Source organism: Giraffa tippelskirchi, chromosome 11 (genome assembly GCF_054371585.1).
Source record: "Giraffa tippelskirchi isolate mGirTip1 chromosome 11, T2T-mGirTip1v1.2.pri, whole genome shotgun sequence".
Taxonomy (NCBI): Eukaryota; Metazoa; Chordata; class Mammalia; order Artiodactyla; family Giraffidae; genus Giraffa; species Giraffa tippelskirchi.
In genome coordinates, this window is record NC_137285.1 from 93,772,568 (window position 1) to 94,009,670 (window position 237,103).

The 237,103-nt window shown below is 39.8% G+C and overlaps 3 protein-coding genes and 1 long non-coding RNA gene across 31 annotated transcripts; 1 reads left to right on the forward strand and 3 right to left on the reverse strand.

The window, feature by feature from the left end:
- Positions 1-1,403: 1,403 nt before the first annotated feature.
- On the reverse strand, positions 1,404-68,750 carry C11H11orf65 (chromosome 11 C11orf65 homolog). Of its 18 annotated transcripts, none has more exons than XM_081545382.1 (10): positions 68,641-68,750; positions 51,755-51,844; positions 45,031-45,123; positions 33,166-33,266; positions 32,185-32,238; positions 31,852-32,052; positions 29,760-29,890; positions 11,119-11,289; positions 4,271-4,326; positions 1,404-1,835 (listed from the first exon to the last, which is right to left on the reverse strand). In XM_081545382.1, the coding sequence occupies exons 4-10, from the start codon at positions 33,244-33,246 to the stop codon at positions 1,684-1,686; spliced, it is 846 nt and encodes a 281-aa protein (XP_081401508.1). In that variant the 5' UTR covers positions 33,247-33,266; positions 45,031-45,123; positions 51,755-51,844; positions 68,641-68,750; the 3' UTR covers positions 1,404-1,683. The 18 variants fall into 18 exon arrangements, with proteins under 18 accessions (XP_081401508.1, XP_081401506.1, XP_081401507.1 ...); XM_081545380.1 differs by lacking the exon at positions 68,641-68,750 and adding an exon at positions 64,803-64,838; XM_081545381.1 differs by lacking the exon at positions 68,641-68,750 and adding an exon at positions 64,799-64,838.
- Positions 68,751-69,292: 542 nt separating this feature from the next.
- POGLUT3 (protein O-glucosyltransferase 3) lies at positions 69,293-105,845 on the reverse strand. 9 transcript variants are annotated; one of them, XM_081545372.1, is made up of 11 exons: positions 102,459-103,323; positions 101,484-101,771; positions 93,283-93,727; positions 92,006-92,138; positions 85,733-85,930; positions 81,403-81,571; positions 78,308-78,524; positions 76,400-76,596; positions 74,903-75,097; positions 72,970-73,074; positions 69,293-71,711 (listed from the first exon to the last, which is right to left on the reverse strand). In XM_081545372.1, exons 6-11 carry the CDS (start codon positions 81,553-81,555, stop codon positions 71,586-71,588), a joined length of 993 nt encoding a protein of 330 aa, XP_081401498.1. In that variant the 5' UTR covers positions 81,556-81,571; positions 85,733-85,930; positions 92,006-92,138; positions 93,283-93,727; positions 101,484-101,771; positions 102,459-103,323; the 3' UTR covers positions 69,293-71,585. The 9 variants fall into 9 exon arrangements, with proteins under 9 accessions (XP_081401498.1, XP_081401493.1, XP_081401490.1 ...); XM_081545367.1 differs by lacking the exons at positions 92,006-92,138; positions 93,283-93,727; positions 101,484-101,771; positions 102,459-103,323 and adding an exon at positions 105,756-105,845 and having other exon boundaries at positions 81,403-81,689; XM_081545364.1 differs by lacking the exons at positions 92,006-92,138; positions 93,283-93,727; positions 101,484-101,771; positions 102,459-103,323 and adding an exon at positions 100,750-101,152 and having other exon boundaries at positions 81,403-81,689.
- A 4,419-nt stretch (positions 105,846-110,264) lies between these two features.
- Positions 110,265-197,037, reverse strand: EXPH5 (exophilin 5). 3 transcript variants are annotated; one of them, XM_081545362.1, is made up of 7 exons: positions 196,705-197,037; positions 142,585-142,745; positions 138,718-138,880; positions 130,108-130,153; positions 119,044-119,179; positions 113,760-115,674; positions 110,265-113,699 (listed from the first exon to the last, which is right to left on the reverse strand). In XM_081545362.1, exons 1-7 carry the CDS (start codon positions 196,821-196,823, stop codon positions 110,333-110,335), a joined length of 5,907 nt encoding a protein of 1,968 aa, XP_081401488.1. In that variant the 5' UTR covers positions 196,824-197,037; the 3' UTR covers positions 110,265-110,332. The 3 variants fall into 3 exon arrangements, with proteins under 3 accessions (XP_081401488.1, XP_081401489.1, XP_081401486.1); XM_081545363.1 differs by having other exon boundaries at positions 119,044-119,176; positions 196,705-196,869; XM_081545360.1 differs by having other exon boundaries at positions 110,265-115,674.
- LOC145527412 (uncharacterized) lies at positions 134,546-136,933 on the forward strand. Its single transcript, XR_014069735.1, has 2 exons — positions 134,546-135,505; positions 136,630-136,933. It is a non-coding gene; the product is annotated as an uncharacterized LOC145527412 (long non-coding RNA).
- Positions 197,038-237,103: the final 40,066 nt, after the last annotated feature.

The window sequence follows — 237,103 nt, forward strand, 5'->3', positions numbered from 1 at the left end:
GATAAATTAGGAATTTGGGATTAACAGATACACACTACTATATATAAGATACACAACAACCTACTATATAGCACAAGGAACTATATTCAATATCTTGTAATAAAGTATAATGGATAAGAATCTGAAAAAATATACACATTGATATATATCTGAATCACTTTAATATACACCTGAAACATTGTAAAGCAAGTATACGTCAATAAATAAAGATAACTAAACCTATAGTTATTATTTGCTCTAGCAATTCCGCTCCCCATTATTTCAGTAATGATCCAAAACTGGAAACAACCAAATGTCCATCAATCTTGTGAACGGATAAAGAAATTGTAATATAGCCATGTAATGGAACAGTAGTCAAAAAAGAAATGAACTACTGAAATATGCAGCAACAAGAATGAATTTCAAAAGCATAATCCTAAAGAAACAAGACCAACAATGACTATATATAGTATGATTCCATTTATGTGACAGTTTAGAGAAGGCAGAATGGTACTGATTGAAAGATCAGTCATTTCCCATGGCATGGCATGGGTGGTGGATTGACTGCAAAGATGTACATTTTAGGGGTGATGAAAATGGATTACATCTTGATTATGGTGAAAGCTGCATAACTTTATACATTTGTCAAAACTCAAACTAAATACGCTAAATGGGTGAATGTATATGTAAATTATATGAATAAATTTTTTTCTTAAATATACATTGGGGCTTCCTGGGTAGCTCAGCTGATAAAGAATCCACCTGCAATGCAGGAGACCCAAGTTTGATTCCTAGGACAGGAAGTTCCCCTGGAGAAGGGATAGGCTACCCACGCCACTATTCTTGGGCTTCCTTGGTGGCTCATCTTGTAAAGAATCTGCCTGCAATGCAGGAGACCTGAGTCGATCCCTGGGTTGGAAAGATCCCCTGGAGGAGTGCATGGCAACCCACTCTAGTATCCCCTGGAGAATCCCCATGGACAGAGGAGCCTGGCAGGCTGCAGTCCATGGGGTTGCAGAGTCAGACATGCCTAAGTGACTAAGCATGCTGCTGCTGCTAAGTTGCTTCAGTCGTGTCTGACTCTGAGGGACCCCATGGATTGCAGCCTACCAGGCTCCTCCGTCCATGGGATTTTCCAGGCAAGAATACTGGAGTGGGTTGCCACTGCCTTCTCCGGTGACTAAGCATAGCCATTCCCTTCTCCAGGGGATCTTCCTGACCCAGGCATTGAACCTGGGTCTCCTGCATTGCAGGCAGATTCTTTACCATCTGAGCCACCAGGGAAGCTGGCTTTTGCATTCTAATAAAAGGAGAACTTGCTACACTGCCCTTTTTCCTTTTTTAATGAAAAAAGGGCTCTGCTTGATAGAAATGCACAAATAATGAATGCTTTAATAAAGAAGAAAAACATTCTGACTGAGGGGTTTTTTTGCACCTAAATATTTTTATTTAAGTGTAATTGTTAGACTACAATTTCTCAGAATAACAGGATTAATTTATACATTTTCCATGACCACTGTATTCAGTCTGGTGTTCTATTTCTGTTTAATCCTCCTTACTTAATTGAGTTAGACTCCGTGTCAAGAATATAGAAGTCATTCCAGCCAGAATAAACTATCTCTTGACTGTAACTGATGGAATCAGAGTTGAAGGGCTATAGCTCAGAAAGAAAATTATAGTTTATAATTTTATATTTTTATATAATTATACTCTATAAGTGGAATCAGGCTTTAGTCTAGTAAAAGCTGGCTCTTCATAAATAGTTTCAAGTGAAGGATCTTTTTGTGTTTCCTTTTCGTCTTCCAATATATCTTCGTAGTCATATATTTTTTCTTGTGCTTGCTCAAACCTGAAACCTAGAGAGGAATGACAAACACTTAGAAAGATGCCAGATGTGACAGGATATATATAGTTCATTCAATATGCTACTGTGTGCCAGGGAAGGTCTATTCCACATTCCTTCTCACAACTCTTAGAGCAGCTATCTTTGTATCCTGTTTAACCATAAATGTCCCATGCTTCTGAGATCATTCTACATTTCATGACCATGGTCCATTGTCCATCTTTAAAAGTCTCTGTAGGATCTGTGTTTGAGGTTCGATCTACTACTAGATAGTGCTATAATTTTTTTTTTTTGGCTAGCTCTGTAATTTGAAGCAAGTTACTTAACCTGTGTCTCAATGTCCTCATCTATAAGATAGGAATAATAACAGCACATGCCTCGGCTTATCTTTGTGAGAACTAAGTGTGATGGTGATGTAAGGCATTTAGTTAATTAACTATTAGCTAACAATTCTTTATTCACAAAGAGAAACCTTTTCTGTCCCTAGAGCTAAAGTTTTCAAATTCTGAATTTTGACTTCCTCTTGCTTCTTGCAGAAGTGGCACATGTTCTCTCCCCTTTTCACTGCCAGCATCTTCAATGTATTTCCTGCCTTCAATTATGATGCAGATCTCCATTACTTTAAACAGCTTTCACATGCTCTTATGCTCCTTCCAATTAGTGTTATATCTTTCCTTTTTTTCCCCACAACAATCTTTTAGCTCAGTAAATAATATTCTCTGCTTCCATTTTGTACTTGTCATTCCTTTATATTCTTTTATTTGCCATTGAGACTCGACTGTGTTCTACACACTGGGAATTCAGTAGCAAACAAAACAGAGAACTTGCCTTCAAGTAAAGACAGTTGCCTACACCTGTTCTCCAGAAGGTCATCCACTGCATGAAACCCCTGAAGTGGAAGCCACAAAGTGTGCTTGGGGACCAGGCAAGATGCCAGTGATGCTGGGTTGTTGTGAGCGAGGGGGAGAGAGTGGGACATGATAAGGATGAAAAGCTAAACCAGAGTCGGAGTACCGTGATAAAGTTAGAGTTTTATTCCAAGTGCAGTGGAAAACTAAATGGCAGCAGGGGTAGTCATCGTTAAGAGTATGGTGTCTAGAGAATATGGTTTCTAGAGCCACCCAGTCTCAATTCAAATCCTGGCCCTCACAGGGACTGTGTGACCTTGAGCAAGTAACTTGGCATCTCTTTAAAATGTGGATGATAGAACCTGTCTCATTGGGTTGTTCTGAAGAGCAAATGAATCAATTTTATATAGCACTTTAAGACAGTACTTCAACATGGTAGTTGCTAAAGAAAAGTTCATTAAATAAGGGTTTTAATTATGCTGGTTTAAATTTGTAGATCACTGTCTGTTGCATGGCGAATGGACTGCAAGAGAATAAGTTTGGAGACGTTGCAGAAGCCTACAGAAAATGATGGCAACTTGGATTGTGGTGGTGCCAGTGAGTTGGAGATAAATAGATAGGTTAAGGGCTTCCCTAGTGGCTCAGTAGTAAAGAATCTGCCTACAATGCAGGAGACTCAGGATTGATCCCTGGATCAGGAAGATCTCCTGGAGAAGGCAATGTCAACCCACTCCAGTATTCTTGCCTGGGAAATCCCAAGGACAAAGGAGCCTGGCGGGCTACAGTCCGTGGGATCACAAGAGCTGGACACAACCTAGTGACTAAACCACCATCACCACAGAGGACATACTATGCGCCAGGCATGATTATAAGCTCTTGACATATCACCTCACAATAACCCATGAGTTAAGTACTACTGTTATTTTCATTTTATAGATGAGGAAACTAAGCTAGTAACTTGCCTGAGATTACACAGCCAGTAAACAATAGAGAAAAAAATCAAAGCCAGTAAGTTATGAATCAACATTCCACAATTAAAGCCTCTTTGTTTTACTGCCAATCACATGTGACAGAGGGACAGAACTCATACACTCAAATTATATAAAAACTATAACTAGACTTTGGCTATGTTAGAATTATTGATACTTCTGGAATAGCATTTATTTTGCCAAGTCAAAGCTGCTCATTAAAAATTATTACTGAAACATGAGACATGCAACATTTTTAAAAGAGGACTCATTTTTTAGAAAATAAACATTTTATCCAACTCTAAATAAAATATAAAATTTCCCTTCTATTCCCATATAACAATTATATATATAAAGGCAAAAATGACTTGGTAAATTTATGTCTGTCTACTGTGCAGAGTGCTGAAGTGTTTGTTAGGCACTTAGAAATGTGTACATGTGTGGAATGTATTGTTTTGGTTTATAAGAATATCCCATGGGAGAAGGAAATGGCAACCCACTCCAGTAGTCTTGCCTGAGAAATCCCATGGACAACGGAGACTGGAGGGCGTGGGGTCACAAAGATTCATACTTGACTGAGCAACAAAGCACGCACACACACAATTTCCCATTATTGCTAAAAAATCACCTACTTTTGAAGTTAGCTGAAGAGTTGCTTGTAGCAATTTCCTTCCAGTTGGCAATGTACCTAAGCACATTATATAGGCATTCATTAAATTAAATCAATTTGTTAGTAAATATAAAGTGATTCATTAGTACATACTTGGACTACTTCTAAAATTCTACTTTCTCTATGAAATCTTAGATTAATGGTGATAAATTCACTAGTCCAAATGTTTAATTTCTTGACTTCTCACCTCAAAGTAGCTCTCATGCACCTAAAGCAACCCCTAGGACAAGGAGTTGTAAAAGGTATGAAAATGGTGCCCACCATCTACCATGTTGGTGCCCTTTGGCCTTCCTCCAGCACACATCTCCTCATTTTATACTGTCCCATTCCTGCTAAATCATGTCCTCAACTGGGTGACAGCTAAGATGTTAGTTAACTTCTAAATTAAAAGTATGAAAGGAAAATTTTTGAAAGTCATGGGAAAACTTCAACAACAAAACTTTATCCTTGGTTCTGGATTGCCAGACCTACTGTCTCTGACTTGTAGATTTAAGTCATTTGGTTTATGATCTTATTAGAGCAGTGGTGCTGTCTTTGCTGTGTCCAGTAAACATGAGATCATATTCAAGCAGGGTGCATGCAGCTGCCACTTCAGTTCCTTAAACAGAGGCTGACATACAGAGACAAGAGCAGCCTGAGAAGAGGTGGACAGGGAAGGGCAAGTGTGGTGAGCCGAGGGGAAGCGCCAAGGGCCAGGTTTCCTGTGACTTATTCCATCTCATTTTAGGTTCAGTATCCCCCTTTCCCAAACTTCCTTTCTTACGACTGTACCCAAGAAATCAGGTAAGAAGTTGATCACAGCAGGTGCTAAAAAGAAGTTGATTGAGAAAGAAGGAGGAGGATTAAAATTGTCATGTAATTCAGAAAAGGCTGATTTTCACTTGAATTACGTTTACTCTTGTTAACTTTGTATTCCTGAATTTTTTGTTATATGAAGGTATGAATTATGCAACAGTGTTTAATTGTAATTAAGTACTGTGTCTAAGGGCTTCCAGGTGGTACTGGTGGTAAAGAACCCACCTGCCAATGCAAGAGATGAAAGAGACTCAGGTTCGATCTCTGGGTTGGGAAGGTCCCCTGGAGGAGGGCATGGCAACCCACTCCAGCATTCTTGCCTGGAGTATCCCAGGGACAGAGGCACCTGGTGGGCTACAGTCCGTGGGGTCACAAAGAGTCAGACATGACTAAAGCGACTTAGCACACATGCAGTGTATCTAATGTCAGCCTCTTCTTGTTACTGCTGCCTCTTTTTGCTCCAAGAATTCTATGGTGGTAAGTGGAATACTTCTGGGTCACTGTTAAATGAAAAGATGCAAGATAATAGCAGGTGGTATAAACCCCTTCCAGGATCTTCAACAGTACGTGAACTGAGAAATTCCATATATACAAGCTGGATTTAGAAAAGGCAGAGGAACCAGAGATCAAATTGCAAACATTCATTGGATTATAGAAAAAGCAAGGGAATTCCAGAAAAGCAACTGCTTCATCAGCTATGCTAAAGCCTTTGACTCTGTGGATTGCAGCAAACTGTGGAAAATTCTTAAAGAGATGGGAATACCAGACCACTTTACCTGTCTCCTGGGAAACCTCTATGCGGGTCAAGAAGCAATAGTTAGAACCTGACAGAACAACAGACTGGTTCAAAATTGGGAAAGGAGTACATATATCAAGGCTGTATATTGTCACTCTGCTTATGCAGTGTACATCATGCAAAATGCCAGGCTAGATGACTCACAGGCTGGAATCTAGATTGCCAGGAGAAATATAAGAAACCTCAGATATGTAGATGGTACCACCCTAATGGTAGAAAGTGAAGAGGAACTAAAGAGCCTCTTGATGAGGGTGAAAGTTCAGTTCAGTTCAGTCGCTCAGTCGTGTCCGACTCTTTGCGACCCCATGAATTGCACCACGCCAGGCCTCTCTGTCCATCATCAACTCCCGGAGTCTACCCAAACCCATGTCCATTGAGTCGGTGATGCCATCCAACCATCTCATCCTCTGTCGTCCCCTTCTCCTCCCGCCTTCAATCCTACCCAGCATTAGGGTCTTTTCCAATGAGTCAACCCTTCGCATGAGGTGCCCAAAGTATTGGAGTTTCAGCTTCAACATCAGACATGCCAATGAACACCCAGGATTGATCTCTTTTAGGATGGATTGATTGGATCTCCTTGCAGCCCAAGGGACTCTCAAGAGTCTTCTCCAACACCACAGTTCAAAAGCATCAATTCTGCGGCGCTCAGCTTTCTTCACCGTCCAACTCTCACATCCATACATGACCACTGGAAAAACCATAGCCTTGACTAGACGGACTTTTGTTGGCAAAGTAATGTCTCTGCTTTTAAACATGCTATCTAGGTTGGCCATAACCTTCCTTCCAAGGAGTAAGCATCTTTTAATTTCATGGCTGCAATCATGGTGAAAGAGGGTGAAAGAGGAGAGTGAAAAAGTTGCCTTAAAACTCAAGATTCAAAAACTAAAATCATGGCATCCTTCATGGCAAATAGATGGGGAAAAGTAGAAACAGTGACAGACTTTATTTTCTTGGGCTCCAAAATCACTGCAGATGGTGACTGCAGCCATGAAATTAAAAGATGCTTGCTCCTTGGGAGAAAAGCTGTGACAAACCTATAACAGCATATTAAAAAAGCAGAGGCATCACTTTGCTAATGAAAGTCCATACTGTCAAAGCTATGGTTTTTTCCAGTAGTCATGTACCGATGTGAGAGTTGGACTATAAAGAATGCTGAGCATCAAAGAATTGATGCTTTCAAACTGTGGAGAAGACTCTTGAGAGTCATTTGGACTGCAAGGAGATCAAGTCAGTCAATCCTAAAGGAAATTAATCCTAAATACTGATTGGAAGGACTGACCCTGAAGCTGAAGCTCCAAAACTTTGGCCACCTGAAGCGAACAGCCAACTCATTGGAAAAGACCCTGATGCTGGGAAAGGCTGAGGGCAGAAGGAGAAGGGGGTGACAGAGGATGAGATGGTTGATCACCAAATCAATGGAAATGAGTCTGAGCAGACTCTGGAAGATGGTGAAAGACAGGAAAGCCTGGTCTGCTGCAGTCCATAGGGTCACAGAGTCAGACAGGACTTAGTGACTGGACAGCAACAACAGGATCTCTTAGTTGATGGTTCAATCTGGCTTAACCTTAAATTTAGGCAGACTTTGTGCTTTCACTGGTTGCTCAGGAGCACTATGAAAAGTGGGAATCCATCACCATACTTCGTTAGATTTATATACTGAAAGATCTTTATTTCACCTTCAAGGAGCCAAGATAAAGGACCTTTGATCAATTGAATGCCAAACCTTGGCAGTGTGGGGCACAAACATATGCTATATTTAAGGGTGATTACTCACCCTGCTTTACCTGAGATCAAGATATGAATTTATTCAATTGTTTAAAAAGAACTTCTCATAAGGAACATGACAGTAGTGACCAATAAGAAATAAAATCTTTACAAATAGAAGCAACAACCTGATTATATCATTTTCATGCTGTTTATGTCATAGAGCTGATCTGTCTTTTTAAGAAATTTTGGAATTTTTTTAAGATATTAGCAAAGTAAAGTGTATGTGGAATCGATCACAGAATTTAACATCTTAATGGCCTGGGGAAAGTCCCTAGCCAGAGAGGTAATATAACTACCTGTCCTAGAAGAAAAAGGGGCAGGTTCGGACATGGACATTACCCATTGAGAGCTCTTGCCAAATGGGTTAATAGAACATCAGAAAATTATTTAAGACAGCCTAGGTGCTAATGACTTAATGTGTCATGTTAAACTTCACTTGCAATTTGAAAACTATGAGGATTCTGGAAGAGAAACATCTATCTCAGTAGAAAATATGCCCCTGAAAATCGAGCGGAATGAATGCCATCAGAGGCAGAGTGGCCACTGTGTGGTTATTGAAGATGACTCAATAATGGCAATGCAGGCATTGCTTGTTATTCTAAGTGCCTGCAGCAACGTGTCTCTGGATACTACAGAATTTACGAGGGTACTCATCAGTGTCCTTGAGTCCAAGAGTGAAGTTGGCCTTTCTGTTCTTCAAAATTATAATATTTCACTCGCTCGCTCTTGTTGCCCTGTTCATCTGGAGATGTACGTGGTTTCTTTCCAGGAGAGAGCCATCTGCCATAACAAGGGGCTAGCCCAGAAGCCTTTGGGAAGAAACTAGTTTGTATCGCTCAGTATCAGTGTTCAACACATTTATGTCATTCTAATGGACCAGCTATCAAAAACTGTCTATAGATTTTGAAAGATTCTCTCCAAGGAATTCAGTTCAGTTCAGTTCAGTTGCTCAGTCGTGTCCGACTCTTTGCAACCCCATGAATCGCAGCACGCCAGGTCTCCCTGTGCATCACCAACTCCCGGAGTTTACGCAAACCCATGTCCATCGAGTCAGTGATGCCATCCAACCATCTCATCCTCTGTCGTCCCCTTCTCCTCCTGCCCCCAATCCTTCCCAGCATTAGGGTCTTTTCCAATGAGTCAACTCTTCACATGTATGGATTATTTGTAATTATTGGTAATTTTTCACTGAAGCTTGCTGGCTCTTTGCTGAATTAGTCAACTGTATAAGGGAAAAGCAGAACAGGATTTCAAAAGTTTACCTGAGAGAATTCTCTATCCTGCCCTTATAAAAATGGACCTCCCCTACCTCTCTCTTTCTCTACCTTCTTAGGAAAGCAAAAAGTACAGCACCACATCTCATTCTTTGGATGTCGTTTCTTGAATCATTATTATCACTTGTATTTATTCAGTGCTCCAGAAACCACAAATGTGCTGTCTGTAAGGAATCTCAGTACTATGTCTGGATGAGATATTGGGGTTATTGAGTCATAAAACCTTTGTACTACTTATTAAAAAGTACTTCAGTGCATCTATTATGGATAATTAGCTCTTTATTCCTTCTCATGTTTTCTTTTTAAAGTATCTTTCCCATAATTATCATTTTTTCTGTGTTTGCATGTGTGTTAGTTGCTCAGTTGTGTCCCACTCTTTCAGACTCCATGGACTGTAGTCTACCAGAGAATCCGTGGGATTCTCTGGGCAAGAATATTGTAGTGGGTTGCCATTTCCTTCTCGTATGTTCTTATTTTCTCATTTTCTTTTTTTGTTAGTCATTCTTCCCCTTTTTTCTTCTTTCCTCTTGGCTTTTCTCATTGTTTTCTTTTCTGCTTCCTCTGGCCTCTTTTTCTCTGGTTTATTGTTCAATAGTGTGAGTGCACACTCAGTTGTTCAGTCATGTCTGACTCTTTGCAACCCCATGGACGGTAGTCTGCCAGGCTCCTTTGTCCATGGGATTCTCCAGGCAAGAATACTGGAGTGGGTAGCCATTTCCTCCTCCCTCCAGACCCAGGGATAGAACTGGTGTCTCCTGCATCTCCTCCATTGGCAGGTGGATTCTTTACCACTGAGCCACCTGGGAATTCCCTGTTCAATGGCAGTCAACCTAATTTTTCCTATTTCTTGTTTTTATCTCCCTCTTCCAAATTTCTTCCTTTGTCTTACATTTCTTTACTTACATGATCTTTATTTTTTCCGATTCTTCATTCATGCAATAGTCACATCATTATTGTAGCTGAGTAAATATTGAATATTTTTAAAGCTTTATGGAGATACAATTCACATACCATAAAATGTGCCCATTTAAAGCATACAATTCAATGGCTTTTTAGTGTATTCAGAGAGTTGTGCATCCATCACCATGATTGATTTTAGAACATTTCATTACTCCAAAAAGAAACTTCACACCCCTTAGCCACCACTTCCCAATCCGCACAAATCTCTAAGCTCAAGGCAACCACTAATCTACTTTCTATCTCCATAAATTTGCCTGTTCTGAACTTTTCAATACAAATGGAGCCATACAATATGTGTTCCTTTGTGACTGACTTCTTTCACTTAGCAGGTTCATCAAAGTTGTAGCATTTCTTTTTATTGCCAAATAATATTTCATTGTTTGGATATGTCACATTTTATCATCAGTTCATGAACAGATTGTTTCTAATTCTTGGCTATTATGAATAACAATGTTATGAACATTCATGTAAAGTTTTTATGGGCATGTGTTTTCATTTCTCTGTGTATATACTGAGGAGTAGAAATGCTGCGTTATATAGCAACTCAAGTTTGAACCATCTGAGGAACTTCCCGATTGTTTTCCAAAATGGCTATACCATTGTACATTCCTACAAAGAGTATATAAGGACTTCAATTTCTCCAAATTCTTGCCAACACTGATTACCATGTCTTTTTAATTATAGCTATCTTTGTAGATATAGCTATCTAACAGGATCTTATTATCATTTTGATTTGCATTGCCCTAATGGCTATATGAAGTATTTTTTAATTTCTATCACACAAAAAAATCCTAAAAATGTTTTTCAAGGGCTAAAATATGTCACTAAAAAATAACTTTTTAATGTCCCACACAGGAAGATTAGGGAATGCAGATTAAGGAAATTCTTTATATTATTAATTTCATGTTCTTAGCCTGGTTTCTGTATCCCAAAGTAAGAGTAAAACAGAGTTAAACTAAGGCATAAGAATAAAGTCTGATAATAAAGAACACCTAAATCTATTTTTCTTTTTTCTACTTTCAGATCATCCCTTGTTATATTTCTCTCTCATTTCCTCTTCTTTTCTTTCTATACAGATAATAAATATGCAAGGAGTTTTTAAGAGTATGTTAGTGGCCCCCAAGATCCAACATGGGAGTGAGAAATATTAGAAAAACACTGACTGCCCTGATGCCTGATGCATGCCCTTGCTCCCCAAGAACAGCAACATATATTTACTCATCAAAGTTGAGTGTGTTTGTCCAGTTCAGCACTTCATCCACTTCCCATTCCATCACAGAATCTATTCCACCGTCTTCAATAGTTCTTAATAGGCCTTTTGTTGCTGTGTGAATTAAACCTATAGTTTCGTAATTTGTTGACTTAGCCTCCAGGTTTCCTGCGTAGTACCTACATACAGGAAAGGAAGAGTGATGTGAATCCTTTGAATTCGGTGACTGCTAGTGGATGCAGTTAATATACATCATTGCTGTCAAACTATTTACATAGTAAACAAAGTTTTCATCCTATTTAATTTAAATACACTTGAGCCCAGTTGTATGTGATGGGATCATCTGGAAAAAAACAAAGCAGCTTAATCAACCACACTAACTAGAGAAGCCTCATTTCAAAATCACCTCTCAGTAAGTTGTACTGTTGTGATACAAGGGAAAGCTAAGTATAGAATTATAGAGTCAAAGGATCTTAGAGACCAAATAACTATCCCAGTTGTTTCACAGGCAATGCAATAAACCCCGGAAGAGTAACTTTTACAAAATCATATGGCTAATCTAAAAACTAAAACAAATTAAATATATGTAATAAAACAAAAACAGACCCACAGATGTAGAGAACAAACTAGCAGGTTACCAATGGTGAGAGAGAAGGGGGAGGGGGTTCATACTACTATGTATAAAATAGATAAGCAACAAGGGTAGATATATTGTACAGCACAGGAAAATATAGCCAGTGCTTTATAATAATATTAAGTGGAGTATAATCTTTAAAAATATTGAATCACTATGTTGTACACTTGAAACTAATACAGTATTGTAAATCAACTATACTTCCAAAAAACCCCACTACTTCCTCCTATCGTTCTTGAGAGGTTTAGAAGTGTAAATCCCTGTAAAACATTTAGGACAATGACTAGCACATAGTAAGCTTTCAATAAAAGAAAGCTTACATAATCCTGTGGCAAGAGATACGATAGTGACAAGATATGCTCCTGCACTCAGGAAGCTTCCACTTTGTCAGCCTTTAAATTGGATAATAATTCATGAGAAAGAAAGAAAGAAAGTGAAGTCGCTCAGTCGTGTCCAACTCTTTGCGGACACCGTGGATGTAGCCTCACAGGCTCCTCCATCCATGGGATTTTCCAGGCAAGAGTACTGGAGTGGGTTGCCATTTCCTTCTCCAGGGGATCTTCCTGACCCAAGAATCAAACCCAGGTCTCCCACACTGCAGGCAGATGCTTTACATTCTGAGCCACCAGGGAAGCCCCAATAATCCATGAGAACTAATGTATTTTATAGAAGCAGGAACATACCTCTTGATTTATATGTTTAGTAAGAGTACAAGTTATAATAAACTATGATTTCACAATTTTTCTATAGGTCTTTGTTCAGTTATTCATTTCATAACTATTGAGTGCCAACTGTTTCCCAAGCATCGTGTACAGAGGTGAAATTCCTTATAAAACTTGCAATCTTCTACTCTATCCTCTATTCCCTGAACAAAGAGGCACCTATTTTAAATGAATGAATGAATGATGGTATCCAGTGGCCCAGATTTATTAACTAATTCTCATGCCATAAAAAAATACATTTAGAAATTATAAAATACTGGAAGACTGGGGGTGAATGCATTTTTTTAATCAATTACTCCATGTTTTACCTTTCCAAATATACAGACACTTAACATCAGATCTGGAAACCTGGATGATATTCCTTTTTTTAAATATAATAGACAATTCAAATATCTATTTTTGCTCTCATACTTTGTTTTACAGAGAATTAAGAAATTTATTCCAATAATATAACTCTGTTTTGAACTCTTTAAATGTTAGTCACTATTAGGTGGGCTATAACAATCATAAAACAAAAACAAGCTAGCCAGTACAAACAGAATTTCAAATATAATAGTGATCAGAAATAAAGACTGCTTATAATAATCATAACTTGTTTTATAGGGTGGTGTTTTAAAAGAAAACAAAAAATATAAAATTTGACTTTATAAGTGATATTGCAATATATTCCCTTAAAATGTCCTCATATTCTTTCTAAACTAAAAAATTTCATGTTTAAATTTTTTAATTAAACTTTGACTAAATATCATGACAGGGAGAGAAATGTAAATGCAAAGACCTAGTAACAACCAACATTGAAATTGGAAATGAGGTTGAGGAGAGCTAAAATCTGTAGGTACACAGGAAAGGACCTGATGTGAAGATCAAAGTTCCTTCAGTAAGACAGAGGTTAAAAAAAAAAATCAAGATTTTGCCAACTGTTGATTATCAGCAACAGTCAGATGGAAGTATTCAAATGCCATAAGTGACTAAAGCACACAAAGCAAAATTTCTCATTCATCCCTTGCAACCCTAAAAAAAGGAAACAACACTCAGATATAAGGATTAATGCATTCATTCACTCAGCGAGCAAGCAACATATATTCATTAAGCGTCTAGTGGGTCTGAGGTCCAGTAACTAAGAACTAAGTTAATAGAACAGAACTTCTGTTATTTAGGGGCTAAAAATATAGTGGAGATGGCAGAAAAATAGATAATCACAAAAACATTACAACTGAGTATATAAAAGATCTACGGGGCACTTCAAAAGGAAGTGCTGAACTATGTCTAGGTAAGTCAGGTGAAACTTCAGAAGGAGATATTTGAGCCAAATATCAAAAGATGAAGATCTTGTTGCCAGGTTACTGAGCCAGAAAAGAGGAAACTAGCAATAAGGAATATCATGTGGGATGTAAGTGATGCGAAGCCCCAAATAGGTTTCAGGTAAGGAAGTGATTTAATCAGTTTTAGAAATATCACCTCAGGATTTATATAGAGATAGAGGAGCTATTAGAGACAAAGAGACCAACTAGAAGGACTTGCCCGGTAAAGTAGAACTGAGGATGATGAAATGCTGCAGTTGGCAGTAGGAGAAATGTCAGATTTGGGAGATACTTTGGAAGCACAATTAACAGGACCTAATGATGGGTTACGTACAGGAGTTTATGAGAGGTAAGAAATCTAAACTAAAATAAATAAATTAATAATAATAAACAAAAGAAATCTAGGGCAACATCTGCATTTCTGGCTTGGATGACTAGGTAAATGATAGTGTCATAAACTGAGGCCAGGAGGAATACTGAAAAGAAACCCCTTTTATGATGGGAAACATAAGAAACTGAGCTTTGGACTTGTTGAATTTGAGATGGAAACGACCATATAATTAGAAATACAGAGCGCAGTTATGGATGAGGACTCTTTTGAGAATAAATAAACAAAAAAAGAATAAATAAAATAGGAAATTATTATTCATTAGCTTATTACTAGATGGCTCCTAGCTGGTGATATAGCTGAATGTCAGCAAGTCTTACTGCCACTCTGTCAAAGTCAGCTGTTTCTACGTAATGATGAGTGTATTTTGCTGTTCTGAGCCCATGACCACAGTTCCTTTGCTGTACATGGGTCGCCTGGTTGTAGATAGTGCTGTATGGAATAAAATGATGATGGATAGGTGTAATGTAATAAATGGTATTGCTGACAGAGTGATGGAGAAGAAAAATAAAATATAATACATATTCAGATTGAGTATCATTCTGAAGACAGAAGGGTTCCTCCTGTATTATGGGAAGGGTCCAGTATAATTAGCCCGCCACTGGGTAGCCAGCATATCCCATTATGGAGGGCAGAGCTATAACTTTTGCTGTACAGTCAGCTGTGACTATATAGCCAGAAGGGCCTTAGTGAAGAAAAGACTATATTTATGAGTCTAGGTACACCTTCCATCCCTGTAGCCTGGACAATTTGAGCAGTCACTGAGTTGTTGCTGTTGTTCAGTCACCAAGTTATGTCTGACTCTCTGCCACCCCATGAACAGCAGCACGCCAGGCTTCCCGATCCTTCACTATCTCCTGGAGTTTGCTTAGACTCATGTCCATTGAGCAAATGATGCCATCCAACCATCTCATCCTCTTCTGCCCCTTTCTTCTCTTGCCCTCAATCTTTCCCAGCAACAGTGTCTTTTCCAACGAGCTGGCTCTTTGCATTAGCTGGCCAAGGCATTGGAGCTTCAGCATAAGTTCTTCCAATGAATATTCAGGACTGATTTCCTTTAGGATTGACTGGCTTGATCTCCTTGCAGTCCGAAGGACTCTCAAGAGTCTTCTCCAGCACCACAATTCAAAAGCATCAATTCTTTAGTGCTCAGCCTTCTTTATGGTCCAACTCTCACATTCATATATGACTACTGGAAAAACCATAGTTTCGGCTATACTGACTTTGTTGGCAAAGTAATGTCTCTGCTTTTTAATATGCTGTCTAGGTTGGTCATAGCTTTTCTTCCAAAGAGCAAGCATTTTTTAATTTCATGGCTGCAGTCACCATGTACCATGATTTTGGAGCACAAGAAAATAAAATCTGCCACTGTTTCCACTTTTTCCCCATCTATTTCCCATGAAGTGATGGGACCAGATGCCATGATCTTAGTTTTTGAATGTTAAGTTTTAAGCCACCTTTTTTCATTCTCCTCTTTCACTTTCATCGAGAGGCTCTTTAGTCCCTCTTTGCTTTCTGCCATTAGAGTGATATCATCTGCATATTGAGACTACTGGTATTTGTCCCGGCAATCTTGATACAGCTTGTGATTCATCTGCCTGGCATTTCATATCATATACTCTGCATAGAAGTTAAATAAGCAGAGTAACAATATACAGCTTTGATGAACATACTGCTTTCTCAATTTTTAATCAGTCCATTGTTCCGTGTCTAGTTCTAACTGCTGTTTCTTGTCCTGCATATAGGTTTCTCAGGACACAGGTAAGTGGTCTGGTATTCCTAGCTCTTTTAAGAATTTTCCACTTTGTTGTGATCCACACAGTAAAAGGCTTTAGTGTAGTCAGTGAAGCAGAAGTATATGTTTTTCTGTAATTCGCTTGTTTTTTCTATAGTCCAATAGATGTTGGCAATTTGATCTCTGATTTCTCTGCCTTTTGTAAATCCAGCTAGTACATCTGGAAGTTCTTGGTTCACGTACTTCTGAAGCCTAGCTTGAAGGGTTTTGAGCACTGCCTTGCTAGCATGTGAAATGAGCATAATTATACGGTAGTTTGAACATTCTTTGGCATTGCCTTTCTTTTGGAATGGAATGAATACTGAACTTTTTCAGTCCGGTGGCCATTGTTGAGTTTTCCAAATTTGCTGGCATATTGAGTGTAGCACTTTAATAGCATCATGTTTTAGGATTTGAAATAGCTCAGGAATTCCATCACCTCCACTAGCTTTGTTGATAGTAATGCTTCCTAAGGCCCATTTGACTTTACACCTCAGGATGTCTGGCTCTAGGTGAGTGACCACATCATCATGGTTATCTGGATCATTAAGACCTTTTTGTATAGTTCTTCTGCGTATTCTTGCCACAAGCCTCTTTTCCTCATCCATCAGAGGGCAGACAGAAGAAGTTAAAACTATAATCTCCCAGCCTCCAGAACAAAAACCACAATTACAGAAAGCTAACCAAAATGATCACATGGATCACAGCCTTGTGTAACCCAGTGAAGCTATGAGTCATGCTGTGCAGGGCCACCTAAAATGGATGGGTCATGGTGGAGAGTTCTAACAAAACATGGTCCACTGGACAAGAGAATGGCAAGCTACTTCAGAATTTTTGCCTCAAGAACTCCATGAACAGTATGAAAAGGCAAAAAGATACAACACTGGAAGATGAGCCCCCCAGATCGGTAGGTGTCCAGTATGCTACTGGGGAAGAGTATAGAAACAGCCCCAGAAAGAATGAAGAGGCTGGGTCAAAGTGGACACAACGCTCAGTTGTGGATGTGTTTAGTGGTGAAAGTAAAGTCCGATGCTGTAAAGAGCAATACTGCATGGGAACCTGGAATGTTAGGCCCATAGATCAAGGTAAATTAGAAGTGGTCAACCAGGAGACAGCAAGAGTGAACATCAACATTTTAGGAATCAGTGAACTAAAATGGATGGGAATGGGCAAATTTAACTCAGATAACCACTATATCTACTACTGTGGCAAGAATCCCTTAGAAGAAATGGAGTAGCCCTCATAATCAACAAAAGAGTCTGAAATGCTGTACTTGGGTGCAATCTCAAAAATGACAGAATGATCTTGGTTCGTTTCCAAAGCAAATCATTCAATGTCATAGTAATCCAAGTCTATGCCCCAACCACTAGTGCCAAAAAAAACAAAAAATGAAGTTGACCAGTTCTATGAAGACCTACAAGACCTTCTATAACTAACACAAAAAAAGATGTCCTTTTCATCGTAGGGGTTCAGAACACAAAAGTAGGAAGTCAAGAGATCCCTGGAGTAACAGGCAGTTTGGCCTTGGAGTACAAAATAAAGCAGGGCAAAGGCTAACAGAGTTTTGCCAAGAGAATGCACTGGTCATGGTAAAAACCCTCTTCCAACAACACAAGAGATGACTCTACAGATGGACATCACCAGAGGGTCAGTATCGAAATCAGACTGATTATATTCTTTGCAGCTGAAGATAGAGAAGCTCTATATAGTCAGCAAAAACAAGACCTGGAGCTGAGTGTGACTCAGATCATCAGATCCTTATTGCAAAATTCAGGCTTAAATTGAAGAAAGTGAGGAAAACCACTAGACCATTCAGATATGACCTAAATTAAATCCCTTATGATTATATAGTGGAGGTGATGAATATATTCAAAGGATTGGATCTGGTAGACAGAGTACCTGAAGAACTATGGGCAGGAGTTTGTAACACTGTACAGGAGGTGGTGACCAAAACCATCCCCAAGATAAAGAAATACAAAGAAGTACAAAGAAGGCAAAGTGGTTGTCTGCAGAAGCCTCGCAAATAATTAAGAAGAGAAGCAAAAGACAAAGGAGATAGAGAGTGATATACCCAACTCAATACAGAGTGCCAGAGAACAGCAAGGAGAGATAAGAAAGCCTTTTTAAGTGAACAATGCAAAGAAATAGAAGAAGACAATAGATTGGGTAAAACTAGAGATCTCTTCAAGAAAATTGGAGATATCAAGGGAACATCTTATGCAAGGATGGCTACAATAAAAGACAGAAATGGCAAACCTAACAGAAGCAGAAGAGATTAAGAAGAGGGGGCAAGAATCACTGAGTATTGGGGGGAAATGCTGACATCCACAGGATGGATCATCTTATCTGTGTGACTACAAACAAATTTTTTGCCTCATCTAAGCCCTTTGGAGGACATTCACAAGGATATCAATATACTCAGTGCCCATTCTTAGCATCTGTCTCTGCAGACCTAATCGCCAGTTTTCCAACTTAATTATTTCCAAGGCCCCGATCAGCTGAGAAACTTTTAGTTACTGCTCATAGTCAATAAGATTCCACCCCCTACTCATATATGAAGTGTAGCTTCCTTCAGTTGTGCTCATTGGGTGAATATCCTTTGACCACTTTCTAGGCTAACTGAGGGATTGTAATCTAGTGGCTATTTTTGGATGTTGCTAGCATCCTGTGCAGATTCATGGTAAATTAGACCAAATATACTCTCCCTCTGTTAACATGTCACAAGTGACTCCCAGTGAAGCCAAAAGTATGGCGATGAAGAGGAGCCAATGTAGCATAAGTAGGTGTGGAAGAAGTCTAAGCCACGTGCTTATCTATCTTACCTTTGGGCTTCTGGACCTCTCAGACCCATTCTCATATATACCACCTCTACTTTATACAGAAATGATGCTGTAGACTCTGTTTCGCAGTTCAGTGGATTAGACAAAATCCACGTCAGTTCTTAAACATAGCATTTGATATCCTACTGACAAGCTTCCAGTCTCTACTAGGGCCCAGTAGCTAGCCTAGAACAATTTTTCAAATAGTTTTTGACAGAAGAAGGCACTACCTTACTCCTAAACCCTAGAAGTCTCTGCTATGATCCTCCCATTAGGATGCTTTAGAGATCCCACACAGTCTTTCACAGTCAGAGATATTTCCAACACTGTTGGGACTGCTGAGCTCTAAAGCCCAAGTGGTAGGGCAGCTTGTCCCACATTATGAACCTGCTACTGTGTTCTTTCTCACAGCATGTCTCACTGGTGCCTGCTGGCCTTATTAGTTATCTAGTATATGGGTTGAAGCAGCATGCCCAAATGTGGCATATTTTATCTCCCAAATCCAGAGAGTGTTTGTCTTCAAGGTGGATGGTGCAAAGTATAGCATCTTGCCTCTTACTTTAGAAAGGAGATCCCAAAATGTCTGTAAACTTCAGCTATGTGGTGGACCCTTCACTTTTTGCCAAGTTTATCTCCCGCCCGCTAGTGTGTATTTGTCCTACTAAGTCATCTAGGGCAACGGTCCCCAAACTTTTTGGCACCAGGGACGGGTTTCGTGGAAGACAATTTTTCCATGGATGTGGTGTGGGGGGGATGGTTTCAGAATGATTCAAGCGCGTACACTTATCACATCACCACCTCAGCTCTTCCTCAGATGATCAGGCATTAGATTCTAATAAGTAGTGTGCAACCTAGATCCCTTGCGCGTGCAGTTCACACGAGGGTTCGTGCTCCTCTGAGAATTTAATGCCGCCACTGCTCTGACAGGAGCTCGCCCTCCACTCACCTCCTGCTGTGGGACCTGGTTCCTAACAGGCCGGGGACCACTGGCAACCCGTGGCCTAGGGGATGGGGACCCCTCATCTAGGGAGTCGTTCGTTTCTCCTCACCATGGTCAATTAATGTAAGGTCACCAGGGTAAAGGGCAGGCATGATGTTCTTTGGGCACTGAGGTGACACGCTCCTGGGGGTAAGAGCAGGACAGCTGACACAGCTCCGAGAGTAAGATGCAAAGACACCCTGCTCCTTCCACGTAAATGCAAACTCTCCTCTCTTTGCTTACTGACCCAGATAGGAAAGGACACACTTGCTAAGTCAACAGCAGCCTAACATATGCCAGGGACGGTGCTGATTTGCTCCATTAAAGAAACCACATCTGGAGGAAGCTTAGCCGCAAGTTGTGTCACTTCTACCACTTCAAAGTTCCATTCTTCCCAGTGAACTAAAGGAACCAACTCCACTGCAACTTTCCCCACTGTCAGCTACACTCTAGGAAGAACAGCCACCACAAGTTCATCAAGAATTCCGCTGCTCCCCTCGTTTCTTAATGATTCGATAGGCATTTGCTCTGGGACCCCCTGGGGTTACAGCTAGTGGGTGGTTGAGCACATTGCACATAAAAGGAACAAACATATGCTTTCCCCAAGCCTTTAGAAGTCCTTTTCTACAGTGTACTAGAGAAGTTCAGGCATTTTGTAACTGTAGAGTTTTGATTGAGTTCAGGCTTTGTCAGGCCAACGTAACAGACAAAACACTATTTCTGGTTATTTTTTAAAAATTCGTTTGTTTGTTTTGGCTGTGCCACATGGTTTGTGGGATCTTAGTTCCCCAGCCAGGGATCAAACCTGTGCCCCCTGGGGTTAAAGTGTGGAATCCTAACTACTGGGAAGCCAGGGAATTTCCTGAACACCATTTCTGGATACTCAAGCCAACACATTAAATCCCTAATCTCAGGTGAGTGTGGTCCTATCAATAAGTTCAGCCCAATCAACTCTTGAACACAACAGAATCCGCTTTCACACATCCTTCTGAGCTCCTGTCAACACAGATTGGTAAATTCTCAGAACTCTTTTTGGTTTATAAATAAGTTAGCTCCTCTTGGAGTAGACCTTGTACCTCTCTGTACTGTCCTGAGGTACAAGTCTCACTGTGGGCTGGAGGCAATGAGGAAATGGTTGTGGGGGAATCCTAAGGAGAATCAGCACAAGTGTGTCAGGCAACTGAGCCAGGTACAGCCATTGAAAGGCCTTTACGCAGAAAAGGGCCGGTTGCCTCAGAACGCGGAGGAAGCGTTTCCCCCACCAACTTCTCAAGCCTTGTCTATGTCTGCCCAGATATCCCCACCTAGGTCTCATGGTTCCAACTTCTTCCCCAATAATGCCCTTAGCTTAGTGCACAAGATCTGTTTAGTTTTTTTGGTTACATTGTGACCCTTTCAATTGCACCTGGACTGCCTCCAGCTCACCCTGCAATCGCAGGAGATGAAGGAGTACTCCATGGAGATCTTCTGATTGCCTGAACATGTTCTTTAAACACTTTTTACAGCTTATTGAGCATAAGTGATAAATAGTAAACTGTGTTTAAGCTTACAATTTGAAGGGTTTTGAAAAGTATGTACCTGTGAACCCATCACTATAATAAAAGAAATGAATGTATCCCTCACCCCCCAAAGCTCCTGTGGTACTTGGTATCTTCCCACTCTCCCCCACCCTCATCTCCAGGTAACCACTGACCTGCTTTGTGCCATTCTAGATTTGTTTGTATTTTCTAGAATTTCATATAAATGAAATCATTTATGTCCTCTTTTTCAATTGATTGCTTTCATTCAGCATCACCATTTTGAGATTCATCCATGTTTTTATGTATGACTAGTTTATTCCTTGTACTGCCAAGTAGTATTTCTTTGTGTAGATACATCACAATTTGTTTATCCATAGACATTTGGGTTGATGGGTTGTTTCTGGTTTGGGGCTATTACAAATAAAGTTGCTATGAACTTGTATTACCATCTTTCTGTAGACATATGTTTTATTTCTAGTAGGTAAATAACTGAGTAGAATGGCTGGATGAAATGGTAGATGTGTGTTTAACTTGTAAAATTAAAAAAGAAAACTGTCAAACTGTTATCTAAAGTAGGTGTACTAATTTGCGTTTGCTCTGTATCCATGCCAAAAATTGCTAGGACAGACTATTTTAGCCATTCTAGTGGTTGTATAATGTTATCTCATTACAGTTTTGGTTTGCACTTTCCTAATGATGATTGTCATTAGTCACTTGTACTTACTTGCTATCTGCATATTCCTTGGTAGAGTGTTCAGATCATTTGCCCATTTTAAAATTAGGTTGTCAGAATGGCTGCTATCCAAAAGTCTACAAGCAATAAATGCTGGAGAGGGTGTGGAGAAAAGGGAACCCTCTTACACTGTTGGTGGGAATGCAAACTAGTACAGCCACTATGGAGAACAGTGTGGAGATTCCTCAAAAAACGGAATAGAACTGCCATATGACCCAGCAATCCCACTGCTGGGCATACACACCGAGGAAACCAGAATTGAAAGAGACGCGTGTACCCCAATGTTCATTGCAGCACTGTTTACAATAGCCAGGACATGGAAACAACCTAAATGTCCATCAGCAGACAAATGAATAAGGAAGCTGTGGTACATATACACAATGGAATATTACTCAGTCATTAAAAAAAATACATTTGAATCGGTTCTATTGAGATGGATGAAACTAGAGCCCATTATACAGAGTGAAGTAAGCCAGAAAGAAAAACACCAATACAGTATACTAATGCATATATATGGAATTTGAAAGATGGTAACGATAACCCTATATGCGAGACAGAATAAGAGACACAGATGCATGGAACAGTCTTATGGACTCTGAGGGAGAAAGTGAGGGTGGGACGTTCTGGGAGAATAGCATTGAAACATGTATATTATCATATGTGAAACAGAACACCATTCCAGGTTCAATGCATGAGACAAATGCTCAGGGCTGGGGCAATGGGATGACCCAGAGGGATGGGATGGAGAGGGAGGTGGGAGGGGGGTTCAGGATGGGGAACACATGTAAACCCATGGCTGATTCATGTCAATGTATGGCAAAAACCACTACAATATTGTAATTAGCCCCCAACTAAAATAAGTAAATTTATATAAAAAAATAATAAAATATAAAAAAATTAAGTTGTCTTCTTATCATTAAATTTTGAGGTTTTTTTACATATTCTAGTTACAAATCTTTTATCATGTACATATTTTGCAAATGTTCTCTTCCTGTCTGTGACTTGCATTTTTATTTTTGCAAAAATGTCTTTAGTAGAGCAAAAGCTTTTAACATTGATGAAATGCAATTTAACACCTTTTCTTTTATAATTCATGCCTTCTGTGTCCTACTTATGAAATCTTTGCCAGAACCATAGACACTAAGGTTTCCTTGTGTGCTTACTTTTGGATATTTTATGGTGTTAAAACTCACTTTTTTAAGGTCTCATAAAGTGCTTTTATTTTATGTTTTTTTTCAGAAAAATACATACTTTTCAGATTATTTTGCATTATAGATTATTATAAGATATTGAATATGCTCCCCTATGTTATACAGTAAATTCTTGTTACTTATCTATTTAATGCATAATATTGTATCTATATAAATAGTTTGTATCTGTTAATCCCATTATCCTAAGTTATCCCTCCGCACACTTTCTCCTTTGGTAATTGTAAGATTGTTTTCTATGTCTGTGAGTCTGATTCTATTTTGTGTGTAGTTTCATTTGTATTATTATTAGATTCCACATATAAGTGATATCATGTAATATTTGTCTTTTCTCTATCTGACTTACTTCACTCAGTATGATATTCTTCAGGTCTATCCATGTTGCTGCAAATAGCATTATTTTGTTCTTTCTTATGGCTAATATTCCATTATATATATATATATATATATATATATATATACACACACACACACATACATACACACATATATATAATATATATATATATATATACACATACTGCAAGGAGATCCAACCAGTCCATCCTAAAGGAGATCAGTCCTGGGCGTTCATTGGAAGGACTGATGTTGAAGCTGAAACTCCAATATTTTGGCCAGCTGATGTGAAGAGCTGACTCATTTGAAAAGACCCTGATGTTAGGAAAGACTGAAGGCAGTTGGAGAAGGGGATGACAGAGGATGAGATGGTTAGATGGCATCACCGACTCAATGGACATGAGTTTGAGTAAACTCCAGGAGTTGGTGATGGACACAGAGGCCGGGCGTGCTGTGGTTCATGGCGTCGCAAAGAGTCGGACACGACTGAACGACTGAACTGAACTGAACTGAATACCACACAAATCAGTGGCACAGTGGCAAAGAATCTACCTGTCAATGCAGGAGACACAGGAGACATGGGTTCAATCCTTGGGTTGGGAAGATCCCCTGGAGTAGGAAATGGCAACCCACTCCAGTATTCTTGCCTGAAAAATTCCATGGACAGAAGAGCCTGGCAGGCTACAGTCCATGGGGTTGCAAGGTGTTGGACACAACTAAGGGACTGAGACCACACACACAAACATATAAATATATACCACATCTTCTAAAGCCAATCATCTATTGATGGGGACTTGGGTTGCTTCCATGTCTTGGCTATTGTAAATAGTGGTGCTGTGATCATTGGGGTACATGTATTCTTTCAAATTAGCATTTCTGTCTTTGCTGCATACATGGCCAGGAATTATGGGATTGCTGGATCATATGGTAGCTCTATTTTTAGTTTTTTAGGGAACATCCTTACTGTTTACCATAGTAGCAGCACCAATTTACATTCCCACTAACAGTGTTAGGAGGATTCCCTTTTCAACACACTCTCTCCAGCGTTGATTATTTGTAGACTTTTTGATGATTGCCATCCTGATATGTGTAAAGTGATACCTCATTGTGGTTTTGATTTGCATTTCTCTAATAATTGGCAATGTCAAGCATATTTTCATGTGCCCATTGGCCCTCTTATGGCTTTGGAGAAATGCCTATATAGATCTTCTGCTCATTTTTGGATTGGAATGTTTATTTTTTAGATATTGAGTTGTATGCACTATAGTGTTCATTCTTATATTTAGATCTATGATATTTTTCAAATTAAGTTATATATGATGAGAGGGCTCCAGGTGGTGCAGTAGTAAATAATACACCTGCCAGGCAGGAGGTGCAAGTTCGATCTCTTGGCAGGGAAGATCCCCTGGAGAAGGAAATGGCAACACACTCCAGTATTCTTGCCTGGGAAATCCCATGGACAGAGGATCCTGGCGGGCTTAGTCTATGTGGTTGCAAAGAGTTGGACACAACTTAGTGACTAAACAACAATAACAACAATGTGAGATAAAGATCAAGATATATTTCTCTGCATTTGAGTATCCAATGTGTTGAAAAGAATATCCTTTACCAATAAAATTGCCTTGGCATATGTATTGAAACTCAACAACATGTGTTTGAGTCTATTTCTCAACTCTCTATTCTGTTCCATTGATCTGCATGTCTATCTTAATGCCAATACCACAACATCTTGATTACAGTAGTTTTATAATAAGTCTTAAAATCAGGTAATGTAAGTTCTCCAATGTTTTTCCAAAATTATTTTAACTATTCTAGTTCCTTTGCATTTACATATAAGTTTTCAAGTCAACTTGTTAAGTTCCACAAACACACACACACACACACACACACACACAACCAAGTGGAATTTTTTATTATGATTACATTGACTATATATACCAATTTGGAGAGAGCTGACATCTTAACAATATTGAATCTTCTGATCCATGAATATCTTATAGCTCTTTGTTTAAGTCTTTAAGTTTTATCAGCAGTGTTTATTACTTTTCAGTGTACAGGTCATATAGATTTTTCCAGCAATTTATGTCTAGGTATTTCATATTTGCTGATGCCACTGTAAATTTTTTATTTTAATTTCTAATTGTTTGCTGCAATACAGTTGGTTTCTGTATCTTACAACCTTGATAAATTCACCTGTTAGTTCCAGTAGCTTTTTAATGGAGTCCTTCAAATTCTGTATTTAGATGATCATGTCAATTTAATTAAGTCGCTAAGAGTGTCTGACTCTTTGCAACCCCATGGACGGCAGCATGCCAGGCTTCCCTGTCCATCACCAGCTCCCGGAGCTTGCTCAGACTCATGTCCATTGAGTCGGTGACGCCATCCAACCATCTCATCCTCTGTCATCCCCTTCTCCTGCTTTCGATCTTTCCCAGCATCAGGGTCTTTTCCAATGAGTCAGTTCGCCGTATCAGGTGGCCACAGTATTTGGAGCTTTAGCTTCAGCATCAGTCTTTTCAGTGAATATTCGGGGCTGATTTCCTTTAGGATGGACTGATTGGATCTCCTTACAGTCCAAGGGACTCTCAAGAGTCTTCTCCAACTCCGCAGCTCAAAAGCATCAATTCTTCGGTGCTCAGCTTTCTTTACATTCCAACACTCAAATCCATAAATGACTACTGGAAAAAAACATAGCTTTGACTAGACGGACCTTTGCTGGCAAAGTAAAGTTTCTTCTTTTTAATATGCTGTCTAGATTTGTCATAGATTTTCTTCCAAGGAGCAAGCATCTTTTAATTTTATGGCTGCAGTCACCATCTGCAGTGATTTTGGAGCCCAAGAAGAATAAAGTCTGTCACTGTTTCCATCGTTTGCCCATCTATTTGCCATGAAGTGATGAGACCAGATGCCATGATCTTAGTTTTTTGAATGTTGAGTTTTAAGCCAGCCTTTTCACTCTCCTCTTTCACTTTCATCAAGAGGCTCTTTAGTTCCTCTTCATTTTCTGCCACAAGGGTGATGTCATCTGCATATCTGAGGTTATTGATATTTCTCCCAGCAATCTTGATTCCAGCTAGTGCTTCATCCAGCCCAGTATTCCAAATTGCCAACACCCATTGGATCATAGAAAAAGCAAGAGAATTCCAGAAAAACAGCTACTTCTGCTTCATTGACTATGCTAAAGCATTTGACTGTGTAGATCACAGTCAAACTACGGAAAATTCTTAAAGAGATGGGAATACCAGACCACCTTACCTGCCTCCTGAGAAATCTGTATGCAGGTCAAGAAGGAACAGTTAGAACTGGACATGGAACAACAGACTGGTTCCAAATTGGGAAAGGAGTATGTCAAGGCCGTATATTGTCACTCTGCTTGTTTAACTTATATGTAGAGTACATCATGCGAGATGCCAGGCTGGATGAAGCATAAGCTGGAATCAAGACTGCAATGAGAAATATCACTAACCTCAGATGATCATGTCAACTGTGAACAAAGATTATTTCAGTTCTTCTTTTCCAATCTCAGTGTCTCTCCCACCACTCCACCCTGCCACCCTTATTGTGCTAACGAGGACGTCCAGTGCAATGTTGTGAAGAAGTGAGTGCAGACATCTTTGTTTCTGAGCTTAGAGATAAAGCATTCAGCCCCTCACCATTAAGTATCATGTTGGCTGCAGGCTTTTCATAGATGCTCTTCATCAAGTTGAGGAGGCTCTCATCTATTCTTAATTTGCCAAGAATTTTAATTACAAATGTTAGCTAGACTTTTGTAAATACTTTTTCTGCATCTTTTTGAGATCATCATACCCAGTTTTCAAGTCTGCTAATTTGGTGAATTGCATTAATTGATTTCCAAATGTTAAACCAATTTTGTATTCCAAGGATAAACTCCATTTGTTTATAATGTTGCTTATTATCGTGTTCATGAGAGAATATTGGTTTGTTATTTTTTTGTAGTTTTTTTCCCTCATAAACCTTGAGTAGTTTTTTACCTGATAACACTAGTCTCATAGAAAATGATATAAATTTTCCTGTAAGTACTTCTTTAGCTGCATTCCCCCAATTTTAGTATGTTGTGTTTTCATTTTTTATTAAACCAAAGATATTTTCAAGTTCCTTTTGTGACTTCTTTGACTTATGGATTATTTGAAGATATGCTGTTTAATATCCAAGTATTTGGAGGTTTTCTAGAAATCAAGAAATGTTTCTGTTATTTTATTCTGTTTTAAATTATTTTTAATTTCATCATGATTAGAAAACTTCCTTTGTATGATTTTAATTCTTTTAAATTGTAGATATTTATTTTATGGCCCAGAATATGGTGTATTTTGGTGATGGTTTTTCATGCACACTTGAAAAGAATTTGTTTTCTTTGGTTGAGTTCAGTGCTCTATAAATGTCAATTATGTCAAGTTGGTTGACAGTGTTACTCCAAACTTCTATAGCTTTACTAATTTATTGTCCACTTTAGGCAAACTTTCTCTGGTTGCAGCCAGCAGGGGCTACTCTTTGTTGCAGAGTGTGGGCTTCTCATTGCTGTGGCTTTTCTTGCTGTGGAGCACAGGCTCTGGATACACAGGCTTCAGTAGGTGCAGCTCACAGGCTCAACAGTTGTGACCTGCATGCTCTAGAACGCAGGCTCAGTAGTTATGGCACATGGGCTTAGCTGCACCACGGCATGTGGAATCTTTCTGGACCAGGGATTGAACTCATGTCTCTTGCACTGGTAGGCATTTCTTATCTACTGCACCACCAGGGAAGTCCAGTAATTATATCATGTTTGATGAGGTTTTTCAATATAAGAGAAAAGGAGTATAGTTGTGGAATCAGGAACTTAAGTACTTGATTGACAACATCAATATTAGCTCATTACTTTGCAGTATAAAAATGTAATACCTATCATTTAAAAAATTATGGTAAAACCAACATAAAATTTATCATCTTAACTATTTATCTTGACTATTTTTAAGTGTATAGTTCAGTAGTTAATTAATTACTTTTTAAAGTGGTTTAAGTAGTAAGAAGAAAAGTTCTGTACATTTACTTACACAGTTACCATTTTTGGTGTTCTTCATTCTTGTATGGATCTAGATTTTTACTTAGAATCACTTTTCTTCTTCAAATTTTATCTATCTGAAAATTTTTCCTACCTTTTTATTTTATTTTTTTAAATTAATTTATTTAATTGAAGGCTAGTTACTTTACAAGATTGTAGTGGTTTTTGCCATACATTTGACATGAATCAGCCATGGGTGTTTTGCTGAGTTGGCTGATATTTTTTTTTCTTCCCAGGGATCTATTTTCCTGGTTCTTTGAATGCATGGCAATTGATTACTACGTGGTAGACATTGTTAATTTTATATGATTTTGAGTACCGAAGTTTTTTTGTATTCCTTTAAGTATCTGGGGGGCTTTGTTCTTGTATGTATGTGGCGTGTGCTCAGTTGCTCCATCATGTTTGACTCTCTGCAACTCCCTGAACTGTAGCCACCAAGCTCCTCTGTCCATGGGATGTCCTAGGCAAGAATACTGGAGTGGGTTGCCATTCCCTTCTCCACTGTTCTTATATACTGTCAAGTAAACTTGGATATGATTTGGTTCCTTTGAGATTTGCTTTCAATATTTGTTAGATAGGTCCAGAATGCCTTTTAGTGTAATCCTTACAAGTCAGTTTCTTTAGGGGACATAAAAAGGTTGAGAATGGTATAGAGTAAGTCTAGAAGGTCATATTAGTGAAGTCACTTCAGTCGTGTCCAACTATTCGACTCTAAGGACTGTAGCCTGCCAGGCTCCTCCATCCATGGGATTTTCTAGGCAAGAATACTGGAGTGGGTTGCCATTTCCTTCTCCAGGGGATCTTCCTAACCCAGGGATTGAACCTAGTTCTTCCACATTGCAAGCAGACTCTTTACCATCTGTGCCACCAGGGAATGCCTATGCCTGGTGAATAGGTCATATTAATCTCATATATAAAAGTAAATGCTGATTTTCATCTCATGTGGCAAAAAATTGTGATTTCCTTGAGGTCAAAGAGAATTTGTCTTTTTCCACTTATATCTTAGACATTAACAGTCTCTAGCATTTATTAAATATTTGCTTTCTATGTATTTTTAAAAAATAACTGTAATCTTTCATTTTATTTTTAAAATAACACATAGTTATTTTTACTAGTGATAGCAATTTTTGAAAATAACTATATACTTCTGTAATAATTTTAAGTATTTCATCAACTTACATTTGCTGCAGCCATTCTATTTTTCTAATTTTTCTTTTCTTTTCCATATCTTGCCTTCTCTTCAGTTTGGAGAAATGGAATTCACTTTCCTTTTTGTCTCCCACCATCACATTTTCAGTAGGCCTCCAAAACTATTGAGAAATGAAAAATGAATACACAAAATATTAAATTACTGATTGTGAGGTTATCTGACTATAAACAAGAACTTATGTGTGTTCAGTAGGAATATACCAAGATAGAAATAGAGGAGAGGACAGACCCTTTTAAGATATTTCTAATTAAGTAAATAGCACATTGAGCCTTAAGAGGTGCATGCCATAGAAAAACTAAAAAGGATTAGTATGCTAAGGTACTATTTAATAAGTATTTGTTGCATGAATAAGTGAATAGACATATTCTAGGAGTGTTTTAGTTTCTCATAAGAACAGAGCTGACCAGTATAGGTGCTACTGACTTTTGAAGACTCTAATCCTCCGTACTGATGGCCTTTGATGGGAAGAGCCAACTCACTGGAAAAGACAAGACCCTAATGCTGGGAAAGATTGAGGGCAAGAGGAGAAGAGAATGACAGAGGATGAGATGGTTGGATGGCATCACTGACTCAATGGACATGAGTTTGAGCAAACTCAGGGAGATAGGGAAGGACAGGGAAGCCTGGTGTGCTGCAGTTCATGGGGTCACAAAGAGTCAGACACAACATAGCAACTGAACAATAACAACAAATCCTCAAGGAATATGGGCACCCTCCAAGAATACAGAAATCTCACTACTGTATCCTAAGACTTCATGATCTCCCCATATGATGCTTTATACTGGCTGGTTGCTTGCTTTCCTATTTCCAGTTCCTTCCCCCTCCCTCACCACATACACATTGAATAACAAAGAGGAGAGTTTATCCCCACAACACTCTGAATTTGCCCTATTAAAGCACTGTGCTGAAATATCCTGTTTACTTGACTCTCTCCTTAATTAAAAGGCAAACTACTTGAGTGGAGGAATGTTTTTATTTACCATTGCTTCTTAAGCATCTAGTAAAATGCCATACATCTGACTGGTATGCAATAAAATTTGCTGACTGAATGAATGAATTCACACTTTGATCATTTTTCATGCTTAGTATATCCAGGATACCACATTCTACAATCTGTATATCAGAGATTGAGGGATTTGAATGAAGATACTTGAGGCCATAAAAACAAACATCCAGAACTATACAACCAGAAAATGTTAACTTAGGAGAAGGCAATGGCACCCCACTCCAGTACTCTTGCCTGGAAAATCCCATGGACGGAGGAGCCTGGCGGGCTACGGTCCATGGGGTTGCTAAGAGTCGGACACGACTGAGAGACTTCACTTTCACTTTTCCCATTCATGCACTGGAGAAGGAAATGGCAACCCACTCCAGTATTCTTGCCTGGAGAACCCCAGGGATGGCGGAGCCTGGTGGGCTGCCGTCTACAGGGTCACACAGAGTCGGACACGACTGAAGCGACTTAGCAGCAGCAGCAGCAATGTTAACTTTTAAAATACAAGTTTACAAATATCCTTGGATAAGAAATATTTCCACAAAAAGGAGATTAAACAAACATGTCTGTAGAAAAATTCTCAAATCACATATATGCATTAGAAACCATGTATATTTAAAATCATTCTGTTCAGTTCATATAAATACATGTTATATTTTCCAAAACCATGAAAACCCAAGTGATTCACCACTAGGGTCTGCTGTTACAAGCTCTGTAGAGAAAATGGGATATTAGTCTCAAGAATACCCACTTCTTGTCCAGGGATTAATTAGAGTCAGTAACATCTTCAGATTTTCTTTATTATAAAGATGGGTAATTGCTGAGTGCCAGAGAGTATCTAAAAATGGCCTAGACTCAAAGCTGATTATTAAAAGCAGAAGTAGATGTTAAAAAAAAGATATATTGCTAAATCTTGAAGTATACTAGTAGCCCCAGAGTAGTTAAGCAAATTTTATCAGTTAAATTACTAGAATTTATTATTTAAAAAAAATTTGAAAATTAACTTTCAGAAAGATAGGTTTCTAAGCACATAACATAGAAAACTGTTAATATTTATCTGTTCTTACTGTCTCAGAAACAGGCCTCCAGCCATTGTTCTCTACACGACGATACCAGCCACTATAATCCTCTTCCTGAAGATCATCACTTTTAATATGAGATGTATGTTTTGCTGGAAGTTTTGTGTAGTCTCTAGGGCTATTAGCACACAGATCTTCAATATGTCTGTGAGTGAAAATTTTATAGTATATTTCAGGTGGAAATTTAACCTGTAGATGGAAAAGTTAAAAGAACCACTTCAATTTAATTAGGAAAATAGTCTATGTTTTTAAAAATTACATCTTTTAAATTTCATATAAATGTGCTTTAATACTACTAAGTAAGAATTTATCCATACTTACACCACCTAATCTGAATCGTACATTAATACCAGCAGCAGCATCTAGAAGTTCTGCCTATAAAAAAAAATTAATCTTCAACATTCTATATATATCAGTTCATAATTTCTCACTCTATTATATTAAATAGCTACTGGATATTGATTACTTATGAAATAGATGAAGTGAATAAACCTCAAACAGTTAATTTTAAATTAGAAAGTATCAGAATTTATTTTCTTATAGATACTCAATAAGTAACACAATTTACATGACAACTGGGAAAATGATACCAAACTATGTTTCCTTTCTATGTAATCTAAAAGTTTAAGTGCCAGGTGATTTGCTAGTCATAAAACAGAAGTTTGTTGTATTTTTTAATGCCTCAAATATATGATTTTCATATTAAATATTATCTTCTAGGTTGGGAAGATCCCCTGGAGAAGGAAAAGGCCACCCATTCCAGTATTCTGGCCTGGAGAATTCCATGGACTGTATAGTCCATGGGGTCGCAGAGTCAGACTCGACTGAGTGACTTTCACTTTTACTCTAGGTAGACTCAAAGAAAACAATGTGACTAGTGAATCTGAGTTTAATACCAGCTGACCTTTCCTAGCTAGCTTTTGATTTTAAATCAAAAATCCATGTTTAAATTTTGTAAGAATGGTATATAATTGGTCTTCTAAATTTTAATGCCCCACATCAAATGGAAAATAGAGAAAAAAATCTTGGTCCCCAACCTGTCTCCTGATTATATTAAGTTAGATGAGAAAACAGATGTTATCTTAAATTGTTCAGCCTGAAAGACAACATTAGTTTTGCATAATTTTCTAACCAAAAAATTAAATACATGCACACAAACATGTTCCCTGATTTAGGATTGTTTGACTTGCAATTTTTCATCCTTATGATGGTGCAAAAGTGATACACATTCAGTAGAAACCATACTACTAATTTTGAATTTTGATCTTTTTCCAGGTTAGTGATGCACTGTACGATACTCACTCTGTCCTGTGATGCTGGGCAGCAACAGTGAGAGAGACAGAGCATACAAAATACTAATATCAGAAATGAAAGACGGGCCATCACTACTGACTCCACGGACACTAAAAGGATAATGAACAAATATTATGAACAACTCTATGCCCCAAAATTTGATAACCTAAACTAAATAGATCGATTCCTTGAAAGTCACAACCTATCAAAACTCACATAAGGAGAAATAGACAATCTGAATAGATCAGTATCTATTAAAGAAATTGAATCAATAATTAACCTTTCAAAGTAGAAAACACCATGCCTAGATGAGTTCATGGGTGAATTCTACCAAACATTTAAGGAAGACAAGGTAGTGGAAATCACCCAAGCTGAAGAGAGAAAAAGAAAAAAAAAATTTAAATAAGGATAGCTTAGGAGACCTCTGGGACAACATGAAGCATACTCACATTTGCATTATAGGGATTCCAGAAGGAGATGAAGGAGAGAAATTGGCATAGAATTTATTTAAAGAAGTAATAAGTAAAAAATTTCCCTAACCTGGGGAAAGAAACAGACATCAAATTTCAGGAAGCATGCTGCTGCTGCTAAGTCACTTCAGTCGAGTCCGACTCTGTGCGACCCCATAGATGGCAGTCCACCAGGCTTCCCCATCCCTGGGATTCTCCTGGGGACACTGGAGTGGGCTGCCATTTCCTTCTCTAATGCATGAAAGTGAAAAGTGAAAGTGAAGTCGCTCAGTCATGTCCGACTCTTAGCAACCCCATGGACTGCAGCCTACCAGGCTCCTCCATCCATGAGATTTTCCAGGCAAGAGTACTGGAGTGGGGTGCCATCGCCTTCTCCATTAGGAAGCATAGACAGTCCAACATAAGACAAACTCTAAGAGGTCCACTACAAGACATGTTTTAGTTAAAATAGCAAAAATTAAGGATAAAAGGGAATCTTAAAAGCAGGAAGAGAAAAATAACTAATTACATGAAAGGGATTTCCCATAAAACTACCAGCTGATTGTTCAGCAGAAACTCTGTAGGCCAGAAGGGTGTGGCACAATATATTCAAAGTGATAAAAGGAAAAAATCTACAACCAAGATTATTCCACCTGGCAATGCTATCATTCAAATCTGAAGTAGATACAGAAGTTTCCAGGCAAGTGAAAGCTAAAGGGGTTTGGCCTCACTAAACCAACTTTACAATAAACGTTAGAAGGACTCCTCTAAGGGAAAACTAGAAATATAAGAACTATGAAAGAAATATAGAAATTATGAAAGGAAAAATCTCATCTGTAGTAGATCAACTACTACTAGGTAGTAGGGAGGATAAAGACAAAAGTGGCAAAATATCTAAATTAACAATAAGGAGTTGAGGGATGTAAAAAAAAGCTGTAAAATATATCAAAAACATTAAACATAAGGGATTAACAAGTACAAATTCAGGGTTGTTAAAATGCTTTCAAACTTAAGAGATCTTTAAATATATATATATATATGTATAAATATGTGTGTGTGTATAGACACACATACACACCTCATGGTAATCACAAGCCAAAAACTTGTCATAGAGACACAAACAAAAAAGGAGAAAAGAACCCAAAATAACATAAAGATAGCCATTAAATCACAAGGAATTAGAGCAAAATAAGAAAGGAACAAAAAAGAACTATAAAAACAATCAGAAAATAATTAACAAATGGTAATAACAACATACTTATGAATAATTACTTTAAATGAAAATGGACTAAATGCTCCAATCAAAAGACACAGGGTGGCAGATACAAAATGGATACAAAACAAGACTCTACAATAGATCCACTTAAGATCTAGAGACACATCCAGACTGAAAGAGAGGGGATGGAAAAAGGTATTCTGCGCAATGGAAATCAAAAGAAAGTCAGGTAGGAATACTTATATCAGACTAAATAGACTTTAAAACAAAGACTGCATCAAGAGACAAAGAAGGACAATGCATAACGATAAAAGGATCCACCCAAAAAGAATATAAAACAATTTTAAATATAGATGTACTCAATACAGGAACACTTAAGTATATAAAGCAAACATTAATGGATATAAAGAGAGAAATGGACAGTAACACATTAATAATAGGGGACTTTAACACTCCATTTTCAAGAATGGGCAGATCATTCAGACAGAAGATCAGTTAGAAAACACTGACCTTAAAGAGGTCTCTCTCTTTTTCTCTTGATGTGTCTGGATAACATGTCATCAGTTTAGTTTCTCTCAAAGTACCACCTCTTAGTTTCATTAATCTTTCCTGGTTTTTTGGTTTCTTATTTCACTATTTCTGCTCTGATCTTCATGATTTTGTTCCTTCTATTAATTTTGGGTTTTGTTTTTCTTTTTCCAGCTCTTTTAGATGTAAAAGAAAAGGTGCTCAACATTGCTAATCGTTAGAGAAATGCAAGTCAAATCCACAATGAGATATCCCACACTATCAGAATGGTAGTTCTTCAAGAAAAAAAAGGACAGGGCTCAAATCAACAAAATTAGAAATGAAAAAGGAGAAACTACAAGTGAATCCTTTGCAGAAATACAAAGGATAATAAGAGACTACTACAAGCAACTATATGCCAATAAAATTGACAGCCTGGAAGAAATGAACAAATTCTTGGAAAGGTACAATTTTCAAACACTGAACCAGGAAGAATTAGAAAATAATAACAGACCAATCACAAGTAATGAAATTAAAACTCTTCCAACAAACAAAAGTCTAGGACCAAATAGCTTCACAGGAAAATTCTATCAAACATTTAGAGAAAAGCCAACACCTATCCTTCTAAGTCTTCCAAAAAACTACAGAGGGAGAAAAACTCCCAAACTCATTCCACAAGGGCATTATCACTATCACCCTCATACCAAAATCAGACAAACATATCACAAAAAAGGAAAATTATAGACCAATAACATTAACGAACATAGATGCAAAAATCCCCAACATAATACTAGTAAACAGAATCCCACAGCACATTAAAAGCATAGTATACCAGGATCAAGTGGGATTTATCCAAGGGATGTAATGATTCTTCAATATATGCAAATCAATCAATTGATATACCATATTAAAAAGTAAAGATTAAAAACAATATGATCATCTCAAGAGATGCAGATAATACTTTTGACAAAATTTAACAACCATTTATCATAAAAATTCTCCAGAAAATGGGCATAGAGGGAAACTACGTCAATATAATAAAGGCCATATACAACAAACCCACAACTAAGAACATTCTAACCAGTGAAAAACGGAAAGCATTTCCTTTAGGATTGGGAACGAGAAAAGGATATAGACCCTTGAACTTTTTTAAAAAAATAATTTTAGAAGTCCTAGCCATGGCAATTGGAGAAGAAAAGAAATAAAAGTATTACAAATTGGAGAAGAAGAAGTAAAATTGTCACTGTTTGCAGATGACATGATGTGACACCTGGAAAATCCTAAAGATATCACCAGAAAACTACTCAGCTCAGTTCAGCTCAGTTGCTCAGTCACGTCCGAATTTTTATGACCCCATGGACTGCAGCATGCCAGGCTTCCCTGTCCATCACCAACTCCCGCAGCTTGCTCAAACTCATGTCCATGGAGTTGGTAATGCCAAACAACCATCTCATCCTCTCTCGTCCCTTCTCCTCCTGCTTTCAATCTTTCCCAGCATCGGGATCTTTTCCAAGAGTCAGTCTTTGCATCAGGTGGCCAAAGTATTGGAGCTTCAGTTTCAGCATCAGCCCTTCCAATGAATATTCAGGATTGATTTCCTTTGGGATTGACTGGTTGGATCTCCTTGCAGTCCAAGGGACTCTCAAGAGTTTTCTCCAACATCCCAGCTCAAAAGCAGTTCTTCAGTGCTCAGCTTTCTTCATAGTCCAACTCTCATATCCACACAAGACTACTGGAAAAACCATAGCTCTGACTAGATCAACCTTTGTTGGCAAGGTAATGTCTCTGCTTTTTAATATGCTGTCTAGGTTGGTCATAGCTTTTCTTCCAAGGAGCAAGTGTCTTTTAATTGCATGGTTGCAGTCACCATCTGCAGTGATTTTGGAGCCCCAAAACTAAAGTCTGTCACTGCTTCCATTGTTTCCCCATCTATTTGCCATGAAGTGATGGGACCAGATGCCATGATCTTAGTTTTTTGAATGTTGAGTTTAGAGCCAGCTTTTTCACTCTCCTCTTTCATTTGCATCAAGAGGCTCTTTAGTTCTTCACTTACTGCCATAAGGGTGGTGTCATCTGTATATCTGAGGTTATTGATATTTCTCCTGGCAATCTTGATTCCAGAATGTGCTTCATCCAGCCTGGCATTTTGCATGATGTACTGTGCATATAAGTTAAATAAGCAGGGTGACAATATACAGTGTTGACAACTCCTTTCACAATTTGGAACAAGTCCGTTGTTCCATGCCCAGTTCTAACTGTTGTTTCTTGACCTGCATACAGATTTTTCAGGGGCAGGTAAGGTGGCCTGGTATTCCTATCTCTTGAAGAATTTCCCACAGATTGTTGTGATCCATACAGTCAAAGTCTCTGGCATAGTCAATAAAGCAGAAATAGATGTTTTTCTTGAACTCTTTTGCTTTTTCTATGATTTAATAGACGTTGACAATTTGATCGCTGGTTCCTCTGCCTTTTCTAAATCCAGCTTGAACATCTGGAACTTCTCAATTCACATACTGTTGAAGCCTAGCTTGGAGAATTTTGTTAGTGTGTGAGATGAGTGCAATTGTGCAGCAGTTTGAACACTCTTTGGCATTGCCTTTCTTTGAGATTGGAATGAAAACTGACTTTTCCAGTCCTGTGGCCACAGACGAGTTTTCCAAATTTGCTGGCATATTGAGTGCAGCACTTTCACAGAATCATTTTCTAGGATTTGAAATAGCTCAGCTGGAATTCTATCACCTCCACTAGCTTTGTTTGTAGTGATGCTTCCTAACGCCCACTTGACTTCACGTTCCAGGATGTCTGGTTCTAGGTGAGTGATCACATCATCATGGTTATCTGGGTCATGAAGATCTTTTTTGTATAGTTCTTCTGTGTATTCTTGCCACCTCTTCTTTATATCTTCTGCTTCTGTTAGGTCCATACCATTTCTGTCCTTTATCGAGCCCATCTTTGCATGAAATGTTCCCTTGGTATCTCTAATTTTCGTGAAAAGATCTCTAGTCTTTTCCACTCTATTGCTTTCCTCTATTTCTTTTTATTGATTACTGAAGAAGGCTTTCTTATCTCTCCTTGCTGTTCTTTGGAACTCTGTATTCAAATGGATATATCTTTCCTTTTATCCTTTGCCTTTAGCTTCTCTTCTTTTTTAGCTATTTGTAAGACCTCCTCAGAAAACCATTTTGCCTTTCTTTTTCTTGGAGATGGTTTTGATCACTGCCTCCTATACAGTGTCATGCACCTCTGCCCATAGTCCTTCAAGCACTCTGTCTATCATATCTAATTCCTTGAATCTATTTGTCACTTCCACTGTATAATCGTAAGGGATTTGATTTAGGTCATAACTGAATAGTCTATTGGTTTTCCCTACTTTCTGCAATTTAAGTCTGAATTTGGTAATAAGGAGTTCATGATCTGAGCCACAGTCAGCTCCTGGTCTTGTTTTTGCTGATTGTATAAAGTTTCTCCATCTCCAACTGCAAAGAATATAATCAATCTGATTTCAGTATTGACCATTTGGTGATGTCCATGTGTAGAGTCATCTCTTGTGTTGTTGGAAGAGGGTGTTTGCTATGACCAGTTCTCTTGGAAAAACTCTTGTTAGCCTTTGCTCTGCTTCAATTTTACTCCAAGGCCAAACGTGTCTGTTACTCCAGGTATCTCTTGACTTCCTACTTTTGCATTCCAGTCCCCTACAATGAAAAGGACAATATTTTTTGGTGTTAGTTCTAGAAGGTCTTGTAGGTCATTATAGAACCATTCAACTTCAGCTTCTTCAGCATTAGTGGTTGCTGAATCCAAGTGTCATAGACTTGGATTACTGTGATACTGAATGGTTTGCCTTGGAAATGAACAGAGATCATTCTGTCTTTTTTGAGATTGCAACCAAGTACTGCAGTTTGGACTCTTTTGTTGACTATGAGGGTTATTCCATTTCTTCTAAGGAATTCTTGACCACAGTAGTAGATGTAATGGTCATCTGAATTAAATTCACCCATTCCAGTACATTTTAGTTCACTAATTCCTAAAATGTCGATGTTTACTCCTGCCATCTCCTGTTTGACCACTTCCAGTTTGCCTTGATTCATGAAGGTAACATTCCAGGTTCCTATGCAATATTCTTTACAGCATTGGACTTTACTTCTATCACCAGTCACATCCACAACTGGGTGTTGTTTTTGCTTTGGCTCCGTCTGTTCATTCTTTCTGGAGTTATTTCTCCACTCTTCTCCTGTAGCATATTGGGCACCTACCAACCTGGGGAGTTCATCTTTCAGTGTTCCATCTTTTTGCCTTTTCTACTGTTAATGGGGTTCTCAAGGCAGGAATACTGAAGTGGTCTGCCCTTCCCATTCTCCCTCCAGTGGACCACGTTTTGTCAAAACTCTCCATCATGACCTGTCCGTCTTGGGTGGCCCTACATGGCATAGCTCATGGTTTCACTGAGTTAGACAAGGCTGTGGTCCATGTGATCAGTTTGTTTAGTTTTCTGTGATTGTGGTTTCCTTTCTGTCTGCCCTCTGCTGAATAAGGATAAGAGGCTTATAGAAGTTTCCTGATGGGAGAGACTGAGGGTGGGTAAAACCGGGATTTGTTCTGATGGGGCCATACTCAGTAAATCTTTAATCTAATTTTCTGTTGATTTTTCTGTTGATGGGTGGGGCTATTTTCCCTTCCTGTTGTTTGGCCTGAGGCCAAGCTGTCGACCCAGCCTCCACTGGAAACTCCTGGACACCCACAGGCAAGTATGACTCAGCCTCTTGTGGGGACACTGCTCCTTTCTCCTGGTGCACACAAGGTTTTGTCTGTCCCTCCAAGAGTAGGTTTCCACAGTCCTGTGGAAGTTCTGTAATCAAATCCCACTGGCCTCCAAAGTCAAATTCCCTGGGGGTTCTCAGTCCCTTTGCCAGATCCCCAGGTTGGGAAATCTGTTGTGGGGCCTACAACTTTCTTAACAGTGTGAGAATTTCTTTGGTATAATAGTTCTGCAGACTGTGGGTCATCTGCTCAGAGGCTCTATGGTGGGTAACGCTGCGTGACCCAGGTCTCCTGCAGCCAGTGCCCCTGTCCCTGCAGCAGGCCACTGCTGACCCGCACCTCCACAGGAGACACTCAAACATTCAAAGGTAGGCCTGACTCAGTCTCTGTGGGGCCTCTGGGTCCTGGTGCACGTAAGGTTTTGTTTGAGCCCTCCAAGTATTTCTGGCGGGTATGGGGTTTGATGCTAAATGGGATTTCACCCCTCCTACCATCTTGTTGGGGCTTCTCCTTTGCCCTTGGATGTGGAGTATCCTTTTATTGTGGTGTCCTACATTTTTCTGTCAATGGTTGTTCAGCAGCGAGTTGCAATTTTAGAGTTCTTGCAAGAGAAGATGAGCGCATGTCTTTCTATTCCACCATCTTTCTGCTGGAAAACTACTAGAGCTCATCAATGAATTCAGTAAAGTTGCTACAAAAGCTACAAAATTAATACACAGAAATCTCTTGCATTCCTATATACTAACAACAAAAGATCATAACAAGAAATTAAGGAAACAATCCCATTTACCATCGCAATGAAAAGCATAAAATAGCTAGGTTTGCCGACAAAGGTCTGTCTAGTCAAAGTTATGGTTTTTCCGGTAGTCATGTATGGATATCAGTTGGACCATAAAGAAAGCTGAGCACCAAAGAATTGATGCTTTTGAACTGTGGTGTTGGAAAAGACTCCTGAGAGTCCCATGGACTGCAAGGAGATCAAACCAGTCAATTCTAAAGGAAATCAGTCCTGAATATTCATTGGAAGGAGTGATGCTGAAGCTGAAACTCCAATACTTTGGCCATCTGATGCAAAGAACTGACTCACTGGAAAAGACCCTGATGCTTGGAAAGATTAAAGGCAGGAGGAGAAGGGGTGACAGAGGATGAGATGGTTGGATGGCATCACTAATTTGATGAACATGAGTTTGAGCAGGCTTCGGGAGTTGGTGATGGACAGGGAAGCTGGGCATGCTGCAGTCCCTGGGGTCACAAAGAGTTAGACATGACTGAGTGACTGAATTGAAATGAACTGATACCTACTGAAAGAGGCAAAAGACCTGTGCTCAGAAAACTATAAAACGCAAATGAAAGAAATCAAAGATGCACAAACAGGTGAAGAGACATACTATGTTCTTGGTTTGGTAAAATCAATATTGTGAAAATGACTATACTACCCAAAGCAAGCTACAGATTCAATGCATTCCCTATCAAATTACCAATGGCATTCTTCACAGAGTTGGAAGAAAAATCTTTACATTTTGTATGGAAACACAAAAGATCCTGAAAGTCAAATCCATCTTGAGAAAGAAATATGGAACTTGAAGAATCAAGCTCCCTAACTTCAGACTATATTACAAAGCTACAGTAATCAAGACTGTATAGTATAGGCACAAAAACAGAAATATAGATCAGTGGCCCAAAATAGAAAGCCCAGAGATAAACCTGCACACATATGGTCACGTAATCTACAACAAAGGAAGCTAGGATATACAATGGAGAAAAGACAGCCTATTCAATACATGGTGCTGGAAAACCTGGACAGCAACATATAAAAGGATGAAAGTAGAACACTATCTAACATCATACACAAAAATAAACTCAAAATGGATTAAAGACCTAAATTTAATAACTAGATACTATAAAACTCTTAGAGGAAAATAGGAAAACCACTCTGTGACATAAACCACAAAAAGACCTTTTTTAAAAAATATATATATATATATATATTTAACCTTTTAATTTATTCACTTTTAATTGAAGGATAATGATTTTTATTTTACAATATTTTGTTGATTTCTGCCATATATCAACATGAATCAGCCATAGGTATACCTATGTCCCCTCCTGCTTGAACCTCCCTCCCACCTCCCACCCCATCCCACCCACCCCTCTAGGTTTTCAGAGGCCTTTTTTGAGTCCCTGTGTCATACAGCAAATTCCCACTGGCTATCTGTTTTACATATGGTAGTGCACATGTTTCCATGTTACGCTCTCCATTTGTCCCACCCTCTCCTTCCCTCTCCTGCGTCTATAAGTCTGTTCTCAATGTTTGTGTCTCCACTGCTGCCCTACAAATAGGTTCATCAGTACCATCTTTCTAAATTCCATATATATATGTCAGTGTACTGTATTTGTTTTTCTCTTTCTGACTTACTTCACTCTGTATAATAGGCTCTAGGTTCATCCACCTCATTAGAACTGACTCAGATGCATTCCTTTTTATGGCTTAGTAATATTCCACATGAGTTTGGGTAAACTCCGGGAGTTGGTGATGGACAGGGAGGCCTGGTGTGCTGTGATTCATGGGGTCGCAAAGAGTTGGACACGACTGAGCAACTGAACTGAGTGAACCAATGACTATTCCATTGTATATATGTACCACAGCTTCTTTATCTATTTATCTGTCCCAGGACATCCAGGCTGCTTCTCTGTTCTAGCTATTATAATAGTGCTGCAATGAACATTGGGGTACATGCATCATTTTCAATTATGGTTTTCTCAGGGTATATGCCCAGTAGTGGGATTGTTGGGTCATATGATACTTTTAAGGGCTTCCCAGGTGGCGCAAGTGGTAAACATCCTGCCTGCCAATGCAGGAGACATAAGAGATGTGGGTTCGATCCCTGGGTCACAAAGATCCCCTGGAAGGGGAAATGGCAAACCACTCCAGTATTCTTGCCTAGAGAATCCCCATGAACAGAGGAGGCCAGAGGACTACAGACCATAGGGTCACAAATAGTTGGACAAAACTGAAGTGACTGAGCACTCAAACACCCATGGTAGTTTTATTCCTATTTTTTTAAGGAATCTCCATACTGTTCTCCTGAAACTCCAATACTTTGACCCTCTGATGCAAAGAGCTGATTCATTTGAAAAGACCCTGATGCTGGGAAAGAATGAGGGCAGGAGGAGAAGGGGACGACAGAGAATGAGATGGTTGGATGGCATCAGTGACTCAATGGACATGAGTTCGGGTAAACTCCGGGAGTTGGTGATGGACAGGGAGGCCTGGTGTGCTGTGGTTCATGGGGTCTCAAAGTCGGACACTGCTGAGCGACTGAACTGAACTGATACTGTTCTCCATAGTGGCTGTAGCAATTTCAGTTCAGTTCAGTCGCTCAGTCGTGTCTAACTCTTTGCAACCCCATGGACTGCAGCACACCAGGCCTTCCTGTCCATCACCAACTCCCAGAGCCTGCTCAAACTTATGTCCATCGAGTCGGTGATGCCATCCAACCATCTCATCCTCTGTTGTCCCCTTCTCCTCCTGCCTTCAATCTTTCCCAGCAACAGGGTCTTTTCCACTGAGTCAGTTCTTCGCATCAGGTGGCCAAAGTATTACATTCTCCCCAACAGTGCAAGAACAGGATTTTTTTGACCCACCTCCTTGAGTTAGGAAAACTTTTTTTAAATGGGACTTAAAAGCTTTTGCACACAAAGAAAGCCATAAATGAGATGAAAAGACAATCCTCAGAATGTGAGAAAATATTTGCAAACAAAGCAATGAATGAAGGATTAATCTCCAAAATATACAAGCAGCTCATGGAGCCCAATATAAAAAACAAACAAACAATGCAATCAAAAAAATGGGTGGAAAACCTAAACAGACATCTCTCCAAACATGAGAAACTGATGACAAGAGGCACATAAAAAGATGCTCAACATCGCTAATTATTAGAGAAATGCAAATCAAAAGTACAATGAAGTATCATCTTATACTGGTCGGAATGGCCATCATCAAAAAAATCTACAAACAATAAATGCTGGAGAGGATGTGGAGAAAAGGGAGCCCTCTTGCACTGTTGATGGGAATGTAAATTGATACAGCCACTGTGGAGGACAGTGTGGAAGCTTAAAAAGCTCCACCTTAAAGAGCTAAAAAAGAACCATCATACGACACAACAATCCCACTACAGGACATACACCCTGAGAAGAACCATCATATGACCCAACAATCCCACTACAGGACATACACCCTGAGAAGAACCATCATATGACCCAACAATCCCACTACAGGACATACACCCTGAGAAAACTAAAGTTCAAAATGACACATGTACTCCAGTGTTCACTGCAGCACTATTTACAGTGCTAGGACATGGAAACCTAAATGTCCAATGACAGATGAATAGATAAAGAAGATATGTTACCTATAAACAGTGGAATATCACTCGTCCATAAAAAGAAACAGAATTGAGTCATATGTAGAGATGTGGATGAACTAGAGTCTGTTGTACAGAGTCAAGTAAGTCAGAAGGAGTAAAACAAATATATTACCGCATATATGTGGAATCTAGAAATGTTGTACAGATTAACCGAGTTCCAGGGCAAGGGTAGAGATGCAGATGTAGGGAAAAGATATGGGGACACAAGGGGAATGGGAGGGTGGGATGAATTAAGAAATTAGGATTGATGTATATACACTGTCTTGTATAAAACTGATAGTTAGTAGGAACCTGCTGTACACCACAAGGAGCTCAGCTCAGTGCTCTGTGATGACCTAGATGGGTGGGTTGGGCGGTGGGGTGGGAGGAAGGTCTAAGATGAAGTGGATATATGTATACATATAGCTTATTCACTTCGTTGTACAACAGAAACTGATACGACATTGTAAAGCAATTATATTTCACTTGAAAAGAATAAAGGTATTTATACATCATGAAAAAAGCATAATGTCCTCACCTCTGTAGGATTGATGTATCTCACTATCTGACGTGGCTCCCCTTGTCTTCTTATGTGAATCAGACGTTTGAGGTGTTGGAATACAGCGACATTCTAAAGGTTCAAACACACAGGATTTTACTGTTGAAACTGGGTTTTCTACCTCTAATTAGCTTTTTGCCTAATTAGGGCAAAATGAGTGAAAATCATGAGATAGATTTTACTGTTGTGAAATAGATTTTAGAAATATTATCCAATCATGGCTTGCTTTCACAAGCCAGGTAATACTGGTATTCTTACAAGGGTTTACCCTTAAATCGGTAATTCTATTACTAGGAAGTGTAAATAAAATGTCCAAAACTTTGGTTGTATCACTTTTGTATAGTCCAGAGTAATGTAGGAGAAAGACAAAATACAGCTTCGTGGTTAAGCACACTAGGCATGGCATGCTACTGTCTGGGCTCAAGGGTTAGGGCTCACTGGCTGCGTAAGCGCTGGGTCCTGAACAAGCTGCCTAACCTCTGGCTCAGTTTCTCATCTAAACTATGGGAATGACAGCACCATTTCACACAGCTACATTTAGGAGTAACTGAGTTAACGTTTGTAAAGCATTTAGAACAGCTTCTGGCACAGAAGAGCATTCAACAAATATTATCTATTATTATCATTACAAAAGCCTCCTTATTCCTGTAGTAATTCCACTGATTTACAAACCTTATCTACTTCTCATGTTAGTGCAAATTTAGTCAAACTACTCCAAGCAATTCTTGTATCTTGGAAAGCTATCTTTGGTAACTTTCCCCTCATACCTTATTCCTCCCAAAACCCTTAATTACTCTTAAAATGTTCCCCACCCACTCTTTTGCTTATATTAAATCAAATCAAATAAAGCCAAGTTGAAGTAATCCTTAACACCAATATCACAATTTGAAGTTCCACCACAATTGCCTGTGGGAGATGGTGTAGCCCATATCAACACAAATAATATTCTTCCTGAAAGGAAAATGTAATATTCTTAAGTAAAACCCCAAATTGGATATCAAGAAAAATTTATGATGGTTTGAAATCTGAACAGTATTTTCTAAATTTGTATATTACTGTATCAAATCACCCTCAAATTTAGTGACTTAAAGTAAAACCATTTTCTATGGGTTGAAAGAGAACTTCTATTTTTGCATGGAATCATGTACTTGGGCCTAGTCATTTGCCAGATCAGATGGAGTTGGGTGATTTAATATGGTCTCACACACATATCTGGGTCTTCAGCTTGGATTGTTGGAACATCTGTGGTGGCCTGGCTTCTCTCTCCACATACAATTTCAGTTTAGAGTTTCTTTGCAGTGTGTAGGTTTCAAAATATGAGACATATAGACAGAGAGAGAGAAATTGCAAAGCCTTGTCGTGGAAGTCACACAGCATCACTTAGTTAGAATTCTATTGGTAAATTCAGGACCTAGAAAGTCTCAGGAGGTCTAGTGCAAAGTGTGACCCATAGGAAGTTCCATATATATATGGAACCTCATCCAAGAGTGGCTCAGAAGAGAAATACTTATAGGGGACAGAACTTCAAGCATCATACCCATGTATACTATGCCTGGAAGGAAAGATGGCCAGTGATACAGATCTACAGATGGAGAATAACTGATGGTTTTGCTGGATGGTCAGGGATTTGGAAAGAAAATTGGTTTTTGGTTAGAAAATTGTTGGGGAAGAGGTCATACTCCTCCAGACCTCTCACACTTGAGTACCAACTGTGAAGATATTTGTATCCCATACCAATTCTCACCAAAAAGCAATCTCAGCAGAGAAGAATATTAATAATCAAGTAAGCAAGTTGATCCATTCAGTCAGTCTTTTTTCCCTAGCCACTGTTCTCCTTGTCCAATGGGCTCATGAACAAAATGGCCATGGCAACAGGAATGGAGGTTATTTGTGGGATCAGCAACATGAATTTTTGCTCACTATATTTGGCTACTACTACTGCTGAGTGTATTTTCCAAATAGGAAAAGGAGTACGTCAAGGCTGTATATTGTCACCCTGCTTATTTAACTTATATGCAGAGTACATCATGAGAAACACTGGGCTGGAAGAAACACAAGCTGGAATCAAGATTGCCGGGAGAAATATCAATAACCTCAGATAGGCAGATGACACCACCCTTATGGCAGAAAGCGAAGAAGAACTGAAGAGCCTCTTGATGAAAGTGAAAGAGGAGAGTGAAAAAGTTGGCTTAAAGCTCAACATTCAGAAAACTAAGATCATGGCATCTGGTCCCATCACTTCATGGCAAATAGATGGGGAAACAGTGGAAACAGTGTCAGACTTTGTTTTTTTGGGCTCCAAAATCACTGCTGATGGTGATTGCAGCCATGAAATTAAAAGACGCTTACTCCTTGGAAGGAAGGCTATGGCCAACCTAGATAGCATATTTAAAAGCAGAGACATTACTTTGCCAACAAAGGTCCGTCTAGTCAAGGCTATGGTTTTTCCAGTGGTCATGTATGGATGTGAGAGTTGGACAATGAAGAAAGCTGAGCACCGCAGAATTGATGCTTTTGAACTGTGGTGTTGGAGAAGACTCTTGAGAGTCCCTTGGACTGCAAGGAGATCCAACCAGTCCATCCTAAAGGAGATCAGTCCTGGGTGTTCATTGGAAGGACTGATGTTGAAGCTGAAACTCCAATACTTTGGTCACCTCATGTAAAGAGTTGACTCATTGGAAAAGACCCTAATGCTGGGAAGGATTGGGGGCAGGAGGAGAAGGGGACGACAGAGGATGAGACGGTTGGATGGCATCACCGACTCGATGGACATGGTTTGGGTAAACTCCGGGAGTTGGTGATGGACAGGGAGGCCTGGTGTGCTGCGATTCATAGGGTCGCGAAGAGTCGGACATGACTGAGCGACTGAACTGAACTGAACTGAACTGTTTTACCACTGTTCATGCTCATGAATGAGAAGATTGCCTTGGAGACTTGTGAAGTGGGTGGAATAAGTTAATCAACAGATTTTCTCAAAGAAATTACAGTCAGGTAGCCAGTTATTAAGCCAGGCATCTCTCAAATACTAAAATTCAGAGGATTTTACTATAGAGTACCAAATTCATGCCAGAACTAGCTTTCCCAGATGGTTCATGTAAATTTTTTAAAGAGATAAGCTTTCAGCATTTGTTTCTTTTGACCATGCCTTGTGGCATGTGGCATCTTAGTTCCTCAACCAGGGATCACACACACCCTCTGCATTGGAAGTGGGGAGTCTTAACCACTAGACTGCCAGGCAAGTTCCTTGTTTTGTTTTTTTAAAATTTTATTTTATATTGGGGTGTAGTTGATTTACAATGTTGTGTTAATTTCAGGTATAAAGCAAAGTGATTCAGTTATACATATACATGTATCTATTCTTTTTCAGATTCTGATTTGGGTTTTAAGAAGAGGACTGATCACCAGGGAAACCAGAAAATTCCATCTTGAAGCCCAGAAGAGATAAGTGTTGGGCATTTCCCAGTCATAAATGGCATAGTGAAAAGTGAAAGTGAACGTCGCTCAGTCATGTATGACTCTTGCAATCCCACGGGTCACAGAGTCCATGGAATTCTCCAAGTCAGAATACCGGAGTGGGTAGCCGTTCCCTTCTCCAGGGGATCTTCCTAACCCAGGGATCAAACCCAGGTCTCCCACATTGCAGGCAGATTCTTTACCAGCTGAGCCACCAGGGAAGCCCAAGAATACTGGAGTGGGTAGCCTATCCCTTTTCCAGCAGATCTTCCTGACCCAGGAATCAAACTGGGGTCTCCTGCATTGCAGGCAAATTCTTTACCGCTGAGCCACCGGGAAAGCATAGGACTACCACCATGTTCTTAATAGGAAACACCCCATCTGGCTTGACGGGAAACCAGCCACTTTGGTAACCTTTGGTCTTCCACCGCACACGGAGCCAGAGGAAACTGGCAAGGTCAGAGTCTGAGAGTGCGAGGCTTCTTCACATAAGATGCCCGGGTCCCTGAGAAGGATCTACAAATACCCTAAACTTCCAAGAAAAAAATGGAGTATATGCATGTTTTCCTAGGGAAAGGGTCCACCCCTTCTCATAGAGCCAAGAGTCGGTTAAAACTCTGAGATAGAGAACAGCACTAAGCCAGTTGCAGGGAAGAATGAGGAAGCCACCAGATACACCACCAAGAGCCAGCCATATCTGAGAGCTCACCAAGCTGTCACTGAAGTTAGAACAGGGACTCACAGCAGAGACAGTCAAGCATTGTTTTTCTGCACTTCTTTCTAACTGTACTTCAAGTTCTTTTGAGAACAAGGCCCTGATCTTGGTCCACTGCTATCTTGTATTCATTCTTGGGTATTAATTCACCAACATTAAACCCCAGGATAGAAGATGTGATAAGACAAGACTTCCTCCCCTACAGAGTCTTTTGCTGGTTTCAGTGGTGGACAGTGGTCATCACAGAAAACACACAGAATCTTTTCCCTGAAACTGAGGTGGGATGAAAAGTGCCTGCTGTGAATATTATCATCTTTTTCCTTGACCCTTGACCTCCAGTTTCTGAAGATATAGCAGAAAATAATCTTCCTTGAAGATAAAGGGTAACAAATTCATACAACAAAAACACAGTCTTCCAATGCCCTGCTTTCAGATATTCTGGGTTTAGTTCAGCTGCCAGATAAACTGATTGATGCATTCATCTCGATAGCCAGGTGAGCCCACCTGGTAGTGTGATAGGCCGTTGAGAGCTGGAAAGGGCACTGGAACCCTGATATCACCTGAAAATCTTTTCCTGGGAAGACAGTTTCATGAATGAGGTATTCCAAGCAAATGACTCCAAACTTCCCCAGATGCTCCTCAATTACTGTGTCAGAGAGATGACTTTATTCTTGACCTTGACTTGTCTGTGTTTCAGGATGAGCTCCTGAACAGGCTTCAGATCTGGAAATCCCTAGGTCACTTGGGCTTCCCTGGTGGCTCAGATGGTAAAGAGTCCACCTACAATGTGGTAGACCTGGGTTCGATCCTTGGGTTGGGAAGATACCCTGGAAGAGGGCATGGTAACCCACTCCAGTATTCTTCCCTGGAGAATCCCCATGGACAGGGGAGCCTAGTGGGCTACAGTCCATGGGGTCACAAAGTTACCTCAAAATATGTGTCTTGGGAAAGGGCCTAATGAACTCTATGCTAATTTTTTAGCTAGCTTGGAAGTTGCTATTTCCCGTAATGTTATCAAAAAAGAGGCCAAAATGCAAAAAACTGCTTACTTATGAAAATACAAATCAGGAACATCAAAGAGCTATCTCTTCAATTCATGAGACTGGGACTATTATTGATTATTTAAAGGCTTATCACCATTTAGGATCAGAAACTCAAAAAATGCAACGTATTGGATCCCTTGAAGTTGGACGTTCCCTGACAGTTTCTTCTTATGCCCAACAGTTAATATCCATCTACCAGCAGATATTTGACTAATAAGACATATCCACCAGCCTGCAGCTTTTAGTCTTAAAGTGACATTGGAGACAATTGGCATAACTGTTACATGTACAGACTTTCAACTAGCCCCATTGTCTATAGCCATTTTCCTTATAGTCCTTTAGAATTACTAAATCCTAGGGTTCCGATGACAAACAGGCTATTAGTGTTTAGTGCCTCTTTAAGTATGTCTAGGTAAATCTTCTACATAGATATGTCCAATAAGATACTACCATTTATTTTTGGTTTTCCAGACATAAGATAAAATTTCTTATTTGCTCATGAACTCCCTTCTCTCTGTTATGGGTGAACTTTCAATATATTGTCACTTCGTTTGGATTCTAGAGGGATAGAAAGTGAAAATGTGTGCTCAGTTTACCATTTTATTAAAACACACACACACACTTTTTATATACAAGGCTTTTCTACTGAAGCTCCTTAAATTCAAGGATGTATTTTAAAGAGCCTAGCACAGTGTCAGGAATGTAATAAGTGTTCAAAGGTATGTGGCTGATTGGATTTGAATGTGGAAGAGAACAAATTACAAATGACAGAAAAGCTTAGGCCTAGATGACAAGCATGCTGTTAGATACCAACAAAGGAATAATAGATTTTAAAGAAAAATTTTTTTTTTAGTGTTGGAAATCAATTGTTATGCCCTAGCATAGGCAAATAATGGAAACTATTTTTCAAGACATCATTAACTGTTATGAAATTATTTTTGTGTGCTAGAAACAGACATACCACTTTACACACAGACTGTTGATACTATCCTAGAGAGAAGAGAGTTCGTTTTACCTCTTGGCTCTCACCTAATCCAGTAAATCAACTTGGAATATTCCTTATTGGATAAGAAGATCACATAGCATACTATAACACAGCAAGAATCTACTACATTAATCCAGATATGCATTATGTCCTCAAGAGTAGGTACTCAATATTTAATGAGTGAATATATCCCTAACACTTGCTTGCAAACCTGATTCCAGAGTCAAGAAATAAAGTTTTCAGAGGTGAAAACCAAATAAGTGATGATTTCATTATAGTGGCCATTATCAAAGTACCTGATCTAGATTAAAAACTCAGTAAATATTTGTGAGGCTAATAAGATAATCACCGTTAACTTTTTCAAACTTTAAAGAAGTCTACTTATCAAGCAAATGCTGGTGTACAACTCTTTAATATAGTAATACTGAAAGCCATTGAATTTTATAAACAGTTGAACTATATATCAATTGTATCTCAATAAAGCTACAAAAAAAGAAAGAAACTCACAAGCAAACTTTTCCAGGCCTTCTGAATGACTCTGGCAGCTCTGTCTTTCCTTTCAAATTCTGATTCCTGTTTCAAAGCCATGTGAAAGTCCTAAAATAAAACAAACAAAGGAGTATATTTAAAATTACTTTATATATTCCATCATGAAACTGTCACTAGAACTACATGAAAATCAAATAGAAAATACAAAGGAAATCCTGAAAATGATATTTGGCATCAAAATAATAAACATTAAAATTGATACCTTTAACTGATAGCCTCTGTTCCAATTTGCTTTTTATTGAGGTATAGTTGATTTACAATATTATATTTTTTTCATTATGTTGAAAGATTATACTCCATCTAATGTTACAAAATAATGGCTATATTTCCCTGTGCTGTAAAATATATCCTTGTTGCTTTTCTACTTTATACATAGTAATTTGTATCTCTTAACCCCCTGCCCCTATTTTGTTCCTTCCCTTTTCCCACTCTTCACTGGTAACCATTAGCTTGTTCTCTATATCTGCAGGTATGTTTCTGTTTTGTTATATACATCATTTGTTTTAGTTTTTAGATTCAGCATATAAATGATAATATAGAGTATTTGTCTTTGTCTGACTTTTTCACTAAGCATAATAATCTCTAGGTCCATTCACATTGCAAATGGCAGAATTTGTCTTTTTTTATAGCCGAATAATATTCCACTATATATACATGCATACCACATTTTCTTTATACATTTATCTGTTGATGGACATGTAGGTTGATTCACTATCATGGCAATTATAAATAATGCTTCTAAAAATAGTGGGGTGCATACATCTTTTTGAATTCTTGTTTTCATTTTCTTTGAAAATGAAACAGCAGTGGAATTGTTGGATCATATAATAGTTCTATTTTTAGTTTTTTGAGGAACCTCCATACTGTTTTCCACATTAGCTGCACCAATTTACATTCCCACCAACAGTGTATGAGGGTTCCCTTTTCTTCACATCCTCACAAACATTTGTTACTTGTAGACTTTTTGATGCTAGCTATCCTGACAGATATGAGAGAATATCTCATAGTTTTGATTTGCATCTCTCTGATGATTAGCAATGCTGATCAGCATTTCATGTGCCTGTTAGCCACCTGTCTGTCTTCTAAATGTCTATTCAGGTCTTCTGCCCATATTTTAAATTGGATTATTTCTTTTTTTGATATTGAGCTGTATGAGTTATTTACCTATTTTGAATATTACCGCTATTGTTTATACCATTTGCAAATATTTTCTCCCATTCTGCAGGTTGTCTTTTAGTTTTGTTGATGGTCTTTTTTTTTTTTTTTGCTGTGCAAAAGCTTTTAAATTTAATTATGGCCTATTTGGGTTTTATTTTTTTTTGCTTTAATTTCTTTTTCCTTGGAAGAATGTTCCAAGAAAATATTGTTATAATTTATAGCTAAGAGTGTTCTGCCTATCTTCTCTTCTAGGAACTTAATGATTTTAAGTTGTACATTTAGTTTTTAAACCATGTTGAGCTTTTGTATATGGTGTGAGGAAATGTCCTAATGTCATTGTTTTACAGGTGACTGTCCAGTTTTCCCAAAATAACTTCTTGAAGAGACTGTCTTTTCTTCACGGTGTATTCTTGCCTCCTTTGTTGTAAATTAATGATGGTAGATGTGTGGGTTTAATTCTGGGCTCTTTATTCTTTTCCATTGATCCATATGTCTGTTTTTGTGCCAATACCAAACTGTAACAATGACTGTATGGTTTTATCTGAGGTCTGGAGGTTATGCCTTCAGCTTTGCTCTTTTTTCTCGGGATTGTTTTCAGAATTCAGGATCTTTTGTGGTTCCATTTAAAACTTATTTTAACTTTTTATTTTAACTTGAAGTATAGTTGATTAATCATGGTGTGTTAGTTCTAGGTGTACAACAATGTGATTGAATTATACATACACATATATCTATTCTTTTTCAAATACTTTTCTGATTTAGATTGTTATAAAATATTGAGCACAGTTCTTGGTGCTATGCAATAGGCCCTTGTTGGTTATCCATTTAAAATATAGTAATGTGTACATGTCTATCTCAACCCCCTAACTATCCCTCCTCCACCATCCTTCCCCTCTGGTAATTATAAACTCATTCTCTAAGTTTAGCAATCTGTTTCTGTTTTGTGAATAAGTTCATTTGTATCTTCTTTTTTTAGATTCCACATATAAGCAAAATCATCCAATATTAGTCTTTCTCTGTCTATCCTACTTCACACTAGGTCCATCCATGTTGCTTGCAAATAGCATTATTTCATTCTTTTTAATGTCCATTGTTTTCCCAAGAGAATGCACTGGTCATAGCAAACACCCTCTTCCAACAAAACAAGAGAAGACTCTACACATGGAAATCACCAGATGGTCAATACCAAAATCAGATTGATTATATTCTTTGCAGCCAAAAATGGAGAAGCTCTATACAGTCAGCAAAAACAAGACCGGGAGCTGGCTGTGGCTCAGATCATGAATTCCTCATTACCAAATTCAGACTGAAATTGAAGAAAGTAGGGAAAACCACTAGACCATTCAGGTATGACCTAAATCAAATCCCTTATGATTATACAGTGGAAGTGACAAATAGATTTAAGGGACTAGATCTGATAGACAGAGTGTCTGATGAACTATGGATGGAGGTTCGTGACATTGTACAAGAGACAGGGATCAAGACCATCCCCATGGAAAAGAAATGCAAAAAAGCAAAATGGCTGTCTGAAGAGGTCTTACAAATAGCTGGGAAAAGAAGAGATGTAAAAAGCAAAGGAGAAAAAGAAAGATATTCCCATTTGAATGCAGAGTTCCAAAGAACAGCAAGGAGAGATAAGAAAGCCTTCCTCAGTGATCACTGTAAAGAAATAGAGGAAAACAACAAAATGGGAAAGACTAGAGATCTCTTCAAGAAAATTAGAGATACCAAGGGAACATTTCATGCAAAGATGGGCTCGATAAAGGACAGAAATGGTATGGACCTAACAGAAGATATTAAGAAGAGGTGGCAAGAATACACAGAAGAACTATACAAAAAAGATCTTCACGACCCAGATAATCACAATGGTGTGATCACTCACCTAGTGCCAGACATCCTGGAATGTGAAGTCAAGTGGGCCTTAGAAAGCATCACTATGAACAAAGCTAGTGGAGGTGATGGAATTCCAGTTGAGCTATTTCAAATCCTGAAAGATGATGCTGTGAAAGTGCTGCACTCGATATGCCAGCAAATTTGGAAAACTCAGCAGTGGTAACATGACTGGAAAAGGTCAGTTTTCATTCCAATCCCAAAGAAAGGCAATGCCAAAGAATACTCAAACTATTGCACAATGGCACCCATCTCACATGCTAGTAAAGTAATGTTCAAAATTATCTAAGCCAGGCTTCAGCAATACGTGAACCATGAACTTCCAGATGTTCAAGCTGGTTTTAGAAAAGGCAGAGGAACCAGAGATCAAATTGCCAATATCTGCTGGATCATCGAAAAAGCAAGAGAGTTCCAGGAAAACATCTATTTCTGCTTTATTGACTATGCCAAAGCCTTTGACTGTGCAGATCACAACAAACTGTGGAAAATTCTGAAAGAGATGGGAATACCAGACCACCTGACCTGCCTCTTGAGAAACCTGTGTGCAGCTCAGGAAGCAACAGTTAGAACTGGACATGGAACAACAGACTGGTTCCAAATAGGAAAGGAGTACATCAAGGCTGTATATTGTCACCTTGCTTATTTAACTTACATGAAGACTACATCATGAGAAATGCTGGGCTGGATGAAGCACAAGCTGGAATCAAGATTGTTGGGAGAAATATCAATAACCTCAGATATGCAGATGACACCACCTTATGGCAGAAAGAGGAGAATAAAAATGTTGGCTTAAAGCTCAACATTCAGAAAACTAAGATCATGGCATCTGGTCCCATCACTTCATGGCAAATAGATGGGGAAACAGCAGAAACAGTGGCTGATTTTATTTTTTTGGGCTCCAAAATCACTGCAGATGGTGACTGCAGCCATGAAATTAAAAGAAGTTTGCTCCTTGGAAGGAAAGTTATGACCAACCTAGACAGCATATTAAAGAGCAGAGACATTACTTTGCCAACAAAGGTCTATCTAGTTAAGGCTATGGTTTTTCCAGTAGTCATGTATAGATGTGAGAGCTGGACTGTGAAGAAAGCTGAGCACCGAAGAATTGATGCTTTTGAACTGTGGTGTTGGAGAAGACTCTTGAGAGTCCCTTGGACTGCAAGGACATCCAGCCAGTCCATCCTAAAGGAGATCAGTCCTGAAAATTCATTGGAAGGACTGATGTTGAAGGTGAAACTCCAATACTTTGGCCACCTGATGCGAAGAGCTGTCTCATTTGAAAATACCCTGAGGCTGGGAAAGTTTGAAGGCCGGAGGAGAAGTGGACGAAAGAAGATGAGATGGTTGGATGGCATCACCGACCCAATGGATGTGAGTTTGGGTAAACTCCGGGAGTTGGTGATGGACAGGAAGGCCTGGCGTGCTGTGGTCCATGGGGTTGCAAAGAGTCGGACACGACTGAGCGATTGAACTTAGCTGAAGTTTGTTTGAAGTTATCTCATTAATCTATCTTTGGATGAAAATCAGATGCCCCACAGCCTGCAACCAGGGAATTATTCATATTGGAAAAAACATCATTTAAAGGACTCTCTACAACTCAGATGGAAAGGTCCTCACCAGGTATATTTAACTAGCTCATGTGCAGCAAAACTACAGGGAACTGGATTCATATTTCCCACTTAAAAAGACCCTTGCACTGGACTCTATGGAGAGGTCTGCTGACCTCAAACTCACCTAAAATAATGCTCAAAGAGAGGAGAAACTACAGAAAGAGAAGAAAGCAACATCAGAGATAGACAGGTTATCTAAGATGCTGGACATGAGTCATATAATCATTTATAATGTTTTTATGACTTCTTGGACCTTTGTATATAAATCAAAGGTTTTCTATCATTGACACCATCCTATAGCAGTTTTAAAAACCAATCCAATTATTGGGTATGTGGCTAATTACCTGTGTCTGAGTACTTCTGGATTACCTTGGTGAAGATTTCTCCACACCAAGGCTCTGATTGGATGGCTTTCAAGAAATTTATTTTAGAAGAAAGAAAGTTCAGTTGTATTCAAGCTACTCTTGATATTACCAGATGGGATCCTCTCATCTGGCCAATTAATAATACCTGCTCTGACCCTGGCCATACACACAAATTTTCTTTTAGGGTCACTCAAGCTCAATCAGAACAATAAGTTAAGTCTCAATCAAAAATTGTAACCCCCTGTTAATTAGAAGGAAACCTCCCACAATTATGGGATGGATTTATGTGGTTAACACCAGGTTATGGTCATTTAAGTAAAAAAGCTCCTCTGTGTATTATGTTGAAGATGATCAGCCTTGAGGCTTCTGGTTCAGATGATGGAATAGAAGGACATGCACTTATCTCCTCCTGTGAGAGCACCAAAACTGCAGCTAACTGAAGAAAAACCATTGACAGGAGGATGCTGGATGCCACCAAAAAAAGATACTCATATCTGAAGATAAAGAAGAAGCCATAGTGAGAGAGTAGGATGGGCACAATCACAATAAAATCGAATCCCATACCCACCAGGTGGGTGAATAATAACCCATGGACTGGAGAATAATAATAGCAAATAAGTTCTTGCACTATTGTGAAGGTTCTGAAGCCCACATCAGGCTTCCCAGCCTGGAGATCCGACAAAGGGACTGGGAATCCCCAGGGAATCTGGCCATGAGGGCCAGTGGGATTTGATTATAGGACTGCCAGAGGTCTGGGGGAAATAGAGATTCAAGCCTTCGAGGTCACAAACAAAATTCAGCATGCACCAAGACGCAGAGAAGAGGAGCAGTGACCCCTCTTGGAGAGCAGGAGACCGAACCAAAACTACCTGCTAGTGTTGGAGGGCCTCCTGTGGAGGTATGGGTCTGCAGGGGCTCAGTGCAGGGACAGGGGCACTGGAAGGTCCCCCTTTGTGTAAACCCTCTTGGAGTTCACCATTAATCCTATCATAGAGCCCACCACCCCAGGGCTGGGTCGCCTCTGGCCAAACAACTATAAGGGAGGGAGTGCAACCCTACTCCTCAGCAGGTAATTGGATTAAAGCTTTACTGAGCAAGGCCCTGCCCACCAGAACAAGACCCAGTTTTTCCCATCAGTAGTCCCTCCCATCAAGAAGCTTACACAAGCCTTTTAGCCTCATCCATCAGAGGGCAGACAGAAGAAACAAGAAGCACAATCTTATAGCGGCTCAAACAAAAATCATATTACAGAAAGTTAATCATGATGAAAGACAGTTATGTCCCAGATGAAGGAACAAGATAAAATCCCAGAAAAACAACTAAATGGAGATAGGTAACCTTCCAGAAAAAGAATTTGGAATAATAATAGTGAAGATGATCCATGATCTTGGGAAAAGAATGGAGGCAAAGATTGAGAAGATGCAAGAAATGTTTACCAAAGACCTAGAGGAAATAACAAACAAACAGAGATAAATAATACACTAGAAGGAAGCAACAGTGGAATAACTGAGACAGAAGTATGGATAAAATGACCTGGAGGACAGAATGGTGGTAATCAATGCCACAGAACAGAATATAGAAAAAAATGTGAAAAGAAATGTTGACAGCCTAAGAGACCTCTGGGACAACATTAACATTCACATTTTAAGGGTCCCAGAAGAAGAAGAGAGAAAGGACCTGAGAAAATATTTGAAGAGATAATAGCTGAAAACTTCCTGAAAATGGGAAAGGAAAATAGTCAACCAAGTCCAGGAAGTCCAGGAAGCACAGAGAGTCCCAGGAAGGATAAACCCAAGGAGGAACATACCGAGACACATAATAATCAAACTGACAAACATTAAAGACAAAGATAAAATATTAAAAGCAACAAGGGAAAAATGACAACATACAAGGGAACTCCCATCAGGCTATCAGCTTATTTCTCAACAGAAACTCTGGCAAGCCAGAAGGGAAAAGCATGATATATTTAAAGTGATGAAAGGGAAGCACCTACAACCAAGAATGTTCTACTCAGCAAGACTGTCCTTCAGATTTGATGGAGAAATCAAAAGCTTTCCAGACAAGCAAAAGCTGAAGAGAATTCAGCACCACCACACCAGCTTTACAACAAATGCTAAAGAAACTTCTCTAGGCATGAAACAGAAGAGAAGGAAAAGACCTACACAAAATAAACCCCCCAAAATTAAGAAAATAGAAATGGGTTCATACATATTGACAATTATCATAATATGGATGAATTCAATGTACCAAACAAAAGACATAGACTGGCTTAGCAGATGAAAACATGTGCATATATGCACTTCCACTTACCACATCACTCTGCTTGATCCCCTCAAATTGCATGCAATTATTTTATACTGTTAGGTTAATCATGTTCCCAATATGGCTTGCAACTTTAATTATCTTTTATTTTTTGTCTGGCTATTGATTGTGAAAACTGATAAACATCTTGTACTCTTGTGATTATGCAACTATTACTCACTTAATACCATTGTATCATGATTGGTCAATGGAAAAATAATGGAACTCTATATCACCAAATTAGGATCAAATAGAAAAACGTGTAATCACTTCTTGAAATCCAGGTGCATGTCAGAATTATCTTGAAATTTTTTGAAAAATACAAATGCTCAGGTATTGCCTTTTTTCTCCAGAGCTCCAGATGTTTTTAATGAGCAGTCATATTTAGAAACAACTGGACTATAGGATCTTTTACTTTTATCTAGTTAGTTTCACTTTTTCTATTTCATATTCAGTACTCCCATTTCATTTAGTTTACATTTTCCAACTTCTCCATCTCTTCTTTTTTTTTTTGATGTTCTTTCTCAAGACTTTATCAAGCACAGTAGAAAAGCTTTTGTATACATATGTATAATACATATATTTTAGAAAACTTATGAATTTTTGCCTAACTAAAAAAAATACGACATTTTGATTCCACTTGTTTGACTTAGTATAAATAGAATGCTAGATTTCTAATTAAAATATAGATATGCAACAAGCAACAAAGGTTTACTGTATAGCATAGTGAACTATAGTCAATATCTTGTAATAATCTATGATGGAAAATAATTTCAAAAATAACATATATGTATTTGTATAACTGAATCACCATGCCATGCACCTGAAACACTGTAAGTCGACTATACTTCAATAAAATATATATATATTTTTAAAAAAGATGATAAACCTTGTGACATCAGGAAATTAGGCTGGGTGCCTCATGAACAATACCTATATATTATTACCCTTAGAGACAGTTACTGGTATGGAACTAATTGGGTCAGATGACCAGAGGTTCACTGGGATGCACTTAACGGAACTCAGTGAATTTGGGGTATTAATTTTTGATCTTGGCTTCCACCAGGATGGATAGGAAGATGCATCCTGGGATTCCCATGGACTCAAGGTCATATGTAACAATTTAGAGATAACCCCAGTCAATCTATCATTCGTATGAGTCTGATGGGCCAAGAGATCTGTCTTCCACTAGAATGACCATTTAGCAGCTATTTTTGTGCCTTCAAAAGGATTGGGGAATGTAATGGGCCATACCAAAGCCTCAAGATTCACTCCACAGGCTTTAAATGATAGTAACCAGGCTATTAGCCTATTGAATTCTGAGGTGTCTATGATGAGAAAAGTGGTGCTACAAAACCACATTGCCCTTTAGATCCTTACAGCATCTCAGGGAGGGGACCTGTGCCATAATTCAGACTGAATGCTGTGTTTTTGTACCTGATGATTATAATGCTTCACTATATAATTAGTGAACCATATGAAAAACCAGATTTCTGCCTTAAGTGACCAACTCCCTAGTCTTGATAACCTCTTCAAAAACTGGTTTGGTGTGGGAAGTTCTTGGCTTAAATATTTACTTATAACTCTATTAATGCTATTAGCTATATTGTTTGTAATTTGCTTATTTTACAAGATTATCATTTCTTGTATTACCAAATGTGACTGAGCCTCTGACAAAAATAATGATGACTAGGTGACTTGAAGCAGTTGGTCAAATACATAATTTTGTACCCAATCAATGATTTTAATAGTGTACTCTAGATACGGGAAGATGCAGTAAGAGGGAATTTTTTCCTGGAGCATAATAGATTAGAAGATAGGTGGTCCAAAGATCTTTAATTATTGTTAATAAGAGCTAATCCAATAAGAGCACATTGAGTGGCCTATTAGTAAAGTCGTCACCAGACCTAGGAATGAGCTTTCCTAGCACCTTGGGAAGAAATGGTCATGAAATGCCTCCCAAAGCATGGTCAAATTTATGACCATGATGGGCCCCTGTCAACTTCATAAATTTGAAGTGGCAAACTGGCACTTGCCATCTACCTCTACAAGGATTAAATCATGTGCTGCTGCAGCTGCTGACCTTCAACATCCCCCTGTAGGGAGTTCAGGGTCAAGAACTGAAATGAGACACTCCGCTCTGGAAATAACTGGCAGAACAGGCCTTCAGATGGTTAGATATTTTCAGGAGTTGATTTTATGAGCCCAGTTCTTACATCTCATATCTAGAAAAACACTAAATTCCTTCCTGGTGACTTCTACTCCTCCTGACTAGCAGAAATCTTCAGCAAAAATAAGTGCTTAACTGCATGAGCTCCTCCTTCATCAAAATCATATATATACTGACCTCCTACCTCTTTGGAGCAGTTTCTCAGAGATATCTGAAATGCTGTCTCCAGGGCTATAGCCTAGTCCTCATTTTGTCCCAAATAAAACTTAACTTGCAACTCTCAAGTTGTGCTTTTTAGTCAGCACTACTTTGGCATAAAGCATTATTTTAAACTTATGGCAACTGAGAAATAGCAGATGTAGGACAAGCTCTCTATTCTCCCTATATGTACCTAAAAGGAGGACATGTATTTCCCTGTGTGAAGGTGCTCCCCATCTTCTTTCCCATATCATTATCACTGGAGGAAAATAACCATTATCCCTTGAGCCAAAATAATCATTATCACTGGCACTGAGCTGCATCTGTACAAACAAATCTTACTTAAGTAACCCTTAACCTCCATGATCTTTTCCATGTACTAACCTTACAATACATAAGGTAATTTACCACCTATAGAATTTACCACCTATAGAAGACCAAATCTCTTTGGCTTTGTTTTGTCACTTCACAAGTTTATTACCTTTTGTTAAAATAGTATACAAGCTCCCAGGGCTAAGCATCTCTTTGGGTTTCACTTCCTTTCCTTTACATGTATGTAAAATTAAAATATTAACATCAAGTAAAATTTGTATCACTTTCTCCTGTTAATCTGCTTTTTGTCAGTTTAATTTTCAGGCTCCAAGCACCAAAACCTAAAGAGTATAGAAAAAAATTTTTCCTCTCTTACACTACCTTTTACTCCTATTTATTTCCTTGTGGTTATTATTTTTATTTCACAGTTCCTCAACAGTGACCCAGAGATGCTCTGGGCTGGGCTTTTTGTTGTGAGGATTGTTCTGTGCATGTAGGCTGTTTAGCAGAATCCCTGCCTTCTACTCACCAGATGCAGTAGCACAGGTGTGACAACTGAAAATATCTCCAGACATTGCCAAATTTCCCCTGGGAAGCAAAATCATCCAAGGTTGAGACCTACAGGTCTCTGCAGATTATCTACTAGCGCCTCTAAGGTAGAAACTATATTACGGTGCACTGCAGCACACATCTTTCCAATTCCTGAGGCATGTTGGTAGCTTGAAACTGACCAGTGTGGAGTAATTACATTATAGGCGATGACAAACACTACAAATTAGGGCTTGATTTATTGTGTTTTTTTTTGTTGGTTGTCTAGAGTAAAGCTAATTCATTAGACAATATTAATGCAGACTAATTCCATATGTCACCATTACACTACGAATACCACAAAACAGTGATGAAATATCCTACAGTATTTAAAATTATTATCTGATTCAGAAATCAGTTGCATTATTGAGGAATAATAAAGTTACATTTCAAGAACAAAAAGTGCTCAACTGGGGAGGGTCAAGTAATTGAGAATAAAGAATTCGATTTGGTCAAATAAAGTTGCCTATTGGAATAGCAAGTAAGAAAGCTTGAGATGTGTTAAGGAAGTGGGAAAGTTGAGGAAGTGAATATTGAAACAATTCTTTAAGTGCTGAAAGGTAACAGAGATAGGAGTCTTTAGCTGGAAGGCAGGAAAGGCTGGACTCGTTTTTTAATATATGGTCTTATGGCAGAAAGTGAAGAACTAAAGAGCCTCTTGATGAAAGTGAAAGAGGAGAGTGAAGAAGTTGGCTTAAAGCTCAACATTCAGAAAACTAAGATCATGGCATCTGGTCCCATCACTTCATGGGAAATGGATGGGGAAACAGTGGAAACAGTGTCAGACTTTGTTTTTTTGGGCTCCAAAATCACTGCTGATGGTGATTGCAGCCATGAAATTAAAAGATGCTTACTCCTTGGAAGGAAGGCTATGGCCAACCTAGATAGCCTATTTAAAAGCAGAGACATTACTTTGCCAACAAATGTCCATCTAGTCAAGGCTGTGGTTTTTCCACTGGTCATGTGTGGATGTGAGAGTTGGACAATGAAGAAAGCTGAGTGCTGCAGAATTGATGCTTTTGAACTGTGGTGTTGGAGAAGACTCTTGAGAATCCCTTGGACTGCAAGGAGATCCAACCAGTCCATCCTAAAGGAGATCAGTCCTGGGTGTTCATTGGAAGGACTGATGTTGAAGCTGAAACTCCCAATACTTTGGTCACCTCATGTAAAGAGTTGACTCATTGGAAAAGACCCTAATGCTGGGAAGGATTGGGGGCAGCAGGAGAAGGGGATGAAAGAGGATGAGATGGCTGGATGGCATCACTGACTCGATGGGCATCGGTTTGGGTAGACTCCGGGAGTTGATGATGGACAGGGAGGCCTGGCGTGCTGCGATTCATGGGGTCGCAAAGAGTCGGACACGACTGAGCGACTGAACTGAACTAAGGCACATTAAGATGTTGTTTTGTATGAAAAGTAAAGTCTTTTGTAGGTTTAAAAGGACAAGGTCCAGAGAGGAAAAGGAGGTAGGGCCAGTTACTGGCCTCTGATAAAAAACAATATATATATTTATTATGAAGTGCCAAATAAATTAATCAATGGGAAAACACCTCATAAATTCTTATATACTAACAAGTACTATCAAGCCACTGTTCAGGTCATGATGGTTGTACTATATCCAGGTTCCACTTGCAAATTCAGACATAAGATTTTTATCTAACCCCAATCACAAATTTCTATTATAGTAGATCATGGTTCCGCTGATCTATTTAGGCTCATGAGAAAATCCTTACAAGGCAAATCTTTGAAGTCTAAGTTCCATTTACTCATTTAAAAGTTTGAAAACAGTATTCAAATTAACTTGCTGAGATCAGAACCTATATTTCCCGTTTGGGTTTCCTACTGTTTTATTGAGTAAACAAATGTGCTTCGTGATCTTTATCAGTTTTGTAACTTCGCTTTTCCTTTTTTTCTGTGGCCCTTTATACAAAGAGCGGAACGGGTAAGACAACCAATAGCCTCGTCGTTAAAAACGATTTAAAGACGGCAAACCACTTCACGGATCGAACAGGAAAAAATTCTAGGAAACAACGTGAGATAGGTTAACAAGCACTTCCCGCCCGGCCTGAAGGTGGACGAGACAGTATCTATGCACGGTGAGGGGGGCCCAGCGAGCAAGGAGGAATAGGCAGTGAGCGCTTGTCCACCACAGCGACGCGAGTTCACCACCGGCGAGGAGACGGAACGCAGCGCAAGGGGTTAACCCTGGGCAAGACCGTACGCGAAAGGCTGGACGCCCCATGGGTCTGGGGAATGGAAACGTCATTAGGGGGCTGGATGGGGCGCGGCCCTCAAGGACGTGTGGCCTTCAGCCCACTGAACCAGAGAAGCCTCAGACCCAGTCGTCACACACGCAAGCCGAAGGGAAGCAGTACCGACTGAGGCAGAGGGGACACCCTTCTCCCTTCACCTGCCTATTGCCGCCGGTGGGGCTCCGCGGTGCCGTCCCTAACGCCGCAGACGGAAATGACGTTGCCCAGTTCCGCTTTGTTCGGCGTGGCCTGGCCCTGTTAGTCCGGCCTCCCGGCCCCGCCCCTCGGCTCCAGCTGATGTGCTTCAGTTTAGGCAACGTGAGCGTGAAAGGGCTTGGACCTGTTAGAAGCTCCCTGGCGATTATCAAATGCGCAGAGGCAGAGGGTTTGGGACAGCAGGGAAGCCGAAGGGACGTTCTGCGAAGTTGGGCTCAACATTTTATAACACCCGGTTACTTCAACCAAGGACTTAAAGATATTGGAGAAGTTTGGTGAAAGCCTTCCTACTGACTGAATTTCAGTTCAGTCAGTTCAGTCGCTCGGTCGTGTGCGACTCTCTGCGACTCCATGGACTACAGCACGCCAGGCCTCCTGTCCATCACCAACGCCCAGAGTTTACTCAAACTCATGTCCATTGAGTCAGTGATGCCATCCAACCATCTCATCCTCTGTCGTCCCCTTCTCCTCCTACCCCCAATCCTTCCCAGCATCAGGGTCTTTTCCAATGAGTCACTTCTTCGCATTAGGTGGTCAAAGTATTCGGAGTTTCAGCTTCAACATCAGTCCTTCCAATGAATATTCAGGACTGATTTCCTTTAGGATGGACTGGTTGGATCTTCTTGCAGTCCAAGGGACTCTCAAGAGTCTTCTCCAACACCGCAGTTCAAAAGCATCAATTCTTCTGCGCTCAGCTTTCTTTATAGTCCAACTCTCACATCCATACGTGACCGCTGGAAAAACCATAGTCTTGACTAGGCGGACCTTTGTTGGCAAAGTAATGTCTCTGCTCTTTAATATGCTGTCTAGGTTGGTCATAACTTTTCTTCCAAGGAGCAAGTGTCTTTTAATTTCATGGCTGCAGTCACCATCTGCAGTGATTTTTGGAGCCCCCCAAAATAAATGACTGTATTTATTCTTTTGTAAATAAAAGAATTAACTCTTCTAGCATCTTGACAGATCCTCAGCAGGATCAAAGAGTAACACGTGTCTGCAGTCCAATGCTATTTCTAAATTTAAGCTTTTTAGCTAAACCAATTTTTAAGTGAAAATAGATGATCTCTTAAATGAATTCCTAGATAAATTTAAATTATACAAATGCTGCAGATCTAAACCAAGTTTGCTTTGCTTGAGTTTCAAATGTTTCACTCTTGGCAACGTTTTAGTTTGTCATTTATTGCAATGTCAGATATCTTGTTTAGACACTGCCCAGTTCTGCTATTTTCCTCTTGTGCTCATGACATAATACCATTAATTTGTAATTAATTTGTAACGTCCAGGGGAATAAACAGCTGAAGAAAATGTTCCCTATATAATATGGAATTATACAGAAGAAATTCCCTATAGGCTAATTCATTGACTCACTGACTTTCCAGAGTTCTTTAAAATCATTATTGCAAATCAGAATAAACAGATGTGAGCTTTAGTTCCCTTTCATGTAGTTACTTGATGCATTAATACACAGTAGCTATGAATAATGAACTATAAAGAAACAGTCATGGAAACATTAGGTATAATTGTGCTTTTTGTTTATTTTACTTTAAAAATAAGTCCCACATATTTTTAATAAAGTGCCAGTCAATTATGATTACTATTTGAGCATGTATTATTTTACCATTAACCTAATCTAGAAGAATTCAGTAATTCCTTAGTAATAGGCTCAGACCTTTTTCTATTGCTCTAATATATGTAATGGGCTTCCCAGGTGGCACTAGTGGAAAGGAATCCACCTGCCAATGCAGAACATGTAAGAGACCAGAGTTCAATCCCTGGGTGTGGAAGATCCCCTGGAAGAGGGCATAACAATCCACTCCAGTATTCTTGCCTGGAGAATCACATGGACAGAGGAGCTTGGTGGGGCTACAGTCCATGAGGTCGCAAAGATTCAGAAACGACTGAAGTGACTTAGCACACATGCAATATATGTAAAAGTATTTGAATTTTTTTAAAAGAAAAAGTTTCTTTAGTCACAAAGGATTATTAAGACTTAAAACCATCAGTTTTTCTATTGATTTATTTATAGGCACCTGCTTACATCTAGGAACAGTTAATTAGGAAATGGAACTAAGAGGAACTTCTGGGTGGTTTTACAAACTTTCCTTCCTTCTCTCTGTTCCCCATGTCCCTCCTTATTCTCCTCTTTTTTCCCCCCTCTCTTCTATTATTATACAGCAGTTATCATTATATTAATGAAATTAATATTTTTGCTTTCTAGTTAGAATACAAAGATTTATAAGCCAAGTAAAGACAAGAGATAAGGAAAAAAACTGAATTAATCTAAGAGAAGAATATTTTGTGCAGAGGTAGAGGAGTCACAATTACATGCTATTTCTTTCCTCTACTACTTAGACACTGGAACAAACCTCAGCAGTGGACAAGCCTGCCCCCCCCCATGTTAGCATGGAGTCTTTTAAAAATACCTAATACAGTAGAAAAACCACACTGTCACACATGAGGAGTGGGTGTGGATCAAAGGCACAGTCTTGCAGTGGCCTAAAAGAAGCCAGAGGAGGGTTAGCCTGTGAAAAATGAAATCAAGAAACCTAAATTAAATAGAATTAGGAGACCAGTAGGGGGAGCCCTCACACCCATCCCAGTAGTAGAGCCCAGCTGGAAGAAGAAAGAATCCTCTTCTTTTCTGGCAAGGACTCAGCCAATGAAAGGCATGGACTCTTGGTTTACTACAGCCCTCCCAACTTCCTTTTCCTCTCTATAAAAGCATTCTCCTTTCCTTGCCCTTTGGGGACTTGCATGCGCCTCACCATGGTTGCATGCCTGGTTTGCAGATCTCTCCTGATGCTGAATAAACCCATCCTTGCTGGAGAAATATCTGGGAATCTATTGTGTAAGGGCATCAGCAGTTTGAAGAGGCTGGGAGATAGGAATGGGCACTGTTAGCTGATTCTTTGGACAGAAATCTGCCTTCCTCATCCCCATGACTCGTTGAGAATTGCCCTGTTGCTTTCTTTTTTCTTTTAAAAGTTCAGTTAATTTCTCCAGGCCTTGCCCTATGGGTATCCTTTAAAATGAAATGGTATCCATTAAATATAGCATTTTCCTGGGTTCTATGAGTTGTTTTAGAGAATTATTGAACCTGAGGGGTATCATGGGCACCTCTGAATTTGCAGCCAGTTGGTCAGAAGTGTGGGTAGCCTGGGAACCTAACTTGTGCCTGGTGTCTGTAAAGACAGTCTTGTGGAACAACGAGCCTTAAACCTGTAGGCTCTGATGCTAAATCTGGGTGGTTAGCATCAAACTGTATTGAAGTACATCCAGTTGGGGGTGAAACAAAACAACTAGCTCATGAAAATACTTCTTTTCTAACTCGCTTTCCTCACTTCTGGCAGTCGTAACTCCCTCTACATAAGTTGCCCTTACCCTTCCTGTGCACACTTCCAGGATTTGCAATTTCTTTCCATAGAATAAACAAACTCCAGTTGTTGTTTTTTTTCCCCTGTGTTTAAGAAATATTGCAGTGTTGCTTATCAGAGTTTAGTGTGGCTTCCTCTTCCACATAGCTCTATAGAGAGAACTTGGCTTAAAAGAGAAAACTTTGATCTCAGTAACTGGAATGGTTCCACGAGAGGTTGGCATAGGTTAGGGGCAGCAGTGGTTGGGATAGGATAAACTCTGGTTCTGTGCATAGAAGATCTGGTTCTGTGCATAGAAGAGGGATTTTTACTGTTTGGTTAATTTTTTCTCAACTATTGGAAGTCAGACATAAGTCACCACCACAAGGATGATTTCATATCCCTCTAAATAAGAAACTGATATTTCTTCTTACCTTGGGCTTATGTCAGGAGAGAATGTTTCCTCTCTTTGCCTGCTATGGACTGAAAGTTTGCCTGTACCCGGCCCCCCAAATTAATATGTTGAAACCCTCATCCCTAATGTGATGGTATTTGGAGACAGAGCCTTTGAGAGGTAATTAGGTCATGAGGGTGGAGTCCTTGTGATGCAATTAGTGCCCTTATAAGAGAGACAGGGTAGAGTTGCTTCCTCTCTCTTTGCTTTCTGCCATGTGAGGACACAATGAGAAGGTATCAGTCTGCAAACTAGGAAATGGGCTCTCACCAGACTTCAGTCTGCTGGCATTTTGATTTTGGGCTGACTGCCTCCAGAACTGTGAGAAATAAATATTTTCTGTCAAAGCCACCCAATCTGCGGTAAATTTTTTATAATGGTAGCATGAACTAAGACACTGCACTTTATATTTTCACCTGAAATAACAGAAAATAATGGTGTCAAGCCCAAATATCTTTTCCTTCAATATTAATTTCTACTCACTAGGGATTTAGTGTTGATGATAGAAGTTTTAATTCATTCATTCATGAAGACATAATAGAATCAAAACTAGACCAACCCAGTTACAGAAATACCAAAACTATAGGTGGTTCAATCCTCTTGCTTAAAAAACAAAATTTATCTTTTTCAAATTTCTTCAGAAAGTGTACTTTATTTAAAAAGTGTAAATAATATATCCCATGATACAAAATTCTAGACATAGTAAATTTTAAAATAGCACAAAGGAAATATAAATGTTCATTTTATTTTCTTATATATATCTTTTATGCATTTATTTTCTTTTCCTAGGTTTGTATTTTTCATTATTGTCCAATCTGATTCATACTTACAGTAAACACATTTTAAATATCATAGACAGGTTTAAGGCAAAAGTAAAAATTCCTTCTCTCAATTCCCTCCTCAGATATTGATGAATATCCTTTCAACCATATGGATACATTTTGTTTTTTACATATATGGTATCACATTATACATGTTGTTCTCTAACTTTTTTCACTGAACACTGTCATGAAAAGCTTTCATGATAGTGCATTTAGAGCTAATTCATTCTTTTTAATGGTTAAACTGTATTCCTTGATGTATAGGTATCTATTTAGCCAGCTCCCTCATGATGACTATTTAACATGTTTCCAACATTTTATTGGGGTTTTTCTGGTGGTTCAAACAGTAAAGAATCCACCTGTAATGCAGGAGACCTGGGTTTGATCCCTGGGTTGGGAAGATCCCCTGGAGAAGGGAATGGCTACCCACTCTAGTATTCTTGCCTGTAAAAAAATGTTAATAGCTTATTTTTGATAAATGTAGTTATTATATTAACTTACATACAATCCATGGGGTCACAAAGAGTTGGACACAACTGAGCAACTAACACTTTCACATATCCTCACACCTGTCTCCTCCATAGGATCTGTACAGCTTGCCCTTTTATACTTGTGCACTTGTGTTTTTGAGCAACTGGTGCATATTAGTGTTTTCCATAGACAGATGCTATAGGTGCTCAGTTGTATCCGACTCTTTGTGACTCCACGGACTGTAGCCTACCAGATTCCTCTGTCCATGGGATTTTCCAGGCAAGAATACTGGAGTGGGTCACCATTTCGTCCTCCAGGGGAACTTCCTGACCCAGGGATAGAACCCACATCTCCTGTATCTTCTGTATTGCAGGCAGATTCTTTATACTGCTGAACACCAGGGAAGCCTTGGTTTTGATTACACCATTACAAAATGTGCTTTCGCTTTCATCTAGTTTAAAAAAATTCTGTGTCCCTATTGATGTTCAGTAAAGAATAAATATGACTAATTTAAAATGGTCACACTGTTTTCCAGGTTAAGTAAATATTTCAACTAGAAGAGTAAATATTTTTAAATTGGGAGTGTGGATATTTCCTGTTTTGGGAGTGTGTTCTTTAATGAACTGAGTTTCAGATTGGTGATATTACAAGGAGTGTGTAATGAATTTCTGGGCTGTAAGTCTTAAGACTACACCCTGTCCTAAAAGGCAAAGTAAATTTCCAAAGTTTTTATCTTAGTAATATAGCACAGTGAAATACAGAAGGGGTACAGTGAAGAATAGATGCTTGCTTTTGTCATTAGCTTATTAGTGAATCCCAAGATATCAGGCTTCCTGGAGCTTGTTGCAGAGGTATTCAAGCATCCCTTTTAAAGAATAAAAAGAATTAAAGATCCCTACCTGGCTACAGTTATCATTTATCTATTCAAATATATAGATAATGAAGGTACCCATAGGATGCTGTCATCTACTTTAATAACTGGGTTGTTCTTGATGGTTGTCCAGCTCAGATCGATTGGGAATTACTAGCTTAAGGCACTATCTCCTCTTAATTTTGTCTTGGGCCTTGAGTAAAGCTTAGTTAAAAGGATATGAATGAGCTTTAAAATAATTTCCCTCCACAGTATCCAAGCTACTTTTAATAACAAGAGTCATTCTCATCTTCCTTAATTATTCCTGTCAGATCTTCCAAGAGGAAACTTGCTATTACTGAATGCCAAAAGCAGCTTGTAGCGCCCTGAAAAAATATATTTTCTTCATAACTGGAAAGGGAAGAGGGAAAGTGAACAAGGGATAGAAACAAACCAATAAATACCATGTAAATAGTCTCATAGAAAGTTCTTTATATTTTGGCAAGCCTCTCTGTCTCCTGTGACCCCCAAGTTTTCTTTTTAGAGAAACTATGATGATGATAATAGAAGTTTGTACTGAAAAGATATTGATATACTAAGATATTTGGTAATACTTACTCTAATATTGCCCTGTCCACCCACATAGCATGAAACCATCAAGAGAAGCAGTCCCCTGCCTCCAGCCTTCCAGGCTGTCTTCACAGTCTTCACAGCTTAGATTCCATCTGTGTGCTGCCATGAAAGTTGTTCTTGGCACACATAGGAGCGTGAATCTGGACTCACTTAAAGCTCTTGTCTCAAAGGCCTTTTCCTGTGGCATTGGCACAAAGATGCACTGTCATCTGGCTGAGGAACAAGTTCCATTCCATCACGTATTTCAGGTTTGCTCAACTGGCGTTCGGCGTACTCCTGGAATGTGGAAAGATTAGTCCAAACTTCATTCCACTGAATCATCCCCACTCATGCTACTGTTTTTAGTTGCTGTGTATCTTCAGACTAAAACCGAAGGTCTGATCTATTTCACTCCTGAAGTGACATTTTAACTTTAGTTATGATAGGCACTAGTGTGCTATTTCATAATTTTACAAAGAACCCCAATCCACTATTTTATGCATAGGTAAGAACCCTCTTGGAAAGGGACATCAAACAAAGTGTCCCAACTTGAACAACAGCACTTCTTGAATTCATCCTCCACATGCTAATAAATAATTAACTTTGTTGAATATTCAAATCAGTGAACAAAGATGATAAGCATCTCAAAGTAAAGTTTGTGGTTTTTATACATCCTTCCCTTTAGGCCTGTAGTCATAGACATTTTGCAAATGGTGATGGGACTGTGAAATGTCCCTCCACTTTGACTGAAATATTCCTTTACATCGGATTTTTCAGTTTTGTGGTTCCTCAGCATGCATGGTTCCATGTCCTCAGATTGTGCAGTACTGTAGTATGCATGTACGTGCTCAGCTGTGTCTGACTCTTGTGACCCCATGGACTGTAGCCCACCAAGCTCCTCTGTCCATGGGATTCTCCAGGCAAGAATACTAGAGCAGGTTGCCATTTCCTTCTCCAGGGGATCTTTCTGATCCAGGGATCAAACCCATGTCTCTTGCATCTCCTACATTGGCAGATGGATTCTTTACCACTGAGATACAAGGGAAGCCTCAGTACTGTAATATTTACTACTAAAAAAAATCCACATATAAATGGACCTGCACGGTTCAAACCCATTTTTTTCAAGGGTCAACTGTACTTTAAATGTTTGTTTTATACAACAAATTAAATATTTGCTTTCCACCCTGTACTGACAGCAAAAGCATGAATCCTAATTAGTAAGGAGAATGAAGAGGAGGATATTTTGAGCAGAAAGAGATGTTAATGATCTCTAGTCCAACCCTCCTGTTTTTCATATGAGGAAAGATGTTCTCTGAGGTTCAGAGCTTTTAATCTATATTTGTAAGGTCTCTATAAGCACTGTTCTTCTTAAAACTGAACAGAGATAAAAATATGGTGGTCACAAAGGGACCTAGCACTATCTTTCTATAGGCTGGTGCCTCAGTGTAGCCAGAGTTCCACAGGCTGACTCTTGAGCCCCTTCAGGAAGCAAGGACTCAGGCCATTTTTTGGTCTGAGGACATTCAACCAAGCAGGATGGATCCTCTGAACTGACCTGTAGTACTCTGTAATAGTAGCAGTAAAGCCGGTGTGGCTGTAGCAGATCCCTAGCAGTCAACTGTCCTTCTTTTGCAATCTTCTTGGCTTCTTCATCATTTTCCTGAAAAGTTTAAAAAAGAAACAATGAATGAAAATTACTCCTGCGACCCACAAAAAAAGCTAAGTGGGGGGTAGGAGAGATGTAGGGTTGAATGTGAACATCATGGGAGAGATGAAACGTGATGAAAATATAACTTCAGAATGAGGCTATGGAAATAGACGAAGTACTTTCCTAGACATCTCTGCTATATGTTGGAATAATCATACATGGTTTGGATCCCCCCAGGGCAACAATCCACATACAGCCCCTACTGTCTTGGTACTTTCCAAGCTACTCAGGGAATCTGGGGCTCATCATCTGTTCCCTCAATGTAACTCTCTCTGCTACATATTAAAATACAAACTAGAATAGAATGAATTAGTTTTTATGCTATAACATCTTATTTAAATATTTAGTTTGAGCCAAAAAGTTGTTCTAAAAGGGTACCCATGAAAGACTATGTTATTGTTGTAATCAAAAATTCAGTTCTTAGTATTCACCGGCTATTCCTTCAATACCAGGAATAGTCAATATTCCTAATTATACTTTTATAAAATATCTAATATTATATGATGCTGCCCCCAGGAAAAGCCATTTCCAAGCAATTCTGACTCTTTATAAAAAGGGTCACAAAAATATTCTGCATCAGGTATCCAGTTGTTTCCACAGCCACATTGCTTCTCAGAAACAGAATAAAGACTTACAATGGAAAGGTAAATTTTATAATTTCACAATAAAACACAAGAGCTTTTCAGTATTCTTCCTCTAAAAAAAAGAATTCTTATTTTATGGGAAGCTTATGATTCTTGGGATGTTGTATAGCATGCATTCGTTAAGAACTTGTTATCCCAAGAAAACCATACAAAAGATACATGCATCTCAATATTCACTGCAGCACTATTTTTAACAGCCAAGACAGGGAAGCAACCTAAGTGTCTACTGACAGATAAATGGATAAAGAAGATGTGGTATATATACACAATGGAATACTACTCAGCCATAAAAAGTAGGAAATAATGCCATTTGCAGCAACATGGATGGACATAGAGAGTGTCAATACTGAGTGAAGTAAGACAGAGAAAGACAAATATATGATAGCACTTATGTGTGGAATCTAAAAAAAATTGATACAAATCAATCTATTTGCAAAACAGAAATAGAGCCACAGATAGAGAAAACAAATTATGGCTTGCAAGGGGGAAAGCGGAGGGATGAATTGGGAGATTAGGATTGACATATATGCACTATTATATATAAAATAGATAACTAACAAGAACCTACTGTATAGCACAGGGGACTCTACTCAGTCCTCTGTAACGACCTATATGGGATAGAATCTAAAAAGAGAATGGATATATGTGCATGTATAACTGATTCACTTTGCTGTTCAGCAGAAATTAACAACACTGTAAATCAACTTTATTCCAATAAAAATTAATTAAAAAAAAAAAACTTGTGCTCTTTTTTCTAACTGGGGAAAACAAAAGGGTACCATAATTGCTTTAAATATTTTCTTGTGCATAAAGCACTTTAACCCTGGTCTTTTTAATCTTTTAATGTAATTTGCATTTGGTGTGTGCATGAATAGTGATCCTTTAGAAAAATCTATATTCTATGTAACACTGTACTTCAGATCTTCTAAAAATCCTCAAGCATACTGATAGGGGGCATTCAAAATGGTCCTGATGTTGATTCTTCCCGGTGTTGATTTCAGGGAAACAAAAATTTCACAAAATAACATTTCATTTGCCTAAATTATGTCAAATTGTGTTATGATGAAACTTGTGTAACTAAATAATACTGGTGAATTTGTTATTGCCTAAAGAAATTAAAACTATGGAAAGCATACCTTGGCCCATTCAACTTTCTCTAGTAGATCACTAAGATTTCTTTTAATTGGAATATAATGTTTCCACGGCTTCAGTGCTATATAGAAATGTTCATAATATGGTGAGTCCTGCTTCAGAACCAAACTGTCGCCAAGCATGAGATATGGATATCTATAAGCAGCCACGGTCCCATCCACATTCACTTGATACTTGTACTAAAAGATTAAAACAAACATAAAAGTTTTAGTAGTCATTTGCTTCACTTCTGCGTCTGGTCAACACTGTAATATTAAATATAAAGAAATTATTTTCCAACTTAATATTTATAAACTTTACATTTTATTTTGTAACACACATCTTCTCTTTGTATTAAAATCATAAGCAGCATTCATCAGGTCAACTTTAAGAAATACAACATATTTAAAGGTAAGGTGATAAATAATCTTAGGAAGTAGGAATGCCTATTTTTAACTATGTCTACGTAATGGGGAATTCAGATTTCTGTAACCAGGTAAGAAAACTATTTCCAAAGTTCTACATTTATTAAAGATTAATATTGATAATAATTTACACTTTTATTTATACATGATTTCATTTGTTCCTTACACCCATGTAAGTATGAAAAGGGAAGGCATTATCTCAAAGCTCAGTTTTAGAGCTGAGGAAACAGAAGTCTGGAGAAGACTAAGGACTAGTGTGATGCTAGCAACACAGTACATATACTGTTGACATGTTTGTTGGGTTAATAAACTTTGATTTACATTTCAAAATCATTTTTCATTCAATTATAATAACGTGAAGCAGATATTATCATCTCCTTCTTTTTTATAAACGATAAAACTCATTTCAGAGATCTTTATAAACCTCAGTTGTATGAGCCCAAATCCCATGCTTTCTTCATTATATCACATTGAGAGGAAGAGGACATACAGATTTGGTAATTAATTTTTTCTTAAATAATTGGTACCAAGGGCTTTAGATTTTGTCACAGCCAGTTAGTTTTGGTCACGCTGTTCACATCTCTTTCTCGTTTGAGCCTCATATACGGTGCTCTGAAGGAGCTGGGCAGGCTCACATGTTAGAGGCGAGAGGTACTGCAGAAATGACAGCCCCAAAGTTAGTAGCAGAGGCAGGACTAGAGGTGAGACTTGAACATCATTTTACTAGCATGAAATTCATACTCGTTTTATTTACAAGATCATTTTAGGTAACAGACATTTAGATTCCCAGTTTATTAAAAAAATACAAAAAATAGAAAAACATGGAAATATACCAAAATCCTAAGTTAATCTTTGTACTATATTTTGAGTACTAAACACAGTTCTGAGCTATTTGTAGACAAAGCTAACAACAACAAACGAAAAGGAAACTGCATGAGTTTTGTCATTCCCTGTGTCTGAAAAGAAAGTGGGTGCTGGGTCATAAAATCGTAGAAATCGGCCCAACCCCAGCTGTCTGTTTGACATTTAACACAAGTTCATCACTTCATATCTATCCAGGAAGACCTAATCGCATACCTTAAAGAAGTCAAAGAAACCTATCAATTTAGCTTTTCCAAGCTCCTTTTCTTTCTCTTGGAAGAAGAAGTATCCTGTGATTCCTGCATCTAGTAGCTGTGGATTTTCCTTGGACAGCTGCACCAACTGAAGCCTCTCCTCTCGGCTATCTCTACCTCTGAAGAAAGCTTTCTCTGTTTTGTTGATCCAGGAAGGTCCTAGATGTTTGAGACCATAAAAAATACTAATATGAATCTGACATTTTTATATTATGGTAAGTATAATCATCTTTAATCTAGCTTTGTCATTTAAGATGCTAAAGCTCTTTTATCATCAACACATCTTCTAAAGTAAGTGTAACTTCCGAAAAATATGCTCTGATTTTTATCCTTTTGTGTACTAATGAGAGCTCCCTCAAAAGGCTGAGTTCCTGTTGTATGACTTGAGGAATTATCCAAAACAATGCTGGATCAAGTTCAAAGCAAAAAGAGATTCTATGACTTGGTTCACTCACCAAGGCATTAGTTTCTTCCATCTTTTGTGCTTCTCACACACACACACACACACACACACACACAAACACACAAACAGATTAGACTGTCATTCTTAGAGTGACTATAACAAACTATACAATTAAGTAATACGCACACAACTTTAATTCTTAGGTCACTCAGAATTTTGAGCACATCAATTTGAATACACTGAAGAATTTTTCTAATATGCTGTTAAATGAAAATACATATGTATAACTAAACTATGTATATATATATTTATATTCTCTCTTTCCTGGGAGGGAAATAATCGGGAAGAATTAATTCAGATCTCTTTCTATTATTCTAAAAAGAAGTCATTAGTTAACACTTGTCAGTGTTCTAAGGGATAAATCATAAATCACAGAACTAGGGGGGTGGTCAGCCTCTTCACTATTTTAGCACACTTTTCAGGAATTTACCAATATCAAATAAAAAGTAGGTCAGCTTTTGTTTCCCATTATCTCTAGAAACTTTACAAGGAGCCTCTAGTCTTATCTACAACATAAGTCCACTGAACTGCTCAAAATAGAAACGAAGCCTTGTAAAGACAAGGCAGTGTTTTTTCCTACTCAGGGAGTTCATTTAATAAAATGGTGTGTATTACCATAAACCTAAGGCCATTAAATAGGAGGGAAGGAATTCGGATGATAAAGGATCAAGAGAGACAGAAACAGGGAAGAGAATTTCTTACTGGAGGTTGTAATATCCAAATTATATCACAGTTCTCTTACAGATGAAGGTAACTTTGTATTTTTCAGAATTCCCCCTCATTTTATTCAGCAATAGAAAGGCACTGGAATCACCATTGAGTGAAAGTTTTACCAAATATATATTTTTATGAGACTGCTCTGGTGGTCCAGTGGTTAAGGATCCACCTTGCTATGCAGGCGAGGCAGGTTTGACCCCTGGTTGGGGAACCAAGATCTCATGTGCCACGGAGCTCTTAGGCCACACATGACAACTACTGAGCCTGCACGTCACAACTAGAGAGTCCGAGTGGCAACACAAACTCCTGCATGATGCAACAAAGATCCCCCATGTTGCAACTAAGACCCAATGCAGCCAAATAAATAAATAATACAATTTTTAAAAGAAAATAAAATGAATAAAAAATTTTTAAAAATATATTTTCAAATGGTATTTACATGTGACCAACTCAAAGGAGACTCGGTTATAGTAGGTTTTGGACATTACTAGCCCAGCTCACGTATCTTTGATTTTTGAATTAGAAGAATCCTAAACAAAAACCACTTTAGAGTTCACACTGCTGTTTTTCTCTTTTCCTGGTTAGAAAAGAAGAACAATGGTTATTTACATATATGGTCGTGCTCTCTCTGAGTGAACATTCCTTTCACCTTTTTTACTTTGAAGCTTTTTCTTAGAGAATGACTTTTACCTGTATTTCCCTGAATAGAAAGGAGATCATTGGTAACACCCCTCAAAGCTTCAAGTGTGGAATGGGTGATGTCATATGTTGGAAGGATAACATCTCGTGAATCCAGAGAGCCACACCATGAAATGATAGGTAAAGGGCCAGGGGTTTCATTGACTTTTCGATGCTCCAAAGGCCAGTCTCCAAGATTAACATAAAATTCTAAGTCTGGGAGAAGGACCTAAATAAACAAAAGAATGTTTATCAGTGTTGGGAAGACCTCAGTCTTTGATACTAAATGCTTTGGTTCTTTGACTTTTAAAAAATTTCTGATAAAACAAATTTGAAAATAGAAGAGAGAAGGATGCCTCTCAGTCATCAGTAGTATCAGATAATCAAGGGGCTTCCCTGGTGGCTCAGTGGTAAAGAATCTGCCTGCCAATGCAGGAGACACGGGTTCAATGCCTGGGTAGGGAAGATCCCACATGCTGCAGGGCAACTAAGCCCATGCGCCACAACTACTGAGTCTGTGCTCTAGAGCCGAGAGCTGCAACTACTGCACCCTCATGCTGCAACCACTGAAGCCTGCGTGCCCTAGAGCCCATGTTCGGCATCAGGAGAACCCACAACCATGAGAAGCCTGCACACCACAGGTAAAGAGTAGCCCCCGCTCACCACAACTAGAGAAAAGCCTGTGCAGCGACGAAGACCCAGCACAGCCAAAAATAAATAAATAAAAAATTTTAAAAGAAAGCAGAAAATCAAGGGTGAGGATGGTGCATGACAGTTCACTTAAGCAGGAATTAGCCACCTCTCTTCAGAGCTGGCATTTAAAACTGGTGTGTATATGTAACTATAGGTATGGAAACTATGTAGAAAAGTGTGAATGGATGGCTTCAAGCACCCTTTCTGCCAACAGCCTAAGTGAGAATCTATAAAGTTAGACCCAAGCCCTTGTTTTCCTTCGCTATCAAACCTCTTTATAACAACTGCGTTTGTTTTTGGAATCTGCTATCTCCATGCTCAATGCCTTAGTTAAGGCCTTTATCATCTCTATTGTTGCAATACTTGTCCCTTACTAAATGTTCTGATTCTTGCCTCTCCTGCTATCCACATTGTTGTTCAAATTTCTAAAACCCAAATTAATGTTACTACTAAGCTTAACAGTACCTTAATCCTATAGGACAAGGTCTAAACCCTCTGGCTAAAATTCAGGCCCCCACTATCTTGCTCCAGATTAGCTCTGAATTTCATCTTCCATCTGCACAAGTACCAGAAAACTTTACTCTTTGGAAAATGCCACCCACCTTAACATGTAATTCTCTCTACTTGGAATGCCCTTCTCCTACTTATTCACTTGGCAATCTCTTTTCTCATCCTTCACACCCAGAGCTAACGTTACCTCCTCTATGACTTGCTTTCCTCAGACATTTTAACCCTGGGTACCTACTTTTCTTACGTGCCTATCATGTTGTGGTATAATGTTGTTTGTATTCCTCTCCCATCCTCACTTTCGAATAACAAAAACAAGTTCCTTTAGGGTGAGCTGTTCAAAAACCAGAGGTGAGTCTCATTTATCTTAAATCCCTTTTTAGTCACTGGGCAAAGAACCTGGAACAAAAGGGAAGGGCAAAGGGATATGATTCTTCACCCTAGTGCTCCCCTGTTATTATTTAGTAGCTTATTAATAAGGAATTTCCTGGTGGCTCAAACCATAAAGAGTCTGCCTGCAATGCAGGAGACCCAGGTTTGACCCCTGTGTCAGGAAGATCCCCTGGAGAAGGAAATGGCGACCCACTCCACTATTCTTGCCTGGAGAATCCCATGGACAGAGGAGCCAGGTGGGCTATACTCCATAAGCTCCCCATCAAAAGTTCTCACTGTAGAGCAGGATTTCCCAATCTTGGCACCATTGACATTTTGGTCTGGGTAATTCTCTCCTGTGGGGGTTGTCCTACACATTGTAGAATCAGCAGAATCCCTGGCCTCTACCCACCAGGTGCAGTAGCAAGTCCCCAGTTGCAACACTGCCAAATTCCTCTCAGAGGCAAATCATTCCTAGTTGAAAACCACGTAAGCACAAGAGATACAGAAATACAGGGCAGAGTGGACTGGTGGTAGTCCAGGAAGAAGGAACAGCCTTTAGCATCAGATGCCCATTATATGCTCATATTATTAGGCTGATGGGGAGGCAACTGCTATTTAAAATAAGAACTGATTGCAGTCCCATATTTCATGTGCTTGGGAGTATATAAGTCATATCAGGAAAGGTGGCTTTTGGGTAGGAAAACTACCTTCATGGCCTTTCTAGATGAGAGAGGTAAAAAATGCCCATTCTTCCTCCTTTATTCTGCACGATTGGGAATAAAGAATAACAAAAGGTAGTTTGAATTGCTCTGCTTAAGAGGATTTATAGGAGTTTTGTAAATGTGGAAAGAGGGGCTGAATAGAGGGATAGAGGGAGGAGGTGCTGAGGATGTGAAATCTTTTGGAAGATAGAAGCTCCAATCATGTTTCATAAGAAGCCTAGACAGGAAGATCAAGGTCAGCCAGTGAGAAATTCCCAGACGTAAGGATGCCTGAGAGTCTGATTTTATGCAGGGATGTCTATTTTTAAATGTTGGGATTTTTGTTTTCCTTATTCTGCATTGGCACAAAATAACCTCTCTCTGGTACCTCAACATTCAACAAGGTGTGTCATGGACATGATCTTTTAGAAGCACTTAGGATTAAAACAATGAAAATGTGTCCTAAGTTCAACTTATTTTGAGGTGACAAGAAGAAAACTGCTGTAGAAAGTGAAATCTGAATGGAAGGAGTATTCAGCAGGAATGGGGAAGCTGAAGAAGTCACCTTGCAGCTGTAAATGTGTGGGAGCTCACAGAAGACTTGGGAGAGTGCTGTATGGTCTACCTACCTGACATGGGGGCTCAAACTATTTAACTTAAATATTAAAGGAAAGAGAGATCCACCTGATCCATACTTAGGTGGTAGACAGATGTACATTTTCAAGCCTGGAATCCATTTTCATTCTTTACCATTATTATTCTAAGAATTAAATATTACAAATAAATATTTAAACTACTTTGGTTTTGGAATCAATGAATTCATTCTCATACCTTTCTTGCCAGTGACAGCAAAATCTCATCTGAGAACATTTTGAAGTCTGTGTATTTCCCTAAAGATCTTCGGTAGATGTGGTTATTGAGAATCGTGTAATGAACAATAGCACCCCTCTCATCCCCAAACCTTTCTGGAACTTCAGTTAGCATCTGCTGAAGATTAATGCTGGGGAAAGAAGCAAAATCTTTTTCAATCTGTGGTTCCTTGTCTGGACAAGACAGAGTTTTCTGCCAGGCCTGAGGATCCTCTTCTGGACACTCACAGTACTCATGGTACACTGGCCCTAAGGAAAGCAAAACACGTGGAATGCCAAGCTCCATTAACAAGCAATGCAACACAGGGACTTGTTTCTGCCACTGCTGTGAGCATGCGATGACTTCTTGGTAAACTCTAAGATTATCCAGACAAGGATAATCTACTGTAAACAAATCAGTGGTAAAAGTAATGTCAGAGTCTTGTGCTCTTACCTTTTGTCCCCTTTTCACCCCACCCTAGATAACCTAGTATAGCATATTCTCTCCCAATGTAACCTACTCATTCAATTCACTGATAAATTTATTTCCAATGAGCTATAAATGGCTGATGAGCATAAAATTTACCTTTCAACAAGGAAAAAGAGAATGTATTCCTTTTTAGGCATGATTATGTAGTAAGGCTGGTGATTTTTAAAGACAAGATGAGGTCTCTTCCTCTGAATCCCTAAAATTACCTCCATCAGCACATCTCAAAAAGGAAATATGAAACTCAGGGACATCTTGAAGTGTAAGCTTAAAGTGGTCAGACATAAGTATGAAACTATTCTGAAGACTCATTTAAAAAAGAATTTGTGCAAAATTTATCTTATTTTACAATGTATCCATATTTAATATAAAAATAATTTAAAAAGCTATTTAATTTTCTGGAGGGTTTCTACTTCAGTCCAGCATAAGTAATAGGGATCAATTTAGCTTCCTACCTAAAACTACCAAAATATGGATAAAATATATGAAACAGTAGTTTTGTAAGACATTGGACATTAGGCAATGAATAATGAGCTTGAGAGATGACAAACAAATGAGGTAACTCTATAGTTCTTAAAGTTTACTGCCCAAGGGAGTTTCTAGGTTGTGCAACAGGGAGGAATAATCCGAGTAGAACCCAGATGTCTCACTGAGTTAATGAGACAGAGCTGAAAGTCCAGGGAGATCAAGGCAGCTAGAAGGTGCAGAACATACTGCACAGACAGAACTCCAGAGATCTGTACAAGGTTCCCCTCAAATATTTAAGGCATACTGATCAATATATATGTTTGAATAAACTGTCCAAAACAAATAAAGAGCTATCCATAAGGCCATAAGGATTAGCGGCAACAATACCCATGGTTCATACAGGGCTGGAAAAAGTGCCTATTCATACAAACCAAACTGGAAAGCATGCTAATTCATAGAGGTTGGATAGAGTAGTAAGGAATAATTAGCCCTAGACTAAACATGGCTCTGGACCTGCCTAATAAATTGTAAAAGAAAATTTGAAGGATCAACTTACTTCCAAACAACTTAATTGCATCCTAGAGAAAACCTCAAGAAGATGAGAAAGCATCAAGCAATGAGAAATACACTGGATAGAATTAATGACAAATTGGACATAATAGAAGGAAAGATTAGTAAACTTAAACATATAGAAACTATACAAAATGAAATGGAGATAAATATAATTTCAAATGAAAAAAGCATAACTGAGTCATGGGATAACTTCAAGCCTAATGTGAGGGCAATTAGAATTCTTGGAGGAGAGCTGAGATAGAACAGAAAAAATATTTGAAGAAGTTATGGCCTCTTTTATGCTGGATTTGATGAAAGCTATAAACCCAAAGATCCACAAATCTCAAGCATAAGAAACATGAAGAAACTACACCAAAGTGCATAATAATCAAATTGCTCAAAACAACTGATAAAGAGAAAAATATTTAGCAGGGGATCAAGATATAGAAAATGGCAGATTTATAGCTGGAAATAATGCAAGTGAGCAGATATAGAAGACAGCAGAACAATGTATTTCAAGTACTCAAAGGGAAAAAAAAAACCCTGAAAACTAAAGGCAGAGGAGAAACGGCAAGATACACCCATCTGAATGCAGAGTTTCAAAGAATAGCAAGGAGAGATAAGAAGCCTTCCTCAGCGATCAATGCAAGAAAATAGAGGAAAACAATAGAATGGGAAAGACTAGAGATCTCTTCAAGAAAATTAGAGATACCAAGGGAATATTTCATGCTAAGATGGGCACAGTAAAGGATAGAAACAGTCTGGACCTAACAGAAGCAGAAGATATTAAGAAGAGGTGGCAAGAATACACAGAACTATAAAAAAAAATCTTAATGACCCAGATAACCATGATGGTGTGATCACTCACCTAGAGCTAGACATCCTGGAATGCAAAGTCAAGTGGGCCTTAGGAAGCATCACTATGAACAAAGTTAGTGGAGGTGATGGAATTCCACTTAAGCTATTTCAAATACTAAAAGATGATGCTGTGAAAGCGCTGCATTCAATATGCCAGCAAATCTGGAAAACTCAGCAGTGGCCACAGGACTGGAAAAGGTCAGTTTTCATTCCAATCCTGAAGAAAGGCAGTGCCAAAGAATGTTCAAACTACTGCACAATTGCACTCATCTCACACGCTAGCAAAGTAATGCTCAAAATTCTCCAAGTCAGGCTTCAATAGTACATGAACTGAGAACTTCCAGATGTTCAAGCTGGATTTACAAAAGGCAGAGCAATCAGAGATCAAATTGCCAACATACACTGGATCATAGAAAAAGCAAGAGAGTTCCAGAAAAACATCTATTTTTGCTTCATTGACTACACTAAAGCCTTTGATTGTGTCATCCACAACAAACTGTGGAAAATTCAAGAGATGGAAATACCACTTTACCTGCTTCCTGAGAAATCTGTATGCAGGTCAAGAAGCAAGAGTTAGAACTGTACATGGAACAACGCACTGGTTGCATATTGGGAAAGGAGTACAACAAGGCTGTATATTGTCCCCCCTGCTTATTTAACTTATATGCAAAGTACATCATGTAAAATGCTGGGCTGGATGAAGCACAAGCTGGAATCAACAATTGCAGGGAGAAATATCAATAACCTCATATATGCAGATGACACTACCCTTATGGCAGAAAGTGAAGAGAAACTAAAGAGCCTCTTGATGAAAGTGAAGAAAAGAGTGAAAAAGGTGGTTTAAAACTCAACATTCAAAAAACGAAGATCATGGCATCCAGTCCCATCACTTCATGGCAAATAGATGGGGAAACAATGGAGACAGTGACAGACTTTATTCTCTTGGGCTCCAAAATCACTGCAGATGGTGATTGCAGCTATGAAATTAAAAGTTGCTTGCCCCTTGGAAGAAAAGCTACAACCAACCTAGACAGCATATTAAAAAGCAGAAACATTACTTTGCTGACAAACGTCTGTCTGGTCAAAACTACAGTTTTTCAAGGAGTCGTGTATGGATGTGAGAGTTGGACCATAAAGAAACCTGAGCACTGAAGAATTGGTGCTTTTGAACTGTGGTGTTGGATAAGATACTTGGGAGTCCCTTGGACTGCAAGGAGATCCAACCAGTCCATCCTAAAGGAAATCAGTCCTGAATGTTCATTGTATTGACTGATGCTGAAGCTGAAACTCTCATACTTTGGCCACCTGATGTGAAGAACTGACTCTTTAGAAAAGACCCTGATGCTGGGAAAGATTGAAGGCAGGAGGAGAAGGGGATGACAGAGGATAAGATGGTTGGATGGCATCACTGGCTCAATGGACATGAGTTTGAGCAAGCTCCAGGAGATGGTGAAGGACAGGGAAGCCTGGCGTGCTGCAATCCATGGGGTTACAAACAGTCAGACACGACTGAGCAACTGAACTGAACTGATAATTCTACCTGGCAAAATATCTCTCAAAAATAAAGGCAAAATAAAGATATTTTCAGATATCTAAAAGCTGGAAGAACTAATCACCATCATCCTCACATTAAATGAAAAGTTAATAGGAATTCTTTAGGTAGAAGGCAAATAGTACTAAATGAAAACATGTATCTAGGCAAAAGAATGAAGAGCACTAAAAATGGTAACTACCTGGGTAAATACACAAGAATATTTTTGCTTGTCATTTAAATCTCTTTAAATTACTTAGTCTTTCTCTCCCCTAAGATATCAAGAGAATTGAACTCTAGGAGGTACATATATCACATTTATCCTTTTGCACCTGTCTTTAACATCATCATAATGCAGTCTGAAAGCCTGCAGTTCTACACAAAAGGCTGATTCTGGTTTATGTAATAATTACTTACCTTTCAAAATATAGGGAGACTGAGCAACATGTTCATCACCATAAAGGACTTCTATCTTCAGCCCTTTACTGACGGTTTCATACATCCTATATCGCATCAAAAATGTTCCATCATTCCTGTCCAAAGGTTTAGGGACATGAATCCGAACTGACTCTTTAGGTGAGAGAGATTTGATTACTACTCTGAATAGTGTTTGACCTGGAAAAAAAAATATATAAGTAATTCTATTCATGGTTCTGTTTCACAGAAGTTTATTTTTTCTGTACCATCAAGGGTAAACAAAATTATTTTAGTTTTGAAGATCTTTGACACCAGGAACTATATTTAGTTTAGGTCTTCAAAACCAAGCAACTGAGGCCTGCGGCTCAAGATAGCAGAATAGAAGGACGTGTGCTCATCTCCTGTGCAAGCACCAGAATTGCAACTAGCTGTTGAAGAATCACTATCAGAACACTGGAACCCAACAAAATAAGATACCCCACACCAAAAGACAAAGAAGAAGCTGGAGAGAGATGGTAGGAGGGGCGCAATCACGAAAAAATCAGATCTCATACTGACCAGGTGGGTGACTGACCAACTGGAGAAAAACAATACCAAAGAAGTCCTCCCACGCTGTGAAGGTTCTGAATCCCATGTCAGTCTTCCCAGCCTGGGGACCTGACAAGGGGACTGGGAATCCCCAGGGAATCTGAACTTGAAGGCCAGCTGCTGCAGCTAAGTTGCGTCAGTCGTGTCCGACTGTGTGTGACCCCATAGACGGCAGCCCACCAGGCTCCCCCGTCCCTGGGATTCTCCAGGCAAGAACACAGGAGTGGGTTGCCATTTCCTTCTCCAATGCATGAGAGGGAAAAGTGAAACTGAAGTCACCCAGTCGTGTCTGACTCTTCGTGACCCCATAGACTGCAGTCTACCAGGCTCCTCTGTCCATGGGATTTCCCAGGCAAGAGTACTGCAGTGGGTTGCCATTTCCTTCTCCATTGAAGGCCAGCAGGACTTGATTATAGGACTTCCACAGGACTGGAGAAAACAAACTCCAGTCTTGCAGGGAACAAACAAAATCTTGCATGTACCAAGACTGTGAGGAAAGGAGCACTGACCCCACAGGAGACCGAACCAAAACTACCTGCTAGTGTTTGAGGGTCTCCCATAGAGGTGTGGGCTGGCAGAGGCTCACCACAGGGAGGGGGCACTGGCAGCAGCAGTCCTGGAAGGTTCCCCTTGGCATAAGCCCTCTTGGAGGTTGCCATTAACCCAACCATAGACCCCCGGGTTGGGTCACCTCAGGCCAAACAACTAATAGGGAGGGAGCACAATCCTACCCATCAGCAGATAATTGGGTTAAAGCTTTACTGAGCAAGGCCCTGCCCACCAGAGCAAGACTCACTTTCTCCAACCACCAGTCACTCCCATCAGGAAGTTTACACAAGCCTCTTAGGCTCCTCCATCAGAGGGCAGACAGAATAAGCAAGAAGTACCACAATCCCACAGTGGCGAGAAAAAACCATATCACAGAAAGTTAATCAGGATGAAAAAGCAGAAAGCTATCTCCCAAATGAAGGGACAAGATAAAACCCCAGAGAAACAACTAAATGAAGTGGAGATAGGCAACATTCCAGAAAAAGAATTCAGAATAATGATAGTGAAGATGATACAGGATCTTGGGAAAACAATGGAGGAAATTCAAGTAATGAATACCAAAGACCTAGGAGAACTAAAGAACAAAAGACAGAGATTGAATAATACACTAGAAGGAATCAAGAGCAGAATAACTGAGGCAAAGAACAGATAAATGACCTGGAGGGCACCATGGTATAAATCAATGCCACAGAACAGAATATAGAAAAAAGAATTAAAAAAAAAAAGGAAGACAGCCTAAGAGACCTGTGGGACAACATTAAGTGCATCAACATTCACATTATAGGGGTCCCATAAGGAGCAGAAAGAGAGAAAGGACCTGAGAGAATATTTGAAGAGATAATAGCTAAAAACTTTCCTAACATGGGAAAGAAAATAGTCAACAAAGTTCAGGAAGCACAGAGAGTCCCAGGGAGGAACACATCAAGACACATAGTAATCAAACTGACAAAAGTTAAAGACGAAGATAAAATATGAAAAGCAACAAGGGAAAAAATAACACATAACATACAAGGGAACTCCCATCAGGCTATCAGCTGATTTCTCAACAGAAACTCTACAAGCCAGTGATGAAAGGAAAGAACTGACAACCAAGAATACTCCACCCAGCAAGACTGTCCTTCAGATTTGATGGAGAAATCAAAAGCTTTCCAGACAAGCAAAAGTTAAGAGAATCCAGCACCACCAAACCAGTTTGACCACAAATGCTAAAGGAACTTCTCTAGACAGGAAACAAGAAAAGGAAAAGACCTACACAAAATCAGCCCCAAATAAGTAAGAACATGGTAACAGGTTCATACATATTGATAATTATCATAATATAAATAAATTAAATGCACCAACCAAAAGACATAGACTGGCTGGACAGATGAAAACATGTGCATATACGCACTTCCACTTACCACATCACTCTGTTTGACACCCCCCCCCAAATTGTATGTAATTATTTTATATTGTTAGGTTAATCATGTTCCCAATATGGCTTGCAATTGTAATTATCTTTTATTTTGTGTTTGGTTATTGATTGTGAAAACTGATAAACATCTTTTACTATTGTGATTATGTAGCTGTTACTCACTTAATACCATTGTATCATGATTGGTCAACAGGAAAATAATAGAATTCTATATCACCAAAAACTAGGAACTAATAGAAAAACCTGTAATCACTTTTTGAAATCCAGATGCATATCAGAATTATCTTGGTATTTTTTTGAAAAATACAAATGCTCAGGTATTGCTTTTTTTCTCCAAAGCTCCAGGTATGTTTCTATTGAGCAGCCATGTTTAAAAACAAATGGACTATATGATGATCCTTTACTTTTATCTAGTTTGTTTTATTTTTGTTATTTCATATTCAGTACTCCCATTTCATTTACTTATGTTTCCCAATTTCTCCATCTCTTTTTTTTTCTGAAGTTCTTTCTCAAGCCTTTATCAAGCAAAGTAGAAAAGCTTTTGTATACATATAAAGAGTATGTATTATATATATTTTAGAAAACATGAATTTTTACCTAAATAAAAACTGTATGACATTTTGATTTCACTTGTTTGACTTAGTATGAATAGAATGCTTGATTTCTATTTAAAAAACTAGATATGCAATAAGGGACAAAAATTTACTGTATAGCACAGGGACCAATAGTCCATATCTTATGATAATCTACAGAAGAAAATAATCTGAAAAATAATATATGTGTATATGCATAACTGAATCACCTTCCTGTGGGCCTGAAACATTTTAAGTTAACTGTGAGCTCAGTTCAGTTCAGTCGCTCAGTCATGTCATATTCTTCGTGACCCCATGGACTGCAGCAAACCAGGCTTCCCTGTCCTTCACCATCTCCCAGAGCTTGCTCAAACTCATGTCCATTGAGCCGGTGATGCCATCCAACCACCTCATCCTCTGCCATCCCCTTCTCCTCCTGCCTTCAATCTTTCAAAGCATCAGGGTCTTTTCTAATGAATCAGCTCTTCACATCAGGTGGCCAAAGTATGAGAGTTTCAGCTTCAGCATCAGTCAATACAATGAATATTCAGGACTGATTTCCTTTAGGACTGACTGGTTTGATATCTTTGCAGTCCAAAGGACTCTGAAGAGTCTTCTCCAACACCACATTTCAAAATCATCAATTGCTCAGTGCTCAGCCTTCTTTATGGTCCACTCTCACATCCATACATGACTACTGGAAAAACCATGGCTTTGACCATACAGAAGTCTATTGCAAAGTAATGTTTCTGCTTTTTAATATGCTGTCTAGGTTGGTTGTAGCTTTTCTTCCAAGGGGCAAGCAACTTTTAATTTCATGGCTTCAGTCACCATCTGCAGTGATTTTGGAGCCCAAAAAATAAAGTCTGTCACTGTCTCCATTGTTTCCCCATCTATTTGCCATGAAGTGATGGGACCGGATGCCATGATCTTCGTTTTTTGAATGTTGAGTTTTAAGTCAGCTTTTTCACTCTCCTCTTTCACTTTCATCAAGAGGCTCTTCAGTTCCTCTTCACTTTCTGCCATAAGGATAGTGTCAATCTGCATATATGAGGTTACTGATATTTCTCCTGGCAATCTTGATTCCAGCCTGTGCTTCTTCCAGCCCAGCGTTTCTCATGATGTACTCTGCATAGAAGTTAAATAAGTAGGGTGACAATATACAGTCTCGCTGTACTCCTTTCCCAATTTGGAACCAGTCCATTGTTCTATGTGCGGTTCTAACTGTTGCTTCTTGACCTGCATACAGATTTCTCAGGAGGTAGGTAAGGTGGTCTGGTATTCCCATATCTTGAAGAATCTTCCACAATTTGTTGTGACCCACATAGTCAAAGGCTTTAGCGTAGTCAATGAAGAAGTAGTAGATGTTTTTCTGAAATTCTCTTGCTTTTTCTATGATTCAACGGATGTTGGCAATTTGATCTCTGGTTCCTCAATCTTTTTCTAAATCCAGCTTGAATATCTGAAAGTTCTCGGTTCATGTACTGTTAAAGCCTAGCTTGGAGAATTTTGAGCATTACTTTGCTAGCATGTGAAATGAGTCTAATAGTGCATAGTTGGAACATTCTTTGGCATTGCCTTTCTTTGGGATTGGAATGAAAACGGACCTTTTCCAGTCCTGTGGCCACTGCTGAGATTTCCAAATTTTCTGGCATATTGAGTGCAGCACTTTCACAGCATCATCTTTTAGGATGTGAAATAGCTCAACTGGAATTCCATCACCTCCACTACCTTTGCTCACAGTGATGCTTCCTAAGGCCCACTTGACTTTGCACTCCAGGACATCTGGCTCTAGGTGAGTGATCACACCATCATGATTACCTGGGTCATTAAATGTTTTTTGTATAGTTCTTCTGTGTATTCTTGCTACCTCTTCTTAATATCTTCTTCTAAGTCCATACCATTTCTGTCCTTTGTTGTGCCCATCTTAGCATGAAATATTCCCTTGGTATCTCCAATTTTCTTGAAGAGATCTCTAGTCTTTCCCATTCTATTGTTTTCCCTGTATTTCTTTGCATTGTTCAGTTAGGAAGGCTTTCTTACCTCTTCTTGTTATTCTTTGGAATTACATTCAGATTGGTATATCTTTCCTTTTCTTCTCTGCCTTCTCTTCTTTTCTCAGCTATTTGTAAGGTCTCCTCAGATAACCATTTTGCCCTTTTGCATTTCTTTTTCTTGGGGATGATTTTGATCACTGCTTCCTTTACAATGTTACGAACTTGTCCATAGTTCTTCAGGCATTCTGTCATCAGATCTAACCGCTTGAATTTCTTTGTCACTTCTACTGTATAATTGTAAGGGATGTGATTTAGGTCATACCTGAATGGTCTTGTGGCTTTCCCTACTTTCTTCAATTTAAGTTTGAATTTTCTCCTTTGGGTAGGTTTAAAAGCCCAGTTCAGTTCAGTTGCTCAGTCATGTCTGACTCTTTGTGACCTCATGGACTGCAGCATGCCAGGCTTCCCTGTCCATCACCAATTCCCAGAGCTTGCTCAAACTCATGTCCATCGAGTTGGTGATGCCATCCAACCATCTCATTCTCTGTTGTTCCCTTCTCCTCCTGCCTTCAGTCTTTCCCAGCATCAGGGTCTTTTCCAACGAGTCAGTTCTTCGCATCAGATGGCCAAAGTATTGGAGTTTCAGCTTCAGCATCAGTCCTTCCAATGAATAATCAGGACTGATTTCCTTTAGGGTTTACTAGTTTGATCTCCTTGCAGTCTGAGGAACTCTGAAGAGTCTTCTCTAATACCACAGTTCAAAAGCATCCATAAACTTTTAGGATGATGTAGCTCTAAGGAAATCCCACTTTCTCCTTATAAAGTATGCACAAGCCTTCTTTGTAATCCATTTTAATACCTAATAACCCTCAATTCTGAAGAAATTTCCCTTCCATTTCCTTAAGTAGAAAGAGATTGTAGTTATTTACTAGATTTGCACAAATACAACACACTCACCTACACACAAACTCACACACCTTGTAAATACTAGATGTACCCCTCTAAGCTTCTTTCCTAGAATTGAAATGAAACAGTTACATTAGGATGATCTAGCATTCCTTTCAACTTCAAAATTCCGTGGGTTTTCTGTTCCAGGATAGACAATACCTACTTAGTAAACTTTCCTTTCTCTTTTTGCAGTGTATTAGCTTACTTTTTAGGCTTTGAAGCAATACTGTTGCAGGAGTAAACGTTGGGACTTCTTGCTTCAGAGAGTACAGTGGCCATACTTGCACTCAGCTTAGATCTGATCCTCAGGCACTTTGACAACAAGGAGAGTCAATATCCTGATCACAGTTTATCACCATATCAAAGGAAAACGTTTAAAGAAAAGTGGTGAATCTTCTGAAATACACAGTCTTGGTAAACAGCAAATTGTGATCAAAGAAATCTTTCATATCATATCTATCATATTTAATAATATTTAAATAGCAAACATATTTAACATATATTTTTGAAATTACTGAAGAAAAAAGTTTTTTTTCCTATTCTTAGTTTCTAAATCTAGTGAGTGATGTTTCTACTTTTTTTGATCTTTAAAGGCTTTATTTTTTTCTTGTGGGTCAGAAAAAATGTTTCTTAGTCTCTTCAGTTTAGTAATAGTAATGTAGTGTCTGACATATTGCTACTAAATAATTAAGTACCAAACACATACATTTTAGGATTTTTGCAAAAGTGTGATAAAATCATGAAAGACATCTGCCTAAATAAATGAAATGAGATAACTGTAAGGGATGTTGTAAAAAAAAAAAGTAATAATGTGAAATTATTATAAATGTTGGTCAATTACATGAAATGCTTAATGAAACATATAAATCATTGCTTTGTGTTACTTCCCACTTAGTCTCAGAAAGGCAACGTGGTGTGGCAGACTGAAAATCAGGAAGGCAGAGCCTGGGGACTAAAAAGCCATTTTCATCATTCTCTCCCCAGATTGCAAACAGGACAGAAAAGCTTCTTATCACCTATCAAATAGTTCTATCCTCCATAAGTTTATGATTTTAAATAAAACACAGATAGCACAAGCATATTAATGACTATGTGACATTTTGAAAGAAGCTTAGTTTACAGAAGAAATCTCAAGAACACTTCATTAATTTAAAATTGATCAAGACTAAATTAGAAATAAGCAATCCTAACCTCATAAAAGAAAAAAACAAGAAGAGTGTCATTTCTAATTGCTTCAAATAGAAGGAATGTGAATTTTCATTTGCCCTGGAGTCTAATATAATGGATCAGAAATGAAGTCAGCTTGAGCATTTCTGTTCTACAAATTCACACTTCTTTATGAAAGATAGCAAACTGAATAAGAATGTAGTGACTAAAGGAGACAAAAGGAGGTTGGCAGTATCAAAACTTTATATCATTAGACTCGGAAATTTTGAAAACTTTTGATTGAGAAAGAAAGCATTTTTTTAAAAATTTACTTACTTAGGGGGACTGTGCCCGTCCCTAAGCTTGAGATTTTCATATGCATTTTCTCTTATTTATTTCCTCCAAGAACTTGTGAGATAGGTATTTGTCATCCCATATTACAGATCAGGAAGCCAAAGGCTACCATGAAGAGGTTCAGTAACTTCACCAAGGTCTCATACATATGAGTAGCAGAACCAAAATTTGCACACAGCTTGAACTTTCTTCCTTCAAAGGCCATTTTGAATCCAATTTGTCACACTGTGTAATGTTGACATATAGCTTCCCCTTCATGGATCACAGCACTGTCATGGTGAAGGGGCTTGTATAACTCAGTGAAGCTATGAAGCCATGCCATACAGGGCCACCTAAGACAGGTGGGTCATAGTGAAGAATTCTGATAAAACGTGGTCCACTGGAGAAGGAAATGGCAACCCACTCCAGTATTCGTGCCTGGAGAACACTATAGACAGTATGAAAAGGAAAAAGATATAACACCAGAAGATGAGCCTCTCAGGTCAGAAGTTGTCCAATATGCTACTAGGGAAGAGCAGACGGCAATTACTAGTAGCTCTAGTAAGAAGGAAATAGCTGGGCCAAAGGAACCACACTCAGTTGTGGATGTGTCTGGTGGTGAAAGTAAAGTCTGATGCTGTAAAGAATACTGCATAGGAACCTGGAATGTTAGGTTCATGAATCAAAGTAAATCGGACATGGTCAAACAGGAGATGGCAAGAGTGAATATCGACATCTTAGGAATCGGTGAACTAAAATGGACAGGAATGAAAGTGAAAGAAAGTGATGAAGGGCTTCCCTGGTGGCTGCAATGCGGGAGACCGGGGTTCAGTCTTTGGGTCAGGAAGATCGCCTGGAGAAAGGAATGGCTACCCACCCACTCCAGTATTCTTTCCTAGAGAATTCCATGGACACGGGACCCTGGCAGGCTACAGAAAGGGAGAATTTAATTCAGATGACTATGATATCTACTACTGTGGGCAAGAATCCTTTAGAAAAAATGGAGTAGCCCTCATAGTCAACAAAAAAAGTCCAAAAGGCAGTACTTGGTACCTGAATGCAATCTCAAAAATGACAGAATAACCTCAGTTCGGTTCCAAGGCAAAGCATTCAATATTCAATATCACAGTAACCCAAGTCTATGTCCCCACCACTGACACGGAAGAAGCTGAAGCTGACCTGTTATGAAGACCTACATATCTTCTAGAATTAACATCAAAAAAGATGTCCTTTTCATCTTAGGGGATTGGAATGCATAATTAGGAAGTCAAGACTTTACCTGGAGTAACAGGCAAGTTTGGCCTTGGAGTACAAAATGAAGCAGGACAAAGGCTAACAGAATTTTGTCAAGAGAACACGCTGGTCATAGCAAATGCTCTTTTCCAACAACTCAAGAGATGACTCTACATATGAACATAACCCAGATGGTCAATAACGAATAACCCAGATTGTTTATATTCTTTGCAGCCAAAGATGGAGACATTCTATACAGTCAGCAAACATAAGACCTGTTGCTGACTGTGGCTCAGATCAGCAAAATCCAGGCTCAAATTGAAGCAAGTAGGGAAAACCACTAGACCATTCGGGTATGACCTAAATCAAATCCCTTATGATTATATGGTGGATGACAAATATAGTCAAGTATTTAGATCTGGTAGACAAAATGCCTGAAGAACTAAGGATGGTGGTTCCTAATATTGTATAGTAGGCACTGACTAAAACCATCCCAAAGAAAAAGAAATGCAAGAAGGCAAAGTAGTTGTCTGAGGAGGCTTTACAAAGAGCTGAGGAAAGAAGAGAAAAGAAGGGCAAGGGAGAAAGGGAAAGATATACCCAACTGAATACAGAGTTCCAGAGAATAGCAAGGAGAGATAAGAAGGCGTTCTTATATGACCAATGCAAAGAAATAGAGGAAACGATAAAATGGGAAAGACTAGAGATCTCTTCAAGAAAATTGGCGATATCAAGGGAACAATTCATGCAAGGATGGGCACGAGAAAGGACATAAACAGCAAGTAGACCTAACAGAAGTAGAAGAGATTAAGAAGAGGTAGCAAAAATACACAGAAGAACTATACAAGAAAGGTCTTAATAACCCAAATAACCAATGGTGTGGTCACTCACCTAGAGCCGGACATTCTGGAGTGTTAAGTCAAGTGGGCCTTAGAAAGCATTGCTACAAACAGAGTTAGTGGAGGTGACAGAATTCCAGCTGAACTATTTAAAATATTAAAAGATGATGCTGTTAAAGTGCTGCACTACATATATCAGCAAATTTGGAAAACTCAGCAGTGGCCACAGGACTGGAAAAGGTCATCTTTCATTCCAATTCCACAGAAGGGCAATGCCAAAGAATATTCAAACTAACGTATAATTGTGCTCTTTTCACATGCTAACAAGGTTATGTTCAAAATCCTTCAAGCTAGGCTTTAGCAAAATGTGAAGCAAAAACTTCCAGAGGTACAAGCTGGATTTACAAAGGGCAGAGGAACCAGAGATCAAATTGCCAACATCCCTTTTACCATAGAGAAAGCAAGGGAATTCCAGAAAAACAACTACTTCCGCTTCATTGACTATGTTAAAGCCTTTGACTATATGGATCACAACAAACTGTGGAAAATTTTTCAAGAGATGGGAATACCAGACCTCCTTACCTGTCTCCTGAGAAATCTGTATGCGGGTCAAGAAGCAACAGTTAGAACCAGACATGGAACAATAGACTGGTTCAACATTGGGAAAGGAGTACATCAAGGCTGTATACTGTCATTCTGCTTATTTAACTTATATGCAGAGTATATCATGCAAAATGTCATGCTGGATGAATCACAAGCTGGAATTAAGATTGCCTGGAGAACTATCAATAACCTCAGATATGCAGATGATACCACTGTAATGGCAGAAAGTGAAAAGGAACTAAAGAGCTTCTTGATGAGGATGAAAGAGGACAGTGAAAAAGCTGGCTTGAAACTCAACATTTAAGAAACTAAGATCCTAGATCAGGTCCCATCACTTCATGGCAAATAGAAGGGGGAAAAGCTTCTATTGTCCTTGCCGAAGCAGGGACAGATTTTACTTTCCTGGGCTCCAAAATCACTGGGGACAGTGACTGCAGCCATAAAATTTAAAGTTGCTTGCTCCTTGGAAGAAAAGCTATGACAAACCTAGACAGCATATTAAAAAGCGGAGATGTCACTTTGCCAACAAAGGTCTGCATCGTCAAAGCTATGGTTTTTCCAGTAGTCATGTATGCATGTGAGAGTTGGACCATAAAGAATGCTGAGCACCAAAGAATTGATGCTTTTGAATTGTGCTGGAGAAGATTCTTGACAGTCCCTTGGACTGCAAGGAGATTAAACCAGTCAATCCTAAAGGAAATCAACCCTGAATATTTAATGGAAGGACTGATGCTGAAGCTGACACTCCAATACTTTGCTTTTGTTTTGATGCTCCAATACTTTGCCCACCCAATGTGAGAGGCCAACTGATTGGAAAAGACCTTGATGCTGGGAAATATTGAAGAAAAAAGAAGGAGGCAATAGAGGATGAGATGGTTAGATAGCATCACTGACTCAATGGATATAAATTTGAGCAAACTCTGGCAGATAGTGGAGGACAGAGGAGCCTGGTGTGCTGCAGTTCATGGTGTCACAAAGAGTTGGACATGACTTAGTGACTGAGTAAGAGCAACAAGGTTGTCAAAATTCATAGTTGGAAAAATAACCTCTGTCATTCCTGTTACAATGGAGTCTTCATCTCCCTTTTTGTTTAGGAATTTTATTAATGTTCTCTACAGCTGCAACAAAAAGGCTGACACCACCTGGCCAAGGGAACAGTCCTGAAGGCCAACTTGGTACAACTTGAGGCTAAATGGAAATCCTTCCAAATGTATGGTTGCTTGCTAATTGTGAATACTCTCAGGAACCTACTGCAAACAGTGATCTTCTTAACAATACCATGCTTTGATAAAAAGGGAAAGACCATTGAACTAGGTATTGAAAGCGTTGGGAATCTGGACATGACTTTGACATTTATCCACTGTGGAACCACAGGAAAAATATTTATTTTCACGAAGCTTGTTTCTTACAGGAATAGTGAAGAGAATAATACCAGTCCTTCCTATCCTAGTGACTCAGACAGTAAAGAATATGTCTGCAATGAAGGAGACCTGGGTTCAAACCCTTGGCCAGGAAGATCCCCTGAAGAAGGGAACGGCTACCCACCCCAGTAACCTTGCCTGGAGAATTCCATGGACAGAGGAGCCTGGTGGGCTACAGTCCATGGGGTCGCAAAGAGTTGGACACGACTGAGTGACTAACACTCTTACTAACTCACAAGATGATTAAGGAGAGCATATGAAATAGGGCACAGTTCAAAACACTGAAGTGCTACATAACTAGGAGATAAGATAATTTTACGAAGGTATTACTGATGAAAGTAGAGGCCGACTGAGTAGAAAAGAGTCCTGGTATCTTGCTATGTAGACACACTCCAAACACCCTCTCTCCATCTCTTCTTTCTTTTCTTCTACAATAATTACTGAGCAACTCTGCCAGGCATTGTGTTAGATGTTGGGAATATAACAATGTCAACAGGTTTTGCCTACATTCATAATAGAAGGAAATACTCAATTTAAGCGAGAGGTTACTGAAAATAAAGATATAGATTGGTTTCTTCCTCATCCAAAATCACACACTCCCGAATTTCTGTCTGTGAACTCCTGTTTGAAATCCCCCTGTTTTAGACCATTCAGGTTCACATGTTTGCTATCTAGCTTCCTGGAGATACGCGGCATAACAATAGTACTCAGATAACTAGGAGGCATAACAATAGTACTCAGATAAGTGCAACACTGTTAACGAGAGTGCTAATTAATAAGGGAATCTTGGTAAGTCATGTAAGATTACAGTTTGAGAAAAATTTCCCTATGTTTCAATTAGTTCTTGGAGAAAGAAATTTTTCAGGACTTGCAAGTGAATGATGTTAGCAGAAAATGTAAAGACTGGTTGGGTGAGATTTCAGCAATATAGGGCAGGTTTTTAAATGGAAGCTAGGAATCATAACCTGAAAGGAGAATCTAAAGGAATAAAAGTGAGGTTGTCTGAAAAAACTTGGTGAAAGTCTTCAGTTTGTTTCCTTATGACTTTTCTCCTGATTATAAAAACATTATGATCATTTGGGGGGAAAAAAGAAGAGCCAAAAAAAAAAATGAGTTACTCTCTTGCGTGATCACCAATAACCCTGATATGTGAGGTACAGGTTCATTTATTTGTTACGAATTGGAATGAAACTATACAATTTGTTTCCTGTTACATCCTTAAACTTGTATAAGCATTACTAAGCAATATTTTAAAACATCACAAATTTTATTGTGATTTGAAACACACAAAACTGACCATCTTAACCATTTTAAGTGTACATTTCAGTAGTGTTAAGCATATTCACATTTTTGTGCACAGAATCTCTAGACCTTTTCATCTTGCAAAACTTGAAACTCTGTACCATTCAACAGCTTCTCATTTCTTCTTCCATCAGCCCCTGACAACCACCATTTTACTTTCTCTTTCTTTGAATTTGACTACTTTAGATACCTCATATTAGTGGACTTGAAACTGCTACTTTAAATAGCTGTTAAACATTCCATCACATGAATGTACCATGCTTTGTTTAACAACTACCTTATATTTGTTCTTTAAACTTAATTGTAATAAAAAATCATAATGGGACAAGAATATCCTTGCTCATAAGTCTTTGACTACCATTCTGACTTCTGATCAACTCAGAAATCTGAGTATCAGATTAAAAGGCATGGACATTTTTCATAAATTACTTTTTTTTTTCATTTTTACATATTCATTTCATTTTTATTTCATTTTCATTACATTTCATTTGACACTTTCTAACTGTTGAGACATACTTTTTGCACATAAGGTTTGTAAATGTTTAAGATTCTTCATGGAAAATTACTTTGCAGAAACATTTGACCAATTTGCTCCCACCAGCAGAGGATGAAGGTCATTGTCTAAGAGTATTTCATTAACAGTTTTGAGTATTAGCAGTTAAAAAAATTTTGCCATTATTTTTGATTAAAAATGGAATAAAAATAGAATTTTACTTGAATTTATGCATGTGTGCTAGCTAAGTCCAACACTTTGTGACCCTGGGCACTGTAGCCCTCCAGGCTCCTCTGTCCATGGGATTCTCCAGGCTAGAATACTGGAGTGGGCTCCCATCCCTCCTCCAGGGGATTTCCCCACCCAGGGATGGAATTCACTGTCTCTTAAAGTCTCCTGTATTGCCAGGTGGGTTCTTTACCACTAGTGCCATCTGGGAAGCCTATTTGAATTTATAGTTCTTTCATTAAAAGTAAGATTAACAGTATTTCATTTTGGATCCTGTAACTTCCCTTTTTCATGTATAAATTAATTTTTTCCTTATTTTTCCATCTTTTTTTCTAAAGCCACCCCCCCGCCCCCATTTATAACATTACAAAATTATTTTTAGAAAACAAAGACAACTATAAAGAAGAAAATACACTCCGTCGTGAAAGACTAAATCTGGGTTTAAGGATCTTCTGATCCTTAGGGCCATGGAGACTTCTTAAAAGAAACAAAGTACTCAGTTTTCCACCGGCGGTGGAAGGGGCACTGGGTATTCTGATTGTCTCTTTGTTGACAAAACCGGGTGCCAGTTGACAGGACGTAAATCAGCAAATCCTGACTGGCAACAACTGGAATCTAGCAGGACAAGCTCTTAAGAAGTTGCAAACTTAAGATGCTAAGAAGAACCTGGGAGGACGACTGGGCAGAAGGGATTCAGGACAGGACCAGAGGGAAAACCTAGGAAGTTCCGAGTTTCACCAGTTCCTGCAATCCGCTTTCAAGAACTCCAAACTCGAAGAAAACAAAAACCTAGCCTGCAAAACTGCCTCCTAAATTGCCTGCTACTCTGACATCTCCTTTTTGTAGGATCAGGCCTAAACAACGCAACCCGATCCGATTTTCGGGCTGGATGACTCAACGCGTGAAGGCACTCCCTGCAAGCTGTAACAGATCAGACAACTCGTCAGGCGTGGAAAGACCACCTCGGACTTGTGACTCACACCGCTTTCATGAACACTCCGGGCGCCCTCCATCCGGATTATCAGTTATCACGTTAACTGCGGAAGGGCGCTCGGAGTTCATTTATTCATTCAGCAGACTATCGTTGCAACTCCCTCCCGCCTATGGGTCTGGGAGGGGAGGAGAAGAGGAGGGACCAGAGCCGAGGGAAGGCGCCGCGCGGGCGGCGGGCGGCGGGCGGCGGGCGGCGGGCGGCGGGCGGCGGGCGGCGGGCGGCGGGCGGCGGGCGGCGGGCGGCGGGCGGCGGGCGGCGGGCGGGTTCCTGGGGAGGGGCGTGCGGTCGAGGCCGGGACGCGCGGAGGGGACGCGGGGAGCTGCCGCAGGGCGGGGGAGGCCCGCGGTCAAACGCTACCTGGGGGCGAGCGGGTGAGGTTTTGGCCCTCCGGGTTGACGGCCTGCAGGTAGAAATAGCGGACCGGCAGAACGACGCCCGCCTGCAGCCCGGGGCCCCACACCAGGCTCTGCGGCGCGCTGAGCGGCGCCTCCGGGGCCCCCGAGACCACGAGCAGGGCGAGCTGCAGCGCCAGCAGCCGGGCCCGCGAGAGGCGGCGCATGGTCCCCGGGCCACGGCGCCCCAGCTCGGCTGCGGCGGCGTGGCGGGGCCGGGCGCGCGGCGGGCCGGAGCTGGGCCCACCCCAGGGCGGGCTTCGCTCAGCCGCCCGCGGCTCCGCCCCCGGTTCCCACCCGGCCGGAAGGCGAGGGCGCGCCCGCCGCAGAGGGGCCGGGCGCCGCCGCGGGGCCGCGACGGACTCATCTCGCCCGCTCCAGGCCCACCGGCCGGCGGCGCGGGGCTGAGGACCAGGGCGGAGGGGGCGCTGCTGAGACCATCGTGCTTGAGGCTGTGCCCGGCGCCGCCTCTGCTGCTGGAGTTTGGCAACTCTTCAGAGGAAACTGCCTTTTGAAGGACGCATGGGGTGCTTGCTGTAGAGGAAAGGCCCAGAGGCGAAGAGCCTACGGAAACGCCTTCAAACAAGGAATTTCACTGGGTTTAAAAGACGCGGAGCAAAATGTCATTCCCCCGATTCCCGTCCAAGGCCAACTCTCCCAGCCCTTCTGTTCAAAACAGCACCCATCAAACTGTATTACCTGTCTTGTTTTCTGCTCAGCAGTCTCCCTCACTGGACTGTAACTCCCTCCAGTCTCCCAAATCTCCTAAACCCTATACTTCCCTTCTTTCAACAAGTGTTTGTTCAACCTTCACTGAGTTGGGGCCAAGCCTCAAGCGAGGAACCAGGAGTTGCGCTCAGTAGCAGGAGTCAGAGTTGAGGCTGGTGGGTGAGCATCACCTCAGGGTCAGAAACTGCTGTCCCCTGTAACCGATGGGGGCCGATGGGTCTTGAATGCTCCTCGCTCCTCAGATGCTGGAAGTTGGATCTGGGGAAAGACTGGCAAGGACCCTGGTAGCGGGAAGTCACTGTCTACCTTTCTCTTCCCATCATTCTGATCTTGGATAGACAAAAGTAAGTTTCAGTGTCCTGAGGAGAGATCTTAGTTCCCCGCACAGGAAATGAACCAGGGTAACCTAGATGAAAACCAGGAATCCTAGCTACTAGACCACCGGGTAGAAATAGACCAAGTGCTCATGCTCATAGAGGTAGAAAGGACAGAGGACCCATCCCCCCACCTCCCAGCACCTTCTGGACTTCCTGTTAGGTGAGAATGATAACCCTCCTACTTCATTTAGTGAAGTCACTCAGTCGTGCGGGACTCTTTGCGACCCCATGGACTGTAGCCAGCCAGGTTCCTCCATCCATAGGATTTTCCAGGCAAGAATACTGGAGTGGGTTGCCATTTCCTTCTCCAGGGGAATCTTCCCAACCCAGGAATCGAACGAACCCTGGTCTCCCGCACTGCGGGCAGACTCTTCACCATCTGAGCCACCAGGGAAGCCCAGGAGGGAAGAAGCTAAAAGCCAAGTGGCTCTTACCCTAATCTGAAAGTTTCAAGGAGGTAAAAACTAAAAAAGGTACAAAGTTTATTATTTAAAGATACAGCACAACAAATAGGAGAGCACACAGAGAAGCAGTTTATTTAAGTCAGAAACTAGGCAGAAATACACACCTGAAGAGAAAAGGTATGGCATCCTCTCTAATGAGCAACTAGGTAAAGTAAATCACACACATAGGACGGTCCTTCTGGGTCTTAGTCGCTAAGTCTGACTTTTTACAACCCCATGGGTTGCAGCACATCAGGCTTCCCTGTCTTCACTATCTCCCTGAGTTTGCTCAAACTCATGTCCATTGAGTCAATGATGCCATCCAACCATCTCATCGTCTGTCACTCCGTTCTCCTCCTGAGCTCAGTCTTTCCCATCATCAGGGTCTTTTCCAATGAGTCGGTTCTTCGCATCAGGTGACCAAAGTATTGCAGCTTCAGCTTCAGCATCAGTCCTTCCAATGAATATTCAGGGTTGATTTCCTTTAGGATTGACGGGTTTGATCTCCTTGCTGTCCAAAGGACTCTCAAGTTTCTTCTCCAGCACCACAATTTGAAAGCATCAATTCTTTGGCACTCAGCCTTCTTTATGGTCCAATTCTCACATCTACATGACGACTGGAAAAATCATAGCTTTGACTATGGACCTTTGTTGAAGTGATATCTTTGCTTTTTAATATGCTGACAGGGTTGGTCATAGCTTTTCTTCCAAAGAGCAAGAATCTTTTAATTTCATGGCTGCAGTCATAATCCCCAGTGATTTTGTAGTCTAAGAAAATTAAGTCTGTCACTGTTTCTATTTTTTCTCCATCTATTTGCCATGAAGTGACAGGGAGACCTGGCATGCTGCAGTCCATGGGGTCCCAAAGAGTCGGACACCAATGAGCGACTGAACTGAACTGATGGGACCGGATGCCATGATCTTAGTCTTTTGAATATTGAGGGTTAAGCAAGCTTTTCACTCTTCTCTTTCACCTTCATCAAGAAGCCCTTTAGTTCCTCTTTGCTTTCTGCCATTACAGTGGTATTATTTGCATATCTGAGGTTGTTGATATTTCTCCTGGCAAACCTGATTCCAGCTTGTGATTCTTCTAACCTGACATTTTGCATGATGTACTCTTCATACAAGTTAGACAAGCAGGGAGACAATATACAGCCTTGTTGTACTCCTTTCCCAGTTTGGAACCAGTCCATTGTTCTATGTCCGGTTCTAACTGTTGCTTCTTGACCTGCATGCACCCAGGTTTTTCAGGGTCTTGGTTTACTTTTGGCCAATTATCTTGTTTCTTCACTCCTAACTGGTCCTAGGATCCTCCCCAACATGTGTGCGCAACTTTTTACTGAGATGGATCCTACCTCAGAAGCCTGTGGGTGCATGCCCACATACTATGGGGTGGTTCTGCCTTCCTTTTTGACCCCAAGGAGCCTTCCTGCACATATGCAGACAGGGACGCTTTCCTTGACTTCAGGAGTAGGCACCTTATCTCTTTATTCTAGCAGCACTCTGCTTTTGCCATCCGCTTTGTCCTTGGAGTGTCTGGGTGAGAACAAAGCTTTAATTTTACTTCACTTTACAAATCCCAGCTGACTGGCCCAGGGGCCCATCTATCTCCTACCTCAATTTTACCTACATTAGTTAATTATTTGTCCTTCTTTTATCTGCTTATGGTTTTAATCTATTCAAAGGAAAGAAAGTTCTTCACAGGCTGTGTGAGCCTGGGGAAACTCATGTCCTGGTATGGACACGGGATTTCTGCACTCTGCTGGCAGTTTCTTAATCCAGAGTTGCCAGAATCAGGCCCTGAGAAGCCACCTGTTCATCTGGCTTTAACTGGGCTGCTCAGCATTCTTGCTATGACTGAGGTTTACCAGGGCGAAATCCTTACCATATTTTCCCCGTTCTCTTGACCTGCTTTAGGAATGCTGAGCAGAGTTTGTAGACAGTGTTCTTTATACTCTGGATAGATTTTTAGGAACTGATGGTAAATCACTGATAAATGGTAGAGCTGAAGTGTAGCATTACTTGGCATTACTTTCACTGCTAAATTTAATTCTGTGGGAGTGTCTGCACACTTTAAATGGAAAGCTTTCCTCTGCTCTAGCTATCACTTAAAAAGTTGTGTGGAACACATTTTGTTTGCATTCTTTCAAAATATTAAAGTGTTTTTTTTTTTCAGAGAAATAATCTGAGAGTTAGCTGGTACTGGATGATAGTAAAATATGGCTTAATAAATTATATAACACATGATAACACCTGGTATTTTTGAGACCAGATCAGAGAAGTCATATAATTGTATCTGAACACTTGTTTAGCTATACTGAATCCCTACCAACCTGTTTTCTTTCTCATCCTAACTCATATCTTAAAAAGTATATTTCTTCACATCATCCAATGCCTTGACTAGATTCTTTATAATAAATCAAATTGCATTCACTCAACAAACATTTATTCAATGCCTACTATGTTATAGACATTATACTTTGACTTCACAGCTCCTGTGGTTCACTGGACAAAGAGGCAATGGACAAAGACAAAGAGGCAATGTAAATAGTGTTATAGGTGCTAAAATATGGGTGTCAAGGACTGTATAGTGTCTAGGATGTTCCTATGTGAGCTTCCCTAGTGGCTCAGTGGTAAAAGAAATATCTGCCTATCAATACAGGAGACACAGGTTCAATCCCTGGTTGGGAAGATCTCCTAGAGAAGGAAATGGCAACCCACTCCAGTATTCTTGCCTGGAGAATCCCATGGACAGAGGAGCCTGGTGGGCTACAGTCTATGGGGTTGCAAGAGCTGGACAAAACTTAGCGACTAAACAACAACAGCATACTTCATATAGAGATGCTAACCCCAATACCTCAGAATATTACTGTATTTGAGATGGGTGGGCCCTAAACCAATCTAACTGCTGTTCTGAGAAGAGGAAATTTGGGTACACAGATACACCAGGAATGCTTGGGTACAGAAGAAAGACCATGTGAGGATGCTGTGAGAAGGTAGCCATCTGCAGTCCAAGGAGAGAGGGGTCAGGAGAAGTCAAATTTGGCAACATACTGATCTTGTACTTTTACCCTCCAAAACTGTGAGAAAATAAATTCTGATATCTAAGCTAATCAGTTGGAGGAATTTTGCTATGACAGCCCTAGCAAACAAATACCTCTCCCCCTACCTTCCTATACCCCGCCCCCTCCCAGCTACCCACAAAGGTCCTGTATGGAGGATGCAAAATGCCTATCATAGATGCCTGAAGTGACTTGCATTACAAGAGATAGACTCTAAGTTTAAGGGCTTAGCATTTTTAGGGTAGGGGTAATTAAGTCTGCCCTTTGTCAGTGGGGAGCTGTTATCTCATCCCTCTTGTGTTTGATAGCTGCATACACACCCTGAAAAATGGCATGAGTAAACAATGGTTGAGAACTTACCTTCTTGGCATACCCAGCAACAAATGTCCAGGTATGTCCAGGGCCCTTGGCAGATTGCCTCTACCAACACTGTATGAGGTCCAGTTAACCCAACCTTGAGAGATGCTTTCTGAAAGAGATGACATGCGTGCTGATCATGAAGATGGTCATCTATGCTGATCTATTTTTATCATGAAGGTCAGATAAGAATCTGCTCCAGGACTAAGGGGAGAAGGCCATCCTAGGTGGGAAAAGGATTATATTGTCTACAACTAAAAACCTTAGCTGATCTAATGTATTTTAAATTTTAATAAAGGACAGTAAAAATATTTTGAATAAAATACTGCTCATATTCAAGCTGACAACACTCTCTTGTTCTTGGTAGAGAGATGGCTTTGGGTTCCTTTTCTAGAAAAGGTAAAGATGAGTACAAATCTACTCATTTGTTTGGCAGGAATTAACATTTCAACATTAACATTTCAATGCATGTCTAACATTTCAACTGGAAAGATCTGCTTATATTTCCACTTATCTTAAGTACTACTGGGAAGCAGATGACCCAACGCCACTGGTCTTCCTCTTCCTTTATAAATATGACAACTCTCAGAGAAAAATGCCAGACGGTCCTCATTCCTTCTCTCTTATGCAGCTTATGCAGCCAGGTACACTGACCTCCGTTTGTTGGTTGATTGCTTTTTGATACAAATGGAAGGACAAGAGAGGAGGAATCATTTTCCAAAACCACTCAAATGGGTGATCTTATTCAATATCCACCAGAAAGATTTGTTTGAATACTTTTGTCCATTCCACTCCCCTTTTTGTATTTTTCCGGAAACATTCACACTTAAAAACAATCATTTGAATGGGAATAAAAACCAAGTCAAACGATGCATCCATTTAAATCATTTATTTCAACACCAGCACTGTTTTAAATTTGCACCTTGTAGCATATTTCATGCCCGGAGAAGAAGTTTTATAGCAAGTACATAAAAGGATTATTTGACAACATTTTAAACAATAGTGTTTAAGGCTTATTATATGTTTCAGAAACACAGAAATGCCAGTCACAAACAGCCTCAAAATAAAATATTTACGTATTTACACCACACATTTAAATCGGATATTCTGAAGCATTATTACTATTACTAACAATAAACTCTTAGCAATAGGCCTCTTTAACCTTCTGGCATTCAATGGACTATGTAACTTTTATATAGGTGTGTATTTTCCAATTGGATACCTATCTTCACTGTAAACTTAAGTGGACTTTCATCAACCCTAGGACAGGCACAGGCACCCATGTACTTCCTATACAAAGTAGTTTTATTAGCTTATCACCAGCCAAAACCTTATTAGTAGCTGTTGGAGTTTTATTAATAGCAATGTATTGACAATGTAAGGGTGTAAATTATTTAGAGGGAAGTCTCTGAATATTAATCTCATTGAGCCTTACTTTGAATGGAGTTTACACATAAAATTTATGATTGTATAAGTCTATTATTTAAATGAACTAGTAATTTACCAGGTAATTATCTGTATTGATTTCTTCATTACTGACTCCATTTATGTGAATATTTACTTTAATGATGATTATATATTAGAAAGTGAGTTATGAGTTTACAAAATGACTACCATAAATTACTATAGCTATACCAAAAATGAATATTAAAAAGCAGCACTTTGTATGTTAAAATACATAGATATTTGCTATACTTCTTTAATGAAGTGTTTTATAAAGTATAAAACTTTATAGAAGGTGCTATTTTCATAAATTTTCGGTTTTCTTGATTCTTGAGCCACACCAACAAGGAAACATTACAAATGGTGCAAGTAAGCACTGGCCGTCAATTACCTTTAAATTCAGGTGGTAGATTCTAGTACAGAGAATCAGGGCCCGAAAGTAGTTGTTTAGCCTGATCTTAACTTACCTAACTGCTGATACAGGCCTAATTCAGTGAAAAATAAGGTAACTTCATTTCACCTTTTGTAACGTAGGCTCAGAGTGTTTACTGAAATAGGACGCGAAAACTGATAATTTAAAAAACCAAGAATCTTAATATTAAAATATTAACTTTGAATATTTTAAAATTAAATAGAAAACATAGGTTATGGTTTATGAAGTTTTAATTAAATAATCAGATAAATAGAAAAAGGAAGGTAGAATTTATAAACATACATGAACACAGAATAAAATGTTACCTATGCGCTACCATACAAATTTAAATGGAAATATTGAGAACAGTTCATTTAAAATTCTACTATCAGTCTTTTTGAGAATTGGTCCAAATTGGTAACAACTTGAAGTTTAAGACAATTTATAGGTTTAAGAAATAGCTTTCATGTAGTTACCTCATTTTCATCAGTTTTGAGTTTCATGGGAACAATGTAAACTAGCTCTGGCATTTAGCTTCTAGACAAGGCAATATTTGAGAGGATAATAACAGTGTGGTCCTTTCTTGCATTTCTATCAGTTCCAGGTCTCTGTACCTTTCCCCAACTCCTATTATTATCCTTAATTTCTATGGATGAGACAGACTAGGTGAGGAAAATGGAAACAAAATTAGGCCAGGAAGCAAACATAGACCAAACGAGATAAAATCCATTCATGTTGACCTTCACATACTAAGAACATGGATGGTATACTTTCTGCAGTTCTATCAGGTTAGCTTCACTGCTGCCTGTTTATTGGTCTTTCCTGATTAGGAGAAGAGAAATCTCCAGAAGTTCTGCATGGCAAATTAAAGAGTTAGGAAAGCCAAGTTATCAGTGGGTATGACAAGCTACTTAGTCTTGATAAAATTATTGAAGGACTCATAGTGACAAGCCTTTAGAAGCTCAGCCTTCTAACTTCTAAGGGTTTCGTAAATCTGGCAAAGAAGGCTGTGAACCTCAAGGTGTGAGATCTAACATGATAGTACTTTAGGAACTTGACCAAGGCTATTGCTTGTGACTAAAATGTCTCACATGGAACAAAGTGTTCTATCCTGCAAATAAAGAAAATTTTACATGTATGGTTCTGGAGAAATGGGGGAAAACAGACACAAAGCAACAACAACACAAACAAACAAACAAAAAACCAGTTGCTGAAAGAGCTGCATTAAGGATGTCAATCTCATGAAGGGATGTCTGCTTATCTCCACCCCGCAGATGTGTTCCCTTCCTAAGCAGAAATTCTGTGGCTAAGCCACCCTCTGTACCATCCTAGAAACTACTTCAAATTCCTTTGCCAATGGTCCGCATAGTCAAAGCTGTGGTTTTTCCAGTAGTCATATACGAATGTGAGAGTTGGACCATAAAGAAGGCTGAGCGCCAAAGAACTTACGCTTTCAAACTGTGGTGCTGGAGAAGACTCTTGAGAGTTCCTAGGACTGCAAGAAGATCAAACCAGTCAATCCTAAAGGAAATCAACCCTGAATATTCACTGGAAGGACTGATGCTGAAGCTGAAGCTCCAATACTTTGGCCACCTGTTGTGAAGAACTGACTCATTGGAAAAGACCCTGATGCTGGGAAAGATTGAGGGCAAGAGGAGAAGGGGACGACAGAGGATGAGATGGTTGGATGGAATCACTGATTCAATGGACGTGAGTTTGAGCAAACTCCAGGACATAGTGAAGGACAGGGAAGTCTGGCATGCTGCAGTCTGTGGGGTCACAAAGAGTTGGACACGACTGAATGACTGAATAACAACAACAACATTCTTTGGCTTAGTAGAGATTCACTTCTTCACAATAAGCACTTCAAATACGTGCCTCCCTCTTCCACTATGGATTAAACAAGATGTCCTTATGGAAATGTCCTGATCTCAAACAAACAAACTCTAAATCTTCTAAAGGTTGATGAGTCAAACAGGATAATAATACTTACTCCATTGTTATCATCCCTACATTTTATTTAACAACCATGAATATGGAGTATGGACTGGAAGATGCAATACAGGGATTTGCTGTTGTGCTGGGATAGGAAAGGTGAAAGCAAGTCAGGGGGAATGTAGAGCAGACAGCCAAAACTGGATCGTGAATTAAGAGATTAATTTGGGGCTGAGTGGCAGAAGACCAAGCATATACACAGAGCAAGAAAACACTAAACAAGAATTCATTGCTCTAGGGTTCAGGAAGTCTATACGTGGGGGGGGGGGGATGGAGAAGGGGCGGTGGGGTGGGGGGGGAGAGAATTTGGATTGTTTCACAGCAGCTACGGCCCAGACTAGATTTTTTTAGTATCTGTCCTTTCCATGCTGCTGCTGCTGCTGCTAAGTCGCTTCACTCGTGTCCGACCCTGTGCGACCCCATAGACGGCAGCCCACCAGGTTCCCCCGTCCCTGGGATTCTCCAGGCAAGAACACTGGAGTGCGTTGCCGCTTCCTTCTCCAATGCATGAAAGCGAAAAGTCAAAGTGAAGTCACTCAGTCGTGTCCAACTCTTAGCGACCCCACGGATTGCAGCCAACCGGGCTCCTCCGTCCATGGGATTTTCCAGGCAAGAGTACTGGAGTGGGTTGCCATTGCCTTCTCCAGTCCTTTCCATAGACATACATATTTACAGTTTATTTACATTATAAACTTTTGGTGAAAAAGTTATACATTTCTTTGAAAAAGGCTCACAGTTCTGACTCTTTGTCATTTTCATCCAAGTAGTATTCGTCATCTGTGGTTGTGTCTGTGTCACAATCTGAGTCTACTTTATCCTCTTCATAGATATTAAGTGGCGCATTTAGAGATAAGCCATCCTTTGGCCTCTGGTTACTAGGAGAATTTGAAGTTGATGAGTCTGTCAGGTTAGCAGGGTTAATTACATCATCTTTCAGGAAGCCAGGGTTCTTAAGAAAACTTGGTTTCCATAATCTCCCTTGTGTGAGTGACCGCTTTACATTCTCCAAGAAAGCCAGTTGCTGTTCTTTCCCAAAAATCCCATAGTCAATAGGCCTGGATATAGATGTTGCAGACCTAGGACCCATTTTTGTCCTGCTGTTGTTCATAGCCCAACTTTCATTTTCACCACAGGAGGGAAGTTCAGAAAAAGATTTAAATCTTCGACTATACCCGCTGTTGTTAGAGAATTCATTCCCAAGGGTCAGTCGACTGAGAACGTCATCAATAGAAGTGCTTTCAGAGAAATGGCGCTCTCTGACTTTTGGAGGATGACTTATTCGTAGTAGATCACCATGTACATTGATGCTTTTTAAGCTTTCTGAACGATAGGAGTGTGGATGACGTTCACACTCCAGAGATGAAGCACTGCTTTGTCCTTGCTGGCAACTGGTCAGTGGGACGCAAACCATAGGTTTCTCTACAGGCTCCAGTTGAAAAGGGGGTTTCGACTTCCTCTGATGGTCAGGGAAGTCTGCTTCCCTGAGGCTGATCAATGTGGGTTGGGCCAGGGCTCCTGATTCTCTTTCCAAAATCTGAGCTACTGTCACATCCTCAGAATTCTCACACTTTGGTTGTGATTCTGAAATATTTTTAAACTCGTTTTGATGTGGTTGTGAAATGTTGTTGGACTTCTGATTGCTTAAGGGTGTAGAAGCTTCTCTATTGGATATTGCAGTAAGCTGGAGAGGGTTCTCGGATTTCTCCACATTTATTCCATCATTACTTAACCTGCTTTCATCTGTGGTTTCTGTGGACTTTAAAGTAGCCTCAAGGGACAGTGGGTTGCACTCTGGTGTGCCAAGGGACAAACTGCTAAAGCCAGAACTGTTCCCACTTTGGGGAAAGATAGTAGCTACATGTCTTCTAGGGTATAAGTCTTTGGCTGGAAATTTTCTGCTGGCTTTGGACATAACTGCCAATCGGTGTTTAACTGAAGATCGGCTTTTCCCTTTTTCTAGGTCAGCCCAGCTTTTTTTGCTTTTATCACTTCCTTCAGGAAGTGAACGTTGATTCCATGCCAACTTCTGCATTTCATCTTTAGCCTTGCTCTCTGTCATATTTACCTCCTGTCTTCTTTCAGGTAGTTCTCTGGGTTCAGACTGTGAACTGTCTAAATCTTGTTCACTTGAACAAGTCTCCTCATCAAGCTGTAGTTTACTCAAGGCTGGAGTAAGAGCAAAGACTTGGCTTTCTGGGTCAGAAAGTGGTTTCTCGGAGTTTTGGGGGAAATCTGTTCTAATTTCCCCTCTGACTTCCCTAGGCTGCAATCCACTGGAGCTCTCCTCTGTAACTGTGCCTGCGACATCTTTTTGAAGACTTCCAGTAGCTGTAATGGCCGTATCACTACCTGTATGCTCTCCAGAACTTCTTATGATGTGGGAGTTTTCAACATTCTCTTCTGAATGGGCTGGGAGGTTAGAAAAACCACTGTCATCTGATTTAATGGATTGCGGACAATTTTCAGATTTCTCTCTTGTAACTTTTTTTTCCTGAAGCATTGGTGAAGTAAATACAGTTTCACTTTGCAATTTTTTCTCTTTCTCTTTCCTGCTTTGTGAATCAGATGGAGGTGTTTTAGCTGAGTTGTATGGGGAAATTTCTCCAGTTTTAGGTTCTTGTTTATGAAGAGAAACATCTGCTTCAATAGAAACCATTTCCTGTAATGTAGGTTCTGAGGACTCAACACTTGGTAATTGGTAAACAGTCATATTTTCAGTGATGTGAGAAGGATGGCTGGTCTCCTGAGCAGAGGTATCTTTAGACAAAGCTGTTCCTGACTGGTCTTGCGCAGGACAATTCAGTTGGTCTTTTTCTAAAGCATTAGGAGATGTTTTAGTCCCCACTTTAGTTGATTCTGTAAGTGAATCGATGTTTTGTGTATACTTTTGAAGAAGGTCACAGAATTTTTTGCTGTGCTTCCTCGGTAGAGTATAATATATTGAAACCACCTCAAGACATTTCACATTATCTTCATCACCAGAAACAGAAAACATACTCGTAGTCTTAAATTTATGTAAAGTTTTCCCACTTTCTTGTCCTGACATATCTGAAGAAAAAGGTAAAGGGTGTTCATTTGGATGGGAAAATATTCCTGTCTTGGAGGCAGAAATTTTACCATTCTTTTCGGTACATTCTTGTAAGTATTCCTCCTGGTGGTGTTTCTTGCTTAAAGAACACTCATAAACAGACGAGTCACTTCCCAGAGGGTTAACAAGTCTCTCCCAAGGCCTCAGTGTTACAGTGGAAGCATCTGTATCGGAAACCAAGCATTTTCCTCTTTCATCTCTTCCAGTTGAGCCATAAAGTACTCCTGAAGGACATGACACAGCCCTCTTGATGAGGACTGGAAGTGGCCCTTTTCTAACAGAAGCAGATCCAATGTCTGTCTTATTTGTCATCCCTTCTGTGGCTTCAAGTGCTACTGAGACTGAGTCTGAAACTACTTTGGAACAGTCGCTCTCTGATTCACGAGAACTGGGACCGAATTTTTTTGATGTATACTTTCCTATTGGATCTTCCACATCATTTTTGATTTGTAATGCAACTGGCTCTTTCCTAAACAAAGAAGGCATTATCGTACTTTCAGGCTTCCTGTTATCGATGAGAGAAACGGCTGATTTTCTTGGTAAAGTACAATAAATTGTATGAAGCTCAGGAGACTTGGAATTGCTTTGAGTTCCCTCAGTGAGACTGCTGCTGTCACTTGTAGGCATTGATCTGCTTTCCGTTTTGCTTAATTTTTCGATGTAGGATATATGTTGTCTTACTTTTTCTTTTCCCTTTCCACCCCTGAAAAGAGGGCGTGACTGGCATTTGACAACATTAACCTCTTCATTATGTACAAGTGTGCAATTATCATTACTCTTTTGGTTTTCTAAGTGGCTTAGGGAAAACTGACTATTTTGGTTCTTGTAATCAATGTCTTCTCTTTCTCCCAGAGATGGATCTTTGTTTGAAGGACATTTCCAGAAAACTGTGGTAGAAGGAATTACCAGAGCATCAAGGCAAGAATCATTTGATGGTGAGGAATGTGGTAGTGCCCCTGAAGACAGATCTAAAGAATTACGTGGCATGTTGTGATCAGCATCTGACTTGCTACAGCTGGTAGAATAAGTCGTGATACATTGTTCTCCCTTGGTATCTAAATGAGCAGGCTTTTCTGGAGACTGTGGGTGTTGATTATCAGTATATTCAGAATTCCTGTGGCTATTTTTAATAATGCTTGAAATATCTTCATTACTTACTGTTAATTCCTGGTGACAAACTTGATTTGGGCTGAGAAAAAGTGATGTTGTTCTGCTTTCCTGAATGAAAGGAAGGGAAGTTGCTGAGTCAAGTTTTCTGTTCACAGTATAACTGTTACCTTTTTTTAGTTCATTGGCTTTATGAATTTTGGAGGTATCTCTCCTGGAAATGACTCCAGGCAAACTTTTTGAACTTATTGTGGTAGATGCATTAAAAACAAATCTGTTGCTCTTGTCTGAGTCCTGGGAAAGAGGATTTTGAACATCAGGTAAAGTGTTAGAAATTACTGTCTGTGAAACAAGTTGGGGTATTTCACCTGTCATGTTTGTCTGGTCTATCTTGTTTATTTTTTTGTCTTTTTCCAAAACAGATGCCTTCAAGGCTTTCTCATTATTTACCTCTGTGACCAAGATATTGGCTTGGCTTTCAGTCAGAGGTGGAGAATCAGCTGAAACATTGTTGGTCACAGTGACTTCTGTATAGTTTCTGATTGGAAGAGAGGCCGGCTTAACTTTCTGCAAAGTGACTGTGGGAATCTGAAAGTTAGGACTCTGAGGATTCCCTCTGTCATCAGGAATGTGTGGGAAGGTACTTTTGAATGAGGATGCTAGAGTTTGAGCAATTTCAAATGAGTAAGGTTCTTTGTTTACATGTACTTCCATAGGAGAACATTCTAACCCACCAGATTTCATGTGATAGCTTGCACTAGTCATGGAACAAACATTTGCTGGGCTGAAATGAGTAGACTGGTTCCCATTACCTTGTGCCACCTCCATGCTCTCCAGTGTGGATGCCTGAGAATCAAACTGCCAGGGATGTGGTATTTGTTGGCTTCTGGAAATATTTTTTCTATAACTGGGAGAAAATGACCCCCAGCGATGAAAAGGAACACTATGGCCATGACCAGCTAGTGCACTGTTTACTTCAGTGGAGATCATTTCAAAGTCTCTGTCACAAGAAGTAAATGGTTTCCTGCTTTGATGAAAGTCAGAAGAATAATGTTCTTCCTGTTGGCCCCAAAAAGGATTTTGTCCAAATCTCTGTCCCCTGCTCCGTCCAAAAGTATTGCTAAAGAAAGACCTAGTAAATGGGTTATCTTCATGGTAGAATGGCATATTTTCTGAGTTCTCAAGTGGGTCAGGACTCATTGCATTATCTATGGGAGCATTTAAACCAACACTTTGGTAAACACTCTGTGAATGGTAAAATTCATATCTCCTATTTGCCTGGAAACACCTGGGGTACATATACTGGTCAGCTGGGTCAATTTCCATTGGTGATGGTGCCTCCAGGAACTCTTCCTGGTTCTGCCTGTTTCTAGAAGAATCTGATCTATTCCATATGATAGATGATAAAGGAGTTCTCTTTGGGCTCTGTTGGTGGCTTGGTGATATAAACCCAGTCTTATTCTGAGTTGTGGCTGGAAAATATAAGCTTCTTGCTTTGAAATACCCTGTAGCTGATGAGGCTGATCGTTGCTTGCTGTCAAAACACAGAGAAGTACTACCAAAAGTATTATTTTGCACATAATCTTCTTTTAAGACTCGGGGTTCCCTTGTCCTATACATATCATAGATTGTCCTTGTTCTAGGAGAAAAAGTTTTAAAACCTTCCCTAGGGGTTCCTGGTCTTAAGACATCATAGATAGACATATTAGAAGTTTCATTATAGCAATTTTTGTGCCTTCCTGTGATATTATTGTATTTGCTCCCACTGGAGTAAAAACGACTGAGCTGTGTTCTTGATCCAATGTTGTGAGGTGTTCTGGTATTCACTGAGCTTGGAGATTGTTCCTGAGCCAGTTTGCTATCCAAATCACCTAAAACTAAAAGGAGAATATATGTCATTTTTTTTGGTAAAAGATTTTACAGTCTAATAATACTTTGAATTGTTGAAGGCCCTTCTTGAAGAAACATAATCACTTATAATTTTTAGATCATATCATCATAAACGTTATGACATTAACTGATTATGTCTTTAAGATAGTTTGACTCTTACAAGGCTCCAATGGAAGTTTCTTTTTCATACTTTTTCAAAGTTAACCTTCCATAATGTCTTCGAAACATAAAGCTACATATTTTTTCACCTAACAAGGATTGTAATCATGATTTCTTTTAGTGCATCTTTTGTGTCATTAGGTAGCTATAATGTTTCCAATGGAGAAGGCAATGGCACCCCACTCCAGTACTCTCGCCTGGAAAATCCCATGGACGGAGGAGCCTGGTAGGCTGCAGTCCATGGGATCGCTCAGAGTCGGACACGACTGAGTGACTTCACTTTCACTTTTTACTTTCATGCATTGGAGAAGGAAATGGCAACCCACTCCAGTGTTCTTGTCTGGAGAATCCCAGGGATGGAGGAGCCTGGTGGGCTGCCGTCTATGGGGTCGCACAGAGTCAGACACAACTGAAGCGACTTAGCAGCAGCAGCAGCAATGTTTCCAACTGTGTTTACCACAGGGGATTGTAAAAGAAATGAAAGTCTATAAATAATATGTGAGTTGTACTTAGCTGTACATTACTGCCAAAAGTTTGGCACCCAATTTATAAACATACTTATTTGGATGAATTTGAGCAATATATAAAAATTTAAGTTCTATGAAATACTATCAAATGATATACTAATGGTAGATTGCTTCCCCTGAAAAAAATATGACCCAATAGATATTTATATGTGTCTATCAGGTACAGTTCTAAGCACTAAATAGATGAACTCATTAAGTCCTCACATAATCTTGCAAGTTTAGTAGTTACTATTCTCATTTTATAAACAAGGAAACTGAGAAATGAAGAAATTAAGTAAGTTGCCCAGCTTATATAGCTAGTAAGTGGATCCAGGCAGCCTGTCTCCTGAGTCCGCACATGCAACCACTGTGCCACAGAAGTTCACTTTTCATTTTTTCTTTTGATGAGCTAAAGATGATTTCACCATAAGTTCATTATGTTACAAGGATGTGAAATTGCTGTTGTCAAACAATGTTTACTTTTCTTTTAGTAGCAAGGTCAGAGAGTGGTATAAAAGTCAGGCCCCAATGACCTCCCTATAATTCCTAGGCCAACCCAAGACCCAGGGCTCATATTTGCTAGGACCACTGTCTCTGTGATCTCAGAAAAGTCACAGGGCATTTTCACTTGGTTGGAATTTCCTTGAATTGTTTATTGAATCATATTTGACATCTTTTCCTCAATAAAAACCTGTTAGAATTTAAACAGAATCAAAATCTTTTAAAGTTTTAAGATCCCCTAAGACCTATCTTATAATATATATTTAATCATATTCATGTTATAATAAATATGAGTACATGTATATTTTGAAGAAATGTTCATTAAAAAATAAAATCTGAGAAATAAGCTATGGAAATTATTTAAATTGTTGAAGAAGTTTTTTGTTTACAGAATCTTTCCTTCTGATTTACATAAAATGTTTCACTCTTTGTTGTCATTAAAAATTGTAAATTTAACTCTTCAATGACAGAGAAAATGAGGTGTATCAGTATCTGAGTGAATGTAAGTGAGATGTACTTATAATATGCCAATTATTTTAGGACAGGTATTGAAGAAGTTTTTGATATCCACTCTGGATTTTCTCTACCCTATTTTATTTGTTGCTGCTGCTGCTGCTGCAAAGTCGCTTCAGTCGTGTCCGATCCTGTGCAACCCCATAGACAGCAGCCCACCAGGCTCCCCTGTCCCTGGGATTCCCCAGGCAAGAACACTGGAGTGGGTTGCCATTTCCTTCTCCAATGCATGAAAGCGAAAAGTGAAAGGAAAGTCGCTCAGTTGTGTCCGACTCTTCGCGACCCCATGGACTGCAGCCTACCAGGCTCCTCCTTCCATGGGATTTTCCAGGTGAGAGTACTGGAGTGGGGTGCCATTGCCTTCTCCGGAATTTTATTTGTTAGTTGGTACTATTAAGTTTGCACGGACAGCAAAAGAACTAGTCCTGAGCACTAAATGTCTGTAACTAAGGAGTTCTTTAGGGAATCATCCTGTTAATGCTTTAATGAAAAAAAAATTAGTTTTCCCCTGTCCCTGAAATAACTTACTCACTACATCCACAAATAAAATAAGCAATGCCAAAATATAAGACAGGGCAAAAGAAAAAAAAAAAACCTTCATAAATCTGTCTTTAAAACAAATTATAATGAAATCTCTTTGATTTCTGTTTTCTCTTTCAACTTGTTCATAATATTTTTTCCTCATTAAAGTCTTGCTGACTACAAAAATATGTTGTTATAATAGAAAATACAGGAAAGTATAACAAAAGAGGTAAAATCACCTAGAATCCTTCTTCCTAGAGATAACCACTCTTAACACTTGAATCCCAATACTGCTATTTTACTCACAACACTGAAGGTGAAAAAGTCTGCTGTTCTTCTTCTTTTTATTTTCAGAGCAGTCATTTTTTTTCTTTACTTCATGAAAAATAGCTCTCCTCTACTAGCAAAATCTTTGTTTTGGAACAGAAATTTTCCTCTGGGTTTCTTTTCTCTGAAGCAAGTTCTCTGCCAGGAACCATTTCACTTGAAAGGAGTGCCTAGGTTGAACATCCAGCTGGATGTCTCAGTGACCTCACCACTTGTCCTAACTATAGGACTGAGGTGATGTCATTGCCTTTGCAAACTGAATTTAGTTCCTCAAGGTGAAGCTGGTGAATGATTTCAGATTTCATGTTTCATATGGCCAAGTTTATTTTAATACAAAATAAACTATGTCAAGGTGAGTGATGCTTACATAATAAGATCCATGGGTATATAGTACTTTTGGAATCTGTTTTAGTCTTTATTGTTATCTATTGTACAAGGTTAATATTTTAACAACAATTAGATATCATCACTGTGCATTTAGGTCCTAATCAGGAGCAATAAAAGTCTATTAAGGATAGTAAACTTTATAAATATATTTCTAAAGATATATTCTTTTATCTTTTTACTTGAGTTTATATATTAAACATTGTTACCATTCCATAGATTTATCAGGCCTTTATCCAAGAATATTACTTACATTATATTTAAATACAAGATTTTTAAAATATTTGTGTTAATAGCATGTAACCACATCCTCTTCAGGTGAGGGTAACAAGAGGACTTCAAAAATAAAGTACAAGGGCTTGAGCATTTTATTATAAACTGTAATCATTATTTGCTTTCCATTGGTACCGGGAATTCCAAAGGAAATTCAATGCAGAGACTTACCTTGGAAGAACTCATCCTCCAGCAGCGAACCATCCCACGGAGGGACAGTACTTCCCTGCCTCATGCTTGCTGGCTTGGGGACAGTTGCACTGTCAGTGGGTTGGCTTTCCAGAGGTGAACTGTATATTTTTGCCTGCTAATTTTAAAATAGAAAATGTAATATTATTTTTGGATCTTCTTTAGCCAACATGTTCCCACAAAAATGTCCCAAGCTTAAAAGTCCTAATCTAAGGACAGCAAATCAATTTTCCTACCATTTATTTATCTAGTTGTAATGTTTTGTTGTTTTTGCCGTATGCAAGTGACCACAAACTTCTCCATACTTACATTAATTCCACTTTGTATAAGTTTTCAGGCAAGATATCTAGGCTCTCTCTGCAAAGCATGCCTACAAATTTACACAGCACTACAGAAATCTTACAGAGCTTCTTGGGAAATGGAAAGAAATCGACTTCTCATGAGTGGGGAATGTTGTTTGTCTGGCCCAGTGGCTGTAATTTTAGGTTTCTTAGCATTGTACCTATTTTCTATTAAAGGGCAGTTAGCTGAAACTTGTAGTGGATCATAAGATTTGTGAACTTGATGGATTTAGAAAAGAAAAATTTTCCATCCACAGAAATCATGTAGAATGGTAGAGCCTCCCAGACACACATAAGGAACTGATAAATAGTTCTGAAAAAAAGGTGCTGAAAAGCATGACCTTGTATATGCATTTTAAATCTTTGCTATTTTTATAGGATTTAGGAGAATGATGTAGAGATGGAGAGTTGTTTACCTTCTTTACTAGCAAATTTTACCTTGATTTCATTAAATCTATCACTGCTCTACTTTTAAGCTTTAATTTGTCATTATAACCTTGAGGAATTATCCACTCCCATCCCTTCACTTCCTTTTGCCAAAATTCCATTTGAATTTCCTCTGTCACACTGGCTCTGCCACTCCTACTGCTGCTGCTGCTGCTAAGTCGCTTCAGTCGTGTCTGACTCTTGTGCGACCCCATAGACGGCAGCCCACCAGGCTCCCCCGTCCCTGGGATTCTCCAGGCAAGAATACTGGAGTGGGTTGCTATTTCCTTCCCCAATGCATGAAAGGAAAAGTGAAAGTGAAGTCGCTCAGTCGTGCCTGACTCTTAGCGACCCCACGGACTGCAGCCTACCAGGCTCCCCCATCCATGGGATTTTCCAGGTGAGAGTACTGGAGTGGGGTGCCATTGCCTTCTCCCCTGCCACTCCTGACTCCACTTTAATTCATCCTGCATGGTATCCTCCACAAGGCCACTTACCATTCCAATTGCTTTATTCTCAGCTCATTTTCTTTTTTTTTTTTTTGCCACTTTATTTTGTTTAATTGAAGGATAATTGCTTTACAGAATTTTTTGGTTTTCTGTTATTTATCAATAAGAATCAGCCATAGGTACATCCATGTCCTCTCCCTCCTGAACCTCCCTCCCATCCCACCCTTCCAGATTGTCACAGAGCCCCTGTTTGAGTTCCCTGAGTCATACAGCAAATTCCCACTGGCTATCTATTTTACATATGATATTGTAAGTTTCCATGTTATTTTCTCCATACATCTCACCCTCTCCCTTCTCCCGTCCCCTCATGATCATAGGTCTGTTCTTTATGTCTATTTCGCCATTGCTGCCCTGAAAATAAATTCATCAGTACCGTCTTTCTAGATTCCATATATATGCATCAGTACATGATACTTTTTTTTTCTCTTTCTGACTTACTTCACTCTGTATAATAGGCTCTAGGTTCGTCTACCTCACTAGAACTGACTCAAATGTGTTCCTTTTTATGGCTGAGTAGTATTCCATTGTATATATGAACCACAGCTTCTTTATCCATTCATCTGTTGATGGACATCTAGGTTGCTTCCATGTTTTAGCTATTGTAAATAGTGCTGCAATGAACATGGGGGTACATATGTCGTTTTCAATTTTGGTTTCCTCAGGGTATATGCCTAGTAGTGGGATTGCTGGGTCATATGGTGATTTTATTCCAAGCTTTTCTAAGGAATCTCCATACTGTCTTCCATAGTGGCTGTATCAAATTATGTTCCTACCAGCAATGCAAGAGGGTTCCCCTTTCTCCACAGCCTCTCCAGCATTTATTGTTTGTAGACTTTTTGATGATGGCCATTCTGATTGGTGTGAGGTAGTATCTCATTGTAATTTTGATTTGCAGTTCTCTAACAATGAGTGATGTTGAGCATCTTTTCTTGTGTTTGTTAGCCATCTGTATGTCTTCTTTGGAGAAATGTCTGTTTAGGTCTTTTTCACACTTTTTTTTTGATTGGGTTGTTTGTTTTTCTGGTATTGAGTTGCATGAGCTGCTTGTATATTTTGGAAATTAATCTTTCATCAGTTGTTTCCTTTGCTATTATTTTCTCCCATTCTGAGGGTTGTCTTTGCACCTTGTTTGTAGTTTCCTTTGCTGTGCAAAAGCTTTTAAGTTTAATTAGGTCCCACTTATTTATTTTTGTTTTTTATTTCCATAACTCTAGGAGGTAGGTCATAGAAGATCTAGCTTTGATTTATGTCATCGAGTGTTCTGCCTATGTTTTCCTCTAGAGTTTTTATAGTTTCTGGTGTTACATTTAGGTCTTTAATCCATTTTGAGTTTATATTTGTGTATGGTGTTAAGAAGTGTTCTAATTTCATTCTTTTGCATGTAACTGTCCAGTTTTCCCAGCACCATTTATTGAAGACACTATCTTTCCCCATTGTATATTCTTGCCTCCTTTGTCAAAAATAAAGAACCCATGGGTGCACGGGTTTATCTCTGGGCTCCCTATCTTGTTCCATCGGTCTCTGTTTCTGTTTTTGTGCCAGTACCAAACTGTCTTGATGACTGTAGCTTTGTAGTATAGTCTGAAGTCAGGAAGGCCAATTCCTCCAGCTCCATCCTTCTTTCTCAAGACTGCTTTGGCTATTCATGGTCTTTTGCGTTTCCATATGAATTGTGAAATTTTTGTTCTAGTTCTGTGAAAAATGTCATTGGTAATCTGATAGGGATTGCGTTGAATCTGTAGACTGCAATTGGTAGTATAGTCATTTTCATAATATTGATTCTTCCTGCCCAGGAACATGGACTATCTCTCCATCTGTTTATGTCATCTTTGATTTCAGTTCACTTTCTACCCAGTCCCTGCCCCTTGAATCCCTCTTTTCCCCAATTCTTCTCTTCTTATTTGATATTCATTATCACATTTCATCTCATCTTGAATGCTTAAGATCAAATCTTTAGTCTTTCCAAAGCTCCAGCTTTTTAACTTTTCCATCACAGGTCTGTCCAAATCTAAAGCCTAGGTTCTCTTAATCCTTGCATTCCCCATAATCTAGTATAATATTTTTATAGTTGTCTGCTTTCTTTCTCAAGATCTAGGTCAGTAACTCCTTATAGAAGCCCTGCCTAAATTTCATTGACTTGCCCATTAAATTTTGGGCAAGCCATAATTTAATACATACAAAGGAGATTTATTAATAAGAAAGAAATAATCCAATGATATTTTATTGACTATTGGATATAATTTAACACACTTATATTAAATTCAGAAGTAAATAAATATTAGAAGCACATTATAACTATAGGGATATACCAAGTGGAGATAATAAAACCAGAAACTAATCAATTGAGAAATCAGATCAGTTACAGTTATACTTTTCTCTCTACAGTGCATCAAGGTGTTCTCTTTTGTGCCCTACCTACTGTCTTTTTTCTAAGATTTATTTATTTGGCTGACTTGGGTCTTAGTTGTAGCACATGGTATCCTCATTGCATCACACGGGAAACTTCATTGAGCTGCATGGACTCTCTAGTTGGGTTCGTGGGCTCCAGAGTTCTCAGGTTCAATAGCTGCAATGCCTGGGCTTGACTGCATCCCAGTATGCAGGATTTTAGTTCTGCAACCAGGGATTGAACCAGAGTTCCCTGCATTACAAGGTAGATTGTTAACCACTGGACCACCAGGGAAGTCCCATCCAAATCTTTATTTGTGCTAATAACATTAAGCCATGAACTTATAAGTCCATTTTTCCCAAACCTGCAGTTTTGGTACTTGTTGCAGAGTAGATATATTTGATTAAGAGACAGTAAGCAATATTGTCTCCCAGTCATTTTAACATTCAAATGAACTTCAGATTTCCTTTAAGTAGACTGGAGTACATTCCTTCTGGCCTCCTGGATAACATTCCTTAATAATGAATTTATAATGAAATGAAAAGTACATGAACTGAACAGTCAGGTGAAGAGACAAACTTCTTTAGGTGGGAAGTATTTCTACCACCTATAGACCGTGAATATAACCTCTTTTGGTTAGATTTCTGTCTAGATCTACTTCAAGGTCAAACCTATTCATCCAAGATACTAAAGATGTTTCCCACACAGTTCAGTTCAGTTCAGTAGCTCAGTCGTGTTTGACTCTTTGTGACCCCGTGGACTGCAGCACACCAGGCTTCTCAGATATGTCATCTGCATATCTGAGGTTATTGATATTTCACCTGGCAATCTTGAATCCAGCTTGTGATTCATCCAGTCTGGCATTTCACATGATGTACTTTGCATATAAGTTAAATAAGCAGGGTGACAATATACAGTCTTGACATACTCCTTTCCCAATTTGGAACCAGTGCGTTGTTCCATGTCCAGCTTTAACTGTTACTTCTTGACCTCCATACAGATTTCTCAGGAGGCAAGTAAGGTGGTCTGGTATTCCCATCTGTTTCAGAATTTTCCACAGTTTGTTGTGATCCACACAGTCAAAGGTTTTAGCATAGTCAATGAAGCAGAAATAGATGTTTTTCTGGAATTCTCTTATATTTTCTATGATCCAATGGATGTTGGCAATTTGATCTCTGATTCTTCTGCCTTTTCTAAATCCATCTTGAACATCTGGAAGTTCTTGGTTCATGTACTTGAACATGATGTTGAAGCCTAACTTGGAGAATTTTCAGGATTACTTTGCTAGTGTGTGAAATGAGTGAAATTGTGCAATAGTTTGAATATTGCCTTTCTTTGGGATTGGAATGAAAACTGACCTTTTCCAGTCCCATGGCCACTGTTGAGTTTTCCAAATTTGCTAGCATATCGAGCACAGCACTTTAATAGCATCATCTTTTAGGATTTGAAATAGTTCAGCTGGAATTCCATCACCACCACTAGCTTTGTTCATAGTGATGCTTCCTAAGGCCCACTTGACTTCACATTCCAGGAGGTCTGGCTCTAGATGAGTGATCACACCATTGTGGTTATTATATGGCTAAGAAAGGTAAATCCTCTGGGGCTCACAGCGCACACTAGTCTTCAGTCAGGGATGTCTTGGACTCCAAATTTTCCCCCAAAGAATGTTTCATGCCATAGAGTTATCATAAAAGATGAAGCATATTTCCCATACCTGGCCTAGAGGATGAGGCTTTCAAGTAGCGAGATACCTCCGAATAGCAGAACAGTGTCAAAATCCTTTTCCAAATTTTGATTTAAGCTTTTCCTTCCCAATTATCTTTAACCCCCATGCTCCAGACTCTCTACACACAATTCTATAAAATGTCAAGCACTTTTCATTTTCTCTTGATTTTCTTGTTCTTTTAAAAAAAATAAAAGTACACTTTTGAGGACTCCGTGTCTCTGCTCCTGATCTTTGCTCTCCTCTTCTGAAGATATCCTTCAGAGTCTAGTTCCTATATCACCCTCTCTGTGAGTCCAATTCTCAAAGGAATAATTAATTACCATAGTATTTTTAATGCACCTCTGGTATTGTATATATTATTTCATGTCAAGGTTGTTTAAATTCTTTCTACTTTTACTTTATCACTAAATTTCTACCCTTCCTCCTTGAATCACACTTTTTAATTTCTACTCTGATCTAGGAAACCAGGGATTCACAGACATATAAATAATGACCCTGGAAGTGGCCCACTTTTTGAAATAACTAAGAAAGCATACCATTCTCCTTTGTATCCTGAGCACTTAACATAGCATCAGCATATAAGAGGTTGATTCATATTTAGTGAACCGAATTCAAAGACTATGCTTCCTACAATAATATTTCGTATTTTTGAATTCCTCCAATACATTTTGTACTATCTTTTATCTGAACAAAATTACTCATTTTTTAAGCTTTCACTATATTTAAAAAATATTTTCTCTTATTTGATCTTTAGAACAAACTTGTGAAATATGTAGGGATTATCATTCCCACCTTGCAGATGAAGAAACTGAGTCTCAGTTAAGTAACTTACTCAAGCCACAGGAATAACAAAAGGTGATGCTGACTACTGACACTCATATGGTCTGATTTCTAATTCTATTTTCTCCACTACGTTGCTTTGTATTGTTACTTTACAAATGTGGATATCTTCAGTTAGGTGGTAAACTCTCTGAAGACAGGAACCTTGGTTTAAACATTCCATGCTGTTTATGCACTGTTATGGATTGATTTTTTTCTATACCAAGATAGAAAATTATATATATATAATTTTTAGTGAAAATTATTACCGAAATTGAGACGCTGAATATTTAAAATATTAGGACTCAGTACAGCATGTCTGAGGTAGGGAAACATAATGGTTAAGCATGTGAATTTTATACAAGTCCAAATCCTGACATGAGACAAACAAATCTCTGTCATAGAATAACCTCAAATGCTGTACAACTTTGGGCAAGTTGCTTAACCTTTCTGTCCTGTGCCTTATTTTCTTTCTTGAAATAATGAGAAAAAAAGAGAATACAGCAACAACAATACCCCTCATATAATAATGTTGCTGTGAGAATTAAATGAATTAATTGTAAAACACTTTAGAACAGTGCGTGTGTGTGTATTCAGTCGTGTCTGACTCTTGTGACCCCATGGACTGCAGCTGGCCAGGCTTCTCTGTCCATGTGATTTTCCAGGCAAGAATACTGGAGTGGGTTACCATTTCCTTTTCCAGGGGATCCTCCCAACCCAGGGATCAAATCTGGGTCTCCCTTAGCTCCTGCACTGGCAGGCAATTTCTTTACAACTGAGCCACCTGGGAAGCCCAGAATGGTACTTAGCACTTAATATTAATAATTTCTTATCATTAACCATTACTAGTCTTCTGTGGTTAGAGAGGATTTTCTAGAGGACTTTGGCTGGTGCTCTCAGCCTAATGAGTTAGAGGAGTGTCCTAAAAGATTAGAGGCCAGAGACTCAAATGCCGGCTTTAGGATTTGTTACAATCTTTAATATGGTACATAGAACATGCTGAGCAAAATGAGGCTGTTTTTCCAACCTCAATTCACTCTGCTAACGTTTGCAATGCTGATATGAGACAAACAAATCTCTATCACAGAGTAACCTCATATTATCTGACTACTTCTAGGGCAGCCAAACCTGTAGAACAGCTGTCGAAACTGAAGCTTAAGGTCAGGAATGTTACCAAATGCCTTGGTAAAGTCAACAAATTAATTTTTCAAGGTGTTCTTGAATTTACTCTGCATCTGCTTTCCTGCAAAGGTCAAATCCAGCATTGCACCTGTGGCACACATTCATTTCTTATTTCAGTTTGAGTACTCACATTGTGCCAGGAAGCGGGGATACACAGGTGAGCAGGCATAGTCCCAGCCTCAGGGAGCTCGCACCAGCCTAGTATGGTAAGTGCCACACCGGAGGTATGTTTCTAGGGGTACAGAGTGGGCCTATCACCTAACAGCAGACCCAGCCAGAAGTTGCTCAGAAACGAGGAGTGAACAAGTGGCCAAAGCCATACAGTTTGTCTGTTCTCAGAGATGGTGACTACTTGGATTTTGGATTCCTTACCTGTAAGGAGATGGTTCTCAACTGGGGGCAATTTGCTCCTCAAGGAACATTTGGAAGATTCTGGAGATATTTTTTATGGTCACAGTTGAGTGGAGGTGAACTACTGGCAGCTCGTAGGTAGAGGTCAGGGATTGCCACTAAATATCTTCTAATACATACAAGAGCCCCCACAACAAAGAATTACTCAACCCGAAATGTCAGTAGTGCTGAGGTGGAGAGAACTCTGAGATAGAAGATTTCTAAGTTTCTCTTGTCAACCTAAATGAAGGCATAAGCTGGGGCAAGATCAAGAGATGAGTTTATTTAGCAATAGAAGAATTGCAATTTGGGACATGTAAACCGTAGTAAGCAACAAGCAAGTGTGCTGAGGATTTGGGGCAGGCTGTATCTGAACAGGGAATGAGTTCAGTTAGAATGAGAGAAGAGTCCAGTCAGAGTCTATTAAAACAAAAAACAAATGAAGACCAGCTTTAAAAATTTCTTAAGCAGACAAAACCCATCTATTCATACAAACAAAACTCAATTCAGCTTATTTTGTAAGGCCACCCTGATCCAGGTCATTTCTTGTTCATGCCTCTGGAAACCATAAGCAAAACTTCCTGTGGCTGATATGAGGCAATCCCTGACTAATTATCTATCATTTAAGAAAATTCTCATATTATTATCAGTTTTCTGTATATCAGGCATTTATGGAGGCATGCATGAGATTTTCCATTTTATATCTCCTGGCTCCATTTTAGATTGAAATTCTTTCACATTCTAGCACTAAAAATTCTGTTTTCTGAAACCCTTGGCTTCTTTTAAGCTGATGTAAATGTTTAAATAGCAGCTTCCTTCTCTTTGAACAGAGGATCATCCAAAAATGTAGTCCAGCCTCCTATAAAATATTGGAATCCCCGCTGTACCATACCTGCTAGGCTGCCAACCAAGAGAGAGGAAGTTCATTATCTTAAGTCTTGGCAAGAATCCCTGTGGCATCACTGGCCAACTTCCAGCTCTTTGCAGTTTAAGGGGATAGGACTTTTATGGATAAATAATGGAGATCTACATGTTATACAAAACCCTTGTCTTCAGCAATAGTTTCATTATTTTTTTCTCCCCTACTTTTTAAATAGTTATTAACTGGGAGCTACATCATTGGCTTGAGTTTCATTTATATTCCCAGTTCTTATCTTTTTAGATTGACATTCTGAGCAGTGAAATCATCAAAGGCAAACAGCAATTATGAGTATCAAAAAAGAGGGTATCTACTAATCCTCAGACTGGACTTTGAAATCCCAAGAACTCCAGGTTAGCTCTCCTGTTTTATAACTTCTAGGTGCTTGAGTTTCTTTTTATGCCCCTCACCTGTTTCAGACACCACAGCTCTTAAATGGGGAACGATGGTTAGCTCTGAGCACTTCTCTGAGGAAAAGCCAAGAGGACAGAAGCATCCTGGAGTAGCGTTTGGTGCTCATTCGTGTTCGACTCTTCGTGACCCTCTGGACAGTAGCCCACCAGGCTCCTCTGTTCATGGAATTCTCCAGGCAAGAATACTGGAGTGGGTTGCCATTCCCTTCTCCAGGGGCTCTACCCAACCCAGGGATCGAACCCGGGTCTCCTTCATTGCAGGAAGATTCTTTATCATCTGAGCCACCAGGGAAGCCATCCTAGCATAGGGTTCTATTCTTTTAGAGAACAAAGCTGTACGTGTGCCAGTTCAGTTCACTGCTCAGTTAAAGGCAAGTCTGTAGGCAGGGAGCAACAGGGGCTCATAAGCACACAGGATTTCGGGACTGATGAAGCTGTAGGCATTTTTGACTTCTGGTGACAGAGTTACAGAGACCTGGGTTTTCTAATCCTGACTCGATCAAGTATCAGTGTGACCTTGAGCACGATCTTTAAATTCTCTGAACCTCAGTTTTTTCATTTTTAAGTGGGCATAATAATAATACCTATGTCACAGATTGCCTCTGGGTATTAAATGAAATGATTGATGTCAAGTGCCTGGATGATAACAAGCTCTCCATGAAAGTGTAGCAGTTGGTCCTGGTGTCATGATTGGGGCTCAAGCCTATGAAAGAGGGAGATAGGGTTCGATGTTATCGAGAAAGAAGTAGCATTACTTTGAGGAAGAAAGGAGGCTCACTTTTGTTTGTGAAATCAATCACAATTGGGAAACTTGGAGATTTGCAGGAGATTCCTTACTTCACAAACAAAAGTGAGATATATGCACTCCTCACCAGAATTCTATCCCGTGCTCTTTGAAAAAAGAAGATAGAGAAACGTCAAGTGTTAGTACTAAGGGCAAAGTCAACTGAAAAACGCCTCTACCTTCCTCCTGCGCTCTTAGGTACCTTCAAAACTCTTTCTTTTGTCTCCAAACCATATATGAGTTGCACAGAAAGACACTGGTGTGTGTAGATCAAAACGCACGAGGGCAAAAAGAGTAAGAAACAGAAAACAAAGCTTCTCAATTTTATAAACATGTGAACACAGAGAGAAATTTAAATTTAACTCTTAAAGTGGAGGTCCTGTTTGGCTGGCCCCCTCATGTGAACTTGTTCTGTCCAGATGCATTTTGCCTATCAGTGGCTTCCTCTTTGAATACAAACGATGATCTTACCCAGAAGAGGTCTTATAGAGACCCACCTTGGTTTGCAAGTTTATTCGGAAATTTTCAAAGCTGGTCTCCACATGCTTTTGATTTTGACAGAATCAAACTGAACTCTCCCCTTTTTACATTCCCTGCCCAAATACAGCCTGCCCCTGGAGGAGAAGGGGACAACAGAAGATGAGGTGGTTGGATGGCATCACTGACTCAATGGACATGAGTCTGAGCAAGCTCTGTGAGATGGTGAAGGACAAGGAAGCCTGACATGCTGCAGTCCATGGGGCGGCAGAGTCGGACACGACTGAGCAACTCAACAACAACAACAAACCCTCAGCAGACTCGCCTGCAGCTTGCTACAGTCTGAATGTCTCAAATTGCAAGTCCTCTGCTACTTTCAAATAAACTGTTCCTCTGCCCAACACTTCAGGGCTGTATAGGACTGACAGGTGATAAAATATCAGAGATAGTAGCGATGGTCTCAGGTAGAGCCTGCTGTTTGAGCATTTCAGTACTAAAGCCAACTGGAAACCAATCACAATTGGGAAACTCGAAGCTCTGCAGGAGAAATCTAAGCTTCTCAGGTAAATTTAAGACTGCACCAAGGAGAATTCTATTTAAATATGTAATCAACCAGGAATTACATTAATTCTGAATTCTTCAGCATAACCTTTAGTTCTTTGGTTACTTACCAAAGTGGTTCTCCTCACAGACACAGAAGGTGTGTGGCCATCACATCTGTGGAAAGAATTTGAAATAACTTCTTTGAAGAAATGCCTAACTTTTGGAAAATCAATAGCACATTTTCTATTATATCTCTGTATCTTGAGAAGATATATTTCTGATGCTCAGTAGGGAAATCTTTCACAGTGCATTGCTGAAAAATCTCTCAGAAACATTTTCCTATGCTTGCTTAGGAACAGTGTTTTACATCTTCGTCACTCAGGTAGCCAAGAAAAAATACATAATAGTGGCTTTTTACTTGAACATAACATGAAGACTTAGTAACAGAAATAGCTATATTTGTTGAGTACTGTGTGTCAGGCTGGGCTGAAAGAAGCACAAGCTGGAATCAAGATTGCCAGGAGAAATATCAATAACCTCAGATATGCAGATGACACCACCCTTATGGCAGAAAGTGAAGAAGAACTAAACAGCCTCTCGACGAAAGTGAAAGAGGAGAGTGAAAAAGTTGGCTTAAAGCTCAACGTTCAGAAAACTAAGATCATGGCATCTGATCCCATCACTTCATGGAAAATAGATGGGGAAACAGTGGAAACAGTGTCAGACTTTATTTTTGGGGGGATCCAAAATCACTGCTAATGGTGATTGCAGCCATGAAATTAAAAGACGCTTACTCCTTGGAAGGAAGGTTATGACCAACCTAGATAGCATATTTAAAAGCAGAGACATTACTTTGCCAACAAAGGTCTGTCTAGTCAAGGCTATGGTTTTTCCAGTGGTCATGTATGGATGTGAGAGTTGGACGGTGAAGAAAGCTGAGTGCCGCAGAATTGATGCTCTTGAACTGTGGTGCTGGAGAAGACTCTTGAGAGTCCCTTGGACTGCAAGGAGATCCAACCAGTCCAAGCTAAAGGAGATCAGTCCTGGGTGTTCATTGGAAGGACTGATGCTGAAGCTGAAACTCCAATACTTTGGCCAACTCATGTGAAGAGTTGACTCATTGGAAAAGACCCTAATGATGGGAAGGATTGGGGGCAGGAGGAGAAGGGGATGACAGAGGATGAGATGGTTGAATGGCATCACTGACTCAATGGACATGGGTTTGGGTAAACTCTGGGAGCTGGTGATGGACAAGGAGGCCTGGCATGCTGCGATTCATGGGGTCGCAAAGAGTCAGACACGACTGAGCGACTGAACTGTGTGTCAGGCAGCATTCATATGCTCTATAGGAATGTTACCTCATTTAAATGCATCACTGTTGTCAAGTGGATACTGTGACAGCTCTCATTTTACAGATCAGATGATGGAGGTGCAGAGAAGTTAGAAGACACTATATAAGGTACTTAGTGGCTGAACTCAGAGCTGGCCACAGGCTGGCTGAATCTAGAGCTCTCCTTAATCAGTATGGCACACGGACTATTCTTGCAAATGGGAAACAGATTTTATGCTTCCATATATTTTTATTTTAAAGAGATACTAAGTCAGAGCCAGACAACAATTTATAAGGGGACTTTTTCAAAAGGCAAACCTTACAAAGATGGTTTCAGGATGCTTATTTTTACAAGTAAGTCTTATTTATTATGAGATCATCTTAGAGAAGAACAACTGTACTTTTACTGTTTATATAGCTTCTCTAAAATCCACTGGAAGGTGAAAAAATTTAAAGACATAGGTCCAAAATTGAGGTAAATTTTGATTTTTTAAATCTATAATCCCAGGTAAGGGTGTGCTGCCTGAATTGCAGAGTAAGAGTTAATAGACTCTAACTCTCATATGACTCAGAGCTCTTATATGAAGTCAAGTCCTCTTCTTCATTAAGAGCACAGCAAGAGGGAATCAAGAATTAAATAAACTCAGACTCTAGGTCAGATCAGTTAAAATTGTCAAGATGCCATTTTCCTTCATTCAAACCCCTACCTGCTTCATGGTTCTTGAAAGCTGAGCATAAAACCTGGGAGGCCAAACAATTTTACATTTAAAAGATAACAACATGTATTAAACATGAAACTAAAAGATGCTTGCTCCTCAGAAGAAAAGCTATGACAAACTGAGACAATGTGTTAAAAAGCAGAGATATCACTCTGCCAACAAAGGTCTGTATAGTCAAAGCCATGGTTTTTCCAGTAGTTATGTAAGAAAGTTAGAGTTGGACCATAAAGGAGGCTGAGCACGGAAGAATTGATGCTTTTGAATTATAATGGTAGAGAAGACTCTTGAGAGTCCCTTGGACTGCAAGGAGATCAAACCAGTCAATCCTAAAGGAAATCAACTCTTAATATTCATTGGAGGTACTGATTCTGAAGCTGAAGTTCCAATACCTTGGCCACCTGATGCCAAGAGCTGACAATGGAAAAGACCCTGATTCTGGGAAAGATTGAAAGCAAAAGGAGAAGGGGGTGGCAGAGGATGAGATGGTTGGATGGTATCACCGACTCAATGGACATGAGTTTGAGCAAACTTAGGGAGATAGGGAAGGACAGGGTATGCTGGCATGCTGCAGTTCATGGGGCCACAAAGAGTTAGACACGACTTAGTGACTGAACAACAACAAACAACAACAACATATATTTTATACTTTAGCTCAAAATTTAAACAGAAATTAAAATATGGATTTTTTTCATATTATTCTGAAATACCAGCTCTATCCTAATAATATTTAGAAGTTAAAATACTGCTTTTATTCGTATTCTTCCTTTTCATACGTCTTTATTGAGCCTGCATGTCTTCTACATACTAAGTACTATTTTGAGTGCTTTGAAGGAAATAAATATGACTGAGATAGAAACTGTTCTCTAAGAGGCTTTATGACAGGAAAGATTAGGTACATAAAAAGCCAAAAGGCAAGCCACAATGTTACAAGGACAACACAGGGGCTTAAGTCAAATGAAAATGCAGAGGGGCTGGTGAGCACTTGCCGAGATAAACCAGGAAAGCAACAGGGAGAGAAGGTGCTGGTTGAACAGGTATGAGAGCCAAAGAACACCAGGAGCACAAGCCTGGAGACATAAGACAGCAGGAAGCTGGGAATTGACAAGTAATTCCATTTGCCTGCAGCCAAGAGAACATGCTAGACTGTGAAGATTCTTCCCAAAGTCCTGCAGAGAGGCGGGCCTCTTGGTGTCCCTGCGCAGCTCAACATTCTCATCAGCTGATCAGGGCCCTAGTCTGACTTGGAGTGAAGGGGAATTCCTAAGGATGGCAGGTGGCACAACTGGGATAGAGTTTCACTGAGAGTGAGGGTGTGCTGTGAGTGCAAGGATGCACACTCCCTGACAGTGTGCAAGGCCGTGGGAGCCACTGTGGATCGAGGTAGCAGGCAGGGTGTAGGGCTCAGGAGGCTTGGAGGCCCAGAGTCTCCACAGTCACTTCCAGGCCTGCGGTAAATGTATGTAATAATACTGTAACATATTCCAGTTAATGTATGTTTCTCGTGTGAAGGGCTTCCACTTGGAGAGTGACTAAAACAACAGTGCAGTCAAAACATGCTGGTTAAATTCCTCTGGGTTTGGGTGATTTCGAGAGCTAGAAAGCTATCTCATATGCCTTTGCTCATAAGTCCTACTGAGCCATACCTTAAAGATCTCTCATGTATATTCCCACGTTGCCAGCTATAGACAGAGCAGTTTCTCAGCCGTGATACTACTGGCATTTCTTCAGTGTAGTGGTTTATCACATGCATTATATGATGTTTAGCAACATCTCTGACCCCTACCCACTAGATGCCAATAGCACCCACTCTTCAGCTCTGAAAACCAGAAATGTCTTCAGACATTGTCAAATGGCTTTTGGAGTGTAAAACTGCCCCTGCTTGCAAACCACTGAGCTAAAGTGAGTATCTCATTATGTCACTTTTCTGTTTAATGAAAAAAAAATATATAATATGCACATGCACACATGCATGAAATACACCAAAATATTAGTGCTTGTTCAGGTCAGTGGGTGAGGGGGATGATTTTATCTGTTACATGTATAAAATATATATATATATATATATATAATAAGGAACTACATATACATATATAGTATATATAATAAGGAAAAGAATGGCATTCATAGAAAGGGATGAACGCCTCCCTGCTGTCTACAGGATCAAGACCAAGCTCCTTAGCATGTATAAGTTTTCGACGTTCTGGCCTCTGCCAAATACTCCCACCTCACCTCTTATCAGTCTCACCTTACACTGGGTCACTGAACCTCAGTGACCTAGATGGGTTCTTGCTTTTTTTCCAGTTTCTGAATCTTTGTTGTGTCATTTCTTTCTGCCTGGCACAACCTCCCAATTCTTAATTGCCTCGCTCAGTCCTATATGTCCTTCAGACACTGGCTCTCTTTTTCCAGGAATGCTTCTGATTCTCCAGTCTGAGTTAAGTGCTTCTCCTATAGTATTCTCATGGCATGAATACCGTGCATCCACCACAGCACTCACCATATTACATCATAATCATCAGTGTATTCACTGATGTCACTCAGGTTGCAGCTCAGCCAGAAGGCATCTCTTTCTCAGGATCCTTACTGTCATTTGCCCAAAAATCACCATAGTGAATATATGAATCCATGATGATTGTGATGTGATTGTCACTTCCTAGAGTTCTGCCCAGCTGTACGCAGTCATCTGGTGTTCCCTGCTAGATTTTAAAACCCTCCAGCTGAGGACTTTGACTTGTTTTCAGGATTTTATCTCCAGAACTAAACACAGTATCAGCAGAGTAGGACTCTGATAAATAAGAGAAACTATCACATGTCAGGAATTCTGACGGCCCTTATCCTAGCGGTGGGGGTGGGGTGGGGTTGGAAGCTCTGCTGGTGTAGCTCCCAAACCTGGATAAACATCCAAATAGCCTAGAGAATTAAAAATCAAGAGCCCCACTTCAGACCCGAATCAGAATCGTAAGGCGGGGGCCTGGTAATCTGTCATTAGTTTTAAGAGCTGATGAAATTCTAATAATGATCAACCAGATCAACTGGGAGCCACTCCCTTTGTCTTGCTTCTCCCTCCTGACACCACAACGGGTGCCACACCTGGGATCACTGAAGGAGCATTTCCAAAGAAGGAGTTTGCTTACTCTGATTTCTCCTTTGATCTAGGCGTCTTACATTCCTGTGTCCTCCAACTCAAACCTAGGTACTTAGCAGGAAGAAGAAAGATGGTATAGTAGGACATTTGGAAAGAGAGAAGGAGGAAAAGAGAAAGAAAGAGAGACAGAAAGCAGAATTCAGGGAGAAAAAGTTACCTGCTTTTTAAACTTTCCCAAGTTGCATTTGGACTTTTTGCTTATGTAAACAGAGGTTGCAGCTAGACTGCTGGACTGCTGTGTACATCCTGTGATACAGCAGATAAATTCGGGCATATCTGAAGAGCCGCTAGGGGGGCCTGGATGGATCCACCAAAACACTTTGCATCCTCAGGTAAAAAAAATCATCCTAAAGGGACAGGGTAGTCAGCATGCACACCCTCACTCCAGGAGAGCAGCTGTCACTCTCTAAGCACAGTATTGTGCTGAGTACTTACTGAATGCTACACACTGTGAAGGTCCTCCAAGGAAAGAGGTCAACCTGAATTTGATTGTTCATGTTACTCATGAGCCTTATGCGCTATTTCTCTTGTACGTCCTCTTTGCTCTAGTCCTTGGGACTACAACAAAGGGAAGAGTAGAGGGGAGAACAATGCACAGCCCTAAAATCACCATAATGAACTGGTGGCCTGTGGCTTCACAGCTTTGAGAATTTGTAGGCACAAGGATAAGGAGCCCCCTTGCAGGATGACTTCATGGTGGAGTGTGTTGGCTCACGTAACAGAGGGTGGCACATCACCTATTCACGGAGGAGAGTAATCAGTGGGATAATGGGGGATCTGAAACAAGAAAAAAATAACTGGAGATACTACTGGGCCGCCAGGGAAGCTGCATTTATAAGTTCACGACATACACTGTTAGGTACTTGCTGAACTACGCGGAAGGCATTTGTGAGGCAACGGAGTTACTGAAATTCTGTGGTGGGAGCTGAGCACCATATGTCTCAGATAATAAATGCCCCAAAACAAGACGCGAGAAAACATAACTTACAGGGAAATGTTAAGAGAAAGATATGCAATCCTGTAAGCACTTGGTATCCATGGGTTCTGCAGACTCAACTAACCATGGATGGAGCCCCCGTTGGCTGAATCTGTGGACAGAGAGTGCTCTCTGTACATTTTTAAGATGAAACTGGAGCATCTGTGGGGTTTGGTATCTGCAGGAGGTCCCAGAACCAATCCCCCAAGCTACAATTGTATTATGTATACTTTTCTTGAGTTTACTGGCTAGCAATAAATGATTAAAACATTAGTGGAAATTATTCCTTTGTTCCTGGGGTTGTGGTAGAGTCACAGAGAGTACAGTTCGTTCAATTATTTACAAATATGGTTAAAATAATAAAGGGATAATTAGGAAGTACATCAATTTGGGAGGAGAAACTTCAGTAGTCATATTGAATCAGAAATGGCAAAAGTTTTCGCCTTTTTGTTAATTAATGAAGTCACTATATTCCCACAGCTTTCTGGCGGTTGGCTTTCTTTCTGTGATTTGCAGAAGATCCTCTAAAACTGCTTGGCTAACTTGTTCTCGAGAGGACGGAGTGTGACAATGTCGAGTTTTGATGGCTTCAGCAAGTAGAAACCTGACTGCTTCCCAGCACAGGATGACTGTGCTTCCCCCGGGGCCTTTGTCAGTTCCTCCCACTGTGCTTATAGGCAAGGAGCAGCTCCTGTCTGATTCTGAAGCTAGCTTCTGTATTTTGAAAAAGATCAGAACTGCTGAACAAAAAAAGCTCCACTTAATAATAAAGAGCCTCTCAGAATATATGACACACAATTTATTGTCCTACCATAGTACTACACACCCTTAAAAACAACCTCTCCCCCAGTACACACATTCAAATTCAGGATTCAGATCCAAATATTTAGGTCACACTCATATTTAAAAATAAAAAGGGTATATTTTTATAATTTATCTTCTGAAACCTACTAGGAGCAAAAAAACTGTGTATTCATTATATTTTAAACCAACACAATTACAGTTTGAAAATAAAATGTATTTAAAGATGGCAAATCTGAAAACTGTGAAACGTAAACATATGCTTAAAGGATAAAATTTGTTTCATTTTTACATGCTGTGTTTGTCTGGTTAAAAGAAAGCTACAAGGCATTTTGGTATTTAAGAAGAACAGTTGCTAAACAGAATTCTGCAAGTTTCATTTTTTAAAAATTTGGTCTATAACCAAAATCCATGATACCCAGAATGAAGATTATTGTTCTTTTACCTTCTTTGATCCACTTTTGCAGCAACTTACAACATGAGCCTGAAATTAACTTGTCAGTTACCTCAACTTTTCCTAGTTTACTAATGTTAGATTGTTCAGCTATGATAAAACTCTGCCTTAAAGAGAATTACCTGAACACAAATTACATCATAAGTCCCAGCCACCCCTCACATTAAGAATATTTCTTTTCTCTTTAAAAGAAATATAACTTATAGAGGAAATACTCCTCAATTTTAAATTGTCAAATGAGAGAATTACTAGTGTTTTAGACATTTTTTACAAAGAAAAGCAACTCACCGGTTTGAAGAGTATTTCCTTGTAAGCAACTCTTGTAGAAACAGTCACATAAATCTACATTTTGTTCAGCTCTTCATTATTGCGTCAAGGACGAAAACAGCCTCAGCTGAAAGCTGGAATTAAAAGCCTTCCATTCCCCTAAGAGGGGAGGGCAGAGCTGACTGAGTCTCAGAGACTCATCACATACCTTCCAGCTGCCTGCTGCCTGTTGTTTTTCAGGAAGAATGACCTCCAACACCTTTTACTTAGCGCTGTAGTGCACTCTTAATGGCACACAAGGAACATATCACGTGCCAAGCCAACACCTTAAGAGGGTGGGAAGCTTTTCAACCAGGAAGACATGCTGAAAATATTTAGCAGTCAGCTCAACTGCACGTAAGCAAAGACTTGCTTGTTTTTCACAAAACAATCCAACAGCATAATGAGTCAAGACGAACTGATTTACACAGTTTTCAACTGGGAATCAACTGGAACAATACCTCCATTGCTCTCAAAGCTTCCCTTTCTTCACTTTAAGTTTAAATTCCAGGCAACTACACAAGAATGGCTGCTCTGAATATTTTTAGTGATGGTAATAAATTTTTCTCTGCTTCAAAATTCAGATTTTCTCTACTCTTTGTTCATCTGATTTACGCTCATTTACTCTTTATGCCCCAACTCTCCTGACACACTTACTCCTCCAGTAAGGAGTAGTTTTGATTTAAATATATCTTCATGACCAGGGGATAGACCAGGCTCTTGGAGCAGTGGAGAAACTGTCAATAATTATTTCTCAACATTTAACCCATTATTCACCATGTCCACCTCCTGGGACTTGTGCCATTGGTTAGAAGTTGCATTTCAGATAAGCCCAGTTTCTAAGTTTGGTAAGGACTTTGTCCCTTACAGAGCTCAGCGCTGTTTCCTTTGTTACTATCTGGAATTAAATGCTAAGAACAAACATTAAACATTCTGAACACAAAACAGGCTACTGGCCTCTGGGATCCGGTAACTAATGACCTGTCACATGATCTGAGTTTACTCACCCTTTCTGTCCCAGCGACTGAAGCTTTGAAGTCTCCTTTCTGGGTTTTCTGAATGAGAACAAGGAAGCAAATGATGATCTGAGGCTCAGCCGAGAAGGAACAGATGCTGGGTTTCTTTGATTGAGTGTATTTTTAGATTTTGATGTTTGTACTTCCACAGGATCTAAATGAAAATTATAAAAATTTTGCATGACTGAAATGTTTCTAGGTAAATATATTAGAGAACTAATCTCTCTTCACCCCCCACGCAGTCTAGAAATGCAGGCATCCCTATATGAACTAGGGAGGGTTCATCCCTATATGAACCTCAGGGAGTAGGGGGAATCCTGTGCCACTGACGGTTCTGCTCATTGGGAAGAAAACCTCACAAAAAGTATGGAGTCTTTCAATATATTTTGTGGACTGCAGTTCTATAGAACGTCCCTCCCCATATCCAGCTTCTAGGCTTTCTCAAGGAATCTTCCCCATGGTGAACCAGAACTAAAGCTTTGTTAGGGACCTCATTCAATTCTCATGCCACTCTTAACTACCATGTCCTTTAGAAATCTTTATTTTGTTGCTTTAAAACCATTGTGAGAGACTGCATTACTTTTCATATCAAAGAAAGTAAAGGAAAAGTAAATTAAACCCTTCAGAGTATTTCTTATTCCCATCAAAAATCTATCTCTGTGTATATGTATTTGCTACATACATGCTTTATATGTGGGTAAGCATGTAACATAAATATGTATAATATATGTACAGATAATACATAGTATTATTTATGAGTATTAAAAATTCTAAGGCAAGAGCTCAGTTCAGTCAGTTCAGCCGCTCAGTCTTGTTCAACTCTTTGCGACCCTAAGGACTGCAGCATGCCAGGCTCCCCTGTCCATCACCAACTCCCAGAGCCTACTCAAACTCATGTCCATCGAGTGGGTGGAGATGCCATCCAACCATCTCATCCCCTGTCATTCCCTTCTCCTCCTGCCTTCAATCTTTCCCAGCATCAGGGGGTTTTCCAATGTGCCAGTTCTTTGCATCAGGTGGCCAAACTATTGGAGCTGCAGCTTCAAAACTGGTCCTTCCAATGAATATGCAGGACTGATTTCCTTGAGGAGTGACTGGCTTGATCTTCTTGCAGTCCAAGGGACTCTCAAGAGTCTTCTTCAACACCACAGTTCAAAAGCACCAATTCTTCAGTTCTCAGCTTTCTTTATGGTCCATCGCTCACATACATACATGACTATGGGAAAAACCATAGCTTTGACTAGATGGACCTTTGTCAGCAAAGTGATGTCTCTGCTTTTTAATATGCTGTCTAGGTTGGTTATAGCTTTTCTTCCAAGGAGCCAGCATCTTTTAATTTCATGGCCTCAGTCACCATCTGCAGTGATTTTGGAGCCCAAGAAAATAAAGTCTGTCACTGTTTCCATTGTTTCCTCACCTCTTTGGCATGAAGTGATGAAACTGCATGCCATGATCTTCTTTTTTTGAATGTTGAGTTTTAAGCCAGCTTTTTCACTCTCCTCTTTCACTTTCATCAAGAGGCTCTTTAGTTCTTCTTTGCTTTCTGCCATAAGGGTAGTGTCATCTGCATATCTGAGATTATTGATGTTTCTCCTGGCAGTCTTGATTCCAGCTTGTAATTCATCCAGCCCAGCGTTTCACATGATATATTCTGCATATAAGTTAAATAAGCAGGGTGACAATATACAGCCTTGACATACTCCTTTCCCAATTTGGAACCAGTGTGTTTTTCTATGCCTGGTTCTAACTGTTACTTCTTGACCTGCATACAGATGTCTCAGGAGGCAGGTAAGGTGGTCTGGTATTCCTATCTGTTTCAGAATTTTCCACAGTTGGTTGTGATACACACAGTCAAAGGCTTTGGCATAGTCAATGAAGCAGAAGCAGATTTTTTTCTGAAATTATTACATTTTCTATGATCCAATGGATGTTGGCAATTTGATTTCTGATTCCTCTGCCTTTTCTAAATCCAGCTTGAACATCTGGAAGTTCTCGGTTCATATACTGTTGAAGCCTAGTTTGGAGAGTTTTCAGCATTACTTTGCTAGCGTGTGCTGCTGCTGCTAATTTGCTTCAGTCGTGTCTGACTCTGTGCGACCCCATAGATGGCAGCCCACCAGGCTCCCCCGTCCCTGGGATTCTCCAGGCAAGAACACAGGAGTGGGTTGCCATTTCCTTCTCCAATGCATGAAAGTGAAAAGTGAAAGTGAAGTCGTGTATGACTCTTAGCGACCCTGTGGACTGCAGCCTACTAGGCTTCTCTGTCCATGGGATTTTCCAGGCAAGAGTACTAGAGTAGGGTGCCATTGCCTTCTCCATGCTAGCATGTGAAATGAGTGCAATTGTGTGGTAGTTTGAACATTCTTTGGCATTGCCTTTCTTTGGGATTGGAACGAAAACTGACCTTTTCCAGTCCTATGGCCACTGCTGAGTTTTCCAAATTTGCTGGCATATTGAGTGCAGCACTTTCACAGCATCACCTTTGAGGATTTGAAATAGCTCAACTGGAATTCCATCACCTCCACTAGCTTTGTTTGTAGTGATGCTTTCTAAGGCCCACTTGACTTCACATTCCAGGATGTTGGGCTCTAGATGAGTGATCATAAGATCGTGGTTATCTGGGTCATGAAGATCTTTTTTTGTACAGTTCTTCTCTGTATTCTTGCCACCTCTTCTTAATATCTTCTGCTTCTATTAGGTCCATACCATTTCTGTCCTTTGTTGTGCCCATCTTTTTTTAAAGTGTTTCTTTATTTCTGGCTGTGCTGGGTCTTCCTCGGTGGTTGGACTGTTCTCCAGCTGTGGTGAGCAGGGGCTGCTCTTCTGTTGTGGTGCACGAGCTTCTCACTGCGGTGGCCTCTCTTGCAGAGCAGGAGCTCTAGGGTGATCAGGCTTCAATAGTTGCAGCACACGGGCTCAATAGTTGTGGTGCATGGGCTTTAAATGTCCCACTGCATATGGAGTCTTCCCGGACCAGGGATTGAACCTGCGTTCCCTGCACTGACAGGCAGATTTTTAACCACTGGACCACCAGGGAAGTCCTGTTGTGCCCATCTTTGCAGGAAATCTTCCCTTGGCATCTTTATTTTTTTTGCAGAGATCTCTAGTCTTTCCTATTGTATTGTTTTCCTCTATTTCTTTTCATTGATCACTAGGAAGGCTTTCTTATCTCTTCTTGCTATTCTTTGGAACTCCTCATTCAGATGGATATATCTTTCCTTTTCTCCAGAGCTGCATATATCAAGTCCATCATACTGTAATACTGTAGACATGCTGACATGCTGGTATATACAAAGTTAGAATGTCTACGGAAGACATTTGTTTGCACTCATTTGTGGGGTTTAAGTTACCAAAGTACCAGAAGGGTGGCAGCTTCTCTACCACCTGTTCTCCTCATTTTCTATTCTCCTTCCTCTCCCCTCCTTTGTCTCCCCCTCCTTCTGCACCATCATTCCATTTATTTAAATGATTACTGTGTTAGGACTCAGTACTTTACATATGTTATTTTATTTAATTCTCAACAACCACCATATGACGATCATACCCATTTAAAGATGTGAAAATTGAGGCTTACAGAGAGTCACATGAACTCTGACAGAATAGAGAGGAGAGAGAGAGACTGGATATTTGAATCCAGCCCTTTTTGATATTGATGCCTGAGTTCTTAACCACTGTGCTGTCTTGCATGACTATAAAAACACCCCCGCCGCCCCACCAAGACATCACAGTACATTTTCAGTTCACTCTTTTTATTGTGAACTTTTGTCCCTTATGATTTAAAGACAGTCCTAAACACGGACTGGTTAAATTGGAATCCGACTGAACCCTTATCTGCAACGAAGTGCCATAAGGTCTCACCGTTTGCTGCCATCCCCTTTCTCAGCCTATGTGTAAGTGGTTGTTTTAACATTTGGCTAACATCTGTTTCATTGCAAAACTTTTTCCTTTGAATTTCTTCAAACCATTCACCAGTGACTCCTTGAAGCCATCTGATATCCCTCTTTGTCTTCTGGAGTTTGCTGAAATAAAACAAAAATACACACGCTTTAAATTTATTCACATGAAGTGCAAATTCATGTGATGGATCAAACTTTACCTGATGGAGGAGTTGCATAACCTGTAAGTCCAGGGGAACATTGGCTCTAGTTGGAGTCTCCTTTTCACTACCCTACCATGTATATATTTTGACTGTAATCATCTAAACACAATGACAATCTAAAAGTTTTTCCTAGTAGTTGAAATAATCAAGTTGCTGTCGACATTGTGAGTTGAGCATTGTGCAAACCTGACCTAATAATACAACTGATTGATAGATATTTTAATGACATGGAGAAACTAGAATATTCTTGTTCTGTTTACTCATTCATGTATTTGTTAACAATCAGATGTTTATTGAGCAATGTTTATGCAACAGGTCCTAAAACAGATGTAAGCAGCAGTTCTTGGTGGCTTAGTCATGTCCAACTCTTTGCAGCCCCATGGACTAGAACCCACCAGGCTCCTCTATCCTTGGAATTTTCCAGGCAAGATTGCTAGAGTGGGTTTCCATTTGGGTCCTTATTTGCCCATCCAGTGGTCAAGAAGAAAAGCTTACATGCAGAAAAGAAATTGTTAAATGCAATGGTCTTAGATAATGGAATTCTTTAAACACAAAATCACAAAAGCCTGTGATGAGGACATGGCTAATGCTCAGTAGTAAGGGAAAGTGTGATTTAAGCTTAATAGGAAAAGTCATCCAAAGCACAAGTGTCTGACCCATACTTCCAGAATGTCAGAACTGAAATTCTGCTATTATTTCTTTTTCCTTCTCCCCTGTCCTTACCTACTTAGTCTTCTTTAAAATGAAAATGCTGCTCTAAGTTCTTAGTTAAATCATCAATTGTGACTTTTTTTTTTTAAAGCAGATCATTTGTTCCATTTGAGAAGGACCCTACAACTGTTTGGAAATGAGAGATGTTTAATCCAGAGGGAGATTGCCCTGGACAGAGGTAAATAAAGCAGGAAGGGGAGTCAGAAGAACCTAATGACAAATTTCATCAAAGGGTCAGGTTGACAAGCTTCTGATGAAAAAGCCAGGCTTCTTGTTGGGCTCCAAGCTTTGGAAATTCTGCTGTTTTGGAAAGAATTTCTTATGACTCCACAGTTGCCCTTTATCCAGGATCCTCTGTGAAGCGCAAATGTTAGAGACTTTGTACTCCTAAGAAAGCGGTGTGCAAGATAGCTGCAGAATGGCTAATTTGGGGTTAAAGGCAATGAACTGTAATGGTTGCAAGTCAGGTTCCTGCTTAGGGCTATGATACTGTCATCTCATAAAATAATCAAGAGGGAAGTCAGAGGCCATCCTGCCCAGACTTGCATTTTGAAAAGCATTAAGCAGCAATCGTCACATCCAGTCCACATAATTTGCATTAGTCCCTTCCATTTTGCCATTTCCATACCTCTGACACGTAGTCACTCCTGTCTCTATTGCTGCTACTCTTACAGACGAAGAGACCACAAGCACCTTCTTCTAACCAGTACTGACAGCTATCAACTTATCAAGACCTTATTTATTAACATCTCACTTTTTTTTTTTGGCCATGCCACACCACTTGCAGGATCTTAGTTTCCCAACCAGGGACTGAACTCTGGACCCAGGGAAGTGAAAGTGCTGAGCCTTAACCACTGGACTTCCAGGGAATTCCCTAATATCCCATGTTTATACAAGACCTTTAGTTTCTCAAAGCCCTCCCAAGTGACCAGACCACAATATTCAGCAGCACCCCTGCCCACTTCTCAACATATCCTTCTCATTTCAGAGGACAGTCAAGCTACCTGACTTAGGAACTTTCTAGTCTTTATTTTCTTGGGCCCCAAAATCACTGCAGATGGTGACTGCAGCCATGAAATTAAAAGACGCTTGCTCCTTGGAAGAAAAGCTATGACCAACCTAGACAGCATATTAAAAAGCAGAGACATCACTTTGCCAACAAAGGTCTGTATAGTCAAAGCTATAATTTTTTCCAGTAGTTATGTATGGATGAGAGAGTTGGACCATAAAGGAGGTTGAGTGCTGAAGAATTGATGCTTTTGAAATATAGTGCTGGAGAAGACTCTTGAGAGCCTGTTGGACTGCAAAGAGATCAAACCAGTTAATCCTAAAGGAAATCAGTCCTGAATATTCATTGGAAGGACTGATGCTGAAGCTGAAGCTCCAATACTTTGGATTGCATCGCTGACTCAATGGACATGAATCTGAGCAAACTCCGGGAGATGGTGGAGGACAGGGAAGCCTGGTGTGCTGCTGTCCATGGGATCACAAAGAATTGGACGTGTCTTAGTGATTGAACTGAACTGAGCTCAATAAATATAACTTTGTTATTTTTTCTAAAGCCTCCATATAACACTGACTCTCCTTTAAAATAGTCACACTTCATTTAATTTCATCTCAAGCATTCATTCCACACTGACACTCAAATCCATCACTGCCTGTTTCCTTTTAACATCTGGCCAATGAAGTCAGAAATCTGTACCTCTATGTGAATACTCAGTGTGAGTTTTACTCCAGGAAATGGATCTTAAAGAATTAGCCCTTCCCCAAAGTACATTAATTTAACTGAACATTATGCAGTTGCTAAAAGTTACTTGGGCAATGTAGTATCCTGCGAAAATGCATGTGACATAACATGAAGCAGAAAAAACAAAGTACAACATTTTATCTATACTTATAGCTATGTGAAAAATAATGCACCTATTTGGACACACTAGAGAAAGAAAAATAAACACCTGATATCTTAAAATAGAATAATTACAGGTATCAATTCCACTTTTAACTTCTATAAAGTTATGTTTATTCAGTAAGTACAATACATTTTTCTTTTTGTTTAATTGTGAATTTTAATTTACATTATCATTTTCCTTTATAATTTTTCTTGTAGATAGAGAAAAATCAATCATATTTTCACAAGCCTAATGCAATCAGTACTGCCCTTTTGATGTGATTTTTTTCCTCTGCATTTCTCACATGGTTGTAATAAAATGTATTGAATATACATTTGTGGAAAGCCTCCTAGAGAGAAGATACAGAGATACAATGGTGAGCAGAGCAGATATAGCTACTACCCTAGAGAGCTTATTGTCTAATGGGAGAGACAGCTATGAGTCCAATAATGACACAAATATAAGATAACAAACAGTGGTAGGTATGATTTCTTCATTCAACACATGTTTGAACTCTGGGCAAAGGGTAATGAACAAGTCAAGTCCTTGCCCTCATGGAATTTACATTCTGCTGGGGTAGGAGTGGAGGCCAACCATAAAAAATTAAGCAGGTGTTATGAAAGCATATAACAAGGGGACCTGGTTATATGAAGCGGAAGCAACGATTTCCTTAAGATGACATATAGCCTGAAGGATGAAGCAAAAACGTAGTGGGTGGACAATTCTGGGAGAGAGCTTTCCAGGCAAAAGAGTAGTAGCTGTAGAGTAAATGGCCCCAAGGAAAGAAGCGAGGAACTGAAAAAATGCTGGCCTGGCTGGAATGTGGAGGTGGAAAATAAGACTAACTAAAGGAGAGAGCAGAAAGGTAGCTGCTAGATCATGCACCCTTGAGGCCTGGGTTAAGCAGTGTGACCATTAGTCCTGGAGCAGTGATAAAGCATCAATGACAGGGCAGGAGCATGACACATCAGATTTGTACTTTAGTTTTATTTTATTGATTGATTGATTTTTGGCTGTGCTGGGTCATTGCTGCTGGACAGGCTTTTTTCTCTAGTAGTGGAGAGTGGGGGCTATTCTCTAGTTGCAGCACATGGGCTCAGTAGTTGCAGCGCACAGGCTTACTTGCTCTGTGGGACATAGGATCTTCCCGGGTCAGGGATCGAACCTGTGTCTTCTGCATTGGCAGGCAGATTCTTTACCACTGAGCCACCAGGGAAGTCCCCAGATTTGTACTTTAAAAAGACTTACCTGGTGGTCCGGTAGTTGGGAGTCTGCCCTCCAGTGTAGGGGACACAGGACCAATCCTGGTTGGGGGACTAAGATCTCACATGCTGTGAGCAGCAGCTAGAGGGCTCTCACGCCACCACTACTGAACCTGCGTGCTCTAGTCTGTGCTCTGCAACAAGAGAAGTCTGTGCACTGCAACTAGATAAAGTTCATGTGGCACAATGAAGAGTCCACACAACACAGTGAAGACTCAGTGCAGCCAAAAAAAAAAAAAAAGATCATTCTAGACTAAAAAGGAATCCAACCAAATGAAGAGGCAACCTACTGGATGGGGGGGGGGAATATTTGCAAATCATATTATCTGATAGGGGTTAATTATCAAAATATACAAATCACGCATAAAACCCAATAGCAAAAAAGCTAAGTATATGATTTGGGCAGAGGATCTGAATAGACATTTTTCCAAAAAAGACACACAGATGGCCAACAGGCACCTGAAGAGATACTCAATACCACAAATTATCAGGGAAATGCAAATAAGACCGCTTCTTACCTGTCCGAATGGCTATTATCAAAATAAGAAATGACATGTCGGCGAAGATGTGGAGAAAAGTGAACCCTCACACACCATGTGTGGGAACACAGTTGGTGCAGCCACTACGGAGACAACAGAGAGGTTCCTCAAAAAATTAAAAATGGAACTACTTTGTGATCCAGCAATTCCACTTCTGGGTATTCATCTGAAGAAGGTGAGGACACTAATTTGAAAAGATATGTGCATTCCTGGTTTCATTGCAGCATTACTTTCAATAACTAAGATAGGGAACAACCTGTGTCCGTGGATGAATGCATGGATAAAGAAGATGTGACTTTATACACACAGCCACAAAAAGAATGAAATCTTGATGAAATCTCGCCATTTACTATGACATGGATGGACCTTGAGGGCATTATGCTAAGTGAAATAAGTCAGGGAAAGACAAATACTATATGACCTCACTTGTATGTGAAATTTAAACAACAAAACCAAGCTGATAGATACAGAGAACAGATTGGTGATTGTCAGAGGCAGGGGGGAGGGTGCCGGGGTGGGACAAATGGGTGAAGGAGGTCAAAAGGTACAAAATTCCAGTTATAAAATAATTATGTCATGCGGCTGTAATGTACAGTATGGTGACAATAGTTACTAATACTGTACTGAATACTTCAAAGTTGCTAAGAGTAGAGATCTTAAAAGTCCTCATCAAAAGAAAAAAAGCTTATAACTATGTATAACTAGATTTATTGTGATGATCATTTCACAATTTATACAAATATTGAATCATTATGTTGTACACCTGAAATTAATGCTGTAAAATAATTTTGAAGGCTTTTTACATTAAAGAATAATGTCAATTACACCTCAATAAAATTTTTTTTTAAAAAAGATCATTCTAGCAGCAGGTGGAGAAAAGATTCCAGTGGGGAACAAGAGAGAGTGGTCAGGGTACTTACAGGGTCGAGGAGAGAGAGACCCTGTTTACTTGGACAAGGATAGTGGTGGTGAAGTGGAATAAAAGTAGAAAGTACTCAGAGCTACTAAATGGGTGAAACTGTCCACCAAATGATTAAGTGACCTTGCAAGGTTAGGGACACAGACATGTCAAGAAAGATTCCTCAATTTCTAATTTCCATAGGTGCATATAAGAAGCGATTCTTCAGATAATACATATATAATCTTCAAAAATTATATATAAAACACCTTTAACATTACTTATTTTTGGAGCAATCATTAAATATTTGTATAATATTCAGACTACTATGATTTCCATAATTTATTTTCTGTTTCTCTGGTATAGAACATTGCTATTTTCCTTATAAATACTGCTTAATGAACATCACTGCACATTTTCTATTTTCACAGTGCCCCTGACAGATGCTGAAGTAGAATTATTGGACCAAAGAGTCAAAGTGTTTTTATGACTCTTTATTTTTATTTTTTCAAAATAGCTGCAGCAATATTACTCATGCCAGTGGTCATCCTTGGAAGACTAAATATTATTATTTTGATTATTTTTACTTCCTGAATTTCATACTTTCAAGGTACCAAGTTTATAATGTGGGCAGCTATTTTTTCTTTTAAGAATTTTTTTCTCATCTTAAAAAATATGCTATAAAAAAGCTACATTTCTTTGATAAGAAGTTTGAACACTTTCCCATATGTCTGTTTACTAATTATATTTTGTGTTTTGGCAATTGTACATTTCATCAATTTCTAAGTCAATGTCTCAGAGTTTTTCACTGTAATGTGAGAAACTAGCTATTTCCCCCAGGTTTTTAAAATTCTGATTAAATTTTGAATGTTGAGCCATATAAACCTCATTCTCTCTCAAGGTTTAGGGTAGGTTAAAACATAATTAATCTGTAAGTTTATGCTAATATTTGTCTCTAAAAGAATAAGAAATGAAATGTGGATAGTGGTTACATGTAGATAAACGAAAGGGCAAGATTTTGAAGAAATCCAGTGGTTTTTAAATCAGAAGTATTCCAAGGCTGTCGGGAAAGTGGGTGAACATGTACAGCCAAGAGTGAGAAAATTCAAGGGTAAGACAGTAATTTCATTCTGAATTAATTAACTCTTAATTAACTGAATTCTGCCAAGAGAATGCACTGGTCATAACAAAGACCCTTTTTCAACAACACAAGAGACAGCTTTACACATGGACATCGCCAAATGGTCAATACCAAAATCAAATCAATTGCATTCTTTGTACTTGGAGAAACTGTATCCAGACAGCAAAAACAAGACCTGGAGCTGACTATGGCTCAGATCATCATTTCCTCATGGCCAAATTCAGGTTTAAACTAAAGAAAGTGGGGGAAATCACTAGGCCAGCCAGGTTTGACTTAAATCAAATTCCCTATGAATATGCAGTGGAGGTGACGAACAGAGTCAAGGGATTAGATCTAGTAAACAGTGTGCCTGAAGAACTATGGACAGAGGTCTGTAATATTGTACATGAGGCAGTGAACAAAACCATCCCAGAGAAAAAGAAAAGCAAGAAGGCAAAGTGGTTATCTGAGGAGGCTTTACAAACACTTGAAGAAAGACGAGAAGCGAAAAGCAAGGGAGAAAGGGAAAGGTACACCCAACTAAATGCAGAGTTCCAAAGACTAGTGAGAGAGACAAGAAGGCCTTCTTCAATGAACAATGCTGAAAAGTAGGGGAAAACAACAGAAGGGGAAAGACTAGGGATCTCTTCAGGAAAATTGGAAATAACAAGGGAACATTTTGTCTAAAGATGGGCATAATAAAGGACAGAAATGGTGGAGACTTAGTAGAAGCAGAAAAAAATCAAGAAGAGATGGAAAGAATATACAGAAGAACTGTACAAAAAAGATCTTAATGACCTGGATAACCACAATGGTATGGTCAGCCACCCAGAGCCAGACATTCTGGAGTGTGAATTCAGGTGGGCCTTAGGAAGCACTGCTGTCAATAAAGCTAGTGGATGTGATGGGATTCTATTAAAGCTATTCAAAACCTTAAAAAATGATGCTATCAAAGTGTTGCACTCAATATGTCAGCAAATCTGGAAGACCCAGCACTGGCTGCAGGTCTGGAAAAAGTCAATCCTCATTCCAGTTCCCAAGAAGGGCAATATTAAAGAATGTTCAAAATATTGGACAGTTACACTCATCTCCCATGCTAGTAATGTCATGCTTAAAATCTTGCATGCTAGACTTCAGCATTACTCGAACCAAGAACTTCCAGAGATAGGAATACCAGACCATCTTACCTGTCTCCTAAGAAACCTGTATGGGAGTCAAGAAGTAACAGAACCCCATATGGAACAACTGATTGGGTCAGGATTGAGAAAGGAGTACGACAGGGCTGTTTGTTGTCATCCTGTTTGTTTAACTTATATGCTGAGCACATTATGAGAAATACTGGACTGGATGAGTTACAAGCTGGAATCAAGATAGGAGAAACATCAACAACCTCAGATGTGCAGATGATACCACTCTAATGACAGAAAGTGAAGAGGAACTAAAGAACCTCTTGATGAGGGTGAAGGAGGAGAGTGAAAAAGCCAGCTTAAACTAAATATTGAAAAACTAAGATCTTGACATCAGGCCATTACTTCAAAAGGTGGAAGCAGTGATAGATTTCATTTTCTTGGGTTCTAAAATCATTGCAGATGGTGACTACAGCCATGAAATCAGAAGATGATTGCTTCTTGGCAGGAAAGCTATGACAAACCTAGACAGTGTGTTGAAAAGCACTCTGCTGACAAAGGTTCATATATATAGTCAAGGCTATGGTCTTCCCAGTGGTCACATACAGTTGTGAGAGCTGGACCAGAAAGAAGGCAGAGTGCCAAAGAATTGATGCCTTTGAACTGTGGTGCTAGAGAAGACTCCTCAGAGTCCCTTGGACGGTGAGGAGATCAAAACAGTCAGTCTTAAAGGAAATCAACCCTGAATACGCATTGGAAGGACTGATGCTGAAGCTGAAGCTCCAGTATTTTGTCACCTGACTCATTGGAAAAGTCCCTGATGCTGGGAAAGATTGAAAGCAGTAGAAGAGGGTGTCAGAGGATGAGATGGCTGGACGGCATCACTGATGTAATGGACATGAACTTGGACAAACTCTGGGAGATGGTGAGGGACGGGGAGGCCTGGCGTGCTGTAGTCCATGGGGTTGCAAAAAGTCAGACATGACTGGGCGAATGAACAACAAGGAGAAGATAGTAAAAAATGACATCATGTTTATATATTACTAAATAAGTAAACATAAATAGCTCTGGCCCTTGAAGTAAAGATAAATCAGGAAGGGAAACTATGAATGACATAAAAGTCTAAATACTTTAGGTATCAGTAATTTAACTCCTTAATGTTACATACCCACAAGCCCTATGCTCTATAAAATAAATACAGTCTGTATACTTATAGAGGTTGACTGAGCTTCTTATATTAAAAAGAGCACACCAATTATAAACTCATTCATTTATTCAAAAAATAAAATATCAAATTAGCTCAACACTAGCAAAAAAAAAAATCTGAACATAAAGCAGGGGTACCTGGATGTGTGAAACTTAAAAAGACACTATTTTAAGTTTCCGCTGGCCTCAGTCTGAAAAATAATATTTTCTTGCAAGCCGAATTCAACCAATTTCATGGCCAGCCTGCACAGGGCTCTTCCTCATCTATTTTGGTTTGCTATATATTCAGCTAGTCATTTCAAGCACACAGCCCACTTTATGCCCAAGAAAATAACCTCAAGGTTACAAAGGACATGTATATACACAAATCACTAGTATACAGCTTGTTTGCTTCATTAGTCCAGCTTGACTCAGCATATCACAAGGGACTACTGTCTATGCATGTAATGCGTCTACCCCCAGGCTGATTAACTTGAATAAACTAAATCAGGTCTTTTCTCGCAGTCCCAGCCTTCTACTCCAAGTCAAAATGCTCTTCCTTCATTCATAGGAATCAGTCTGCCATGTGCTGCCTTCAATTCCATTCTAGAGCCTGCAATTGAGTCTGTCCTCCGAGGTTCCCCCTTCTACGTTAAATTTCTTTTCCTCTCCATCCTTGAGTAATAAACCCATCTCCCCTCTCCTCTTCCTTGTACTCCCCCACTGTGCCCCTGCTGACCTTTGCCACTTACTGTTCTTTGTCCATGTTTTTCTGAGCAGATCTCTGTCCTCATCCCTATTTCCATGACTAACTATATACTAAACATCGAGTATGTGTTCTTTATCTTCCAGTCTTTGGCCTCACTTGTCTGCTCCCTGAGAACCAAACCCTGGTCTGTCCTTGAGCTGCCATCAGATAGTTGAAAGAGCACAGAATGAAGGTTAGGTTCTAGCTGGGTGATCTTGGCCAAATATTCAACTTTCTTGGCTTTGTTTTTCTCGCCTGTGAAAAAAGATTCAATGACACCGTAGGCTGTTTACAAAGCAGGCCTGCACAGTTCCTTTCAGGGCTGAAGGCATACTCCTTTGTGGAGTGATTTTATCCCTCCTCTGCCCTCTTGAATCTGGGCTGGGCTTGTGCTTGCTTAGACCAACTGAAAGTGGTAAAGCGAAATTTGAGACTTTTGAGTCTGGGCCTCAAGAAGCCTTACAGCTTCTGCCTTCTCCCTCTAAGAATCTTGATTCTCTGGTCTGAAGAAGGCCCAGGCTAACCTCTCCTGGAGGATGCATTCATGTGTAGAGAAGGGCCCTGCGGAGTGCTCATCAATTGCCATAGATGTGAGTGAAACTTTCTTAGACCATCTGGACACTGTGAAATGAAATATTTCCTGCTATATTGGTGGGCAAGAAATGTCACAGCCATCAGTGATTCTGGCCATCCAAATGTGAGTGAGGGCTCCCAAAAGGGAACACAATGCCTGAGATCCAGCAGATGCCACCACTCTGGGGGGGGAGGGGTGATTGCTGAGGAATTGGGGGAATGCAAGAAGCAGTCATTCACCACATTTGCCACTCCTTATGGTGAAGAAGGAATTAAAGGATGCAAACAATCAAGAAACAGGATTTGGCCCCAGATAGCTGAGGTACATACAAAAGGAATGAATTCAGTGAGCTAGGAGGCTTGCATCTTCCCATACAAAGAAGACAGGATGCTAAATTCCTGGTTTTCTTTACTTAACCTTAGTCTTTGCTGTTCAGACTGCCTGCCTCCTTTGTTACAAACTAAGCTGCTCCCTCGCCTGACTACTAGGAACAGTATCCTCAGGGTTACTGAGATGCTTCCTCCAGGGTTCCGAGTCCTTCACATTGCCACCAAATAAAATAACTCTCTACTTTCAGGTTGTGACTAATTTTTCAGTCGACAACACCATCTAGCTGCCAGATGAATGAAGCCAAATGAGTGATCCCAGGCCAGACCAGGAGAAGCACCTCGCTGAGCCCAGAACAAAAGGCTGTCCCTTAGAATAATAAATGAATAGAAGTCATTTTAAGTCTTTAAGCTTTGGGATGGTTTGTACACGAAGTTTTTTAAAAAGGACACAGATAAGATTATTTGGACGATATCTTCTGGTCTGAAATGTATAGTCAAACAACTCATCATTCTCACATCTAATTAAATCATTGAGAAATCGTATAAGAACTGAAAAGGGGCTTAAAGCATAATCAGGTTAAGCTCCCTGTCTTTAGGTGAAATAACAGCAATAACAAGCAATAAGGGAAGATGCTGTGTACTGAACACCCACCATCTCCCAGGATTCAGCAGTCATCCTCAGAACGCTGCACAGGTATCGCTGGCCTCATTTACAGAGACCAGCAGGCTGGGCCCGAAGAACTGGGATGGGAACTCACGCCTCACTGGAAAGCCTGTGGCTGCCTGACCTAGCTCTCTGTCTCTGGGTACTATGAACCCCATTAATAAACAAGGCAACGGATACAAGCCCTAAGGGACTTTTGCCAATTAAAAAGGTGACAATGTGTATTCAAATATGATTGAGGAGAGAGCAGTTAGATAAATGTTGAAAGCCAACAGGTCCCCCCAAGCCAGAAAATAGGAATTACAACTGCCATTTTCTTGTCAGAAAAATCTCCAATTTCTCAAAATAGTTCCCTTATCATTATCTCTTGTCAAGGGCATCAATTTCTCTTTTGGCTGTTTTCACTTTCCTTTTCATCTCCTCAGCACACATCTTTTTCCTCTACTTGTCTTATTCCCTTGGTTTCTACACACTTATCGGTTTCCTTTCACAGCTGACCTATCTATCTTCTTACATCTTTTTTGGCTTCTGGGCAGCTAAGCATCCTGATCTCTATCAAGCCACGACTTATTCACAGGGACCTATTATGACACCCTCCCCAAACCCCTCACCTTAAACTTATTCATAGGGACCTGTTAGGACATCCTCCCCAAACCCCCCACCTTATCATAGTCTCACTGGCTCAGTTCAGTTCAGTTCAGTTGCTCAGTCATGTCCGACTCTCTGCGACCCCATGAATTGCAGCACCCCAGGCCTCCCTGTCCATCACCAACTCCTGGAGTCTACCCAAACCCATGTTCATCGAGTCAGTGATGCCATCCAACCATCTCATCCTAAGATCATGGCATCTGGTCCCATCACTCCATGGGAAATAGATGGGGAAACAGTGTCAGACTTTGTTTTTTTGGGCTCCAGAATCACTGCTGATGGTGACTGCAGCCATGAAATTAAAAGACGCTTACTCCTTGGAAGGAAGGTTATGGCCAACCTAGATAGCATATTTAAAAGCAGAGACATTATTTTGCCAACAAAAGTCTGTCTAAAAAAATAAATAAATAAAAATAAAAAATAAAAAAAGTCCGTCTAGTCAAGGCTATGGTTTTTCCAGTGGTCATGTATAGATGTGAGATTTGGATGGTGAAGAAAGCTGAGTGCCGAAGAATTGATGCTTTTGAACTGTGGTGTTGGAGAAGACTCTTGAGAGTCCCTTGGACTGCAAGGAGATCCAATCAATCCATCCTAAAAGAGATCAATCCTAGGTGTTCATTGGAAGGTCTGATGTTGAAGCTGAAACTCCAATACTTTGGCCACCTCATGCGAAGGGTTGACTCATTGGAAAAGACCCTAATGCTGGGTAGGATTGGGGGCGGAAGGAGAAGGGGACGACAGAGGATGAGATGGTTGGATGGCATCACCGACTCGATGAACATGGATCTAAAGAGCCTCTTGATGAAGGTGAAGGAGGAGAGTGAAAAAGTTGGCTCACTGGCTCAGTTACCAGTAAACCCTAGAACAAATTGTTCAATTACACTGAATCCTGTAAAAGTGTATTTGTCACTTGAATTATAGGAGATCAAAGCAGCAGTAAAATTTTCCTCTCACAGAGGAATTCAAATACATTTTTGTTTTACATTGCCTAGCAACCACAACACACAGAAAAGAAAACCACAACATACATGAGTGCGTGGGGTGGGAACTGTGTCTGAGTCAAAGCCTAAACACTGCATTAGTGTAATAGCAGACATAGGATCAGTCTGTCCAACCAAGGGCTTTTCCAACCCTGAAACCCCAAGGAAACTCACCATTTAGGGAAAATGTTGCCTTTTGTTTTCCTGTGCCAAAGGTGATACTTCCAGGTCTAGATTTCTCACCACTTATGCTCTAGGGAAAGCTTTAGGACAACTCTTGTGAGTTCTCAGCCAGGAAGAGGCAGAATAAAGAATGCAAAAGCCCTTGTTCAGTGGCCGTAGCAGCAGCTTTACATTTCAGGGCCTGGCCGCTCCTCTCTTTGTTTGTTCTTTTGAAAAGATTTCTTTTAACAGCCACTGCCCCTGATATCAGAGCCTATTTTTTGGCTCAGCCAAAGGCCAAGACTCAGAAATGGACAGGGATTAGAAAAAAATGGGCAGGTGTATTGGAAAAATGTGTCCTTTTGATCACAGTAAAGTTAAACCATAGAAGGAAGTCTGAGGAGGGAAACTCCCATAAGGAAAAGTGATAAACAAAAGCAAGCAAGAGACGACAAAAACAATAAACATTTAGAACTCTAAGAGTGGCAGGAAATAATGGCACCAGCATTCAAGCCAAGCTAGATAATAAAGCCCATTTAATCTCCCTGAATGGCTATGATTGAACCAACCTAGAATAAAAGACAACCTTTTCTATAGTTTAAAAATTGACCTGTGTAAATCTTCTTGAATGCTTATTCACATGTGATACAAAGTGACAACAAAAGGTAAAAATGATCTAAGTAATACAAAGGACATGTAATTCCTTTACTGGTTCAGATCATGGCCGGTCATTTCTTATTGATTAGTCACCCTAAGGAAGGTGCCATAGAAAAGACCAGCTGTCCGCACCAAGGCCTAACTAAGAGTTTAAGTGCCATCCCCTCATCTGGCCTCATGGCTTTCTGTCTTTCTAGTTTTGTCTTATCTCTTTCTTAACCTATTTATGGAGTAGGAAATGAATGGCAATCTACTCCAGTATTCTTGCATGAAAAATTCCATTGACAGAAGAGCCCTGGTGGGTTACAGTCCATGGGGTCACAGAGTCAGACCCGACCAAGTGGCTGAGCACACACACACACACAATCCATTTATAGCTTTTACCTGAATCACCCGGGAAAGCATCCAGTGTCACCTCTATACTTGCCAAATTATACTGAATCGCTTGTCATGCTCCTGTTCATCTCACTATCAGCTCCTTGAGGACAGGTATTGTGTCTCATTTCTCTTAATGTCTGCAGGGCCTAGCATGGTCTTGTAACCCAGCAGGACCCTGTGGGTACCTCTGTCAAGTTCGTGATTAACCTTCTTGTCTGAACCTTTATTTCTTTTCTTATTCAACACTTGTTCTCTTCAAGATTGAGGAGTATCAAAGAAAAGGGGGGCAATTATAACCAAGCAGGACACCATGGGATGTTTCGAGGACAAGCCCTTCCCTGCTTTAGCTTCCTCTGCTTTAGCTCCTCTCTGAAGTACTTAGATAACAGTATCTGATGCACAGTTCCTGAGCTGTTTTGCAGAAATTAAAAAAAAAAAACTCCCCCGTTCCAATAAACCAGTCAATCCTAAAGGAAATCAACGCTGAATGTTCATTGGAAGGATTGATGCTGAAGCTGGAGTTCCAATACTTTGGCCACCTGACGGGAAGAGTTGACTCATTGGAAAAGACCCTCTTGCTGGGAAAGATTGAAAGCAAAAGGAGAAGAGGGTGGCAGAGGATGAGAGCTTAGATAACATCACTGACTCAATGAACATAAATTTGAGCAAACTCCAGGAGACTCGTGCTAAAGTAGGACATGACTTAGCGACTGAACAACAAAAACAACTCTAACAAATGGAAGATGTTAACTACTTGAAAACCATCAGCACGTAGCCCCAGACCTCCTGGAGCCTAAGGACTGATAATGTTGAATCCTGTGACACCACCCAGCTACCTCACCATCAGCCAATCAAAAGAATTGTGCACAAGCTGATCACAGACCCTGAGACATCTTTTTCCTCACCTGGCTTTTTAAAGTGTGTTGTAGAAACCCTTTAGCAGTTTTAGGGCATGAGCCACCTTTCTCCTTGTCTGGCCTTGCAATAAACCTTTCTCTGCTCCAAACTCTGACATTTCAGCTTGTTTGGCCTCACTGTGCATTGGACACACAAACTTCCATTAACAGTCTCTTAGCTGGGATCAGTCAGTACATATTTGCTCAACATTTGGAGTAAGGAATGAGTTCTGCATTTATCATTGTGAAGCAACTCAGTCAGTATTTGACATAAGTGAGAAATGTGATCCTGCACACACAAAAAGTCTGTATGCAGACTGGTTCAAGATGGCAGAGTAGAAGGATGTGCGCTCATCTTCTACCAGAGCGCCCAAATCACAACTAGCTGTTGAACAATCATCAACCACTGGAACCCACCAAAAAAAGATACCCCACATCCAAGGACAAAGGAGAAGCCACAACAAAATGGTAGGGGGGGGGGCACAATCACCATAAAATCAAATCCTCTACCCACTGAGTGGGTGACTCACAAACTGGAGAACAATAGTATCAAGGAAGTTCTTGCACTGTTGTGAAGGTTCTAGGCCTCACATCAGGCTCCTAAGCCCAGGGATCTGGCCAAGGAACTGGAAATCTCGAGGGAATCTGACTTTGAAGACCAGCAGGATTTGATTACAGGACCTTCACAGGACTGGGGGAAACAAAGACTCCACTCTTGGAGGGTATAAACAAAATATTGTATGCACTAGGATCCAGTCGGAAAGGAATACCGACTCCAGAGGAGACTGAGCCAGACCTACCTGTGAGTGTTTGAGGGTCTCCAACAAAGGCGTGGGTTGACAGTGACCCAACATAGGGACAGGGGCACTGGTACAGCAGTTCTGGGAGATGTGTCTTGGCATAAGTCCTCTTGTAGATCGCCAATAGCCCTACCATAGAGCCTGTAGACTCCAAACAACTAACAGGGAGGGAGACAGCCCCACCCATCAGCTGACAATTGTATTAAAGTTTTACTTAGCAGGGCCCTGCCCACCAGAGCAAGACCCAGTTTTCCCCACAGCCAATCCCTCCCAGCAGGAAGCTTGCACAAGCCTCTTATTCTTATCCACAAAAGGGCAGACAGAAGAAATAACTACAATTCCAGCAGCCTCTAGAACTAATACCACAATTACAAGATGAAAACAAAGGAGTATGTCCCAGATGAAGGAACAAGACAAATCCCCAGAGAAACAACTAAATGAAGTGGAGATAGGCAATCTCCCAGAAAAAGAATTCAGAATAATCATAATGAAGATAATCAGGATCTTACAAAAAGAGTGGAGAAGATGCAAAATACATTTTCCAAAGACCTAGAACAACTAAAGAACAAACAAATAGAGATGAACAATACATTAGAAGGAATCAATAGCAGAATAACTGGGGCAGAAGAATGGATAAGTGACCTGAAAGACAAAATGGTGGAAATCAACGCAGCAAAACAGAATACAGAAAAAAGAATGAAAAGAAATGAGGACAGCCCCAGAGACCTCTGGGGCAACATTCAACACACCAATATTCACATTATATGGGTTCCAGAAGGAGAAGAGAGAGATAAAGGACATGAGAAAATATTTGAAGAGATAATAGCTGAAAACTTCCCGAACATGGGAAAGGAAATAGTTAGCCAAGTCCAGGAAGCACAGGGAGTCCCAGGCAGAATAAACCCAAGGAGAAACACTCTGAGAGAAATAGTAATCAAAGTGACAAAAATTAAAGACAGAGGTAAAATAGTAAAAGCGACAAGGGAAAAAAGACAAATAACATACAATGGAAGTCTCAAAAGTTTATTAACTGATTTCTCAATAGAAACTCTACAGGCTAGAAAGGAATGGCACAATATATTACAAGTGATGAAAGGGAAGAACCTACAACCAAGAATACTCTACTCAGCAAGACTGTCCTTCAGATTTGACGGTAAAATCAAAAGCTTTCCAGACAAGCAAAAGTTAAGAGAATTCAGCACCATTAAACCAGTCTTACAACAAATGCTAAATGAACTTTTCTAGGCAGGAAACATAAGAGAAGGAAAAGATCTACAAAAATAAACCCAAAACAATTAACAAAATGGTGAGAGGATGGTGAAGCTCAGTCACCCAGTCATGTCCAACTCTTTATGACCCCATAGACTGCAGCATGCCAGGACTCTCTGGCCCTCACCATCTCCTGAAGTTTGCCTAAGATCATGTCCATTGCATCAGTGATACCATCCAGCCACCTCATCCTCTGATGCCTTCTTCTCCTTCTGCCATCAATCTTTCCCAGCATCAGGGGCTTTTCCAATGAGTCAGCTGTTCGCATCAGGTGACCAAAATACTGGAGTTTCAGCTTCAGCATCAGTTCTTTCAATGAGTATTCAGGGTTGATTTCCTTTAAGATTGAATGGTTTGATCTCTCTGCTCTTCAAAGGGACTCTCAGGAGTCTTTTCCAGCAATTCTATAGTTCGAAGGCATGAATTCTTCAGTGATCTGCCTTCTTTACAATCCAGCTCTCACAACCATTTGTGACCCCTTGGAAGACCACAGCCTTGACTCTGTGGACCTTTGTTGGCAGGGTAATGTCTCTGCTTTTCAACACACTGTCTAGGTTTGCCATGGCTTTCCTGCCAAGAAGCAAACATTTTCTGATTTCATGGCTGCAGTCACCATCTGCAGTGATTTTAGAGCCCAAGAAAATGAAATCTGTCACTACTTCTACCTTTTACCCCTCTATTTGCCATGAAGTAATGGGGCAAGATGCCATAATCTTAGGGTTTTTTTAATATTTAGTTTTCAGCCAGCTCTTTCACTCTCCTCCTTCACCCTCATCAAGAGGCTCTTCAGTTCCTCTTTGCTTTCTGCCATTAGAGTGGTATCATACTCATATCTGAGGTTGTTGATGTTTCTCCCACCTATCTTGATTCCAGCTTGTTACTCAACCAGCCTGGCATTTCTCATATTGTGCTCGGTGTATAGATTAAACAAACAGGGTGACAACAGACAGCCTTGTCATACTCCTTCTCAATCTCGAACTAATCAGTTGTTCCATACAGGGTTTTAACTGTTACTTCTGGACGCACATACAGGTTTCTCAGGAGACAGATAAAATGGTCTGGTATTCCCATCTCTTTAAGAGCTTTCCACAGTTTATTATGATCCACACAGTCATAATAAGTCATTATGATCTGCATAAGAGGACCATACACATCAATAATTACCTTAAATGTAAATGGATTAAATGCACCAATCAGAAGACATAGACTAGCTAGGTGGATACAAACAAGACCTATATACATGTTGTCTACAAAAGACCCACTTCAGACCTATGGACACTTTCAGACTGAAATTAAGGGGATGGGAGAAGGTATTTCACACAAATGGAAATCATCAGAAACCTGGAGTAGCAACACTCCTATCAGACAAAAAAGACTTTAAAACAAATACTGTTATAAGATACAGGGTCAAGGGTTCAAATCAAGAAGATATAACAATTATAAATATATATGCACCCAACATAGGAGCACCTCAATATGTAAGGCAAATACTAACACATATAAAGGGAGAAATCAACAGTAACACAATAATAGTAGGGCACCTTAATACCCCACTTTCATCAATGAACAGATCATCCAGACATAAAGTCAATAGGGAAACGTAGGCCTTAAATGACAGTTTAGATGAGTCGGACTTAATTGATATTTATAGAACATTTCATGCAAAAGCTGGGCTTCCCCAGAAGCTCAGTTGGTAAAGAATCCACCTTCAAAGCAGAAGACTCTGGTTCAATTCCTGGGTCAGGAAGATCCCCTGGAGAAGGGACAGGCTACCCACTCCAGTATTCTTGGGCTTCCCTCATGGCTCAACTGGCAAAGAATCTGCCTTAAATGTGGGAGACCTGGGTTTGATGCCTGGATTGGGAAGATTCCCTGGAGGAGGGCATGGCAACCCACTCCAGTATCCTTGCCTAGAGAATCCCCATGGACAGAGGAGCCAGGCAGGCTACAGTCCATGGGGTTATAAGGAGTTGGACACAACTGAGCAACTTTCACTTCACTTCACTTCCATGCAAAAGCAGCAGACTACACATTCTTCTCAAGTGCACATGTAATATCCTCCAGGATTGACCACATGCTGGGCCACAAGGTGAGCCTTGGTAAATTATGAAAATAGAAATCATATCAAGCAACTTTTCTGATCACAACGCTATGAGATTAGAAATAAACTACAAGAAAAACCTGTAAGAAACACATTCATGGCAGCTAAACAATATGCTACTAAACAACCATTGAACTACTGAAGAAATTAAAGAAGAAAAAAAATCTAGAGACAAATGGAAATGAAAGCACAATAGTCCAAAACTTATAGGATGCAGCTAAAGCTGTTCTAAGAAGAAACTTTATAGCAATACAATTTTACCTCAAGAAACAAGAAAAATCTCAACAAACAACCTAGCCTTATACCTGAAACAAGTAGAGAAAGAAGAACAAACAAAACCTAAAGTTAGTAGAAGGAAGGAAATCATAAAAACCAGAGCAGAAATAAATGAAATAGAGACAAATAAAACAATTACAAAGATCAGTGAAACTAAAAACTGGTTCTTTGTGACAATAAACAAAACTGATAAACCTTTAGCCAGATTTATCAAGAAAAAAAGGGAGAGGACTCAAGTCAGTAAAATTAGAAATGAAAATGGAGAATTTACAACTGACCCCACAGAAATTCCAAGGATCACAAGAGACTACTATGAACAAGTGTATGCCAATAAAATGGACAACCTGGAAGAAATGGACAAATTCTTAGAAGGTACAGTCTCCCTAGACTGAACCAGAAAGAAATATAAAATACAAACAGACCAATTGCAAGCACTGAAATTGAAACTGGACATGATGGCTTCACAGGTGAATTTTATCAAACATTAGAGAAGAGTTAACACCTATACTTAAACTTTTTCCAAAAAGTCACAGAGCAAGGAAACTTCCCAATTCATTTTATGAGGCCACCATCAACCAGATATCAAAACCAAAGACACCACAAAAAAAGAAAATTACAGGCCAATATCACTGATGAATAGATGCAAAAATCCTCAACAAAATACTAGCAATCCATATCCAACAATACATTAAAAAGATTATACACCATGATCATCCCAGGGATGCAAGGATTTTTCAACATCTGCAAATCAATCAATGTGATACACTACATAAAAAAATTGAAGAATAAAAACCATATGATCATCTCAATAGATGCAGAAAAAGCTTTCAATAAAATCCAGCACCCATTTATAGTAAAAAACTCTCCAGAAAGTGGGCATAGAGTCTACAAACCTCAACATAATAAAGGTCATACATGACAAACCTACATCTAGCATCATACTCAATGGTGAAAAGCTGAAAGCATTCCCTCTAAGATCCAGAACAAGACAAGGATGTCCACTCTCACCACTTTTACTCAACATAGTTTTGGAAGTCCTAGCTACAGTAATAAGAGAAGAAAAAGAAATTAAGGGAGTCCAAATTGAGAAAGAAGAAGTTAAACTGTCACTGTTTGCAGATAACATGATACTATACATAGAAGATCCTAAAGACACTACCAGGAAACTACTAGAACTCATCAATGACTTTGGTAAAGTTGCAGGCTACAAAATTAATACACAGAAATCTGTTGCATTTCTATACACTAACAACAAAAGATCAGAAAGAAAAATTCAAGAAGCAATTCCATTTACCATTGCTTCAAAAAGAATAAAATACCCTGGAATAAACCTACCTAAGGAGACAAAATACCTGTACTCTGAAATCTATAAGATGCTGCTGAAAGAAATCAAAGAAGACATAAACAGATAGAAAGATATACCATGTTTGTGGATTGAAAGAATCAATATTGTCAAAATAACGATACTACCCAAGGCAATCTACATATTCAATGCAATCCCTATCAAATTACCAGTGGCATTTTTCACAGAAGTAGAACAGAAAGCCTCAAAATATGTATGGAGACACAAAAGACCCTGAATAGCCAAAGCAATCTTCAAAAAGAAAAACAGAGTTGGAGCAATCAGGCTCCCTGACTTCAGACTATACTACAAAGCTACAGTCATGAAATCAGTATGGTCCTGGCACAAAAATAGAAATATAGATCAACAGAACAGAATAGAAAACCCAGAAATAAGCCCACCCACCTATGGTCAATTAATCTATGACAGAGGAGGCAAGACTATACAATATTGGACAGTCTCTTCAACAAATGGTGCTGGGAAAACTGGACAGTTATGTGTAAAAAAATGAAATTAGATCATTCCTTACTCCATACACAAAATAATCTCAAAATGGATTAAAGACCTAAAACGAGACACTATAAAACTCCTAGAGGAACACATAGGGAGAACACTCTCTGACATAAATCACAGAAATATCTTTTTTAATCCTCTCTCAGAATAATGGAAATAAAAGCAAAAATAAACAAATGGGACCTACATAAACTCAAAAGCTTTTGCACAGCAAAGGAAACAATAAACAAAAAGAAAAGACAACCCACAGATTGGGAGAAAATATTTGCAAATGATGTGACTGATAAGGGGTTAGTCTCCAAAATTTACAAACAGCTTATGATGTTTAATAGCATCCAAAAAAAAAAAAAAAACCCCCAAAACAACCCACTCAAAAAATGGGCAGAAGACCTGAATAGACATTTCTCCAAAGAGGACATACAGTTGGCCAATAGGCACATGAAAAGATGTTCAACATTGCTAGTTATCAGAGAAATGCAAATCAAAACTAAAATGAGATATCACCTCACACCAGTCAGAATGGCTATCATCAAAAAATGCACAATATTCTTTGCAGCACTGTTTTCAATAGTCAAGACCTGGAAACAGCAAAAATGTCCATCAACAGAGGAAGGGATAAAGAAGATGTGGTACATATATACAGTGGAATATTACTCAGCCATTAAAAAGAATGAAATAATGCCATTTGCAGCAACATGGATGGACCTAGACAGTGTCATACTGAGTGAAGTAAGTCAAACAGAAGGAGAAATTATCATATGATATTTCTTGTAAGTGGAATCTAAAAAGAAATGATACAAATGAACTTATTTACAAAATGGAAAGAGACTCACAGGCTTAGAAAATGAACTTATGGTTGCTGGGGAGAAGGATAGTTAGGGACTTTCAGAAGGTTATATACACACTGCTATATTTAAAATGGATAGCCAAAGAAAACCTATTGTATAACACATGGGACTCTGCTCAATGGTATGTGCCAGCCTGCATGGAAGCAGGGTTTGGGGGAGAATGGATACACGTATCTGTATAGCTGAACCCTTTGCTGTTCACCTGAAACTATCACAACACTGTTAGTCAGCTATACCGAATACAAAATGTTTTTGGTGTTAAAAAAAGAAATTCAAATTAAAAAATTAAAAACAAACAAACATAAAAACCAAAAAGTCATGTATGCAAAAAGTAATTTTTCCATAAGGATAATACTAGAAATTTAGTCACAAGTAAGATTTGTGTGACACTGATTCTAGGCATAATTACTTAATTTAATCTTTACAAGAACTCTATGAGGAAGATACTTTTATTTCTTCTAGAAATGAGGCACTTAAAATACCGAGAGGCTGAAGTCAGAGTGGTTGGAATGCAGTCCCTGATCTTTATTAACAAATGATTTAGATCTTTCTCTGCCTCTGTTTTGCCATCTGTGAAGTAGGGTTAAAAGCAATAACAATACCTCATGGGGTTTTCCTGAGGATTAAGAGAGTTAATGCATGTAAGGGCCATGTACCTGTTCTGGCACAAATGAGATGCTGAGTGAGTGTGATCTGCAAAATGACAGAACAGGCAGCAGAGGGGTGGATGGATGGAGACTGGGGAGTGGAACTTGGGTATCGCCTTCCTCAACAGAGGTGGATGGCAGGCAGTAAACAGAATTTCCCTTAGGCTTTTCCTTCTCCTATAGAGAAACTCAAAAGCATCAGTTGTTTATTGTGGGCCACCCACCCCTCTTGGATCACCAAGTCGCACTTAAATTTATAGTAGGATTGTGAGAATACCAAACCTTGCATTGCAGATTTCACAAAAAGCCTAAACGCCATGCTCAAGACAACAGTGGGGGGATAGGGCGTGAGGGGCGCTGGGTAGGACTCACTGACGTCACTGGACTGGCCCTCAACTGCACTGAATGGACTGGCTGATGCCAGGATTTGGGCACACGATTTGCTAAGCATGCTGCATCAATTTCAGTAGAAGGTCTAAAGAACATTTATTGTTTTAAACCCTATTAAGGCAAACATATATGAACTGAGAAGAACCTATATTTTTAGTTCTCTTAAACCTGATTCCAGTCTAACTTCAGAAAGTGATTATTCATTCATTGATTCAACCAATACTTTTTAAGTACATATTATGTTCCAGGCACTGTTCTGGAAGACTGGGATATATAAGTGCACAAAAGAGACAGCTCCAAGCCTTCCTGAAATTTGTAGTCTTTCTAGTAGTATTTCCATGGCCACCTCCTTGGCCCAAGCCTCCACCATTGCGCACCTGGACAAACATAGGAACCCCTATTTCTCTGTGTGCTTCCACTCTGACCCTCCATCCAACTTCCACACAGCAGCCAGAGTGATGTTTTAAAAATGCTAGTTAAATCATGCATTCCACTTCCCTATTTCATTCTCTCCAGGACCTTTCAATCATGCTTAGAATTTCAAACTCCATGGTCTTCAGGTCTGTACAGTATCTGGCCCTTAGCCTTTGCTATCAATTTTCTCATACTCTTTTCCCCACCACTCAGCATTTGGCCTTCTTTCTGTTCCTCCAGCAAGCCACTTGCCATTTCCTCCATGTGGTACACTCGTCCCTATTTTGTCTCATGGCAGTTCCTTTGTGTCATTTAGGCCTTAGCTAAAATGTCACAACCTTAAAGAGGCCTTCCATGACCCTCCAAAACTATAATCACCTTCTATCAAATTAATTGGCTTACTTTTCTTAATCTCATGGATCATCATATGAAATCATCTTCTTCATTTACTTACTTTTTTATTGATTAGAATATAATCCATAAAAGGAAAGACCTTGCCTGTGCTGTCTTCTGGAATGATGTCTGATATAGAGCAGGGGCTCAGTAAGCCCTTGGTGAACAAACGAATATGAATTTGGGAAACTCTTCTCTATAGACCAGAATTTCTTCTATTATATTAGGGATTTGAACTAGATGTTCTCAAGGGTGCTTTCTAGTATTTTATCATGTTAAGGCTGCATGAAAAGTCTTGCCTGTGGTTATACAGTGGTAAGTGAAAGAGCTAGGCTTCCACCTAGGCTCAAATCCTACTTCCTACCATAACATGTGTTGAGTGAATACAGTTATTTCCAGATTGTTTTCCAGAGTCTGAATTATCAATGCTCACTTGTCTCTGAACTTTTTTTCCACAATGGGTGTCTTATCACTGCATCGCCATCTCCCTAAGCAGAGTGCCAGACATTCTGAACACACAGCAAACAATGATGAAGTATTTGTTGAATAACCCAACAAAGGAATACAAGAGAATTAAAAACTAGAGTTTACAGCCTTTGCGTCTCCCTTATTCTCTTTACACAGATGCTCAGACATCTTCCACTGGAACTTGTAAGGCAATTGTTAATTAATTCAAGTTGCCTGTTACAGTTTTACAAGTACAGGAAATTTGCTCAGAGCTACAGAATCAGATATGAATGCCTCTTGTAAGGCTGTTATGTTACTAGGACAACTGCAAGGCAGGTTAGAGCCAATAAATTCTGATCGATAGATAAAGTATATGATCTCAACACCTAGATTTGTTTCTTATATTATTCATGGCTTCTTCCTGAAAACAGCTAATCCTAAATTCTGACCACACTCTCTACACTGCTAGTTATGCAGCAAGACAACTGTACTCATGCAAATCTGGTGCATCCTTCCTTCATTTTCATGAGTAAGAATGCAGAGCATGTTTTTTCTCATATTCAGACAATTTAATGCTAATTCTTTTTTTTTTTTTTTTTAAATGTATTTATTTTTGGCTGTGCTGGATCTTCACTGCTGAGTGGGGGCTCCTCTCTAGTCGCAGGTGCAGGCTTGGTTGGCATTGCAGGGGCTCCTCTGGTTGGGGAGCCCGGCATGCTCCAGGGTGGCCTGTGGGAGCCTCAGCAGTTGCGGCTTCCGGGCTCGAGCACAGGCTCAGTATAGTTGTGGCGCATGGACTTAGTTGCTCTGTGGTATGTGGGATCTTCCTGGACCAGGGATTGAACCCGTGTCTCTTGTATTGGCACATGGAGTCTTTACCACTGAGCCACCAGGGAAGCCCAATGCTAATTCTTATAATGTGTCCTCACAGGAAAAAAATACAGAAAGAGAAACGGTCTGAGAGGAGCCTAGGTACATCTTAGAGGAGCCTAGGCAGGAGCCTAGGCAGTTCTTTCTTCCCACGAAAGAAAATGATGCCCCCATAGTTTCAATCTGGGTCCAGACAGAATGGTCTCAAGACTATATTGCCTTCACCATAATTAATACCCACAATTATCATACTTGACTAATTCATTCTCCGTATCATAAAAACTTAAAGATGTTAGAAAATCAACTCAAATCCAGTATTTTGGAAGTAGCTTTAACTTTAAGGAAATTAATGTTACTATATGAGACTCTCTCCCCTAGACCCCTTCCTACATACTGACCAAATAAGTAAGCCAAGAGGGAAAGAAAGATAGTTCTCAAATGGTTATTTCACTTTGGGACACAGTACTTTAAGAAAATGCTTGAGGTTTCCTAAATGCCACCACCATGAATGGCCCCTGGGTTCTCGTTAGGTATAATGGAAGTTCAGAAAGTCCATGACTTGCAAACCATTACCCACTGGAGGATTCAAAGAAAGTTTGACACGGACATCAGTTAAAGTTCATTGGTTTGGATTACAATTTGTAATACAGTTTGAAATAACTGTTATTCAAAGGGCTGCTGCTTTTCCAAGTCCTCCCTAGCAAACTTGCCTCACAATGATCAGCCTGGGTTTAAAGGGCTTTCCTCCACCTACTCAGCTGACAAACCAACATTCCATTTCATCAGAAATTACTGCAGAATCACATCCCAAAGGGCTTTACTTTGAACATTTCCCCTCGAATCCTTGTGCTGAATATTATTAATGATAATTATTATTATTATGATCAGTTATGCCTGCTTTCATATGGTATTATTCAGAAGGTCTTATTAAGTTTTGTCTTTAGATTTAGTTTCACTTATTTACCCAAACATACTCCTGAGAAAGCACTCCTAGAATTATTCCATAACAAAATCAGTACCTGGGGTGAAATGAAGCAATGCCAGCAGTACAAATATTTGTCTCTATTCCAAATTATGTAACTTATTTATGGAAACTTAACACTTAGGTAAAAGGATTTCATTGGCAATGCTGTAATTATGCATTATTATTTACTATTATTTTAACTCAGATTCTAATGTCTACAATTTTTCTTTCTCATAACAAAAAAAAATTGTGATCATTCTTTATAATGTATTAAATGCTTTATCATAAAATCTCAATGGTCTTTGGAGAAAAGGCCTAAATGAAGCTTTGTTCCACAATAAAAATGACATTGTACATCAGAGGCTGAAGTGAAGTTTAGTGAAAGTTGCTCAGTCGTGTCTAAATTTTTGTGACCCCATGGACTGTAGCCTGCCAGGCTCCTCTGTCCATGGAATTCCTCAGTCCAGAATACTGGAGTGGGTTGCCATTCCCTTCTCCAGGGGATCTTCCCAACCCAGGGATCAAACCCAGGTCTCCCACATTGCAGGCAGATTCTTTACCATCTGAGCCACCAGGGAAGCCCACCATCAGAAGCTATTATGTACTTTACATGAATATGTCTCAGTGTATCAAGAAGAGGTCCAGAATTGTTCTCAATCTGTAAACAATCAGTGGTCAAAAATGAAAATATAAGTCGTAATGAAGCAGCAATGCCAGATGTATTTTACAGAAGAAAAACAGAAATGAAAAGAACTTCTTACTTGGTATTGTAGATGGGTATGGCCTATTCTTTAACAATGACCTTAGATTTTAAAAGTTATTCTCTGTTTGGTTTTGAATCACTTTGACTTTGCAAAAATGTTTGCTTTCTTTTAGGTAGGATTTGATGAAATAATGTATAGCATAGAAAAAGAAATCTAGATATCTGGTTTATTTCCTCTTGTTTTGTTTTGTAAATTGTGAAATGGACCTTTTATTGATATCCAAAAATAGGATTCAAGCCATAGAGGCAATGAATTAAACATGGTAGTAGATATGTCTGAGAGACATAGACCACTTTTCTAGCCTACAGGCAGTCCATGATGTGTTGGGAGCCTGTTCCACTTACAGCAAAATAATCATGGGTAGTTGCTGTGCTTTGGGTCATGTGATTCAAAGTTCTTCACATTCCTGGCCCTAATCAACTGAACCAGGGATTCATGCTTGGCCCAAAAGCTAAACATTAGCAAGAATGCTGTCTCACTGATGCGTTCTATTTTGGAAAGTGATTAATCACATCCTTCTTCTTGATATGTCTTGAAATCACTATGACAAGTAAAACAAACTAAAGGTACACAGAGACTGAGATGCACAGTGAGAAGGCATTAAGCAATGCCATGAGTGGAAGCCATGAGGCAACAGAATCTGGAATAGGCAGAAGCTATGCAGCAGAAAGGAAAGTGGCAAGAGGAAAATCAACTGTGGCCAGGATGTGATCAGGGAAAAGAAGAGCAAAGTGGCTGAGCCCCAGGTCTGGTAGCTTTTCAGCCTAGTGGACTGGCACCAGGATGCTGCTATGTTGTAATCACTGTGTCCATTCCCAAGGACTGGCTGTACAGGATGAGCCAGTTTTTTTCCTTACTTCCCCGCTGCAGACTTACAACAGAGTGTCACTCATCACTTAAGATAAATTAGGGCAAGCTCCTTGTCATCTGAAAGAGTATAATGAGAACAGCCAGCCATAGCAACATGTAGGGAACTGTTTACAATGGTGGGGGCAGGAAATTTCAAATGTCAACAAAACTGACTTTGATTTGCTATTATGTAATTTTTAAGTTCATTTTTTCCCCTAATTACTAAAGTGAAATTACACTCAGTTCAGAAGACTTGAAAATTGCAGAAAAGCTTGGAGGGAAAAAGTCACTCAATTTCCACAACCAGAGATACTGCTGTGTATGCATATGTCCACCAAGCATTTTAAAGCAGGGGTAATAGGATGTTACACTGGGACTTGGCCTGTCTCAGTTTCAGCTGAGGCATGAAAGCAACAGATTCCACATACCCAAGTGAATTGTGAGAAGACTAGTAACGAGAATTTGCTTGATAGGATTTATAATAAAGCAAAAAAAAAAAAAGCCTAAGACTTTATCTTATGTTTTCTTCTACTTTTATAGTTTCCAGTCTTATGTGTAAGCCATTTGAATTGATTTTGAGTTGATTTTTGTGCATGCAGTATGGCAAGGGTTCAATTTCATTCTTTTGCATGTGGATATCCAGTTTTCCCAGCACCATTTATTGAACAGACTATCTATGCTTTGTACCTTGTATATTCTTGGCACTCTTGTTGACATATATGCATAGATTTATTTCTGGGCTCTTTGTTCTGTTCCATTGGTCTATACATATACCTTTACACCAGTATCATACTGTTTTAATTACTGTAGCTTTGTAATATATTTTGACAATAGGACATGTGAAATGATTTCATGGATGTGGCATCAAAAGCCAACAAACTATAAATATAGCCAACGAAAGCAAAAGTAGACAAGAAAGACTTTATCAAAGTAAAAATCTTCTTCACAACAAAGGAAACAATCAGTAGGGTGAAAAAGTAACCTATAGAATAGGAGAAAATATGTGCAAATTATATTTTTGATAAAGGATTAAAATTTCTAAGATATATTGTTGTTGGCTGAAGGTCTTGTCACTGGTAGTTAGGGCCTGACACAACGTGGGCCACTGGAGAAAGGTATAGCAAACCACTTCAGTATTCTTGCCTTGAGAACTCCATGAAGAGCATGAAAAGATATATAAGGAACTTCTAAAACTCAACAGCAAAAACCCTAATAATCTAATTTTAAAATGGGCTAATGTCTTGAATAGACATTTCTCCAAAGAAGGCATACAAGTAAATTATAGGTATATAAAAAGAATTTCAATGTCAACAATCATTTGGCAAATGCAAATTAAAATCACATTGAGATCTCACCTCACACTTGTTAGGATGGCCATTGTAGTAGTAGTAGTGGTGTTGGTGGTGTTGGTGGTAATAGTAGTAGTGATAGTGGTAGTAGAAGTAACAGACAAGAGTTGGCAAGGATGTAGAGAAATTGCAACCCTTGTGCACTGTTGATGGGAATCTAAAATGGTGCCATTACTATGGAAAACAACATGGAAGTTCCTCAAAAAATTAAAAAATAGAATTATCATATGATCTAGCAATCCCACTTCTGGGTATTTACCCAAAGTAATTGAAATCAGAATCTAGAAAAAAATATTAGCACTCCCATGTTGACTGCAATATTATTCATAATGGCCAATATGCAGGAACCATCTAAATGCCCATCAATAAATGAATTTGTAAAAGAAAATGCAGTATATACATATAATAGAATATTATTCAGAAATAAAAAAGAAGGAAATCCTGCAATATGCAACATGGATGAACCTTGAGGACATTATGAAATAAGCAAATGAAATAAACCAGTCACAGAAGGACAGATAATGCATGATTCCACTTATATGAGGTTTCTAAAATAGTCGAACTCATAAAAGCAAAGAATAGAATAATGGTTGCCAGCAAGGGGAGATGAGGAGTTGCTGATTAAAGATACAAAACTTCATTATTCATGAATGAATAAATTTTAGAGGTCCGCTGTATAACACTGGGCCTGTAGATAACAATACTGTACCGTGTACTGAAAAATCTGTTAAACAGAGAGTGAATCTCATGGTAGCATAACAAGTCCCTTTACCCACCCACACTGGTTCAGAACAGAGACACAGAGTCTTTTTTTTAAAGATCGACTTCAACACTACCACTGAAAGAGCTTAATGTATGTCCCTTAGAATTTTGGGAAAAAAACAACGGGTGTCAACTCCTGCCTGAGAAGCAGGAGTTTGAGAAACTGGGGCCAGCCAGCCCAGAATGAGGGAAGTAAAGGGAGACGGAAGAGAGATTGCTCAGTCCTCACTTCGGTTTCTCATGCACAAACAGTTCTATGCGTTTCCCAAGGATAAGACCTGGGCCACAGGAGAGGCTGCTGGGGAACGAGGCTGTCTTCATTCGCGTCCATGAGAGTTGGCTCAGGAGGTGAAGAAGTCTTAGTAGAAAGGCTGTGAGTGAGTCACAGGATTCCTCGGGACATGGAGGAGTTGGCAGAGAGCAGGGGAGGGCACATCGCTGCATCAAGAGCGCTGCAGGACAGAGCATGGAAACCCCACCGGAGCCCACACGAAGCAAATTTAAACATCGGCCCAGCTTCAGAGAGAGTGAAGCCACGCTACCGCTGTCCCCGGCAAGCAAGAGCTTTCTAACATACACCCCGTCCCAGCCAAACATGTACCTCTCCTCCCATCCACCGTCTGTTTCAGCTCTGGAATGCTCAAGAGACATCTTGGAGGGGATGGACGGGAGAGGCTTACAGGGTAAGGCAGGATCAAACGCTTCTTACTGCCGCAAGCTGTGGCTGCGCCGGGGGAAATGGCTGCTCTCTGAAAGACACTGGAATTGATCAGGGACTGGGCAATCTAACCATCGTATTGAATTGAGGCTGTATTTTGTGTCCTCAAGTGACCAAAGGATGCTTATCACCTGAGAGTGGGCAGAAAAGTCATGGGACAGCCCACGTTGTTATTCAGTGGCATTTCAAGGCAAAACTAAAGGTGTTTTCTGATTATATTCTGTGAATCTTGATTGCTCAACATGCCTGTTATATATGTATGTGTTTTTTTTTAAATGTTTTTAAGCTACAAAAACTTTTTTGCAGCCAGCACATCCCACTTAGCATTATATTAAGAATGTTGCACTACATCAGTATCCTTTTACCATTTTGTCTTTGTGCCATAGGGTATGTACCAACTTCCCTAATATTAGATACGTGAGTTGTTTCTAATTTTTCACAGCCATAATGTTGAAATGAACATAATGCCAACCTAGCATTGTACACCTCTCTGATGAATTTCTTAGAATAAATTTCCTTGAAGTAGAATTGCCAGAAAGGATAAGCTCCCTTTAATGACTAATAAACATATTGATGAATTGCTCTGTGGAAAGCTTATACCAAATTTTTCTCCAAGCAGCAGATTCTATATCTGTACCAATTATCCCATATTCTTGCCAAGAGTAGTTATTATTGTTATTATTAGACTTGATAATCTGATATCTAAATAAGGAAAAAGAATTTTTTCACAAATTTTTTTTTATTATTGGAGAGGGTTGAACTTAATTTCATATGTTTATAGGCTCTGTGTCATTTTTTAATGACTTACCTGCTCAACACCTTTGCTTATTATTTGTTTTGTAATTAACAGGTGTCATTGAAAATATTAGTTCTTTTAAACTCAAGGCAAAGGCCAAAAGAACGGCAGAGCTGGTAATTCTTGGCATTTGCTTCAAAGTTAAGCTCACAGACCAGTCCGGGTATCATAAGTGGAGCTCAGCTTGGCTGCTATGACATGCCACAGAGCAGGGCAAGCTGTGTCTTTAGTGAACCTAATTTTCTTGGTTGTTTGCCTCCTATTGCTCCTGCTTCTGTGGAAGTACAAAGAGAAGCATCATGTGGCCCGATGCCCAGACATTATTGCCACAGATACTCTCCAGGGCTATCTTCATCTGTTCCCAGCCAGTCACCTCAGACTGGCACGGTTGCATAACATCACTGTCTGTGCTTATATAAAAGTGTTGGGCTTGGATGGGGGACAATCAGATGATGGGTTCTGATCCCTTTGTTGCTGGGGCTGATCAAATAACATCTCTGTGTCTCATTCTCCTCATCTGTAAAACTTTATGATCAGATTGCAGTTACCTATCTGGACTAGTTTTCCATTACACTCCCATTTAAATCCTATGTGCCAACCATCCCAAACTCTTTGTCATGCTCTCTGGGCTGTTTTCCAAGTTTCTCTTCTGTTTGCAATGCCCTTCCTTACACATTTTGTTTTTTTGGTCGCATGACCAAAAACCTGGGTTGGCTCTTAGCTAAATGTTTGAAAGAACCAGGGCTGGCTGTTAGCTAAATGTTTGAAAAATATTCTTTGAGTAGAGAAAAAAAGAATTCAATTAAACTATAACGAGAATCTAAATTTGTAAGAATGATTTGAAGACGCTAGGAAATTTAAGATCGAACAGTAGGGAAAGATACACACAAAATAGCTGTGATATAGACCCAACAGATTCTCTATTCACAGCACTTCTGATAATAACAACCTTGAGTTAGTGCAGACCCCACAAGTCAAGGGCTCAGTCCCACAAAACTCACTCCACTTTAGACACCAACCTCATGTCCAGACTTCCAGTACTTCTGACTGATTGGCTGTAAACTGGAGGTTCCCAAAATCCCCTCTTTAGGGTTGAAATTTATTAGAACAGCTCACAGAACCCAGGTAAATAGTTTACTTACTATTATCAATTTATTACAAAGGATATTTTAAAGGACACAAATAAATAGCCAGATGAAGAGACACATATGACAAGATCCAGAAGGGTCCTGAGCACAGAAGCTTCTGTCCCCATGGAGTTTAGAATATGCCACCCTCCTGGCATGCAAAGGCATTCTTGTTCACCAACCCAGAAGCTCTCTGAACTTTGTTGTTTATTGTTTTTATGGAGGCTTCATTATGTAGGCATGACTAATTAAATCACCAGCCATGGTGATTAAGGGGGAGCAACTAGGGAGATGGCTAAAATTTCCAGCCCTCTCATCACATGATTGGTGCCTCTTGCAACTAACTCCCATCCTCCAAGAGTTACCGCATTGTGTAAACTCAGGTGGTTGAAAGGGGCTTATAATGAATAACAAGAAATAGTTCTCTCACCCCTCCTACTTAGGAAATATCAAGGGTTTTAGACATTCAGTGCCAGGAACCTTGGATGAAGACCATATATATATATATATTTCTCACTATAGCACAGTCACATAATAGAAAACTGAGACTTTTGGTTTGGGATCATAAAGAAAGATAAGATTAATTCTGGCTACGGGCTGGAAAAACAATCCTGAAGGTGGGTCTTAAAAGACAGGTAGAATACAGATTGGAGAATAAGCCCTGTTAGGGCAGAATCTGAATCCATGGTTGTTCCTTACTAGTGAAGCTCATTCCCCAGTGAATGATGGGCGGTAGGTACAGGGGTACAGGGTGTGTGTGTGTGTGTGTGTGTGTGTGTGTGTGTGTGTGTGTGTGTGTGTGTAGAGCCAGGGAAGGAGGATGCATGCAGACCATCATTGGCAGAAAGTAATCTGAGCAAAGGACGCGAAGTAGGAAAGTAAAGAACTTTGTTTTGTTTTTGTTTTATTTTAAATGGTCATAGGGTGTTTACATTTGCTGGCTTTACATCAAGAGAGATTATCCAAATTTACTCATGGGGATCAACCATTATCTATTAATATTTTTAATACTGTCCTGTCAGGATACATTTAATAGGAGGCTTCCTGTGTGCTGTTTTCAGTCTTGCATGAATTCTGTTCCTTAACAGCACCTGAATACAGGTGCCAGAGAGCTGGCAAGCCGGCTTTCGGGGATAATAGAAATTCATGTATCTCATTCATATGGAAATTCCATATGGTGAACAGCAGCCATTTACAAGTCTCCTCCTTTCTGATATGTAAAGTAACTGTTACAACCCCCTCTCTAGAGAATAATTCTCACCTCCGGCTTTCTAGATGGCTTGTTAGACTTTTGATCCCTATCTCTGCTAAAAAGGGCTATCTGGTAAGAGAGTATATATATGCCCACAATATGTTGAATAAATGCCTTTGCTCCACCAGAGCAATGGTCACCATGTCTTTCCTCATTTTCCTCCTTCTCTTTCTCTCTCTCTCTCTCTCTCTCTCACTCTCTCCCTCTTGCTCTCTCACTCTCTCCGTTTCAGGCTGTTTCCACGGAGCACAGGTGTCCATCGTGTCTACTTATTTGCCCGGGCTTTCAAGACCTCTTCGAGAGGGCGCCCTGAGCCTACGTAGACGGTGCTAGCTCTTTATCCTAGAGTTATATTGTCACACTGTGTAAACCAGGGAATATCAGCCTCTTTTCTTCCTTCTTTTCTTATCGGTCGACTCTGTACCCCCAAGTTCCGGTCCATTAAAGGACCGCAACACTGTCCTGGTCATTGGATTATAAAGAATAATTATCTGAAATTCTCCCAATTCTTTTGTACTTATACACATACATTTCAATACTAAGATCATGCAAGTCTCGTGGAAACTCTTATGCTCTCATGTAAAGAACAGGGCTTGGAGGAGAAGCTGAAGATTTCCTTCTGTGGCCTCCAAACTATCACTCACACAGCTAGTGACTGCTCCCTGATGCAGTAGATTCAGCTGAAAGCCTGAGATATGGAGAAGGTGATGTGTAACCCTTTTCCATATCTTCTGATAAGACAGAAGTTTTATCAGAAGTGATTTTGTGCTACTCTGCTATTTACCATACACAGAAAAAATATAAACAGTTAACCTAAATCTCATTTTCCATGCAAAAGATTGCTAAAAATTAGTGAACATTCAGCAGAAGTTACCAACAGTGAATAGATCTTTGAGGAGGAGGAGGTAAAGAATTCAGTTGACAGAATGCCCTAGCAAGCCAGGGGTTTCCCACAATACATAAATATCAGCCTTTTTCCTTAGCACTTTTGTTTACAATATTGATATGAATAGCTTTCCTGAATTGAACATTTACATATTTAAGCTAGAAATTAAAGCTCAAGTAGTTTGTTATGTAGATTTAATTCAATGGAAGCATTAACAAGTCATAATTGAAAATTATTCTCCCTTTATATACCTTCCATTTATCCACATCCAACCACCCTTCAAGGCCAGTTTCTTTATTAAGTCTTTCCCAATAACTTCAGCTACTATCCATCTTTCTCTCGTGCTAAAATCCTACTGTCTGTACCACCCATCAGGTACTTAGTCATGTGTAACCTTATAATATTATTTAAATTTTCACAACTTGTCCGCCCAAATGATAGGTTATAAATTTCTCGGGTTTTTCACTTTGCATTTACCAAAGAAGTTTGCACAGCCCATACAAATAGTAGGTCTTCAAAATATTTGTCAACGATTTCTTATTTTAAAAATGAAAATATCACTAATCTTGATCCTAAAACCTGTTGGGATTTATTTAAATAAACTACCGTATGATAAACTTGGAAAGGGGTATACTTTTTATCATGGTTCCTGTTGAAGACACCATTCTCAGCCTTGCTGCTTTGAACCGAGAGGTGTGCGTTCAACATACTCAAGCAGGGTCTGAAAGACCAGAGCCAAATGGTCTGCCAGGGCCTTCAGCCTGGTGTACAGCAGCTTACCTGATGGGTGCTGAGTAGCACAAGGCAGAATGATGGCTTTGCCTCTCTCTTCAGTGACTCTAGACAGCTTCTGGACAAGATTCCCGATGCCCTAGGCTGGTGGGCAGGGCACATGGAAGACAGGGGATCATCCCCCACTTGCTGAAGGTGAAATACACTTCTGCTGAGTCCAGAATGAAGAGAATGGTGCTGCTGAACAGCAGCTTGCTGCCGCTTCTCAGAGAGGGAAACAGACACTCGAAATAAAATGTCTTGCTTCTTTTTGGAAGGGGAGGAGAAGGTATTTTAATGGTCAGTCAGTCTTAGTTAGTTTTACTTGCAGTTGGAGAGAAATACACCTCCTGACAGAAGTCCAGAGCTGAAGGGGAAGAAATGAAACCCTTGCAGTTTCCTCTGCTGGCTGAGCCCCTGCTGTCCAGCAGGCTGTTCACCCTGGCTTGGCCATGGGGTGGCTCCTGTAGGCCAATCAGTCCCCTCCTCTCCTGCTTTCACCTTCTCCCCGGATTCCTATACAGGCCATCTGGAGCAAGGGAATAAGTTTCAATCTCCCTTGTCAGAATTCTGTTTTGAAATCTGTTTACTCCTCCCCTCACCCCCAATCCTGGTCACAGGCCCAAAATGAATTTAACTTAGGAGATAATACTCATCGAGGAGAGATAATGTATCTTTTGTTTCTTTAGGTAAATTTATTCCTAAGTATTTTATTCTTTTCATTGCAATGGTGAATGGGACCATTCTTAATTTCCTTAATTTCTCTTTCTGTTTTTGCCTTGTTAGTGTATAGGAATGCAAGGGATTTCTGTGTATTAATTTTATATCCTGCAACTTTACTATACTCACTGATTAGCTCTAGTAGTTTTCTGGTGCTGTCTTTAGGGTTTTCTATGTAGAGGATCATGTCATCTGCAAACAGTGAGAATTTTACTTCTTCTTTTTCAATCTGGATTCCTTTTATTTCTTCTTCTTCTCTGATTGCTGTGGTGAGGACTTCCAAAACTATTTTGAATAGTAGTGGTGAGAGTGGGCACCCTTGTCTTGTTCCTTATTTTAGAGGAAATGCTTTCAATTTTTCTCAATTGAGCATAATGTTTGCTGTGGGTTTGTCATATATGGCTTTTATTATGTTGAGGTATGTTCCTTCTATGCCTGCTTTCTGGAGATTTTTTTTTAAATCATAAATGGGTGTTGAATTTTGTCAAAGACTTTCTTTGCACCTACTGATATAATCATATGGTTTTTATCTTTCAATCTGTTAATATGGTGTATCACATTGATTTGTGAATATTGAAGAATCCTTGCACCCCTGGAATGAAGCTCACTAATAAAGCAACTGACAAAGAATTAATCTCAAAAATATACAAGCAGCTCATGTAGCTCAGTACCAGGAAAATAAACAACCCAATCAAAAAGTGGGCCAAAGAACTAAACAGACATTTCTCCAAAGAAGATATACAGATGGCTAACAAACACATGAAAAGATGCTCAACATCACTCATTATCAGAGAAATGCAAATCAAAACCACAGTGAGGTACCATCTCACACCAGTCAGAATGGCTGCCATCAAAAAGTCTATAAACAATAAATGCTGGAGAAAGTGTGGAGAAAAGGGAACCCTCTTACACTCTTGGTGGGAATGCAAACTGAAATAAATGAAAGCCACTATGGAGAATAGTGTGGAGATTCCTTTAAAAACTGAAATTAAAACTGCCATATGATGCAGCAATCCCACTGCTGGGCATACACACCAAGGAAACCAGAACTGAAAGAGACACACATATCCCAATGTTCATTGCAGCACTGTTTACAATAGCTAGGACATGGAAGCAACCTAGATGTCCAACAGCAGATGAATGGATAAGGGAGTTGTGGTAGATATACACACGGAATATTATTCAGCTATAAAAAAGAATGCATTTGAGTCAGTTCTAATGAGGTGGATGAAACTGGAGCCTATTTTACAGAGTGAAGTAAGTCAGAAAGAGAAGCACCAATACAGTATATTAATGCATGTATATGGAATTTAGAAAGATGGTAATGATGATCCTATATTCAAGACAGCAAAAGAGACACAGATGTAAAGAACAGACTTTTGGACTCTGTGGGAAAAGGCGAGGGTGGGATGATAAGACAGAAAAGTGCTGAAGCATGTATATTACCATATGTGAAATGGAGGACCAGTGCAAGTTCTATGCATGAAGCAGGGCACTCAAAGCCAGTGCTCTGGGACAACCCAGAGGATGCGGTGGGGAGAGAGGTGGGAGCGGGGTTCAGGATAGGCAGACACATGTGCACCTGTGGCTGATTCATGTCGAGGTATGGCAAAAACCACCACGATACTGTAAAATAATTGTCCCCCAATTAAGATAAATTAATTTAAAAAATCCACAAGAATCTGCATATGATTTAAATAAGCAGGGTGACAATATACAGCCTTGACATACTCCTTTTCCAATTTTGAACAAGTCTGTTGTTCCATGTCTGGTTCTAACTGTTGCTTCTTGACCTGCATACAGGTTTCTCAGGAGGCAAGTAAGGTGGTTTAGTATTCCCACCTCTTTAAGAATTTTCCACAGTTTGTTGTGATCCACACAGTCAAAGGCTTCAGGGTAGTCAATGAAGCAGAAGTAGATGTTTTTCTAGAATTCCCTTGCTTTTTCTACAATCCAGTGGATGTTGACAATTTGATCTCTGGTTCCTCTACCTTTTCTAAATATAGCTTGTACATCTAGAATTTCTCAGTTCACATGCTGTTGAACCCTAGATTGAAGGATTTTAAGCATTACCTTGCTAGCATTTGAAACGAGCATATTTGTATGGTAGTTTGAAATTTCTTTGGCATTGCCTTTCTTTGGGATTGGAATGAAAATGCCTTTTCCAGTCTGGTGGTCACTGATGAGTTTTCTAAATCTGCTGGTATATTGAGTGCAGAACTTAATCAGCATCCTCTCTTAGGATTTGAAATAGCTCAGCTCGAATTCCATCACCTCCATTGGCTTTGTTCATACCAATGCTTCCTAAAGGCCCATTTGACTTCACAATCCAGGATGTCTAGCCTAGGTTAGTGACCACGTGGTTATCCAGGTCATTAAGGCCTTTTTTTGTATAGTCCTTTTGTGTATTCTTGCCACCTCTTTTTATTCTTTTCTGCTTCTGTTAAGTCCTTGCCGTTCTGTCCTTTATTGTGCTCATTTTTGCATGAAATGTTCCCTTGGTATCTCTAATTTTCTTGCAGAGATCTCTAGTCTTTCCCATTCTATTGCTTTCCTTTATTTCTCTGCATTGTTCACTTAAGAAGACTTTCTTATTTCTTCTTGCTATTCTTTGGAGCTCTGCATTCAGTTGGGTATATCTTTCCTTTTCTCCTTTGCCTTCTGACTCTCTTCTTTTCTCAGCTATTTGTAAGGCCTCCTCAGACAACCACTTTACCTTCTTGCCTTTCTTTTTCTTTGGGATAGTTTTGGTCACTGCCTCCTGTACAATGTTACAAACCTCAATCCATAGTTCTTCAGGCAATCTTTCTACCAGATCTAATCCTTTGAATCTATAAATGAGTGTTGCTACCTAACAGACATGTTGTTGAGTCAACACACTGGGAAAAAAATTCTGTTCTACAGGGCTTTCACTCTTGAAAGGAACACAGAGGACCTGACTCTCAGTTCCGATGCCGTGAGGTGCTAGGAGAAGAGTCCTGAGGCAGTGACATATTCTCAAGACTGTTGATGTAATGTTGCAAACGCAGAAGCTTGTCATATCTGGCAGGTGCAAGAGAAAGAGGTGAAATTGCAGTGCTACCCTCAACACTTAACTTTGACAGTTGACTGTTCTACAATAATAAAAAGAAAACCCTGATGGCAACCAATCTCCTAAGGAAGCCAGATCCAAATGAACAGTGAGGATCTGGCTTACCTTCCCAAGACACCTAGGCTCCTGGAGGTGTAGAATCTTCCGTCTTTAGGGACTGCTACCTGTAAGTGCCTATAGCATATCAGAGATAAGCTCAGATGAGGTAAGGAGAGAAAAGCACTTTAATCACTTAGATGATAAAACTGTAATTGTTTTGCAGCACTGTTTGGAAACTGTGACACAACACTTCGTTGGCTTTTAGACACATTAAAATTGCTTATAATTAAAAAAAAATGTACATTAATGTATCATTTTGTTCCGCCTGACTCTCCTTAAGGATCTGCTAGGCCCAGAACAAGATGTTACAAGTTGATAGAAAAAGTGAAAAAAGCTGGGGTAGCAGCTGGAGCCAGAGCTCAAGGGAACTGGCTGTACAAAGTGCAAGGCAGAGCTAGGTAAGGGTGGGGACTGTGTGGCTTTGAAGGTGGAGACAGCTACCCTGGAGGGAATGTGTTACTCATAAACCTCTTAGAGAGTTTTGCCTGGATGGCAGTGGCAAAGCAATTAAACAGCTGTGGACAGACAGACATGACCTAATTTATTGGCCTTTCCTGTTGTCTTTGGTGGAGCCGGTGCTCCAGCCTAACCTGCGACTAAGAGTGTTGGTGGGGTGCAAGGTTGGGGGTTGCTGAGAACAGGGGAGAAACTGATGTCCTTGAGGAAGAAGGGGCACTGTACCCAAGCAGGACCCCATGGGGCCTTCTTTAGCTCCTCTCTCAAGTACCTAGATAGTATTTGACACACACTTCCTAAGTTGTTTTGCAGATATAAAAAAAAACTTCCCCCTCTCCGACAAACAGATGTTAACTACTCAACAACCATCAGCATATAGCCCCAGGTCTCCTGGAGCCTAAGGACTGATAATGCTAAGCACTGTGACACCACCCTGCTACCTCACCATCAGCCAGAGAACTGTGCACTAGCTGATCACCGATCCCTGAGACCCTGCTCCCTCACCTGGCTTTTAAAAGTGCCTGGCCTAAGCCCTTTGGGGAGTTGGGGGTTTTTAGGGCATGAGCCACCAGTCTCCTTGCCTGGTCTTGCAATAAACCTTTCTCTGTTCCAAACACCAAAGTCTGCTTGGCCTCACTGTGCATTGGGCGCACAAACCTGCATTAACAGCCCAAGCAAGCAGGCCCAGTGCGGGGATGGCCAGACCCTCCTGACCTACTCCCTCACGGAGAAGCCCATCGTCAGCAGTCCCCTTGCCAAGCCCCAGCGATTCTTCTGCTCTGAGGAGTGAAGGACCCAATACCAGCTACTGAGGTGACAACTTTCAGCAGACAAGAGTTCTCACTTGGCCTTCAGTGATCCTGAAGGGGGCTGCAAAGTGTAGGCTCAAGCGCAAATGCAGCGATTTAGCAACTCAAATGTGGATGATCCAAAAGTTATGAGAATCTACCTTATGGCATCGGGAAGAAAGGAAGAAGACCACATATAAAATACATGACAGAAATTTTTAAACAGACTGCAAAAAGTTCTGCAGTTTAAAAACTGAAAAATGAAAAGAAAAACCTCTGTTGCTATCTGGGCTCTGACACCACTTAAATCAAAATGCTGCCTGTTTAGAGGACTTAATGGGGACCCCTAGGATGTTCCTCAGTCCACTCAGGAGCCTTTGGGGGTTCTGTCTGCTGCACTCCTAGGCCCCATGGTCACTCCTGCCTATCTCACAGTCCCATCTCTGGGAGGCTCATTGAGGGGCTGAAGAGCAGCAAGCCATCGGCAGCAGAAGAGGGGGGTCTTGTCAAGATAAGACAGGGATCAAGACAATCCCCATGGAAAAGAAATGCAAAAAAGCAAAATGGCTGTCTGAGGAGGCCTTACAGATAGCTAGGAAGAGAAGAGAAGCGAAAAGCAAAGGAGAAAAGGAAAGATATTCCCATCTGAATGCAGAGTTCCAAAGAATAGCAAGGCGAGATAAGAAAGCCTTCCTCAGTGAACAATGCAAAGAAATAGAGGAAAACAACAGATTGGGAAAGACTAGAGATCTCTTCAAGAAAATTAGAGATACCAAAGCAACATTTCGTGCAAAGATAGGCTTGATAAAGGACAGAAATGGTATGGACCTAACAGAAGCAGAAGATATTAAGAAGAGGTGGCAAGAATACACAGAAGAACTATACAAAAAAGATCTTCACAACCCAGATAATCACGATGGTGTGATCACTCACCTAGAGCCAGACATCCTGGAATGTGAAGTCAAGTGGGCCTTAGAAAGCATCACTATGAACAAAGCTAGTGGAAGTGATGGAATTCCCAGTTGAGCTATTTCAAATCCTCAAAGATGATGTTGTGAAAGTGCTGCACTCGATACGCCAGCAAATTTGGAAAACTCAGCAGTGGTCACATGACTGGAAAAGGTCAGTTTTTGTTCCAATCCCAAAGAAAGGCAATGCCAAAGAATGTTCAAACTACCGCACAATTGCACTCATCTCACATGCTAGTAAAGTAATGCTCAAAATTCTCCAAGCCAGGCTTCAGCAATACGTGAACCGTGAACTTCCAGATGTTCAAGCTGGTTTTAGAAAAGGCAGAGGAACCAGAGATCAAATTGCCAATATCCACTGGTTCATCAAAAAAGCAAGAGAGTTCCAGAAAAACATCTATTTCTGCTTTATTGACTATGCCAAAGCCTTTGACTGTGTGGATCACAATAAACTGTGGAAAATTCTGAAAGAGATGGGAATACCAGGCCAGCTGACCTGTCTCTTGAGAAACCTGTATGCAGGTCAGGAAGCAACAGTTAGAACTGGACATGGAACAACAGACTGGTTCCAAATAGGAAAAGGAGTATGTCAAGGCTGTATATTGTCACTCTGCTTATTTAACTTATATGCAGAGTACATCATGAGAAATGCTGGGCTGGAAGAAACACAAGCTGGAATCAAGATTGGTGGTAGAAATATCAATAACCTCAGATATGCGGATGACACCACCCTTATGGCAGAAAGTGAAGAAGAACTAAAGAGCCTCTTGATGAAAGTGAAAGAGGAGAGTGAAAAAGTTGGCTTAAAGCTCAACGTTCAGAAAACTAAGATCATGGCATCCGGTCCCATCACTTCATGGGAAATAGATGGGGAAACAGTGTCAGACTTTATTTTTTTCGGCTCTAAAATCACTGCTGATGGTGATTGCAGCTATGAAATTAAAAGATGCTTACTCCTTGGAAGGAAGGTTATGGCCAACTTAGATAGCATATTTAAAAGCAGAGACATTATTTTGCCAACAAAAGTCCATCTAGTCAAGGCTATGGTTTTTCCAGTGGTCATGTATGGATGTGAAAGTTGGATGGTGAAGAAAGCTGAGCACCACAGAATTGATGCTTTTGAACTGTGGTGTTGGAGAAGACTCTTGAGAGTCCCTTGGACTGCAAGGAGATCCAATCAATCCATCCTAAAGGAGATCAATCCTGGGTGTTCATTGGAAGGACTGATGTTGAAGCTGAAACTCCAATACTTTGGCCACCTCATGCGAAGAGTTGACTCATTGGTAAAGACCCTAATGCTGGGTAGGATTAGGGGCAGGAGGAGAAGGGGACAACAGAGGACGAGATGGTTGGATGGCATCACTGACTCGATGGACATGGATTTGGGTAGACTCCGGGAGTTGGTGATGGACAGAGAGGCCTGGTGTGCTGCAATTCATGGGGTCGCAAAGAGTAGGACACGACTGAGCGACTGAACTGAACTGAATTGTCAAGAAGCTGTCACATGGACAGCACCTGGGTCTCACCTAGACTGTGAGTTTATTTGTTGCGGCTGTAGAGGTGGGGGTGATGGAGATCACAGGGGTCCCACACTGGCCCCCACACACCATCGCAATCTAGGATCACAATCCGCACATTCTCTCAATGGCTATTGAACTCCCTCAAAGCTAAGGCATTACCTTCCCTTTGAGTCCACACATCTCCACTGTTCAGTGTCTGGGTCAGTTCACCTGTAAAGCCACAGGATACATTGCACAGCTGCCACAGGGCACAGAGTCTTGTGTTCCAGTCTCACATCTACCCCTGGTGTTACTATGGTCTTGAGATATTTTAAGAAAAGAGAAAAATAAGGATAATAATATCTCACTTGGGAAATAAGGAAATAATATCTGCTCTTTCTACTTAGTGCCGTGTTCAACTCTTCGCGACCCCATGAACTGTAGCCCACCAGGCTCCTCTGTCCATGGGACTCTCCAGACAAGTATACTGGAGTGGGTTGCCATTTCCTTCTCCATCTTTCTACTTTAAAGGATATTTGAGAGGATGCAGTGAGTATGGGAAGCTTTAAAGTACTGTATACATTTAAAAGGTTACCGATTACATATTCCTGAATAATCACAGAATCAGCAAAGAAAGAGATCTATTCCTTCCTCTTTCGTTTGACCAACTTGTAGTGAAACCAGGATGCTTTACCTGTTCAGAAACTCTTCGGACTTCCGTGTTGTCCTTCTTCAACTATGTCCTATTTTCTCATATTGAACATAACCACTCAACGGCCAATGTGAAGTATGACCAGGGCTCGGTTCAGGGAAGGGAGTTCACAGCCAGGAGCTAATCAGCTCCTGAATATTACAGCATTTGTGTTTGTGTAACCACACAGTGGGCAGTAAAAGAAAACAAAAAAAGCAGAAAGTGAAAAAGAAATTCTTCCAACTGTCAGACTCAACACCTCCAGGGGCAGAAGGTCCTTTTGATCCTGCCCAGTAATTTTTATGTGGGAAAGTACTAGAAATGAGGCTTTTTACATTTGTGTCAGGCATAGCCCTCCAAGACTCCAGGCTTTCCCTTCCTAAACCGTGGGGTTTCCTGAGAAATCAACAGTCCCTCAACTTATGTAAAGGAGTGGCCTGTAGGGAAGAGGTGACAGGTGAAGTCACAACCTAATGTCCAGGCAACCAAGATGGGATCTCTTATGCATATTAGAGTTATTTGGGAGCTCTGGAAAACATCTATGCCTCCCTGATCACAGACCAATTTGGCTGGAATGTCAGGGTGGGACATGGTATTAGGCGTTTGGAGAGTTCCTCAGGTGGCTGTCATTTCAGACAGGGTTGAGAAGCTCTGTGTTGGCAGAGCCTACAGTTCAAGACTTGTCATCACAGAAGCCAAGCAGACACATCAAATGTACCTTAGTGCCCAGGTGGGCATACAAAGAGGAGATACAGAGTGGGTGCCGAGAACCCAGGTGCAACCCCCTCCAGACAGGTGAATCTTAGTACCTACCAAATCAACATTTTATCACCTTGCGCTGAACTGGAATGGTCTACAGCTCCCATTTAGGAAATCCAGCATTAAGTTTTCCCGAGGAGGTGCCACAGGTTGGATTCCTGATCCTAGGGCAGCCCATTCACAGTCTGGCTAGAGGTACATCAGGTGACCTGACATAATGGCCATGAACATCAGAATCCGGACCACAGAATGTGCAGTCAGCCAGCTGAAAAATGCAGCAGCATGAAGGGAGGAAACCAAAGGCATCCTAGAAGAAGGACAGGCTAGGCTGTGACAGGCGAGCAGAGTATGGTCCCGCGAGTTGCCTTGGTTTCCCAAATCGTTCAAATTCCAGATTGAGCCCACATGTAACCTTTGGGCAAAGCCCTCTCTATCTCAGGTGCCCTGAATGACTCTACCTTTCCATCCAAAGACCCTGACTAACCTGAGTGTGTCGGAGGCTGATCATGGCACCCAGAAGGATGGGGAGAAGCAACAGCACAGAGAAGCAAGAGAAGAATAGGACAACTCCCCAAAGATGCTGAAGCAAGAGGCAGAAACTGTAAAAGGGCGGACGGGGCATGAACAGTGAGTGCAGGATAATCAGAAAGAAAAGTCAAGAGAATTTTCTGGCAGGGAAACAGAGCCTTGGCAATATAAGGCTGGCAAATGAGAAAAAGCAGAATTTACAGGATGATAGAAGAGGGCAACAGGGATGGAAGAGAAAAGGGGAGGACGAGAAACTTCTTTCCCTGCTCTGCGCTGCTGGAAGATGACCCCCTATAAGCTGCATTTCTCAGGCTCAACTAGAAGTTAGAGGCTTCCAGCTGGCTTCAGCCAGGCACTGGCAGGAGACGGGAGGTCCAGAAGGGAAAAGTCAGGGTATTTCTCCTCCTCCCTCTGCCTTATGAGGAACTTCCGGTAGGGACTGTCTTTCCCAGGTTTCCAAATCCCCAGACAGGTCTGCCAAGGTCCCAGTTTCTCTTGGAGGATCCTAATGTGTAGGGCTTGGCTAACATCACCTGCTTCTAAAAAAGCAAGAAGAAAAAAAATTTAAACCTAATTGTTCTTCAGTCGCTCAGTCCTGTCCAACCACATGAACTTCAGCATGCCAGGCTTCCCTGTCTTTCATTATCTGCCAAAGTTTGCTCAAACTCATGTCCACTGAGTGGATGATGCCATCCAAGCATCTCACCCTCTGTCGTCCCCTTCTCTTCCTGCCTTCAATCTTGTCCAACATCAGGGTCTTTTCCAGTGAGTCAGTTCTTCCCATCAGGTGGCCAAAGTACTGGAGCTTCAGTTTTAGCACCAGACCTTCCAATGAATATTCAGGGTTGATTTCCTCTAGGATTGACTAGTTACATTTTATTATATAAAAAATTTAAAAAATCCTTTTCTTAGATAAGTGGAAGTTAACTGCAATGAAATCTGTGACATATATTTGTTATGTTGCTGCTGCTGCTGCTAAGTCGCTTCAGTCGTGTTTGACTCTGTGCGACCTCATAGACGGCAGCCCACCAGGCTCCTCTGTCCCTGGGATTCTCCAAGCAAGAATACTGGAGTGGATTGCCATTTCCTTCTCCATATTTGTCATAAATAGGACAAAAGTCAATTTCCTTCATGTATAGAGAAATATATAAAGCAATAAGAAAAAACCCCATTAAGACTCTGTGTCATATAGTGGTGTTTGCTTTCTAGAATCCATTCCCCTAGTTTCCCCCCTTTTTGATTTTGTTGTGGGCATCAAAATGTGTAGTCCCAGAGGATGGATCACAAATGATTTAAGTCTAACATTAAATTCGACTCCTTGATTTTCAATTCCCTTGCAGCAACGGGTGGCTTTATGACCTGGTTTTGGTCAATGAGAGTTAAGGGGAGATGTGCTGGGATAGCATTAAGTAAAGCTTTCACTTTCATAATCAAATGGACAGATGCAGTTGGCTCCACCCATATCCCCTCTCTCCCTATCTTGAACAGGGATGTGATGTTTGGAGCAGTTGTAGCCATCTTTCATTGCAAAGGGATCAACCTGACATCCTAAGCCACAAAACCAGCTAGCAGTCACCTACTTCCAGGTACCTTATTTCCAAAAAATTTATTCCCAATGGATTAAAGCCATGATTAGATTTGTTATTTGTGACAAGAAGCATTCTGAATATAAATTCTGAAACACAAATAGGCAAAAGTATAAATAGATATTTCATAAATTATGAAATGCAGATGGTGATTGCAGCCATGAAATTAAAAGACGCTTCTCCTTGGAAGGAAAGTTATGACCAATCTAGACAGCATATTAAAAAGCAGAGACATTACTTTGTCAACAAAGGTCCGTCTAGCCAAGGCTATGGTTTTTCCAGTAGTCACGTATGGATGTGAGAGCTGGACTATAAAGAAAGCTGAGAGCCGAAGAATTGATGCTTTTGAACTGTGGTGTTGGAGAAGACTCTTGAGAGTCCCTTGGACTGCAAGGAGATCCAGTCAATCCATCCTAAAGGAGATCAATCCTGGGTGTTCATTGGAAGGACTGATGCTGAAGCTGAAACTCCAATACTTTGGCCACCTCATGTGAAGAGCTGACTCATTGAAAAAGACCCTAATGCTGGGTAGGATAGGGGGAAGGAGGAGAAGGGGACGACAGAGGATGAGATGGTTGGATGGCATCACTGACTCGATGGACATGGGTTTGGGTAAACTCCGGGAGTTAGTGATGGACAGGGAGGCCTGGCGTGCTGCAGTTCATGGAGTCACAAAGAATCGGACACGACTGACCGACTGAACTGAACTGAGACTGTAGCCCACCAGGCTCCTCTGCCCATGGGATTTTCCAGGCAAGAATACTGGAGTTGGTTACCATTTCCTTCACCAGGGGATCTTCCTGACCCAGAAATTGGAACCACGTCTTCTGCATTGGCAGGCAGATTCTTTACTGCTGTGCCACAAGGAAAGCCCTTGTTTACCAGGCTCCTGTCATTATCTGCCAATACCACTCTCTCAAGAAGACTTCCCACATGGCTGCATTTCATCCTTCTTAATTGTAAGAATGAAATGCAGCCAATCATATTTTTTCATCTCTTTTAAGTGTCTCAACTTTTTTTCCACTCTCAGTTGTAAAGACCCACATCTAACTTTTGATCTACTTAGTATATTTTCAGTTTGGCTATATTTAAAAAAAACTCAAAAAGTAAAAATTATGAAAGGTGAATAATTCCTAAGATCACTAAAACAAACTCACTTGTACGATAAGCTGTAAACTCACCTTATTTGGTTATTCTGAGCATTAACTCTTTTAATTATTTTCACAGATTAGGTGTGGAACTATAATATTATAGTAGTTCCACATGTATTGCCCAGAGAGACCAATCTAAGGAACAATTAGATAGGAGAATTTGTCTAAGAGAAAGCTTTCCCCTCGGTTTAAAGGAATTAACTAAACTGTATATTATTGAAAAGTACAGACACCTCAGAGATCCATGATGTTTGACCCCATTCTTTGTTACATTATCAGAACACTCCTACCTATAGGGCATCCCTATGACCTCCAGGCCGTTCTCACGGTCCCTTCCTCAGCCATGCAGGGTTCCATGAGAGCAAGCTACATGTACACGAACTCTTCATCTTACAGGATTTACTACCAACCAAAAACTTTCATAGATTGAAGCCATTTGCAGCAGAATTTCTTTGCTGTATCCTCAAGGTCAGCACAGGGTCTGGCAATAACAGATGCCCCATAAATAGGTATCCAATGTTTCTTGAGTCTATCCGTGCCAGAGGCAGATTTCACCTGCTGAGAGAGGAGAAAGCAGGCAGAAAGGCTAAGAGAGACAGGAGACCTGTATATCTGGCTTTTAATTTTTGCAGGACGCTGCAGTTGCCACCAGCTATCGATTACTTCACCACTTTGATATACACAGACCTTCTCAAGACTGAGCCACAGCTCAGGTACACTGCTGCTGCTGCTGCTAAGTCGCTTCAGTCGTGTCCGACTCTGTGCGACCCCATAGACGGCAGCCCATCAGGCTCCGCCGTCCCTGGGATTCTCCAGGCAAGAATACTGGAGTGGATTGCCATTTCCTTCTCCAGTGCATGAAAGGGAAAAGTGAAAGTGAAGTCGCTCAGTCGTGTCCGACTCTTAGCGACCCCATGGACTGTAGCCTACCAGGCTCCTCCATCCATGGGATTTTCCAGGCAAGAGTACTGGAGTGGGGTACACTAGTGTAAATCAATTGAAACAGCTAAGCATGGGAAAACCCTCCTGGGCTGCAATCTTGCCACTGAGCAAAGATAGTCTAAATCTAGACATGCCATTTTTTAACTTAATTACATCAGGTGCTATGACATCTTATACTTTATAAGTTTTCTGCAATAGAAAAAAAAAAGCCACACACATTTTGATTTATTGTTGTCTCTTCAGTGAGCTGACTACTTGTTATAATCTCTTAGTACTTTCAGCCACATTTGTGAGATGGGGGTGGTGACGGTGATAGGTAGATATGTTTTCCAAAGATTTGTAAAATGTAAGATGCTTTTCACATTTTATTCTATTTATCAGATTTATGTATATATATATGTATGTATATATATATATGTACACACACAGATATATATTTCCTCCAAGGTGTGAGAACAGTAAGGGGAAATTTTTTACTTGCCGATCGTGATTTAAACTCTCAGCCGTTTTTCTTCACTGCAGCTAGAACCACAGACTGTACCAGGCCTAAAAAGTCATACCCAAGTTAATACTTCCAGGAAAAAAACCTTTCCACAATCCAAAACGAAGTATAACTGACGGACTGGAATTTAAGTGATAATTTTCACTTCTGTTACTGGATCTCCGAGAATTTCTGTAGCTCAGATCCCAGACTCACAGGATTGAAGAGGACACACGTAAGAGTGATTAGAGTCCATGACAGTGTTCAGGAGGGAGAAATCCCATCCTGCAGAGGGTATTGGGCAATGAGAAGAAGGTGAAACAGAGACTGAGAAACGGGAAGAAAAGCAAAGGACTGCAGAAACCTCTGACTCCAGCCAGTGCAGACCATTAATTCCTTCATCAAGTGTTTACAAGGGGCTATACGAACACGACTGAGCGACTTCACTTTCACTTTTCCCTTTCATGCACTGGAGAAGGAAATGGCAACCCACTCCAGTATTCTCGCCTGGAGAATCCCAGGGACGGGGGAACCTGGTGGGCTGCCATCTATGGGGTTGCACAGAGTCGGACACGACTGAAGTGACTTAGCAGGATACAGACAGGAACCCTGTAACTAGGGCCTCCCTCTCTTTTAAGCCATGAAATCCTACACCCTTCCCCTCATCTGCCTTCCCAGAGCCAGGTGGCATGTGCCCAGAATTCCTGCATCCTTACCCCCAGGTCTGCCTTCCCGTCTTGGCAGTGTTGGGTTTGAGGGCAGCAGAGCCCAGCACCCAGCTGTCAGGGCAAGCCCACACCTTTCAGCAAACATTTACTGTATGTTCCCCATAGGCCAGGAGCTACGGCAGGCCTTAGAGAGTCACAGAAAGGAGATGAACAGATTTTTACTTATTTCCTTCTAGTTGCTATGCACGTGCCCAGATGCCCAGAAGAAACTGAAATAATAACATAAGCAGTATTTTGTGTTCCGCTTTTTCACAGAACAATGCCTCATACATATTTTTCCACCACTGCATCCATGAAAAGCTTGAGGTGCATACAAAACAACCAAGGTAGTCAGAAATATGGAACTAAAATATCACACTGGATGGGACATAATGATGTCTTCATAACTGTCCTTTATAATGACTGCACTCTTACTTAGATTTGAAATTTCCCACTCTTTTGCTTATAGGTAAAACTGCAATATCTGAGAGTATATGTGTTGTTTTTCCTCTAACATAACATAGCATATGCTATGTTTTGTTTTTAAGTTGTTTCTAGCTTTGTGAAATGGAATTAAAGTGTGTACGTAAGGTTATTGAGGTTATTGAGAGGATTAATTAAATATATATAACATGTTTAATACAGTGCCTAGTATATGGTAAGAGACCAATAAATGTTAGCTATTATTATTATTATCACAATAATAACTATTATTACCTAAAAAGGCAGCACTTAATAAATGTTAGTGTGGTCATCTTCTCCACCTCAATCTCCTACTAATGAGAAACATCCAAGAATTGGATGACTAGGTCAACAGCAAGTCATGTCTTCATGCTGCTAAGTCACTTCAGTCGTGTCCAACTCTGTGCGACCCCATAGACGGCAGCCCACCAGGCTCCTCCATCTCTGGGATTCTCCAGGCAAGAATACTGGAGTGGGTTGCCATTTCCTTCTCCAGTGCATGAACAGGAAAAGTGAAAGTGAAGTCACTCAGTCGTCTGACTCTTAGCGACCCCATGGACTGTAGCCTACCAGGCTCCTCCATCCATGGGATTTTCCAGGCAAGAGTACTGGAGTGGAGTGCCATTGCCTTCTCCGCATGTCTTCATAGGTATTGGCATATTGTTCACCAAAAAGATAGTATTCAACTTAGAACTAACAATATGCAGAATGTATCCATTTCACTTCACCAAATCTTTTCTGTTATTTTTAAAGGTGCAACATGGTATCATGAGATTACTTCAATTTTCTTTTTTTTTAAATTACTGTTAGGGTGAACATTTTCCCATATGTTTTGTTTACTGTTTGGATATACTCCAAACAGTAGTATAAATGACTTATTTCTGTGTTTTGCCTATTTAACAATTTGAATCTTGGTGTTTTCTTAAAAATTTGAATAAACTCTTCCTATATTTGAAACATTATAATATTTAATGCAAATACTTTCCCAGTAAGGTGGAGTCAGAGAGTTCTCGTACCAATGAAGGAAGATCAGGGGAAGCTCACTTCTGTAAGTGGGGCTATAATCTGTACGGTGAACTCAGATAGTTCTATGCCATTAACATCCACCTCTGGATACCTCTGGCCTTGCATGATACTGTAGCCCTATATTTCTAACTGTAGGATACTTCTTAGTTGTCTTGTAGACAGCTCAAGGCTATCATAGATAGGCCTCAACCAGCAAACATTCCAAGCTTCCGCATTTAACCCCTTCTCTTTTTGTCCTGGTCAAGAGATCTGGAGACTGTTTCTCAGTATAGTTAAAAAGGCCTCTGAGCATCTCTCGGGACTGTTGTACTTTCTCTCAAATGATACCCTTGATTTATATGTCACATGTCTTGACTTTTGATTAGGAAAATATGATGATAAAAAAATGAGCAGAAGAGTCAAGATGACATGTCATTGCAGGCCTTTTCTGCAAGCCAGTATCTGCTACTAAAACTGAGGCATGCGAGCTCATTAGCAGAGCAATCCCATGGAGACCGCTATCCAGTGACAGGTATTTGACAATGGGACTCAGGAGTCAACCAGGGGAAAATAAAATACTAGCAATAATTGCCTCAAGCATTGGGCTCAAGTGTCTGCTTTCCTTAAATTATTTTTCTATTTTAATGGTGTCATTTAATTATTTATTATTATTATTTTTCAAAGTTTGTTTAGTAGTTAACAGTATTGATTTTGTCTTTGCATTATGGCTTTTTCTGCTGATGCTCCAGTTAGGATATGAGTTCCATGAAATGTGTTTTAGGCTTCCTTCTAAGGTCTAGGCTAAGGGCCTTTGCCACTCAAGTGGCAACTCTGCTTCCCCCTAAAGTCAGCTGCCACAGGCACCATGAGCTGCTATAGAGAAAATGCAACAAGGCAAGTCAGGTCAAATACAAAAAGTCAAAATTTCCTTGAATTTTAAAATAAATGACATTACTGTTTCTAAAAACTATACTTCATGAACAGTTAGCAGGATGTTGATAACACCTTAAATGGAAGCTACCCTCCACATTATTTCCTAATTCTCCCCTCACTTTCCCCCCAAGTAAACTGGGTCCACTTAAGAAGTCCAATCCTCTCCAGAAACAAGAAACACTTCCAAGAACACACACTGAAAGCAACCACAGTTTTCTTAGTCCTTTTGGAGTATGTGTTGAAAGCAAACTGCCTGCAGTCCTAAAGCTCTCCTTTCCAAGGTTGGGTGTGCCTGTGAACGTTGCATGGGCCCACATGTGGGTACAAGCACCTGGGTGTGTGTGTGTGTGTGTGTATGTGTGTGTGTGGATATACTGGGCTCAGGAGGGCACACTTCTGCAGTTTGAGGAAATGATAGAGCCTGTTTTTCTAATGGCAGATTATGATGGTATGAAATACCCATCCTCAAACTTCAAGTATTCTTTCTCCCCACAGGAGTCATTTCTGGGGACTGGGGGTGGGCTTCGCCTTATCTGGTGAAGACAGGGCTTCGGCCCAGTGTATTCTAATTGCTCCTAAAAAAACCAGCAAGGGTTTCCCTATGTGAAGAGTATCTTTGTTGGAGTATTGGTGGGTGGGTAAGTGTGATGCTTGGAAGAAAGTGGCAACACAGAACTTAGATCACCAACAAGTTGTTCACAAACAAAACGGCTTTCTAAATTCTAATCAATGCCACACTTTCCGGTCCGAGAGTGATACATCGAATTTTCTTCCACAGTCCACTGGAGAAGGCCTTGGGTGGGTTTAATCCAGGACAGATGAGAAAGTCTTTAATTCATTCCAGGACTTATCCCACATTTCCCCAGCAGAAAAAAATTGGATACTTTACATCTCCAGCAATTATCTCCGGATTTCATTCCCTGGTAACTAATCCCTCACCTATAATACCGCACAGTAAGGCCAAGGGTGAACGTCTGCAGCAACTCATCTTCCCCAAGCATCACACACGAGGGGATCAAACCATTCTAGCCACCCGAAGCGTCCCCAGTCCCAGCTAGGTTCACTCGACACCATTTGGCTAGTTCCTTGAACTCCAGCCCTTGAGGCGGGAATCACTTGGCTTTCAGTGAGGTGCCAGCTCCCCTGGGCCTCGCTGACTGCCCCCGTGGGTGGAGAGGGAGGTTTCCCAAAAAGTGTGTGCGGCGAGAGTGGACGACCCGGAGGGCTCTGCAAGCACGTGGGCCGCGCCGGCCAAGACCGCGCTCCCGGCCGCATCTCACGGGCCCGCCCGGCCCCCGCCGCGCGGCGGCTTGGGGGACACCCGAGCGACCCGCCACCCGGCTCGGACGGACCCCAAGCAGCGACTGCCGCCCTCGTGTCGCGGTCGAGGGGCGGGGCAGCCGCGCGGGACCCACGCGGAGAGAAACGCGCCAAGGGCAGGCGCGCGCCCCGCGCGGCGGGAGCGGAGCTCGCGGACCAGCCTTCCCGGGAGGCGGCGTCTGGAAAGAGCACCCGCCAGGCCTCCCGGGTTCTTCAGATTTCCCCCTGCCAGGCCCCGCGCCCCGGGCGGAGGCTGCGCGTCCCCGAGCCTCAGACAGGTGCCCCGCGAAAGCTCCGCGCCCGCCGCGCTCGGTGGACGCCGCGGACGCCCCCTCGACTGTGCACCAGACCCGGGGGAACAAAGAGTTAGCTCGGTACCTGATCCTCTCCTTCTCTGTTCTCTGGAGCTCCTCATTTCTTTCCAGCACCTGAAGGATCTTCCTGGCTTCTTCATCGTTTAGGAAACTGCAATCAAACCCCTGAGGAACTTTCGTCATTTTCTCGACTGTGTGTGCATTACCCTTAAGCTCCTTGGCGCCTCCTGTTACGATGACATTTCTCAAGCTACAGAAGACCAGTTTCAGGTACTTGATTCCAGAGCCAATGAAGCCCGTCCCTTTGAAAATCTAAAACCACAAACCTAGGGAGCAGCCCACACCTACAGGACTAATTTTGATGACACCTTAATGACATATTTCTCTCAGCGTATCCAACCGAGATGCAAAATGAACCGCTGAGGGAGAGAGAGAACCAATCCCATCCATCCCGAAGGGGCGGTCCGTTCCGCGCTCCTCCCTTTCCCTCCTCCACCCCCTATCCGACTTGTTTAACTAACAAGCCTACACAGAATTTAGCCCCGAAGTGGGGCGGAGGCTTGAGTGTTGGCTCCAGCGTGTTTATTTTGGCTGTTTTTGTTTGCCCACAAAACTTGATTAGTAGGCATGAAAAAGAGAGTTTCACGACTAATTCTCGTTTCTAATCAAGAGCCCACAGGAAATCGAATTGCGCTTAGGAGCTTTCTATCGGGCAGAAGGGTTATTCCTTTTAGAAAGACCCAGAAGGATTGAACTTATACAGCCACAGGCTGAATTTAGTTTATCCTTGGAAATTAATTCTTTGCCGAGTCTCCCACCTCTCAGATATCTGCAACTCATTGTCTCACAAAGTCATTCTCAGACTTTAGAAAAATCAAAACCGTTTATGGTATTTCATGAGAGGACATACCCAAAGGATGGTTAAAAAGCACCTGTTTGTAGTTTTCTATAAAATTTGATAATCTTAATAAACAATTTCAGGGAAGTAATAAAAGTGCCACTTTTATTAACATCTAATCCTCTGACTTCAAATAAAATGTAATCCTATGAAACCACAGAAATAGCTTTCCCTAGAAAGCATTAGTCCAAGATATGATGGAAATTTCTAAATACAAAAATATACATTTTTAAAATTATCAAGTCTTTTTCAGAAAACATTTTGTTTCTTTTGGCTTCGCTTTGCACACAATAACTTCATCAGATCAACTTTAGTGCCCCAAAGCCTAAATTTGGTCACTTCTTATGTAGTGGTGATGGTTACTAACATTTAAAATTTGCTTCCATGTGCATCATCCCTTTTCACGGCAAAAACCATAATAAAGATTTTGTATCTGTAACAAAAACGTGTCAAAATGGTTATTTATGTTTTGGCCTCAAGATCCTCTACTCACATTGATCATTGTTATTTAAGATATGTCTAGGCAAGTAACCATTTAAATAAATTTCTGTGGGTGTCTGTTTGTTACTTCTATGAAGCAGGAACTAATTCATTTCGCTAATGTTGTACAACACACAGAACTCCTTTATAAATAATCTCTGCATTGATGATGGTTTAGGAATATGTCTTCTTCATGATGTCCATATTTTCTCCCTTTTAGTGTGTTCATTTATTCAGCATACTTATGGAACTTTTAAAATGTGGACACAGGTAGGCTCTTTGTGCCTGGTGTAGCAATTAACTGATTTCCATTACTATAAGAAAGCACCATACACTGTGAATTTTGCAATAAGGAGATCCTTATTTTGAATTTGCAGTCAATTTGAATTTCAATTTGACTTAAATCGAAAGTAGGGAAAACTCGCATTCACATATGACTTAAATCCCTTATGATTATACAGTGGAAGTGACAAATAGATTCAAAGGATTAGATCTGATAGAGTACCTAAAGAACTATGGACAGAGGCTGTGATCAAAACCATCCCCAAGGAAAAAAAAACGCAACAAGGCAAAATGTTTGTCTTAGGAGGCCTTGCAAATAGCTGAGAAGAGAAGCAAAAGGCAAAGGAGAAAAGGAAAGATATACCCATCTGAATGTAGAGTTCCAAAGAATAGCAAGGTGAGAGAAAAAGGCCTTCTTAAGTAAAAAATGCTTAAGAGGAATGAAATGGAAGAAAACAATAGAATGGGAAAAACTAGCGATCTCTTCAAGAAAATTAGAGATACCAAGGGAACACTTCATGCAAAGATGGGCAGAATAAAAAACAGAAAAGGCAAGGACCTAACAGAAGCAGAGGAGATTAACAAGAGGTGGCAAGAATATACAGAATAACCATACAGAAAAGGTCTTAATAACCTGGACAACAATGATGGTGTGGTCACTGACCTAGAGCCAGACATCCTGGAGTGTGAAGTCAAGTGGGCCTTAGGAAGCATTACTAATGAACAAAGCTAGTGAAGGTGATAGAATTCCAGCTGGGCAGGAGAAGAAGGAGGCTACAGAGGATGAGATGGTTGGATGGCATCGTCAACAATGGATATGAGTTTGGGCAAACTCCGGGAGATAGTGAAGAGTAGGGAAGCCTGGCGTGCTGCTGCAGTCAACGGGGTTGCAATGAGTTGTACACAACCGAGCAACTGAACAACATACACTGTGAAGAAGATAATCCTTGTCTTTAGGAAGTTTATACTACAGTGAAGGCGATAACACAGATGGAAAAATGACTCCATAACAAAGAAGAACATAATAGATGTGTAAAGTAAGTCTTATTACAGCCCAGAAGGAAGAAGTTAGGTCCAACTGAGTGCTTCGGGGGAGGAAATGGTATTTGAGTTCCAACATGAAGGGTCATATTTTAGTAAGAAGAAATGGAGGTAGTGGGGGAGATGTGTGACTCTATTAGCAGTGCACTGAATACCAGAAGTAGACTCTAGGAATCTTCTCATAGTCCCTCAACTCCTTTGGCTAATGGCAAAAGTGAGTACAATTTTGGAAGCTAGGAAAAACAGGGGCATATTCAGAGATTGGTAAATGATGTGTTTTGGTTAGAGTATGCCTTCTAAATAGGGACAATATTGTCCCTAGTGGAGTAAAAATTGGTTCTTAGAGGGTAGAAGCATCTTACTTTTAAAACATAAAGTGCAGAGACACACCCAGTTCATAAACAGACAGTATAGCTATAGCATTAAAATGTCATGAGAGGGAAGATTAAGAAAAAAGAAAACCTTAAAAGACCCCTTGGGGAACAATAATTGAAAAGGTTGAAAAACTCCTGAGGTAGGACATGGGACATAGAGTAAATAAGGCTGAACCCTGATGATGAATGCCATGCTGAAAAATCTGGACTCTACTGTGCAAGCAGTGAGAAGTCAATGCATGTTTTAAGGATGACAATGATAAAGTTGAAATTGAACCTTGGGAAGATGATTCTGGCAGCAGTTGGTAAGAAAAAGTAGAGGGAGGATGGTGGCAAGAAGCCCTGTTGGATTGGAATGCGGACGCAGACGAAAGGGGAAGGAGGATCAGAACTAAGCAGCGGAAGTGGGGATAGGGAGAAGGATGGGAGTCCAAAGGCTGGACTTGGTAACTCACTAGATATTGGAGTTGAGAAAGAAAGAAGCATAAAGATGATGCAAGGTTTCACGAGAAGTATCTTAAAGGAGAGTAGTCTTTTTGATTATAGGGGAATCATAAGGCTTGTAAAAAAGATCAGAGTTCAGTTTTAGATATAGAGTTTGAGCCACTTGCAATTTATCCATGAGGAGATACTGAGCAAAAGTGAAAAATAATGGGACTGGAAATTCTTGACACAGGGATGGAGAAGTCGATTTGGAAGTCATCTGCCTAAAGATGATTGCCAAAATCCTGAGACTAGATAAGATAGCCAGAGCAAAGGATAGACAGAGAGCTGGAGTTGTGCTCAGAACCTTGAATGGCCACTGTGGACATTAACATCCAGGCATGTTTCAGCCCTGGGTTATGGCATAAAGAGGCATATGATGGAGAAATTTTTATATTGAGGTTTTATACTGAGAAATTTATAAGGCATTGAGGTTGCCTTGGAAAACATACAGGCTGTTTCTGTGGAACTATAAATTTAGCACTTAGTAAATATTGTATAGGAAAGTAAAAGTAATTCTCAATGGGTTGTTTTATGGGCTCAGCCAGCTCCAAACAGCTGTTTTCATTCTTCCTATCTGGTAAACCTGACAACTTCCTGCCCAGCCTCTCAACTAGAGAGGCTGATCAGTTTGGTTTTTAATAGTGGCAGCTAGATAGATAGCAACGATCTTTTGAAATCTCATTGTCTTCTGCTTTCTCCAATCTCTTGGCCAAATCTCCAGCAGAAGGCTTGGTTTTGTTTGTTTGTGTTTTCTCTTCACTGACACTTACTTCATCTAGCCAAGAGAAGTACTAATCACACACTTGCTTGAATTTCTGAATTTTTGATACCTAAAGTCACTTATGCCTGCAGTAAGCCATTTAAAATCATCTCTGCAGATTATAGATAGGTTTTTCTCAGAGGTATCTTCTCTTTCAACAGACAGGCCTTTATTAGTAAACAAGAGATGGAACGCTCTGACAAGGGAGTTACCAGGAGTTCACACAATTGTTCATTTCAGTTTTCACTATACTAATTGTCCACTGAATAGTGTTGCAAATCTAGATAGGAAATTCCCTTTTGGTTCATCATGAGTACACAATTATGGAATACAAATTAGAACAGTAGCTTAAAGTCTCTGAATGCTAGTTTTTGTTGTTGTTTTTTTTTAATAATAGCAAGGATAGTAATAGATCCAGCCTCACATGATTATCTAAAAAATCACTGTGAAAATACACATAAAGCAGGTAACAAGGTTGATGCTCAATAAATGGTACCTATTAATAACGTTTGAACACAGAGCTGCCTACAACTTTATTTTTTTTTTAATAAATTCATTTATTTTAGTTGGGGGCTAACCACTCCACCATATTGTAGTGGTTTTTGCCACACATTGACGCGAATCAGCCATGGGTCCACACGTGCTTCCCATCCCGAACCCCCCCCCACATTTTCTCTGGCAACCAAAGTACTATCTATTTATTGGGGTTTGGGGAAAACTGAAAAATGAAAATAAGAATAAAACAAAATCTAAGACTTTTTACTCCTGAGTTGATGGAAGAATGCCGCTTAGTTCTGCAGCCACATGGGCTCACTAGTACCAATACTTCCAAGTCTCGTCCTTAGGTCAGAGGGACAGAGGGAGATTTGGAGCTGGGGAACAGATATAATTGGTGCTAGGAAGGTTGTAGGGAGAATGCCCACCAAATGCTTAAGGCTTTCTAATGAAATAGTCTCATCAAGTCAAAAAACATGGATCAAGGAATTCTAGACATTACCATACCTTCATGGATCACAGCCTTGTCATGGCAAAGGCTTAATAAAGCTATGAGCCATGCCTTGCAGGGCCACCAAGACAGATGGGTTATAGTGAAGAGTTCTGACAAAATGTGGTCCACTGGAGGAGGGAATGACAAACCATTTCAGTATTCTTGCCATGAGAAGCCCATGAACAGTATGAAAAGGCAAAAAGATAGGACACTGAAGATATGCCACCCAGGTTGGAAGATGTCCAATATGCTACTGGGAAAGAGCAGAGAGCAAGTACTAGTAACTCCAGAAAGACTGAAGTGACTAGGTCAAAGCAGGATTGACGCTCAGTTGTGAGTGTGTCTGGTGGTGAAAGAAAAGTCCAATCCTGTAAAGAACAATATTGCATAGGAAACTGGAATGTTAGGTCCGTGAATTAAGGTAAATTGGACGTGGTCAAGCAGGAGATGACAAGAGTGATTATCAGCATCTTAGGAATCAGTGAACTAAAATGGACGGGAATGGGCGAATTTAATTCAGATGACCATTATATATACTACCGTGGACAAGAATCCCTTGGAAGAAATGGAGTAGTCGTCATAGCGAACAGAAGAGTACGAAATGCAGTACTTGAGAGCAACCTCAAAAATAACAGAATGATAGCAATTTGTTTCTCAAGCAAACCATTCAAAATCACAGCAATCCAAGTCTATGCCCCAGCCACTGATCTGGAAGAAGTTGAACGGTTCTCCGAAGACCTGCAAGGCCTTCTAGAACTAACAGCCAATAAGATGTCCTTTTCATCATCAGGGATTGGAATACAAAAGTAGGAAGTCAAGAAATACCCATAATAACAGGCAAGTTCAACCTTGGAGTACAAAATGAAGCAGGGCAAAAGCGAGCAGAGTTTTGCCAAGAGAACACTGGTCATAGCAAATACCCTCTTCCAACAGCACAAGAGATTACTCTGCACATGGATGTCACCAAATGGTCAATACCAAAACTGAATTGCTTATATTCTTTGCAGCTGAAGATGGAGAAGCTCTATACAGTCAGCAGAAATAAGACCTGAAGCTGACTGTGGTTTGGATCATCAGCTCCTTATTGCAAAATTCAGGCTTCAATTGAAGAAAGTAGGGAAAACCACTAGGCCATTCAGATAAGAATAAATCAAATCCTTTCTAATTATACACTGGAGGTGATGAATAGATTCAAGGAATTAGATCTGATAGAGTGCCTGAAGAATTATGGACAGAGGTTCCTAACAATGTATAGGAGTCAGTGACCAAAACCATCCCCACAAAAAAGAAGTGCAAGAAGGCAAAGTAGTTGCCTGAAGAGGCTTTACAAATAGCTGAAAAAAGAAGAAAGGTGAAAGACAAGGGGGAAAGGGAAAGATATACCAAACTGAAGGCAGAGTCCAGAAAAGGGCAAGGAGAGATAACAAAGCCTTCTTAAATGAACAATGCAAAGAAATAGAGGAAAGCAATAGAATGGAAAAGACCAGAGATTTCTTGAAGAAAACTGGAAATATCAAGGGAACTTGTCCTGCAAAGATGGGCATAATAAGGACAGAAACAGTAAGGGCCAAAGAAAAGCAGAAAAGATTAAGAAGAGGTAGCAAGAATACACAGAGCTACATAAAAAAGGTCTTAATGACCTGGATAACCATGATAGGGTGGTCACTGATTTAGAGCCAGACATTCTGGAGTGTGAAGTCAAGTGGCCCTTAGGAAGCATTGCTACAAACAAAGCTAGTGGAGGTGATGGAATTCTAGCTGAGTTATTGCAAATCCTAAAAGATGATGATGTTAAAGTGCTGCACTCATTATGCCAGCAAATTTGGAAAACTCAGCAGTGGCCACAGGACCGGAAAACGTCAGTTTTCAATCCAATCCCAAAGAAAGGCAATGCCGAAGAATGCTCAAACTATCATACAATTGCGCTCATTTCACATGCTAGTGAGGTAATGCTCAAAATCCTTCAAGCTAGGCTTCAACAGTACATTAACCAAGAACTTCCAGATGTACAAGATGGGTTTAGAATAGGCAACCGTGTGCTTAGTTAGTTCCTCAGTTGTGTCAGACTCTTTGAGACCCCATGAACTGTAGCCTGTCAGGCCCCTCTGTCCATGGGGATTCTCCAGGCAAGAATACTGGAGTGGGTTGCCATGCCTTCCTCCAGGGAATCTTCCCAACCCAGGGATCAAACTCAGGTCTCCTGTATTGCAGGTGATTCTTTACCATCTGAGCCACAGGAAGCCAGGGAAGAATAGGCAGAGGAACCAGAGATCAAATTGCCAACATTTGTTGGATAATAGAGAAAATAAGCAAATTCCGGAAAAACTACTTCTGCTTCATTGACTATGCTAAACCCCTGGCTGTGTGGATCACAATAACTGTTGAAAATTCTTAACTGTTGACAATTCATTATTGATGAACTGTCTTTTGAGAAACTTGTATGCAGGTCAAAAAGCAAGTTAGAACCGGACATGGAGCAAAATGACAGGTTCAAAACTGGGAAAGAAGTATGTCAAGGCTGCATATTGTCACTTGTTTAACTTATATGCAGAGTTGTTGTTGTCTAGGATCTAAGTCACATCTGACTCTCTGCAACCCCATGAACTGCAGCACACCAGGCTTTCCTGTCCTTCACTATCTCCCTGAATTTGTTCAAACCCATGTCCACCGAGTCAGTGATACCATCCAACCATATCATCCTCTGCTGCCCCTTCTCCTCTTGTGGTCAATTGCGCTCAGTCTTCTTTATGGTCCAACTCTCACATCCATACATGACTAAGGGAAAAACTATAGCTTTGACTATATGGGCCTTTTTTGGCAAAGTGATGTCTCTGCTTTTTAATACACTGTCTAGATTTGTCACAGCAGAGTACATCATGTGAAATGCCAGGCTGGAGGAATCACAAGCTGGAATCAAGATTACTGGGAGATATACCAACAACCTCAGATACGTAGATGATAACCACTCTAATGGCAGAAAGTGAAGAGAAAATAAAGGGCCTATTGATGAAGATGAAAAAGGAGAGTGAAAAAGCTGGCTTGAAACTCAACATTCAAAAAAAATACGGTCATGGCACCGGGTCCCATCACTTCACAGCAAACAGATGGTAAAAAGTGGAAGCAGTGACAGCTTTTATTGTCTAAATAAATAAAAAAAATTTATTTATTTTTCTCATGCTTCAATGTCACTGCAGACGGTGACTGTAGCCGTGAAATTCAAAGACACTTGCTTCTTAGAAGAAATCTATGACAAACATAGACAGCATATTAAAAAGCAGAGACATCACTTTGGCAACAAAGGTCCATATAGTCAAAGCTATGGTTTTTCCAGTAGTCATGTATGGATGTGAGAGTTGGACTATAAAGAAAGCTGAGCACCAAAGAACTGATGCTTTTGAATTGTGGTGCTGGAAAAGACTCTAAGAGTCCCTTGGACTGCAAGGAGATCAAACCAGTCAATCCTAAAGAAAATCAACCCTGAATATTCATTGGAAGGACTCATGCTGAAGCTGAAGCTCCAATACTTTGGCCACTTGATGTGGAGGGCCGACTCATTGGAAAAGACCCTGATGCTGGGAAAGATTGAGGGCAGGAGGAGAAGGTTAGGCAGCATCACTGACTGAATGAACATGAATTTAAGCAAACTCCAGGAGACAGTGAAGGACAGGAAAGCCTGGCATGTTGCAGTCCATGGCGTGGCAAACTGTGGGACACAACTTAGTGACTGCACAGTAACAGCAGTGTTTGTGCATGCTCAGTTGCTCAGTCATGCCCAACTCTCTGTGACCCTGTGGTCTGTAGCCCGCCAGGCTTCTCTGTCCTTGGGATTCTCCAGGCAAGAATACTAGAGTGGGTTGCCATGCTCTCCTCCAGGGGTTTTTCCTTTCCAGGGATGGACCCCACATCCTCTGCATTGCAGGCAAATTCTTTTAACCCCTGAGCCACTGGGGAAGCTCAGCAACAACAACCATCTTCTAACCAGATGATTTGCTTCTCCATCTCCCCTAAGAAGGAGTAAACACATATCAGGTAGAGAGGTTGCGAAGTTATTTCAATCATGGAAGTTTCCTCATAGAAAAGAGAAGGAATGATTGTCTCTCAAATATTGTTCATTATGTAAGAATATAAGAGTATGGAAAAGTGAAAAAAGAGTATAATTATCTATAACCTAATTAATATTCTTTTTTAAATAGTATTTATTTATTTTTATTGGAGGATAAATGCTTCACAATGTTTTAGTGGTCTCTGCTGTACATCAGTGTGAATCAGTCACAACTACATATTTAATATTTTTATTTGTATGTTTATATATTCTCCCTTTATATATTTATATATTCATGTAGTTGTTGATGGACAGGGAAGCCTGGTGTGTTGCAGTCCATGGGATTACAAAGAGTTGGACACAACTGAGCAACTGAAAATAACTGATTTTCCCCCTTTCCATTTATATCTAATGTATGACACTATACTGAATAGTCTTCTATAATGTCCCTTTACATGGCTGCATATAGCTACCTAGGATAATGTGGTACCACGGCTCTTTGGGTAATAGAAACACAATGCAAAATTTATAAAGACTCCTGGAGTATTTAAACAAGTCCCTGAGACCCACTGGGACTGATAGCAGAAGTATGGTCCTGATTCCAAAGTATTATATAAGGTAAAGGGACATGAACCTCCTGTTCTTTCATGTCAGAATTCAATATATGTGAGACCTAGGTCTCAAAATCTAGGTGATAAAACCCAAAAGACCTGCCAAATCAAGACATGGAGCAACACACACACTTATTATTCATCCTAGTCCTAAACATTCTGCCTTACCCCACATCCCTATGGAAGGGGCTTTCGTTGTTCCCATTCCACCTGAAGGACAGTGGAGGGAAGCGGTGGGCTCTGAGATTTGTACAAACAGCTGTGACTCTGCTCAAAACTCAAAAGAGGTAAAACATATACCAGAACATTATATGGATCTACTGTGATTCTGATAGCAACACCTGAGACATCTAGGTCAACAAACAAAAAACAAAACTAAAAAACAGGACTGGACAATTTCCCTTGTGACTATAGAAGTAGAAAAAATTTTGAAGAAAAATGCCAGTAAATCAAACATAGCAATATATTAAAGGACTAAGTAGAATTTATTCCAGATGCAAGAATAATTTAATAGTATCATAGTTTACCTTATTAGGAGTTAAAAGGGAGTATCAGTATAACACATGATCATAAGCTCTCTGATAAAATTCAAGATTGCTTTTTGTTAGAACTGAGCTAATTATTTAAACTAAATTTTAAATACTAATTCTTAGGATTAGGAGCCTGTTTCCTTGCTGTGGTAAGGAATGTCTGTCCCAAAAAATACCAGTGTCATAATCAGTGCTGAGTAATTGAAGCAAAAACAAATCAAAGGTTTCTGCTATTACCTATATTAGATAACATCATTCTGGTAGTTCTAGCCAAATTCAATAAAGGAAGAAAAAGTAAAACATTCAGAAATGAAAATTGACTATAAATGATTGTCTGTTTAGAAAGAATCCAAAGGAAATCCATTTAAAAACTATAAGAATTAAAACTAGAATACACGTCAGTGTACTGATTCATTCAACAAATATTTATGGAAAGTCTAGTATGTGTTAAGAAATGTTCTAGAAGCTACATGTACAGCGTTAAGATAAAGATGTTCCTGAACTCAAGAACATCACATTCTAATGAGCAGAGGGGAAAAATAAGAAACAGATCAACATAAATTTAGAGTGTGATTTTTGTTGTTGTTCAGTTGCCAAGTCATGTCTGACTCTCTGCGACCCCGTGAACTGCAGCACACCAGGCCTCCCTGTCCCTCATCCTCTCCCCGAGCCTGCTCAAACTCATGTCCACCAAGTCAGTGATGCCATCTCATCCTCTGTTGCCCCCTTCTCCTCTTGCCCTCAGTCTTTCCCAGCAGCAAGGTCTTTTCCAATGAGTCGGCCCTTCGCCTCAGGTGGTGACAGTATTGGTGCTTCAGTTTCAGCATCAGTCCTTCCAATGAGTATTCAGGGTTGATTTCCTTTAGGACTGATTGGTTTAATCTCCTTGTTGTCCCAGGGATTATCAAGAGTCTTCTCCAACACCACAGTTCGAAAGCATCAATTCTTTGGCTCTCAGCCTTCTTTATGGTCCAACTCTCACACCCATATACAACTACTGGAAAAACTATAGCTTTGGCTATATAGACCTTTTTCAGCAAAGTGATGTCTCTACTTTTTAATATGCTGTCTAGGTTTGTCATAGCTTTTCTTCCAAGAAGCAAGTGTCTTTGAATTTCATGGCTACAGTTACTGTCTGCAGTGATTTTTGGAGCCCAAGAAAATAAAATCGGTCACTGCTTCCACTTTTCCCCCATCTCTTTACCATAAAGTGATGGGACCAGATACCATGATCTTAGATTTTTGAATGTTGAGTTTCAAGCCAGCTTTTTCACTCTCCTTTTTCACTTTCATCAAGAGGCTCTTTAGCGCTTCTTCACTTTCTGCCTTTAGAGTGGTATCATCTGCATATCTGAGGTTGTTGGTGTTTCGCCTGGCAATTTTGATTTCAGTTCTTGAGTCATCCAGCTCAGCATTTCCCATGAGGTACTCTGCATATGATTTAAATAAGCAGGGTGACAATGTACAGCCTTTTGAATCAGTCCATTGCTCCATGTCTGGTATAAACTGTTGCTTCTTGTCCTGCATACAGGTTTCTCAGAGGACAGGTAAGGTGGTCTGCTATTCCCATCTCTTGAAGAATTTTCCAGTTTGTTGTGATCCAGAATCAAATGTTTTTGTGTAGTTGATGAAGCAGAAGTAGATGTTTTTGGGGGAATTCCCTTGCTTTTTCTATGAGCCAGTGGATGTTGGCAATTTGATCTCTGGTTCCTCTGCCTTTTCTAAACACAGCTTGTACATCTGGAAGTTCTTGGTTCACATACTGCAGAAGCCTAGCTTGAAGGGTTTTGAGCATAATCGAAGTCAAGAGATACCTGCCAGTAACAGGCAACTTTAACCTTGGACTACAAAATGAAGCAGGGCAAAAGCCAACAGAGTTTTGCCAAGAGAATGCACTGGTCATAGCAAACACCCTTTTCCAACAACACAAGAGGTGACTCTATACATGACTCTATATAGATGGTCAATACTGAAATCAGATTGATTGTATTCTTATCAGCCAAAGATGGAGAAGCTTTATACAGTCAACAAAGAACAAGACCTGGAGCTGACTGTGGCTCAGATCATTAGCTCCCAATTGCAAAATTCAGGCTCAAATTGGAAAAAGTAGGGAAAACCACTAGGCCATTCAGGTATGATCTTACTCAAATCCCTTATGATTATAAAGCAGAGATAACAAATAGATTCAATGGATTAGATATGGAAGACAGAGTGCCTGAAGAACTGTGCACAGAGGTTTATAACCTTGCACAGAAGGTGGTGACCAAAACCATCTCCAAGGAAAAAAAACAAGAAGACAAAATGGTTTTCTGAGGAGGCCTTACAAATAGCTGAGAAAAGAAGAGAATCAAAAGGCAAAGGAGAAAAGGAAAGAGATACTCCACTTATTGCAGAGTTCCAGAGAATAGCAAGGAGAGATAAGAAAGACTTCTTAAGTGACCAGTGTAAAGAAATATAGGAAATCAGTAGAATGGGAAACACTAGAGATCTCAAGAAAATTATATATACCAAGGAAATATTTCATGCAAGGGAAAGGAAAGGGAAGTCGCTCAGTCGTGTCCGACTCTTTGCGACCCCGTGGACTGTAGCCTACCAGGCTCCTCCATCCATGGGATTCTCCAGGCAAGAATACTGGAGTGGGTTGCCATTTCCTTCTCCAGGGGATCTTCCCAACCCAGGGATCGAACCCAGGTCTCCCGCATTGGAGGCAGACGCTTTAACCTCTGAGCCACCAGGGAAGTCCCTTTCATGCAAAGATGTGTACAATAAAGGACAGAAACAGCAAGGACCTAACAGAAACAGAAGAGATTAAGAAGAAGGGGCAAGAATACACAGAAGAGCTGTATGAAAAAGATCTTAATGACATAGATAACCATGATGGTATGGTCATTCACCTAGAGCCAGACATCCTGGAGTGTGAGGTCAAGTGGGCCTTGGGGAGCATTGCTATGAACAAAGCTAGTGGAGGTGATGAAATTCCAAGTGAGCTATTTCAAATCCTAAAAGATGATTCTGTTAGTGTTGTACTCAATACACCAGCAAATTTAGAAAACCCAGCAGTGACCACAGGACTTGGAAAGAATTGGGAAAATAAATATGCAGATGTCCACAAAGTGGCTTAAATTTGAATAAAATGTTGGTAAAATGTAGACTTATTAACTATTTACAAAATTTTTGGAACCTATGTCTTCTTCATGCAAGAAATAATGTATTAGATTCCCTGCCCCAGGTAGTGTGACTTGGTGGTTAAGCATTTGCTTAACTGTATTTGTTCAACTGCTGTGTCAGGCCCAGTGCCAGGTACTGGAAACAAAGAGGTACAAAGACAAGAACTCTGTCCTCATGGAGGTTGCATTTCTGAGAGAAGAGACAGACAATACATACATATAGAAATAAAACAGTAACCAAGTGTGCTAAGTACTATGAAGAAAATGAACAGGGTGATGTGATGAAGAGCAGCTTTGGGGAGGAGGGGGTGCTCTGGAGGGGCAACCTGAAGTTACACATAATGAAGAGCTGAAGGGTAACATGAACCCAACCTTGGAGAGGATCAGGGAAGAGAGCTTTCCATGCAGAGGCAAGTGCAGAGATGCTGAGGCAGGAGAGCGATTGACATCCCCTGGCTGATGTCTCTGAATTGAAGTAAATATGGGAGTAGCATGGGGAGGAGGGCAGGGAAAAGGGACATAAAATGAGGCTAGAGGGATAGGTATGGGCCTGATAACAGGAAAGTTCAAGGCAAGGGAGTTTAAATCTTATTCTCAGGGCATAAGCTGGGAGACCTTGGTTCAGGCTCTGGCTACATAGTCTGCTAGATATGTGATCTTGCAAAATAAGAGTAGTAATAGTACCCACCTTGTAAAGTTGTGGAATTAAATGCGATGATGTATGTGATGTGTGTAATACTTAGTTAGCTCTAATGAAATAATGTATGAAACATAAAAGGTCAGAGGGAGATAAAGACAGAGACAGAGTGTGCTCCTCAGACAGGAGGCCTGTTGCATTCCACTCTGATTTCTCTTTGCACCTGGCTGGCTTCTGGGATAAGAAAGGATTTCCAGATGCCGTCTCTTCCTATCTCTAAGAGGAAGGAAATTTTACTTGTGGGTAGAACTTACCTCAAAATATTTATGCTGCTGCTGCTGCTGCTGCATTGCTTCAGTCGTGTCCGACTCTGTGCGACCCCATAGACGGAAGCCCAAAGGCTCCGCTGTCCCTGAGATTCTCCAGGCAAGAACACTGGAGTGGGTTGCCATTTCCTTCTCCAGTGCATGAAAGGGAAAAGTGAAAGTGAAGTCGCTCAGTCGTGTCTGACTCTTCGCGACCCCATGGACTGCAGCCTACCAGGCTCTTCTGTCCATGGGATTTTCCAGGCAAGAGTACTGGAGTGGGGTGCCATTGCTTTCTCCCCAAAATATTTATGATATAAGAATTAAAATTGTTTTTAATTGAAAATAAAGCAAGAAGACATTAAAGTAGTAAAATAGAAAGAAAGGCTTATAATCTTATTATCATAATTCAAAGACTATTTTCCCACATTTGAATATTATCCTAAAGTTCTTTCTCATATGCATATATATATAGTTAGATATAGTTATAATCACAACTGTGTGTACATATATATTCACACTCATAACTCAGTGCTAATCACAGTATGCATTTTTGGATAAAATCTTTAAATATTGTTACTGAAAGGCTTCTATGGAAGATGGTTTCACAATCTAGAGGAATCAAAGAACTAATTTTGAAGGTTCTTCAAGAACTTTAAAAGTGTTTCATAAAAATGAGGCCATTGATGTTTCTTATAATATATCAGCTCTGCCAACAAAGGTCCATCTAGTCAAGGCTATGGTTTTTCCAGTAGTCATGTATGGATGTGAGAGTTGGACGGTGAAGAAAGCTGAGCACTGAAGAACTGATGCTTTGACACTGTGGTGTTGGAGAAGACTCTTGAGAATCCCTTGGACTGCAAGGAGGTCCAACCAGTCCATCCTAAAGGCGATCAGTCCTAGGTATTCATTGGAAGGACTGATGTTGAGGCTGAAACTCCAATACTTTGGCCACCTCATACGAAGAGTTGACTCATTGGAAAAGGCCCTGATGCTGGAAGGGATTGGGGGCAGGAGGAGAAGGGGACGACAGAGGATGAGATGGCTGGATGGTATCACCAGCTCGATGGACATGGGTTTGGGTAGACTCCAGGAGTTGGTGATGGACAGGGAGGCCTGGCGTGCTGCTATTCATGGGGTTGCAAAGAGTCGGACACGACTGAGCGACTGAACTGAGCTGAACTGAACCACTTTTGGCACTTTTCAATATTCATTCTTTGGAAATTCTTCTGAGTAGTGATTCTGCCTACTTCCATTATGGTTGTTTTTCCTTTTAAAAGACAGTGCCCTTTCTGTAACAATCCTTGTGCATGTATCAGGGACAACTCAAAAAGAAATCACTTTTGTTTGTTCTCAGAGAATCTTGTCATCTGTAAATAAATCAGGGTAAGTGAGAGCACCCACAATGATGGTGGGATGGAGACTTTGATAACCACTGCCAATCCAGGGGGAAATAATGCTATCCCAACTCTCAGTAGATTTTTTTAAAAGTTCTCAATAATCAACTTCTTCAAAATCAAAGACTTATATTTGTTGGCTTCCATGGTGCTAATCCATCAAAAATGATATTGCTCTTTGAGTTCAGCAGATTGCTCGCTAGGTAATTTGGAAAGTACAAGGGAGGTAAGAAGATAAGAGAACACTTTTCTATTCAATCCCAGCTTGATTACATGGAGAGGTGGGGAAAGTGGAACAGAAAGAATAAAGGAAAATTCTAATACAGAAAAGGCAGAGTTCAATTCCTTCCAAGCTGGGAAGAAATGTCCACTCAGAGTGAAATGAGCAAGATTGAGAACTACATATTCCTTTCCCCATCAGCTGCTACACAATAGCCTCTTGCAACCTCTAATTAACCAAATCATTATAGTTAATTAATACATGCTTAAATCAAATAGTGGCTCAGACTAAACTGAAGGTTTTTTTCTTTTGTACATTTTAAAGAAAGTTTATTAGCATATTTGGATTTTTTTTTTCTCTTTTGATTCAAAAATCCTAGGTTTTACTAGGAATAAAACCACCATATGACCCAGCAACCCCACTCCTAGGCATATACCCTGAGGAAACCAAAATTGAAAGAGACACATGTATCCTATTGTTCATTGCAGCACTATTTACAATAGTTAGAACATGGAAGCAACCTAGATGTCTATCAACAGATAAATGGATAAAGACGTTGTGGTATATATACACAATGGAATATTACTCAGCCACAAAAAGGAATGCATTTGAGTCAGTTCTAATGAGGTGGATGAACCTAGAACCTATTATACAGAGTGAAGCTAGTCAGAAATAGAAAGATAAATACCGTATTCTAATACATATATACGGAATATAGAAAAATGGTACTGAAGAATTTATTTACAGGGCAGCAATGGAGAAACAGACATAGAGTATAGATTTGTGGACATGGGGAGAGGGGAGGAGAGGGTGAGATGTATGGAAAGAGTAACATGGAAACTTACATTACCACATATAAAATATATAGCCAATGGGAATTTGTGGGGAGGTGATTAGGTCCTCATGAATGGGATTAGTACTCAGGGAAAGAATCCCCAGGGAGCTTCTTGGAGCCTTCCACTTTGTGGGAACAGAGAGAAGATGGCAGTCTATGAACCAAGAAGTGGTCCTCTCTAGATACTGAGAATCTGTTGACATCTTGATCTTGGATTCCCCAGCCTCCAAAACTGTGAGAAGTCAATTTCTGTTCTTTTAGGGTCCCCAGTATTTTGTTATAACAGCCTGAACAGGCCAGGACAATTTTCAAGTGACAAGCTGGATGTTACTTTGTACAAGTAGAATGTTATCAAGTACCTTCAAACAGGATAATGATACATGAGCTTCTAAATATGAGCTGTTGAAAGAACACGGCTAAGAAGCATGCTGAATCCTCTAGCTAAGACTGCAGATGGGTAAGAATTGTCTGCAGTAGAGGACCTCCCTGTAGTTAATAGCATTTTCCTGCAATAGATAAAAATATGCCATATACACTGATTGTCCCGGAGTTGGAATGTCTAAATTGAGTATAATGAAGCTGAAATGAGTACTCTTTTGGAATAGAGTAACTTCTAGGTCATGTGAAATCCTATTAAACTAATTACTGTGTAGATGAAAATGTGCCAGTGCTTTAATTAAGCCTATGTTGTAATACCAATAATCACATGATAGTATGTATTACATTAGATTTTCTTCTAGTCAAGGGGTTTACTAGATAATTTTTTTCTGGATAGGCAATTCTAAAAACTTAATAGCATACTTCAACTAAGTCATAGGAGAGAAAAATGAGTCAACACACAAAGAAATATACAAACTAGGACTAGTATCACAAAGCTGACTAAGAAATGGTCATGTAAATTTATGACTGAGTGAGGAGCAATATAAGCTTATAAACAATAATGTATATAATAATAGATGCCATCCTACTTCTGTGACCTTTTTAAGACCTTAAATACTGGAATTCAATCAATATTTTTTCCTTGAAACTGTTTTCTCTAGGTATAAAGTGTCCCCCTACTTTTAAATTTTTAAATATGATAACAGCAAAAGCTATGGAAACTTTGATCTTTTGCCTACAGTGTAAATATTTGAATACAAAATGATAGATTCTTTACATCTCTTTCCTATTTGTTTTTAAGGCTGGTCCAACTGCAGTGACACAGTAAGCATTTACTATGCTTTTCCTCATGACTTATCAAATCGTTCACTTGAAACATTCCTCCTTGCATCCTGCATCCGTTTACAATGTATGCATGCATCCATTCATTCTGACTTATTTCATTAATTCACTTAGGATTATTTTTATTAGTGTATTCATTCAACAACTATTTATTGAGTCAGGCATGGTTCTTTACATCTTAATTTTAGTTTCTCTTTTTAGTTTAATTTCCTCCAAAATCCTACTATGGTCATCTTAAGCAGTTATTTGCCCCAAGATCCTATACCTCTCTTTTTGAAGAGTGTATTCTATATGGATCTATGTTATCTAGCAGTTTTCCAAAGAGGCAGGGTATCTAGGCTAGATGGGGTTTCTCCCATTACTCATTGTCATCTTTGTACTCCCACCTCACTAAAGCCATCCTATGTTATAAAGTGAGTTACAAGGTACTAGAAGACTCTTGAGAGTCCCTTGGACTGCAAGGAGACCGAACCAGTCCATCCTAAAGGAGATCAATCCTGGGTGTTTGTTGGAAGGACTGATGCTGAAGCTGAAACTCCAATACTTTGGCCACCTGATGCGAAGAGCTGACTCATTGGAAAAGACCCTAATGCTGGGAAGGATTGGGGGCAGGAAGAGAAGGGGATGACAGAGGATGAGATGGTTGGATGGCATCACTGACTCGATGGACATGGGTTTGGGTAAACTCCGGGAGTTGGTGACGGACAGGGAGGCCTGGCACGCTGCGATTCATGGGGTCGCGAAGAGTCGGACACGACTGAGCGACTGAACTGAACTGAACAAGGTACTAGTAGGATGAGAAAAGAAAATTGAAACTGAATGCCTACTGCAAATACTATGCAAACCATATATAGTTTCCCAGGTTGATTTAAAAGTCATATTTCAATGGAGTGCTAAAAATGTTTTAGAACTAGACATAGGTGTTATTTGTACAGCATAGTGTGTACTAATTGTCAATGAATTATTTAATTTAAAATGGTTAACTTTATGTTATGTAAATTTCAGCTCAATAAAAAAATCTTTATTTGTCCATGTTGATATAATTGTGAACCTCCCCATCTTCACCTCAATTGTCTAGCTGGTGCTGCTGCTAAGTCGCTTCAGTCGTGTCCGACTCTGTGCAACCCCATAGACGGCAGCCCACTAGGCTCCTCCGTCCCTGGGATTCTCCAGGCAAGAACACTGGAGTGGGTTGCCATTTCCTTTTCCAACGCATGAAAGTGAAAAGTGAAAGTGAAGTCACTCAGTCGTGTCCGACTCTTTGTGACCCCATGGACTGCTGCTTACCAGGCTACTCCGTCCCTGGGGTTTTCCAGGCAAGAGTACTGGAGTGGGTTGCCATTGCCTTCTCCACAACTGTCTAGAGAATGGTCCAAATATAAACGCAGTGTATCAAACTTAATGTCGTTGTTAACTCAGTGTTTTCAAAAAGTGAAGCTTAAATTTAGTCCAGCAGATTAGCCTTGAGTCAGAGGAGCTGTAAATACTTACAAGGCACACCTGCTCTAGTCTGATTTTATAGCCTGTTCCTTCCACCTGACTCTGAATGCTGGAACACATGTGATCTCCACCTGTGGGTGAAGATAGTTGTTCCTAATAACACCTAATAACCATAAGCAGCAAGACTTTATGAATTGATATGGAGGAAAGAAGGGCTGTTTCTAGAAGAAGCAAGACTGAGCTAAGAGATTTAAGGGAAAAGGTGATTGGGATTCTGGAATGATGTTGGGAAAACATAACAATGCTATTAGTACAAGTAAATATGCATTTGAGATGTGCCTTATGGTCTAGGACAGAAAATAAGATGTTCTGTTGGTAGTTGATCTGGTTTAGACTAATTTTTGAAGGTAGGCAGTTATTTTTGCTGCATTAAACTGGAGGAAGGGATGAATTTTCTTTTGCTGATTAAAGAAAACCTATTTTTCTTTCAAGTCATCCTTCCCTCATGTCCGACCCAACCTTTTGATATTTTCTGTATTTCTTTTAGGTATATCATTATTGCAATTTAGAATTCAGGGAGATTTTTCTACTGAGGAGGTCTGCCCAATCCCTTTTCTATAACCAAATGTCCTGGTTTACAGATGATGAGAAGGGAAGACAGTGTGAATGTCCAGAAGAGGTCTTTTAAAGAAGAGGGTACTCAAGAGAGGCAGCCAGAAAAGTGGTCTGGAAGTGGATGTAGAGGTCAGTTGAATGCCAATGCCTGAGGGTCCTGAGACCCCAGGGTCAAAGGGAAGAAGTGGCTACCACCTTTGGTCAAAGAGGAAATTTGGGTCATGAGGACAAAATCAGTTTTTGATTAAAGAGGAAGGAAGACTCAAAGTTCATAATTGTATAAGAAATTTTGATAAAGTTAATAAGGGTTTCAGAGGTCATATAGTCAAGTTAGAGAGAGAAGGCTATCATATGAAGCTAAGTTGAATGAGACTGACTTGGAAGGGATTGCGAATAAAAAAAAAGATCATAAAGAAGATAAATAGGATAAAGAAAGAAGATAAGGATCACAAATAAAGAAGTGAATAAGAAGGACATGCCTCAAGAGCAAGATCACAGGGACTGAGATGGGGTCTCAGGGAGTGAAAAAAAACAACTTTCTAGGACAAGAGTATTAAGCTAATCATCCCCACAATTTCAGACAGAACTAGTGTGTCAAGGTGAGACACCTTGAAATGATGCTTCAAGGAAGAGAAACTTTCACTGGTAATGAATTTTAGCCATCCTTTCCAAAATGAATTGATCACAAAAGCAGTGACTGTGCTGTCTAGATTCTTTTCATCTTTCGAAGACTCAGGGTCTGAGCAGCACTTGCTGAAGGTTTACAAGCGAAAGTAATGGAAAGTATCTGCCTAGTCAAAGCATAGGAGGAGATGTGATTCTTATAAAAATTGAACTGTATGATATATTAGAGCAGTGGTTCTCAACCATTTTGCTGCCCCCAGGGACATTTGGCACAGTCTGGAGACATTTTTCATTGTCACAACTGGGGAAAGGGGTACTGCTGGCAACTACTATAGGGTCAGAGATGCTGCTGAAATCTCTACAATGTACAGGACAGCTCCCCACAACAGAGAAATATTTGGTCCAAAACTCAGTCAATAGTGCCGAGGTTGAGAAACCCTGTATGAAAGTGATTTGGGCTGAAAAACCTGGGTTCTGGGACATGCTGCATTCATTGCTAACTCTCTGTCCTTTGAGAAAGTGAAGCCGCTCAGTCATGTCTGACTCTTTGCAGCCCTATGGACTGTAGCTTGCTAGGCTCCTCTGCCGGTGGGATCCTCCAGGCAAGAACACGGGAGGGGGTTGCCATTGCCTTCTCCAGGCCTTTGAGAAACTATTTGGCTTTTCTGATGGATCAGATAAAGTTGAGTGACATATATATTGGGTTGGCCAAAAAGTTGGTTCAGAATTTTCTGTAACATCTTATAGATGACATGTATGTTGATGCATCATTCTGAAAAGTATGAGGAGAAATACGAATGTAATTACTCACCACCCGAGGCAGTGACTGACACAGTCCCCTCCTACCCAGTTCTTTGCTGCTGCCCCTTCTCAGGCCCTCAACTCCTCCCTTTTGGAGGATTGCAGCAGCCTCTCTGCTGGCCTCCCAGATTCCACTCTAGGCTCTTTGGAGTCCATTTTCAAAATGGAAACTATACTTGTTTTCTTGAAGTGTTGCTTTTAGCATATGATTTCCTGGATCAGGTACCTGTTCTACATCAGTTCCCAAACTGCCTGTGTCTAAAACCCCATCTTGATCTGATCTTGCTATTCCTCCAAATGTGCTCTAGTCAGATGTCTCCTCGTGGTCCCTGTCTTTGCTTAGTCACTTTCCCTGCCTGTGTGCCCCCATCTCCTCCACTGTTAATATATATCCTGCTCATCGTAAGGTTTGGCTCAACTTTACTTTATACCTTCCATTTGTACCTTCTCCAACCTACCTGCCCTTCTTCTCCAAAAGCTTTGACATCTATTAATCAGTCCCACACAACTGAATGCCAAATTATACTTTTTCATATATTTAAAATTTTGATCTCTGATGAGATTATAAACTTGATGATTTTAAACCTTTTAAAGACAGAGTTTCATTTTAAAGACTCAGCTCACTTTGCACATGAAGACTTCCTGAGCCTCCCCATGTGATTCATCCCTGCCTGATAACACCCTCTGTCAAGCCTCACTGTACCCATACAGACCTTTACCATAGCCCTGGAATTATTTTTTTACTGTACTTCTTGTTTACATACCTTTCTCCCTTAGCTAGATGGTAAACTATTTTGGTAAACCTTGTGGAGCAGCAACTGTATCTTAATTATTTTTATTTTTTTTAAACTCATACATTTTTCTCTAGGTTCAGTTTTTTCATATAAAAGTTTATTGATTTTTAAAATTATAAACAATTGAGAGCATGAGCATTTCCACTTAACTTTACAGACAAAGATCTTCGATGATGACTTTTCATTACGGCCATCTAAGAGTTATCATATTAGAGCTCAAGAGAAATAGGAGAGATTAGAAGCTCTAAAAATAGAGGCTCTTCTCCTGAAATACCTTGAACTATGAATCTAAGAATGAACAGAAGCTGTTCCAGGCAGTAGACGAATACAACCCAAGTACAAAACATTGCTAATGACAATATCACTAACATAAGATTTTTTCAAAAGGGAAGAAAAGTCTCGTATCTGTTCCCTTTATCATATGCTTGTTACTTATATGCCTTGAAAAGTGGAAAAACTGGAAGATAGAAGGAAGAATTCTAGAATTCCCACTTAATATTAACACTGAGAATGAGAATTAGTTTAAACACTTCCTTAGGCCTGTATTTACTAAATGTCATATTGTTTTGTGTGGGGAGACTATGAAGTCAACTGGAAAAGACTCCATAATAATTTTTCTTTTTTCAAAATACTCTCTAAATGAAACATTCTTGCCTCCCCGCACGACTGTCAGAGCATCAAACAGTTGGAAACCATGTCATTACTAGTACTTACATCTTAGCAGCTGGAGATGATGATGTGAATGGCATGGTGGCTCAAGAATGTGCTAACAATTTTCTTTGTTTTGTTGGCTCTTATATATATACATATACTCTTCTAATTTGCATGCATAATTGCCTAAATGCTAAGCAATTACTCACTTTCCTAAGTGGTGACTTACGCATGTGAGGAATCCCTCCCCTTTACTAATCTTTCATACTTCCACCCACAGGTACATCAAACAAGGCCCCATATGTGTCTACCAATTGCCTTCTCTTAGATAAAATATAGTCATTTTTGTAGCCCTTGAGGTCTGCCCTATTATTTTTCAGAGCTTTCTCCCTATGAACCAATTTTTTGATCGTGTCTCTACTGAAGGAGTTGTATTTTGGCATTTCTGGCAAATCATACATTTCTATCTGGCCTCAGTGCATCCTTATATTTATTTTAAACTGGTATTTCTCAAAGAATAATCTGAAGATTATTCTGAAGATCAGAATCAGATCTTGGGTTGCTTATTAAAAATGCAAATTTATGGACCATTCAGAATCAGAATCACTAGTTGTAACCAGGAATCTGATTTTTTTTAATTTAGTATTTTAAATTATTTTAAAATTGTGGTGAAATGCACATAGCATAAATGTATCATTTTAACTATTTTTAAGTGTAGAGTTCAGTGGCATTAAGAATATTTGCATTGTTGTGCAACCATCATTATCACCCATTTCCAGAACCTCTTCCATCTTGCAAAACTGAACACTATAATAACTTCCCTTTCCACTTAACCCCAGCCCTGACAAGCACCATTTAACATTCTGTCTCTATGAGTTTGGCTATTCTAGGTATCTCATCTAAGTGGAATCATACAGTACTTGTCTTTTTAAAAGATATTTTTTGATATGAACTATTTTTAAAGTATATATTGAACTTATTACAATATTACTTCTTTTTTATATTTTGATCTTTTGGCCATGAGACATGAGGCAATCTCCAACCAGGGATGGAAACTGCACTTCCTCCATTGGGAGGCCAAGTACCAACTACTGGACTGCCAGGGAAATCCCAAATACTTGCCTTTTTGTGTCTAGTTTATTTCACTAGCATAATGTCCTCAAGGTTCATTCAGGTTATAGCATCTGTCAGAATTTCCTTATTTTTTCAAACTGAATAATATTTTATTGGATGTTTATAAGGAATCTGCATTTTAAACAAGCACTGTAAGGTAATACTTATGCACACTAAAGTTTGTAACTGCCACCAAGTTTCATGATGTTCAAATTTTACTTCCCTAAAGATTCCCAAAGTCCTGCTCATCACCTCACAAGAGTGTAGTGCAAAAAAAAGTTACTTTTGTGGTTATAGAATTCTCAAAATAGACATTCAGGATAGGCTAATAATACTCTGGAAATAGAAAAAGCTTCAACTACACCACTATTAAACTCAGTTCTTCTTAAAAGTCCCTTTCCCCACTGGTGAATGCCCATTCATGGAGTACAGACGGATGATGCCCCGTGTGCTCCACAGTTCCTTCCCAGCAGCTAGAACTGGCCAATGCGTAACTTTGATGGTATAGGAAAGTGCTTTACAGAGATCGCAAAGACTTCTGTCTTGGAGGGCTGCTCCCTTGAGACCAAAGTTTTGTCCTCAATGCCAGAGAAAAAGAACAGAGAAAGAGAGAGAGAACAAGTGAGTCTAAGGTTGAAGGCTGAAACAGGTAACCACTGTCCGTGAGAATTATTCCTGTGTGAATTAGTCATCCACACTCAGAGTTTTGGGCTCTAGTTATCGCACAAAGATCTATGAACTGATTTATTAGTGTTATCCTACATAAATGATTCTTAACTAGGGATGTTTTTGCCTCCCAGGGGACACTGGCAATGTTGGGAGACATTTTTAATAGTCACAGCTCAGGGATAGAAGTGGGAGATGAGGGGCGTGGGTGATACTGACATCTAATGGGTAGAAACCAGTGATGTTGCCAACCACCCTTTAAGCACAGCATAGCTCTGAAAACAAGAAAATAATTTAGCCCTAAATGGCAATAAAGAAAAGCCATGAGCTTTGTTCTATTCGGTATTGTCCTAGGTACTATCAGAAAGACAGCAGGCATAATAACTGTTGTCATTGCCTGCTTTTGAGCATACTTGATTGTTACTCCTGGTGGCGTGAAAGTGGCACAGAGTCATCAAAGCATGACTTGGAAGAAAATTCTGACAGCCACAGTGGAGGTATCTTAAGAAATAACCATCTGCAAGGCTCATGATGGCATAGAGGCCAATATTGTGGAGAAAAAAGGAGACGTCTATGACTTGGAGTCAAAGGTGATTCAGAAAGGTCTCACTATATAAAATTTGAAGAATAATTTTAATTTATTTTGCTAAGTTCTTCTTTTTATCTCTGTATCAGGGTGGCATATGATTAAAATTGCCCAATTTAAAGAAACTTTTTCAATAAGCTTGAAATAAAATTTCTACATTACTACTAGGGAGCATGGTGTATAGTTGGCAATGTTTTCTTACGTTACGTGAAAGAATGTCTCACAATAGTCAGGATGATCTAATGAAATATATTATCATTTTCCTGTCGATAAAGAAAAAGAGTCTTAAAGATCTTAAGTGTCTTGCCTAAGGGCACACAGCTAAGTGGCAGAAAGAGGATGTGACCGTAGCTGTCTCTAACTCCAAAACCTATTCTTTTTTCCCACGACATTTTGTCGCTCCTCTACTGAATTTTTCTTAAGCATCAGAGGCTTGTTTGTTTTCACGAACATTTTATTTATTTATTTAAATTAGTTAAACTTTTTTTTGGCTGCACTGGGTCTTCCTCTAGCTGTGGCGAGCAGGCGCTTTCTTGGTTGCGGTGTTCAGGCTTCTCATTGTGGTGGCTTCTCTTGCTGCAGAGCACAGGCTCTCGAGTTCGGGCGCACTAGCTGTGCCCACAGGTTTAGTTGCTCTGCGACATGTGGAATCTTCCTAGGCCGGGAACTGAAACCACGTCCTCTGCATGGCAGGTGGATTCTTATCCACTGTGTCACCAGGGAAGTTGTGTTTTCACTAATATTTTGTGGCTCTAGAACTAGGAGATTTACTTCTTTAAAAGAAATTTTTTAAAAAAGTTTTTTGGCCACACCATATGTATGCAGAATCTTAGTTACCCGACCAGTGATCAAACCCAGTCCCCCTGCATTGGAAGTGCAGAGTCTTAACCACTGGATGCCAGGAAAGTTCCATGCTGAGCTGTGCTATGTTTAGTGGCTTTGTCATGTCTGACACTTTGCAAACCTATGGGCTGCAGTCCACCAGGCTCCTCTGTCCATGGGGATTCTCCAGGCAAGAATACTGGAGTGGATAGCCTATCCCTTCTCCAGGGGATCTTCCCTACCCAGGAATCCAACCAGGGTCTCCTACGTTGCAGGCGACTTCTTTTTTTTTTTTTTTTTTTCCCAACTTAGGGTCTTACTTTTCTTTTTTTTTTTTTTAATAAATTTATTTATTTTAGTTGGGGGCTAATTACTTTACAATATTGTAATAGTTTTTGCCATACATTGACAAGAATCAGCCATGGGTTTACATGTGTTCCCCTTCCCGAACCCCCCACCCACCTCCCTCCCCCTCTCATCCTTCTGGATCATCCCATTGCCCCGGCCCTGAGCCCTTGTAACATGCATCGAACATGGAATGGTGCTCTGTTTCACATATGACAATACACATGTCTCAATGCCATTCTCCCAGAACGTCCCACCCTCACCTTCTCCCTCAGAGTCCATAAAATTGTTCCATGCATCTGTGTCTCTTATTCTGTCTCGCATATAGGGTTATCGTTACCATCTTTCAGATTCCATATATATGCATTAGTATACTGTATTGTTGTTTTTCTTTCTGGCTTACTTCACTCTGTATAATGGGCTCCAGTTTCATCCATCTCAGTAGAACCGGTTCAAATGTATTTTTTTTAATGGCTGAGTAATATTCCATTGTGTATATGTACCACAGCTTCCTTATCCATTCATCTGCTGATGGACATCTAGGTTGCTTCCATGTCCTGGCTATTGTAAACAGTGCTGCGATGAACATTGGGGTACACGCGTCTCTTTCAATTCTGGTTTCCTCGGTGTATATGCCCAGCAGTGGGATTGCTGGGTCATATGGCAGTTCTATTCCCAGTTTTTTAAGGAATCTCCACACTGTTCTCCATAGTGGCTGTACTAGTTTGCATTCCCACCAACAGTGTAAGAGGGTTCCCTTTTCTCCACACCCTCTCCAGCATTTATTGCTTGTAGACTTTTGGATAGCAGCCATTCTGACTGGTGTGAAATGATACCTCATTGTGGTTTTGATTTGCATTTCTCTAATAATGAGTGATGTTGAGCATCTTTTCATGTGTTTGTTAGCCATCTGTATGTCTTCTTTGGAGAAATGTCTGTTTAGTTCTTTGGCCCATTTTTTGATTGGGTCGTTTATTTTTCGGGAATTCAGCTGCAGAAGTTGCTTGTATATTTTTGAGATTAATTGTTTGTCTGTTGCTTCATTTGCTATTATTTTCTCCCATTCTGAAGGCTGTCTTTTCACCTTGTTTATAGTTTCCTTTGTTGTGCAAAAGCTTTTAATTTTAATTAGGTCCCATTTGTTTATTTTTGCTTTTATTTCCAATATTCTGGGAGGTGGGTCATGGAGGATCCTGCTGTGATTTATGTCGGAGAGTGTTTTGCCTATGTTTTCCTCTAGGAGTTTTATTGTTTCTGGTCTTACGTTTAGATCTTTAATCCATTTTGAGTTTATTTTTGTGTACGGTGTTAGGAAGTGTTCTAGTTTCATTCTTTTACAAGTGGTTGACCAGTTTTCCCAGCACCACTTGTTAAAGAGGTTGTCTTTTCTCCATTGTATATTCTTGCCTCCTTTGTCGAAGATAAGGTGTCCATATGTGCGTGGGTTTATCTCTGGGCTTTCTATTTTGTTCCATTGATCTATATTTCTATCTTTGTGCCAGTACCATACTGTCTTGATGACTGTGGCTTTGTAGTAGAGCCTGAAGTCAGGCAGGTTGATTCCTCCAGTTCCATTCTTCTTCCTCAAGATTGCTTTGGCTATTCGAGGTTTCTTATATTTCCATACAAATTGTGAGATGATTTGTTCTAGTTCTGTGAAAAATACCATTGGTAGCTTGATAGGGATTGCATTGAATCTGTAGATTGCTTTGGGTAGAATACTCATTTTCACTATATTAATTCTTCCAATCCATGAACATGGTATATTTCTCCATCTGTTTGTGTCCTCTTTGATTTCTTTCATCAGTGTTTTATAGTTTTCTATATATAAGTCTTTTGTTTCTTTAGGTAGATATATTCCTAAGTATTTTATTCTTTTTGATGCAATGGTGAATGGTATTGTTTCCTTAATTTCTCTTTCTGTTTTCTCATTATTGGAGTATAGGAATGCAAGGGATTTCTGTGTGTTAATTTTATATCCTGCAACTTTACTATATTCATTGATCAACTCTAGTAATTTTCTAGTAGAGTCTTTAGGGTTTTCTATGTAGAGGATCATGTCATCTGCAAACAGTGAGAGTTTTACTTCTTCTTTTCCTATCTGTATTCCTTTTATTTCTTTTTCAGCTCTGATTGCTGTGGCCAAAACTTCCAAAACTATGTTGAATAGTAGTGGTGAAAGTGGGCATCCTTGCCTTGTTCCTGACTTTAGGGGAAATGCTTTCAATTTTTCACCATTGAGGATAATGTTTGCTGTGGGTTTGTCATATATAGCTTTTATTATGTTGAGATATGTTCCTTCTATTCCTGCTTTCTGGAGGGTTTTAATCATAAATGGATGCTGAATTTTGTCAAAGGCTTTTTCTGCATCTATTGAGATAACCATATGGTTTTTTTCTTTCAATTTGTTAATGTGGTGTATTACATTGATTGATTTGTGGATGTTAAAGAAACCTTGCATTCCTGGGATAAAGCCCACTTGGTCATGATGTATGATCTTTTTAATATGATGTTGGATTCTGTTTGCTAGAATTTTATTAAGGATTTTTGCATCTATGTTCATCAGTGATATTGGCCTGTAGTTTTCCTTTTTTGTGACATCTTTGTCTAGTTTTGGAATTAGGGTGATGGTGGCCTCATAGAATGAGTTTGGAAGTTTACCATCTTCTGCAATTTTCTGGAAGAGTTTGAGTAGGATAGGTGTTAGCTCTTCTCTAAATTTTTGGTAGAATTCCGCTGTGAAGCCGTCTGGTCCTGGGCTTTTGTTTGCTGGAAGATTTCTGATTACAGTTTCGATTTCCGTGCTTGTGATGGGTCTGTTAAGATCTTCTATTTCTTCCTGGTTCAGTTTTGGAAAGTTATACTTTTCTAAGAATTTGTCCATTTCTTCCAAGTTGTCCATTTTATTGGCATATAGCTGTTGGTAGTAGTCTCTTATGATCCTTTGTATTTCTGTGGAATCTGTTGTGATGTCTCCATTTTCATTTCTAATTTTGTTGATCTGATTCTTCTCCCTTTGTTTCTTGATGAGTCTGGCTAATGGCTTATCAATTTTGTTTATCTTCTCGAAAAACCAGCTTTTAGTTTTGTTGATTTTTGCTATGGTCTCTTTTGTTTCTTTTGCATTTATTTCTGCCCTAATTTTTAAGATTTCTTTCCTTCCACTGACCCTGGGGTTTTTCATTTCTTCCTTCTCTAGTTGCTTTAGGTGTAGAGTTAGTTGATTTATTTGATTTTTTTCTTGTTTCTTGAGGTACGCCTGTATTGCTATGAACCTTCCCCTTAGTATTGCTTTTACAGTGTCCCATAGGTTTTGGGTTGTTGTGTTTTCATTTTCATTCGTTTCTATGCATAATTTTATTTCTTTTTTGATTTCTTCTGTGATTTGTTGGTTATTCAGAAGCGTGTTGTTTAGCCTCCATATGTTGGAACTTTTAATAGTTTTTTTCCTGTAATTGAGGTCTAATCTTACTGCATTGTGGTCAGAGAAGATGGCTGGGATGATTTCAATTTTTTTGAATTTACCAAGGCTAGATTTATGGCCCAGGATGTGATCTATCCTGGAGAAAGTTCCATGTGCACTTGAGAAAAAGGTAAAATTGATTGTTTTGGGGTGGAAACTCCTGTAAATATCAATTAAATCTAATTTGTCTATTGTATCATTTAAAGTTTGTGTTTCCTTGTTAATTTTCTGTTTAGTTGATCTATCCATGCAGGCGACTTCTTTACCAGCTGAGCTACCAGGGAAGCCCAGGGACGCTCTGTACTTCTTTTTAAATCTTTCTTATTTCTTTTACAATGTGATGTATGAACCCAATAAATTTATTAATGACTTTTGACTTTGTGGGAGCAAAATCTGACTGTTTCTATTTTTACTAGAGCTTGTCGAAGCATTTTACAATTTAAAAGAAGGAATAAACATTTATTGAGCTCCATCTGCACTAGGCACTGTGTTTTAGGATAAATATTATTATTCCCATTTTAAAGATGAGGAAACTGATTCTCACAGAAATTAAGTAACTCATCAAAAGACAAACCAAGTAAGCTGGCAAAGCTTAGACTTTAAATTCTTTTTGAGTATGGTTGTGGATTTCTCTTCCCAATACACAAAACAATAAAATATATTAAAGCACCATTATTAGATACTGTTGAATAAAGTTACATTTGTCTGGTGAGGAAGAATTAAACAATGCACATCTATCCCTTATATGAGCTTCCCAGGTGATGCCAGTGGTGAAGAACCCGCCTGCCAATGTAGGTTAGACATAAGAGACAAAGGTTCAATCCCTGGGTTGGGAAGATCCGCTGGAGGAAGGCATAGCAACCCACTAAAATATTCTTGCTCAGAGAATCCCATGGACAGAGGAGCCTGGAGGGCTGCAGTTCATAGGGTCACACAGAATCGGACATGACTGAGGCAGCTTAGCACACATTATATATATATGTGAAATTGTATTATAGTGTACCATATTAAATAGTAGTGGTGGTTCTTCCCACACAACCTCAACCAGATATAAAATTATTCCAGTTACTAACTCCTTAGGTGATACACACGGATTAATGCTGCATTAGGTTACTTGGCATCCCTGTTTCCATTGGCAATGGAGCAATTTCTCCCTATCTTCCAATGAGATACTTTAAAGAGGCCCAGGACAATGAGCCCTTCAAAGAGCATATTCAAAGATTCTGAATTAGTAGTGGTTCTTCAGGACTGTCTTTCTCTGATTTGACAGAGAAACAGGGTCAACTAATCACTCTACCCTCATTTTTCTCCACTTTTATTGAGATATAATCATTGTATAACATTGTATTAATTTACATTGTATTATTTAAAGGTGTACATAATGATTTGACGTAGGTATATATTGTAAAATGATTATGCCACCCCTCATTTTTTATGAGCATCCCAAGAACATGGTGAGGAATTATTCAATTACTGTTTCAAGCAGTACACAGAAAAGATATCTTAAAGTGTTTACAAATTATATGAATTTCTGAACTAGTTTTTCAAAGCAGTCAGGCTATTAATTTTTGTACTTGTTATTATCAGAATCAACTTTAAAAGTCTTTATATTTCTGGAATAAAAAACTTTAAAAAATATTTACCCAAGTAACAGGAAGGTTAAAATGATCATCTACAGAGTTTTGTTAATAAATTTTAAGTAAATAGTAAAATTTAAGAAGTTCCTGTGGTCAGTTTTCACTACTGTACTGATGCCCATCAAAACATGCCAAATGAATTACTATAGGGCTTCCCAGGTGGCACTAGCAATGAAGAACCAACCTCCCAATGCAGGTAGACGTAAAAAGAAGATCCCCTGGAGGAGGCCATGGCAACCCACTCCAGTATTCTTGCGTGGAGAATCCCATGGACAGAGGAGCCTGGCAGGCTGTAGTCCATAGGGTAGCACAGAATCGGACATGACTGAAGCAACTTAGCATGAACAAGTTAACTTACAACAGAATATGTCAGTCTAATTGCCTTGATGGGTCATACTTTTTAAGTTTCCATTTATAAAGCATATCAATCAGACATTCTGTGACCACTGAATTAAAACTGATGAAAAACATTACAGCCATAATTGTGAGGGAGGAATTATAGTGTGTGCTCTATGCTTACACTGCTTAGATCATTACAGAGCCAGATGACCAGAGTGCAATGCAAGAGTCTAGCCTGGGTCATACCTGTAGGGATGTGTTGCTTATTTGGCAACTCTCAAGATAAACAGGTGGCATGAGGATAAGCTGCTTCTGACAGAGGTTTTGAGAATCACATCAAAGCAGTTTGAGAAGTTTATATGGAAGGCCTACCATAAATCCAGCCCATGTCAAAGTCGAGCGATGCATTAATTCACTCATCTACTCACTCATCAAATGTATGCTGGATACTCATTGCATGGAACATACTTGGTGGGAAACCAAAATTCTTAAGGATGTTAGCTGGCAGAGGAAGTTTGGTCATGCCAAGGGTGACATACACACAGAAGCTGAATGCTTAAGAGAGAGAAGTAGCATATTTCTTTCTTGCCAAAAGCCAGGAGAGAAAGCTTTATTTATCAACCACAGTAGCTGCCAAGAATCTCTTTTAATATTGTGACGATGCTTTATCAGTTATATTGTTTAACACATAACAGAAGTCATGTTATCTCAAGAGTAACTGTTACGCCAAGTTATGATAGTAAAGGCTTCCCTGGGAGAAAAACCATATTCTCCCATCCTCACTTCAAATAGCTATTCATGACAATTCAGGATGTGTTGAGTGAATATTTAATTTGTAAATAAATGTAACTCCTAGGACTGCATACTATATGTCTATAAAATTAAAAATAATGTTTATGATTCATTTCATTTCTTCCATAGTTATAAAACCAAAATATATTTTTGTATAAAGAGTATTTAGATTAAAAAAAATCAGTATCTTTTTCATCAATACTTAAGGCGTGTTGCTCATTTTCTAACTGATGATCAAAACAGTCTGGACATTCAAGCTTAAGACATGACTCTTATGATTCAATTGCTGCTTGACTTATCTAATGGTTGCCTCATTGGGATTTTATGACTCAGCCTGTCTTCCGTGTGTTGACTAACTAGAAGAAGGCCTTCTGGTTTCTCCTGAGAGACAGTTTCCCTTTGCCGTGGTCAGCATCACCATGATGCTTGGAAAGGATGATCACATTCCAGGGTACTGGGTGGTGTCCCAAGTCAGAGGCTGAATTGGGAAGAGCACAGTTCTGTCCTATCCCTTAAATAGTTCATGAGCATCCACTTAGTGTAGTGCTTAATACTGCAGTCCTTGGCCTTTAAGACTTTACAGCCCAGTAGAAGAGTAGAAAATGTAAGAGCACAGCTAAATAAAATGGGCCAGAAAAGAAGGTTTATCCTAAGCAAACTTGGAAAGTTCAATGTTAATTAAGGTCCCTCTTAAATTGACACCTGAAGACTGACATAAACCAAAATACTCTCCCATTTGGGAGGAGGAAATCCTTAAATAGCTCCTAGGGCTTCTGTTTTTCCTTTTTTTTCTTTAATGATAATATTCTATGCGTATTGCTTGTTAATGGATCATCATGTTTGGCGACAAAGGGACAGAGAGGGAAGAGGAAAGGAAAGGGAAGAGAAGGAAGATGACTAAGGTCCAGTCCAGGAGTACTCCAGTGGTTCAGAAAGAGGCAGAAGGTTGACCTCTTTACTGTGACCTTGTTTGTCTAGGAGATGCAGATGCTGTTTGTGGGCGTGAGAAGCTGAGTCATCTTACAAAGGTGCAGATGAGGCAAGACCCTTCCTCTGTAACCTTCCCGTATTTTCTGCTAACACCAGACGTACACCAGAGTAGATCTAGACAGTAGTTAACTGTGGGATTGTATTTAATTAGTGAGTAATTAATGAATTTATGGCAGATTTGGGGAAAATTGAAAAAAAGGCAGTCTTTCTAAGTAAAGCAACCTAAGCCACTTAAGCATGATGCTTCGGACATGTCTAACCTGCCAGGGCCTCCTACAACTTGTAACACACCCATCTCTTTCCTCAATCTTATAAGTTCGTGTGGCAGAAGAAGACTTCGTTTCTATTTTTAGTGTATATGCTTGTTAGAGTTACTAATAAAATAAAAATCAAAAGAGAATTCTTTAAAAAAAAAATGCAGATGTGGGCACAGTTCTTGAGGTGCTAGTGTGTTCCCCCTTTGCCTGGAAAAGTAGCAAAGCCATTCTTTCCTCCGCCACCATAAAAAATGCACATGTGTTTGAAGAGACAAAATAAGGAAGCATTTGCTCAGGGATTTAGAGGTGACGTCGTGTGTGTGTGTCTGTGTGCGCATGTGTGTGCCCACACACTCATTTTCTGAATTTGTGATCCATTTTTGAGGGGAATAGGTGCTCAAAACATTGAGAAATATTTCTGCCAGACACATGTATTTTCCTAAAGTATTCTAAGAAGAATATTCTCAGACAGAATCTACATTTGTGGCTGCTTCCACTTAGCTACTGAAATATATAAATTCTAAATGGAAAAAAACTCACATTATGTAGTCTTCGCAAGAGAAATAATCACATTCAGTTTTCACTGTAGTTTCTAGGAAATCTGGAACTTTCATACTTAATCTCTAGTTTTCAGTTCAGTTCAGTCTCTCAGTCGTGTCCGACTCTTTGCAACCCCATGAACCACAGCATGCCAGGCCTCTCTGTCCATCCCAACTCCCGGAGTCCACTCAAACCCATGTCCATTGAGTCGGTGATGTCATCCAACCATCTCATCCTCTGTCATCCCCTTCTTCTGCCCTCAATCTTTCCCAGCATCAGGGTCTTTTTAAATGAGTCAGCTCTTTGCATCAGGTGGCCAATGTATTGGAGTTTCAGCTTCAACATCAGTCCTTCCAATGAACACCCAGGACTGATCTCCTTTAGCTTGGACTGGTTGGATCTCCTTGCAGTCCAAGGGACTCTCAAGAGTCTTCTCCAACACCACAGTTCAAAAGCATCAATTCTTTTGCACTCAGCTTTCTTTATAGTTCAACTCTCAAATCCATACATGACCACTGGAAAAACCGTAGCCTTGGCTAGACGGACTTTTGTTGGCAAAGTAATGTCTCTGCTTTTCAATATGCTGTCTAGGTTGGTCATAACTTTCCTTCCAAGGAGTAAGCGTCTTTTAATTTCATGGCTGCAGTCACCATCTGCACTGATTTTGGAGCCCCCCAAAATAAAGTTAGCCACTGTTTCCTCATCTATTTGCCATGAAGTGATGGGACCAGATGCCATGATCTTAGTTTTCTGAATGTTGAGCTTTAAGCCAACTTTTTCACTCTCCTCTTTCACTTTCATCAAGAGGCTCTTTAGTTCCTTGTCACTTTCTGCCATAAGGGTGGTGTTATCTGCATATCTGAGGTTATTGATATTTCTCCCGGCAGTCTTGATTCCAGCTTGTGCTTCCTCCAGCCCAGCATTTATCATGATGTCCAGAATTAAACAGAAAAACTTTATAAAAGGACTTGAATTTTAAAAGATAACTATCTATATTCTGTTCTCTCTTCTACTCCTTACTTCCCTCTCACCTTATATATATAAAATTGATAGCATCACAAATAGTAGTCTTCTTGTGGTAAATATGATTCATGTCCACAGCAGCCCCTTGTGAAATCTCATCATTTCATACTCCCGATTTCTCATGGCTATCTAAAGTTGGTACTTGAGATATTATTAGTATCTTTATACCGCAACTTTAGATCTGAATCTGTTGTCATCCTGGCCACAAATATAAATGTATACTGAAAATGACAGCTAACCTCATCTGGCAATTCTTTATTCCTCATGTTCAGATACCTCTTACTGTTCCTTCCATTGTGTGTCTGCAAACATTTTCTTTGTCTCTGTGTTTGCTCTGTCAAAGGTTATATAATTTTTACATTTATGTCCATGTCCTTATGTATAGATCTTGTATATCTGCACATATATGCAGGTGTTTGATTTTTCATCCCAAATTCTTGCAATTTGTATCCAATATTTAGGAATCTTGTCTGATAACTTCCTGCTATCTGTCCATTTTTATTTTCTATTGAGCAGAGACTGTCTTCCTTTTCCACCAAATTAAGATCTTACAAATACATCAGTTGCTTATAAAAATGATAGTCATTACTATTAAAAATTAGTTTATCCTGGAGATAGTGATAGTGTAAGTGGCAGCTTCACTCTCTCTGACCAAAAGTGGGCTGGATCTTTGAGGTCTTTCCATGTAGGTGCCTGTCTTGCTTTTCTTGCATTTTGTAATACTGCTAATATTTTGGCTTTCATTAGAGTGGCATTTGGTAGCTTTGTCTATAAAGAATCTGCCTACAGAGCAGGAGACCCAGGTTCGATACCTGGGTTGGAAGATCCCCTGGAGAAGGAAATGGCACTCTTTCCTGTGTTCTTGCCTGGGGAGTCCCATGGACAGAGGAGCCTGGCGAGCTATAGTCCATGGGGTTGTTGAATCGGTTCTACTGAGATGGATGAAACTGGAGCCCATTATACAGAGTGAAGTAAGCCAGAAAGAAAAACAACAATACAGTATACTAATGCATATATATGGAATTTGAAAGATGGTAACGATAACCCTATATGCGAGACAGAATAAGAGACACAGATGCATAGAACAATTTTATGGACTCTGAGGGAGAAGGTGAGGGTGAGACGTTCTGGGAGAATAGCATTGAAACATGTATATTATCATATGTGAAAGAGAACACCATTCCATGTTCGATGCATGAGACAAGGGCTCAGGGCCGGGGCAATGGGATGACCCAGAGGGATGGGATGGGGAGGGAGGTGGGTGGGGGGTCCAGGAAGGGGAACACGTGTAAACCCATGGCTGATTCATGTCAATGTATGGCAAAAACTACTACAATATTGTAAAGTAATTAGCCCCCAACTAAAATAAATAAATTTATAAAAAATATAGTCCATGGGGTTGGACATGACTTTGTGACTAATCCACCACCACCACAGTGGCATTTATAACAATGATAGAAGCATTTAGTCCAGCAATGAGTTAAGAATAGAAAGAATGGAAACTCTTAAGCCTGGAAAAGCTATCTTTGAGATTTGTGGTGGGGAGGAGCTGGAACCTCCACTCTTCTTGGAAAAGTTTCACTTTCAGTTAGTTCTGCTCTCCTCTCTTGCCTAGTGGTTGGGGGCACCAAGACATCTCACTTGTTAAGAGGAAACACAGTAATTGTCTGATTAGAAAAGCCTCAGATTCCTTGGAACATACCCCTAAGGGGGAAAAAGTGACTTGATGTATATTAAACTGTAAAAGAAATCCTATTCCAATACATAAACAACTACTTTTTGAGGCAAATCAGATCTATTCTCTCTATTCTACAGATGAGAAAGGAGGTACTCAAATGTTAAAAAGCTACTGTGTGTCATTGCAATTTTTGCAAGTTAAAAAAAAAGTCAGTTTCATATGGTTCAGCCTAATTTGAGGTTAATCTAATCCCGGAGAAGGCAATGGCAGCCCACTCCAGTACTCTTGCCTGGAAAATCCCATGGATGGAAGAGCCTGGTAGGCTGCAGTCCAGGGTGTCGCTGAGAGTCGGACACAACTGAGCAACTTCACTTTCACTTTTCACTTTCATGCATTGGAGAAGGAAATGGCAACCCACTCCAGTGTTCTTGCCTGGAGAATCCCAGGGACGGTGGAGCCTGATGGGCTGCTGTCTCTGGGGTTGCACAGAGTTGGACACGACTGAAGCGACTTAGCAGCAGCAGCAGCAACAGAAAACCCAAGCTTGCATGCAGGGATTCTGTCTCCCACTCCAGAGTCCAATTGATATATCACTGTTTCTTACTTGGATCCTCAATGATGACTTAAGGTGACTTTATTCAAAGGTCACTTAAATGTTACAAACATAAGGCTAAGCATAAACCTCTGAGTCATGTAGCTTTATTAAACTACATGAGCAACAACTAAAGGAAACATTCAATTAGTGTTTTCCCTTAACACAATACTAAGGAATAAAAATCACTATTTAAAATTTTTTTCATTGCATATTACCACTGCACTTAATGGTCCTGAACTCTTGAAAGCATCTGTGTAAGAAGATGGAATTTATGTAACACAACTGCTGTTTTATGATGACATGCACTTTACAATATTTGCTGTGTGATGACTCAGTTCAATTCTCCTATTACTTGTCTCTATTTGCACTACTTGTAAAACTTTACCTCACTTAAACAATAAGCTTCCACTTGGATTGAACCTATCATTCATGTGTTATATTTGCTTCCCGTGTATTTTTCTCTCATTGGCCTATAACAATCTAAGAATTTAGTTCATAACTCCTCTGTAGCACATCATTTTCATACAAACAAATGAGAGTCTCAATGGACTGACTTTTCTATGAAACCAAAGTTGTTTTTCTATGAAATGTCTTTTAATTTTGAGTTATCATTCCATAAAAAGGAGTTTGACTGTGGTAAAAGAATTAAGCATGAGTTTAATTGAATGAGCTCTTTGAACATGACCTTGAACACATAGCTATTTGAGCTATTTGAACACATAGCTCTGCCTGCAGTGGCCCTGGTGAGCAGAGGTAATTTTCAGACTTAGCAATTAACTCTAATATTTAGGGGCATGGATTTTAAACCTATGCAGGGACATTGAAAAGGATGTATCTCTGTGAAAGGACTAGAAAAACTCCCCACTGTCTCAGGGAGACTCAAAGGGAATTGTCAATGCGTAGGTCTTTAGATATGAACAAAATAAACAAGAAATCAAAAATCCCAAGTTTACTCCATGCATAGATTTGGAACTTCCAGCATGGCCTAGGAAAACCTGCCTTGCCTCCACTCCTCGAATGGAAAAGTTAATGTAAAAACTGCAGTCCATGGGGTAGCAAAGAGTTGGACACAACTGAGTGACTGAACTGAACTGAATGTAAAAACTTGTCTACTACAACTCAGTAGTCTGGAAAAAGCAAAAATTGAATGAACAAATAGGCTACTTTGGAGGGTACTTCCAAATCCAAGTCTTCACCAAAAAAAATCTCCACTGAAGATAAACCCTAATTTTTAAAATTATGAAACTCACCATTTGTGGAAGTTATCAGATTCAATAAACAGCAGATTGAAACACTGTCAAAACTTCCCTTCCCCAAACTTCAGCTTATAGCACTACAAAATACAAATGTTTAAAATAGTTTAAGAGAAAACTATTTAAGAAAATAGTTTTAGAGAAAAACTAGAAAGCATAGAGAAATGAGATACTATAAAAGGCAAGCTTTTAAAAATAGAACTTCTAAAAGTAAAAATCGAAAAATATAGTTGTAACTTGAAAACTGAATTCCCTAAATAGAGATTTTATGCCCGAAGATATATACCTAAGGAAATATATACAGAATATAGATCTAAGGCAATAGGATAGAAAGTTTAAGAGACATGGAAGAGAGAAAGGAGATATCCAGTGTCTAACAGAAATTTCCAAGGAGATACTGGAGAGTGAAAAGGAGGCAGTATTTCAAAAGATAATGAGAAAAATTTCCTTGAATTAATGAAAGACATGAATGCTCAGGATAAGGAATTACAGAACACTTAAAAACAAAAAAATACTAAAACAACCATAAAATTTTAAAAAATTACACGGAAAGTGATCATCAGTTAAAACGACAATAGACTCCAACAGAACAAGTTCAGAGTTAATGGAATAATAGTTTCAAAACTGTCAATTTGGAATTCTATCCACATCTAAATCATCATTCAGTTGGAAGGCTTAAATAAGGTAAAATCAATATAATTTAAGACAAAAGTGACTAAATTTACCACTCATAAAAGAACCCCTAAAAGATTTATTCCAGGAGGAAGAAATTTGAATGGAGAAGAAAGGAACAAGGAGGAGTGAGGTTTGGGAGACCAGTGAGAAGGACACGATGGTTTCCGGCCTCTTGCCTTATTTCTTCCACCTCCTTCCCTTTCCAGAGGCTTTCTGCTTCCCTTCCTAATCTTGAAGTAAGAAGCCTGCCACACTCCTCTGTCCACGGGCTTCTCCAGGCAAGTGTACCAGAACGGGTTGTCATGCCCTCCTCCAGGGAATCTTCCAGACCCAGGGTTCAGACCTGTGTCTCCTAGTTTCCTGTATTGGCCGGCAGGTTCTTTATCACTAATGCCAGCTGGGAAGCCCACCGTCTATTATAGCCTCCCTATTTTACAGAATTTTCTTCTAGTTTGTACCTTCTTTCCTGGGGGGGCATGTGGCTTAGCAT

Excerpts from the sequence above, each read along its gene's own strand:
- C11H11orf65 (XM_081545375.1), bottom strand. The coding sequence starts at position 51,835 with ATGGCTTTGAAACAGGAATCAGAATTTGAAAGGAAAGACAGAGCTGCC. Across the intron at positions 32,053-32,184 it reads TACGATTCAGATTAGGTGGT|GTTAAATTTCCACCTGAAAT; the intron begins GTAAGTATGGAT and ends TTCCATCTACAG. Across the intron at positions 1,836-4,270 it reads CTCTTCAGCTAACTTCAAAA|GTTTCAGGTTTGAGCAAGCA; the intron begins GTAGGTGATTTT and ends ATTCCTCTCTAG.
- POGLUT3 (XM_081545364.1), bottom strand. The coding sequence starts at position 100,951 with ATGCGCCGCCTCTCGCGGGCCCGGCTGCTGGCGCTGCAGCTCGCCCTG. Across the intron at positions 85,931-100,749 it reads CCTCACCCGCTCGCCCCCAG|GTCAAACACTATTCAGAGTA; the intron begins GTAGCGTTTGAC and ends TTTTTTTTCCAG. Across the intron at positions 81,690-85,732 it reads GTCTCCCTATATTTTGAAAG|GGCCAGTGTACCATGAGTAC; the intron begins GTAAGTAATTAT and ends TGCTTTCCTTAG.
- EXPH5 (XM_081545360.1), bottom strand. The coding sequence starts at position 196,823 with ATGACGAAAGTTCCTCAGGGGTTTGATTGCAGTTTCCTAAACGATGAA. Across the intron at positions 130,154-138,717 it reads CAGTCGCTGGGACAGAAAGG|ATGTGATGGCCACACACCTT; the intron begins GTGAGTAAACTC and ends TTCTTTCCACAG. Across the intron at positions 115,675-119,043 it reads GGAGGATGAGTTCTTCCAAG|TTTTAGGTGATTTGGATAGC; the intron begins GTAAGTCTCTGC and ends TTCTCCTTTTAG.